At 49.7% G+C, this 249,812-nt stretch overlaps 13 protein-coding genes and 1 pseudogene across 41 annotated transcripts; 2 read left to right on the top strand and 12 right to left on the bottom strand.

Annotated features, from left to right (window-relative positions):
* Window positions 1-263: 263 nt before the first annotated feature.
* On the bottom strand, window positions 264-2,862 carry VPS37D (VPS37D subunit of ESCRT-I). 2 transcript variants are annotated; one of them, XM_055795869.1, is made up of 4 exons: window positions 2,681-2,862; window positions 1,680-1,851; window positions 1,233-1,336; window positions 264-1,046 (listed from the first exon to the last, which is right to left on the bottom strand). In XM_055795869.1, the coding sequence occupies exons 1-4, from the start codon at window positions 2,801-2,803 to the stop codon at window positions 558-560; spliced, it is 888 nt and encodes a 295-aa protein (XP_055651844.1). In that variant the 5' UTR covers window positions 2,804-2,862; the 3' UTR covers window positions 264-557. The 2 variants fall into 2 exon arrangements, with proteins under 2 accessions (XP_055651844.1, XP_055651845.1); XM_055795870.1 differs by having other exon boundaries at window positions 268-1,046; window positions 1,233-1,315.
* A 3,195-nt stretch (window positions 2,863-6,057) lies between these two features.
* Window positions 6,058-10,187, bottom strand: LOC114011782 (fibrinogen-like protein 1-like protein). Its single transcript, XM_027784766.2, has 3 exons — window positions 9,926-10,187; window positions 7,793-7,855; window positions 6,058-6,686 (listed from the first exon to the last, which is right to left on the bottom strand). The coding sequence occupies exons 1-3, from the start codon at window positions 10,107-10,109 to the stop codon at window positions 6,058-6,060; spliced, it is 876 nt and encodes a 291-aa protein (XP_027640567.1). The 5' UTR covers window positions 10,110-10,187.
* Window positions 10,188-13,968: 3,781 nt separating this feature from the next.
* Window positions 13,969-19,322, top strand: LOC101917810 (fibrinogen-like protein 1-like protein). Its single transcript, XM_027784726.2, has 2 exons — window positions 13,969-17,547; window positions 18,559-19,322. The coding sequence occupies exons 1-2, from the start codon at window positions 17,490-17,492 to the stop codon at window positions 19,191-19,193; spliced, it is 693 nt and encodes a 230-aa protein (XP_027640527.1). The 5' UTR covers window positions 13,969-17,489; the 3' UTR covers window positions 19,194-19,322.
* Window positions 19,323-21,923: 2,601 nt separating this feature from the next.
* On the bottom strand, window positions 21,924-23,674 carry LOC101917985 (fibrinogen-like protein 1-like protein; annotated as a pseudogene).
* A 6,717-nt stretch (window positions 23,675-30,391) lies between these two features.
* On the bottom strand, window positions 30,392-33,578 carry LOC129783786 (sperm acrosome membrane-associated protein 6-like). Its single transcript, XM_055795100.1, has 8 exons — window positions 33,320-33,578; window positions 32,737-32,811; window positions 32,334-32,402; window positions 32,058-32,081; window positions 31,894-31,971; window positions 31,526-31,629; window positions 30,870-31,023; window positions 30,392-30,540 (listed from the first exon to the last, which is right to left on the bottom strand). Exons 1-8 carry the CDS (start codon window positions 33,576-33,578, stop codon window positions 30,392-30,394), a joined length of 912 nt encoding a protein of 303 aa, XP_055651075.1.
* A 2,429-nt stretch (window positions 33,579-36,007) lies between these two features.
* LOC129783929 (coiled-coil domain-containing protein 183-like) lies at window positions 36,008-41,688 on the bottom strand. Of its 6 annotated transcripts, none has more exons than XM_055797507.1 (11): window positions 39,941-40,293; window positions 39,709-39,813; window positions 39,392-39,514; window positions 38,869-38,997; window positions 38,667-38,727; window positions 38,484-38,584; window positions 38,046-38,206; window positions 37,519-37,678; window positions 37,248-37,373; window positions 36,905-36,998; window positions 36,008-36,388 (listed from the first exon to the last, which is right to left on the bottom strand). In XM_055797507.1, exons 1-11 carry the CDS (start codon window positions 40,118-40,120, stop codon window positions 36,282-36,284), a joined length of 1,347 nt encoding a protein of 448 aa, XP_055653482.1. In that variant the 5' UTR covers window positions 40,121-40,293; the 3' UTR covers window positions 36,008-36,281. The 6 variants fall into 6 exon arrangements, with proteins under 6 accessions (XP_055653482.1, XP_055653480.1, XP_055653479.1 ...); XM_055797504.1 differs by adding exons at window positions 40,982-41,103; window positions 41,476-41,688 and having other exon boundaries at window positions 36,258-37,373; window positions 39,941-40,108; XM_055797505.1 differs by having other exon boundaries at window positions 36,905-37,373.
* A 9,084-nt stretch (window positions 41,689-50,772) lies between these two features.
* Window positions 50,773-53,537, bottom strand: LOC129783787 (sperm acrosome membrane-associated protein 6-like). The gene is made up of 7 exons (XM_055795101.1): window positions 53,279-53,537; window positions 52,696-52,770; window positions 52,293-52,361; window positions 52,017-52,040; window positions 51,853-51,930; window positions 51,485-51,588; window positions 50,773-50,982 (listed from the first exon to the last, which is right to left on the bottom strand). The coding sequence occupies exons 1-7, from the start codon at window positions 53,535-53,537 to the stop codon at window positions 50,773-50,775; spliced, it is 819 nt and encodes a 272-aa protein (XP_055651076.1).
* Window positions 53,538-56,146: 2,609 nt separating this feature from the next.
* On the bottom strand, window positions 56,147-63,594 carry LOC106112930 (coiled-coil domain-containing protein 183-like). 5 transcript variants are annotated; one of them, XM_055797519.1, is made up of 13 exons: window positions 61,389-63,594; window positions 60,895-61,016; window positions 59,853-60,021; window positions 59,621-59,725; window positions 59,304-59,426; window positions 58,781-58,909; window positions 58,578-58,638; window positions 58,395-58,495; window positions 57,958-58,118; window positions 57,432-57,591; window positions 57,161-57,286; window positions 56,818-56,911; window positions 56,147-56,301 (listed from the first exon to the last, which is right to left on the bottom strand). In XM_055797519.1, the coding sequence occupies exons 1-13, from the start codon at window positions 61,854-61,856 to the stop codon at window positions 56,195-56,197; spliced, it is 1,926 nt and encodes a 641-aa protein (XP_055653494.1). In that variant the 5' UTR covers window positions 61,857-63,594; the 3' UTR covers window positions 56,147-56,194. The 5 variants fall into 5 exon arrangements, with proteins under 5 accessions (XP_055653494.1, XP_055653492.1, XP_055653493.1 ...); XM_055797517.1 differs by having other exon boundaries at window positions 56,818-57,286; XM_055797518.1 differs by having other exon boundaries at window positions 56,171-56,911.
* Window positions 63,595-70,685: 7,091 nt separating this feature from the next.
* On the bottom strand, window positions 70,686-73,450 carry LOC129783788 (sperm acrosome membrane-associated protein 6-like). The gene is made up of 7 exons (XM_055795102.1): window positions 73,192-73,450; window positions 72,609-72,683; window positions 72,206-72,274; window positions 71,930-71,953; window positions 71,766-71,843; window positions 71,398-71,501; window positions 70,686-70,895 (listed from the first exon to the last, which is right to left on the bottom strand). Exons 1-7 carry the CDS (start codon window positions 73,448-73,450, stop codon window positions 70,686-70,688), a joined length of 819 nt encoding a protein of 272 aa, XP_055651077.1.
* Window positions 73,451-75,838: 2,388 nt separating this feature from the next.
* Window positions 75,839-83,506, bottom strand: LOC129783728 (coiled-coil domain-containing protein 183-like). 6 transcript variants are annotated; one of them, XM_055794441.1, is made up of 11 exons: window positions 81,301-83,506; window positions 80,807-80,928; window positions 79,766-79,933; window positions 79,534-79,638; window positions 79,217-79,339; window positions 78,694-78,822; window positions 78,491-78,551; window positions 78,308-78,408; window positions 77,871-78,031; window positions 77,345-77,504; window positions 76,084-77,199 (listed from the first exon to the last, which is right to left on the bottom strand). In XM_055794441.1, the coding sequence occupies exons 3-11, from the start codon at window positions 79,877-79,879 to the stop codon at window positions 76,486-76,488; spliced, it is 1,668 nt and encodes a 555-aa protein (XP_055650416.1). In that variant the 5' UTR covers window positions 79,880-79,933; window positions 80,807-80,928; window positions 81,301-83,506; the 3' UTR covers window positions 76,084-76,485. The 6 variants fall into 6 exon arrangements, with proteins under 6 accessions (XP_055650419.1, XP_055650417.1, XP_055650416.1 ...); XM_055794444.1 differs by lacking the exons at window positions 80,807-80,928; window positions 81,301-83,506 and having other exon boundaries at window positions 75,839-76,214; window positions 76,731-76,824; window positions 77,074-77,199; window positions 79,534-79,932; XM_055794442.1 differs by lacking the exons at window positions 80,807-80,928; window positions 81,301-83,506 and having other exon boundaries at window positions 75,839-76,214; window positions 76,731-77,199; window positions 79,534-79,932.
* A 7,080-nt stretch (window positions 83,507-90,586) lies between these two features.
* On the bottom strand, window positions 90,587-94,393 carry LOC129783789 (sperm acrosome membrane-associated protein 6-like). The gene is made up of 8 exons (XM_055795103.1): window positions 94,330-94,393; window positions 93,093-93,653; window positions 92,510-92,584; window positions 92,107-92,175; window positions 91,831-91,854; window positions 91,667-91,744; window positions 91,299-91,402; window positions 90,587-90,796 (listed from the first exon to the last, which is right to left on the bottom strand). Exons 1-8 carry the CDS (start codon window positions 94,391-94,393, stop codon window positions 90,587-90,589), a joined length of 1,185 nt encoding a protein of 394 aa, XP_055651078.1.
* Window positions 94,394-95,932: 1,539 nt separating this feature from the next.
* On the bottom strand, window positions 95,933-101,454 carry LOC114010165 (coiled-coil domain-containing protein 183-like). Of its 6 annotated transcripts, none has more exons than XM_055794437.1 (11): window positions 99,712-100,077; window positions 99,480-99,584; window positions 99,163-99,285; window positions 98,640-98,768; window positions 98,438-98,498; window positions 98,254-98,354; window positions 97,817-97,977; window positions 97,291-97,450; window positions 97,020-97,145; window positions 96,677-96,770; window positions 95,933-96,160 (listed from the first exon to the last, which is right to left on the bottom strand). In XM_055794437.1, exons 1-11 carry the CDS (start codon window positions 99,889-99,891, stop codon window positions 96,054-96,056), a joined length of 1,347 nt encoding a protein of 448 aa, XP_055650412.1. In that variant the 5' UTR covers window positions 99,892-100,077; the 3' UTR covers window positions 95,933-96,053. The 6 variants fall into 6 exon arrangements, with proteins under 6 accessions (XP_055650412.1, XP_055650410.1, XP_055650409.1 ...); XM_055794434.1 differs by adding exons at window positions 100,755-100,876; window positions 101,249-101,454 and having other exon boundaries at window positions 96,040-97,145; window positions 99,712-99,879; XM_055794435.1 differs by having other exon boundaries at window positions 96,677-97,145; window positions 99,712-100,075.
* Window positions 101,455-101,702: 248 nt separating this feature from the next.
* SBDS (SBDS ribosome maturation factor) lies at window positions 101,703-107,085 on the bottom strand. Its single transcript, XM_055794445.1, has 5 exons — window positions 106,953-107,085; window positions 106,359-106,488; window positions 105,428-105,628; window positions 104,687-104,851; window positions 101,703-104,068 (listed from the first exon to the last, which is right to left on the bottom strand). The coding sequence occupies exons 1-5, from the start codon at window positions 107,078-107,080 to the stop codon at window positions 103,940-103,942; spliced, it is 753 nt and encodes a 250-aa protein (XP_055650420.1). The 5' UTR covers window positions 107,081-107,085; the 3' UTR covers window positions 101,703-103,939.
* Window positions 107,073-211,901, top strand: TYW1B (tRNA-yW synthesizing protein 1 homolog B). Of its 9 annotated transcripts, none has more exons than XM_055794424.1 (16): window positions 107,073-107,304; window positions 109,021-109,166; window positions 109,867-110,007; window positions 110,505-110,606; window positions 111,422-111,616; window positions 112,449-112,730; window positions 113,955-114,077; window positions 127,427-127,550; window positions 138,622-138,674; window positions 141,269-141,387; window positions 151,818-151,927; window positions 157,465-157,642; window positions 161,445-161,580; window positions 183,875-183,985; window positions 197,059-197,226; window positions 209,879-211,901. In XM_055794424.1, exons 1-16 carry the CDS (start codon window positions 107,073-107,075, stop codon window positions 210,098-210,100), a joined length of 2,442 nt encoding a protein of 813 aa, XP_055650399.1. In that variant the 3' UTR covers window positions 210,101-211,901. The 9 variants fall into 9 exon arrangements, with proteins under 9 accessions (XP_055650399.1, XP_055650401.1, XP_027637043.2 ...); XM_027781242.2 differs by having other exon boundaries at window positions 107,230-107,317; XM_027781238.2 differs by lacking the exon at window positions 107,073-107,304 and adding an exon at window positions 107,930-108,084.
* Window positions 211,902-249,812: the final 37,911 nt, after the last annotated feature.

The following is a 249,812-nucleotide window of genomic DNA, read 5'->3' on the forward strand; positions in this document are numbered from 1 at the left end:
CTTGCAGGGCTCTTCCCTTTCCCAGGGCATTGATGGGCTGAGCCAAATGCAGGTGCAACATCTGGGGGCTCCCCAGGCTGGAGGACCCTCCTTGACTGCCAGTCACTTCCAAGCCTGGCAAGTGTCCCCCCACACCACTTCCTCCCTGCCTATTCCATCCCCCTGTTCATAGCCAAAGCCAAGCAGTAACACAAGGCGTGGAAAAGGGCCTTTATTTAGAAAGCACATGGCACAGTGCTCCTGGGCCCTCTTCCTTGCTATCTCCCACCCTCCCCCCACCTCCCATCACTGTTCCTCTTGCTGTGGATGCAGACACCTCCCCCCTGGCAGCTCCCCAAGGGCAAGACCCACTACCCAGCCACAGCGCCCAGCCCACCCCAGCCCCAGCCAAGAACTTCCATCCCTTGTAAGCACCCACCCCTGTGCCTGCTCAACAGACACCACAGCCCCTCAGAGCTGTGTCTACACCACACGCCCACCCCACATGCTCCCTGGCCAGGGTGTTCCTGCACAGCCCCTGTGGAGGCATGGGGGGGACATCCCCTGTCCCTGCCCTGCTAACGGTGTGGAGGCTCCTGCTTCTGGTCTTGCAGTTGCTGCTGCCTGCAGAAGGGCTGGGGGCTGAGCAAAGGGACGTGTCTGACGAGGTGCAGGGGTGAGACTGGGCTGGAGATTTCAGAGCAGGGAGATGCTGGCTGGTGTTCCAGGGCTGGGAGATGGCTTCTGGGAGGCACAGCTGGCATGGCAAAGGGCACAACGGCCTCCAAGGGGATGAGAAAGGTGGGCACAAAGCCGTAAGAGAGATCGAAGGCTTTGGGGGCTACTCCACTCCGCAGCGGGGCAAGACGGGCTGGTGCCAGGCTAGTCAGGGCACCTGGGCGCCCCACGAGGCCCACAGCGTCCCTGCCCGCCTGGTCCTTCCGCAGCAGCTCCTGCAGTTTCTCCAGCTGCGTCTGGCAGATGTGGGAGCGTGTGCGGCTCTGGTGGAAGGACTCCAGAAAGGAATCGAGGGGCAGATCCTGGGCCAGGAACCGCTCTACCTGTGTCTGTGGAACAGGCAGTGGGACAGCGTTAAGCCAAGAGAGCCACAGGACCACAGAGGGAGCCCAGATGGTTGAGCACCATCCGGACCCTGGACTTTTCTCCAGGGCCTAGCACATCGGAGGGCATGGAGACTAGTCTGGGGCCCAGGAGAGGAAGGGGCAGCAGCACAGGGGTCTTGCCTGACTCACCTCCGACTCTGCCTCAGAGGCATCGAGCTTGGCTTGGAGCTGGCCCAGGGCACTCTGTGGGCTCCACTTCTTCAGGTACGCTTCTGTGTTGGGAAGGGATGGGGCTGCCCACAAACATTCTCCTGCATGCCTCCCCACTGATGGAGCTGTGGTCTTTGCCATCCCCAACCATCAGCTCTGCCCACCCCACCCCCCTCAACTGAAAACACCCCCAAACACATCCCTGGAGCCACCTGCATGCTGAGGCCTGTACCGCACTGCAGCATCGGTCCTGGCCAAGGGCTGGCTATGTTGAAGGCAGCATCACCCCCCCAACTGCTCCTGATCATGGCTGGGCCATTTCCCTGGGATTTCAAGGATGCTGAGCCCACCCAGGCCCTTGTATTAACACAGGTTGCTCTGACCATGCTGGGCTCTGCTTCACCCCATCAGCTGCACCCCACTCACCCAGGCACTGCTGCTTCTCCCAACACGCCTCTCTTATCTCCTGCAGCTCCTGATACTTGATGGCTAGGGAAGCCTTCCCATCCTCCAGCCGCGGGCGCAGGGAGAGGTTCACCCTGGCCAGGGCGCAGTTTGAAGCCAAACACATCTCCCGCTCCAGCTGCAGACTCTGAAACTGTGGGGAAGGGAACAGGTTGTGGTGTGTCAGCACTGGGAGAAATGGGCAGAACCAGTCCGAGCTGGCAGCCTGCTGGGAGGGGGTCCATCTCCGTCCAGGGGTGAACCCTCTCCTCCTGCACTGTACCCATCCCTCTGCTCTGCCTGGAAAGGGGCTGTGTCCCTGGGGGGGATGCAATGGCTGGACCCTGGCTGCGCACACCACAGGGCAGCTCACCCTGACCGTGGCAAACCTCACAACCCCCTTTGCAGGGGAGAGGACTCATTAGCTAATGAGGGTGTCAGGAGAGAGACACACACCCTCCCTTGCTGCACACCCACCTTCGGTGTCCGCACTGTGCGGGGAGGGGAGCAGAGCGGTGCGAGGCGCAGGGGCAGGATGCTGGAGCCAGGCTAGGGCTGGTGGCGGCACAACCCGCCGCCGTCCCGCAGCGCAGCGCCGGGAGCCCCCGACGCCCCCGGCCCCCCCCAGCCTCGGGGCAGCGGGAGCAACGACGGCAGCGGCCGTGGCCCCGCGGCGGGTTTTGGTGGCCCGAGGCTGCTTGGCAGGCGGTGGCTGCCGAAGCTTGGAGCGGTACCCCGAGTCCCCAGCCCGCCGCCGGCCGGGACGCTCCAGCTGGGGTTTCCCCGCGGCCACCCCGGCCCGGCCGGAGTGTTTCGCTGCCCCTCCGGAGCCCCCGGGCTCGGCGCGGGGGTGTCGGGACTAAGGGAGGACCAAGGAGCAGCGGTGCCAGGGGCCGGCGGGTGCAGCTGCGCAGGGCTCCATCCCGCGTACCGGGGAAGCTGCACGGCTCTGCCCGGCTCCGGGACCACCCCCCCGGCCGTACCTTCCTGCTGAGGCGGGCGGCGCGCTGCAGCCGGAGCTCGTCCTGCAGCAGGGCGCGGAGCTGCGCGGTGCTGAGCGCCCCGAAGCGGCGCGGGGAGCCGGTCGGCGCCGGGGGCCGGGACATGGGCCGGGGCACGACGAGCACAGGCCGGGACGCCCCCGCCGCCGGGAGCCGAGCCCCGCCCCGCCCGCGCCGCGCCCCGCCCCGCCCCCGCCGCCCTTAAAGGCGCCGGAGCCGAGCACAAAGCGCTCCGGCTGTGCACCCGGCTGTGTGCATCCTGCACTGCGTGCATCCTGCACTGCACCCCGCTGTGTGCATCCTGCGCCTCGCTGTGTGCATCCTGCACTGCACTGTGTGCATCCTGCACCTCCCTGTGTCGTCCTGCACCCACCCTGCTGTGTGCATCCTGCACTGTGTAGTATCCTGCATCGCACCCTGCTGTGTCATCTTGTATTGCACCCTGCTGTGTGTCTCCTGCATCACACCCCGCTGTGTGCGTCCTGCACTGCACCGCGTGCAGCCTGCATTGCACCATGTGTGCCCTGTGCTGCACCACACTGTGTGCATCCCACTTCTCACTGCATTGGCCTCACCCTGGACTTCACGGCACTGCACTTGTGCATCCTGTGGACATCCTGGCACTGCTGTACCCATCGGCTCAGGAGAGAGAGAGCAAAGAGGCACCTGTCACTGCCAGCTCTGGGCGGGTCCCCTTCATCCCTTGGGGAAGGGAGAGGTGGGAACGCTGCCCCTCTACCTGTGAGAAACTGCTCCATGCAGGGTGTTGTGGTCACTAAATATTCACAGGGATTCAGGGGCCTGAAAGAAAAATTCGGAGAGCATAAACCTGCCCGAGGACTATCAGTGCCACTTCAGGACATCTCTGTGCTGGAAACGCTCTTTATATCTTTGCCCTGCTCTTACTCTATAACTAAAATGTGGTGGAGAAGCTGGGGAAAAGTAGCAAAGCAGGACCTCCTGGGAAGTGGGGATTGCTTTCCATGGGAGTTTTACCTTAGTGAAAACCCACAGCTGCAGGAAGAGCCGTGCACTGCTGCCAGAGTGGGGACGGCTCTGTCCAGGCCAGGACATTTCCATGGAGGAAATACCTGGTGGGAGATGGCATTTAACATCTGCTGCTTGACTTGACACCAACACTGCCTGCTGAAGCAGGATGAGGGGAAGCTGTCAGGGAGCTGCTGGGGGCTGGAGGTCACTGCTGTTGGGTGGCCAAGAGCCCAGCGGGATTGAAGAAGCATTTGGATGGGTAGCTTGGGCTCGGGGGCTGTGTGAAGCCTGGTGTTGTTGTAGGAGAGATGAGAACCTGTACACTGGGATGTGCTGTGGTGGAGGGACAAGACAGCAATGCAGAGACACCCACTCAGTGAGCCCATCCTCCTGAGCTGGTGGGTGCCAGTCCTGTTGTACTGTGAGGACGGGATGCTCTCCTGCATCTGCTGGCCTGTGTCTCTCCACTGCCTTTGGAGAGCCCTAGCAGAAGAAAACACTGCTGGGCTGAGGATCATTTACTCCTCAGTCTGGTGGTGCAAATGAAACTCCAATTTTGCCTGTCACTTGGAAAGCTCAGAGGCCCAGGAGCAGGACCAGTGTCATTTCACAGTCTGCCCAGTGCCACATGATGGCATTGAGCCTGCTGACTGTGGAAGCCAAATCCATTCTGGGGGCACCAGGGAGTGGGGTGGGGGCACCATCCTGACAGCCATCTTCCACATGCTGCTACCATCTCACACCCCTGCTGCAGGAGAGCCTGTCTTCCAGCCAACGTCAAGTCCATTCTGGAGCTGCCCTGGGCCTCCCTTCCCTGTGATGTGGTGCCCACTGCAAGGCAGGACCAGGCTGTGGTCTGAGGTCCCACTCTGCACTCTGGTTTGTTGGGGCTCAGCTCCTGGTGCTGGAGGCTCTCAGGAAAGTGAGTGCAGCCTGCTTCACCTGAGGGCTGTTTTCAGCAGAAATAGCCCTGAGCTCTTTCCTCAGACATCCTGAGGTGCAGTGCCCCCCCCCCAATACTCTGTAGTGCTGAGGGCAGTTCTCTGGAGCAGTGTAAGGTGATTCCTGGCTCAGAGATCCTCCACTGCTCATTTCTTTCAGTATTTTCTAATTTCTCAAATCTTTCTGGATGGTTTCAAGGGCACACTGTGCCCTGTAGTTTGCAGATGAGGGCTGGGTTTTCCCTTAGCAACTGGTCTTGGAAGCAGAACTGACTGGTGTTGCTCCAAGATAAAGCCAGAAATGGTTTGTGAAGTTGAAAGTGCTTCTCGAACGGTCTGTCCTGGCAGTGCCAGGGTGCTGTGGGATGGAGGAGCTGTAGGGGCCTTGTCCTGCAGCCTCACAGCATTAGCTCTGTCTGCACTTTTCCTGGCAAATGTTCATCTAAATTGGTCTCAGAAACTTGACTATGGTGATCTGGTTCCAGTAATGAGCTCTTCCCTCATAAGTGTCTCCTAATTCAAGTGCCTCCTAACGCCTGACCTGCTTTGCTTTTGCTTCGATTTAAGTTCACTGCTTCACAGTCACAGCAGACAGATCTGCTGATGGCTTTGAAATCACATTTCTGCAGGATCAAAGCAAGACTTGACAGACAGACATGTAGCCAGGAACAGCTCCTGGCAGCTGCAGCCTCCCAGCAGGAGCAGGAGTTGGGCACCAGGACATTGGCACAGCTTTTGGCCCTGGGCTGTGAATGTGATGATGACATAGGAAGAGTTCTCCCATGTGACAGATACCTTCTGAACCATCCTGTACAGATCACAGGTCCTTTATCTTAGTGAAACTAGATTTAATTTTCTTACATTCATTCCTGTGAGAGCCACTTGAGGCTTTTTCCCTCCATGTTCCCCAAGACACCAGTCCTAGCACCTGACATGGGATTTCTTGGGTCTCAGTGGGAACACATCAGAGATACAGAACAGACATTCATTAATGGAGAATGAGCTCAAGGGAGCAAATTTATTGGGATGCTTTACAACACACTGCAGAGATGCACAGCGTACATGGAAATTTGCGGCATGTAGCTTTTTTGCTTGCTGTCAGTTCTGGAGGCGCTAAGAAACTCTGATGGAAAGTCACTCCAGGGATGAGTGTCTTCCTCCCACAAGGAAGGTACATGTGGAATCCACAAATTTCACAAGTGATTTTTTTATTCTTGATTTTGAACATAATAAAAAGTAATCATTGGCAAGCACAGGGGGAAAGAGCTGAGCAGAGGGGGAGCCTGCACCAGAGAGGGGAAGTGGAAAATAGCATTTCACTAAAACCCCACTACCCTTGGGCTTCTCTCTCTGCTCCTGAAAGGCTCAAGCTGTTTGGCCATGTGGAGCCTTTGCGGTGTCCAGTGTGGACAAGAGGGGGAAGAAGCACTAACAATATGAAGCTGGTTTGATGAGGATAAGGGAGGACTTGCAGTTCCCTTTGCACAGGTTGCCCCATGTCATACCACCCTTGAAATTCACCCGTACAGAATAGCATGCAGAGTACCACCACCCACCCTCATAGCTGTAGGCACAGTTTTTACTGTAAGTGTCCTGATCCCGATCCTTTGTGGAGAACTTCATGTTGTCGTGCATGGTCTTGGGATTGTCTGAGGTCATGGCATCCCCCGCTGTCCCTGTATAGGAGCCCAGCCTCAGCCGGTAGCCGTGGGACTCATCTTCCAGGCTGAAGAGGTTGTAGTCTGCGAAACTGATGTTGTCTGTAGAGTCCTGGATGATAAACCTGACCTGGTAGACCTTCTGCTTGGCGATCTGATAGATGTACTCAGTGCCCAGCCAGTACTCACTGCGCACATTCCCAAAGCCGTACTTGTAGGTGCTCCAGGACTCGGCCCAGGTGACTGATGTGTCTTTCTGGTTCCTCTGGATGACCGTCCAGCCCCCATGTGTCACATTCATTTCACAGTACACCACAAGGTGGTGGAGCCCTTTTGGCTGGATGATGTAGACACCGCTGCGGCTGCCAGCAGGGATCTCGCTGCAGTCCTTGGGCCATCCTGGGGCAGGAAACAGAGATGGTTGTTAAATCCCATGCGATGAAACACTGAAAGCACCTGATGTTTCTTTTATGCCTATATTCTTTTGCACACGCATTCTTGGGCTATATTCCTGCCATGTGCTCACAGGAGTAAATCAGATCTTGAAATGATCAATGTAAGAGTTGGGTCTCATATCTTCCCAATCAGGATTCAAACCGATGGAGGCACACTGCTAAAATGTCTTGGACTGGTGAGACCAAACGAGACATTTCCTCCACCCAGCACACCAATGCACCTTAGCCCAGTTTGAGCTCAGTCTTGCAGTGCTGCGGTGATTTGCCTGTAGCACGCAGGTGATGTGTCACCACACAGGAAAATGCAAATCTGGGTTATAAAGCCATTGGCTTTTACAGCATGGAGCTTTAGATCTTTATAGTAATCTCAGATACCCTGGCGAGAGCGTGACCAAGACATCCATATTGCTAATAATTAAATCAGTCCTTGTGATCTCAATAGGGCAAATCCATCGGTTTTCTCTGGGCTTACCCAAGTAGCTTTTTAGAGACTTCCTGACTTGTTTGATTTGATTACGGCCTTTCCATGCTCCAGAGTGTCAGCTTCTTATACAACAAACAGCTGAATGCACCTACACGCTACTGTGAAGGGACTTGCTCCACTCCCAGTACCTGTGCTACTGGTTATTCCTACCCAGATAGGACCTATCTTGTGGTCCTATGGGCTAATGTTGACTCAATCACTTCAGTAACATGGTCAGTCCCTGTCTTACCCAGTCTTATCATCACCTGTATGGTGAAAATAGAAAAATAAAAAATCACAGCTTCCCAATGGCTAATAATGGATCATTGTTTCTGGTTTAGATCTTTAGGTGGACAATTCCCCATGCTTAAGCTCCTCATCAAGCACTGAGTCCAGGACGTGGCTGGTAATAGAATCCCCCTGAGAGCCTGAGCTGTGGCATCTCTGTAGCCTATCCGATAACCAACACTTTTCCTGGGAGGAGACAGTGCACGTGTAGTACATGGGATAAAATGGCTGAGAGCTCTTCGTGAGACCAGCAATGGGGAAAACTTATGAGCAGATGTACTCCTTGAGAAAACACTTACCGTGGCCTGCCGGTGGGTGGGGGGCAATGTCTCTGACCTGTCGAACATGATTGCCACCATGATCTGAATTAACAAGAACAGAGGAGACAGGAGTGAGTACTGAGAGTAGACATGTCAAATGCCTGCTGGGAGAGGCGATCCTCCTGTTTTTCTGTTGTTGCTTCTAGTTACAGAGGGACTTGGCCATTTCAGATATCAGCCGGTTGGTAGTTTGGGGTAATTCACATGGTGTTAGAAAGGGGCAGATCCTTGGTGAGAAGGATTTGGGCACACTGTGTAGGAAAAAGACCCCCAAATGGTGGTGGCAACACTGGAAAGATGGTTGTTAAAGTGCAGTAGAAGCAGTTAGGAAGTGACTCAGGAAGAAGAGGAATTAAAGGGGGAAGAAATGTGAGAGCAGACACAGGAAAACCAGTGCAGGCAGTTGTCAGGAGCTGGGAGAGGGGCTCTGCTCAGCTGGGTCAGAAAGGAATTATAAGGGTGTTGCTGGAAGAGAGGGTGGTTTAGAGTGAATTAATGCAATTCTGTTGCAGGGGTATCTTCTGTGTATCCACTGATGGCTATTAAAACAGGGGAATGAACAACAGGCTTATGGAATCACAAAAGCCATTCCTGTCCTCTCTTTGAAACAGTTGCCTCACCCTGCCGCTGCTGGTCTCTGACATCCTCAAATACCTGCTCCCCACTTCTACTCTCAGCTGGTGCTTTCCTATCCCCTCCTTTATGAAGTGTCTAACTTAAATCTCTTGCACCGTGTATAAGCCCATTCCTTCTTTTACTACACCCAGAGTATACTTTTTCCTGCAGACACAGTAATATTGATATCACTTCCTCCTTCATGGTCTTCTGATGGTGGGACATTCAATTCTTCAGCCTTCCTTGACACAGTCTCCTGCCAGATTTTTGAACCCTTTCCTTTTGACTCTCTCTAAATGTGTTTTGAAGTCCACCAGTGAACGTGGTGGTTGGCCAGACCCTGTCTGGAGTGGGAAACACTCATGTAGCATGGTCTAGAGGACTTTCCTACCACAGTATTTAATTTTACTACAGCCATACAAAGCTGTTCACTCACGTTCTTTCTGTGAGCCACAATCTGCTCCTGCTCCTTTCTGCCTTCACTTCCCATCCATTTGGCAGCACTCCTCCACAAGTCAAAACTCCTCAGTATTAGTTTGTCTTGTCGGGCATGCTGCTCTGCTTACCCATCTTGCATTCATGGTGCTCACGTTTTCAGAGCACCCTGCCAGTGATCTGGGTGAGAAATGAGTGTGAAGCCCAGAGAACACCCCATTTTTCTCTACTCAGACTTGCAGTTCTTGGTGAAGCCTGAGCTCTTGCCTCAGTCATGGGTGCTCCCTGTGTTGGTGGTTTTGGGGCAGCTGACCTTTGCAGTGAAGGCTGATGTGAAACCAGCACTTGGTCCTTGAGCTCTTATTCCAAGAACATTTCCTCCTCCCTTAGAAGGTGACCAGCTCTTTCTGTCACGTCATGTCCAACCCATAGCCCCTGGTTTTATTCCAGGAGCATTTTGTGGAGGCTTCCTCATTGCTCCAATATACTCTGGTATTTGTAGGCTGTTCTGTGACATCTTTGGGCTGATTGCTCTGTCAGTGCCACTGCTTAGACTCTTTGTATTAACTTCATTTAGTTCCTCTTTGTATTCATTTCTCTTTTGAAGTCAGCTCTCCACTGACCTTGTACTTTCCAGTGGTGGCTACTGTTCTCCATTTGCTCAAAACACACTGTGATCGCCTTAACATCTTTAGCACTGCTTCTCCAATAAAGAGCCCACAGCTTACAACACCTTTGGCTTGGTCTTGCTGCTAATGAGCCTGAACCTGTCACTTCCCCTGGGAACCTGTGAACTCTGGGATTTGGACTATTGGACTCACTTATGGACAGAAGAACTTCATGCCAGACAGGAGAAGAGACAGGCAGCAAGCAGAGGAGGACTCTGAGATGATTCTTGTTCCAGTAAGAAGGCCTACGTTGCATTGGCATTGCCCACACTGAGACCATTATTTAGTCCTTCCTCTGTGTTACAGGGGTGTAGTTAGGCTCGTGAGGTGGTCTGTGTAGAAACTGACGGAATGTCACCTTGTTTGCCTCTCCCTGTTGTAGTGGTATACTTACCAGGCTGGGAGGACTCTAGGGGAATGTTCATGATATCCTCCAGTGTGCCATTGAAGAGATAGAAGTTTTGTATGTCAAGGACAGGAAAAGATGCTGCCAGAGTCAGCAGGCAGGTGAAGGGCAGGAGACAAAGGCGCTGGCTAGCTGAAATGGGAAGAGATTGGAAAAAGAAGAAAGAGATCATAACTTTTCCATTAGAGGGCCATGAATCCCATCTGAATCCTTTACTTACAGAGTAAAATAGGAAAATAAAATTATTTATGTGTAGAGCTCCCTGATGGAGCTATAAGCCCCAATTCACTCATTTAGGTGAGCTATCATATTGGCCGGAGTCATTAGCAGTGGTACCTGCTGTCAGTGATTTTTGAGACAGAAGAATTGTGAAAACCTTGTCCACACCCAAGGTGACGGTAATCAGAAATCGCTGTAAAATCCAACTCTCAGGGCTGGAGTTGAGAAGCAGGGTGAGCATGGGGGGAGGAATCCCCTTTCCTCCCAGTTCTCACCATGCTCCCGTGACACACTCACAGGGTCTGAGCTGGGACTACACCTGCCTCCGGTGCAGGTTTGTGGTCAGTGAGAACCCAGCTGTCTGGGTGAGAACAAGCCCCAGGCAGGGCTGTGTGTATTTCTCTGCTCTGCATGAGAGCAGCATGGCTGAGAGTGGCAGCACAAACTTTCAGCAATTACAGCCTGCCTGGTGCAAATGATGTCTTTTACATGGTTATATGGTTACTCCAAAATTTCCATATGTAGCCAGCTGCTCTGGTTTGTCCTTGTTCAGAGCAGCTAGGGAAAACTGCACATTTTTGCAATATTAAATCTAAATAAAAGAATAGAAAGTTTATCATGACTCCTAGAGAGTGGGGCACTGTGGAGACACCTGCCCACGGGGAAATCTGTTCGTGATAGGATAGATGCAGCTCACCCTGGCAGATTACCAATGTGATCCCTCCATCATTTGAAAACGAGCAGAGCCAAACCTATTGCTCTGCCCTGGGATACCTGGGTTTGGTACCCACGTACCTGACTGAGAAGGAAAATGATCGATGATGCCAGCATGGGACTGCTGTGTGCAGTTGCAGCCGCTCTAGAGACAAGCACCCCTTTCTGGGAATGCTCAGAGCAATCTCAGTCATTTGTGCTGGTTACAGTTTTACACCAAAGGTCTTTTAAACACCCTTCAATCCAACTGACTTGCATCTCAATTCCTACATAACATTTAGTGTCTTGGTACACTTGTGTTTAGGGGCATGTTTAAAAACATGTCTTCTTTAGGCCACCAGAGAAGCAATGCTCCCTCCGCTGCTGGTCCATTCCCCCATGAAATTGTCATGAAAAGTCTGGGTTGGAAGGAGATGCTGGGGTGGGATCAGCCTCTCCTGGGTGTCCTTCTGGATACAGCAGTATGCTTTTGGGTGTCTAACCCTCAGATACTGATACCCGTTGAATATCACTCCTTAAGAAAGAATATCTAAGAAACTCCTTTTCTATTCTAGAGTATTTAATACTTTTCCTGAAGAACTGAAAATTACAAAGAATGTTTTGTAACTATGCGGCTTGTAAAATGGGATATCTGGCACCCCAGGGCTACACTGACACAGCCTGAAAATAGCAGAACATGCAGGTTCCTGCTCCAGGTCCCAGCCTAGGGCACAGTGAGCCCCAACAATGTAATGGACTTCGCACGGGCATGCCTGGGCTGTGCAGACAGGGAGCCCTGCAGAAGACGAAGTGCCAGGATGCCCCGTGACCCACAGCTACCTGAAGTGGTGCCATCTCCTCCCATCCCATCCCATCCCATCCCATCCCATCCCATCCCATCCCATCCCATCCCATCCCATCCCATCCCATCCCATCCCATCCCATCCCACACTCACCCATGTTGTCTCTGCAGGGACCTGTGGCACAGAAAGCCGAGTGGTTTTGGCCTGGCTGGAGGGGTGTCCAGCCTGAAAGTTATAGGGCTCAGCAGGTGAGGGGGTGGAGGCACAAGACCCCTAACCACAGCACTTGTCCTTTGGTTGGCAACAGGTCTAGTGGTTTACAGCTTATTTGCTTTTCGTCATTAAGTGGTATGTCCTCAGACAATGAAGTCTGTGTCTCACAAAGGTGAAGAACTTTCTTCAGGGGCAAAGCAAATAACTTGGTGCCATTAAGTGAATGGCTTGAAACAACCGTGATTTACAGTGCCTGGCTGCCACCCTGTCTTGGCAGGGTTTCCCCAGGGAACAGCATCCTCTGGGTACCTCTGCACATTTCAACTCGTAAGTAAATATCCAGATGGCATTCCCCCTCCTGGATGGAAATCAAACATCAGGCATAAATCACTCTCTCCAGAGCAGGCATCAAGCCCAGCTACTACTGGGGACCCCATTAGACCCTTCAGGGAAGAGATACTCTAGTGTTCCTGGCATATGTGCACTGAACTTCAGAAAGTGCCACTCCAGGTGCCTCCTGACGTGCCTGGCCTGCCACCAACACGCTGCCCTTTGCGCAACATGCACTGTGGTCTCCCCTGGCGCTGCAGCCCTTGCAGCAGTCACAAGGGAGGTTTAGGAATCGTGATGTGACACTGACGTAAAATGGTCTCACTTCAAGCCCCTCTCTGCTACTAGGAGTGCTTACACCATGGATTTCTTACAGAAAATGCCAGACCATCCTCTCCCTGGGTATTGATACCTGCACTATTCTGAGGCATGAGGACTCCTGTACCCCATGCCCACCTCATGCTGGATGGCACAAGGCAGCCAGAGCCTGTGGCGGAGCAGACTGGGCTGTTGTCACAGGCTGTTTGCTGGTGATACGGCCGTCCGAACATGGAGGCTCTAGTGCATGCCCTGCTGTGCTGCTGCTTCTGCTCAACAGCAGATGCAAGCAAAGGCAGGCAGCAGAGCTTCACCAACAGCTTCCAGTTCCTGGCCAGCTTTTCCAGGAGGCTGTGGCCAATATTTGGGTTAGGATGTACAAAGCAGGCAGGTGGAAGGCCATAGAGGGGATTTCTCTGAAACCCCAGTTACGTCCTGGGGCCCAGCTTCTGCTCAGTATGTGTTTGTTATTCAAAAAGCCACAGCTGTGGCATGGATTTTTTTATTGCTGCAGCCTGGGCTGCATCTGGAAAAATGTGGCCAGGAGGGTGAGGGAAGGGATTATTCACTTCCATGTGTGAGATGACAGCTGGAGCGTTGTGTCCTGTGTGGCACTCCTCCATGCACAACAGCAACTGAAGCTCTAGGAGTCCAACTAAGAGCACCAAGACAGCAAAGGCAGGAGCACACGACATATTGACAGCCTAAGAAAGATGGACCTGTCCAGCCTGGAGAAGGGAAGGCTGAAATGGGATCTGGTTGCCGCCTACAGCTACCTGGTGGGAGGGTAGAGAGCAGATGGAGTCGGGCTCTTCATAGCACTGTGTCTTGTTTCAGACCCCTCATTACAAGAGATATATTGACAGACTGGAGCAAGTCCAGTGAAGGCCACCAGACTGGTCTGGGGCCTGGTGCTCAGGATGTTTCAGGAGAATCTGAGAACTGGGCTTGCTCCACCTGGAGAAGAACAGGCACTGGGGAGGTCTTGTTGCTGACTACAACTGCCTGGGAAGATACAGAGGACATGGACGCAGACTGTTCAAGGAGGTGCATGGTGGTGGGATGAGAAGCAATGGATCTAATCTGGAACATGGTAATTCCAGTTAGAAACAGGGACTTTTTTTTTTAACATTAAGTTGGTCAAATACTGGAACAGGTGCCCACAGAGAGGCTGTGGGATTGCTCTCCTTAGAGGTATTCAAAATTTGACTGGACAAGGACCTGATCTTTTTTAAATCTGCTTTGAGCAGGGATTGGACTAGATGGCCTTCAGAGGTCCCTCCCAACCTAAATTATTCTATCACCCTGTGATTCCGTGACTCTTCTTGGAAGTGCACAGGGATAGGATGAGAGTCCTTGAACATAAGGGAAGGGAGGGAAATTAGAATTAGATTAAAAAACATTTCAGCCTGAGGGTGTTCAAAGACTAAAAAAAAAAAAAAAAAAGAGAGAAGTTGTGGGACATCCCTTCCTTGACATATTCACAGCTGACCCAGACGTGACCATAAGCAACGCAGTCTAAGCTGTCACTGCTTTGGCTTCGAGGTTAGAGCAGGGACACTTGGAGGTCCTCCTGGCCCTTATGCCTCTGTATTTCTGCTGGAGTACAGCAATGGTGCCAGGCCTTGTGCAGGATACAGAGCTGGCCACAGCAGAACATGCCTTGAGAAGCCACTTTGGAAGCCCACAGAGCTCTAGCAAAAGCCTCAGAGCCCATGGAGCATGAGAGCCCTGTACAGCCAGCCAGTCTGGTGTGATTTGTTCTTTCAGTGTTAACTGCTACTGTCACGGTGCTGAGGGCACCAGTAGGCGTCAATGGCTGGTGACCAGTCCCACCTGGGACCTTCATCTGGGCCTATGAGGTCTGGTTCAGCTTGGCCCTGGGCATTCAGCCCTGACCTGAGCCACACAGTGTGAGTTCCAGCCTCCAGTTCCCTCTCTGGCCTACACTGTGGGTAGCTTATCTCCTGGATGGACCACTGAAATCCGCATTGCAGCTTATCTCCAGCCCTGCCTTTTGCACTGCATCCTTTTGTCCAGTGTCTGGGACCCAGCTGACTGCTTGCCTTGCCTGGAGCTGTTGCCACCACTCAGCTCTGCTGGGATGTGGCAGGACGGAGTCCTGCCAGCAAGGGCATTGCCTCCACAGCGTACACCCTTGGCTTCTGACTGGCCTGCCCACGGAGAGCAGCCAGCCTTTGCTGCCACCAGAGAGCTTGCTCATGCCTTCATTCTCCTCCCTTGAGTCCTGCATGGTGCCCCTGCTCTGCTTCTCTGGAGTGCAGCCACTGGTTTTCCTCAGCTCCACTTCCAACCTGTACCTGCTCAGAGGTCCTCTTGCAGCTGTCAGAAGACAGAGGTCCCATGTCAGCATGATTTAAAAAACCTTTGTTTGATAGCTTTGAAGATACCATCCACTGGAACATTTGTGCTAAAGTCAAAACTGGGGTCTCTGCTGGGCTGTAGATAAGCTCTCCTCTTGACACACTGTTCTTTGAAGGAAATAGCATTTGCATCTATTTGGAGCAGCCCCATAGTGCCTGCTGTACACAGTGGCATGGGAGAACTTCTCCATGTCCTGTAAAGTCCATATTTCTGCTGCATCTGGCAGCTCTGTTGCCAGCAATAATCCCAAGGGTGGCTCACCAGCAGCAGCCTGCCCCCCAGGCCTGGCACGAGCACCCCATCACACCCCGAGGCGTTGTGTTGCTCAGTGCTGTCATTAGTCTCATGGGAACTCCTAAGTCACCCACGTCCTCTGCCCCCACAGAGGGAACATGGGCCCTCTGCCTGGGGTCCTTCTTCCCTGGGCAGCTTGGGCCCTTTTCCCTCCATAGACTTGGGAGTGCTGCTTTTGTGATTCTCCTAAACTAAATGAGACTGTGGACAAGGGCTCTCAACCTCTAACCAAGCAAGCAAGGGTGAGATCTAAGGGTTCAGATGGAAGCTGATCCAGAGATGCCTTAACTTGTAGAGGTCTGGATGCCACTGTCCATCCAGACCTGCAAGTTGCACTGCTTGATGTGGGCTCCTATAGTATGGAAGGTTTGGTGGGACCCTCAGCTTGACGCTGGCTTGCTGTGAACACCATGTTTAAAGCTGTGCCATGAAGTAGACTTCTGGTCAGGAGGCTACTGAAACCAACACCAGAGAAGAAAGTAGAAGGGCCACATCTTTATCCTCTTAAAATTGGCTTGACAAGGTGATCGAGCTGTTTGCACCTTCTGGCATGAAGAACAGCCCTCCCAAACAATCTGTCCTGAGAGCATTTTGCTCCTGTAGAGGGATCCTGGTTGACATTTCTGGGGCTGGGGGGAGAATCAACAGGGTCTCACCTGACCAAAGGCAGGGATTGGGAAAGAGTGGCAAAGGGACCCACAAGCACCTGTTTGTTACCTGGAACCATTGCTCTCTGTCTACTCAGAGCATGCAGACTGGGGTGACAGGGGACACTGTATACAGTGACTTCTGGCTGCTGGACACTGGTTCCAGTCCAATGACTTAACTCATTGATCCTGAAACCCACCAGTGGAGAGTTAGCAAGCAGGTACGTCTCTTGACCGATCCTCATCTTTCCAAGGTCACCTTTGGGATTGGGCACATAGGAAACCTAATCTCTCCTTTGCTAGTTTCTGTGTGTATGTCCCTAAAAAGCTGCATCTCTCCACTTCAGTTTGATCATGGCTCTCCAGAATTTGCTCCAAGTGGGCAATTCATGTGTAGTGTTTGTGTATCTGGGAGAGTCAATAATTGAAATCCCTCATCATGGAGGGGGCTTTTGTGGCTGGAAGGCCATGCCTCCCTCCCCTCAGGAGGTTTAGTTGTGCTGTCATGGGATCTGGAAACTGCTCGAGCCACAATCTGCAAGTGCCTCCTTGTGCCTCTACAAATAACGAGTGTGAACACAAGTGGGTGTGTGCAGTGCCTATAAAGTCACCATGGAAAGCTCAGCATGAGACGGTGCACCGCTACATTCCTGCTCTCTGCTCAGCCGTGCTGTTGTGATGGGTGAGTTATGCTCCCAGCAGCACATGTCATTCATGTGTGATGCTGGGCTCAAACAAGACCTGGCTGGGGTGAGTATACAAAGGCATAAGATGATTAGGAGGACAGCAGCCTTGATCTTGCTTGTGTGATGCGTGCTGCCAGGCACCTTGGTAGCAGAAGGGATGCTTGACCAAAGCAACAAACAACACACATGCTTGGTGCCAGCCTATGCCTTCCCAGGCTGCCTGTGCTCTGCATCCCCTTTCCTGGCAGGGCTGGTTAATGTGGAGACCCGGATTTCAACTTGGCCCTTTTCCCTTCCTGATCAACGCATATGGCACACAAGGTTGCACAAGGGTCCTTCCCCAGGCATGATGGCATCTCCTCCAGTAACAGAGCTAGCACGGGGTGTAGGGGTGCGCTGGTGACCAGCACGGAGGGTTTGGACTTGTGTCACTGTGTGGGCCCAGGAGACCTCCTCCGGTCAGCTTGGGAGTGGTATCTGTGCAGTAGGATCTAGCCTTTGACTTTGGTTTCCCAGTAGCTGCCATTGGGCTGAAGGGGCTTATATAAAAGGCTTAAGCATGATTATTCCAAAAAGAACTGTTTCTTGTGATCCCTCCCTGCTGGCAAACTCTCCCCAGATCTAACTGTGTCACTGTCCTCTCTTAGCTACTCTTGCACTGTATGTTCTGAGGACAGATCTGCAGGTTGCTGTCTGCTACAGGGAAAGGGCTGATCAGGAGGGTGACACAGCCCTTTCTCACCTTGCAGGGGCTGAGCCTCCACTGAAGCTGCAGCTTTTACCACCCTGGGAGCCCCCTGCTCCTGCCTGCACTCCGTGGCTCTGACCTCCCTGGTCCGAGCTCCCCAGGGGCTGGGGGGCTGCCCAGGGATCTCGTCAGTGATGGGCACTTTCATCCCCAGGGCTCCAGGCTGGGAAAAGTTTTCTCTGTGGGGACCTTGTCTTCCGACCCATCGTGGTGGCAATGCTTCTCCTCTGTGCAAGTGCTGGCCTAGCAGTACCCACTGCCAGCTCCCGGAGCGGTGAGTATTGAGCAGGTGGGGGGCACAAAGGTGCAGAGCAGGAAAGTGTCTCCTTAGCTCAGCGCTGACACTCAGGTCTGCTAAGTGCTAGGAAGGCCAGCTGCACCCAGGCTGATGCACAGCATAGGAACTCCTGACGCACGCAAACCATGCCAAGCCATGCTCACCTCCTTGGTGGCTCCATGCTGAAGCCAAAGGGTTTCTGCCCAAACACCATAACTTGGCAGGATTGCTCTGCAGTGCTTGTGTCTTTTTACACTTCAGTTCTAGGGTAGATCCTCCCAACATTTTTAGTTTGGTTTTTTTTTTTTTTCTTTCCTTTTCCTGTTGCAAGGAGGGTTACAGTCCCTGCAAGACCTGTGTTTCTTAAGAAAACAGAATTCCATGGGATGAATCAGAATTACCCACAGCAAATTGTCCCTCATCAGACACAAAACAAGAAAAGAAAACTAGACAGCAAATTAGTTTGGAAAGTGAGTCATGACAGATCAGTCCTGCTAACAGATAAACTGCAACAAGCTGGGGAGAGATCCCCGTGAGATCAAGGTAGAACTTAGCATTCTTTTGCAATGCCATGACCCCCAGGGAAAGCATATATTTTCATTTCATATACTCATCCAGTGGAGCATTTTGGACATTTCTGATCCTTGCAAGAGCTGCAGCTTAGTGCATCAAAGGCCTTGTGTGAGGATCAGATATACCTGGATGGCATCACTGGCATCTGGAAGATTTTTGTCCCCTCTTTTCTTGGCCAGATGCATTAGAAGGCTGCAAATGAACTAGCAAGTAATGAGAAATAGATCCTATGGCTCTTATCAGGGCCACTGTCTTAGAGACATTAGGTTGCCCTGTGCATGAGCCAGTAGAAAAGCTGCTGTGGAGCAGACCACAGATAAAACCAGCCCTTTTTGTCCTGAGTCCTCACTCCCCTACAGGATTTCCCTGTTGCCCTGACAGACTCATATGATCCTTCTCTCTCCCACAACAACCTGTTTGCCACTGCTGCTGCAGGGTTCCCCGCAGACTGCAGCCGTCTCCGCAAGACCAGCCCCAGCGGGGTGTATGTCATCCAGCCAGCAAGGTCTCCCCCAGTCGTGGTGTGGTGCGACATGGACACCGAAGGCAAGGGCTGGACTGTTGTCCAGAGAAACTCTCATGACACCGAGATCACATGGAAGCAATCCTGGACCACCTACAAGTACGGCTTTGGGAACGTGCAGGGCGATCACTGGCTGGGCACGGAGTACCTGCACCTGCTGACGCAGCAGGGCACCTACAAGGTCCGCTTCATCGTGCGGAATAAAGCCAACGTCACCCATTACGCCGAGTACGACATCTTCAGCGTGGAGAGTGAGGCTAGTGGGTACCCGCTGAGGCTGGGCCGGTTTTCTGGTGATGGGGATGACTATCTGACCCTCTATCACCCCAAGAAGGGGGGCTTACATGACAACATGAAGTTCAGCACGACCGACAGGGACCAGGACCAGTACAGTGGGAACTGCGCCAGCAGCTATGGGGGCTGGTGGTATGACAGGTGCCATAATGTCCTGCTCAATGCCAAAAAATACATCCTTTGGCCAGGATTCTGTGATAATGGCGACTGTGCATCCTCCCTCATCCTGGTCAAACCCACAGATGTGTGCTGACCGTGCCGCAGCTCCCAGCCTCCCAGGAGTTTGGGGGAGTGCCACTGTCCCCAGCTCAGTGCCCCGTTCCTGTGCCTGCCAACCGCCCCGTGCCAGCCCCGGTACATGTCCTGTGCTGCCCGCAGTGTCCTGTCCTGCCCTGTCACCCACTGAAGCACAGCAGCTCTGGGGCTCAGAGGCAACCATCCGGAGCCCTGGGCACACAGGCAGCTTCACCCAGTACCGTGGTGCTGGCTGGTGCTGGGACGCAGAAACGAGTTTGGGGTGGGTGCACCTGCTCCTGTCCTGGGGAGGGGGAGACTGTGCAAGTTCCCTTTCCTGTGCGATCGGTGTATCCCTGCTTTGCTCAGGCCCCGCTCCCTCCCCTGTACACCCCACAGCTCTGCTACCCACGCTGGGAGAAATCAGCTGCAATAAACCCTGGAGCCAGACTTCGCTGCCTTGTGTCTGCCTGCGGTGGTGATGCTGCACATAAGTGTGTGTGTATCACTCTGTCCAGTCTCTGGGGTGGTGGACCTGGGGGAAAGTAGTTCTATTATGCAGGTCCTCTCGTGGGCAAGGAGATGCACCTCCCCAAGGGATGCCAGATCTCCCTGGGACATGGAGAGCTCACCTCCCCAAGGGCTGGTGTGGTGGCTGCTGGACCAGGTCAGCCGTACTGCTGATTCTGCTCCCAGGCTGAGCTGGTGCAGAGCAGGTGTGCCATGCACCGGGTTTTTGCCCTTTTTTTTTTTTTCTGAAATATTTCAGTGTTCCATAGTGAAAGGCCTGACACTGGTTCTCACTGCTGCTGACTGCTCTCAGCATCAGCCTGTAACACAAGCTTTCCTCCCTTCGGTATGGTTGTTGTACACAGCTAAATACAGCTGCTGTGGCTAATTCTGTCTGTGGTTTGGTTCTCAGGTCTCTGGACACAATACTTCTTCCAATGGCTTTTTCCAGCCACTGTGCACTGAACTGTGGCTGTAAGGCAACAATTAGTAAACAGGGCCAGCAAAGCCCAGCATCTTGCAAACCCCTCACCCGTAGTTTGCTCCTGTCCATGGCTGGGTGCTTGCTCTATGCTGGGAAAGGGAAGAAACCACCACATACTGGAGTGTGGAGAGGATGGCGGGCTCCCTGAGGGTGTGAGAGATGTGTCAGTCCTGTTGGATACTGCTGCAGAGGGGAATGTAGCTATGGATCTCCTTTGCCATGAAGGCACGTTCGAACTTAGGGCTTGAAAGAAGCCATGGTTCCTCTCTTCTGTCTTTGGAAAAAAAAGCTGAACTTGAGGAAGTCTTGTGGCTGTGAATCCTGAACAACTTGGGACTCTCGGGCCAAGATATGTGACTTGAGGTCTCAGGGGCACCCTGCAGAGTTATGACAGTGCCATGCTCCTGAAGAGGCTGCACAGGCAGCCTCGGCTTCCCTGGAGGCATCTGTGGGCCTGCAGCCCTGTTGCATGGGATGATGACTGTGTGAGGGTACTGCTGGTTGGGAAAGGCTTCCCAGTTTGAGCTGATTTGAGAGTAACGTTTCTGGACTGAGATATGCCTGCTGGTTTAAAAAGTAATTTGCACTCCACGTGGCTGGAGGGGAGAGGCTTGACAGAAAAGGGCCTGGGGTTCCTGCTGAACAGCAGCTTGCTCAGGAGTCAGCAGAGCACCCTTGCAAGTACTGAAGGTGAACTGCACTGTGGGCTGCATTAGCAAGAGTGCAGCTCCCCTCTGCTCTGCACTGGGAGATCACATCACAGACACTACGTCCGCTATTGCGCTATCCAGTGCACAGAGATATCACCACAATGGAACAAGCCCATATGGACCCAAGCTGATCCAGGTCTCAAAATTCCGGGATCCCTGACATGTTAGGCTGCCTCAGCTCTTAACCTGCCCCAGATATACCAACCATGCAGTGTGCTGATGCCCTCACAGTGCTGTTGTCCCTTTCTTCCCTGTGCACTCTTCCAGTTACCTCCCAAGGCCTGGGCTAGCATTCACAAGTTTGACAAGGCAGGATGATGCTGGTCTGACCTGCTGTCTGGCTACCTCCAGGTCATGGCTGGCAGGGCTGAACTGAGCTGATGCTTCTCTCCGACTCTGAGTACTTGCTCTTGGCCATGTGGTACTGCATTCCCTTTTTTGAAAGATCCCCACCTTGAAACCCAACTCTCTTCTTTACGTGAAAGTTTCATCTTTAATTCCTCATTTTAGTCCTATGAAAAATTTTCCCTTCAAAAATCTTTTCTTACTGCACCAGGAGCCTCAGGTCTGGTCCTGGCAAGAAACTGGCAGCAGTTGCAAGAAGATCCCGAACAAATGAAGGACATTTGCACATGTCTGTGCAGGCTCTGAAAGCAATTTTATTCTGCAGGATGAACACAGACTACAGGAGGAATATGATGTGTACATGGCCTGCCTGGATTCTTAGCAGCTTAGGTCAGGTTAGCTAGTGATGGGTGGTATTTTGCTGCTGAAGTTATCTGCACCTGCAAAGCAAAAAGAGAATAAGACCTTGCTGGGTCAGGAGGTTTTTAGGTTTCTGAGCACAGTTTTCTCCCCAGAAAGGAACATGCTAGAAAACCACAGTGTTTATAAGGAAAAGAAAACAGCTCTCGATATACAGGAACAATCCCATTCACCCCCAGCTCCCCAGCCAGCAACATGGGCCCCAACAGGGCACTGGTCGGGCCCCAACAGGGCACTGGTCTGGCCCTGTGCCCTGTGCAGACAGGACAGGGAAAGAGTACTAATGGTATAAAGCTGGTTTGATGAGGATGGCAGAAGCTTTGCAGTTCCGTTTGCACAGGCTGCCCCACGTTATGCCCCCCTTGACATTCAGCTGTACAGAATAACATGCCGAGTACCACCACCCGCCTCCAGAGCGGGAGGCACAGTTCCCTCTGTAAGTGTCCTGATCCAGATCTTTTGTGGAGAACTTCATGTTGTTGTGCACATTCCTGGGATTGTCTGAGGTCATGGCATCCCCTGCTGTCCCCGAGTACGTTCCCAGCCTCAGCCGGTAGCCGTGGGACTCATCCTCCAGGCTGAAGAGGTTGTAGTCTGCAAACTTCATGTCATTTGCGGCATCCCAGATGACAAACCTGACCCGGTAGACCTTCTGCTTGGCGATCTGATAGATGTACTCAGTGCCCAGCCAGAACTCGCTGTGCACGTTCCCAAAGCCGTACTTGTAGGTGCTCCAGGACTCGGCCCAGGTGATCTCCGTGCTCTGCCGGTTCCTCTGGATGACCGTCCAGCCCCCGTCCATTGCATTCATTTCGCAGTACACCATGAGGTGGTGAAGCCCTTCAGTCTGGATGATGTAGACTCCACTGGGGCTGCCAGCAGGGATCTCGCTGCAGTCCTTGGGCCAACCTGGAGCAGGAGAGAGGGCAATTTAACAAAAGCCTGTGTGACAGGACAAGGCCATGTTTCACCCTGTGGCAGTATAGAGGGACATCTGGCCAGAGAATCTGGGGGATAATCAGTTGTCCCAGTCCAGAGAGGTCAATGTGCTTGGCTGGAGGTGAGAGTGGGTTGGCCTTATCCCTCTGTTCCTCTTCCATATGGGATAACTAATGAGGCAGCCCCAGTGAAAGGCCCCAGACCCACTGGACTATGCTGGTATCAGCCCAGGAGACTGAATATGGACACTAGTGGGCTCCTTTAGGTCTCCTGAAAAAGGGGTTGTGTCACTAAAACAGTCACACTGGGGAGGAAGGTGAAGAGGACATTGCCCCCCACCTGTGACTGAGAACAGGAGAAAAATTACTCCTTCACAGACACCCCGATCAGTCTGCACGGTGTATATACATGCACACACCCACAGCACGGCAGCCTGCATTGGTACACCTCCTTACACCCACCACCCTCCATTCCGGAGCAGGGCCATGGCTGGGGATGGTGCAGCACCCTTCCCCACCCAGATCGGGCTGCATGAGCACACAACACTGGATCCCCGCTGTGCTGGCAGGTATGGTCTCCCCATGCCTTCAGCTTGCTTGCTACAGGACCTCCCGCTGGAGCTCAGGTCAACCTGCCGATGGGCAGAGCTCCTCCCTCCAGCTGAGCAAAGCCTGGGCTTGGTGCTGTGTCTCCCCAGCCTGCCTGCTTGTATATATGCTATGGTGGTGTCCTTTGAATCTGAGGCATCATAGCACACCCTCTGCCAAGTGTCATTTTACCACGGCTCCACTGGCCCAGGGCATGGGCTGGGGCTGTTCACCAGCCAGGGCTGACCCAGACCAGGGAACTGAAAGGAGTTGGTGAGAGCACTGTGATGCCCATAGGATGCTACATACTGGTTTTCTTCAGAGCACTCGCCGAACTGTTGGAGGGAGATTTCTTGAAGACGTTTAGGGTTTGTATATGCATGGAATTGCCTGGGGCAGCCAAGACCAGCACGCAAACGAGTAGAAGGCTCTGGGCTGCTAGAAAGGGAAAAGATGGAGAAAACATGAAATGTCACCCTCCCTCCGGAGAGGTGAGAAATCCCATGGCTTCAGTACTACACAGTGTAACATGACCATGTGAGGTGCAGGAGGGCACCAAGCCTGCTGGGCGGCATCAGATTGGTCCATGGAAGCTGCAAAGCTTGCTAAAAGGCCTCAGTTCTTTTGCCCAAGGGGTAGAAAACCTTGCCTTTTCCCCTTGGCCAGCTCCTGAAAAGTCATGCACAAGATAGTTTTGGGTGGAGCAAAGCACCCAACAACCCACTGAGCCAAGTTTCATTCTGGACCTCTGAAGCAGGGGACTGGCAAGGGTGAGCAGAGCACAAGCTGCTGATGTTCAAAGGGGTGGCAGGTGATCATGCCCTCAGAGGGCACTGGTGCCACTGCTCCCCATCGGTGTGTGAGGACCAGTGCACAGAGCCTCTCCCTATTGCTGCCCTACATGTGTTCCTCCCATTGCTAGCAAGAAGTGCCCCGCTTCTCAGCCCCGTACTCACCCATGGCGTCCATGTGGGAATGCCCTCTGGAGCACAAAGCTGTGGAGTGGCAGGTCCAGAGGTATTTGTAGTGCTCCCTGCAGTGGGTGGGGTGAGTGGGCCCAACCCTCCCTCCCGGCTTCCTTTCTCCTGTAGAAGAAAATCAGGCTACGTCTCCTTTGTGTCCTTAGAAAACAGAAGCCGAGATGAAGGTGCCTGTGGTCATAGGCACATAGCTCCCTAAGCTGCAAAGAAAATACCCCCCCATGCCAGCAAGAGTCCTTGGAATGATCTCCTCTGTGAGTGCTTAGCTCCTTGGATGGAATTTCCCCTGGGAACAGCGTATTTGGGAGCTTTGAAGAGTGCAGCTCAGTAAATAAACACTTGAATGCCAGTCACCAGCCAGTGCGGAGAGCAAACACTGGGGATGTCCCCACCTGCCACCATTACAGCAGGGTGCTACCAGGTCAATTGGTTCTTGTTTAATGTGCTTTTGACAAGCCCAGCCCAGCTCTTGGTGGGGAAGTCAGAGCAGCCCCGAGACTCCCAGAGGGACTGGCTGATTGTTGTGGGACAGTATTTGGAGCGGCTGGTGTTTTCGGGATGGCATGACAGCAGAGGATAGTGGTGGAGGTGATCTTCATCTGGGGGAAGCAGGAGAGCTCTCTATTCCGCAGTGGTCCATAGTCCTGATCTGCAAGGATGCAGCTGAATGGGTCTGCTGAAAGACACTGGTTAAAGTTTCTGTGGGCCAGTTGAGACAGCTGCAGTCTCTGGGGCACTCGGTTTGGGAGACTGGTCAAGCAGGGTGGATGGATACAGATGAAAGCAAATGTCTGCCCAGGAATGGAGTGAAACTGAGTGGATGGAGAGCAGCAACAGGGATCTGAGCTTGTACAGAGGGGAACAGGGGGATCTGAGCGTGCACAGAGGTGGAAGCAGAAAGCTTGGCCCTGTGTGCATGGAGAGGATGGAGTGGATCTGAGTGTGCGTGGAGGGAAAATGGGGGGCAATTGAGGGTATGGAGAGGGACTGGAAGGGATCTGATGGTGTAACCTGTAGGAACTGGGCACCCACAGAAAGGATGGGTGGGATGTGAGTGTCAATGGAGGGCAACAGTGGGATGTACACAGATGGGAGAAGTCAGCACTAAGCAGACACTGAAAGGAACAGAGAATGTCTGAGTATTCAAGGAGGGGAACAGAGGAGATCTGGGTGCGTACAGAGGGAAATGGATGGACACTTGAGCATACAATGAGGGGAATGGAGATCTCCTTTGTGAAAGGAGGACAACAGAGGGTTCCAAGAGAGCACAATGAGGGGATATGAAAGGAGCTGGATAGGAATGGAGAGCATCTGAGAGTGCTTGAAAGTGAACAGAATGAGTCCAAGAGGATATAGGAGCACCCAGAAGGTAACAGAAAGAATTTGAAAGCAGGTAGTGGTGACATAGTTTGGATGTTAGGCACTCAGAAAGGATGGCAAGAGCTGGGGGGTGCACCAAGGGGAGTGGAGGAGATCTGAGCATGCATGGGTTGGAACTGCTGGGTTCTAAGGCACAGGCAGAGGAGCAGAGAGGATCTACAAGCACTCAAAAGGGAATGGAGGGTAATTGGGGGTCCACAGAGAGAAACAGAGGGAACCTGAGCATGCATAGAGAAGAACAGAAGGGACCAAAGAGGCATGTGGGGGAATAAAGAGTTCCTGGAGGGGATCTGAACGGACACAGAATTGAATGAATGGTTTTGATGTGCCCTTTGGTGGTCCCCAGGATCTGCCCTCTGGTTCAACGCAGAGGCTTCCATTTGGTCCTCTTGTCTCTTTAGAATCACTCCATTTACCTTTTGGTCCATCCAGAAGAAGGTGCACCTTTGGAGGCCTCCAATTTCCCTTCTGCACACTTCTGACTTCTCCATTTGTTTTCTGGTGCCACTTAAGAGCCCCCATTTTCTTTGAAGTGCTTCCCAGTGTCCTACCTTTGCTTTCCTTTTCATGCCAGAACCGTCCGAATGCCCTCAGGTGCTCTCCAAGCCCTCCACTGCCTTCTCTTGCCACCTCATTGGGATGCAATGGCAAGATGTGAAAGGACCTCCTGAGATCACCTGGTCCAGCCCCCTCCTCAAGAAAAGTCAGCTACAGCAGGCCACCCAGGAAAGTTTCTGATTGGGTTTCGAATATCACCAAGAATGGAGACTCCCTCCCTGGGCAACCTGTGCCAGTGTTTGGTCACCCTCACAGTGAAAAAGTGTTTTGTGTTCAGATGGAACTGCCTGTTTGTCAGTTTGTACCCACTGATTCTTGTCCTGGCACTAGGCACCACTGGAAAGACCCTAACTCCCACTTCTTCATTCTGTCCCTTCAGATATTTATAGACATTGATAAAATCCCCTTCTGAGCTTTCTCCTCTCCAGGCTGAACAGTCCCAGCTCTCTCAGCCCTTCCTCAAAGGAGAGATGCTTCAGTCCCTTAATCATCTTCAAGACCCTTTGATGGACCCTCTCTCACATATTCATGTACCTCTTGCACTGGGGAACCCGGAACTGGACTCCAGGTATGGCCTTAGCAGCAGAGGAAAGGATCACCTCCCTTGACCTGCTGGCAATGCTCCTTCTAATGCCGCCCAAGATGCTGTTGTCATTCCTTACCATGACCACTGCTGGCTGATGGTTGGTTTCTTGCTCACCGGGATCTCCGTGCCCTTTTTTGCAGACCTACCTTGCAGCTGGATGGCCTTGGGATTGACTCCTGGAGTACACCACTGGTGTCCAGCTGGACTTTATGTCACTAATCAGCACTCTGGGCCTGTCCATTCATCTTTTTTTTAGTCCACCTCCCTGTTCACTTATTTAACCCATATTTTGCCAGTTTGTCTGTTAGGATGTTTGGGGAGACAGTGTCAAAAGCTTACTAAAATCGAGGTAAACAATATCCACTGCTCTCCCCTCATTCATCATGCTAGTCCCTCATTGTAGAAGATGGTCAGGCTACTTAAATACGATTTCTCCTTTGTAAATCCACGATGACTACTTCAGATCACCGTCTTGTCTTTCATGTGCCTGGAAATGGTTTCCAGGACTAGCTGCTTCATCAGCTTCCCAGGGATCAAGGTGAAGCTCACCAGCCTGTGGTTCCCTGGGTCCTCCTTCTTGCTCTTGAAGATAAGAGTGACATTTACTTTCCTCCGGTCTTCAGACACTTCTCCCAGTTGCCAGGACTGATGAAAGATTTTTTAAAGCAGCTTTGCAATGACATTGGCCAGCTCCCTCAGCACTTGTGGGTGCATCCCATCAGGGCCCATGGACTTCTGTACACACAGTTGGCTTAAGTATTCCCTAACCTTATTCTCTTTCACCAAGAGTATGTCTTTCTTACTTCAGATTTCCCCCCTGATCTCTTGGGCCTGGAATTCCTTAAGGTTGGTGGTCTTCCCAGTAAAGATAGAAGTGAAGAAGTCATTGAGTACCTTGGCCTTTTCCATGTCCTGCGTCACCAGGACTTGTGAATGGGGATTCAGCAGCAGACCCACATTTTTCCTAGTATTCCTTTTGGTTTTATACCTGTCGATATCTTTCTTGCTGCCCTTCACACCCCTTACTAGATTCAACTCCAGGGCAGCCCTGGCTTTCCCAACGCCATCTCTGAATGACTGGACAGCATCTCTTTATTCTATTGGCCATCATCTCTTTATTCCATTGACCATCATACCATGCTTTCCTGACCACTTCCTTTATATGTCTGAGTTTACTAAGGAGCACCTTGCTCATCCACACAAGCTTTCTGCTACTTTCGCTTGATTTCTTGCTTGCTTGCAGGAAACATATAATAAAAATGTCCCCTGTCTCCATCTAATTTTGGTTTTGGGGTGAAGAGTGTGGGTTGGTGGCCCCTACTTCCATGGGATCCTCTGCTTGGGGTGGCAAGCTGTGTGCTGCAGAGCATGGCACACCTCTGAGGATGCTGGTACACTCTGGTGCACTGCCAGCCTCCTCTCTGAAGGGATAGCCAGGCCTGAGAGCTGCCCCAGTCTCTGGGGAGGGGCCATTCTGGCTGCCTCATCACTGAGACCCTCAGTCAGCCCCAACGTACAGTGGGCCATAAGGGCTCATTCTCCCAGGTCCGTCCATTTGGACGGTCTCAGGAACTGGATTTTGTGCCTGGCAGCTGATGGCTTCTGTGCTAGAGCTCCAGCAAGGCTGTCTGAGCTGCTGCTGTGCAGCTGAGCCCCCCACAAACCCCTCCAGAGCATGCAATAAGGAGTCAGAGTCCTGGAGGACACACTCACTGCACTTCACGTAGCAAATGACCTTGTAGCAAGCCCTCCACTGTGGGACTGCAGCAATCCAGCGCTCTTTCTGCCCTCAGCTGCTCCATGTTGTGCTGAGCCCCTCCAGCCATGGCCTGGGGCACAGACAAGGAAAGAGCCCAAGAGGTCTGAGAGGAAAGGAGAGCCCATGCCTGGTGGCTGCATCTTTCTGTCATCCTCCTTTGCCAGTTGTGTATGTTTTTGTCGTCAGCACCCAAGATAGGAAGAACTTCATCCTCTTCCCTTTGCTTCACACAGCCTGATGGAAAACTGTGACTGAAGGGAGTGTGATTTGCACCCCGCTACCCCCTCAGCCCACTCGTTAGCAGCAGAAGAAATAGGCAGGGATCACAAACCCAAAGTGTGTTCCTAATGGAAAATGTTAGTATTACTTGGATGAGAAGCATGAGCTGCAGCCTCCAGGAGGAGCACATGGTGGTTCTGTTGGGTATCAGGCAAGAGGAAAAGGTCCATTCTCGGGTGAGGGTTGGCCTCTGTGGGATGGGATGGGATGGGATGGGATGGGATGGGATGGGATGGGATGGGATGGGATGGGATGGGATGGGATGGGATGGGATGGGATGGGATGGGATGGGGGGCACAGACTGGGGCTTCAGCCCAGAGATTGCTGCTCAGCCATAACCTGCACTGACAGCCCAGCAGATGTAAACACAGCTGGAGTGTCCACCCAGGTGGCAGAAGCATTTTACCAGTAGCTTTGGACTGAATACGCCGATGGGATTGGGGCATACTCTGTGTGTACTGCAGTTGTAGCCTGTTTTGTCATGTTTTTCTGGTAGTTGTTTTTTCTAACATAAGTCTAGATATGTTTAAAGGCAACATAGAGCACTGAAGATACTGTGATCACAGTCTAAGGGTTTTAGAGTAGTTTTTTTTCTAAAATCTCTTCTTCAAGGAATCATATAGCATTCTTCTTCCACTGTTTGATCATTTTGTTACAGACATAATGACTGAAAAATCTGTAGCAGCAGTTTATTCAAATTACCAAATTGAGTCAACTGGGTTATACAGTGGTATAAAAGTAAATATGTGACAAAATGGTTTCAGGCAAAAAAAAAAATATCAGAGGAGAAAGTAACTTGGCATTTGTAATGGCCATGACATATAAAGGTGTAGTAATACATCAGTATCAAAAGAAAGCTTTCCTACAGGTAGCAGACTGACCTTCCCTTAGTGCTGGCTGTTGAAATGCAGGGTCAGGGGTTTTGGGACTGTATTTTGGACTGCTTGTGCACTGCCTGTTACACAGTTTTTCTGTACACCAGCCCACAGATTTCTGTGTGCAAGCCCAAAACACCCAGATCTCTATCTCCAGCGTAATACACTTTTTTAGAACTCTTTGGTTCTGCTTTTAGACTGTCCTTATTTGCACATGCCATCCCCAATACAAGAAAGCAATTGTGGAAATGTTGGTCCTTAGGGGTGGATCCACGTGTCAAGCTCCTCTAGGGTGATCCCGGGCATGCGGAATCCTCTGAGGGACCTTGTTGTCCAGGTCTGTCAGATGTCTGGGGGTCACTGCGGTTTGTGAGTCTCCAGCATTGACAGGTGGCCCTGGAAGGCAGAAGGGGGAATAGAGAAAGGGTGGGGATGGGACAGGGGGGAGGAGACCCTGTATCTCCATCTGAGGAGAGGGGGATCATGAGGAATCTGGGGGGCCCAAGGGGCAATTTGGTGGTCCTGGGGGCAACTGGTGGGTCTAAGGGTGAAAGTATGGGACCACGGGGTCAACTGACTGTAACTGGGGCGCCTAAGGGATAGTGGGTGTTCTGGAGACAAGGGGGAATGGCAGGGTCTCAGGGATAATTAGGGAGTCTGGGGGCAGCAGGGAAGCCTGAAGTGGTGCTGGGTGCAAGGGAGGTGTCCTGGAACGGGTCAGAGGACAGTGGGAGTCCCAGGGGGACATAGTCCATGGCTTGCAGTCTATCGGGATTTTGGTTAAGGTTTACCAGGTCAGGAGGACTCACACCAGCAGCAGCACGAGCGCCATGGAGCCAAGTGCCAGCCCCAGCAATACCATGTGGCGCAGGCGGGTCTTGCTGTGGGGCCAATGTAGCACAGCTCTGAACCGAGCCTGGAGTCTGTGCTCGTCCTCCACACTTCCCTCTGATACTGTAGAGACACAGACACCTCGGGTCATGGGGCACTGCTTCCCAGGGACCAGGTGTCCTTTTGTAGGACCTGCTCCCGCCACAGACCTCACTGCCCTCTGGGACCCAGGCATCTGGGGGTCCCTGCTCCACCCCATGTGCCCCACTGTCCCCAGAGAAGCCAGGCATCAGGGAACACCTGCTCCACTACACCTGTCCACCATGGACCCAGGTGTACTGGCACCCTACTCACACCCCATGCACCCCCCGCCCATGGGCCCAGGTGTCTGGGGTGCTACTTCACCCCACACTGCTCACTGCCCCCAGGGGTACTCAGGTGTCTGGGCGCACCGTTGAGGTAGAAGTACTTGCGGACCAATGGCTCATAAACCTCCCCCAGGGAACAGGCGATGGTTCCTGGAATGGGGTCATGGATGATCAGAATGCGAGATCCCTCTGTGCTTCCCTGCAGCTCCTCAAACAGTGTCAGGTCCTGTGTGTACAGCTGGGGAAGGGGGGGAACACATCAAGGCAGCCTGGTCCACCAGGTACATGAAACAATATACATGTGCATGCAAAGGCACACGTGTCCTGCACATGCTTGTCATGTCCCACGTGATGAAGCATGCTTCTTGTACCCTTTACTCATGCATGTGCATGCACCTTATGTCCCACGTGCTCCTTGTGCTCTTTGTATGCACAGAGGGATGCACAAGCAGAGCAAAAGCCACTTCCTTGCCACACGTGTGCACACAAGTACACATGAATCTGCAAACACAAGTGACCTGCCTCTTGCTTGTGTGCACCTTTCACATGGGCCAGCACTTGCTTGCATCCTGTGCATGCTTACACACGTGCTACTTATATCTACTGTATAAGCCATACCTGTATCTATGGATTGTCCTTATGGCAAGCGCACAACTGTGTGCATGCAGGCCTTGCTACCCAGGCCCAGTCCTCTCTTGAATGTCTGTGTACACCCTTGCACAAGCATATATGCAACTCACGTCCTTGGCAAACATCCAGGTAACGGGCAGGCCAGGGAGGGTGGCAAAGGGCACAGAGCAGTGCAGTGTGACGGTTTCATCTGTTTGGGCCCGCAGGACCTGCACTGGGAGCATTGAGAAGCATGTGAGTTCACATCTACTCATGCACTTACAGGAATGAATGTGCTCCTGTGTGACTACAAGTGCTCACGTGCTCGCAGTAGAGGTGCACAGGCATGCACCTCAGCACACTGCTGTGCGTTCATGGTGGGCCCAGCAGGCATGGCCACACATGAGGAATGGCAGTTGCCCCCAGAGACCTGGAGGCACCCAGCGCCGGGGTGGGACTTAGACCAGCCTGGATGCCTGGGTCTACCATGTCCCCATACCTGGGCAATCCAGGGGAAACTGGCAGTCCACGAGGCGGCAGGTAGCACACTGGAAGACACGAGCAGCTGGCTGGTATCCTAGGATGGAGAGACTTGCTGGTCCCATGGGGATGGGAGATGTATGAGGCGACAGAGGGTGGCAAGACAGAGAGACGGGCACTCACCACAAGGTGGGACACAGGCTGGAGCTGGTGGAGAGGAAGCAGCATTAGACTGGGGATCACTGGGGATCCGCATCCCTGTGATGAGCTGTTTGGGCTCGTCCCTTGTCCAGCCCAGATGGGATCCCCAGGGGTTTCTTCAGGATGGGGGTGCCCAAGGTGGGGGTCCCTGGGGTGTAGATGTCCATGGTGGGGGGGTCTGTGACAGTCCCTTTAGTGGGGGTCCTGGAGAATTTCCAGAGTGGGAGTCTTGGGTGGGCGTCCCCACTGGCCCCATACCTTTCTCCAGATGGCTCAGCTTCGCCCAGATTACGTTGACGGCTGCCTGTAGAGACACCTCAAAGGGCTCTGTCCAGAAGGCCAGGTAGACAATGTAACCTCCCTCTGATCCCCAGAATCCCTCCTCAGACCCCACAGATCCTCTGTACTTGCCTCAACCCCATATGTCCCTACTGGAGTTCCATATATCCCCAAATACCCCCCCAACACCCCGCCCCTCCCCCCAGAAGCTGTATACCTTGAAGCCCACATACCCTCAGGATTCCCCAGCTATCCCCTTACAGCCCCAGACCTCCATATCGTCTTGTATTTCACCACACCCCCCATTCAAGGCCTCCGTGTCCTATCCCCCATGACCCATGTCCTGACCCTACCCCTCACATGTCCCACATCCCCTGCTCACTCGTCTTGCTCTGCTTCTCCAGAAAATGCAGGGCATCCATGACGATCTCCCGAAGTACATCACGCTGCCCCGACCCTGCGACCAGTACAGGTGTGCTGAGACCAGTACAGGGTTGGGATTGGAGGTTCAGGGATGGGAGGGTCCAGTAAGGGCTGGGAGTTCCTGGGGGTTCCTGCAGTCCTGATCAGGGTTTAGGGATACTGGGGAAGGGTCAGATATTCTTGGGGATTCCTGAGGTCCTAGGTAGGGCCAGGGTGTCCTCAGTGTCCCTGTTCTGGTTTGGGTGATTCTCAGGGTCCTAGGCAGGGTTGGGGTTCCCAGAGGTCCCTGAGGTCCAGGTCAGGACTAGGGAGACATTGGCATTGTTGGGAGTCGTAGGGTGCCTGTCTGGGGTGGGTCCCTGGGGTTTCTGTTTAGGAAAGGGGTCTTCAACTGCCAGGGATCCCGTGTCAGTATGAGGGCATCGGTTGAAGTGGGAAACCCCAGACGGCTCTGGGATCCTGTTCAGAGTGGTGGTCCCCCTTGGGCTGGAGGTCCCTGGTGGGATGGAGGTGCCGGTCAGGATGGGGAACCCATGACGCACCCACAGTGACAGAGGAAAGTGGCTCAGCAGCCTGGGCAAGGGCCTCAAGGCAGCGTTGATGTCGAGGGTCCTTGAGGGGGGCCCCAGTAATGTCATGGCAGAGCTGTTCGCGCTGACTGGGAGGCCCAAAGCAGAGCAGGCAGGAGTGCACCGCAGGGAGCCAGGATGCCAGGGCCACCCATTGCCGCAAGGCAAGCCCCCCTGCCTTGATGCCTGGGTTTCCAGGGAGCCAGGGAGCCAGCACCCACCACCACCCCATGGCCACAAAGTACAGCACCCAAATGCTTGGGTCCCCAGGGAACTGCAGGGTTCCCAGGTGGAGCCCAGGCGCCTGGATACCCAGGAGACAGTGGGGTTCCCAGGTGGAGCCCAGGCGCCTGGATACCCAGGAGACAGCGGGGTTCCCAGGTGGAGCCCAGGCGCCTGGATACCCAGGAGACAGCGGGGTTCCCAGGTGGAGCCCAGGCGCCTGGATACCCAGGAGACAGTGGGGTTCCCAGGTGGAGCCCAGGCGCCTGGATACCCAGGAGACAGTGGGGTTCCCAGGTGGAGCCCAGGCGCCTGGATACCCAGGAGACAGTGGGGTTCCCAGGTGGAGCCCAGGCGCCTGGATACCCAGGAGACAGCGGGGTTCCCAGGTGGAGCCCAGGCGCCTGGATACCCAGGAGACAGCGGGGTTCCTATGTAGGTCCCAGATACCTGGGTCCCCCCTTGAGAGGAGTGGGGATACCTAGACATATGAGTCCCCTGGGGTGTGTCGGCTGGAGAATGGGCTCCCAGACCCTCATTTTGGTCTCCCCAGATTTTCTGCCTTCAGTCCCTGCCAGTCACTTTACTTGGTGACCCAAAATCCCCTCTATTTTGATGTCCAATTCCTTGCCTTTGTCCCTATGACCCTGTCCTGTCAGCACCCCCAGTCCAGTCTCTTGCAGAGAGGAACTATGCAAGGCTTCTCCTTTTCATTCCTCCATGTCCCACCTCATTAACACCTCCTTGCTCTTCCACCCAGGTGAGCCAGCCCGATCCACGGTAGAGCGGCAGATCTTGCTGCACAAGGGGGTTTCCTAAGGCAGGAAAATGCCAGGGCAGCGGAGACACCCACTGAGAGCTGACAGCTCTCATGAAAGATGCTTTCAAGGTCTAGGCATTGCCAGAGCAACCGCAGCCACCCCACCCCCATAAAAAGCAGCCTATGGAGCACTAGTGGCCAGGAGCACTGCCAGCAGAGCAGGCCAACTGTGTGGTGATCAGCCAGGGTGTGCGCAGCAGTTTGCATGGCAGTTTGCGCAGGAAGGGCGTCATCATCCTACCAGCAAAAGAAGCGAGTTCAGTTGGTGGTCATCACTCTCCCAGGAGGAGCTTGGCTATGGTATCCACCTGGAAGAAAGCTCTGTACTCTGCACTCACCAGGATGGATGTGGCAACCCAGAGAGAGCTCCGGTGAAAACATGCAGGCATCCAGGCCTCGGGCTGCAGGGCATGCAAGTGCCTTTCATGGATGGCAGTGGTGAGAAGAGCTCTGTGGGGTGTGGACAAGTGGATGGTCTGCTCAGCCTGGTGGCAGAGCTACAAGAGGAAGTAGAAAGTTCAAGGAGCATTGAGAAGTCTGAGGAAAGCATAGACTGGTGGAACCATGCTCTGCCCTCCATGAGACAGAAACAGGAACAGCCACCAGAAGAAAATCAAGATCAAGGGGATCCTGTATCCTCCCTCTGCTAGGCTGAAGGTGGTGGTTTAAAGGGTAGGAGTGAATGGAGGCAAGTCCATGCTCGGGGTGGCAGGCAAACTCTCCTTGGCCACCTCGTCTTCCCAGGTGACTCTGTACAACAGGTATGAGGCTCTGGATGTAGACGGCCAGTCGATGGATGATGTGGATGACAGTCCATCTACACCAGAGGTATTGCCAAGGTCAGAACGGAAAGAGCCCTTCCTTCCCCCTAGGGATGATGTTACAAGTGCTGTTGGCATGAAGTACAGGGACCAAGCAGAGAGGACAGTGAAAGCCTGGTCTGGTGTTGATGTCCCCCGGCTGAAGGGGACGAGGTGCCACTCTCCCGCGTGGGTCTCCCTGTCAGTGCTGGCTGTACTTGGGGAAACAGCACCATCCCTTTGCAGCCATGTTTTAGGAGTGCCTTTGCAGCGAAGGCACCGTGGAGCCCACGGCTGGGTGTCCGTGAGCAGTCAGCAGGGCTGGGGATCCTGTCCGGGAGCCACAGGCTCGCTGTGGCATCCTCTGCTGTCCTGGGTCATGCTGGGTTAGACCTTACCTGCAGGCACTGCCCCGCAGCCCAGAGGTAGCGCCCGACGTGTGCTCTGAGGTCAGGGTTATCAGTACGAGTTGCACAACGTGTGTGCGGGGGCCAGGGGAGGGCAGAAGCTGGAAGGGTCCCCAGCCGGGTCAGGTCAGGCAGCCCCAGACTGGGGGCTCCAGCTCAGACTTGGCTCTCCCTTCCCGAGGCAGGGTCTGCCCTTGTGCTCCCACGCATGCACATGAAGACCCCCACCCTGAGGTCCAATGCCTGGACAGGTCTCAGCCCCTGCCCCACGTTTCCCCAGAGCTGCCTTGGACAGGCAACAGCCCTTTGAGGTCCCACAGTGGTCTGGGGCTGCAGAGGTCCCGCGAAGGCGATTGCCCCACAGGAGCAAGGGGGAGAGAGCCACCCTGACCCCAGCTTTGCTTTGGCCACGAAAGCGGTTCCCCCCCCGGTCCATCCCCACCTCTGCAGAGAGCGCAACGGGGTGAGGGGCGGCGGGGATGGGGGTGCTTCCAAAGCCAGCTCAGCACCCAGGCGTCCCAGGTGCCAGAAGTGACCCCCCCATTCCAGGTGTACCACAGGCCTGTGAGGAGTGCAAAACATCTACTTTATTAAAGCTGCCGGCCAAAGAGCACAGCGGGTGGCTCTAGGGCATGCCCAGCACAGCGGGTGGCTGTGGGGCATGCAAAGGTCTGCTGGAGAAACTGCTACTTCTTGCCACGCTGCTTGCTTTTCATCAGGAGCAGCCCCTGCTTCTTGATGCCCTCCCGGGTGAGGACAAGGCCACAGGATTCGTCATCAGAATCCAAGGACTCTGAGGAGAGAGTGGAGAGGAGTGGGCTGTGGAGGCTCTGTGCGCTCGTGTCCCTGGGCAGAGCCGGCACCTTTTGCAGGGCTGGTGGCATCCCAGAGAGCCCTCGTGCGGAGCCCTGAGGCACAGGCACTGCCGACTGGCTCTGCCAGCCCCGCATCCCAGGGGGACCTGCAGAGCCTGGGGTTGCCACCGCTGTGGCCCCTCTTCAACACTGCTGGCGCTTCCCAGAAAGGCCTGGAGCCAGGGGGTGGTGGGTACAGCTCCCGCTTTGTTAAAAACACAGTAGAGAGCTGCCAAAAGCTCGTGGTCTCCCCCAAGAACATCCAACAGGAGGAGGCCACAACCAGGTGATTTTGAAGCCAAGGCTCTCCCTCCTTGTCCCACAGCACCTGGGACAAGCAGCTCGTGGGTTGGGCTCTGCTGGGACAGTGGAAGACAGGCAAGGATGCCCAGGAATCCCCACGGGCAGGGGCTGGGATGGTTGCTGTGGCACGTGTCCTCGCTGTGCTCTCCTACCTTGGCCGCTGCCTGCGTCCTCCAAGGAAACCCTCAGGTTCTGTGGGTGATCCGCAGTGGTGTTCTCTAGTAAATTACGGACCTCGGCAAAAATCTGTGGAAGACACTCTGGGTTACTTGCTGAAGGGGAGGTGGGTGTTCCAAGCCAAGGGCTGCCCCACCTCGAGGTCCCCGCGCGGAGCACACCCTGCAGTGCCCCGTGCCACCGGGGGCTGAGCTGCTCCATGGCTCTCCCCTGGCGCCACCTCCATCCTGCCAGCTGGGAGGACGCTTGGGATGGGCCGTATGGGAAAGCCCCGTGCGGGTGCCCAAAGGCCACAGCAGGGATGGAGCCCCCGCGCACCTTGTTGTCCTTGTTGGGGCTGCGCCAGTCGTGGGGCAGGCTGGCCACCCGCTGCACCAGGTAGCGCAGCTTCTGCTCACAGTGCTGCAGCTTCTCCTCCACCGCCATGGCCTTGACGGGATCCTCCTGGAGTCAGAGAGAGAACAACCACCTTGGTGGGGAAAACGAGCCACGGGGGGGGGACAGTGGCTGCGCCAAGCGTTTCCATGCCGTGCTGCTGCACCACCGGGCAGTGGCCGGGGCCAAGCTCACGCCAGCCCCATGTGGGTACCTGGCCGGGCACGGCGATGCCCTGCAGGCGGACGAAAAGGCTGTCGATGTCCTCTTCACATTTCAGCAGAACATCCTTGCTCCTCATCATCTGGGCCCGCATATCCTCCAGCCGAGCCTCTTGGCACTGCAGTTTCAGCCGCAGCTCCTCCTCCAGCACCCTGGAGCCAAGCACATTCACATCCATACAAGTGCACAGGGGGGGCAGGAACACCCTAGAGCTGTTGCAAAAGCTGCTCAGGTTGCCAATGCAGAGCAGAGGTGCTGCCTGCAACCCAGCTCCACGCTGCTGGTACCACTTCCCACGCCAGGCCAGAAGCGGGGGTCCTCCTGCCGCCGCAGCGGGAGCTTTGGGTGCTCTGCCAGGCCCAGAGCTGGGGGAGCCCCCTGCTCAGAAAACCTGGCGGCACAGGAGGGGTGGGCGGCTGCAGTGGGACGTGGGAAGGGGTGCCCTGCTGTGTCGGGACACCTGGCACACACGTGTCCCCCCCCGCCAAGGGCCGTGGCCCGGTGGACACGACTGCACACCTGCTTGTGTTGGAGGGCTGGTGAAACTTCAGCTTAGCTAGGTTCAGCTCCAGCTCGTGCAGCCTCTCCGCCAGTGCCCGCTTCTTCTCCTCGCCCTCCTTGATGCACTGCTCCAGGTCCACCGAGGACTTCTGCTGTTCCAGGAGCCTGCCGGGTATGTCCTGGCCGGGGGAGAGCACGAGGACTCAGCCCCCGGTGCTCCTGCAGGGTACAGGACCCGGGCCGTGGCCTCGGGGAGCCGTGTGCACCATGGACGGCTGCAAGCTCATGTCACGGAGAAGTGTGGTGCCATCCCTGCCCGCCCCAGAGGGCCTCTGGGGGTCTCCCGAGGCAGAGGAGGGCAGAGAAGCCCACAATGAAACAAGGCAAGCAGAGGGCTCTCAGCTCCCCGGGCCCTGAGCAGCCGTGGGTTTTACCAGAGGGGGGGGGTCACGTTACCCAGATCCTGGAGCACTGCAGCGCAGCCTTGGCCTGCTGCATCTTCTGCGTGACCCTGGCCTCGTGCTCCATCTGGGACCTGACGGCCTCCAGACTGGTGCCTGGGGTGGGAGGGAAGCGTCAGGGAAGGATGCCTGCGGCTGTGCCCGCGTCCCACCCCCCTGCACCCTGCCAGGCACTCACCCACGAGCTGGTCCTGTGAGGCCGGGGTCGGGGAGTCCACGGTGAGCTCGTGCCTCTCCTGCTGCAAGGATGTGCATTGTCACCCCCCATGCTGCTGACAGCCGGGGGGAGCTGGCCCTGCAGGCCCCCGACCCGTGGGGGGCCCGGCACCGATGCCTGCCGTCTGCCCACAGCCTGGCCTGTGCCAGGACCCCCAGCTCACCGCTCTCAGGTGTCTTTGGTACACGTCCTTCCGCCACCCTGTGTCTACAGAGACCTCCTGGGTGGCCCGGGAGCGGTACATGCGCGCTCTCTCCGCAAGGATCCGGCTGCGCGTCCTGTTTGCGTCCTCCTGGAGCGTGTCAGAGAAGGGAGAAGTGGCTGTCAGAGCTGGAACGGACCTTTGGCAGCCAGCTGAACTTGTGGGATGGCCAGGGTCAGCAATGACCAGCCCCGCCGCCAAGTAGACAGGCTGGGAAGGATAGTGGGCAAGGAGGGCTGGCGGGTGGAGCGTGCTGCCTTCGCCGTAGCTGGGGCTTCGGGCAGGCTGTCCCCAGCCCCAGGGCAGCGCGGCCCAAGAGCGACACCCGGGAGGAGCTATGGAGCCATCGGGGTGCTGTGGGCAAGCCCAGCTCCGGCTCTTTTGCTCTTGGTTGAAGGCACACTCAGCAGCTCCGGGGCACATGGTGCCGTCGGTGGGCTCTGGAGGGTGGAAAAGGGCCCCGAGGTGCCCCTGGCCATCTCACCTTGGCTCTGTCAGCGGCTTTGCAGGCCTCCAAGGCCATGAGATCCATGTCCTGGAGCTCCCTACCATACAGCTCGGCCATCTTGCACAGGAGGTCCAGGTGCGGAGGCAGGTGGGCCAGCTCCTGGGACACAGGGAGCCACAGCACGTCACCCCAGTGAGCCCCAGGGGTCCCCCGTGCTGTGACAGCAGATGGAGGGGAGCAGGAGGACCTCTTTGATCTGGGAGGGGGGCGTCCCACCAGCGTTGCCCCTGGGGCACCTCCTTGTCTCTGCTGGGGGAGCAGGTGGCACGATGGCACGGTGGGGAGGAGCTCACCTTCCTCAGGACATCCCGCACCGCCAGGTACAGGGCAGTCACCTTCTGTCCAGTGTGGACTTTGAGGAGCACCTTCTCAATGTTTTTCTCCAGCTGGCAAATGGCCTGGGGCAGAGGTGGGGGGGTACAGGGGGTGACCCCGCATGCCGAGCCCAGAGGCCAGCCGGGGGGTGCAGGGGCTGGATTAGAGCCCTCTGCAGGTGCTGCCAGCCCAGGAGGGGGTCCCAGGTACCTGCGCCTGTGCCTGCTGCTGCTTGTCAGGCATCGCAGCATCCTGCAGCTGCTGCAGCCGCCTCTGCAGCTCCTCCCGCACTTGTCTCCGCTGCCTCACCTGGTGCAGCAGCATGTTGCAGGTGTTCACCCGTTCATAGATGTCGGCCTGGAGCTTCTCCTGGGCCACCTGGATGGGCATGCGAGCATTCAGCAGGCTGGAGGCAGAGCTTGCTGGGCGCCCGCGGCACAAGGGGGTCCTGCCTGCAAAACTGCCCCCAGGGTGGAGCTGGGGACACCGGACTTAGGGGTGCTGCCTAACTGAGACCCAGGGCTGGGCGTCAATCGAATCCATCAGTGCCCCAGCTGCGGGGGTGCCGGAGAGCAGCAGCAGCAGCAGCACCACCCCCCCGCACCCGCCTGCCGCTGGCCCTGCAAGAGGCCCCCGGGCAAAGGCAGCTCTGCGGGGCCAGGGTCTCTGTCACCGCAGCGGGGCTTATAACCGCGTTGTAACCTCGGGACGGGCAGTGAAGGGCAGGGCAGGGACAGCATCTCTCTCTCAGGGATGTGGCTGGAGCTGCAGGAACCCGGGCAGCCCTGGGCACACACAGGCTGAGACAGCTGGGAGCACTGCCGGGACAACAGATCTGCTCAGGGAGCTCAAGGAGGATCTGCACGGGTGGGTCCCGCAGTGGAAAGGGACCCGTGGGACCACACACAAACACCCCCCGTTGGACCACACCAGCCCTGGGGGGCTGTCCTTGTGCCGGCACCAGGTCACTCTACCACCCACCCTGTCCTTCTGAGCCTTCCCACAGCCCCAGCCCCCTGCAAGCAGCCCGGGCGCGCTGGGCCCTGTCTGGTTGGCCAAAGTGGCCCCCAAGGACTTTGGCGCTCTGCAAGTCTCAGAGACGCTGCGTCTGTTGTGCTGTGGGCACGAGAGGGGCAGAGAGAACAATCACCACCAGCCTGGGGCCAGTCCCAGCCTAGTGCTGCCCTGTGCCGCCCGCTCCCGACAGGGCCAGCGCCAGGCAGGGGTAGAGCAGGAGGGACCCGACGGTACCTGCTGGCTATGGCCCCGGGCACGGACGTCCTCCTGCACAGCCTCACACAGGCGGGGGAGCCGCTCTCTGGTCCCACTGCGCTTTTCCTCACGCGGCTGCGCGCAAAACTTCCCGCCTTGCTCTGGGGGACACAAAGGCGCTGTTGGTACCGTGCAGGACAACGCGGGGACCGAGAGCCACCCGCCCGCCCCAGGCCGTCCCCACAAGAAGCCCAAGGGGCAGCACCCTGCAAGGCGACGGCGGCACACAGCTCCTGGGCGCGCTGGCTGAGGTTTGCCTTGCGGCCCGGCATGGTGCCGCTGCTCCTGCCTCGGCCCTCCAGCCTGGCTGCGCACGTGGCAGCCGTCGTGGCTCTACTGCCCGGTGGAGACGTTGCCGGGCTGTTAGGACGTTGGCAGGCTGTGACACGGGCTGTGACATCACAGAGCTGAGCTCACTCCCTGCACTGGGGGAACTGTCACGGCGGCACCTCCCAGTGCCGCATGGCACACACCTCCTGCTCGGCCAGCGCCTCCTGCTCAGCCATCGCCACCCACGGCCCCCTCCTCTCCGCTTCTGCGGGCGACAGGCGAATGAACAACCAGTTACTGAGGCAGCCCAAGGCAGGGCGGGCAGCGCGGTCCCAGCGCCGTGGCTGCAGCAGTTGCAGCCCGCCCAGCTGGGGGACCCCTCCAAGCCCCACCAGACACGGGGCCAGGACACTTGCAGGGAATACATGTGGGCACCGTGGACCCGAACAGCCCCCCGCGCTCTCTGGCAGCTGCCGGCTGGTTTCGCATGGCACCAGGAGCCCGTTCCTGCCTCGCCACGTGCCTTCGGCAACACGGAACAGCTACACAGGGAGTTCTGCTCCCGTTGCACCGGGCAAGAACAGACCAGCTGCTGAGACTGGGCTTTGGTCTTGTCCTTCCCGCGCGTTCTGGCTCAGCTACAGACACGGCAAGGAATGCAAGCATGTACATTTATTCGTTGAGAAATAAAACCAAGCTCCCTCTACCAGAGAGGAGAATAACCCTCAATCTTTGATTTGCAGAAAAAGACTCCTTACACAGGGAAACTGCCTTCCTAGCACCAAGCTTGTAGATCAGCTCTGATGAAGTTTCTGTAGCTCGAGATCTTTAATGTGCAGCCGTCCTATGGTGCTCTAGCTGCTGAACATAGGAAACAAAGAAATTAGAGGATTCTGAAATCAAGTGTTACCGACACAGGATCATCCCAGGCTCTTACTCAGCACCTCATGTGCAGACTGATGGATTGCATGTTAACGCCAATGGCCCGTGACAGGCTACACGCAGACATTATCATCTTCTGTGCTTCATAAAAATGCGCATGAAGAGATGGCCCTTTGAAAGACAAGCAGTGAAGGCTTTGTGCCCACAAGGAACCTGGCCAGTCTGTCCGTGCACGTAGAGATCTCCACGCTGAGGCGGGGCCCACGTGGCAAGTAGAGTCATTATGCCACTACACTGTCCTAGGCAGCATTTAAACATCACGGCAGGTTACCGGGGGGTGGCAAGAGAGAGCTTTTTAGAAGAACGGCTAAAATGCCTCAAGGATGTCCATTTCAGTGGCCCTCAGCAAAACTCAGACTCTCGAGTGGACGGCCCTTCCAAAATACTGCTCAAGAAACATGAGCCAGGCTTGTACAAGCTCGTGTCAACAGGCGCCTGCAGAAACCAGCTTCCAGGAGGAAGCCTTTGACTAAGGGTCTAGTCCCACAGGCCCCCTGCACCTCACACGTCAAACCTCTCCGCTTTCAGTTGTCTTCAGCCCTCCCTGCCTAAATTCTGGAGACTTCCCACGCTGTTCACGCTACAAAGGAAAAGGTCACGTCAGCAGCGCAAGCCAGAGCTCCCTTCAGTTCTCATGTAGCAGGCAGTCGGGCGTGCTAAAAGTGAACAGCCAATGATGAACACAGCACTCGTCTGGGAGAGACATCGAGGCGCTGGCTAGCCTGCAGCTCCTGACCTGCTGCCTGCTGTTAGCATGGGAAGGGGTACGTCACGCTGAAGGCTCCGTAAATCCCTGCTGGCTGAGCTTTCGGTCACCCAAGCACAGGGGCTTTGCCTGGTGGTTTGCATTTTCCGTCTCTCCTCCTCCACTTGCTGTGCTCTCTTCCCCTCTTCTTTGAAACACACCAGTTCCACTAAAAAGCATTTGTTGAACACAGCTGAGACAAGAGCTCATGGAATCTGGAGCTGCCTGGAAATGCTGGGCAGGTATTAGAAAGCAGCATAAGCAGCGAGAGGAGAAAGGACAGCTGCCAGGATTTCTCTGTCTCGCACTAAAACGGGGCACAACCAAACTGCTCCTGCTGGGGAATGGCGGCCCAACAAAAGCCTGTCCAGCTCGATGGGCAGAGGCCACCCATGCCTGTCGGAGATTCTCACTGACGCCGTGGAATGAACAGCTGACAAGCACAGGCCACCCCTTCGGCCTACAGAAAGCATCGCCGTGGCCGGAGGCACCTCCTATACCATTCACAAAAATGATTTTATGTCTTTCTGTATCTCTAATACAGAAGCAGGCGATAACTGATTTTTCTTAAGGTAGCTAAATACATGTCACGAAGAAGTTATATGGAAGAGAAGGTTTTTAATAAGTCAGCGAGTACTCTTCTATCCGGCAAAGGAAATCTTTAAGAATGGTGTTTTAATTATCAAGCAGCCAATTGTAGAAGCCCAAGTCAGTGATCGTGCTGCTCAACAGCACAACTGTTCTTCCTCTCCACTGAAAGCAGGAGCAGTGCCCCGGCATGACACTGCAGTGCACAGATGTGTGAGGAGCCACTTCTTCTGTCCATTCAGATGGACAGTAAGGTCCAGGCCTAGTGTCAGAAAAAGGGTTGGACTTTTTCTGGGGTGTCTGAAGTCCCCATGGTCAGAGTTGCGTGACAAAACTTGGAAGCCTGGGATACTTCAGGGATTATTCCAAGTGTGGGAACTTCCCTGCGGGAACTTTTGTCTTCTTAGGCCAAAGGGTGTTTGTCAGCTTTTCCTGAGCTATCTGTATGGGTGAAGGGGACTGAGAGGGAACAGTGCAGGCCCTGTTTGTCTACTCCCAAGGTTTCCAAAGAGCCCATCTTGCTTCTTTGAACCTCAGCCCTTGGCAGGGAACTAAGCACCATTGCCATTCTTTGCCAATTCATCCATCTGTCCCCCCAAGACATCTAATCTGACGTCTCATCTGTTTCAGGCGGTATGCGTTCCTGGACTTGGGACTTTTGCGGTTGTCAGAGAGCAAGTAGCCAGCAAGAAGGGTGTGGTGGTTGCAAAGAGACACGTGTTTCACCTTGCACACATGACTGTGCGGGATCATGACCTCCAATACGGTTGCACAGACATTCCTGGGAAGCAGACACACTGAGAGCGGTGCTTGCCCTTGAGCAGAATGGGCAGGCGAGCTCTGCTGTCCAGAGGTGACTGAGCAGAGTGCCAAAGTCATGCCGCAGTCCTGAGAAGAGCGTCAGTCAGCTCGACAAAACCAGCCTACTGCGAGGAGGACCCTGCCTAACCTATTCATTTCAAATATTCACCCGAGGACGATACAGCATAACAGCAAGCTCTTTTTGACCTGTGTTGTGAAATTGCTTGGAGGGGGGAATTACAGACCGAATATCATAACAGTGATCTAATATCATAACAAGGAATTCTTTTTGTGTTCCTCACGCTTCCCTGGTAGCCATGTGAAGGACACAACCAAAGTTCTGCTACCTGCTTTGGTGAGAAAAGTAGCTGTTTGCTTTCGCAGTCGTACAGAGCCAAAATGCTCCATGGATCCACCCAGGCAGAGCTCCCCTGGAGAAGTTGCCAGGAAGGACTTCTCTTGGTGGTTCTCATCCTATCCTCGTAGCCATGTGAAGGACACCACAGAAGTTCTGCTACCTGCTTTCTGGCGTGAGAAAAGTACACGCTCACTTTGGCACTCGTACAAAGCCAAAATGCTCCACGGAACCACCCAGGCACAGGTCCCCTGGAGAAGGTGCCGGTGTTGTAAAATTGCTTGGAGGGGGGAATGACAGATCTAAGACTATAACGACCCTATAGGGAAAAATGCAGTTGCCACTTTGGAATGGTTGGCATGCACAGAACCTACATCACCACTGTTCCCTAAAGCCATACCAACTGCTATCCTAGAGCAGCGGAGGGTGGAGCGTGTTACTTACCCCCTGTTTAACTCAGTGTTTAATTTGCTTAATAATTTGGGGGGTTGTTACTTATCCCCTGTTTAATTCAATGCTTTATTTGCTCTAATAATCTGGGGGGTTGTTACTTATCCCCTGTTTAACTCAGTGCTTTATTTGCTTAATAATTTGGGGGGTTGTTACTTATCCCGTTTAATTCAATGCTTTATTTGCTTCGTAATTTGGGGGGTTGTTACTTATCCCCTGTTTAATTCAATGCTTTATTTGATTGATACTATCAGCGATACAGATTATGCAACCAGAAATAAGGAACGACTACAACGCAAAAAGCTATTACTGAGTTGGAAGCTAAGAGATGAATCAATGAGATAAACAAAAAGAAAAGGGGGGATTGTGCTAAACACAGTCGTGATTCATGTCAAAATAGAATATAGTGTGGTAATTGTTGTACCGTGTGTAAATCTAAAATAGTTTGTGGCCATTATAACCTGTGTCACAATTGTAATGAACAGGCGCGTGTGCTTCTCCTTTGAGACCCTGTAAAAGCTCCCCCTTCCCCTGAGGTAACCGCTCCTGAGAAAAGGCCGCGGGGGACAAAGAGCGCACGCGCCAGGGAAAAGCCGCCAAGGGAGACAAAGACCCGGAAACTCTCCAAAGGGCGCCAAAGAGGAGCCAATAGGAGGAGAAGGCGTACCCTAACGACCCAATGGAGAAAGAGCAGGGCGAACTTCCGGCGGGAAGTGATTGGTCACGGTGCTGCTATAAAAGACGCCGCTTTGGGGGCTCAGCCGTGCTTCCGGCGGGAAGTAGTCTGGTTGTCGGCGGCCGTGGGTTTTTGGGGTTTTTTTTTTTGTGTTTTGGGTTTTTTTATTTTTTTTTTTATTATTGTTTCTCAGCCTGAATTTATGGGACCCGAAATGAAATTGTTTTAATTGTTATCGTTTATAATAGAGCGGAGCGGGTACACCGCGGGCAGGCTCCGCTGTGCTCCCTGCAGGATTGGGAGCTTGATGGTACCAGGCGGCCGATAAGCTGCACAGCGGCTGCAAAATATATGAGAAGGTGCCTGTTGCTGGGCCAAGGGCTGTGGTGGAGACCGTCTGCGACGTAGGGCCAGGGACTAGGCTTCTTTAGCACTTCAAAGAAAAGATAAGCTTTCTGACAAGGACATGCTAACTGCTGAAAGAAAACAAGCTGCTGAAGAGATAAAACTCAAGGATGCTCTGATAAAACAATTGTGGCAGTGGGAGATCGTGACCTCCTACTCGAGGGGCAGGAGAGTTCTCCCTGCTCCGTAGCTGGTACAAGTGCGTGCCTCTGCAACAGCACCTCTGCTTTAACCCTTTCGTACCCTGAATGCAAATCTGCTCCTTGCTGCTTTAAGTCTCTGTCCTTGCCTATGGTGCCTTTGCCGGCCAAGCCGCAGCTCCCAGCGGGTGTGGGGCTTTGTACAAACTCGCCCCAAGGCTTTGACCCTTCCCTGGGGTCCTTGACTCCCCCGCCTCGGGTCCTACATTAGTGCGAGTGTTCCGCGCTTCACCGCGGTTGCTCCACAGGCGGAGCCGCGACCTGAGGCTCGCTCTTGCAAAATACAGCAATCGTGTATTTAACACAAAAAATTCAACAAGAGCGTCTTTCTAGTTTAGGTCTCAGTTTTTCCCTATCCTTTTCTAGCACCAAAATCAAAGTATCAGGTGGTGCTATATTAGTCGCGCACTCCTCCTGCTACTCTGTATGGCTTCTCAAAGTGGAAAACATATCCGCACATGTTACTTCATCCCATTTTCCCTGTCATCTTAAAAACAACATGAATTATAGCAAGGGGTTGCAATTTCCTGATCTTCTAAGATATATAAAGGCCACCATTGATGATATTTTTATTGAGACTCCCACCTGGCGGTCCTCCTATATTCTTCCAATGAGCCAAAATACAAACCAAAGGGCTCTTTTTTTACTGTTTCCCCACTCTGTTCACTTTCCATTTCCACTTTATGCAAGTTACAGGCTTCAGGGCTCGCTTCGTAGCTGAGCTGCGTCTCAGTTGCACAGAACACTCACACGAAAGGGCCCGTTACACACTCGCTCACTCTGCTCGCTCAGGTAGACAGCAACAATACCATTTTATAATGGAAATGCCGAACTCAAACACTGTTACGCCATTCCAGAATGTCAAATATAAACAAGAGGGCTCAAATAATGCACAGGACCAAATTTTACAACAGATGGCAAAATGGTCAAAACGCATTCTTGAAGAAAACCCAAACCCCCACCACTCCGGAGAAAACCTGTTACCCCTCGAGAGACCCCTTCCCGCTACCGCAGCGAAGAGAGCACCCAAATTCCCACCCCCAGCCTTTCCAGGGGCGAGCACCAGCGCTCTTTACCTCGCGCATTAACTGATTAACTTGACCAAGTTTTAAACCAGCCTTGGGTTAGGGCTGTGCAAGGGACAAGGCCTGGTCCTGCCATTTAGCAGCTTCAGCACTGTAAATCGCTTAGTTCAAAAAACATTGTCTTTAACACTGCCCTCCTTTGGTTTCATCATTGCATACCTGCAATAGTTTAGTATCTAACGTGATTCCACGTCCTTTCTTGTAGTTGTGTTACTAAGCCAGTCACACAAGTGACACAACATTGCATTAGGACAATCACAGGCACAACTGTAAAAATCGCCCCGGTTATTATAATGATCGGTTTCTTTAACCCCACTGATAGGTTAGGGAACCAAGATGTTAATTCCTCGATACCGATATGCACAGTTTCTCCAATCCAAAAAAGACTTGTGCAAATCCAAATGGAACTGGGACCTTCTCAGCTGCTGACCAACAGATGCTGGATTTTGGACTGGGTGAATGTCACCATGGAGAGAGGGGTTTCTCAGCGACCCGAGCCTTTGGCAGATGTTGGTGGGCTCCTCTCTGCTCAAGGCAGCATTCTTGTGAGAGCTGTAAACCTTTCCTCCCCCTTGCAGCACCCGTGGGGTGTATACCCTTGTTTCTGCATTGCCAAGGGAGGAAGGGAAGCCCTTTCAGAAGGTGCGAGGTGTATGAAGCTAGCATGGTTTGATCAGCTGGATTCCAAGCATTCGTATTTATCCAGCGGTGTGGTGACTGTTGTCTAATAGACATGTCCTGGAGCTGCTGCTTCTAAGCTGATGGGCACAAAACCTGATGCTCTGTGGTTCTGCTGTACTAGACCTTGTAAAGGCAAACACCAGTGTTCGTGCTGGCTCCTATAGCCTCGTCGTAGTTCAGACTGTTTTGGCAGCAGCTGTAGAGCGCTGTGAAAGAGAGAAGGGATGGATGGTTTGCACAAAGGCGCGTGGATGGGCAGATTTTCCATGATTTCCGGCCAACAGTGCCATGCCTGCAGCTGCGCTGCCCCAGGGTGCCAGCGGTGCAGCGAGAGCCGAGAGCCGGGGGTGCATCAATCTCACCATCAGCTGGTGGCCTGCTGCAGCAAGAGCAGAGATGCCCAGTCAGCAGGACGGGTGGTACTGTGCAGCTGTTTTGCTTCCTAATGACATCTCTTTCAGCTGAGTTCCTTCAAAGCCTGGGTGCGTTGGACGTGGGCAGAGTGGCCCAGCGCTGGCCACCCATGCTCCCTGCTTGGCTCCCTGCTTGGCAGAGTATGTTCAGATCTTTGCTGCATGGCTGGGCAGCTGCTCGCAGCGCAGGACTCCCTGACCCAGAGCCCAGCACAGCCCCCCTGGTGTGCTGGGCATGTGGGAACAGCACAGGGACAGGAGATGGATGGGTGTCATTAGAGCGTGGTTTTCAATTGCAGAAGAGCCTGTCTACAGCCGTAGACGCGCTCTCAGTTCTGGGAAGCTCCATTAGATGCATTCTTTGGCACGTTCACCTATTTCTGGAGCTTCCTTTGAAAAACACAAGTTGAAAAACACAAGAAAAACACAGCTGGAGTGTCCACCCAGGTGGCAGAAGCATTTTACCAGTAGCTTTGGACTGAATACGCCGATGGGATAGGGGCATACTCTGTGTGTACTGCAGTTGTCGCCTGTTTTGTCATGTTTTTCTGGTAGTTGTTTTTTCTAACATAAGTCCAGATATGTTTAAAGGCAACATAGAGCACTGAAGATACTGTGATCACAGTCTAAGGGTTTTAGAGTAGTTTTTTTTCTAAAATCTCTTCTTCAAGGAATCATATAGCATTCTTCTTCCACTGTTTGATCATTTTGTTACAGACATAATGACTGAAAAATCTGTAGCAGCAGTTTATTCAAATTACCAAATTGAGTCAACTGGGTTATACAGTGGTATAAAAGTAAATATGTGACAAAATGGTTTCAGGCAAAAAAAAATACCAGAGGAGAAAGTAACTTGGCATTTGTAATGGCCATGACATATAAAGGTGTAGTAATACATCAGTATCAAAAGAAAGCTTTCCTACAGGTAGCAGACTGACCTTCCCTTAGTGCTGGCTGTTGAAATGCAGGGTCAGGGGTTTTGGGACTGTATTTTGGACTGCTTGTGCACTGCCTGTTACCCAGTTTTTCTGTACACCAGCCCACAGATTTCTGTGTGCAAGCCCAAAACACCCAGATCTCTATCTCCAGCGTAATACACATTTTTAGAACTCTTTGGTTCTGCTTTTAGACTGTCCTTATTTGCACATGCCATCCCCAATACAAGAAAGCAATTGTGGAAATGTTGGTCCTTAGGGATGGATCCACGTGTCAAGCTCCCCTAGGGTGATCCCGGGCATGCGGAATCCTCTGAGGGACCTTGTTGTCCAGGTCTGTCAGATGTCTGGGGGTCACTGCGGTTTGTGAGTCTCCAGCATTGACAGGTGGCCCTGGAAGGCAGAAGGGGGAATAGAGAAAGGGTGGGGATGGGACAGGGGGGAGGAGACCCTGTATCTCCATCTGAGGAGAGGGGGATCATGAGGAATCTGGGGGGCCCAAGGGGCAATTTGGTGGTCCTGGGGGCAACTGGTGGGTCTAAGGGTGAAAGTATGGGACCACGGGGTCAACTGACTGTAACTGGGGCGCCTAAGGGATAGTGGGTGTTCTGGGGACAAGGGGGAATGGCAGGGTCTCAGGGATAATTAGGGAGTCTGGGGGCAGCAGGGAAGCCTGAAGTGGTGCTGGGTGCAAGGGAGGTGTCCTGGAACGGGTCAGAGGACAGTGGGAGTCCCAGGGGGACATAGTCCATGGCTTGCAGTCTATCGGGATTTTGGTTAAGGTTTACCAGGTCAGGAGGACTCACACCAGCAGCAGCACGAGCGCCATGGAGCCAAGTGCCAGCCCCAGCAATACCATGTGGCGCAGGCGGGTCTTGCTGTGGGGCCAATGTAGCACAGCTCTGAACCGAGCCTGGAGTCTGTGCTCGTCCTCCACACTTCCCTCTGATACTGTAGAGACACAGACACCTCGGGTCATGGGGCACTGCTTCCCAGGGACCAGGTGTCCTTTTGTAGGACCTGCTCCCGCCACAGACCTCACTGCCCTCTGGGACCCAGGCATCTGGGGGTCCCTGCTCCACCCCATGTGCCCCACTGTCCCCAGAGAAGCCAGGCATCAGGGAACACCTGCTCCACTACACCTGTCCACCATGGACCCAGGTGTACTGGCACCCTACTCACACCCCATGCACCCCCCGCCCATGGGCCCAGGTGTCTGGGGTGCTACTTCACCCCACACTGCTCACTGCCCCCAGGGGTACTCAGGTGTCTGGGCGCACCGTTGAGGTAGAAGTACTTGCGGACCAATGGCTCATAAACCTCCCCCAGGGAACAGGCGATGGTTCCTGGAATGGGGTCATGGATGATCAGAATGCGAGATCCCTCTGTGCTTCCCTGCAGCTCCTCAAACAGTGTCAGGTCCTGTGTGTACAGCTGGGGAAGGGGGGGAACACATCAAGGCAGCCTGGTCCACCAGGTACATGAAACAATATACATGTGCATGCAAAGGCACACGTGTCCTGCACATGCTTGTCATGTCCCACGTGATGAAGCATGCTTCTTGTACCCTTTACTCATGCATGTGCATGCACCTTATGTCCCACGTGCTCCTTGTGCTCTTTGTATGCACAGAGGGATGCACAAGCAGAGCAAAAGCCACTTCCTTGCCACACGTGTGCACACAAGTACACATGAATCTGCAAACACAAGTGACCTGCCTCTTGCTTGTGTGCACCTTTCACATGGGTCAGCACTTGCTTGCATCCTGTGCATGCTTACACACGTGCTACTTATATCTGCTGTATAAGCCATACCTGTATCTATGGATTGTCCTTATGGCAAGCGCACAACTGTGTGCATGCAGGCCTTGCTACCCAGGCCCAGTCCTCTCTTGAATGTCTGTGTACACCCTTGCACAAGCATATATGCAACTCACGTCCTTGGCAAACATCCAGGTAACGGGCAGGCCAGGGAGGGTGGCAAAGGGCACAGAGCAGTGCAGTGTGACGGTTTCATCTGTTTGGGCCCGCAGGACCTGCACTGGGAGCATTGAGAAGCATGTGAGTTCACATCTACTCATGCACTTACAGGAATGAATGTGCTCCTGTGTGACTACAAGTGCTCACGTGCTCGCAGTAGAGGTGCACAGGCATGCACCTCAGCACACTGCTGTGCGTTCATGGTGGGCCCAGCAGGCATGGCCACACATGAGGAATGGCAGTTGCCCCCAGAGACCTGGAGGCACCCAGCGCCGGGGTGGGACTTAGACCAGCCTGGATGCCTGGGTCTACCATGTCCCCATACCTGGGCAATCCAGGGGAAACTGGCAGTCCACGAGGCGGCAGGTAGCACACTGGAAGACGCGAGCAGCTGGCTGGTATCCTAGGATGGAGAGACTTGCTGGTCCCATGGGGATGGGAGATGTATGAGGCGACAGAGGGTGGCAAGACAGAGAGACGGGCACTCACCACAAGGCGGGACACAGGCTGGAGCTGGTGGAGAGGAAGCAGCATTAGACTGGGGATCACTGGGGATCCGCATCCCTGTGATGAGCTGTTTGGGCTCGTCCCTTGTCCAGCCCAGATGGGATCCCCAGGGGTTTCTTCAGGATGGGGGTGCCCAAGGTGGGGGTCCCTGGGGTGTAGATGTCCATGGTGGGGGGGTCTGTGACAGTCCCTTTAGTGGGGGTCCTGGAGAATTTCCAGAGTGGGAGTCTTGGGTGGGCGTCCCCACTGGCCCCATACCTTTCTCCAGATGGCTCAGCTTCGCCCAGATTACGTTGACGGCTGCCTGTAGAGACACCTCAAAGGGCTCTGTCCAGCAGGCCAGGTAGACAATGTAACCTCCCTCTGATCCCCAGAATCCCTCCTCAGACCCCACAGATCCTCTGTACTTGCCTCAACCCCATATGTCCCTACTGGAGTTCCATATATCCCCAAATACCCCCCCAACACCCCGCCCCTCCCCCCAGAAGCTGTATACCTTGAAGCCCACATACCCTCAGGATTCCCCAGCTATCCCCTTACAGCCCCAGACCTCCATATCGTCTTGTATTTCACCACACCCCCCATTCAAGGCCTCCGTGTCCTGTCCCCCATGACCCATGTCCTGACCCTACCCCTCACATGTCCCACATCCCCTGCTCACTCGTCTTGCTCTGCTTCTCCAGAAAATGCAGGGCATCCATGACGATCTCCCGAAGTACATCACGCTGCCCCGACCCTGCGACCAGTACAGGTGTGCTGAGACCAGTACAGGGTTGGGATTGGAGGTTCAGGGATGGGAGGGTCCAGTAAGGGCTGGGAGTTCCTGGGGGTTCCTGCAGTCCTGATCAGGGTTTAGGGATACTGGGGAAGGGTCAGATATTCTTGGGGATTCCTGAGGTCCTAGGTAGGGCCAGGGTGTCCTCAGTGTCCCTGTTCTGGTTTGGGTGATTCTCAGGGTCCTAGGCAGGGTTGGGGTTCCCAGAGGTCCCTGAGGTCCAGGTCAGGACTAGGGAGACATTGGCATTGTTGGGAGTCGTAGGGTGCCTGTCTGGGGTGGGTCCCTGGGGTTTCTGTTTAGGAAAGGGGTCTTCAACTGCCAGGGATCCCGTGTCAGTATGAGGGCATCGGTTGAAGTGGGAAACCCCAGACGGCTCTGGGATCCTGTTCAGAGTGGTGGTCCCCCTTGGGCTGGAGGTCCCTGGTGGGATGGAGGTGCCGGTCAGGATGGGGAACCCATGACGCACCCACAGTGACAGAGGAAAGTGGCTCAGCAGCCTGGGCAAGGGCCTCAAGGCAGCGTTGATGTCGAGGGTCCTTGAGGGGGGCCCCAGTAATGTCATGGCAGAGCTGTTCGCGCTGACTGGGAGGCCCAAAGCAGAGCAGGCAGGAGTGCACCGCAGGGAGCCAGGATGCCAGGGCCACCCACTGCCGCAAGGCAAGCCCCCCTGCCTTGATGCCTGGGTTTCCAGGGAGCCAGGGAGCCAGCACCCACCACCACCCCATGGCCACAAAGTACAGCACCCAAATGCTTGGGTCCCCAGGGAACTGCAGGGTTCCCAGGTGGAGCCCAGGCGCCTGGATACCCAGGAGACAGTGGGGTTCCCAGGTGGAGCCCAGGCGCCTGGATACCCAGGAGACAGTGGGGTTCCCAGGTGGAGCCCAGGCGCCTGGATACCCAGGAGACAGTGGGGTTCCCAGGTGGAGCCCAGGCGCCTGGATACCCAGGAGACAGTGGGGTTCCCAGGTGGAGCCCAGGCGCCTGGATACCCAGGAGACAGTGGGGTTCCCAGGTGGAGCCCAGGCGCCTGGATACCCAGGAGACAGTGGGGTTCCCAGGTGGAGCCCAGGCGCCTGGATACCCAGGAGACAGCGGGGTTCCTATGTAGGTCCCAGATACCTGGGTCCCCCCCTTGAGAGGAGTGGGGATACCTAGACATATGAGTCCCCTGGGGTGTGTCGGCTGGAGAATGGGCTCCCAGACCCTCATTTTGGTCTCCCCAGATTTTCTGCCTTCAGTCCCTGCCAGTCACTTTACTTGGTGACCCAAAATCCCCTCTGTTTTGATGTCCAATTCCTTGCCTTTGTCCCTATGACCCTGTCCTGTCAGCACCCCCAGTCCAGTCTCTTGCAGAGAGGAACTATGCAAGGCTTCTCCTTTTCATTCCTCCATGTCCCACCTCATTAACACCTCCTTGCTCTTCCACCCAGGTGAGCCAGCCCGATCCACGGTAGAGCGGCAGATCTTGCTGCACAAGGGGGTTTCCTAAGGCAGGAAAATGCCAGGGCAGCGGAGACACCCACTGAGAGCTGACAGCTCTCATGAAAGATGCTTTCAAGGTCTAGGCATTGCCAGAGCAACCGCAGCCACCCCACCCCCATAAAAAGCAGCCTATGGAGCACTAGTGGCCAGGAGCACTGCCAGCAGAGCAGGCCAACTGTGTGGTGATCAGCCAGGGTGTGCGCAGCAGTTTGCATGGCAGTTTGCGCAGGAAGGGCGTCATCATCCTACCAGCAAAAGAAGCGAGTTCAGTGGTGGTCATCACTCTCCCAGGAGGAGCTTGGCTATGGTATCCACCTGGAAGAAAGCTCTGTACTCTGCACTCACCAGGATGGATGTGGCAACCCAGAGAGAGCTCCGGTGAAAACATGCAGGCATCCAGGCCTCGGGCTGCAGGGCATGCAAGTGCCTTTCATGGATGGCAGTGGTGAGAAGAGCTCTGTGGGGTGTGGACAAGTGGATGGTCTGCTCAGCCTGGTGGCAGAGCTACAAGAGGAAGTAGAAAGTTCAAGGAGCATTGAGAAGTCTGAGGAAAGCATAGACTGGTGGAACCATGCTCTGCCCTCCATGAGACAGAAACAGGAACAGCCACCAGAAGAAAATCAAGATCAAGGGGATCCTGTATCCTCCCTCTGCTAGGCTGAAGGTGGTGGTTTAAAGGGTAGGAGTGAATGGAGGCAAGTCCATGCTCGGGGTGGCAGGCAAACTCTCCTTGGCCACCTCGTCTTCCCAGGTGACTCTGTACAACAGGTATGAGGCTCTGGATGTAGACGGCCAGTCGATGGATGATGTGGATGACAGTCCATCTACACCAGAGGTATTGCCAAGGTCAGAACGGAAAGAGCCCTTCCTTCCCCCTAGGGATGATGTTACAAGTGCTGTTGGCATGAAGTACAGGGACCAAGCAGAGAGGACAGTGAAAGCCTGGTCTGGTGTTGATGTCCCCCGGCTGAAGGGGACGAGGTGCCACTCTCCCGCGTGGGTCTCCCTGTCAGTGCTGGCTGTACTTGGGGAAACAGCACCATCCCTTTGCAGCCATGTTTTAGGAGTGCCTTTGCAGCGAAGGCACCGTGGAGCCCACGGCTGGGTGTCCGTGAGCAGTCAGCAGGGCTGGGGATCCTGTCCGGGAGCCACAGGCTCGCTGTGGCATCCTCTGCTGTCCTGGCTCATGCTGGGTTAGACCTTACCTGCAGGCACTGCCCCGCAGCCCAGAGGTAGCGCCCGACGTGTGCTCTGAGGTCAGGGTTATCAGTACGAGTTGCACAACGTGTGTGCGGGGGCCAGGGGAGGGCAGAAGCTGGAAGGGTCCCCAGCCGGGTCAGGTCAGGCAGCCCCAGACTGGGGGCTCCAGCTCAGACTTGGCTCTCCCTTCCCGAGGCAGGGTCTGCCCTTGTGCTCCCACGCATGCACATGAAGACCCCCACCCTGAGGTCCAATGCCTGGACAGGTCTCAGCCCCTGCCCCACATTTCCCCAGAGCTGCCTTGGACAGGCAACAGCCCTTTGAGGTCCCACAGTGGTCTGGGGCTGCAGAGGTCCCGCGAAGGCGATTGCCCCACAGGAGCAAGCGGGAGAGAGCCACCCTGACCCCAGCTTTGCTTTGGCCACGAAAGCGGTTCCCCCCCCGGTCCATCCCCACCTCTGCAGAGAGCGCAACGGGGTGAGGGGCGGCGGGGATGGGGGTGCTTCCAAAGCCAGCTCAGCACCCAGGCGTCCCAGGTGCCAGAAGTGACCCCCCCATTCCAGGTGTACCACAGGCCTGTGAGGAGTGCAAAACATCTACTTTATTAAAGCTGCCGGCCAAAGAGCACAGCGGGTGGCTCTAGGGCATGCCCAGCACAGCGGGTGGCTGTGGGGCATGCAAAGGTCTGCTGGAGAAACTGCTACTTCTTGCCACGCTGCTTGCTTTTCATCAGGAGCAGCCCCTGCTTCTTGATGCCCTCCCGGGTGAGGACAAGGCCACAGGATTCGTCATCAGAATCCAAGGACTCTGAGGAGAGAGTGGAGAGGAGTGGGCTGTGGAGGCTCTGTGCGCTCGTGTCCCTGGGCAGAGCCGGCACCTTTTGCAGGGCTGGTGGCATCCCAGAGAGCCCTCGTGCGGAGCCCTGAGGCACAGGCACTGCCGACTGGCTCTGCCAGCCCCGCATCCCAGGGGGACCTGCAGAGCCTGGGGTTGCCACCGCTGTGGCCCCTCTTCAACACTGCTGGCGCTTCCCAGAAAGGCCTGGAGCCAGGGGGTGGTGGGTACAGCTCCCGCTTTGTTAAAAACACAGTAGAGAGCTGCCAAAAGCTCGTGGTCTCCCCCAAGAACATCCAACAGGAGGAGGCCACAACCAGGTGATTTTGAAGCCAAGGCTCTCCCTCCTTGTCCCACAGCACCTGGGACAAGCAGCTCGTGGGTTGGGCTCTGCTGGGACAGTGGAAGACAGGCAAGGATGCCCAGGAATCCCCACGGGCAGGGGCTGGGATGGTTGCTGTGGCACGTGTCCTCGCTGTGCTCTCCTACCTTGGCCGCTGCCTGCGTCCTCCAAGGAAACCCTCAGGTTCTGTGGGTGATCCGCAGTGGTGTTCTCTAGTAAATTACGGACCTCGGCAAAAATCTGTGGAAGACACTCTGGGTTACTTGCTGAAGGGGAGGTGGGTGTTCCAAGCCAAGGGCTGCCCCACCTCGAGGTCCCCGCGCGGGGCACACCCTGCAGTGCCCCGTGCCACCGGGGGCTGAGCTGCTCCATGGCTCTCCCCTGGCGCCACCTCCATCCTGCCAGCTGGGAGGACGCTTGGGATGGGCCGTATGGGAAAGCCCCGTGCGGGTGCCCAAAGGCCACAGCAGGGATGGAGCCCCCGCGCACCTTGTTGTCCTTGTTGGGGCTGCGCCAGTCGTGGGGCAGGCTGGCCACCCGCTGCACCAGGTAGCGCAGCTTCTGCTCACAGTGCTGCAGCTTCTCCTCCACCGCCATGGCCTTGACGGGATCCTCCTGGAGTCAGAGAGAGAACAACCACCTTGGTGGGGAAAACGAGCCACGGGGGGGGGACAGTGGCTGCGCCAAGCGTTTCCATGCCGTGCTGCTGCACCACCGGGCAGTGGCCGGGGCCAAGCTCACGCCAGCCCCATGTGGGTACCTGGCCGGGCACGGCGATGCCCTGCAGGCGGACGAAAAGGCTGTCGATGTCCTCTTCACATTTCAGCAGAACATCCTTGCTCCTCATCATCTGGGCCCGCATATCCTCCAGCCGAGCCTCTTGGCACTGCAGTTTCAGCCGCAGCTCCTCCTCCAGCACCCTGGAGCCAAGCACATTCACATCCATACAAGTGCACAGGGGGGGCAGGAACACCCTAGAGCTGTTGCAAAAGCTGCTCAGGTTGCCAATGCAGAGCAGAGGTGCTGCCTGCAACCCAGCTCCACGCTGCTGGTACCACTTCCCACGCCAGGCCAGAAGCGGGGGTCCTCCTGCCGCCGCAGCGGGAGCTTTGGGTGCTCTGCCAGGCCCAGAGCTGGGGGAGCCCCCTGCTCAGAAAACCTGGCGGCACAGGAGGGGTGGGCGGCTGCAGTGGGACGTGGGAAGGGGTGCCCTGCTGTGTCGGGACACCTGGCACACACGTGTCCCCCCCGCCAAGGGCCGTGGCCCGGTGGACACGACTGCACACCTGCTTGTGTTGGAGGGCTGGTGAAACTTCAGCTTAGCTAGGTTCAGCTCCAGCTCGTGCAGCCTCTCCGCCAGTGCCCGCTTCTTCTCCTCGCCCTCCTTGATGCACTGCTCCAGGTCCGCCGAGGACTTCTGCTGTTCCAGGAGCCTGCCGGGTATGTCCTGGCCGGGGGAGAGCACGAGGACTCAGCCCCCGGTGCTCCTGCAGGGTACAGGACCCGGGCCGTGGCCTCGGGGAGCCGTGTGCACCATGGACGGCTGCAAGCTCATGTCACGGAGAAGTGTGGTGCCATCCCTGCCCGCCCCAGAGGGCCTCTGGGGGTCTCCCGAGGCAGAGGAGGGCAGAGAAGCCCACAATGAAACAAGGCAAGCAGAGGGCTCTCAGCTCCCCGGGCCCTGAGCAGCCGTGGGTTTTGCCAGAGGGGGGGGTCACGTTACCCAGATCCTGGAGCACTGCAGCGCAGCCTTGGCCTGCTGCATCTTCTGCGTGACCCTGGCCTCGTGCTCCATCTGGGACCTGACGGCCTCCAGACTGGTGCCTGGGGTGGGAGGGAAGCGTCAGGGAAGGATGCCTGCGGCTGTGCCCGCGTCCCACCCCCCTGCACCCTGCCAGGCACTCACCCACGAGCTGGTCCTGTGAGGCCGGGGTCGGGGAGTCCACGGTGAGCTCGTGCCTCTCCTGCTGCAAGGATGTGCATTGTCACCCCCCACGCTGCTGACAGCCGGGGGGAGCTGGCCCTGCAGGCCCCCGACCCGTGGGGGGGCCCGGCACCGATGCCTGCCGTCTGCCCACAGCCTGGCCTGTGCCAGGACCCCCAGCTCACCGCTCTCAGGTGTCTTTGGTACACGTCCTTCCGCCACCCTGTGTCTACAGAGACCTCCTGGGTGGCCCGGGAGCGGTACATGCGCGCTCTCTCCGCAAGGATCCGGCTGCGCGTCCTGTTTGCGTCCTCCTGGAGCGTGTCAGAGAAGGGAGAAGTGGCTGTCAGAGCTGGAACGGACCTTTGGCAGCCAGCTGAACTTGTGGGATGGCCAGGGTCAGCAATGACCAGCCCCGCCGCCAAGTAGACAGGCTGGGAAGGATAGTGGGCAAGGAGGGCTGGCGGGTGGAGCGTGCTGCCTTCGCCGTAGCTGGGGCTTCGGGCAGGCTGTCCCCAGCCCCAGGGCAGCGCGGCCCAAGAGCGACACCCGGGAGGAGCTATGGAGCCATCGGGGTGCTGTGGGCAAGCCCAGCTCCGGCTCTTTTGCTCTTGGTTGAAGGCACACTCAGCAGCTCCGGGGCACATGGTGCCGTCGGTGGGCTCTGGAGGGTGGAAAAGGGCCCCGAGGTGCCCCTGGCCATCTCACCTTGGCTCTGTCAGCGGCTTTGCAGGCCTCCAAGGCCATGAGATCCATGTCCTGGAGCTCCCTACCATACAGCTCGGCCATCTTGCACAGGAGGTCCAGGTGCGGAGGCAGGTGGGCCAGCTCCTGGGACACAGGGAGCCACAGCACGTCACCCCAGTGAGCCCCAGGGGTCCCCCGTGCTGTGACAGCAGATGGAGGGGAGCAGGAGGACCTCTTTGATCTGGGAGGGGGGCGTCCCACCAGCGTTGCCCCTGGGGCACCTCCTTGTCTCTGCTGGGGGAGCAGGTGGCACGATGGCACGGTGGGGAGGAGCTCACCTTCCTCAGGACATCCCGCACCGCCAGGTACAGGGCAGTCACCTTCTGTCCAGTGTGGACTTTGAGGAGCACCTTCTCAATGTTTTTCTCCAGCTGGCAAATGGCCTGGGGCAGAGGTGGGGGGGTACAGGGGGTGACCCCGCATGCCGAGCCCAGAGGCCAGCCGGGGGGTGCAGGGGCTGGATTAGAGCCCTCTGCAGGTGCTGCCAGCCCAGGAGGGGGTCCCAGGTACCTGCGCCTGTGCCTGCTGCTGCTTGTCAGGCATCGCAGCATCCTGCAGCTGCTGCAGCCGCCTCTGCAGCTCCTCCCGCACTTGTCTCCGCTGCCTCACCTGGTGCAGCAGCATGTTGCAGGTGTTCACCCCGTTCATAGATGTCGGCCTGGAGCTTCTCCTGGGCCACCTGGATGGGCATGCGAGCATTCAGCAGGCTGGAGGCAGAACTTGCTGGGCGCCCGCGGCACAAGGGGGTCCTGCCTGCAAAACTGCCCCCAGGGTGGAGCTGGGGACACCGGACTTAGGGGTGCTGCCTAACTGAGACCCAGGGCTGGGCGTCAATCGAATCCATCAGTGCCCCAGCTGCGGGGGTGCCGGAGAGCAGCAGCAGCAGCAGCACCACCCCCCCGCACCCGCCTGCCGCTGGCCCTGCAAGAGGCCCCCGGGCAAAGGCAGCTCTGCGGGGCCAGGGTCTCTGTCACCGCAGCGGGGCTTATAACCGCGTTGTAACCTCGGGACGGGCAGTGAAGGGCAGGGCAGGGACAGCATCTCTCTCTCAGGGATGCGGCTGGAGCTGCAGGAACCCGGGCAGCCCTGGGCACACACAGGCTGGGACAGCCGGGAGCACTGCCGGGACAACAGATCTGCTCAGGGAGCTCAAGGAGGATCTGCACGGGTGGGTCCCGCAGTGGAAAGGGACCCGTGGGACCACACACAAACACCCCCCGTTGGACCACACCAGCCCTGGGGGGCTGTCCTTGTGCCGGCACCAGGTCACTCTACCACCCACCCTGTCCTTCTGAGCCTTCCCACAGCCCCAGCCCCCTGCAAGCAGCCCGGGCGCGCTGGGCCCTGTCTGGTTGGCCAAAGTGGCCCCCAAGGACTTTGGCGCTCTGCAGGTCTCAGAGACGCTGCGTCTGTTGTGCTGTGGGCACGAGAGGGGCAGAGAGAACAATCACCACCAGCCTGGGGCCAGTCCCAGCCTAGTGCTGCCCTGTGCCGCCCGCTCCCGACAGGGCCAGCGCCAGGCAGGGGTAGAGCAGGAGGGACCCGATGGTACCTGCTGGCTATGGCCCCGGGCACGGACGTCCTCCTGCACAGCCTCACACAGGCGGGGGAGCCGCTCTCTGGTCCCACTGCGCTTTTCCTCACGCGGCTGCGCGCAAAACTTCCCGCCTTGCTCTGGGGGACACAAAGGCGCTGTTGGTACCGTGCAGGACAACGCGGGGACCGAGAGCCACCCGCCCGCCCCAGGCCGTCCCCACAAGAAGCCCAAGGGGCAGCACCCTGCAAGGCGACGGCGGCACACAGCTCCTGGGCGCGCTGGCTGAGGTTTGCCTTGCGGCCCGGCATGGTGCCGCTGCTCCTGCCTCGGCCCTCCAGCCTGGCTGCGCACGTGGCAGCCGTCGTGGCTCTACTGCCCGGTGGAGACGTTGCCGGGCTGTTAGGACGTTGGCAGGCTGTGACACGGGCTGTGACATCACAGAGCTGAGCTCACTCCCTGCACTGGGGGAACTGTCACGGCGGCACCTCCCAGTGCCGCATGGCACACACCTCCTGCTCGGCCAGCGCCTCCTGCTCAGCCATCGCCACCCACGGCCCCCTCCTCTCCGCTTCTGCGGGCGACAGGCGAATGAACAACCAGTTACTGAGGCAGCCCAAGGCAGGGCGGGCAGCGCGGTCCCAGCGCCGTGGCTGCAGCAGTTGCAGCCCGCCCAGCTGGGGGACCCCTCCAAGCCCCACCAGACACGGGGCCAGGACACTTGCAGGGAAAACACGTGGGCACATGGACCCGAACAGCCCCCCGCGCTCTCTGGCAGCTGCCGGCTGGTTTCGCATGGCACCAGGAGCCCGTTCCTGCCTCGCCACGTGCCTTCGGCAACACGGAACAGCTACACAGGGAGTTCTGCTCCCGTTGCACCGGGCAAGAGCAGACCAGCTGCTGAGACTGGGCTTTGGTCTTGTCCTTCCCGCGCGTTCTGGCTCAGCTACAGACACGGCAAGGAATGCAAGCATGTACATTTATTCGTTGAGAAATAAAACCAAGCTCCCTCTACCAGAGAGGAGAATAACCCTCAATCTTTGATTTGCAGAAAAAGACTCCTTACAGAGGGAAACTGCCTTCCTAGCACCAAGCTTGTAGATCAGCTCTGATGAAGTTTCTGTAGCTCGAGATCTTTAATGTGCAGCCGTCCTATGGTGCTCTAGCTGCTGAACATAGGAAACAAAGAAATTAGAGGATTCTGAAATCAAGTGTTACCGACACAGGATCATCCCAGGCTCTTACTCAGCACCTCATGTGCAGACTGATGGATTGCATGTTAACGCCAATGGCCCGTGACAGGCTACACGCAGACATTATCATCTTCTGTGCTTCATAAAAATGCGCATGAAGAGATGGCCCTTTGAAAGACAAGCAGTGAAGGCTTTGTGCCCACAAGGAACCTGGCCAGTCTGTCTGTGCACGTAGAGATCTCCACGCTGAGGCGGGGCCCACGTGGCAAGTAGAGTCATTATGCCACTACACTGTCCTAGGCAGCATTTAAACATCACGGCAGGTTACCGGGGGGTGGCAAGAGAGAGCTTTTTAGAAGAACGGCTAAAATGCCTCAAGGATGTCCATTTCAGTGGCCCTCAGCAAAACTCAGACTCTCGAGTGGACGGCCCTTCCAAAATACTGCTCAAGAAACATGAGCCAGGCTTGTACAAGCTCGTGTCAACAGGCGCCTGCAGAAACCAGCTTCCAGGAGGAAGCCTTTGACTAAGGGTCTAGTCCCACAGGCCCCCTGCACCTCACACGTCAAACCTCTCCGCTTTCAGTTGTCTTCAGCCCTCCCTGCCTAAATTCTGGAGACTTCCCACGCTGTTCACGCTACAAAGGAAAAGGTCACGTCAGCAGCGCAAGCCAGAGCTCCCTTCAGTTCTCATGTAGCAGGCAGTCGGGCGCGCTAAAAGTGAACAGCCAATGATGAACACAGCACTCGTCTGGGAGAGACATCGAGGCGCTGGCTAGCCTGCAGCTCCTGACCTGCTGCCTGCTGTTAGCATGGGAAGGGGTACGTCACGCTGAAGGCTCCGTAAATCCCTGCTGGCTGAGCTTTCGGTCACCCAAGCACAGGGGCTTTGCCTGGTGGTTTGCATTTTCCGTCTCTCCTCCTCCACTTGCTGTGCTCTCTTCCCCTCTTCTTTGAAACACACCAGCTCCACTAAAAAGCATTTGTTGAACGCAGCTGAGACAAGAGCTCATGGAATCTGGAGCTGCCTGGAAATGCTGGGCAGGTATTAGAAAGCAGCATAAGCAGCGAGAGGAGAAAGGACAGCTGCCAGGATTTCTCTGTCTCGCACTAAAACGGGGCACAACCAAACTGCTCCTGCTGGGGAATGGCGGCCCAACAAAAGCCTGTCCAGCTCGATGGGCAGAGGCCACCCATGCCTGTCGGAGATTCTCACTGACGCCGTGGAATGAACAGCTGACAAGCACAGGCCACCCCTTCGGCCTACAGAAAGCATCGCCGTGGCCGGAGGCACCTCCTATACCATTCACAAAAATGATTTTATGTCTTTCTGTATCTCTAATACAGAAGCAGGCGATAACTGATTTTTCTTAAGGTAGCTAAATACATGTCACGAAGAAGTTATATGGAAGAGAAGGTTTTTAATAAGTCAGCGAGTACTCTTCTATCCGGCAAAGGAAATCTTTAAGAATGGTGTTTTAATTATCAAGCAGCCAATTGTAGAAGCCCAAGTCAGTGATCGTGCTGCTCAACAGCACAACTGTTCTTCCTCTCCACTGAAAGCAGGAGCAGTGCCCCGGCATGACACTGCAGTGCACAGATGTGTGAGGAGCCACTTCTTCTGTCCATTCAGATGGACAGTAAGGTCCAGGCCTAGTGTCAGAAAAAGGGTTGGACTTTTTCTGGGGTGTCTGAAGTCCCCATGGTCAGAGTTGCGTGACAAAACTTGGAAGCCTGGGATACTTCAGGGATTATTCCAAGTGTGGGAACTTCCCTGCGGGAACTTTTGTCTTCTTAGGCCAAAGGGTGTTTGTCAGCTTTTCCTGAGCTATCTGTATGGGTGAAGGGGACTGAGAGGGAACAGTGCAGGCCCTGTTTGTCTACTCCCAAGGTTTCCAAAGAGCCCATCTTGCTTCTTTGAACCTCAGCCCTTGGCAGGGAACTAAGCACCATTGCCATTCTTTGCCAATTCATCCATCTGTCCCCCCAAGACATCTAATCTGACGTCTCATCTGTTTCAGGCGGTATGCGTTCCTGGACTTGGGACTTTTGCGGTTGTCAGAGAGCAAGTAGCCAGCAAGAAGGGTGTGGTGGTTGCAAAGAGACACGTGTTTCACCTTGCACACATGACTGTGCGGGATCATGACCTCCAATACGGTTGCACAGACATTCCTGGGAAGCAGACACACTGAGAGCGGTGCTTGCCCTTGAGCAGAATGGGCAGGCGAGCTCTGCTGTCCAGAGGTGACTGAGCAGAGTGCCAAAGTCATGCCGCAGTCCTGAGAAGAGCGTCAGTCAGCTCGACAAAACCAGCCTACTGCGAGGAGGACCCTGCCTAACCTATTCATTTCAAATATTCACCCGAGGACGATACAGCATAACAGCAAGCTCTTTTTGACCTGTGTTGTGAAATTGCTTGGAGGGGGGAATTACAGACCGAATATCATAACAGTGATCTAATATCATAACAAGGAATTCTTTTTGTGTTCCTCACGCTTCCCTGGTAGCCATGTGAAGGACACAACCAAAGTTCTGCTACCTGCTTTGGTGAGAAAAGTAGCTGTTTGCTTTCGCAGTCGTACAGAGCCAAAATGCTCCATGGATCCACCCAGGCAGAGCTCCCCTGGAGAAGTTGCCAGGAAGGACTTCTCTTGGTGGTTCTCATCCTATCCTCGTAGCCATGTGAAGGACACCACAGAAGTTCTGCTACCTGCTTTCTGGCGTGAGAAAAGTACACGCTCACTTTGGCACTCGTACAAAGCCAAAATGCTCCACGGAACCACCCAGGCACAGGTCCCCTGGAGAAGGTGCCGGTGTTGTAAAATTGCTTGGAGGGGGGAATGACAGATCTAAGACTATAACGACCCTATAGGGAAAAATGCAGTTGCCACTTTGGAATGGTTGGCATGCACAGAACCTACATCACCACTGTTCCCTAAAGCCATACCAACTGCTATCCTAGAGCAGCGGAGGGTGGAGCGTGTTACTTACCCCCTGTTTAACTCAGTGTTTAATTTGCTTAATAATTTGGGGGGTTGTTACTTATCCCCTGTTTAATTCAATGCTTTATTTGCTCTAATAATCTGGGGGGTTGTTACTTATCCCCTGTTTAACTCAGTGCTTTATTTGCTTAATAATTTGGGGGGTTGTTACTTATCCCGTTTAATTCAATGCTTTATTTGCTTCGTAATTTGGGGGGTTGTTACTTATCCCCTGTTTAATTCAATGCTTTATTTGATTGATACTATCAGCGATACAGATTATGCAACCAGAAATAAGGAACGACTACAACGCAAAAAGCTATTACTGAGTTGGAAGCTAAGAGATGAATCAATGAGATAAACAAAAAGAAAAGGGGGGATTGTGCTAAACACAGTCGTGATTCATGTCAAAATAGAATATAGTGTGGTAATTGTTGTACCGTGTGTAAATCTAAAATAGTTTGTGGCCATTATAACCTGTGTCACAATTGTAATGAACAGGCGCGTGTGCTTCTCCTTTGAGACCCTGTAAAAGCTCCCCCTTCCCCTGAGGTAACCGCTCCTGAGAAAAGGCCGCGGGGGACAAAGAGCGCACGCGCCAGGGAAAAGCCGCCAAGGGAGACAAAGACCCGGAAACTCTCCAAAGGGCGCCAAAGAGGAGCCAATAGGAGGAGAAGGCGTACCCTAACGACCCAATGGAGAAAGAGCAGGGCGAACTTCCGGCGGGAAGTGATTGGTCACGGTGCTGCTATAAAAGACGCCGCTTTGGGGGCTCAGCCGTGCTTCCGGCGGGAAGTAGTCTGGTTGTCGGCGGCCGTGGGTTTTTGGGGTTTTTTTTTTTTGTGTTTTGGGTTTTTTTATTTTTTTTTTTATTATTGTTTCTCAGCCTGAATTTATGGGACCCGAAATGAAATTGTTTTAATTGTTATCGTTTATAATAGAGCGGAGCGGGTACACCGCGGGCAGGCTCCGCTGTGCTCCCTGCAGGATTGGGAGCTTGATGGTACCAGGCGGCCGATAAGCTGCACAGCGGCTGCAAAATATATGAGAAGGTGCCTGTTGCTGGGCCAAGGGCTGTGGTGGAGACCGTCTGCGACGTAGGGCCAGGGACTAGGCTTCTTTAGCACTTCAAAGAAAAGATAAGCTTTCTGACAAGGACATGCTAACTGCTGAAAGAAAACAAGCTGCTGAAGAGATAAAACTCAAGGATGCTCTGATAAAACAATTGTGGCAGTGGGAGATCGTGACCTCCTACTCGAGGGGCAGGAGAGTTCTCCCTGCTCCGTAGCTGGTACAAGTGCGTGCCTCTGCAACAGCACCTCTGCTTTAACCCTTTCGTACCCTGAATGCAAATCTGCTCCTTGCTGCTTTAAGTCTCTGTCCTTGCCTATGGTGCCTTTGCCGGCCAAGCCGCAGCTCCCAGCGGGTGTGGGGCTTTGTACAAACTCGCCCCAAGGCTTTGACCCTTCCCTGGGGTCCTTGACTCCCCCGCCTCGGGTCCTACATTAGTGCGAGTGTTCCGCGCTTCACCGCGGTTGCTCCACAGGCGGAGCCGCGACCTGAGGCTCGCTCTTGCAAAATACAGCAATCGTGTATTTAACACAAAAAATTCAACAAGAGCGTCTTTCTAGTTTAGGTCTCAGTTTTTCCCTATCCTTTTCTAGCACCAAAATCAAAGTATCAGGTGGTGCTATATTAGTCGCGCACTCCTCCTGCTACTCTGTATGGCTTCTCAAAGTGGAAAACATATCCGCACATGTTACTTCATCCCATTTTCCCTGTCATCTTAAAAACAACATGAATTATAGCAAGGGGTTGCAATTTCCTGATCTTCTAAGATATATAAAGGCCACCATTGATGATATTTTTATTGAGACTCCCACCTGGCGGTCCTCCTATATTCTTCCAATGAGCCAAAATACAAACCAAAGGGCTCTTTTTTTACTGTTTCCCCACTCTGTTCACTTTCCATTTCCACTTTATGCAAGTTACAGGCTTCAGGGCTCGCTTCGTAGCTGAGCTGCGTCTCAGTTGCACAGAACACTCACACGAAAGGGCCCGTTACACACTCGCTCACTCTGCTCGCTCAGGTAGACAGCAACAATACCATTTTATAATGGAAATGCCGAACTCAAACACTGTTACGCCATTCCAGAATGTCAAATATAAACAAGAGGGCTCAAATAATGCACAGGACCAAATTTTACAACAGATGGCAAAATGGTCAAAACGCATTCTTGAAGAAAACCCAAACCCCCACCACTCCGGAGAAAACCTGTTACCCCTCGAGAGACCCCTTCCCGCTACCGCAGCGAAGAGAGCACCCAAATTCCCACCCCCAGCCTTTCCAGGGGCGAGCACCAGCGCTCTTTACCTCGCGCATTAACTGATTAACTTGACCAAGTTTTAAACCAGCCTTGGGTTAGGGCTGTGCAAGGGACAAGGCCTGGTCCTGCCATTTAGCAGCTTCAGCACTGTAAATCGCTTAGTTCAAAAAACATTGTCTTTAACACTGCCCTCCTTTGGTTTCATCATTGCATACCTGCAATAGTTTAGTATCTAACGTGATTCCACGTCCTTTCTTGTAGTTGTGTTACTAAGCCAGTCACACAAGTGACACAACATTGCATTAGGACAATCACAGGCACAACTGTAAAAATCGCCCCGGTTATTATAATGATCGGTTTCTTTAACCCCACTGATAGGTTAGGGAACCAAGATGTTAATTCCTCGATACCGATATGCACAGTTTCTCCAATCCAAAAAAGACTTGTGCAAATCCAAATGGAACTGGGACCTTCTCAGCTGCTGACCAACAGATGCTGGATTTTGGACTGGGTGAATGTCACCATGGAGAGAGGGGTTTCTCAGCGACCCGAGCCTTTGGCAGATGTTGGTGGGCTCCTCTCTGCTCAAGGCAGCATTCTTGTGAGAGCTGTAAACCTTTCCTCCCCCTTGCAGCACCCGTGGGGTGTATACCCTTGTTTCTGCATTGCCAAGGGAGGAAGGGAAGCCCTTTCAGAAGGTGCGAGGTGTATGAAGCTAGCATGGTTTGATCAGCTGGATTCCAAGCATTCGTATTTATCCAGCGGTGTGGTGACTGTTGTCTAATAGACATGTCCTGGAGCTGCTGCTTCTAAGCTGATGGGCACAAAACCTGATGCTCTGTGGTTCTGCTGTACTAGACCTTGTAAAGGCAAACACCAGTGTTCGTGCTGGCTCCTATAGCCTCGTCGTAGTTCAGACTGTTTTGGCAGCAGCTGTAGAGCGCTGTGAAAGAGAGAAGGGATGGATGGTTTGCACAAAGGCGCGTGGATGGGCAGATTTTCCATGATTTCCGGCCAACAGTGCCATGCCTGCAGCTGCGCTGCCCCAGGGTGCCAGCGGTGCAGCGAGAGCCGAGAGCCGGGGGTGCATCAATCTCACCATCAGCTGGTGGCCTGCTGCAGCAAGAGCAGAGATGCCCAGTCAGCAGGACGGGTGGTACTGTGCAGCTGTTTTGCTTCCTAATGACATCTCTTTCAGCTGAGTTCCTTCAAAGCCTGGGTGCGTTGGACGTGGGCAGAGTGGCCCAGCGCTGGCCACCCATGCTCCCTGCTTGGCTCCCTGCTTGGCAGAGTATGTTCAGATCTTTGCTGCATGGCTGGGCAGCTGCTCGCAGCGCAGGACTCCCTGACCCAGAGCCCAGCACAGCCCCCCTGGTGTGCTGGGCATGTGGGAACAGCACAGGGACAGGAGATGGATGGGTGTCATTAGAGCGTGGTTTTCAATTGCAGAAGAGCCTGTCTACAGCCGTAGACGCGCTCTCAGTTCTGGGAAGCTCCATTAGATGCATTCTTTGGCACGTTCACCTATTTCTGGAGCTTCCTTTGAAAAACACAAGTTGAAAAACACAAGAAAAACACAGCTGGAGTGTCCACCCAGGTGGCAGAAGCATTTTACCAGTAGCTTTGGACTGAATACGCCGATGGGATAGGGGCATACTCTGTGTGTACTGCAGTTGTCGCCTGTTTTGTCATGTTTTTCTGGTAGTTGTTTTTTCTAACATAAGTCCAGATATGTTTAAAGGCAACATAGAGCACTGAAGATACTGTGATCACAGTCTAAGGGTTTTAGAGTAGTTTTTTTTCTAAAATCTCTTCTTCAAGGAATCATATAGCATTCTTCTTCCACTGTTTGATCATTTTGTTACAGACATAATGACTGAAAAATCTGTAGCAGCAGTTTATTCAAATTACCAAATTGAGTCAACTGGGTTATACAGTGGTATAAAAGTAAATATGTGACAAAATGGTTTCAGGCAAAAAAAAATACCAGAGGAGAAAGTAACTTGGCATTTGTAATGGCCATGACATATAAAGGTGTAGTAATACATCAGTATCAAAAGAAAGCTTTCCTACAGGTAGCAGACTGACCTTCCCTTAGTGCTGGCTGTTGAAATGCAGGGTCAGGGGTTTTGGGACTGTATTTTGGACTGCTTGTGCACTGCCTGTTACCCAGTTTTTCTGTACACCAGCCCACAGATTTCTGTGTGCAAGCCCAAAACACCCAGATCTCTATCTCCAGCGTAATACACATTTTTAGAACTCTTTGGTTCTGCTTTTAGACTGTCCTTATTTGCACATGCCATCCCCAATACAAGAAAGCAATTGTGGAAATGTTGGTCCTTAGGGATGGATCCACGTGTCAAGCTCCCCTAGGGTGATCCCGGGCATGCGGAATCCTCTGAGGGACCTTGTTGTCCAGGTCTGTCAGATGTCTGGGGGTCACTGCGGTTTGTGAGTCTCCAGCATTGACAGGTGGCCCTGGAAGGCAGAAGGGGGAATAGAGAAAGGGTGGGGATGGGACAGGGGGGAGGAGACCCTGTATCTCCATCTGAGGAGAGGGGGATCATGAGGAATCTGGGGGGCCCAAGGGGCAATTTGGTGGTCCTGGGGGCAACTGGTGGGTCTAAGGGTGAAAGTATGGGACCACGGGGTCAACTGACTGTAACTGGGGCGCCTAAGGGATAGTGGGTGTTCTGGGGACAAGGGGGAATGGCAGGGTCTCAGGGATAATTAGGGAGTCTGGGGGCAGCAGGGAAGCCTGAAGTGGTGCTGGGTGCAAGGGAGGTGTCCTGGAACGGGTCAGAGGACAGTGGGAGTCCCAGGGGGACATAGTCCATGGCTTGCAGTCTATCGGGATTTTGGTTAAGGTTTACCAGGTCAGGAGGACTCACACCAGCAGCAGCACGAGCGCCATGGAGCCAAGTGCCAGCCCCAGCAATACCATGTGGCGCAGGCGGGTCTTGCTGTGGGGCCAATGTAGCACAGCTCTGAACCGAGCCTGGAGTCTGTGCTCGTCCTCCACACTTCCCTCTGATACTGTAGAGACACAGACACCTCGGGTCATGGGGCACTGCTTCCCAGGGACCAGGTGTCCTTTTGTAGGACCTGCTCCCGCCACAGACCTCACTGCCCTCTGGGACCCAGGCATCTGGGGGTCCCTGCTCCACCCCATGTGCCCCACTGTCCCCAGAGAAGCCAGGCATCAGGGAACACCTGCTCCACTACACCTGTCCACCATGGACCCAGGTGTACTGGCACCCTACTCACACCCCATGCACCCCCCGCCCATGGGCCCAGGTGTCTGGGGTGCTACTTCACCCCACACTGCTCACTGCCCCCAGGGGTACTCAGGTGTCTGGGCGCACCGTTGAGGTAGAAGTACTTGCGGACCAATGGCTCATAAACCTCCCCCAGGGAACAGGCGATGGTTCCTGGAATGGGGTCATGGATGATCAGAATGCGAGATCCCTCTGTGCTTCCCTGCAGCTCCTCAAACAGTGTCAGGTCCTGTGTGTACAGCTGGGGAAGGGGGGGAACACATCAAGGCAGCCTGGTCCACCAGGTACATGAAACAATATACATGTGCATGCAAAGGCACACGTGTCCTGCACATGCTTGTCATGTCCCACGTGATGAAGCATGCTTCTTGTACCCTTTACTCATGCATGTGCATGCACCTTATGTCCCACGTGCTCCTTGTGCTCTTTGTATGCACAGAGGGATGCACAAGCAGAGCAAAAGCCACTTCCTTGCCACACGTGTGCACACAAGTACACATGAATCTGCAAACACAAGTGACCTGCCTCTTGCTTGTGTGCACCTTTCACATGGGTCAGCACTTGCTTGCATCCTGTGCATGCTTACACACGTGCTACTTATATCTGCTGTATAAGCCATACCTGTATCTATGGATTGTCCTTATGGCAAGCGCACAACTGTGTGCATGCAGGCCTTGCTACCCAGGCCCAGTCCTCTCTTGAATGTCTGTGTACACCCTTGCACAAGCATATATGCAACTCACGTCCTTGGCAAACATCCAGGTAACGGGCAGGCCAGGGAGGGTGGCAAAGGGCACAGAGCAGTGCAGTGTGACGGTTTCATCTGTTTGGGCCCGCAGGACCTGCACTGGGAGCATTGAGAAGCATGTGAGTTCACATCTACTCATGCACTTACAGGAATGAATGTGCTCCTGTGTGACTACAAGTGCTCACGTGCTCGCAGTAGAGGTGCACAGGCATGCACCTCAGCACACTGCTGTGCGTTCATGGTGGGCCCAGCAGGCATGGCCACACATGAGGAATGGCAGTTGCCCCCAGAGACCTGGAGGCACCCAGCGCCGGGGTGGGACTTAGACCAGCCTGGATGCCTGGGTCTACCATGTCCCCATACCTGGGCAATCCAGGGGAAACTGGCAGTCCACGAGGCGGCAGGTAGCACACTGGAAGACGCGAGCAGCTGGCTGGTATCCTAGGATGGAGAGACTTGCTGGTCCCATGGGGATGGGAGATGTATGAGGCGACAGAGGGTGGCAAGACAGAGAGACGGGCACTCACCACAAGGCGGGACACAGGCTGGAGCTGGTGGAGAGGAAGCAGCATTAGACTGGGGATCACTGGGGATCCGCATCCCTGTGATGAGCTGTTTGGGCTCGTCCCTTGTCCAGCCCAGATGGGATCCCCAGGGGTTTCTTCAGGATGGGGGTGCCCAAGGTGGGGGTCCCTGGGGTGTAGATGTCCATGGTGGGGGGGTCTGTGACAGTCCCTTTAGTGGGGGTCCTGGAGAATTTCCAGAGTGGGAGTCTTGGGTGGGCGTCCCCACTGGCCCCATACCTTTCTCCAGATGGCTCAGCTTCGCCCAGATTACGTTGACGGCTGCCTGTAGAGACACCTCAAAGGGCTCTGTCCAGCAGGCCAGGTAGACAATGTAACCTCCCTCTGATCCCCAGAATCCCTCCTCAGACCCCACAGATCCTCTGTACTTGCCTCAACCCCATATGTCCCTACTGGAGTTCCATATATCCCCAAATACCCCCCCAACACCCCGCCCCTCCCCCCAGAAGCTGTATACCTTGAAGCCCACATACCCTCAGGATTCCCCAGCTATCCCCTTACAGCCCCAGACCTCCATATCGTCTTGTATTTCACCACACCCCCCATTCAAGGCCTCCGTGTCCTGTCCCCCATGACCCATGTCCTGACCCTACCCCTCACATGTCCCACATCCCCTGCTCACTCGTCTTGCTCTGCTTCTCCAGAAAATGCAGGGCATCCATGACGATCTCCCGAAGTACATCACGCTGCCCCGACCCTGCGACCAGTACAGGTGTGCTGAGACCAGTACAGGGTTGGGATTGGAGGTTCAGGGATGGGAGGGTCCAGTAAGGGCTGGGAGTTCCTGGGGGTTCCTGCAGTCCTGATCAGGGTTTAGGGATACTGGGGAAGGGTCAGATATTCTTGGGGATTCCTGAGGTCCTAGGTAGGGCCAGGGTGTCCTCAGTGTCCCTGTTCTGGTTTGGGTGATTCTCAGGGTCCTAGGCAGGGTTGGGGTTCCCAGAGGTCCCTGAGGTCCAGGTCAGGACTAGGGAGACATTGGCATTGTTGGGAGTCGTAGGGTGCCTGTCTGGGGTGGGTCCCTGGGGTTTCTGTTTAGGAAAGGGGTCTTCAACTGCCAGGGATCCCGTGTCAGTATGAGGGCATCGGTTGAAGTGGGAAACCCCAGACGGCTCTGGGATCCTGTTCAGAGTGGTGGTCCCCCTTGGGCTGGAGGTCCCTGGTGGGATGGAGGTGCCGGTCAGGATGGGGAACCCATGACGCACCCACAGTGACAGAGGAAAGTGGCTCAGCAGCCTGGGCAAGGGCCTCAAGGCAGCGTTGATGTCGAGGGTCCTTGAGGGGGGCCCCAGTAATGTCATGGCAGAGCTGTTCGCGCTGACTGGGAGGCCCAAAGCAGAGCAGGCAGGAGTGCACCGCAGGGAGCCAGGATGCCAGGGCCACCCACTGCCGCAAGGCAAGCCCCCCTGCCTTGATGCCTGGGTTTCCAGGGAGCCAGGGAGCCAGCACCCACCACCACCCCATGGCCACAAAGTACAGCACCCAAATGCTTGGGTCCCCAGGGAACTGCAGGGTTCCCAGGTGGAGCCCAGGCGCCTGGATACCCAGGAGACAGTGGGGTTCCCAGGTGGAGCCCAGGCGCCTGGATACCCAGGAGACAGTGGGGTTCCCAGGTGGAGCCCAGGCGCCTGGATACCCAGGAGACAGTGGGGTTCCCAGGTGGAGCCCAGGCGCCTGGATACCCAGGAGACAGTGGGGTTCCCAGGTGGAGCCCAGGCGCCTGGATACCCAGGAGACAGTGGGGTTCCCAGGTGGAGCCCAGGCGCCTGGATACCCAGGAGACAGTGGGGTTCCCAGGTGGAGCCCAGGCGCCTGGATACCCAGGAGACAGCGGGGTTCCTATGTAGGTCCCAGATACCTGGGTCCCCCCTTGAGAGGAGTGGGGATACCTAGACATATGAGTCCCCTGGGGTGTGTCGGCTGGAGAATGGGCTCCCAGACCCTCATTTTGGTCTCCCCAGATTTTCTGCCTTCAGTCCCTGCCAGTCACTTTACTTGGTGACCCAAAATCCCCTCTGTTTTGATGTCCAATTCCTTGCCTTTGTCCCTATGACCCTGTCCTGTCAGCACCCCCAGTCCAGTCTCTTGCAGAGAGGAACTATGCAAGGCTTCTCCTTTTCATTCCTCCATGTCCCACCTCATTAACACCTCCTTGCTCTTCCACCCAGGTGAGCCAGCCCGATCCACGGTAGAGCGGCAGATCTTGCTGCACAAGGGGGTTTCCTAAGGCAGGAAAATGCCAGGGCAGCGGAGACACCCACTGAGAGCTGACAGCTCTCATGAAAGATGCTTTCAAGGTCTAGGCATTGCCAGAGCAACCGCAGCCACCCCACCCCCATAAAAAGCAGCCTATGGAGCACTAGTGGCCAGGAGCACTGCCAGCAGAGCAGGCCAACTGTGTGGTGATCAGCCAGGGTGTGCGCAGCAGTTTGCATGGCAGTTTGCGCAGGAAGGGCGTCATCATCCTACCAGCAAAAGAAGCGAGTTCAGTGGTGGTCATCACTCTCCCAGGAGGAGCTTGGCTATGGTATCCACCTGGAAGAAAGCTCTGTACTCTGCACTCACCAGGATGGATGTGGCAACCCAGAGAGAGCTCCGGTGAAAACATGCAGGCATCCAGGCCTCGGGCTGCAGGGCATGCAAGTGCCTTTCATGGATGGCAGTGGTGAGAAGAGCTCTGTGGGGTGTGGACAAGTGGATGGTCTGCTCAGCCTGGTGGCAGAGCTACAAGAGGAAGTAGAAAGTTCAAGGAGCATTGAGAAGTCTGAGGAAAGCATAGACTGGTGGAACCATGCTCTGCCCTCCATGAGACAGAAACAGGAACAGCCACCAGAAGAAAATCAAGATCAAGGGGATCCTGTATCCTCCCTCTGCTAGGCTGAAGGTGGTGGTTTAAAGGGTAGGAGTGAATGGAGGCAAGTCCATGCTCGGGGTGGCAGGCAAACTCTCCTTGGCCACCTCGTCTTCCCAGGTGACTCTGTACAACAGGTATGAGGCTCTGGATGTAGACGGCCAGTCGATGGATGATGTGGATGACAGTCCATCTACACCAGAGGTATTGCCAAGGTCAGAACGGAAAGAGCCCTTCCTTCCCCCTAGGGATGATGTTACAAGTGCTGTTGGCATGAAGTACAGGGACCAAGCAGAGAGGACAGTGAAAGCCTGGTCTGGTGTTGATGTCCCCCGGCTGAAGGGGACGAGGTGCCACTCTCCCGCGTGGGTCTCCCTGTCAGTGCTGGCTGTACTTGGGGAAACAGCACCATCCCTTTGCAGCCATGTTTTAGGAGTGCCTTTGCAGCGAAGGCACCGTGGAGCCCACGGCTGGGTGTCCGTGAGCAGTCAGCAGGGCTGGGGATCCTGTCCGGGAGCCACAGGCTCGCTGTGGCATCCTCTGCTGTCCTGGGTCATGCTGGGTTAGACCTTACCTGCAGGCACTGCCCCGCAGCCCAGAGGTAGCGCCCGACGTGTGCTCTGAGGTCAGGGTTATCAGTACGAGTTGCACAACGTGTGTGCGGGGGCCAGGGGAGGGCAGAAGCTGGAAGGGTCCCCAGCCGGGTCAGGTCAGGCAGCCCCAGACTGGGGGCTCCAGCTCAGACTTGGCTCTCCCTTCCCGAGGCAGGGTCTGCCCTTGTGCTCCCACGCATGCACATGAAGACCCCCACCCTGAGGTCCAATGCCTGGACAGGTCTCAGCCCCTGCCCCACATTTCCCCAGAGCTGCCTTGGACAGGCAACAGCCCTTTGAGGTCCCACAGTGGTCTGGGGCTGCAGAGGTCCCGCGAAGGCGATTGCCCCACAGGAGCAAGCGGGAGAGAGCCACCCTGACCCCAGCTTTGCTTTGGCCACGAAAGCGGTTCCCCCCCCGGTCCATCCCCACCTCTGCAGAGAGCGCAACGGGGTGAGGGGCGGCGGGGATGGGGGTGCTTCCAAAGCCAGCTCAGCACCCAGGCGTCCCAGGTGCCAGAAGTGACCCCCCCCATTCCAGGTGTACCACAGGCCTGTGAGGAGTGCAAAACATCTACTTTATTAAAGCTGCCGGCCAAAGAGCACAGCGGGTGGCTCTAGGGCATGCCCAGCACAGCGGGTGGCTGTGGGGCATGCAAAGGTCTGCTGGAGAAACTGCTACTTCTTGCCACGCTGCTTGCTTTTCATCAGGAGCAGCCCCTGCTTCTTGATGCCCTCCCGGGTGAGGACAAGGCCACAGGATTCGTCATCAGAATCCAAGGACTCTGAGGAGAGAGTGGAGAGGAGTGGGCTGTGGAGGCTCTGTGCGCTCGTGTCCCTGGGCAGAGCCGGCACCTTTTGCAGGGCTGGTGGCATCCCAGAGAGCCCTCGTGCGGAGCCCTGAGGCACAGGCACTGCCGACTGGCTCTGCCAGCCCCGCATCCCAGGGGGACCTGCAGAGCCTGGGGTTGCCACCGCTGTGGCCCCTCTTCAACACTGCTGGCGCTTCCCAGAAAGGCCTGGAGCCAGGGGGTGGTGGGTACAGCTCCCGCTTTGTTAAAAACACAGTAGAGAGCTGCCAAAAGCTCGTGGTCTCCCCCAAGAACATCCAACAGGAGGAGGCCACAACCAGGTGATTTTGAAGCCAAGGCTCTCCCTCCTTGTCCCACAGCACCTGGGACAAGCAGCTCGTGGGTTGGGCTCTGCTGGGACAGTGGAAGACAGGCAAGGATGCCCAGGAATCCCCACGGGCAGGGGCTGGGATGGTTGCTGTGGCACGTGTCCTCGCTGTGCTCTCCTACCTTGGCCGCTGCCTGCGTCCTCCAAGGAAACCCTCAGGTTCTGTGGGTGATCCGCAGTGGTGTTCTCTAGTAAATTACGGACCTCGGCAAAAATCTGTGGAAGACACTCTGGGTTACTTGCTGAAGGGGAGGTGGGTGTTCCAAGCCAAGGGCTGCCCCACCTCGAGGTCCCCGCGCGGGGCACACCCTGCAGTGCCCCGTGCCACCGGGGGCTGAGCTGCTCCATGGCTCTCCCCTGGCGCCACCTCCATCCTGCCAGCTGGGAGGACGCTTGGGATGGGCCGTATGGGAAAGCCCCGTGCGGGTGCCCAAAGGCCACAGCAGGGATGGAGCCCCCGCGCACCTTGTTGTCCTTGTTGGGGCTGCGCCAGTCGTGGGGCAGGCTGGCCACCCGCTGCACCAGGTAGCGCAGCTTCTGCTCACAGTGCTGCAGCTTCTCCTCCACCGCCATGGCCTTGACGGGATCCTCCTGGAGTCAGAGAGAGAACAACCACCTTGGTGGGGAAAACGAGCCACGGGGGGGGGACAGTGGCTGCGCCAAGCGTTTCCATGCCGTGCTGCTGCACCACCGGGCAGTGGCCGGGGCCAAGCTCACGCCAGCCCCATGTGGGTACCTGGCCGGGCACGGCGATGCCCTGCAGGCGGACGAAAAGGCTGTCGATGTCCTCTTCACATTTCAGCAGAACATCCTTGCTCCTCATCATCTGGGCCCGCATATCCTCCAGCCGAGCCTCTTGGCACTGCAGTTTCAGCCGCAGCTCCTCCTCCAGCACCCTGGAGCCAAGCACATTCACATCCATACAAGTGCACAGGGGGGGCAGGAACACCCTAGAGCTGTTGCAAAAGCTGCTCAGGTTGCCAATGCAGAGCAGAGGTGCTGCCTGCAACCCAGCTCCACGCTGCTGGTACCACTTCCCACGCCAGGCCAGAAGCGGGGGTCCTCCTGCCGCCGCAGCGGGAGCTTTGGGTGCTCTGCCAGGCCCAGAGCTGGGGGAGCCCCCTGCTCAGAAAACCTGGCGGCACAGGAGGGGTGGGCGGCTGCAGTGGGACGTGGGAAGGGGTGCCCTGCTGTGTCGGGACACCTGGCACACACGTGTCCCCCCCGCCAAGGGCCGTGGCCCGGTGGACACGACTGCACACCTGCTTGTGTTGGAGGGCTGGTGAAACTTCAGCTTAGCTAGGTTCAGCTCCAGCTCGTGCAGCCTCTCCGCCAGTGCCCGCTTCTTCTCCTCGCCCTCCTTGATGCACTGCTCCAGGTCCGCCGAGGACTTCTGCTGTTCCAGGAGCCTGCCGGGTATGTCCTGGCCGGGGGAGAGCACGAGGACTCAGCCCCCGGTGCTCCTGCAGGGTACAGGACCCGGGCCGTGGCCTCGGGGAGCCGTGTGCACCATGGACGGCTGCAAGCTCATGTCACGGAGAAGTGTGGTGCCATCCCTGCCCGCCCCAGAGGGCCTCTGGGGGTCTCCCGAGGCAGAGGAGGGCAGAGAAGCCCACAATGAAACAAGGCAAGCAGAGGGCTCTCAGCTCCCCGGGCCCTGAGCAGCCGTGGGTTTTGCCAGAGGGGGGGGTCACGTTACCCAGATCCTGGAGCACTGCAGCGCAGCCTTGGCCTGCTGCATCTTCTGCGTGACCCTGGCCTCGTGCTCCATCTGGGACCTGACGGCCTCCAGACTGGTGCCTGGGGTGGGAGGGAAGCGTCAGGGAAGGATGCCTGCGGCTGTGCCCGCGTCCCACCCCCCTGCACCCTGCCAGGCACTCACCCACGAGCTGGTCCTGTGAGGCCGGGGTCGGGGAGTCCACGGTGAGCTCGTGCCTCTCCTGCTGCAAGGATGTGCATTGTCACCCCCCCACGCTGCTGACAGCCGGGGGGAGCTGGCCCTGCAGGCCCCCGACCCGTGGGGGGCCCGGCACCGATGCCTGCCGTCTGCCCACAGCCTGGCCTGTGCCAGGACCCCCAGCTCACCGCTCTCAGGTGTCTTTGGTACACGTCCTTCCGCCACCCTGTGTCTACAGAGACCTCCTGGGTGGCCCGGGAGCGGTACATGCGCGCTCTCTCCGCAAGGATCCGGCTGCGCGTCCTGTTTGCGTCCTCCTGGAGCGTGTCAGAGAAGGGAGAAGTGGCTGTCAGAGCTGGAACGGACCTTTGGCAGCCAGCTGAACTTGTGGGATGGCCAGGGTCAGCAATGACCAGCCCCGCCGCCAAGTAGACAGGCTGGGAAGGATAGTGGGCAAGGAGGGCTGGCGGGTGGAGCGTGCTGCCTTCGCCGTAGCTGGGGCTTCGGGCAGGCTGTCCCCAGCCCCAGGGCAGCGCGGCCCAAGAGCGACACCCGGGAGGAGCTATGGAGCCATCGGGGTGCTGTGGGCAAGCCCAGCTCCGGCTCTTTTGCTCTTGGTTGAAGGCACACTCAGCAGCTCCGGGGCACATGGTGCCGTCGGTGGGCTCTGGAGGGTGGAAAAGGGCCCCGAGGTGCCCCTGGCCATCTCACCTTGGCTCTGTCAGCGGCTTTGCAGGCCTCCAAGGCCATGAGATCCATGTCCTGGAGCTCCCTACCATACAGCTCGGCCATCTTGCACAGGAGGTCCAGGTGCGGAGGCAGGTGGGCCAGCTCCTGGGACACAGGGAGCCACAGCACGTCACCCCAGTGAGCCCCAGGGGTCCCCCGTGCTGTGACAGCAGATGGAGGGGAGCAGGAGGACCTCTTTGATCTGGGAGGGGGGCGTCCCACCAGCGTTGCCCCTGGGGCACCTCCTTGTCTCTGCTGGGGGAGCAGGTGGCACGATGGCACGGTGGGGAGGAGCTCACCTTCCTCAGGACATCCCGCACCGCCAGGTACAGGGCAGTCACCTTCTGTCCAGTGTGGACTTTGAGGAGCACCTTCTCAATGTTTTTCTCCAGCTGGCAAATGGCCTGGGGCAGAGGTGGGGGGGTACAGGGGGTGACCCCGCATGCCGAGCCCAGAGGCCAGCCGGGGGGTGCAGGGGCTGGATTAGAGCCCTCTGCAGGTGCTGCCAGCCCAGGAGGGGGTCCCAGGTACCTGCGCCTGTGCCTGCTGCTGCTTGTCAGGCATCGCAGCATCCTGCAGCTGCTGCAGCCGCCTCTGCAGCTCCTCCCGCACTTGTCTCCGCTGCCTCACCTGGTGCAGCAGCATGTTGCAGGTGTTCACCCGTTCATAGATGTCGGCCTGGAGCTTCTCCTGGGCCACCTGGATGGGCATGCGAGCATTCAGCAGGCTGGAGGCAGAACTTGCTGGGCGCCCGCGGCACAAGGGGGTCCTGCCTGCAAAACTGCCCCCAGGGTGGAGCTGGGGACACCGGACTTAGGGGTGCTGCCTAACTGAGACCCAGGGCTGGGCGTCAATCGAATCCATCAGTGCCCCAGCTGCGGGGGTGCCGGAGAGCAGCAGCAGCAGCAGCACCACCCCCCCGCACCCGCCTGCCGCTGGCCCTGCAAGAGGCCCCCGGGCAAAGGCAGCTCTGCGGGGCCAGGGTCTCTGTCACCGCAGCGGGGCTTATAACCGCGTTGTAACCTCGGGACGGGCAGTGAAGGGCAGGGCAGGGACAGCATCTCTCTCTCAGGGATGCGGCTGGAGCTGCAGGAACCCGGGCAGCCCTGGGCACACACAGGCTGGGACAGCCGGGAGCACTGCCGGGACAACAGATCTGCTCAGGGAGCTCAAGGAGGATCTGCACGGGTGGGTCCCGCAGTGGAAAGGGACCCGTGGGACCACACACAAACACCCCCCGTTGGACCACACCAGCCCTGGGGGGCTGTCCTTGTGCCGGCACCAGGTCACTCTACCACCCACCCTGTCCTTCTGAGCCTTCCCACAGCCCCAGCCCCCTGCAAGCAGCCCGGGCGCGCTGGGCCCTGTCTGGTTGGCCAAAGTGGCCCCCAAGGACTTTGGCGCTCTGCAGGTCTCAGAGACGCTGCGTCTGTTGTGCTGTGGGCACGAGAGGGGCAGAGAGAACAATCACCACCAGCCTGGGGCCAGTCCCAGCCTAGTGCTGCCCTGTGCCGCCCGCTCCCGACAGGGCCAGCGCCAGGCAGGGGTAGAGCAGGAGGGACCCGATGGTACCTGCTGGCTATGGCCCCGGGCACGGACGTCCTCCTGCACAGCCTCACACAGGCGGGGGAGCCGCTCTCTGGTCCCACTGCGCTTTTCCTCACGCGGCTGCGCGCAAAACTTCCCGCCTTGCTCTGGGGGACACAAAGGCGCTGTTGGTACCGTGCAGGACAACGCGGGGACCGAGAGCCACCCGCCCGCCCCAGGCCGTCCCCACAAGAAGCCCAAGGGGCAGCACCCTGCAAGGCGACGGCGGCACACAGCTCCTGGGCGCGCTGGCTGAGGTTTGCCTTGCGGCCCGGCATGGTGCCGCTGCTCCTGCCTCGGCCCTCCAGCCTGGCTGCGCACGTGGCAGCCGTCGTGGCTCTACTGCCCGGTGGAGACGTTGCCGGGCTGTTAGGACGTTGGCAGGCTGTGACACGGGCTGTGACATCACAGAGCTGAGCTCACTCCCTGCACTGGGGGAACTGTCACGGCGGCACCTCCCAGTGCCGCATGGCACACACCTCCTGCTCGGCCAGCGCCTCCTGCTCAGCCATCGCCACCCACGGCCCCCTCCTCTCCGCTTCTGCGGGCGACAGGCGAATGAACAACCAGTTACTGAGGCAGCCCAAGGCAGGGCGGGCAGCGCGGTCCCAGCGCCGTGGCTGCAGCAGTTGCAGCCCGCCCAGCTGGGGGACCCCTCCAAGCCCCACCAGACACGGGGCCAGGACACTTGCAGGGAAAACACGTGGGCACATGGACCCGAACAGCCCCCCGCGCTCTCTGGCAGCTGCCGGCTGGTTTCGCATGGCACCAGGAGCCCGTTCCTGCCTCGCCACGTGCCTTCGGCAACACGGAACAGCTACACAGGGAGTTCTGCTCCCGTTGCACCGGGCAAGAGCAGACCAGCTGCTGAGACTGGGCTTTGGTCTTGTCCTTCCCGCGCGTTCTGGCTCAGCTACAGACACGGCAAGGAATGCAAGCATGTACATTTATTCGTTGAGAAATAAAACCAAGCTCCCTCTACCAGAGAGGAGAATAACCCTCAATCTTTGATTTGCAGAAAAAGACTCCTTACAGAGGGAAACTGCCTTCCTAGCACCAAGCTTGTAGATCAGCTCTGATGAAGTTTCTGTAGCTCGAGATCTTTAATGTGCAGCCGTCCTATGGTGCTCTAGCTGCTGAACATAGGAAACAAAGAAATTAGAGGATTCTGAAATCAAGTGTTACCGACACAGGATCATCCCAGGCTCTTACTCAGCACCTCATGTGCAGACTGATGGATTGCATGTTAACGCCAATGGCCCGTGACAGGCTACACGCAGACATTATCATCTTCTGTGCTTCATAAAAATGCGCATGAAGAGATGGCCCTTTGAAAGACAAGCAGTGAAGGCTTTGTGCCCACAAGGAACCTGGCCAGTCTGTCTGTGCACGTAGAGATCTCCACGCTGAGGCGGGGCCCACGTGGCAAGTAGAGTCATTATGCCACTACACTGTCCTAGGCAGCATTTAAACATCACGGCAGGTTACCGGGGGGTGGCAAGAGAGAGCTTTTTAGAAGAACGGCTAAAATGCCTCAAGGATGTCCATTTCAGTGGCCCTCAGCAAAACTCAGACTCTCGAGTGGACGGCCCTTCCAAAATACTGCTCAAGAAACATGAGCCAGGCTTGTACAAGCTCGTGTCAACAGGCGCCTGCAGAAACCAGCTTCCAGGAGGAAGCCTTTGACTAAGGGTCTAGTCCCACAGGCCCCCTGCACCTCACACGTCAAACCTCTCCGCTTTCAGTTGTCTTCAGCCCTCCCTGCCTAAATTCTGGAGACTTCCCACGCTGTTCACGCTACAAAGGAAAAGGTCACGTCAGCAGCGCAAGCCAGAGCTCCCTTCAGTTCTCATGTAGCAGGCAGTCGGGCGCGCTAAAAGTGAACAGCCAATGATGAACACAGCACTCGTCTGGGAGAGACATCGAGGCGCTGGCTAGCCTGCAGCTCCTGACCTGCTGCCTGCTGTTAGCATGGGAAGGGGTACGTCACGCTGAAGGCTCCGTAAATCCCTGCTGGCTGAGCTTTCGGTCACCCAAGCACAGGGGCTTTGCCTGGTGGTTTGCATTTTCCGTCTCTCCTCCTCCACTTGCTGTGCTCTCTTCCCCTCTTCTTTGAAACACACCAGCTCCACTAAAAAGCATTTGTTGAACGCAGCTGAGACAAGAGCTCATGGAATCTGGAGCTGCCTGGAAATGCTGGGCAGGTATTAGAAAGCAGCATAAGCAGCGAGAGGAGAAAGGACAGCTGCCAGGATTTCTCTGTCTCGCACTAAAACGGGGCACAACCAAACTGCTCCTGCTGGGGAATGGCGGCCCAACAAAAGCCTGTCCAGCTCGATGGGCAGAGGCCACCCATGCCTGTCGGAGATTCTCACTGACGCCGTGGAATGAACAGCTGACAAGCACAGGCCACCCCTTCGGCCTACAGAAAGCATCGCCGTGGCCGGAGGCACCTCCTATACCATTCACAAAAATGATTTTATGTCTTTCTGTATCTCTAATACAGAAGCAGGCGATAACTGATTTTTCTTAAGGTAGCTAAATACATGTCACGAAGAAGTTATATGGAAGAGAAGGTTTTTAATAAGTCAGCGAGTACTCTTCTATCCGGCAAAGGAAATCTTTAAGAATGGTGTTTTAATTATCAAGCAGCCAATTGTAGAAGCCCAAGTCAGTGATCGTGCTGCTCAACAGCACAACTGTTCTTCCTCTCCACTGAAAGCAGGAGCAGTGCCCCGGCATGACACTGCAGTGCACAGATGTGTGAGGAGCCACTTCTTCTGTCCATTCAGATGGACAGTAAGGTCCAGGCCTAGTGTCAGAAAAAGGGTTGGACTTTTTCTGGGGTGTCTGAAGTCCCCATGGTCAGAGTTGCATGACAAAACTTGGAAGCCTGGGATACTTCAGGGATTATTCCAAGTGTGGGAACTTCCCTGCGGGAACTTTTGTCTTCTTAGGCCAAAGGGTGTTTGTCAGCTTTTCCTGAGCTATCTGTATGGGTGAAGGGGACTGAGAGGGAACAGTGCAGGCCCTGTTTGTCTACTCCCAAGGTTTCCAAAGAGCCCATCTTGCTTCTTTGAACCTCAGCCCTTGGCAGGGAACTAAGCACCATTGCCATTCTTTGCCAATTCATCCATCTGTCCCCCCAAGACATCTAATCTGACGTCTCATCTGTTTCAGGCGGTATGCGTTCCTGGACTTGGGACTTTTGCGGTTGTCAGAGAGCAAGTAGCCAGCAAGAAGGGTGTGGTGGTTGCAAAGAGACACGTGTTTCACCTTGCACACATGACTGTGCGGGATCATGACCTCCAATACGGTTGCACAGACATTCCTGGGAAGCAGACACACTGAGAGCGGTGCTTGCCCTTGAGCAGAATGGGCAGGCGAGCTCTGCTGTCCAGAGGTGACTGAGCAGAGTGCCAAAGTCATGCCGCAGTCCTGAGAAGAGCGTCAGTCAGCTCGACAAAACCAGCCTACTGCGAGGAGGACCCTGCCTAACCTATTCATTTCAAATATTCACCCGAGGACGATACAGCATAACAGCAAGCTCTTTTTGACCTGTGTTGTGAAATTGCTTGGAGGGGGGAATTACAGACCGAATATCATAACAGTGATCTAATATCATAACAAGGAATTCTTTTTGTGTTCCTCACGCTTCCCTGGTAGCCATGTGAAGGACACAACCAAAGTTCTGCTACCTGCTTTGGTGAGAAAAGTAGCTGTTTGCTTTCGCAGTCGTACAGAGCCAAAATGCTCCATGGATCCACCCAGGCAGAGCTCCCCTGGAGAAGTTGCCAGGAAGGACTTCTCTTGGTGGTTCTCATCCTATCCTCGTAGCCATGTGAAGGACACCACAGAAGTTCTGCTACCTGCTTTCTGGCGTGAGAAAAGTACACGCTCACTTTGGCACTCGTACAAAGCCAAAATGCTCCACGGAACCACCCAGGCACAGGTCCCCTGGAGAAGGTGCCGGTGTTGTAAAATTGCTTGGAGGGGGGAATGACAGATCTAAGACTATAACGACCCTATAGGGAAAAATGCAGTTGCCACTTTGGAGTGGTTGGCATGCACAGAACCTACATCACCACCGTTCCCTAAAGCCATACCAACTGCTATCCTAGAGCAGCGGAGGGTGGAGCGTGTTACTTACCCCCTGTTTAACTCAGTGTTTAATTTGCTTAATAATTTGGGGGGTTGTTACTTATCCCCTGTTTAATTCAATGCTTTATTTGCTCTAATAATCTGGGGGGTTGTTACTTATCCCCTGTTTAACTCAGTGCTTTATTTGCTTAATAATTTGGGGGGTTGTTACTTATCCCGTTTAATTCAATGCTTTATTTGCTTCGTAATTTGGGGGGTTGTTACTTATCCCCTGTTTAATTCAATGCTTTATTTGATTGATACTATCAGCGATACAGATTATGCAACCAGAAATAAGGAACGACTACAACGCAAAAAGCTATTATTAAGTTGGAAGCTAAGAGATGAATCAATGAGATAAACAAAAAGAAAAGGGGGGATTGTGCTAAACACAGTCGTGATTCATGTCAAAATAGAATATAGTGTGGTAATTGTTGTACCGTGTGTAAATCTAAAATAGTTTGTGGCCATTATAACCTGTGTCACAATTGTAATGAACAGGCGCGTGTGCTTCTCCTTTAAGACCCTGTAAAAGCTCCCCCTTCCCCTGAGGTAACCGCTCCTGAGAAAAGGCCGCGGGGGACAAAGAGCGCACGCGCCAGGGAAAAGCCGCCAAGGGAGACAAAGACCCGGAAACTCTCCAAAGGGCGCCAAAGAGGAGCCAATAGGAGGAGAAGGCGTACCCTAACGACCCAATGGAGAAAGAGCAGGGCGAACTTCCGGCGGGAAGTGATTGGTCACGGTGCTGCTATAAAAGACGCCGCTTTGGGGGCTCAGCCGTGCTTCCGGCGGGAAGTAGTCTGGTTGTTGGCGGCCGTGGGTTTTTTGGGTTTTTTTTTTGTGTTTTGGGTTTTTTTATTTTTTTTTTTTATTATTGTTTCTCAACCTGAATTTATGGGACCCGAAATGAAATTGTTTTAATTGTTATCGTTTATAATAGAGCGGAGCGGGTACACCGCGGGCAGGCTCCGCTGTGCTCCCTGCAGGATTGGGAGCTTGATGGTACCAGGCGGCCGATAAGCTGCACAGCGGCTGCAAAATATATGAGAAGGTGCCTGTTGCTGGGCCAAGGGCTGTGGTGGAGACCGTCTGCGACGTAGGGCCAGGGACTAGGCTTCTTTAGCACTTCAAAGAAAAGATAAGCTTTCTGACAAGGACATGCTAACTGCTGAAAGAAAACAAGCTGCTGAAGAGATAAAACTCAAGGATGCTCTGATAAAACAATTGTGGCAGTGGGAGATCGTGACCTCCTACTCGAGGGGCAGGAGAGTTCTCCCTGCTCCGTAGCTGGTACAAGTGCGTGCCTCTGCAACAGCACCTCTGCTTTAACCCTTTCGTACCCTGAATGCAAATCTGCTCCTTGCTGCTTTAAGTCTCTGTCCTTGCCTATGGTGCCTTTGCCGGCCAAGCCGCAGCTCCCAGCGGGTGTGGGGCTTTGTACAAACTCGCCCCAAGGCTTTGACCCTTCCCTGGGGTCCTTGACTCCCCCGCCTCGGGTCCTACATTAGTGCGAGTGTTCCGCGCTTCACCCCGGTTGCTCCACAGGCGGAGCCGCGACCTGAGGCTCGCTCAGCAATCGTGTATTTAACACAAAAAATTCAACAAGAGCGTCTTTCTAGTTTAGGTCTCAGTTTTTCCCTATCCTTTTCTAGCACCAAAATCAAAGTATCAGGTGGTGCTATATTAGTCGCGCACTCCTCCTGCTACTCTGTATGGCTTCTCAAAGTGGAAAACATATCTGCACATGTTACTTCATCCCATTTTCCCTGTCATCTTAAAAACGACATGAATTATAGCAAGGGGTTGCAATTTCCTGATCTTCTAAGATATATAAAGGCCACCATTGATGATATTTTTATTGAGACTCCCACCTGGCGGTCCTCCTATATTCTTCCAATGAGCCAAAATACAAACCAAAGGGCTCTTTTTTTACTGTTTCCCCACTCTGTTCACTTTCCATTTCCACTTTATGCAAGTTACAGGCTTCAGGGCTCGCTTCGTAGCTGAGCTGCGTCTCAGTTGCACAGAACACTCACACGAAAGGGCCCGTTACACACTCGCTCACTCTGCTCGCTCAGGTAGACAGCAACAATACCATTTTATAATGGAAATGCCGAACTCAAACACTGTTACGCCATTCCAGAATGTCAAATATAAACAAGAGGGCTCAAATAATGCACAGGACCAAATTTTACAACAGATGGCAAAATGGTCAAAACACATTCTTGAAGAAAACCCAAACCCCCGCCACTCCGGAGAAAACCTGTTACCCCTCGAGAGACCCCTTCCCGCTACCGCAGCGAAGAGAGCACCCAAATTCCCACCCCCAGCCTTTCCAGGGGCGAGCACCAGCGCTCTTTACCTCGCGCATTAACTGATTAACTTGACCAAGTTTTAAACCAGCCTTGGGTTAGGGCTGTGCAAGGGACAAGGCCTGGTCCTGCCATTTAGCAGCTTCAGCACTGTAAATCGCTTAGTTCAAAAAACATTGTCTTTAACACTGCCCTCCTTTGGTTTCATCATTGCATACCTGCAATAGTTTAGTATCTAACGTGATTCCACGTCCTTTCTTGTAGTTGTGTTACTAAGCCAGTCACACAAGTGACACAACATTGCATTAGGACAATCACAGGCACAACTGTAAAAATCGCCCCGGTTATTATAATGATCGGTTTCTTTAACCCCACTGATAGGTTAGGGAACCAAGATGTTAATTCCTCGATACTGATATGCACAGTTTCTCCAATCCAAAAAAGACTTGTGCAAATCCAAATGGAACTGGGACCTTCTCAGCTGCTGACCAACAGATGCTGGATTTTGGACTGGGTGAATGTCACCATGGAGAGAGGGGTTTCTCAGCGACCCGAGCCTTTGGCAGATGTTGGTGGGCTCCTCTCTGCTCAAGGCAGCATTCTTGTGAGAGCTGTAAACCTTTCCTCCCCCTTGCAGCACCCGTGGGGTGTATACCCTTGTTTCTGCATGGCCAAGGGAGGAAGGGAAGCCCTTTCAGAAGGTGCGAGGTGTATGAAGCTAGCATGGTTTGATCAGCTGGATTCCAAGCATTCGTATTTATCCAGCGGTGTGGTGACTGTTGTCTAATAGACATGTCCTGGAGCTGCTGCTTCTAAGCTGATGGGCACAAAACCTGATGCTCTGTGGTTCTGCTGTACTAGACCTTGTAAAGGCAAACACCAGTGTTCGTGCTGGCTCCTATAGCCTCGTCGTAGTTCAGACTGTTTTGGCAGCAGCTGTAGAGCGCTGTGAAAGAGAGAAGGGATGGATGGTTTGCACAAAGGCGCGTGGATGGGCAGATTTTCCATGATTTCCAGCCAACAGTGCCATGCCTGCAGCTGCGCTGCCCCAGGGTGCCAGCGGTGCAGCGAGAGCCGAGAGCCGGGGGTGCATCAATCTCACCATCAGCTGGTGGCCTGCTGCAGCAAGAGCAGAGATGCCCAGTCAGCAGGACGGGTGGTACTGTGCAGCTGTTTTGCTTCCTAATGACATCTCTTTCAGCTGAGTTCCTTCAAAGCCTGGGTGCGTTGGACGTGGGCAGAGTGGCCCAGCGCTGGCCACCCATGCTCCCTGCTTGGCTCCCTGCTTGGCAGAGTATGTTCAGATCTTTGCTGCATGGCTGGGCAGCTGCTCGCAGCGCAGGACTCCCTGACCCAGAGCCCAGCACAGCCCCCCTGGTGTGCTGGGCATGTGGGAACAGCACAGGGACAGGAGATGGATGGGTGTCATTAGAGCGTGGTTTTCAATTGCAGAAGAGCCTGTCTACAGCCGTAGACGCGCTCTCAGTTCTGGGAAGCTCCATTAGATGCATTCTTTGGCACGTTCACCTATTTCTGGAGCTTCCTTTGAAAAACACAAGTTGAAAAACACAAGAAAAACACAGCTGGAGTGTCCACCCAGGTGGCAGAAGCATTTTACCAGTAGCTTTGGACTGAATACGCCGATGGGATAGGGGCATACTCTGTGTGTACTGCAGTTGTCGCCTGTTTTGTCATGTTTTTCTGGTAGTTGTTTTTTCTAACATAAGTCCAGATATGTTTAAAGGCAACATAGAGCACTGAAGATACTGTGATCACAGTCTAAGGGTTTTAGAGTAGTTTTTTTTCTAAAATCTCTTCTTCAAGGAATCATATAGCATTCTTCTTCCACTGTTTGATCATTTTGTTACAGACATAATGACTGAAAAATCTGTAGCAGCAGTTTATTCAAATTACCAAATTGAGTCAACTGGGTTATACAGTGGTATAAAAGAAAATATGTGACAAAATGGTTTCAGGCAAAAAAAAAATACCAGAGGAGAAAGTAACTTGGCATTTGTAATGGCCATGACATATAAAGGTGTAGTAATACATCAGTATCAAAAGAAAGCTTTCCTACAGGTAGCAGACTGACCTTCCCTTAGTGCTGGCTGTTGAAATGCAGGGTCAGGGGTTTTGGGACTGTATTTTGGACTGCTTGTGCACTGCCTGTTACCCAGTTTTTCTGTACACCAGCCCACAGATTTCTGTGTGCAAGCCCAAAACACCCAGATCTCTATCTCCAGCGTAATACACATGTTTAGAACTCTTTGGTTCTGCTTTTAGACTGTCCTTATTTGCACATGCCATCCCCAATACAAGAAAGCAATTGTGGAAATGTTGGTCCTTAGGGATGGATCCACGTGTCAAGCTCCCCTAGGGTGATCCCGGGCATGCGGAATCCTCTGAGGGACCTTGTTGTCCAGGTCTGTCAGATGTCTGGGGGTCACTGCGGTTTGTGAGTCTCCAGCATTGACAGGTGGCCCTGGAAGGCAGAAGGGGGAATAGAGAAAGGGTGGGGATGGGACAGGGGGGAGGAGACCCTGTATCTCCATCTGAGGAGAGGGGGATCATGAGGAATCTGGGGGGCCCAAGGGGCAATTTGGTGGTCCTGGGGGCAACTGGTGGGTCTAAGGGTGAAAGTATGGGACCACGGGGTCAACTGACTGTAACTGGGGCGCCTAAGGGATAGTGGGTGTTCTGGGGACAAGGGGGAATGGCAGGGTCTCAGGGATAATTAGGGAGTCTGGGGGCAGCAGGGAAGCCTGAAGTGGTGCTGGGTGCAAGGGAGGTGTCCTGGAACGGGTCAGAGGACAGTGGGAGTCCCAGGGGGACATAGTCCATGGCTTGCAGTCTATCGGGATTTTGGTTAAGGTTTACCAGGTCAGGAGGACTCACACCAGCAGCAGCACGAGCGCCATGGAGCCAAGTGCCAGCCCCAGCAATACCATGTGGCGCAGGCGGGTCTTGCTGTGGGGCCAATGTAGCACAGCTCTGAACCGAGCCTGGAGTCTGTGCTCGTCCTCCACACTTCCCTCTGATACTGTAGAGACACAGACACCTCGGGTCATGGGGCACTGCTTCCCAGGGACCAGGTGTCCTTTTGTAGGACCTGCTCCCGCCACAGACCTCACTGCCCTCTGGGACCCAGGCATCTGGGGGTCCCTGCTCCACCCCATGTGCCCCACTGTCCCCAGAGAAGCCAGGCATCAGGGAACACCTGCTCCACTACACCTGTCCACCATGGACCCAGGTGTACTGGCACCCTACTCACACCCCATGCACCCCCCGCCCATGGGCCCAGGTGTCTGGGGTGCTACTTCACCCCACACTGCTCACTGCCCCCAGGGGTACTCAGGTGTCTGGGCGCACCGTTGAGGTAGAAGTACTTGCGGACCAATGGCTCATAAACCTCCCCCAGGGAACAGGCGATGGTTCCTGGAATGGGGTCATGGATGATCAGAATGCGAGATCCCTCTGTGCTTCCCTGCAGCTCCTCAAACAGTGTCAGGTCCTGTGTGTACAGCTGGGGAAGGGGGGGAACACATCAAGGCAGCCTGGTCCACCAGGTACATGAAACAATATACATGTGCATGCAAAGGCACACGTGTCCTGCACATGCTTGTCATGTCCCACGTGATGAAGCATGCTTCTTGTACCCTTTACTCATGCATGTGCATGCACCTTATGTCCCACGTGCTCCTTGTGCTCTTTGTATGCACAGAGGGATGCACAAGCAGAGCAAAAGCCACTTCCTTGCCACACGTGTGCACACAAGTACACATGAATCTGCAAACACAAGTGACCTGCCTCTTGCTTGTGTGCACCTTTCACATGGGTCAGCACTTGCTTGCATCCTGTGCATGCTTACACACGTGCTACTTATATCTGCTGTATAAGCCATACCTGTATCTATGGATTGTCCTTATGGCAAGCGCACAACTGTGTGCATGCAGGCCTTGCTACCCAGGCCCAGTCCTCTCTTGAATGTCTGTGTACACCCTTGCACAAGCATATATGCAACTCACGTCCTTGGCAAACATCCAGGTAACGGGCAGGCCAGGGAGGGTGGCAAAGGGCACAGAGCAGTGCAGTGTGACGGTTTCATCTGTTTGGGCCCGCAGGACCTGCACTGGGAGCATTGAGAAGCATGTGAGTTCACATCTACTCATGCACTTACAGGAATGAATGTGCTCCTGTGTGACTACAAGTGCTCACGTGCTCGCAGTAGAGGTGCACAGGCATGCACCTCAGCACACTGCTGTGCGTTCATGGTGGGCCCAGCAGGCATGGCCACACATGAGGAATGGCAGTTGCCCCCAGAGACCTGGAGGCACCCAGCGCCGGGGTGGGACTTAGACCAGCCTGGATGCCTGGGTCTACCATGTCCCCATACCTGGGCAATCCAGGGGAAACTGGCAGTCCACGAGGCGGCAGGTAGCACACTGGAAGACGCGAGCAGCTGGCTGGTATCCTAGGATGGAGAGACTTGCTGGTCCCATGGGGATGGGAGATGTATGAGGCGACAGAGGGTGGCAAGACAGAGAGACGGGCACTCACCACAAGGCGGGACACAGGCTGGAGCTGGTGGAGAGGAAGCAGCATTAGACTGGGGATCACTGGGGATCCGCATCCCTGTGATGAGCTGTTTGGGCTCGTCCCTTGTCCAGCCCAGATGGGATCCCCAGGGGTTTCTTCAGGATGGGGGTGCCCAAGGTGGGGGTCCCTGGGGTGTAGATGTCCATGGTGGGGGGGTCTGTGACAGTCCCTTTAGTGGGGGTCCTGGAGAATTTCCAGAGTGGGAGTCTTGGGTGGGCATCCCCACTGGCCCCATACCTTTCTCCAGATGGCTCAGCTTCGCCCAGATTACGTTGACGGCTGCCTGTAGAGACACCTCAAAGGGCTCTGTCCAGAAGGCCAGGTAGACAATGTAACCTCCCTCTGATCCCCAGAATCCCTCCTCAGACCCCACAGATCCTCTGTACTTGCCTCAACCCCATATGTCCCTACTGGAGTTCCATATATCCCCAAATACCCCCCCAACACCCCGCCCCTCCCCCCAGAAGCTGTATACCTTGAAGCCCACATACCCTCAGGATTCCCCAGCTATCCCCTTACAGCCCCAGACCTCCATATCGTCTTGTATTTCACCACACCCCCCATTCAAGGCCTCCGTGTCCTGTCCCCCATGACCCATGTCCTGACCCTACCCCTCACATGTCCCACATCCCCTGCTCACTCGTCTTGCTCTGCTTCTCCAGAAAATGCAGGGCATCCATGACGATCTCCCGAAGTACATCACGCTGCCCCGACCCTGCGACCAGTACAGGTGTGCTGAGACCAGTACAGGGTTGGGATTGGAGGTTCAGGGATGGGAGGGTCCAGTAAGGGCTGGGAGTTCCTGGGGGTTCCTGCAGTCCTGATCAGGGTTTAGGGATACTGGGGAAGGGTCAGATATTCTTGGGGATTCCTGAGGTCCTAGGTAGGGCCAGGGTGTCCTCAGTGTCCCTGTTCTGGTTTGGGTGATTCTCAGGGTCCTAGGCAGGGTTGGGGTTCCCAGAGGTCCCTGAGGTCCAGGTCAGGACTAGGGAGACATTGGCATTGTTGGGAGTCGTAGGGTGCCTGTCTGGGGTGGGTCCCTGGGGTTTCTGTTTAGGAAAGGGGTCTTCAACTGCCAGGGATCCCGTGTCAGTATGAGGGCATCGGTTGAAGTGGGAAACCCCAGACGGCTCTGGGATCCTGTTCAGAGTGGTGGTCCCCCTTGGGCTGGAGGTCCCTGGTGGGATGGAGGTGCCGGTCAGGATGGGGAACCCATGACGCACCCACAGTGACAGAGGAAAGTGGCTCAGCAGCCTGGGCAAGGGCCTCAAGGCAGCGTTGATGTCGAGGGTCCTTGAGGGGGGCCCCAGTAATGTCATGGCAGAGCTGTTCGCGCTGACTGGGAGGCCCAAAGCAGAGCAGGCAGGAGTGCACCGCAGGGAGCCAGGATGCCAGGGCCACCCATTGCCGCAAGGCAAGCCCCCCTGCCTTGATGCCTGGGTTTCCAGGGAGCCAGGGAGCCAGCACCCACCACCACCCCATGGCCACAAAGTACAGCACCCAAATGCTTGGGTCCCCAGGGAACTGCAGGGTTCCCAGGTGGAGCCCAGGCGCCTGGATACCCAGGAGACAGTGGGGTTCCCAGGTGGAGCCCAGGCGCCTGGATACCCAGGAGACAGCGGGGTTCCCAGGTGGAGCCCAGGCGCCTGGATACCCAGGAGACAGTGGGGTTCCCAGGTGGAGCCCAGGCGCCTGGATACCCAGGAGACAGTGGGGTTCCCAGGTGGAGCCCAGGCGCCTGGATACCCAGGAGACAGTGGGGTTCCCAGGTGGAGCCCAGGCGCCTGGAAACCCAGGAGACAGTGGGGTTCCCAGGTGGAGCCCAGGCGCCTGGATACCCAGGAGACAGCGGGGTTCCCAGGTGGAGCCCAGGCGCCTGGATACCCAGGAGACAGCGGGGTTCCTATGTAGGTCCCAGATACCTGGGTCCCCCCTTGAGAGGAGTGGGGATACCTAGACATATGAGTCCCCTGGGGTGTGTCGGCTGGAGAATGGGCTCCCAGACCCTCATTTTGGTCTCCCCAGATTTTCTGCCTTCAGTCCCTGCCAGTCACTTTACTTGGTGACCCAAAATCCCCTCTATTTTGATGTCCAATTCCTTGCCTTTGTCCCTATGACCCTGTCCTGTCAGCACCCCCAGTCCAGTCTCTTGCAGAGAGGAACTATGCAAGGCTTCTCCTTTTCATTCCTCCATGTCCCACCTCATTAACACCTCCTTGCTCTTCCACCCAGGTGAGCCAGCCCGATCCACGGTAGAGCGGCAGATCTTGCTGCACAAGGGGGTTTCCTAAGGCAGGAAAATGTCAGGGCAGCGGAGACACCCACTGAGAGCTGACAGCTCTCATGAAAGATGCTTTCAAGGTCTAGGCATTGCCAGAGCAACCGCAGCCACCCCACCCCCATAAAAAGCAGCCTATGGAGCACTAGTGGCCAGGAGCACTGCCAGCAGAGCAGGCCAACTGTTGGTGATCAGCCAGGGTGTGCGCAGCAGTTTGCATGGCAGTTTGCGCAGGAAGGGCGTCATCATCCTACCAGCAAAAGAAGCGAGTTCAGTTGGTGGTCATCACTCTCCCAGGAGGAGCTTGGCTATGGTATCCACCTGGAAGAAAGCTCTGTACTCTGCACTCACCAGGATGGATGTGGCAACCCAGAGAGAGCTCCGGTGAAAACATGCAGGCATCCAGGCCTCGGGCTGCAGGGCATGCAAGTGCCTTTCATGGATGGCAGTGGTGAGAAGAGCTCTGTGGGGTGTGGACAAGTGGATGGTCTGCTCAGCCTGGTGGCAGAGCTACAAGAGGAAGTAGAAAGTTCAAGGAGCATTGAGAAGTCTGAGGAAAGCATAGACTGGTGGAACCATGCTCTGCCCTCCATGAGACAGAAACAGGAACAGCCACCAGAAGAAAATCAAGATCAAGGGGATCCTGTATCCTCCCTCTGCTAGGCTGAAGGTGGTGGTTTAAAGGGTAGGAGTGAATGGAGGCAAGTCCATGCTCGGGGTGGCAGGCAAACTCTCCTTGGCCACCTCGTCTTCCCAGGTGACTCTGTACAACAGGTATGAGGCTCTGGATGTAGACGGCCAGTCGATGGATGATGTGGATGACAGTCCATCTACACCAGAGGTATTGCCAAGGTCAGAAAGGAAAGAGCCCTTCCTTCCCCCTAGGGATGATGTTACAAGTGCTGTTGGCATAAAGTACAGGGACCAAGCAGAGAGGACAGTGAAAGCCTGGTCTGGTGTTGATGTCCCCCGGCTGAAGGGGACGAGGTGCCACTCTCCCGCGCGGGTCTCCCTGTCAGTGCTGGCTGTACTTGGGGAAACAGCACCATCCCTTTGCAGCCATGTTTTAGGAGTGCCTTTGCAGCGAAGGCACCGTGGAGCCCACGGCTGGGTGTCCGTGAGCAGTCAGCAGGGCTGGGGATCCTGTCCGGGAGCCACAGGCTCGCTGTGGCATCCTCTGCTGTCCTGGCTCATGCTGGGTTAGACCTTACCTGCAGGCACTGCCCCGCAGCCCAGAGGTAGCGCCCGACGTGTGCTCTGAGGTCAGGGTTATCAGTACGAGTTGCACAACGTGTGTGCGGGGGCCAGGGGAGGGCAGAAGCTGGAAGGGTCCCCAGCCGGGTCAGGTCAGGCAGCCCCAGACTGGGGGCTCCAGCTCAGACTTGGCTCTCCCTTCCCGAGGCAGGGTCTGCCCTTGTGCTCCCACGCATGCACATGAAGACCCCCACCCTGAGGTCCAATGCCTGGACAGGTCTCAGCCCCTGCCCCACGTTTCCCCAGAGCTGCCTTGGACAGGCAACAGCCCTTTGAGGTCCCACAGTGGTCTGGGGCCGCAGAGGTCCCGCGAAGGCGATTGCCCCACAGGAGCAAGGGGGAGAGAGCCACCCTGACCCCAGCTTTGCTTTGGCCACGAAAGCGGTTCCCCCCCCGGTCCATCCCCACCTCTGCAGAGAGCGCAACGGGGTGAGGGGCGGCGGGGATGGGGGTGCTTCCAAAGCCAGCTCAGCACCCAGGCGTCCCAGGTGCCAGAAGTGACCCCCCCATTCCAGGTGTACCACAGGCCTGTGAGGAGTGCAAAACATCTACTTTATTAAAGCTGCCGGCCAAAGAGCACAGCGGGTGGCTCTGGGGCATGCCCAGCACAGCGGGTGGCTGTGGGGCATGCAAAGGTCTGCTGGAGAAACTGCTACTTCTTGCCACGCTGCTTGCTTTTCATCAGGAGCAGCCCCTGCTTCTTGATGCCCTCCCGGGTGAGGACAAGGCCACAGGATTCGTCATCAGAATCCAAGGACTCTGAGGAGAGAGTGGAGAGGAGTGGGCTGTGGAGGCTCTGTGCGCTCGTGTCCCTGGGCAGAGCCGGCACCTTTTGCAGGGCTGGTGGCATCCCAGAGAGCCCTCGTGCGGAGCCCTGAGGCACAGGCACTGCCGACTGGCTCTGCCAGCCCCGCATCCCAGGGGGACCTGCAGAGCCTGGGGTTGCCACCGCTGTGGCCCCTCTTCAACACTGCTGGCGCTTCCCAGAAAGGCCTGGAGCCAGGGGGTGGTGGGTACAGCTCCCGCTTTGTTAAAAACACAGTAGAGAGCTGCCAAAAGCTCGTGGTCTCCCCCAAGAACATCCAACAGGAGGAGGCCACAACCAGGTGATTTTGAAGCCAAGGCTCTCCCTCCTTGTCCCACAGCACCTGGGACAAGCAGCTCGTGGGTTGGGCTCTGCTGGGACAGTGGAAGACAGGCAAGGATGCCCAGGAATCCCCACGGGCAGGGGCTGGGATGGTTGCTGTGGCACGTGTCCTCGCTGTGCTCTCCTACCTTGGCCGCTGCCTGCGTCCTCCAAGGAAACCCTCAGGTTCTGTGGGTGATCCGCAGTGGTGTTCTCTAGTAAATTACGGACCTCGGCAAAAATCTGTGGAAGACACTCTGGGTTACTTGCTGAAGGGGAGGTGGGTGTTCCAAGCCAAGGGCTGCCCCACCTCGAGGTCCCCGCGCGGGGCACACCCTGCAGTGCCCCGTGCCACCGGGGGCTGAGCTGCTCCATGGCTCTCCCCTGGCGCCACCTCCATCCTGCCAGCTGGGAGGACGCTTGGGATGGGCCGTATGGGAAAGCCCCGTGCGGGTGCCCAAAGGCCACAGCAGGGATGGAGCCCCCGCGCACCTTGTTGTCCTTGTTGGGGCTGCGCCAGTCGTGGGGCAGGCTGGCCACCCGCTGCACCAGGTAGCGCAGCTTCTGCTCACAGTGCTGCAGCTTCTCCTCCACCGCCATGGCCTTGACGGGATCCTCCTGGAGTCAGAGAGAGAACAACCACCTTGGTGGGGAAAACGAGCCACGGGGGGGGGACAGTGGCTGCGCCAAGCGTTTCCATGCCGTGCTGCTGCACCACCGGGCAGTGGCCGGGGCCAAGCTCACGCCAGCCCCATGTGGGTACCTGGCCGGGCACGGCGATGCCCTGCAGGCGGACGAAAAGGCTGTCGATGTCCTCTTCACATTTGAGCAGAACATCCTTGCTCCTCATCATCTGGGCCCGCATGTCCTCCAGCCGAGCCTCTTGGCACTGCAGTTTCAGCCGCAGCTCCTCCTCCAGCACCCTGGAGCCAAGCACATTCACATCCATACAAGTGCACAGGGGGGGCAGGAACACCCTAGAGCTGCTGCAAAAGCTGCTCAGGTTGCCAATGCAGAGCAGAGGTGCTGCCTGCAACCCAGCTCCACGCTGCTGGTACCACTTCCCACGCCAGGCCAGAAGCGGGGGTCCTCCTGCCGCCGCAGCGGGAGCTTTGGGTGCTCTGCCAGGCCCAGAGCTGGGGGAGCCCCCTGCTCAGAAAACCTGGCGGCACAGGAGGGGTGGGCGGCTGCAGTGGGACGTGGGAAGGGGTGCCCTGCTGTGTCGGGACACCTGGCACACACGTGTCCCCCCCGCCAAGGGCCGTGGCCCGGTGGACACGACTGCACACCTGCTTGTGTTGGAGGGCTGGTGAAACTTCAGCTTAGCTAGGTTCAGCTCCAGCTCGTGCAGCCTCTCCGCCAGTGCCCGCTTCTTCTCCTCGCCCTCCTTGATGCACTGCTCCAGGTCCGCCGAGGACTTCTGCTGTTCCAGGAGCCTGCCGGGTATGTCCTGGCCGGGGGAGAGCACGAGGACTCAGCCCCCGGTGCTCCTGCAGGGTACAGGACCCGGGCCGTGGCCTCGGGGAGCCGTGTGCACCATGGACGGCTGCAAGCTCATGTCACGGAGAAGTGTGGTGCCATCCCTGCCCGCCCCAGAGGGCCTCTGGGGGTCTCCCGAGGCAGAGGAGGGCAGAGAAGCCCACAATGAAACAAGGCAAGCAGAGGGCTCTCAGCTCCCCGGGCCCTGAGCAGCCGTGGGTTTTGCCAGAGGGGGGGGTCACGTTACCCAGATCCTGGAGCACTGCAGCGCAGCCTTGGCCTGCTGCATCTTCTGCGTGACCCTGGCCTCGTGCTCCATCTGGGACCTGACGGCCTCCAGACTGGTGCCTGGGGTGGGAGGGAAGCGTCAGGGAAGGATGCCTGCGGCTGTGCCCGCGTCCCACCCCCCCTGCACCCTGCCAGGCACTCACCCACGAGCTGGTCCTGTGAGGCCGGGGTCGGGGAGTCCACGGTGAGCTCGTGCCTCTCCTGCTGCAAGGATGTGCATTGTCACCCCCCACGCTGCTGACAGCCGGGGGGAGCTGGCCCTGCAGGCCCCCGACCCGTGGGGGGCCCGGCACCGATGCCTGCCGTCTGCCCACAGCCTGGCCTGTGCCAGGACCCCCAGCTCACCGCTCTCAGGTGTCTTTGGTACACGTCCTTCCGCCACCCTGTGTCTACAGAGACCTCCTGGGTGGCCCGGGAGCGGTACATGCGCGCTCTCTCCGCAAGGATCCGGCTGCGCGTCCTGTTTGCGTCCTCCTGGAGCGTGTCAGAGAAGGGAGAAGTGGCTGTCAGAGCTGGAACGGACCTTTGGCAGCCAGCTGAACTTGTGGGATGGCCAGGGTCAGCAATGACCAGCCCCGCCGCCAAGTAGACAGGCTGGGAAGGATAGTGGGCAAGGAGGGCTGGCGGGTGGAGCGTGCTGCCTTCGCCGTAGCTGGGGCTTCGGGCAGGCTGTCCCCAGCCCCAGGGCAGCGCGGCCCAAGAGCGACACCCGGGAGGAGCTATGGAGCCATCGGGGTGCTGTGGGCAAGCCCAGCTCCGGCTCTTTTGCTCTTGGTTGAAGGCACACTCAGCAGCTCCGGGGCACATGGTGCCGTCGGTGGGCTCTGGAGGGTGGAAAAGGGCCCCGAGGTGCCCCTGGCCATCTCACCTTGGCTCTGTCAGCGGCTTTGCAGGCCTCCAAGGCCATGAGATCCATGTCCTGGAGCTCCCTACCATACAGCTCGGCCATCTTGCACAGGAGGTCCAGGTGCGGAGGCAGGTGGGCCAGCTCCTGGGACACAGGGAGCCACAGCACGTCACCCCAGTGAGCCCCAGGGGTCCCCCGTGCTGTGACAGCAGATGGAGGGGAGCAGGAGGACCTCTTTGATCTGGGAGGGGGGCGTCCCACCAGCGTTGCCCCTGGGGCACCTCCTTGTCTCTGCTGGGGGAGCAGGTGGCACGATGGCACGGTGGGGAGGAGCTCACCTTCCTCAGGACATCCCGCACCGCCAGGTACAGGGCAGTCACCTTCTGTCCAGTGTGGACTTTGAGGAGCACCTTCTCAATGTTTTTCTCCAGCTGGCAAATGGCCTGGGGCAGAGGTGGGGGGGTACAGGAGGTGACCCCGCATGCCGAGCCCAGAGGCCAGCCGGGGGGTGCAGGGGCTGGCTTAGAGCCCTCTGCAGGTGCTGCCAGCCCAGGAGGGGGTCCCAGGTACCTGCGCCTGTGCCTGCTGCCGCTTGTCAGGCATCGCAGCATCCTGCAGCTGCTGCAGCCGCCTCTGCAGCTCCTCCCGCACTTGTCTCCGCTGCCTCACCTGGTGCAGCAGCATGTTGCAGGTGTTCACCCGTTCATAGATGTCGGCCTGGAGCTTCTCCTGGGCCACCTGGATGGGCATGCGAGCATTCAGCAGGCTGGAGGCAGAACTTGCTGGGCGCCCGCGGCACAAGGGGGTCCTGCCTGCAAAACTGCCCCCAGGGTGGAGCTGGGGACACCGGACTTAGGGGTGCTGCCTAACTGAGACCCAGGGCTGGGCGTCAATCGAATCCATCAGTGCCCCAGCTGCGGGGGTGCCGGAGAGCAGCAGCAGCAGCAGCACCACCCCCCCCCCCACCCGCCTGCCGCTGGCCCTGCAAGAGGCCCCCGGGCAAAGGCAGCTCTGCGGGGCCAGGGTCTCTGTCACCGCAGCGGGGCTTATAACCGCGTTGTAACCTCGGGACGGGCAGTGAAGGGCAGGGCAGGGACAGCATCTCTCTCTCAGGGATGCGGCTGGAGCTGCAGGAACCCGGGCAGCCCTGGGCACACACAGGCTGGGACAGCCGGGAGCACTGCCGGGACAACAGATCTGCTCAGGGAGCTCAAGGAGGATCTGCACGGGTGGGTCCCGCAGTGGAAAGGGACCCGTGGGACCACACACAAACACCCCCCGTTGGACCACACCAGCCCTGGGGGGCTGTCCTTGTGCCGGCACCAGGTCACTCTACCACCCACCCTGTCCTTCTGAGCCTTCCCACAGCCCCAGCCCCCTGCAAGCAGCCCGGGCGCGCTGGGCCCTGTCTGGTTGGCCAAAGTGGCCCCCAAGGACTTTGGCGCTCTGCAGGTCTCAGAGACGCTGCGTCTGTTGTGCTGTGGGCACGAGAGGGGCAGAGAGAACAATCACCACCAGCCTGGGGCCAGTCCCAGCCTAGTGCTGCCCTGTGCCGCCCGCTCCCGACAGGGCCAGCGCCAGGCAGGGGTAGAGCAGGAGGGACCCGACGGTACCTGCTGGCTATGGCCCCGGGCACGGACGTCCTCCTGCACAGCCTCACACAGGCGGGGGAGCCGCTCTCTGGTCCCACTGCGCTTTTCCTCACGCGGCTGCGCGCAAAACTTCCCGCCTTGCTCTGGGGGACACAAAGGCGCTGTTGGTACCGTGCAGGACAACGCGGGGACCGAGAGCCACCCGCCCGCCCCAGGCCGTCCCCACAAGAAGCCCAAGGGGCAGCACCCTGCAAGGCGACGGCGGCACACAGCTCCTGGGCGCGCTGGCTGAGGTTTGCCTTGCGGCCCGGCATGGTGCCGCTGCTCCTGCCTCGGCCCTCCAGCCTGGCTGCGCACGTGGCAGCCGTCGTGGCTCTACTGCCCGGTGGAGACGTTGCCGGGCTGTTAGGACGTTGGCAGGCTGTGACACGGGCTGTGACATCACAGAGCTGAGCTCACTCCCTGCACTGGGGGAACTGTCACGGCGGCACCTCCCAGTGCCGCATGGCACACACCTCCTGCTCGGCCAGCGCCTCCTGCTCAGCCATCGCCACCCACGGCCCCCTCCTCTCCGCTTCTGCGGGCGACAGGCGAATGAACAACCAGTTACTGAGGCAGCCCAAGGCAGGGCGGGCAGCGCGGTCCCAGCGCCGTGGCTGCAGCAGTTGCAGCCCGCCCAGCTGGGGGACCCCTCCAAGCCCCACCAGACACGGGGCCAGGACACTTGCAGGGAATACATGTGGGCACCGTGGACCCGAACAGCCCCCCGCGCTCTCTGGCAGCTGCCGGCTGGTTTCGCATGGCACCAGGAGCCCGTTCCTGCCTCGCCACGTGCCTTCGGCAACACGGAACAGCTACACAGGGAGTTCTGCTCCCGTTGCACCGGGCAAGAACAGACCAGCTGCTGAGACTGGGCTTTGGTCTTGTCCTTCCCGCGCGTTCTGGCTCAGCTACAGACACGGCAAGGAATGCAAGCATGTACATTTATTCGTTGAGAAATAAAACCAAGCTCCCTCTACCAGAGAGGAGAATAACCCTCAATCTTTGATTTGCAGAAAAAGACTCCTTACAGAGGGAAACTGCCTTCCTAGCACCAAGCTTGTAGATCAGCTCTGATGAAGTTTCTGTAGCTCGAGATCTTTAATGTGCAGCCGTCCTATGGTGCTCTAGCTGCTGAACATAGGAAACAAAGAAATTAGAGGATTCTGAAATCAAGTGTTACCGACACAGGATCATCCCAGGCTCTTACTCAGCACCTCATGTGCAGACTGATGGATTGCATGTTAACGCCAATGGCCCGTGACAGGCTACACGCAGACATTATCATCTTCTGTGCTTCATAAAAATGCGCATGAAGAGATGGCCCTTTGAAAGACAAGCAGTGAAGGCTTTGTGCCCACAAGGAACCTGGCCAGTCTGTCTGTGCACGTAGAGATCTCCACGCTGAGGCGGGGCCCACGTGGCAAGTAGAGTCATTATGCCACTACACTGTCCTAGGCAGCATTTAAACATCACGGCAGGTTACCGGGGGGTGGCAAGAGAGAGCTTTTTAGAAGAACGGCTAAAATGCCTCAAGGATGTCCATTTCAGTGGCCCTCAGCAAAACTCAGACTCTCGAGTGGACGGCCCTTCCAAAATACTGCTCAAGAAACATGAGCCAGGCTTGTACAAGCTCGTGTCAACAGGCGCCTGCAGAAACCAGCTTCCAGGAGGAAGCCTTTGACTAAGGGTCTAGTCCCACAGGCCCCCTGCACCTCACACGTCAAACCTCTCCGCTTTCAGTTGTCTTCAGCCCTCCCTGCCTAAATTCTGGAGACTTCCCACGCTGTTCACGCTACAAAGGAAAAGGTCACGTCAGCAGCGCAAGCCAGAGCTCCCTTCAGTTCTCATGTAGCAGGCAGTCGGGCGCGCTAAAAGTGAACAGCCAATGATGAACACAGCACTCGTCTGGGAGAGACATCGAGGCGCTGGCTAGCCTGCAGCTCCTGACCTGCTGCCTGCTGTTAGCATGGGAAGGGGTACGTCACGCTGAAGGCTCCGTAAATCCCTGCTGGCTGAGCTTTCGGTCACCCAAGCACAGGGGCTTTGCCTGGTGGTTTGCATTTTCCGTCTCTCCTCCTCCGCTTGCTGTGCTCTCTTCCCCTCTTCTTTGAAACACACCAGCTCCACTAAAAAGCATTTGTTGAACACAGCTGAGACAAGAGCTCATGGAATCTGGAGCTGCCTGGAAATGCTGGGCAGGTATTAGAAAGCAGCATAAGCAGCGAGAGGAGAAAGGACAGCTGCCAGGATTTCTCTGTCTCGCACTAAAACGGGGCACAACCAAACTGCTCCTGCTGGGGAATGGCGGCCCAACAAAAGCCTGTCCAGCTCGATGGGCAGAGGCCACCCATGCCTGTCGGAGATTCTCACTGACGCCGTGGAATGAACAGCTGACAAGCACAGGCCACCCCTTCGGCCTACAGAAAGCATCGCCGTGGCCGGAGGCACCTCCTATACCATTCACAAAAATGATTTTATGTCTTTCTGTATCTCTAATACAGAAGCAGGCGATAACTGATTTTTCTTAAGGTAGCTAAATACATGTCACGAAGAAGTTATATGGAAGAGAAGGTTTTTAATAAGTCAGCGAGTACTCTTCTATCCGGCAAAGGAAATCTTTAAGAATGGTGTTTTAATTATCAAGCAGCCAATTGTAGAAGCCCAAGTCAGTGATCGTGCTGCTCACAGATAGATTTTTAGGCACGATCCATGCTTTGCACGTGCTGAGAAGTGAAAAAGCAGCTCTCTTCTGAAGGTTCCTCTCCTCACAGACAAACTCACCCCTCAGCAATCTATGCAACCGGCCGCTCAGCACTGACAGCTCCAGGTAGCAACAACGGGCACTGTATCAGCCCAACACTCTTCAACAGCAACCCTTAAAGGAAACCAAAGCAAAAGTCACTTCTCTACCACATCTTAACTCAGGCCTCATTAGTGCAACTCTGACATAAAACGTTCCAGCAGTCAAACACATTTGTAAACCAAGCAGGTGTGGAAGGATAAAAAACCCCACACTGCATGGAAAAATCTGAAAGGACTAGTGTCAGGAAATATCTGGCAGCAAGAGAACGGAAAAACCACGAAGGCCGAACAGAAGAGCATGTCTATCGCCAGTCATTTCGTAGAATGCTGTTGCAAGTAGAACTGCTGTGGGAAGGCTTTCATTATTCAAGCTTTTCGTCTCCTTCCTCCACGTCTTTCAGACTCAGCACCTCCAGGGTTCCTTTCCCTTTTGTCTCACTCCGTATCAGGTCATCAATCTCTCTGAAGCAGCCTGGGTCAATAAGGCACACCTGAAATGTCAAGCCATAGTATTTGATTGTCATTAGACCCTTTTCAAAGTCTTACATTAATTTTCATTAAAAATAAAAATGCTTTTGTGACTAAGAAGGACTTTGCAGAATTGATAAGCAATTTCTATCAAATAATCTTTCCACAGAGGCTCTGCAGTTCCATTTACCCATGCTGGGCATGTCTTTTGACAGCTGGGATTGCTAGATTCTAATCTGGTCTCGGAAAGATTCTGGCTAATACCAAGTTCTGCTTTGCCACAGACTATTTCTTCAAAACCTAATTAACCGCTGTCAAATACAGGCCTGACCCACCAAATGAAGAGTAACATTCCATACATGCAGAGAAATTTATCCGTGCTGTAGGATAATCACTGCTAAGAGGAATGACACTGCTCCTCCGCAGCTTGAAGCAGCAACCTCTGTACAATAAAGGCTACTTGCACGCTGACCTCACTAGGATTAGGTGACATTAAAACCACAAAGCACACCTCTGATTTAGAACCCCTGGTAAACCTGCAGTTTATCTCAACATCTTCCACATATTCATTCATCGTCTAGTCAAAGGTACAGGTGTAGTCAAATCAAGTATGACACCCAAGGGACCGCTTTATTACTCACAATTTCCAGCTGTTCGTGGAAATCTTCACTCTCAATAACTTTAATCAGGGGCTTGAGCTTCTCTCTCAGTTTCTTCCCCTCCTTTGCTGGAAGGATAAATCGCAGCCTCATGTGAGCACGTTCGATCTGCATGGTTTCCTTTAACTGTCTGATCACTTCCAGTGCCTGTCACGACATGAAGAGGAAAGAGCATTGACACACCTGCTTACAAACCCTTGCACAGACCAAAATCCAAATCCTTTGCATTAGCTCCAGACACAGTTCCCAGCACTGATCATTGTCACCCTGCTGCAGGGAGTATGGTTTACACTCCCTTGGTAGAGCAGCAAGAAAAGGCAGAGGTCTGGCTGTTTGTGACCACTTCAAATACTTAACAAGCCTGCCCAAAATCACGTTCAATAGCAGCCATACTGCAAAACAACAGAAACCCACGTGGCTCAGATGCAAAGCCTGATTCACTGCCTCAATTAAAATAAACGATAAAACTTCCTTCTGTTCCAGATATACCACTGTTGCTGCTTTAATTGGTTTCTTTCTTTCTCCCTTCCCCGCATTGTTAGAAAACAAACTGCGTGAGTTTCAGAAGCTGCTTGTACCCAGCATGCAGCTGCCAGCCAGCTGAGTAACCACTCTGCAGTCTTCAGACCGCAGTGCTCTGCTCACCCCTCCGTGGCTGCGCAGGGAGAAATCAGGCTTGAAGAGCCACCTCTAAGCAGCAGCTCATGTCGCGAGAAAACCAACCTGCTGCTTTGTGCTCCTGTGCGGCTTGACGGAGTAGTGAATATCCTTCATGGCTCTTTCGATCAGGATCACTGTGTATGGCCTCTTTGTTTCAGGATTCACACACTTGTCAGCCACAATAGTTGCAATGTCTCTAAACATCTGCTCCAGCTGTGTCTGTCGTTCTTTGTCCGATACTTGCAGCTCCCCTTTGGATAAAATCTGTACAGTAAAAAGGAAGACATTAGTTAATAAATATACAGATTTGAGCACAGAATGAAAACTTTAGTAACTCTGTTAAATTTAACAATTGATTCAATGGTTTGGTTAGACGGTACAGCGGAGCAAAAGAACAACCGTATTAGTAATGTACACCATTATGGCAGGCACCACTGTAAAGTCTGCAGACAAAAAACCCACCACAGACACACTCAAAAGCGCAGATTTACTTACATTCTCACCACCTATAAGTCCATGGTTTATATCCTGCCGAGGACTAAGAAAGTGGATCTGTTCCTTTTTTTAAATATCTATCTATCTATCTATCTATATCTCATACATAGCATTTCATTGAAGTGTCCAAAGTAAGAAGGAACTGTCCCATTTCTTTCCATGCATCCTTAATAATGTATTTTAGATGAGGAACTGCTTAGTGCTGGCTAACCTTTTTCCTGTGTCCGCAGACCTCAGCACGTAGAAGCTGCACGTTACACAGAGAGCTCACAACTCTTTCCAGCCAGCTGCACAGATAATGTTTAAGACTATAGCACAGTGCTACCAGTCCTTCCGTCGCACTGCTTCACCAATTGAACACCACTTTTGCCTACAGCAGCACTGCATTCAGTGGGAACTTTCTAGGGCTAAACCAACCTACCATGCCCATGTGACCTGTTTGTAAAAGATTTGGCAGGTCTTCTCCACGCTTTGAGAAAGCAAAGTGTGTGAAACCTACCATCTTACAGATTTCTGTTTGGTCATCTGTCCCAAATGCTTGAACGAGATCTTCCCTCTTCGCCACCTGGCCTTTGGAAACGTTGACAAACACTGTATGTGTCTGCAGGACCTCGTCGAGATCTTTCTCCCTGAAGATGAGGAGAGAGTTCGAAAACTTGTGAAGTCAGTCATGTAAGAAAGAGCACACGAGTATTCAGCGAGGAGGAAGAAGTCCTGCTGCCAAGGGCTGGATTAGGGGAGCCTGGAACCAGGATTGCCCAAGCGTCACTGCCGGGGATGGGCAGGGTCACCGCCCCTGCGCGGCTCCCCCCGCTCCCCACAGCTGGGTCCCCCCCTCTACACGGGTGTCCCCTGCTCCACAGCCGGGTCCCGCACGGCTCCTGCCCCAAGCCACAGCCGGGTCCCATCCGGGTTCCCGCCCCCGGCACAGGCCGGTCGCCACGGGGCTCTTCAGCCCCGCCGCCTCCCCCACGCCCCGCCACACCCGGGTCCCCACAGGAAGTCGCCTCACGCCACCGGGCGCCCACACGGGCCTCCCCCACAGGCCGCCCCCGGCGGCCAGACCCCGTCGTCGTCGGCCGGTCTCACTCACGCTCCGCTGCGCCATCCCATGACCTTGTTGCGGTAGCAGGCGATCTCGAAGCGCTTGCCGCCGCGCCGCGCCCGCACCACGGCCACGTTAGTGAGGCGGATCTGGTTGGTGGGGGTGAAGATGGACATGGCGGCGGCTGTGCCTGCGCCACCGGCGGGCGCGCGCGGGGCCGGGGGGCGGGGGCCGGGCCAATCTGCCTCCCCATTGGCCGCCACCGCGCCTGGCCCGCCCCCCCGCGCTCAGCAAAGGCCCTGCGGGAGGAAACGCGGGGGGGAGGGGCCGGAAGAGGCGGGTGTGACGCTTGGGCTGAGGCGCGGGGCTCGGCGGTGTGTAGCGGGCCGCGGCCATACGTGTGAGGGAAAGATGTGTGTCTGTGTGGGCAGTAAGCCGTGAGGGAACGGGTGGTGGGGTGTAGGGGGAGCAGTAACCGTGAGGGGTGTGTGGGGTGGGTCGTAGGGGTAGTAACCGGGGGCTGTAACCGTGAGGGATGTGTGGTGGTGCTGGTGGTGGGGTAGCAACCGTGAGGGGAGGGGTGTGTGTGTGTAGGGTAGTAACTGTGTGTGGGGGTTGTGAGCGGTGTGTTTGTGTGTAGTAACTGTGAGGGTTGTGGAGACGGGGATAGTAACCATGAGGGGTTGTGTGTGTGGTGGGGGTGGGCAGTGACTGTGTGTGGTGGGGGTGGGCAGTGACTGTGTGTGGTGGGGGTGGGCAGTGACTGTGTGTGGTGGGGGTGGGCAGTGACTGTGGGGGGGTGTGGAGGGGGGGGGGCAGTGACTGTGTGTGGGTTCTGTGGGGGACAGTAACCGTGAGAACAGTGTGGGTGGCAGTAACTATGAGAGTACTGGGGGTGGGGGGGAGGCCTTCATGAGGGGTCCTACAGGAGGGCAGTTACGCGGGTGGGGGTGAGTACCCTGGAGGAATGAAATGGGGTGGGTGTTGGGGTGCAAGGGTGAGGAACAAGGGGCATCTGCCATGGGGGGGTCAGGCGTGGGGGGTGCTGTGGGTTAGTTGTGTTGTGTCAAGTACAGAGGGTGAGGTGGAGCAGGGTACCTGGGCTGCTGCAGGTTTCTAGAGTCCCCCTTGAGGGATGTGCTGCTTGTGTTGCCTGGCAGCAAGGGGGCTGCTAACAAAGGCAAGTGCTCTCAGCTCTTTGGGAGTGTCTGTGTTGGTGGTGGAGGGATGAGGGGCATCCCCTCAAGCTTTTGTTCTGATACTGTAACTGCCTAGGGGACAAGTAAGATACCAAAAGTTTCCCGCCTCTTGGAAATGCTGTTTCTGTGCTCTTGTATGATGTCTGTAAAAACAAGAGCCAAGAGGACTGTAAATAACAGGAGGAGGATATAATCTGTGTTTCTCAGTCAATAAATGTCACCAACAAGCCTTATTTAACCCCCGAATATTTTGTATGAATTATGTAGTCACAGGCACTGTGTAAGCGTGGCCTCCTGGCTACAACATTTTGTGTCCTGAATGTTCTGAACAGAGTTGAAAAATCTCAGTTGTTCTGAATCAAACCTCACTCACATGATAGACTTCTGAAAAAGTACTTTGAATCCACCAGGTTTCAGTCTGGCCTTGAAACTGGATCAAAGCTATTGTAATCAGTGTGGTGTCTAATATGTACGAGCAAGGGTTGTATTCAGCAGCAAAGTGTGGAGATGATTTTCCCCTTAGGTGGAGCTTTCTAGCTCCAGAGATCTGCATGTGTTCGGGTCTGTGCAAGACTAAGGCCAGTGCAATACAGTGGATGTTTCACAAGGACTTTCTATGTTCAGACTCTTGCACAGCACAAGCTTTTTCTGTCTTTTCTTATAACAGACCCTGCCCTATCTAAGCTAAAACATGAGCTTGGATAGTCAGATGAAACTAGGCTCACACATCTGAGGAGGTGAAGGTTCCCTGAGTCAATTGTAGTGTCTTGTGTTTAGCCAAAAACTGTTTTCTCTGAATCCTGGGGAATAATAGCTAATGGCATGATGCTGTGGTTACTGTGTGGTTATTTTTTGTGTGTTCATTCTGAATTCATACTGTAGGAATCTGCTCTTGTTAAACCTGTGATTTAATCTAGATTTGGATGTCTCAATGGATACGTGGAACTTTTATACTTGCCTGGTGTCCTTATGGCTGCACAGATTTTACATCTATTCTGTTGTTGGTTTTGGGATCAGCATTTGGATCATCATTCAGTTCACCACCACCAAAACCAAAAAGAAGGTAACTGAACATGTAATCACTTTTGTCTGAGAAGACCCCAAAAGTCTGTGTGTGGGAGTAGTAGCTGGGTAAGGGTACCCACTGGTGCAGTGAAATGTGCTGCTTCACTGTGGGCCCACCTGGGATCCTGCAAATCTCAATGGCATTTTAGTTCATCTGATGGTTATAATCCTCAGTCTGGATTGTTTTATGTTTGTGAGTAACTAAATGCCCTTGTTGCTGTGATGTTGGAGCAGATACCAGCTGAACACCTCTCACTTTGTTACTTAGAGAATGTGTCAGCCTGGGTTGCTCTGTCACTTCAAGTACATAGCTCTGCTCATGTCCAGTGTTTTCACGTTCACGTTTCTAGTGATGTTAATGACAAGGTTGAACTGATTTTAGGATAGGAGTGGGATTAGGCCATTCAGGTTTTTAAAACGTCCTCATGCAGGTGAGTGAAGTTCTGCTGCAGGAGATGGGAGGTTCTTTGATTCAGCTGTATCCTGTTCTCTCCCTGGTGTGTGAGATAGGTATATTGTGGCATAGCCTAGTTCAGAGAAATAGTTACTTGTGTGTTTCTCTAGGTGTGAGAGAAACTGTTGCCTATTAGTGGTGCTGAGAATCTGATCACAGGATTTGAATTGTAAATGCTTTTGGGAAAATGGGGTTAACATAATTTTGAAAAGAGATTGAATGTGGCATGGCACTTGTTTCACAGGGTGAAAAATCCAAGGGGAATTCTGCTGCTTCTGAAGGAACAGAAGGCAAACTAGTAAATGGATGTGCCGCTCTGCAGGCAAAGGAGGTCTATGTTGCTGGGGTAAAGATTTTCTATGGGTCTCAGACTGGCACAGCAAAGGTATGTTACTTTTTTTCACATACATGATTGTTTTGAAATATTGTTGAGGTTTAAGTATGTTGCTTGCTTTAAAAACACTGCACTGTGTAAAAAATCTGGAAGTTCATCAGCTCATTAAAAGTCATAGCCCAATGTGAAAGATAAAGGGAGTAGGAAAATCGTTATTTTATGTTATTTTCACTTAAGTGGGGCATGCAGTAGAGACAGTGATTATGAAGCTTAAAGTTTACTCTTACAATATACTCTTAATTTGCTAGCAGATCTTCTTAGAGGAAAGCGCTATTTTGGGTGCTTTCTTAAAAAGAAGTTGCTGTGTGTGAGTGTAAAATCATGAGTTGTTAATGTAAAATGCTTTTAGCCAGTATACTTTTAATGTGGGGAATTTTAGGTCCAGTTGTCATGTGTCACTGTTCTTTCTGTGCTGGGATAAGTCTTGTTTGACCTTTGTGATAGTTGGGTTGAAGTAATTAATAATTTTCTATGTTTCTTTTTTTCAGAGATTTGCCAAAGGTCTGGCTGAAGCAGTTATTTCCCTTAATTTGCCTGTGGAAGTCATTAGCATGGGAGATTATGATCCAGATGATTGTTTATCAGAAGAGGTGGGTATGACATAAATATGACTAAAAAATACAAGTTTTTCCTGGGATTGTGAAGGCTGTCTTCCTTTTGTATTTCTCTCCTGTTATCCTGGAAACCTCCACAGCTGTGTGTTGAAAACTGCTTCCCTTCCACATAACAAGTATAGCCTGTCAACCCTCAGCAGAAAATACTTAAATTTTGAAAATTACTGGGAAAGGATCACATAGAATATTTTGATGCAGACAGTAACTTTATATGAGCTAGTTCTGTAACTCAATTGTGAGTTATGCGAGAGTGGCTGCACCAGGTTCCCTTGTTCCGTCTCTGACCGTGTACACGTGGGGAGTGGTTCAAAACCAGAGTAAGTAGATGGTGATACTTCTGCAGCCTTTGTGGACTTACAAGTTAGGAACTTCTTGGGAGATGTATTTATATTGTGTAATTCTTGAATCTGTGGGTGTAATACTGAGTAATCCTTGAATCTGTGGGAGACTTCATTGCCGCAAGAGTCTGTTCAAGAAGCTGTTGACTGGGGTGGGAAAGGTAGATGTCCAGTTCTGTTTTACCACTGTGACCCTGTTAAGTAGGGAAAAGACAACTTGATCTCTCTTGGCTAATTTAGGATGGCTTTGCAGGGAGGATGGCCGTTCAGCACCACTGAGATCACCACTGTTGCACCACCTGCAGCATCCCACATCAAAGACTACCAACCCACTTAGCAGAACTTTCATCCTTTGACTACTTTCATCTGCTGATGTGTTATGGCTCTCTTCTGATGTAAAGTGTTCAGAAAAATGCAATGATCTTTTCCATTCTGTTCTGTGTATATTATTAGACAACCAGCAGGAACATTTGTGTGTTCTTGGTAGCTACGTACACAGATGGACAGCCAACTGAGAGTGCAGTGTGGTTCTGCAAGTGGTTGGAAGAGGCTGTGAATGACTTCCGCTTTGGGAAAACATATCTGAAAGGCCTGAGATATGCTGTGTTTGGCTTGGGAAACTCAGTGTATGTTGATCATTACAACACAGTAAGTATCTCGCGTGCACCTTTCTTTGGTTTCAGCTTAGCTTTTCAGAGAAGCATTCTTAAATGCTACTAACTGCTACAGATAGTACAAATGATACTGGTAGTTGGTGTGAGAATTGCAGCTGTTCAGTGGACTTGATTAAGGACTGGGTTTAGGGCATGGACAGTGCAGATTTGAAGCAACTGTGCTGCTCTTTTCTATGGGAAAGGAGTCTCATAAGCACTGCATTGATCTGGAAGGTATGATAGTACATATGGTAAATCCTTACTGAGTTAATTTCCTGGCTTTGAAAGCTTTCTATCAGTGCATGAGGGCACCATACTGTAGCCCCTCTCACTTGCTGCCTTTTAGTTTAGGGTGCTTTTCTTGAACATAAGTACTTTGCTGTATTGTGTGGATTTTAGCTTTATTTTCTGATGTGAAATATGACAGTGTCTTAGCCTGGTAATTAGTTTCATCTCACTCAGATAAATGGCATGACTTGTCACCAGGTTGTTATCTTTGTATAGTTGGGGCCACATGGAATGTGTTATGCATGTGGCCATTTTGACCAGCAAGCATCACACAAAGAAGTTTGTTCCTGGAGGTCATCTCTTATCACATCAGTGTGATAGCAGAGGTATTTTCAAATGGGAGCTGGAGGATGTGTGATGGTGTTCAGAATGCCTTGTGTCTGTGCTCTGAGTCAGCAGGTACGAGGGAGTCTGGAAGTCCCTGCCCTGCAGTCCTGTGCAGTTTGCTAGCTCTGTTTCCAGGCTTGGTCCTTGCTTGTGTAGTTGCCTTCTTTGTTTAACTTGGGCTTTGTTTAATTTTCCTCTAATTTTCATCCTAGGTTGGAAGAAATATTGACAGGTGGCTGTGGATGCTCAGTGCCAGCCGTATCATGACACGTGCTGAGGGGGACTGCAATGTGGCCCAGAGCAAGCATGGCAGCATTGAGGCAGACTTTGAAGCCTGGAAAGCCAAGTTCCTCAGTCGGCTCCAGGCCCTCTGCAGAGGGGAAAAGAAGCCCTGCAGTGGGAAGTGCAAGAAAGGAAAGTGCAAATCTCCGGGAAAGCAGAGCAAGGAGAACTCGGATCATGAACATGGGTCATCAGAAAATGAGAATACTGAGGTAAAGGCAAACTCCATGGGATTTTGTTTCTGGTTTGGTGCCCCTTGGAGCACTACTTGAGTTCTCTCCTTCCTCCTGTAGTCCAGAGGGTGCTGGGGGAGCTTGATACTACTTTGCTCTGTAGCAGAGGGGGAAGTGGGATGAGATCCCGTGGCAGTTAACAAGTAGAACAAGCCATCCAAAAAGGACCAAAGGATCAGTGATGGACCTAGCCTAGACTGAGTTTCTATGATGTAGGAGCCTTCCGTTTGAATAGGGGGAGGTATACATTGTGACAGATGCTCCAGGGAGCCAGTTTGGGCTCTAATCAGAGTATTGGCCTTGTCTCATGGCCAAGTGAAGCATTTAGTTCCCTCTGAGGTTAACCTGCTTCCACTTCAGCTTGGTGAAGCTTAGGTGCTTTGCCTGCCATCCCAAAGTCTTTCCAAAGGCAGCTGGGGAAGTGTTATCTGAGCAACTCCTGTGGTTCCTCTGAACGTGGCTGCCTGTAATTGTTTGTGTGTCTTCTGGAGTGTTTTTTGATTGCAGGCTTTGCATGAGAAATGCTCTTTATGCTGTACAGTGCAAGACTCGGAGCTGCTATGGCACCTTAATCCTCCCTGCAAGCCGTTTATTTTTGGGTTGGAAATGATTGATATGGATGGCCATGTTAAATTTTGTAGGGAAACAGGGGCTCTTCTAGCTGAGTGGGCTTAAAAGTGCTGGGTACTGCAGGAGCAAGAGGAAAAATCTTGCTGTTGCACTGATGCTGCTGTGCTGTACTTCAGCTGTGAACAGGAAGGGAGACAACTTCTGCTCTGTGAAGAGTTTTACTTGGAAAGCAGATCCCTCACTCCCTGTTCATTCACATGGGGGCACTTGCGAGTTAAAGGAGTGCTGTTAGACTTCCAGATCGTCATAGTATGCAGTGGGGGTTGGACTCTTCTGTATTGCTTCTGGAGTGATCGGATAGGCATGTGAAGAAAACAGCAATCTGGAGGCAGGATCTCTGGACTGACTTTTGGGCAGTCTGTGTGCTACTGAACTCTTAAAAATACACACCAATAAAAGCCCTGAGTTTAAATGCATTTCATACGTTATACAGCTTATTGGTAGACTGTTATTTGGTTTTCAGTAGACTTGACTGATGGTGGAGGCTGATTTCACTGGTTAGCCTAGCTGAAGGTCTTATGTTTAACATTCAGATTAATTCCTAATTTTTTTTTTCTCTGGTCTCTTACATAGGCAGAGGAGTTGTTTGAAACCAGTAGTGAGGAGGAGGCTGATGCTGAAGTAGCTGGAGGCACAAATTTTGTTGTTGATGTTGAAGATCTCGGCAATATCGTGAGCCACATGAAGAAAGCAAAGGTACTGGTGTTACAGCATGTATAGAACTGTCAGCTCTTTGCAAACGATCAGTTGAATTGATTAAAATACTGCTTGCTGGATTAGAATCTGTGGAGTCCAGTTAGAGGGAGAGCAAAATATGAGCTACTGGAGAACCTGCCACAAGAAAGAACGTACTTGGAGGTGTGTTTGGTATAGTTCCTGGCTAACTGTGACTTGTTCACTGAGCAAATGCTGCAATGGTGACCTGCGGTTTTCAGTCTGCAGAAAAATTACTTCCACGGCTAATGTTCAGATCTGAATTCACGTCTCTGCCCATGTGAATCATGGTCCAGTGTCTAAACACAAATCCTGTTGCTGTATCTGCCTGTGGGCATGTCAGCTGAAATGTGGGTGTGTGCTGTGACATGGTGCTGCAAGACTTTGTGTCTTGCTTGCTGCTGCCCTGAGATGAGGTGCTGTCCTTGCAGAGCAAGCCAGTGAGCTTGATCTGATCTGTGCTGAGTCTGTTAAAAGACAAGCATAGCTCCTGCTTCATTTCAGGGTGTTATGCTGTTCCTGTGCAGTTCTGTTCATGTTTCTTTTCCTGTGTTCAGCCCACAAACAGGATATATCAAACCCGTTGGGTTAGCACACAAAAAGGAGTGAGGATATAAATAGCTACTGGGCTAATCTGCAGTGTGCTCCCCGTGCTGCTGGCTGAGCAGTTGGCAGCTGGGGTGGGAAGGGCTGGCCCTGGGACAGTGCTGTAGTGTGTTGCTGATTGTTTCCCCCTTGGTGACCTTTCCATGGTGGTGTCTTTCCTTGTGAACATGTGAGCTGTTGTCCATCCCTCTTGCAACAAACCGGCCTCTCTGCCTGTACTTAACACCTTCCTCCTCTTGCATGCCTGTAGACTCACAGCTCTTCCCAAAATGTGGCAATTTCCTCAGCAGTCTGAGCTGAGCTGCCCCCGCTGGGCCAGAGCAAGGCAGGCCTGGGGCCACGGGAGGCTGTGTGCTTAGGAGGGAAGGAGGTTGCAAAGGGAGCCGGGGTGCAGGGGATCTCTGTTCCTCACTTTAGGGAGGGGAAGAAGGGAAAATACTTGCTGTTGCTTGTGACAGACTTTGTCAGGAGAGTAGCCCACTACCTTGGGGGCAAGGCAGGCCGCTCTGTGCGAGCTCCTGTCCCTGGGCTTGTGCGGACTCGTGCACTGTAGCTCGCAGAAGGGTGGGTGAGCCATCTGGCTTTCGTTTGAAGGGAGGAAAGGTCATCAGCCTTTCTCTCTGTGGAACTGCAGTGAAGCGGTCCTCTTTCTCCTCTCCCGCGTGCGCTCGCCACTAGAGGTCACTGACAAAAAGGGAACGGTGCCCTGGGAGATGAGTTAGATGATGGGGGGGAGGTGGCGTTGTCCAGCAGTTTTATGAAAAATTAGGCATTTAGTGTCAGATGACTGACAGAATGTGGCAACACCATGATCAAAAGGTAGTGTAAACCAGGAAAGCCACATATCATCGTAGTTCAGTTTATGAATAAAAAGTGAGCACAGCTATAAAATGCTGCTCGTAGCTTCTTGTGCTCATTGCATTCAGCTGTGCTTGCTACCAAAACAATGTGTTGTGGTTTTATACATAGGCAGTGAGCATTCATTGCTGTCGGACTCTGGCTGGTGCACAATTCGACAATTAATTACTTTCTCCTTAGCTTCCTTGTTGCTGTGCTTGAGAGGTGAGAGGCCTGTTAGTTGTATGTACAAGTTACTACAGAAGTGCAGGTACTTCTGTGTAGGTCAGGTTCCTGTGGCTCTGACCGAAGTAGCCCCTCTGATGTGAGGGACAGCCTCTGTCTGAGCACAGACCTTCCTCTGGAGTTGTAAGTTGCAGTTTTTGAGCTGCTGCCTTTTCCTTGGAGGAGGTGGCAAACAGTTGTTCTGCTGTAACAGCTGAGCACTGCCCTCTTGCCTCTGCAAATGGTTAGATCCTGCGAGTGCACATGTGGGTGTAGGACTGGCAGTATGGTCTTGCTGTGCATGGAAGTGTCATGGCCCTGTTGTACATGAGCTGTTGTCAGCTGATGAGACAAGAGGCCCTAAAACTGTGTGCCAACCTTTCTTCATTGCTGATACCACTGAACTGTGCTGCCATAGTCATGTCCCAGGTTTTTGGATTAATTTGAAACCTTAAATGATGTAGTTCTTATTGCTTGTCCCTTTATTCCTGTTCTGCATGGCTACGGTGCCTCACTGCGGTCTGTGCTTCTGGTTTCATGCTTCTGTAAGCAGTGCAGGTAATGGAAAGAGGGCCCTCAGCGGTGACTTCTCTGTAAATTCTCAGCTCTCTTGTATGGGGTATTGTTTCCAGAGTGATGGCACATTATACCTGTGTAAATATTTTATGAGGGAGCGTGAACTGATGGCTATCCCTGTCATTAACTGGGAGAAGAAATGATGGTCCTCATTGTGAGTCTCCTGGGGAACTTGTGCATGGACTTGCAACAGGTTTATGCAAACACTTGAATTGTAAAAGGATTCTGTAGGTGCCTTACTGAAAATAAATGCTGAATACTTGATATAAAGAGCAGGATGATCAGCGTTTATGAAAGTAATCTATCGTGATCAGACTCTCTGGCTCCCAGGCAGGAAGATTTAGTTTTTTAAATCCAGTGCATCTTGGTTTAAGTCACATCCTCACTTTGGTGGCTGTGAGTTTGTGCAGTGAGAAGTTTTCTTTTTCAGATGAGTTGAGTCGTGCCTTTAGCCATTTTTTCTCTCCCATAATGCTGAACTGTGTAAAATTAGTCTGATGCTTCTATTTTACACTGATGTAATTTATTGTCTTGCAGTAATGACTACCAACAGGCAAGTGCTTTGGGTTTTTGTCACGGAACTATCCCTGTACAAGCTAACAAGTTTGAAGAAAACTTGTCTGTGATATAATCCTTAAATACACACTTCTTCATACACAGAGTACCTTGGATTTCAAATGTGCTGTGTTTTCAGCATGGGTTTGGTGGATGTCAGTGTTGTGTGTAAACGGCTGTGCATGTGGAAGGTAGAACAGCAGGTTCTGGCTTAGTTTGAAATATGCTGGAGTCCAGCTTTGCTCTCTTCTACAGGCGTATGTTACCTCTTGTGAGAATCACTGGCAGATTAAGATGGATGCGCAGTTATAAATAGTCATTGTTCCTTGTTGTCCTGCCTTTTGTGGGATGGTAGAGTGAGGCTGTGGAGGCAAGTGTATCTAATAAATGTTTGCTTACATACCTGCAGGTGATCTTAACTTAATTTTGCATCCATCTCCTGTTGCTTGACTTGATGGAAATCAAGGCTGAGTTTTGTTTTACAGCTTGTTTCTCACATGCAGCAGCTTCACTGTGCTTTACAAAGCCCTGTCAAAGGGCTTGAGATAAGTACTGGATTCTTACAGTCATTTGGATCAGGCAGATGGTTTCAGGAGCTCAAGGTGAATGCCAGAACCTTGTGGAGTTGTAACTATTCCATACTATCCCTTGGCAAAGAGGTGGGGTTTTGAAGAGCTTCTGAGGGTAAAGACACAGTTCATTGTGATGGTGCCTTCTGTGCACTGGATCTGAGCACAAAAATTGGCACCAGGTTGGGCGGCAAAGGGAAATCATTTAAATATATAAAATGGTGGCTGATACAAAGGTAAATTCCACACTTTGTTGACCAAAACTCATACTATGTGGCAATGATAACTTCATAGCTGCTAAAATCCAGCCCTTTGTTTTCTGAGTAATTACATTTTTGGACCTTGCTGCAGGTGATACTTATTAGGGCCCTGAACTTGAACCAAACCTTTGTCAGTACAGAAAATGCCTGTGCTTTCATGGATGGGATTACTGGCCACGAAAGTCCAACAGAGTGTGATATGACCACAGCCTGAAGGAGGGCTGGGCAGGGCTGAAGCTGCTTCTCTCAGGTGCCTGATGATCCAAGGCTGCGGTGCCAGGTGGGGCTGGATGATGCACACTAGGTGGATTAAGGTTTGGATGTTCTCTGCAAGTTACTGCCATTCCAGCTGCTTGTTCTTAGGCTAACCTGGGCCTGTTCTCCAAATTGCTTCTGTGCAACAGCAGAAGGCAGTCGTGGTTCTTTAATAACTAAGTGGACTTAAGTTTTGCAATTGTGCCACACTTTCCCCATCCTCCGAAGTTGCTCTCCTGAAATGTATTTATGAGATAAAATGTGAAATCTAATGGGTATGTTTGTGGTCTGCAAGACTGCTATTAATCGTAGGGACACCATTTCTTAATGTAGATTGTCTCCTACAGCTGCAAGATTGTGATAAACTAGAAAGACAGATCAATCTAGTCTTGTTCCCAGGGAATGAAATGGCTTTATTAACCTTCATATTTATAAACTGCAGGCATGAGTAATAGTAATAATAATATCCTAATTTTATTTGGATGGGTTGGGAAGTAATCAAATGGGCATATTTTGTTGACAGAATTTCAAGATTAATGTTTTTGTTTTCTAAAACAAAAAGTTTGATGATGCTGATACTTGCATTTGCAATGTAAGTATGGAGGAGCGGGGTGTGTGAGAGAGTAAGACCATGACTGAGTTTACAGGAAGCAGAGCATGTCTCAGAGAGCATGTTCAAGAAGTTTGTTTGCTTCTATGCATGTTTGCCACAGGAGAGGTTTCCTGATCCCCTTTGTCACTCTTCCTTAAAAAGTCACCCTATATTAGCCTTTTGACACCATTGGGATTGTAAATCACACCACTTGCAGTATTTCCCGAGAGCCCTTTGTGAGTGTATGACTGCTATGGAAGACCAAACCTTGCTGACACTGGGTGAAGAAACTTCAGGAAGTTGGCTGAAGTTTTATTTGAAATGAGGCAGTAAGTGTTAAGGTATAAGGTATTTAAATACAAACTTTGTGTTACAGGCAGAAACTTTTTGGAGTATGCCAGAACTGTTAGCTATCTTTTAACTGGATTGAATAAGGCTGGGGTACTTAGTTGTTTCTAAATCTTGACAGTTAAAAAAGATGTGCATGCTTAGAGCTCTCCAAAAATTTCTAACTTTTAACGGGTGAAAGATTCCTATAGGAAGAATGTGCCGTTATCTGCAACAGCTCAGGCTCTGGGCTGAATTTTGACCTCTGCTACTCTGGCTCCAGAACTCAGTGTGATCCTGTATGTTAAAATAAGCTTTAAGAAATATTAGCTGCTTGGGGACTACTTCTAGTGCTAAAATCTGGATTTGTCACAGGGACACTTCCCCCTTCCCCTTTCCTGTGGTCAAATCTTTCTTCTCCAAACCTTGGCTATTGAAAAGAGTAACAACTCATAAACAACATTACAAGAGATCTTGAGGCTTGCCTTTTCTGTGTAAGATTTGGGAGTGCCCAATGAAAAAGATGAAAAAAAATTAAAAATACTTCAAATGTCCAGTCAGAGGTTTCCTTTAGTCTTTGACATTTGGTATGATATTGGTTTCCGTGACAAGCTTTTGTAAAGGGCTTTGAGATTTATGAATGAAAACTTTTATTTTTGCCCTAATGGTAGATACCATATTTCTTGCTGTTCTGTAGTCTATTGTAAACTAGCCAGTAAATGGGTAGCGAAGCAGAGCTGGTAGATACAAACAATTCTGGAAATCTGAAGTCCCCCTGAATATTTGGCTTCCTTTTTATTTGCAACCTTTTCTAGACCACATCTGTTGTTGGAGATGATCAGGGCTTAGCCTGCAGCAGTCTAGCCCATCTGCTTACCATTTCTCCCAAACTTTGTGCTACATTTCTTAAGTGTCTTTTTTTCCTGTGTGTTTTTTAAGGTTCTTGCCAGCCAAATAACACCATTTAACAGAACTCTACAAATCAATGCAAAGAGTAATTATCTGCTGGTGGTAATTATGGGGAGAAGCATGGAGGAAGTGGCCTGTTGATGTCATTGCTGTATCCAAGGAGAGAGTGGCACAAGGATGTCCTGTGGGAGCACAGCATCTGTTGCCAAGTAAATATGTTGTTTGAATAAGGTGTTAGGAGGCACAGTAAATGCATACATGGTCCCCTAGACAAACACTGCAGGCTGGTCATTCAGCAGTAAGCCTGTCCACATGTAGTCTGTAATCAAACTCTTATTAGCTGTGACTGCCCAGTGGTCAGTATAGTTTAAGTGGCACTCAGCTGCAGAAGCATACATCCTTGTCTTGCTCGGTGTCCTACCCCTCTGCGTGAAGCACAGCACTGGTCAGGGACAGTGAGACCTGCTTTCTCTTTCCTGTTATGAGGTGAGCCACAATCTTGCTTCCTTTGCTGATACTTAGGCTGCCAAAGCAGGTAAAGTATCTGCCTTTTCTTGTTTGTGCCAGAGCTGATACTCTGACATCCCTCTCTTGCTGTTGGTTGCAGAGGCTTGACGTGAGATGGAATTAGTTTGCTAGGTGGTGTGGATATGCAGACAAGATGCAGCCTCTCCTAAAAATATTCTCAACAGAAGAGCATGGCATAAGAGAACAGAAGTAGCATTATCTCAGCTCAACAGGAAGAGCTGGACACTGTAACATGGCATTAAACTGTCTTTGTATTGCAGAGTACTTTACGTGTGTGCCAGACCATTCTTGTTTAAGCTTCTGCATGAGGAAATGACATTCCTCCTTGCTGCTGGCATGGCCAGAGCCTCTGTGCCAGTGGCTCATGGCAGGGCAGTCTGTGTGCTGACAAGTGATTCCCACATAGGGGGCCATTCTGACCCAGCTCGTTTGGGCTGGAATGAGCTGGGTCCTGGTGACAGTCAGTGCTACTGAAACAATAATGGATTGTTAGTTTTAAAAAGAGGAGTGCTGCTATATATCATCTACTGTAAACAAGTTGCAGAAGAGACCCAGGTGTGAAGCATAAGGCTTTGCTGGAAAAGCAGCTTGTCTAGTTGTGTGCGTGGAACTGTGCTGTGTCCCCTTGGAGAGGATGAAGCACTGAGTCATTTCTGACTCTTCTTTGGCCTGTAACTTTGGAATGTGGGGCTTTGGGTCTTGATGGATGCTCTGCAGGGCTCTTGGATATCAGTCTTGGTCTGTTTTCCTAACTGACTAGTTTATGTTATCTTGCACTCAGTGAAGATTGATTATGGTAGAAACCAGGCAATTTCCTTTTGACTTTAATAATGTATTCTTATGATAATCTTGTGGCCTCTCATCTAATAGTTCTGAAAAGCTGGTTGATGCATATCATTGAAAGGGCTGCAGACCAAAATGGTTAATTTGGGCTCTTGGAAGACTTGTATACAGCTCCCCATCAAGGAGGAGACAGGTGGAGAAAATGCAAATAGGGACTTTCCCATGCTGCTTTTCAGTTAGCACTGACTTCTGCTGATTAGGAGCTTGCATGTAGTCTTGGGAAAATGGTCTTCCTGGGAAGGCTAACCCAGGTGGGGAGTTGGGCTTGTAACTCTCATGGTCGTAGGAAGATTGTGTTTCTGACACTTTTCCTCATGTTTCGTAGCCTGTGTTAACGTTTTATGGTTGGGAGCTTTACTGCGTTATAGGAATTCTGAAGACCAGTGAAAGCTAAGGCAGATATGAGAACTGACTGCTGCTTGCTGACATCTGACATGTCCGTGTGCTAGCATGTGCTGGGTGCCTGCCTTTCTGTGGAAGGCATTTAGGATTTCCTAATACAAAATAGCAGTCTGCAGTCTAGCTGGCTGCTTTGCTTACAAGGGTTGGCCTTTCCACAGCAAATATTGCTACTAAGAAATATACCTCTAGCTGGTATTAGCTCAGATTTGCTATGTTTGAAGAAGCCTCCAGCCAATGATTGCAGAATTAAAATTCATCACACTTTTTTAAATGTGTGTATGGTGTTTTGACCACTTGAAAGATTGGTGTTGAAATGAAATGTCTTTTTAGTCCTAAACTGTAAGGAAAAGAAAGAAATGGGGAAGTCTTTTACAGACCCATTAAAAAAAAAAAAAAAGACCACCATAACCTGCAAAATATGTTAAGATGTTGTGAAAGGATGTGTGCTGCATGCTCTGTGTGTGAGAAAGCAGACTAGACTGAAGTGAAAATCTTACTGGTTTTAGGCTGGACGCTTCAGCACGCTTGTTGAATCACGTTACCTGGATTTTAGTTGAGATTACTGTAGCACAGAAGAAAGGAATAAAAATGTGACTAAATGGCCCAATTTTCAAAAATAAGATAGTCACTTTTGGGTGGAGACAGACACATCTTTAGTTTTGATTCTTTTGTTGCCTTTGAAAATCAGTTTTCTTTATTGTTTGGTGAAGGAAGTTTCCCAAATCAAACAAATGTTGACAGAATCAGGCAGCAGTATGTGAAGTGAAGTTGTGGTTTAACGACACCTTGTAAAAACCTTTCCTAGAGCACAGCAGTGATGTTATAGCTCAGAGAAACAATCTTAAACCCCACTGTAGCCCTACAGATACATTTTTAGAGTTGTGATCTGGGAATTTTTTTGTCCTTAAGGATTGAACCTACAAGAAAATGGACATCAGTGGGATCATCTACTCTTCTGCATTTCATGGAAGATGCACAGTGCCCTTTCAGACTGATTCAGTTGGATAGCAGCATACATCTTCTGTCATTACTTGTCTGCCTGAATTTGGGTCTTCAAATGCTGTTGTACATGTCCAAAAATCTCAGCATTGACTTTTCAAACAAAAGAAAATGTGAGATTCCTTCTGTGGGGGCTGAGCTCCAGGTCTGTTTGAACAGCATCCTTTCTCTGGATGGCAGCTAGTACCTGCTGCCTCAGAATAACATGAGGAACCTTCTGCTATTCTATAGCTTAGTAAAGGTAGATGTGGATGGAGACTTCCTTCCAGCTTGTTGAAAGTTCACAAAGGTTTCTATTCTAGGAGGGGAAAAAAAAAAATCTTGCTTCTGAGTTTTTGAGGTGCTTTGGGTTTTGTTCTTTTTCTTGTTTGTTGGTGGCTTTTGTTTTGTGGTGGTGGTGGTAGTTTTGTTGGTGTCAGTCAGAACTTCTCAGGGGCTTTCCCCGTTTTGAGGGACACTTGGAAACATGCCATGATTTTTGCTTTTGATCAAGCCACCACCTATTTCATTAGGGTAAGGGAATGGATTGCCAAGTTCCCAATCTCTCAGCTGTCATGCTTTCAACCCTTGTCTGCTTTTTGCTTCAGTTCAGGCCTTTGTGCTTAACTGGCCAGTGATGTATGGAGTGAGTATATAGCCTGTGATTATGTAGACTCTAGCTGGTTTTAATAAGACTTTCTTGCTTTTGGGGTGTTTGCTGGTTCACAGACTACTCAATCCAAGTTTCCATATTCATCTTTGTGCTCACTTGCAAACAGTCTAAGCTGTTTTTATTGGTGACTGACAGCAGTTAGGGCATCCCGTGTTGCTGTAAGAATGGCAGGCTGTTTCTTCCATGGACTGAGCAAATTGCACTTCTGTCTCTGTTACAGTTGGATTGTGACAGCCAGAGCTCTGTACCTGGATGAGGAAGGTCCTCACAGCACACTAGCAGTCTTCTGCTCTTCATTTGTGTTCAAGAGTGTCTTTGTGGAAGTCTGCTCCCTGTCCCACTCTTTTTCCAAGTGTGTTAGTGTTGCAGGAAGGTTGCTTTGTAAGGAAACGAATGCTGTTCCTGTGGGCAGCCTGATGTCTAATCAGCTTTCAGAAAACCCTGCATGGTTCTTGCCTGTGGTGCCACTGACAGATGAGCCTGAACTAGGGGAAAAGTTGTCAGCTTTTCTAGCTGTCCTCTTGTCACTAGAGTAGTGCTTCCAGAGCTCTGCTTGGTGTGAACTTCAACTCCTCATTTGTGTAATTCATGAACTCTAATGCTGCATTTAATGGCTCCCCTGGGAAAGTTTTACGAATATTTCTTGCTGCCAGGCACAATTTTCCCGATAGCCTTGCCAACATTTTTCCGTAGTACTGGTTCTGTTAGTCCTGGCTCCAGCCCCTGATGTATTACTGTTTTCTTAATGTTTGTGCCTTTCATTTGTTAAAAGATCTTGGAGCTTTTTGATGGATGAGGCTGTAAATCATGACAAGGCCAGGGGTCTCCTCTTCTTTGACCACTGGGAGGTTAAGTAAGAAAGAAGTTTAGTCAAAATTAGGATATTTTGGATGTAATTTTCCTTCTGGGACTGAAAACTTCTTGGGGAATACGTTTTTTTTTTTTCACCATGGCATGTGAATAAGTAGAGCCATGAGGCTACAAATGCTAAATTAAGTTAATTTAGGGAATTTGCTTGGAGTTCTTGATTTTTTTTCTTTCTCACCTCTGCAATATTACTTAGAAGAATATTTGATGTAATAAAAGGGAAAACCAGGGAGGTATTGGGCACCTTGGCATCTTGGAGAGACCATTTCAAAGAGGAGGAAAATTGACAGTAGCATGTCCTGTTGGTCACACTCAAATGTGGCTGTGGATGAGTTTGGTGGGCATATTTTTAGGAAATCCTTTGAAATACTTGAACTGTAATTTGTCAAAGAGGCAGCAACACCTCTGCCTTGGCAGGGAATGCTGAGGTCCTTTTTTGTCTCTGCCCAGTGTCAGAGACCCTTTGCTCTTAGTGCATCAAAAATGAGCTTCCGCCTGCCCATAAAGGATGTAGTGCCTCTGCCTGTTGTGCTGCCTGTATGGCAGTAAAAGGGAAGAGATAATTTTTTTTTTTGCCCTGTCCTATAGAGGAGGATGATCATAAGTCCTTACACTTGAGGTTCAGTTGTTTTTATTCAGGTCTGCTTCAATGGCAGTAGCAAAAAAACTCTCCAGTGTGCTGCAGCAGGAGTTGTGCTGAGTCTTGAGGTATGAATGGATTGGAGCGTACCCCTATGTTTTTTCATGTGTAGGTTCTCTCATTTCTGAACACAGGCCAGAAGATGACTCTTCTGTTTTTTTTGGCACTGAAGTATTTCAAGGACCTGAAAAGCTGCCTCTTGTCACTACTCACTTGATTTCTTATAGAAAGACAGTAATTTACCTTGGATTTACTACAGGGCTTTCTGCTAAATTACCAGAACTTGAGAAGTTTGCTTTGTGCAAAGTTAACTTTGTTCTCTCCACTCAACCCTAAATAATAAATATGAAAGGTTTATTAAAGCAAGTAAGTAAAACTCCTGGGGCTACAAATTCCACTTCTCACAAGAAATACCTGAAGCCATTCACTTGCTGAACCAAATGAGCAGGTATTGCAGTTCAGAGAGAAACAAATAATTATTTTGTTTAGAGGCTTTCATATCATGATGAGAAAGGAAAAGTATTATCTCTGAGGGGGAAAATAATTATTGTAATGTGTTTCTGCCCTGCCAGTAAGGCAGTTTTACTTGTTCTTATGTTTAGGTGCTTTTCTCTGATACTGCGTAACAGACACAAGAGTTAGGTAGAAATGCAAATGCTTTGATTACAGAAAGGCTTTTTCTGTATCTGAAGGCTGTCTTGAATGGAGTGTCTCTCATTTGTACTTAAATCAATTGCTGCATTTTTAATATTATGATGTGCTCCATAATGCATATTTAGTTCTAGAAGAATTAACCTGGCATGAGACTGTTGGCAAACAGGCCAGGATGGTGTCCGCTTTTAGATTCTGTGTAGCATTTTGCTTTAAGTGGCTAACAAATCTGTGCTAAGATAGCGCCTTTCCTTTTAAATGGGTGGCTGGGCCTAGTTCTGGGTTAACTGATAGCTTGTGGGATGAGAAGCTTGCTATTTAAGACAATAGTTAAAAGGTGAAGATTTCATCTCCCTCCTTCCTTATGCATGAGGCTTTTCCAGTAATACTAATATTTTATCATTGAAGCATTTTGCTGATAAATGAATATCAAATCTCAAGAAATGAGACTTTTAAATCCAACAAATGACAAGTACTTAGAGCTAGCCTTTCAGGAAAGTTTTGATGCGTTACAGAAACCAATGAAAGCCTGCCTGAAAACTTGGCAAACTGAGTGAAAGGAGTAGAAGATGGAAACTTCTTTCTCCTTCAGTAATGACCATGCTTTTAACAGTCATTAGAAAATACCTTTCTGCACAACCTCCCTGAAACTGTGAGCAAAGTTTTATTCAAAACTAGTAGGAAAGCTAATAACCTCTGTCCCTAAATGTTTTACTTCCCTATTCCCCTCTCAAGTGCATACTGGGAGCTCTTGTTTTGTCCTTGAACCTCTGAATCTGTGTGTGTGGTAGGTTTTTTCCTTGGTGTTTTTTTTTTTTCTTCTGCGGCATCTTTATTTTCTAAAATTTTGCTCACGTACAAAAGTAATCTGTTTGTATGTCTAGGAACAGCTAGATTACTTTAGATTACTTTCCCTGTTTGTGAAGAACACAGTTTGGCAAGTCAAGAGCAGTGGTGTGTGATGCTAACAGTTGGTGGGCAGACTCAAACTGGAAGTGTTTGTATTGACTTCTTGATGTCTTTGGCACAAAAGTGGCTTGGATGTGAAATAGCCTCAGTTTTGTGAAAACAAAATGTCCTCTGTTGGTTTTTGTCTGTTGTTTATCCTAACTCCTTTAATATTTCAAAAAAAGCCATAAAGGACTGACAGATTACAAGTTGCATGAAATATCAAAGTAATTATTTACACTTTTGTGCTGCTTTGTGCAGACATGAAACAATAAATACCCATAAAGTCTCAGAAGTGACACCCATACAGCTGGGGATTCGCAATTCCTCATGTGCTGGGGTTTGCTTCTCCTGCTTGTAGCTTTATGCTATATGTGATATTCCTGCATTTGGTTTTAAGTAAGCTCCAAGGGCTTAACTGGGTCTATAAAGCAGCGTCTGCTGGAAGCCAAATTGAGGTGAGATGCTGCAGCTCATGTGTCTGGAGTTGGCTGTGGGGTGGGGAGGAACAACCTTTTCTTGCAGGGCCTTTGGTGATCACTGAATCTTGGTGATGCATATGGCTGCTGCCTCAGGTGACTTGTGGGGAGCACAACTTCTAGTCTGTAATCTCTTACGCTGTGTCGTGATGTGGCTTTCTTCCTTGACCTGTCCAAATAATTGAGACAGTAGCTGCTTGTCACTCCAGGCAATTGTCAGGCACAAAATGATTTGTTCCCTCTGGCTTGCATTCGGTAGACAGGTGAGGTTATTGTGCAGTCATCAAACACTTGAGCTTAAATCCTGGAATCCCTCTCACTCTCAGATGAGATTCAAACACCTTGCTGCTTAAAATATCCTAGAGGATTTTATTGCCGTGTTAGTAGAACAAATCTAGTGGTGTCGTTGCTGGGTGGGTTTGTTTGTTTTTAATTTACTGTCCTAAATTACTGAAGAGTCAGAGTCTGATGGGAAGAGTGATAAAATGCCAGATTACACAAATGCAAGAATTCATGTGTGGGCACTTGAATCAAGTCTGTGGCTGAACTGTGCCGCTGTTTAAAATGTGATGCGTGACTCTAAATGATTGTAATTCACTGTCTTTAAACAGGGAGAACGTGAGCTCGAGGAAGGAGGTGTTGGAACGCGCTTGACTCAAGAGAACTCTGGGAAGAAGGAGGGTGGAAAGAGAGAGATGATAACCCCAGCTCTGAGAGAAGTGCTCACAAAACAAGGTGGGGCTCTGCAAAGACCAGGTGGTGGACCAGGCTTTGAAGTCTTAATGCTAGGCTTTCAACAGAGCAAGTGAAAGGTGGTGTTATTTATGTTAAAAATATTGCTCTGGACCGTCAGTCATAGCAGGCTCTAACCAGAGGCAGGACAGAGCTTGGGTAGGGGCTGTTTATACCTGATTGTTACAGGGGAAGAATCTAAAGCGTGATGCACACTAAAACATATGGAGAGTATATCAGAGTTGAGAGAGTTTTAATGTTTCTGCTAAGGCAACTTCTGAGAGAAAGTGGTAGTCCAGCATGCCCCTAGCTCCCAGAGTGTGGGTTTCTCAAAGAATATTTAAAGATCAGCTTTGCACCTCTATTTTGCATCTTAGGCCCCTGCTTTTATTTCAGTTTCAAACTGATTTTGTTACTGAAACTTTATTTCCAGAAGTGGAAGTAGTTCAAACCAACAGTCCACTAGATGATTAGATCAGTAGCTGTCTAATGAGCTGTAGAGGACAGTTTTAATGAACTTAATGCCTTTTTTTTAAAACAAAGGACAAGCATAATAAGAGCCAGACTGACAGCCCTGCAGTTCAGAAGCCTCAATTCTGAGTGGCAGAGCCAGGGGAAGGGTGATGTGAGCTTCCCTGTGCTACTCACTTGGAGACTAATGGGAGTTTAGTCTTAATTTCTTTTATTTCTTAGGATGAGTGTGCTCAGTTTTCTTGCTTGCTAAATCAGTAGTATCTCTCCTGATGCTTCTGGGAACAGGTTTCTGGTTATTGCAGTGGAGGCATCTTGCTACAGAGCTGGGCTCTGAAGTTCTAATCATGACCTGTGTGAGTCCAGCAGGTGTGGGATCCCAACACCTTTGCTCACCAGGATCATGACCATTCTTTGGCCTAAGCTTTTGTAGGTGACTGGTGGTGTTTTCTGCCATGAAGTATCTGACATGTTTGGTTACTGGGTTTTTTTTCATTAACCTTAGCACAGTTATAAAACAGAGCCTTTATTTTAATTCATAGTCTGAAGGAATAAAGCAAAGACTTAGAAAGGAGCGGTAGTTACCCTGCCTCCTCTCCATGCCCATAGTGGTGGTGCTGCTGGCTGTGACCAGTGGAGGGATTGTAGGATGCTGGTTCAATAAATCTTTTCAGCTTCAATTCTGAAGGCTGTAACATGGTGGCAGTTACACTGCAGCATGCTGCAGAGCATCTGGGACACTATTACAGCCTTTTATTTAGTTACTACTGTCTGTGTTTTGATTCAGAAATCTAATTGTTTTATCTGCCTGCAAGGAAGTTTAGGGGATCAGTGGATTTAACTAGCAGGCCTGGGGGAGTGGGCTGCTGGAAACATGGCTGTCTAGAAATGGGCAGTGGGGAGGTAAGTGTGTTTGTGTGCTGCAGGTGCCCTGGTTTGAGAGGTTGGAGGGGCTACTGACTCTGTGGAAGGGTGCACAGAGTGCCCCAGACACCTCAGTTTGCTTTGAGGCACGGGAACCCTAGGTGGACTGTGGAGACTGCCTGTAGTACTGAGTTCTGAGAGGGTGGCTTTCAGCACACTGCCCTGGCTTTTTTGTGGTGCAGGGCTCTCTGCTGGCTCTGCCTTGTGCTGTGGTAGTTAGGATGTTTCACACTGGCTTGCTTTCTTATCCAGTCTGTATTGGTTTGGTTTTGAGGAGTGAATGAAACTGTGGTTTTCTAATGGTATATAAAAAGTGGTCATTTGGAAAATTACAACAGTGCAAGAGGGAAAGTCACCTTCCTACCATAATTTTTTTGACACAAAGGCAAGCTCCCCAGAGAACTCAGATTTCCTTGTGATGTTCCAGGGAACAGGAATTTATTAGCCATATAAGCAGATATGTATTTCTCCCTTCCTTCAATATTCAGGGTGATGCCAATATTGTATCAACTAGTAGGTTCTACTTACGTAAATCTGCAGTTACAAAGATTTAAAACTGTTGTATTTGTGTTACCACTGCCTCTTGCAGGCACAGCCCTCCCTTCCTTTCCTGTGCTGCTCACCTAACTCTTTAATGGTCATTCAGCAGTGAAGAAAAGCTGCCTTTTTTTCACATCATATAATGTTTTCTTTCTGCAAATAACACACCAAGACAGGCTTATGTGGTTATAAAAATAAAACAACTCCCTTCTTCCCTCAGCAGCGTTCCCCTCAAAATAACAAGTGCAATGTAGTCAAAAGATAATCTGATTTATTTAGCAACAACTGGTTGCTTTGGGTGTAAGTTCAGTGTCTCTTCAACATTATCCCTGAGGGCACAATTAGCCCAAGAGGAAGGAAACCAGTGCTAGTGATTCAGGAGAAAGCTGCTCTTTTAAATTGTAGTTGCATAACAGAAGTTTGCCTTTGAACAGCATCTCTCCAGGATATTGTAATGCTCACTCTTCTTATTTTTGATTCACCTTCAGACAAATTTACCTTCCAGTAGGTAAACTGCATATTGCTTAAACAATAGTTTTATTTTAGCAGTGGTATTGAATTTCAGCTAAATATAGCCTCACCTACTGGGTTGTATAGATGTTGGTCCTCATAGTTGCTTGGTTGCAAATACCTTTATAAAAGATGCTCTGTAACAATTGCTTTTTAAAGTCATAGCCAATATTGTGTTGTGAGAAAATACTGATTCCCTTTCAAACAGTGTTCAGTCTTGCATGAAATACAAATACAGCACAAACTATTTAATGCCTCCAAGTAACAAGTATAGTGGGAGAGAGGAGTTGCTAGTTTGAAGCATTTGGCTGTGTGTTATATTTGCAGTGGTACCATTTTGCTGTGTTAATACCTTAGCAATTTCATCTGTTTAGATGTCATGAAATAAACTGAAAATAGAAACAAACTTTTCACATTAATGTTTTTTGTATTATGATCTAACATGATTAGTTAGATACAGCCTAACATGTTTATATTTGCTTTCTGCCGTTGTGTAGATTCTTGAAACAATCCCTGCTGGGCTGAAAGTTGTGGGTATTTTTTTGGGGGTGGTGGTGTGGTGTGTGGGGTGTTTTTTGGTTTTTTTTTTCTTGGCCTGGTTAGCAGGAGGATTCTGTACATGGTGAAGTTTGCCTTTCCAGAGCTGCTGATTTTTCAGGAAATGCATTTAAATCCTTTTTAGCTTCAGGGGCCATCTCAAGCTGCTGTTTTAATAGGAAAGATGACTGAAAAAAACCCCCCACCCTAGTATGAATCCATTGGGGTTCCTTCAGTGTCCCCTCTATCAGCTGTGCTTATTTTAAGAGTACAAAATCTTGACTGTCTTTTTATGTTTTCCTGCTGCTATAACGTCAGTACAGCAATAGTGCAGAGACCTGTGCTCTATTTGGGTTGTTAACTATCTTTAGTCTTAACTGCTCTTTGATTTTCCAAATGTTTTATTGATAGCGATGGTCAGACTGAAAGCCAACTCAAACTGTCATGCCAAATGTGAAAGCAAAGACTGGTAGTTGGGGTAATCATGGTTTTACTGCAGCTGACTTCATGAAATATTTGAAGGTCAAACATGATATTGCCCAGTGACAGCCAGTTTCATCATCCTCATCAAGCTACAGTTGTGTTTAGCAGGGTTTCAGGTCATCTTTGATGGGCTTCTCCTAAATGTGCAGGAATAAACTGAGAAAAAAACAAACCCAGATCCCTGAAGAGCTGATTGTTTGCTTAGATTCCAAGGACCTGGATTTCTTAAGCAATTCATGACATGTATTTCCAACATGCTCTTTGCTTTGTTCTTTTCTACTGTAGCACTATTAAAGCTGTGTGTTTTGTGGTAGGCAGTGCATTGGGAATGTATTAATGATACCCAAAGACTGACTCCACTGACATTGTGTAAATTATTCTGTGGTGTTGCTGCTACTACAGGTGCAGTTTTGCTGCAGTCCAGTTGGATTGTTCTGTCTTTACTGGTTAAGCAAGCCTACAATTTAGCACCAGGGTGTCCAGGATACTTCTATTTTACTTGTATCCAAAGGCAAGTGGTATTGGGGAGACAGCTTGTATCTGAAGTAGTACAGGCTGCTTCAGTAACCACTCATTTTCATGCTTTGACTTCATGGTTGATAAAGACACACTTTGATCAGTGTTTTTCAGTATGTATGGGCAATCGGGAGGCTGACATCAGAAAAATATTGAAGACTGGGCTTTTCAAGTGCTTACCAGCCTTGTTTGAAATCAAATTTTTGAAAGTACTTGGTGGTTTTTGCTGTCCGTTCTTTGACTGGGGTTTCCAGTGCCTGCAGCTCTGAGCTCTTGACAGTCTCAGCTTGGCTCACTGTGTTGAGCTTTCTGAGTGTCCAGACTTTAGAAATGAGATCCACTGTACAAAGATGTTGCACAGATATTGGTGCTGCTGGATGTATAATTTTGCAGGCCATGTGCTAAAATGTTTGCGTGCATCTTTGGGATTTGGTGTGCTTTATATACAGCTAGGAAACTCCAGGTGGCACTAGCAGCTCGCAGCTGGGCCAGGGATTGGTAACGCTGGTGCAGTCCCTGAATGTGCCACAGTATTCAGATACTGCCCATGAGAAGACTGAAAATTAGTTTGAAAAGGAGAAAACTGTTCTTAAGCAAGCAGAATAAATACAATGACTGAAACCAGATGAAGTTAAGCATCCTAAACTTTCTTGCAGTTCTTAGAAAATGTCTGTGTAAATAAACAGCAAATACATGGTTAAAGGGGAAGAATCCAGGAAGCAGAAGATGCTGAAGTCCCACAGTGTGGACGCTGCCAAGAGCTGGTGGTGAGCTGACTGCAATACTAATTTGCTGGCACAGATGTAGGAGCTTATCAGGAACAGAGTAGATGGCACAAGCTTGGTTTTGCGGGCCTGATTCTTCCCTTGTGTAGTTGCTGGAGTTGGTAGAATTACTACATGTATAATAGGGGAAAATAAGCATAAATGCATTTATATTTGAAGTGCATTGATTTTATTTTTTTTTTTAAGATTTTGGAAGGGCTTTGGAGTTTATTGGTCTTTGAAATTAAGTCTATTAAGCTGGAACAAAATTTAAGATACAGTCAGGCAAGGATAAAATTTGTTGTCCTTTTTTCATAACATGAGTTTCACCAAACAAGGGGATAGCTTATGCAAATGGAAATGTGGAGAAAGAGATGTGCCTGGAATGACTGAGAAAGAGCAGCTCAATAAAACACAAAGAAGACTTTGTCTGTAGCAACTTGTAGTTCTATTACTCTGGGTACTTGAGGTGAGAGGAGGTCTCAAGAACTTGCAGTTGATTTGGGGGATGGATTAAGATGGGATGGCCTACTGTGGTGTTGATGACCATGGCCTTCCTTCTATAAGACATGCTTTGCTGTGGTTGCTACTAGTGGAGGTCACTAACATGACCCGTTCATGGCAAACATTTTGCAACAGCTCAGCAAATGGTCTGGCTTACCACATTGCCTTTTGACAAAGGTGCCAGATACAAAAGGCTTTTCTTGGTTTTCTTCAGTATCTGTTGATAGAGGTAAAAATATCAGGGTGTCTCTGGCTGTATTTGTCAAAGGCATAATCTGACAACAAGTTATGTATTTGAATATTGGAGGTTTTATATTCCTACTGCCAAGGCAGTTCTGTACTGCAAAGGAAAAGGTGCTCTTGGGTTAAAATGGACATCTGGGTGTAAGTGAAAAGCCAGACTTTAAGAATTTTTAGATCTTTTATGATCAGCTGTTGAGGCTGGATTTTATTATAGCTACTGGCATTCCCACCCTTGAACTCTGCCAGTCTCATTTTCTTGATACTAGATTAGGTTTGGTTTGCCTGCTGAAGCAGCTATATTTCTTTCACTAACCTTAGTAGGCTTTTACTATGTGTTAAAAATGTTCAAGATGGTTTTTGTTTTGTGTACAATGAAAAGGATCTGGTGCAGCATTTCAGCAGCCCCACTGAAAGACCACACTTCTCATCCGTTCTGGAACAATAGCATTTTTGCATACAAGGTACAGTCCCGCAATCCTTTCTTGCTTCCATGAGCCCAAAGCAGGAGTGAGGACACAAGTCCTTCCACAAATCACAAGTATTTTGTGCTTTAAGAGCACTTTTTTTTGAAAAAGAAGAAAAACCCTAAAGTAGGTCTTGATGTGCTTTGCAAGGTTTTATTGAAGATTGAGCAGTGCTAGGAATGAAACTGGAGGTTTCTTCTATCGCGCTTGGGCAATCTGAGTAATTCTACTTCTTTCTACATTTGCATAAAATATTGATATAATTTGAACAGGTTCCTTTTACAATGGCATTTCTAGTTTGTTTTCCTTACTAATTTTTAAGCTTTAGTCAGAACATTGTCTTCGCAGTGGCTCAAGTGCATCAGTAGTATTACAACTTTCAAAATGATCCTTGAAGTGGTGGTGGTGGATTACTGCTCTGTCACTGACCTTCAGCTCTGACCCTTTTAAACTGTACTCTTGCAAAACAGCAGAAAATTGGAAACTTCTTCCCTGTAAACATTCTCCTAGTGTGAAGTTCCCTTTCTGCACTGAGTTTCAGCTTTAACACATAATCATTGCTTAAGCCCAGAGGGCTTTTTAAGGAGATTGCTTGGTAGAACCACACTTATTTGTCAGCTGTATGTCACTCTTGGAAGAAAAGCATTCTGAAAGTCGTTGGAGGTTGTGAAGCACAAGGTGACGTCAGATTGGCTTTTACCAAGCTTATGGTGACTGCACTCTTAGAGAAGGATGGCTAAGTCTTGTACGTTTTCGGGGATTTTTTTTTCTTTTTCAACCACTATCTACTTCATCTTTTCATAATTAAATCTGCTTTGTGCTTTCAAAGTCTTCTGTCGCAACAAGGTTTGGGTGGTATAGGCATCTGAACTGGAAGGTGCCTTTGGGTTTTCTTCCAGATGTTTTGCCTTGTTGGGATAGTTAGCAATCTTTGAAAGTTGTTCAGTGTGGCTTTCTTACAGGTGCATTTTTTTTTTTTTTTTTAGACTGTGCGGGTATCATGGCACTGCTTCTGCTATGGACAGTTGAAGTTGTAGTAATTTGGTTTATCTTACATGTTCTGTTTTCAAAATTAAAATGGCATAATTGCTCACATGGATGTAATTCATTAATATTTGGGAGCTTAGAAAGACTTGCTAAGTGTATGGCGTTGGTGAACTAGCAAAACATGATTGGAATACCTTGATATCGTGGAATGTGACATGGATAAATAGCAGTGTTCTGTCTCTGGCTGAGAGCTCAGTAGGGTCCCTTGATGAATTCTTTGAATTTCAGGTAAAGGACTTCTAAAACTATTATGTACATGATAGTCGAAATGCTGCAATGTAGTTTGAAACGGTTACAGAACAGTTTTGTCCCAGACAATGAAGCAGTCACAATCTGTGACACTGGCCATCTCTTTGGTTAAAAGTGCCTGTGGTCTATTAAATTCCAGTTGGATTGTCAGGGTGAGCAATTGCCGAATGTTTATCAGCTTAGTGTTATTGCCTGATAATACTAATTTCACACAAAAGCTTGTTTAAAAGCTTAATTCATGTCTTGTTATAGTAAAAATGACACTTAATTTCAGTGAAGTTTGGCAGGCTTCTAGGTCGTTCAAAATTCATCATCTAGCTCAGGATCAACTAATTCACAGACTTCAGATTCGACATTCTTGTGCCTCTAATAAGGAGTTGAGCTGATTATTATGAGCCTACTTAAAATTTAAGGAATTCTTTGAATATTAGGCTGTAGAAATAATAAATGGATTGGGTTTTTTCAGCCTTAATATCTGAAGGTACATAGGGACTGTGAGCAATGTCCCATCAGGGCAACACACTGCATTGTTTGGAAAGTGGCGTATCCAGATATTTACTTAGTTATTGCTCACAAGTAATATGCCCTAAGAGCAAAAAGGTGAATGTGTTCACAGTGAGCCCTGGCATGCATAGGTACAGACTTCTGGTCCACGAGTAAGATATGATTCAACCACCGTTTGCCTTGGCAGAGCCACAGTGAAGTTGTGGCAAAGCTGATGGAAGAGATGAGCTATCCTGAGCTTTCCAAAGGGTTGTTCAGCAGAAGCTACAATGTGGACCCTCAGACTGCTCTTGAACATGTTTTCTGACGTTTGGTTGAAAACTTAGCACTGCTTGGTTCTTTAACCCTTTGTACTTTCTTCTAGCCCAGACTGGTTTGCTGCCTGTGTTACTAGCAGTAAACCAATACTTGAAGAAACAGGCTTTGCAGAGGTGGGAGGACTCCGCTTAGCTGCGGTAGATGTGTAAAAAGTGTTCAGCCTTGGTCACTGTCCCTGACCAATTTTATTTAATTTCCAAATCTGAAAAAGCATGGCATTGCTAGTGTTCACTGCGTTGGCTTAGCAGGGTAACCATGCTTTTTACAAGAGTTACCAATGAGGTGAAGACCCAAGTTCAACAGCTTCATACAGTGGTTTTAAGAAGTTCTGCAAGTATATGCTGTTTCTTCCTGTAACCATAGCTGTGACTCCTGGCAGCAGTGAACAAGATGAGTAAACCCCTGCTCATCACTAAAGCTGGCTGAAGTTTGTAAGACTGTTTTGATGTTGAATGTGTACAATTTTTTTTGGCCTTTAAAGGAAGCTGTGGGTGCTCCACATGGTGGAAGTTGATTTAAGTAACTTAAGAGAAAATGCTGCAGCTTTGGGCTCCGGAGCTTGGCACCTTGCTCAGTTTAGCTGCTTCCTTTCTTTCCCTTAAACAACTCTGCAGCTGATCTGGGCAAGCGTGTCCTATTTCCAATTTAATTTTAATCTAAAACTCATTTTAAAGCAGCCATATTACTTCCACTGACAAGTGATCTGTGAGAGAATAATCTTACGTGAATGCTGTTGCTGGCTTCTGAAAAATGGAAAAAAAGGCTGGGGCTGTGCTGGTTGACACCAGCTGAGCCTGGCTTGGACAGCTGTATTAAAGGGAGGAGGAACACAGCACCCTTTTCAATGCTTGTCAAGAAGTCCTGTAAGGACATGAATTTTAGCAGCATGGGGAGGTCTCAGCTGAGATTACACATTGCTGGACAAGCCTGTTGGCAAAGAAATGCTTGAGAAATAGGCAGGACAGACCCAGCGTGGGAGAGATGATGTGATGCAGACAAATGCAGTTGTGTGCACTTGGCTGTGCTTCTGACAAGTGTCAGTCAGAAGTTGCCACAAAGTCTTCTGGGTCTTACCCAGTCCTAAATAAAGATGTCCCCAATATTGCATGTGGCTTTGGAGACTATTGGTTCCATGTTAGGAGGGCTGATCAGGGTTACACTGATGCCTTTCTCCAGGAAAGAATTGGATGATTGCTATGTGAAATACCAAGGCTTTTTCGTTTACAGAGTTCTTTCTTCCTTGCTGTATCAGGGGTTATGCATTTAGTGGGGAAAATGTTGAAATATTGTCCATTCCCACAGAGCTGAAAATGGGAGAGGGAGCTCAGGACATGGGAGCAGCCTGACGAAGTCCTCAAAGCCTTACTTAATCTTGCAGTTGGCTCCTGCCATCTAACAGGGGGTCCCCACTGCCTGGCCCTGCCAGCCATCTCCCCTGTGCTGGCCCATGTGTTTATGCAGGCTCCTGGAGGGTCACCTCAGGGAGCTGTTCAGGCCAAGATTGCACATGTGCTAACCTCCCAGCAAGGTTAGAACCAGCAGGAGATGGGAGCAAATACCAGGTTAAGAAGAAAGAGGAGCGTGGGCTGATGTCTGCTGGGTTTAAGTTGCAGAGTAGCTAGAGCAGCATGCTCTAAATGCTTTATGATACCTTGTTAGCCACGTGTGTGTCAACACAGTTTAGTTTTTAGCTAGTGCAGCTGTTGTGGAATCTGCTGTCACTGTAGTTCCTGACTGGCTCAATGTCCCAGGATGTGTGGAAGACTTTGGGGCACAATCACGCTCCCAAGGGATCTTGCTGTGCAGGAAACACATGGTGACAAATGAGCAGGGCAGGGTAATTGTGCTGCTTTAAATTGCAGGAAGTGAAGGCCAGTTCTTCTGCTGAGCAGAAGGCTTCTTTTGCTTGTTAAGTTCATGCTGGCTGGCAGGAAGGAGACTTGATACCTAAAACTGGATGTATTTTTTTCCCCCCTTGAAAGTGTTAACAAACATCAGCCTAAAGCAGCTAGTTGAGATGTGCTGGGTTTGGGGACAACCAGGACACTGATGTATAAACACTACTGTGTGAATGACACAGTGAGGCTTCTCAAATCCCTCTTATTTTTATGCTGATTTTGAAGTGACTTTTAATCCTTCAGACATATTGGTCTCTAAGCACTTTTTTCAAAGAGGAAAATAACCCAACTCAAGCAGTTTGGGTAATAATAGTACTTGATGCTTAACGAACGTTGTGGAATTAATCCTCCTGGACCAATAAATTTAAATTAAATTGTGTTCATCTCGGCTGGGGAATGGGGAAGTGCTGTGAAATCGGCTTTTCTCAGGGTATGGAGGAGTGGCTGCCTTACAGTGGCTCCACCATGGCCAGTGGAGGTAGAATTGGTGAACCTGTGAAGTTTGGGTTCAGGCTGAGCCCTGCAATTTGGTTCTCTTCCTCTGCCCTGGCAGCTGCACTGTGAATCAGATGTTGTCCTCCAGGCTTGGTCAGACCTGCCAAGGAGTGATGGAAATAGTCCCCTTCATTCTGGAGAAGAGTCTGTTCTAGGGTGATGGCTTGGGGCCAGGGAGATGCTTCTAGTTTCCTGTCCTGCTCCCTCCCATGTGCTGTTCCTTGGGGTCAGTAAGGTGGTCCCACATTGCTGAGCTAGTCCTGTTAGTCTGCTATCCTGTTATATGGAGAAATCTTCTGGCCACCCCCAGCTGATTCCAACAAGAATGAGTAATGTAAGTAAATCTTACTCTCATCAAGAGAAACTTCCAAGTTGGCCAAAGTGCATTGGGTGGCCATGGCCTTTGCTGTGATATGCAGGCTCCTAGAATCAAATGGTGTGCTGCGGGTGGGTGCTGACATCTTGTTGGTAGTGTCACCTTTAGGCTAATGTGGAAGAGCAGCACTGAAACTGTGATGCTTAATGTTGTGTATCAATTGGTATGTTTTGTGTATCAATTATTGCAGGTCAAAATCAATTGTTCAATTATTATCTTGTTTGTTTTTAGGTTACAAACTAGTTGGAAGCCATTCTGGGGTGAAGCTCTGCCGATGGACAAAGGTATGCTCTCTTTTCTTTTTTCACTTTATAAATTAAAAAAAAGTAGTAGAGATTTGGGTATTACTATTTCCAGATGAAATAACATTTACCTACACAAGAACAAATTTTGTCTTCCAAGCTGTAGTTCTGCTTTTCAAGCTATTAAAATCCTTCTGCAGAGAGTGAGAATGTGGCTGTGGCAAAGAGCTGGGAACACAATTTTCTGTTATTTTTCCTGTTGTTCTGCTGTCTGCTGAAATATTTCCTGCCTACCGAAATACATGGCAGGAGCAGAGCACTGCAGTGAAAAGTGGGAAGGTTACGTCACCAGTGTGAGGTCTTCTGAAACAAAGACAACACAGTCCATTATTACACTCGAATGGGCACACAAGGGCATTTGAACTTCTTGTTCTGTGACTGATATATCTGGCTTGCGACAGTCAGTGCTCTTCCACTGGTTTTCAGCATTTGTCAAATAAGCTTCAGATTGAGAGGTAGCTGTTGCTTCTTAATCCTGGGACTTTTTAGAAATTACTATGTGGGGGTGTGTATGTATGTAGTTGTACATAATATGTCTGTGTGTATGTTTACATATGTATGAGAGAACTCGTCCTCTAAGCTCTGCGTTTGTATTTTTTCAAGTATGCAGACTTAAAAAGGTTCCTGGCAGAGGCACCACAGCCCTGTAGAACAAACTTCAGCCACTTTGGTATGTTTTAGCTGTCCTTTTCAGGTCCCTGAGAAGCTCAGAAGTTGAAAGCTGGTCAATAATGTTACATATTTAGGGAGTAACATTGATACAGCATACTAAAGCCTTCAGCATTCGTGGGATGATAAATTATGGGAAGCATCATCTCATTAAAATGCCAGCACATTTCTAATTCTTGTGCTGTGTCAGTGATCAGTTCCTTGGTCTCTTAGCTCTCTTTTGCTGCATGATTAACTTTGTTTATTTTTGAAAAGAGCTCTTTGAATGGCAATCCACCGAAGTGGGTGGTTGCAGTGAGGTTTTCATATTGAAATGCCTGGTATCAATGAACTGTTTCATCAAAGGACTTGTTCTTGTGAATGGTTTAAAGTGCCCTGTATTGTCATGAATATTTGTAAGACATACTGATCCCACTGATGCTTCTGCTGTTTACTCTTAAAATATTTCTCTCCTATCACTTTTAATGTCAGAGAAGGCCATGAAATGTTTAAAGAAAAAGTTGTCAAACTTCATCAGTGCTGTGACTGAGAGAAAACCAGAGAACCTGTTTTTATTAAAGAACTGGAATTTAATGCAGCACTGTAAAGCCATTTCACAAAATAAATAGCAGCTCTGTGTGCTTAGATAGGACCATACTATTTTTAGCTTAAGCAGGAATTGAATGTAAAGTATTCTAATAAATTGAGCTGAAATTGGTTACAGGCAGTGGCTTTGACTCAGATTCACACCAGTATGTGAATATCTTTAGGAGGCTTGTTTGAGATTTGTATCAGCAGAAAGCAGGAGCAGGGCTGGAAGGATTAGTGTTAAGTAGAGTTTCATAACGATATCTCAGATTAAAATGATTGTGTTCTGTCATATTCTGGAAAAGAGTGTAAAACCTGCAAATTAAGAGTTGTCGATTTGTCTGTTTTATGAAATTCAAAATATAACTTGCGGTCCTAGAATTTGTGGATGTGGGTAGAATAAACAGCTTTTCCATTTTGTTTAATCTTTCAACTGTATGAAAAGGCTGTGCCTATGTTAGGGGTTACCTGTGTATTCTTTCTCTGCTGCTCAGTGGAGAATTTCTTTTGGGTCACTAGGACTCTTCAGGTAGGGGATGGTATATTAAAAGTTACTGTGTCATATTTTAGATTTTCTCTTGAGAGTAGTAGAGATCCTGTCTCATTTATTATTATTTAACTGAGATAATGAAAGACAGTCTTAGCTCCAAGCAACTTGCATGCTAAATAGGAGTTAAAACCCAGCGGGAAGGCTACTGTGGTTCTACTGTGAGGAGAAGTGCAGCGTCCTGCTGGAGCCGCTGACTGGTATGAATGAGAGTTTATAAGGTCAGGGTATTTATTTAATTTAGTACTAGAAGAAATACTCTACTAGACAAATGAAAAGAATTGAGTGTTCAGTAGGGCAGCCTTGAAATTGATCCTTGTTACTCTTTAGTGAGCTTTTACAATAATATTTCTTGCAGCTTAAGTGGCTTCACCTGCTTGCTTTTGTTGGCTGATTCAGTTAAAACTTCAGTAAAGCACATTGTCATGCTGTGGTGTTGCAAGTGAGAAGTTATTGATTATGTTAAAGTTTCTTTCCTCTAAAACAGTTATAAATTCGACATCATAAATGCCTTTTTTCTGTAAGGGTGTATATAAACAGTCATGCTACATACTGATCTGTGTGCTATGAAACTTCTTAAAACAGTCTGCCTCTGTCATTATTCAGACCTGCTTCACAGCTGTGACCTCGCTTGCAATGTTTGTCACAGGCGACTTTGAACACTGAAGCTGCTAGTGACTGAAAACTGCAAATATGCCTAGGGAGCAGATTTCAAACCTTTGCACTCAGTTTGGCTACAGATAGTGTGTTTTTAACTTTCTTGGTATTTGTATGTGTCTTTCTCTGCTGTTAGTCGATGCTTCGAGGCCGAGGAGGCTGCTACAAACACACATTTTATGGAATTGAGAGCCACCGCTGCATGGAGGCCACGCCGAGCCTGGCTTGTGCAAACAAATGTGTCTTTTGCTGGAGGTAAAATACTAATGCAGTTTTACTTTGAGATGGGGGATCTGTGCCTCTCTGTCCCCTTCCTGTTCCTCAAACCTAGGGCAGGGTTAGTTGTGTGCCCTTTTCACTTGGAAACTGGGGGAGGAAGGATTTGGAAGGGAGCAGTGTTACTCTCTCTGTACTCTTTTCCTTCTGAGAGCTGCAGAGCATGTGGGTCAGGGATTGCTGGAGGTGAGCTGGGTCGGTGAGCTCCACATCTTGGAGGCTGAAAAGGATCTGAGGGCTCCCAAGTACCACTTCCCCTAGAGCAGTGTCCTGTGCAGCCAGGTCTCAGGCCCCAGCAGGTGCAGGCTAGCTGGGGACCAGCAGGGAGGCAGGAGACAACTCCTCTGTTTACTGCCCTGCAATTTCCACTGCTACCTGCACTGAGCACCTGGTAGAAGTTTGATTGATTGCCTCTGGAGATCACTGTCTGGAACTCCCTGTGGCTCCTGGTGCTCTGGGGAACACAAGCTGGCTCATGTTGTGCAAAGGCACCAAGGTGCTAAGCAATGTCATTATCTAGTATCTTTTGTTTTGAAATTGGACCATTTTTCTTTTTCCAGATACCTTCACCCCACCAATTCAACTGCATTTTCAGGGAGTGAAAAGTGTTGACTTAGTAGCTGTTGCTTTCCTAAAACACTAGCTAATAAATGACTCTTATATTTTAGTCAGTAAAGTGACCCCTTTTCTGAGCAGAATTGCTTTGCTGTTAATTCTCTAAAGGAAATGAACTTTGCCGGGATCTGAACTGTGAGCTGCTCTAGCCCTGCTTCCTCACCAAAATGCCTGGAGTTTTGAGGGAGGGTTTTGCTCGGCTGGAGGAGTGCAGGATGGGATCGGTGAAACAGAGAGGCTCAGCAGAAATAAAAGCAGTGACATGAAAGCATACTGAGTGGGAGGATGTGGAGGCTATTCTTTGAGTTCTTTTGTCTTCTACCTTGCTAGCTAATTCATACCGTGGGGGCTGTGCTGCTTTTGGTATTTATGCCTACCCTGGGGGGCTGGCTGCCAATAACACCCATTCCATCCCTTAGCCTGGGTGTCCAACACTGCAATATTTCCATGGAAAACCAGCCAAATTCTTCTGAGTACACTTCCTGTCTTTCATAGCTTCAAGTTTTAATAATGCAATTATTTCATGAGAATATTTAAATGACAGCATCAGTGCAGAATAACTGCTATAATTTTGAAGGTGCTTTGAAGATCTCTCCCATGTTAGTGTTAAGTATAAGCATTAGATGCTGGTCATCCTGTTAAGTTTGCATTTGGGAGTCTATTCCAAAATGTTAATTGGTGCTCTTGATGGTCTTTCATCATATCCTGGCTTGAAAGGACACAGCAAGTGGCATGTTTAATGTGCAAGTTTTGCTGCTTTTCTTCAGAGCAATCTAATGACTGGGAAGAAAAATGTACTGCTCATATTTTTTTCCGTGTATCACCTAGCAGTGGTGCATTTAATTCTGCAGTGGTGACTGTACCGGTAGGAAGACGATTACTGTGCATGTTATCTCTCTGTCCCTACACAAAAGTTGTATCATAAACAACAAATAGAAAGCAATAACATCATCAGAATGAGGCATTTTGTTCCTAATATTGTACTGCAGACCACTGATGCTGTTCCCCTTCAAAGTGACCCAACTCAGTATTTTGTAGCAGCAGCAGCCTGTGCCTGGAGTATGGGACTGATTCAGGGAAGTCAAACAAGTGCAAATTGAAAAGTTCAGTAATTGGGATAAATCACCATGTGTGATACATTCCAGGTGCCTCTAACTCATCATCATGTAACTGTCACTTTTAAAAGGGATCCTGAAAACAGTAGCCTTAATGATAACAGTGCTTATTTCACTAATGGTAGCAACCTGAATTCAAGGAAACAGCTTTCCAGGGGGACTGTGCTGAACAATGTTCTCACTTATTTACCTTCTGGTGAAGTGCATTGCAGTTGTTTAACTCTTACGTGTGGACTGCTGCGTGTTGTCTTTTCTCAGACCTCTACCAAGCTGGAAGACTTAAGGCTCAGTTTGAGACTCATCCCAAGGTTTGCTTTATTTACACCTTAAGCCTGACATAAACCAGAACTGCTGCTGGAAGAAGCTTTCTTCACTTTGGATGCTTTTCAGATCCTGTGCTTGGGCTGCTGCAGCCTTCATGTGGCTGTGAGCTGTACTGATCAGGTTAATTTGGTGTAGGTAGAAGGGACTTCCATACCCACTCTCCTTGCTACTGATTGCATGTCAGCACAGTTCACACACCCTGCAGCCAGGGCTATCTATACACTTTTTATTTTAAACCCACCACACCTTGCAGATTATTAATCATGTGAGACTAAATGTAGACTTGCAGTCACCAGTAGCTGGGTAGGATAAATATGTTACCTTCTTATTAGCAGTTACCATCTGTGCTGTTGCAGACATATGAAGCAATAGTTTTGATCTACTGTTGGCAAAATGTTTTTAATACAAGTTGTATGCCTTGCTGGTCTCATCGTGTAGTGTGCACACTAAAGTTGCAGATAAGACTGTTGTGATTGGTTTGGGTTTTTTTTCCTTGATCTCTTCAAGACTGTCTGCCAATGTTCCCACCTGTATAATCCCTGCAGCTCTCCCAGAATTGCTGAGGAAAAGGCCAAGGAGCCTGTTTTTCTCTTCCTCACTTTGGGAAGAAATGCTGTGGTTCAGCTGCTTTCCCTGGGAATTGGATGTTATGGTAGCTGGCTGGTTGTGACTGGCAGATTATGGCCCTGAACCAGGAATCATGGGTGGAGGAAGCATCCAAACACACTCAGAAAGTTATGGGTTTTTTTGTAAAAGATGCAGCTTGACTCTGCACTGGAAATCTTCCATCTTGTGCCTGGAAGCAGTGCATCCCTGGTAGAGATCAAGCCTGTAGTGCCCCCTTCCTGGCTTGTGTTTCGCTGCCTCTCCCCCTCAGAGTGCTGACTGAGAGTTTTATGCAGAATTATAATATGGCAGCTGCTTTGGAAGGCTGGAAAAGCAGATTGTTCGTTTGTATAATGTTCCCCCTGCAAGACAGCACTTATGCTGTGTTGAACTCCTGAGGCTGTTGCATCAAGAGCGTGGTGGAGGAGGGAGAAACCCCATACCTTAATTACTGCAACATACCAAAGTCATAATTCTCCCTACAAAAATAGTCTGTCACTATCCATTATTGCTCTCAGCTGGTCTTGCTGTGTTTCTTGTGTCTCTTTAGCTTAATTGTCTAAATGGAAATGTGCAAGTGACCAAATCTTTTAATCAATTAGAGCAAATGTGAGGACTGAGGCTTTCTGACACTGTACTGTGGCGCAGTCACCAGGCAAACCTGATTTGATTATGTTTTCTGGCTGAGTGTCTAAAGCACAATCAATTATTGTGGAGAGATGGAACAGCTAAGTAAGATTTAAATTAATAGGGTTTATTATTTTTGCATCTGTGGAGGAGGCAAACCAGACAGAGTGAAATATCCTGTAAAGAAATTGGTTCATATTTCTTCTGTAACTTTATGATGTTTATACCTGTACTTGAAGGTTTTTCAGTTTTAGATTGTACAGTAGGCAACTGAAGTTCTGTTCAGACAATCTAAATAAGTGTATAGACAAAAGCCAGTGATCACAGTAAGCCCTGCAAAATGAAGAGACTCAAAACTAATAATTTCTCATAGAGTTACTTAAGATCATTGAAAAATTAAACAAAAGCTTCTCATTAAGTAATTTGACTCCAGAGGCTAAATTCTTCAGGGAAATGTGAAGTGTTATGATACCAAAGGAACTGACACTACAGGTTTGTGAGATTTGGAACCTGAGCCTGAAAGCTCAGTCACCTTGCATCTGAAGCCCTTGTCCTGCCAAGTTAAAACTCTCTACTCCCAGTGTTTCAATTTGGTTATTTTTTTGTTTACGGAATTGATATATTGTGACCCAAGTTTCATTGTTTCATTCAGATTTGATTCTTCACTGCTTTGTTGACCTCTGTGCCTGTCTGTCCTCCAGAAGCTTGTGAAATAACCATATAAATGGGGTGGGGGACAGGACATCATAGGATATACCTAGCTCATGCCCTGGCAATGGTAAAAAAGAAAAAGTCATGGTGCCTTTATGTGCTGCTCTCCCAGCACTATAATAATTTGAGGCATTTCTAGGAGAAAATGTTAGTGTGGCCCATCAGGTGGGATGGGAGCAGACCCTGGTTGACTTGTCTTGGCTGGGTGCGTATGTGCCAGCTTGCAGGAGCGTTGGCACCTTACTAAGATGCTGGCAGTGCCTTGTACTTGATGCTTGTGCAGGATGGAGTTGCACCAGTTTCTTGGTACTGTGCAACAGGGTGGCTCTCCGTATCAGACACTGTTCTGCCAAATAGGGCACATAAGTGTGGGGGTAAGGTCACTGTAAATGCACTTAATCCCAAAAGTAGTATCTGCCATGTGAGGATTCCACCTCACACTATGCAGTGAGCAGTATTTTCACTCCTGTTATGCAAAAGGTTTATGAAAGAAAAAATACCCTACCAGCAACTTGCTGGGATTTAAATCTATGCTATTTTACAGCAGTGCATGTTTTCCTGGTCTTGGACTTGTTGAAGGCTTTTGCAGTTGTCATTATTTACATATTTATGGCATCAGTAGTGAATATAAGCAGATTATTTACTATGAAATAATCATATGTCTTGATAGTTACTGTGTGTGGTTGGTGACTTAGTACTCTGTTACACTACTGTGATGGAGTGATTGTGGGCTTTGAAGGTGAACTTGTACATTCAGGTTTGTTTTGAAATAATCTTTGAGACTGTGCTGAACATGATTCTTCTGGGAAGGAATCAAATATCTTTAAAAGAGCCCAGGGCAAACTTCTGGGAGGTGCTCAGCATTGCCTGCCTTTCTAGAAACTGTGGTCTTAAAAGCGAAGCGAACATTCTGTAGAGTTGAGATGTAGTATTTCAGCCTGGGATGTCTTCCATCCCTAAGATTTCAGAAGTATGAGTTAGGAAAGAATCATAAATTGTTTAGCTTGGCAGTGTTGGGTTAATGACTGGACTTGATCTTAAAAGGTCTTTTCCAAGTCCACCACTAAACTGTGTCCCTAAGCACCACATACATCTACACATCTTTTGTATATACCTCCAGGGATTGTGATTTCCCTGGGCAGCTTGTTCCGATGCTCAACCACCCTTGCAGTGAAGAAATTTATCCTAATACCCAACCTAAACCTCCCCGGCACAATTTGAGGCTGTTTCCTCTTGTCCTGTTGTTTCTTATCTGGGAGAAGAGACTGACCCCCACCTCTCTACACCCTCAAGTGGCTGTAGAGAGTGAGAAGGTCGCCCCGAGCCTTCTTTTCTCCAGGCTAAACACCCCCCCGCATTGCCATAGCTGCTCCTTATGACACTTGTGCTCCAGCCCCACTGCCTGGCTCTGGACACACTCCAGCTCCTCAATGTCTGTCTGGGGATGAGCAGCCCAAAACTGAACGCAGTATCTGACGTGTGGCCTCACCAGTGCCAGTACCAGAAGTGGGTTCTTTCAAAAATCTTCTAAAGTTCGGTCCTCTCTCAGTTCAGAGGAACTGGCAAAACCAGCCTAGTATAAAGACCTCACTAATGGTACTATATCGTGAGGTGAGTTGCTGCCAGGTGTAATACAAGCAAGGTATCTTGCAAGGAGAAAACTACGTTACTTTTGATGGAGCAGATGATTTGAAAAAACTTTAGGTAAGTTAGTGAGGGTACAGCTGCAATATACTCCTACTGAAAACGTAGAAGTTATGGGTTGATTTATTTTGTTTAAAATTCATCAATTCATTTTGGGCTTTTTCACCTGTTTCTGAAAAATCTTTTAAAGTTTATTTTAATCTATTTAGTTTAAATAAATCTTTTAAAGTTTACTTTAAAACATGAGAAGTCCAAATTTTCTTCTGGAAATACTGAGTATTTTCTCATTTTTAAAGTGAGAGTTTTCTTGGGATATTCAGATATCCAAACACTTCAGTCTTAGTTCTCCAATTTTTTCTTCTCTAAAATTGTTTAAATTTATCAGCATTTAACAACAAATCTATGCCTTTTGAAAAGCTTTTATTTTCCTGAATTTATTAATAATAAACCTGTTATTTTTCTCATTCGTACAGCTCAAAAGATTGCTTAGAGCAACATGACAATTACCTACTATCTTACAAAAACTTCTGTAGAAATGCTGTGTTCCTTTTCCTCAGATGGTGGTCTAGATAGAGATTTTGTTGTTCCTATCAAAACTTCTCTTTTTAAAGTGAGTGTTACCTGATTTGTAGAAAATAAATCTGAGAGACTTGAAGTCTTTACTTTATCTCTGCTAAAAGGCATTTTGCAGTCAAATGCAAGTTATGACTATGTGATACCATCAACGTGGTGATCTTCTTCATTGCATGTTGTCCTCCCCAAGTTCGCATCTCCAGCCAGGTTGGTTTCCCCTCAGATGTGAGGCTGGCTCCTGAGCCATCCATCATTCAGCTTCTGGGAGCTGTTGAATAAGACCACTCCAGGACCTGACCTTGCAGATGCCTTTTGGATAGATCTAGCGTCCTACTGAACCGGTGGTAACTCATCTTCAAGTTTTCCACCCAGACTTGTTCTCTCTTACAAGTCCGTAAGTGTTACTTACGGACTGTTTCTTTGGCAGATTATGGGAATAGTGGATAAGATGGCATCAAAAGCTCAACATCTTCTTCTTTCCCTTTGTCTGCAGGTACCAGTGGTGGCCTTGGTGTGAAATGTTCTCAGCAGGTTCATGTTGGCTGTTACCTATCCCAGCGCTGTGTTCTGGGGCTCACAAACACTTACTTAATCCAATATGTATTGAGGAGCTGGCAGTTAGGAGGGGCTAGTATAGAAATCTTTGGCTTCTGCTGAAGTGGGCATTGCATTTGCACTTTTCCAGTGTGTTTTAAGTCACTTTCACATGCTTCTCACAGACTTCCAGCCTACTGCTAGCAACCTCAATACTGTAGCCAGTTCATCCAGCATGCCTTAGGGGTGAGTTTAGCAGTCCTAGTGAAAATGTTTCCTTTAGATTAAATCTAATTTGTCCTCTTCCTAGTCCAGTCTGGGCTCTTCCCATTGCTGTCAGGAGGAAGCAGAAGAAAAGGTGTAAATAGGTTTCTTGTAATCGTGGAGAAACATTGAGTATTACTTGCTTGTGCACTGGATGAGCTTTTTCCTTAGTCTTCCTCTTATTCCTCACATCGTTATAGGGAAAGTGGTTCTTCTTGGCCCTTTTGTATGTTCTTTGCTTGTTGTGTCTGTTGGGGGTTTTTTTGCCTTGCCTATCTTCTGATGATGATCCTGTGTTCTTGTGCTACTGCTCTTATTTTTCAGCTGGAGGATCACAAGGTTGCAGAAGAGCAGGCTGATTTCTTGTTACTCTTCCTAGCTTTGTTTTTTATTGCTGCAGTTTGCCTTTCTGCCTTCATAGGCTTCAAAGAACTTCCAGTTCTCCTGAACCCCTTTGCCCTTCAACTCCTGTCCTCTGGGATCTTGCCCACTGGTTCTCAGGGTTCACTGAAGTCTGCTTCATGAGCTCTCTTGTTTTTTTTTCTTTCCCTCCTCTTCCTGAGAACCATGTGCTCTGTCCTTTGTGATCACTGCCACCAGCCTTTCCTCACCATCATGTTCCCCGCCAGGTATCAACATTGATCAGTTGATCACTGCAGTAAATGGGACTTTATACTCATGTGGCATTTTCCCTCAAAATTTCTTGAAAGACTTGATAATGCTAAGCATTGCTACAGAAGACGGCAACCATTTTAAGAGGGTATAGAAGCAAAAGCTGATTTAGTAATATAATATACAAGCGATCAGGGAGGGGGATGTGCTGCCCCACTGAAGCATACACCTTCACAAAAGTCTGATTGTTCTTCAGTGATGCTTTGGTATTGCTGGCCAGTAATACTGGTCGATCAAAGGTCTGATGAGAATGCAAATAAGCCTGGATGGAGGCAGGCTTGTTAGCCAAGGGTGAGCTGAGAGCTACCCATCATGTTTTGTGCAGTCTTGCATCACTCCATGGTGGTGGGGTGCTGTGGCAGTGATGACTTGTCTCTGCAGTAGCAAACCAAACCTGTTTCGCACCTGGAATATTTGATAAAAGAAGGGTTTTCTGGTGTGGGTGGCTTGGGGTGAGATTATGTTTTTGGCTTGTGTTCTTTCAGGAAGGGAAGGAATCCTATGCACAATTACCTGCTTGAGTAGGTGAGGGGGGTAATGTGGAGGGTCAGAGAGCCTGCAGGGTAATGGGAAGGTGACTGAAATTCTGTCTGTGCCAAGGGCTGTGAAACAATCTCATCAGCCACAAGACATGACTTTTTCTCCCCCTATTACAAGAGAAACTGCTTTTTGCCAAATAAGCTGCTTTGTTGGCATGACCTGGTATGTTTATTAAACAGTTAGAATGTGTTAAAAATTCAAGGACTGTTAGAAACTAATAGCTGTCCAGTGTGCATCAAGAGGCTATTGATTTTCTGCCAACTTGCCTTATTAAATATACAAGGTACAAGTCATGTAGTTAAACATATAAGGGTTTTATAAATGCCTTTTATAGTTGGCATTCAGAAAACTTTCCATGTTGGCAGACAGGGGAAAAAAAACCCCAATCCACGGAAATTTGAAAAGCAAAGCTGTTTTAGCTAAAAGGATCTTTGAGATGTATAGTAGTTTGAGAGCAGCATTCCAGTCTTCGCTCTTGAGGCGAATGAAGAAATGCTTGGGCCAGAGGGGTGTTATTACTGGTGCTGTGTCTAGAGTTTGTGTGTTTTAGCTCTATCAAAGCGTGGAGCTGCAGGTCTTTCTCACTTGAAGTCAGGGGGAGTCTCTTGAGTGTCTTCAGTAAGCGCAGGCCCAGTGCCTTCATTCTGAGGAAGTGCTTCCCTGTCTCTTCTCCTTTAGTTAACCTTTAGTTAAATGCTGGGCATCAAGTCCTGATACCTGTGTAGCTGGAAGGCTGAATACGGCAGCTAACTTCACAGTCATCTCTGGGGCTGACTTCCAGGGGTGATGGAGAGTGGTACAGGGAGCAGAGATCAGCTGGCCAGAAAAAAGTGTTTCAGGAGTCTTTATTGCTTGGTCTTGTTTTCTTGACTAGATATGTTTTGAATCCAGCAGTGCTATTCTGAAAGATGCTGCAAAATTTGCTACTCTTCTGTTAATAAATTCCTCTGAGCTACAGTGGAATTGGTAGGGGAAAAGCAGAGGAACAAAATATGTAGCATATTTTGGAAAAAAAGCAGGAGAACATGGGAAAAGAGCAAGGAGGTGAAGTGCAGGAATTCATTGTTTTTCTTAGGATGATACTTAAAGGCTGAAATGTCCCTGCTCAATACCAGTCTAAGTGTGGCAAGGCTGGTGGAAAATTCCTCTCACCAGGGAGAGCTCTGTGCTCTTGTACAGGCTCTCTCTGGGTTGTGTTTGTCTGGGTGTGAGCATGATGGGTTGTACCCCGTTGCTTAGAATATTTAATTTGGTGGTCAGAATGTGCTTTTTTCGCAGGTGACTTAAAATGGATCTATAACATCCTCTCATGTTAATGAAAGAGGGAGTGGGGAGAAACTCCACATATCTTCCAGGTGCTTGGGTGGATTTGCCTGGGTAGGCTTTTTCCATTTTTGAGGAAAACAAAATATGGGTACAGTCGTCCTTTCTGGGTAGGCAAGGTTGGCTTCCTAACCCAGTATGACGCAAGTTGTCCCTTAGTTGGAAGATCAGTGGTTTTTCTCCTGCAGTCTGCTTGGCTCAGAGAAGTTAACATTTTGTTTCTATTTTTTTGCATTTGGGTTTCAGTAATGTGGTAGCTAGCAGGTCTCAGAAGTGATGAGAAGCCCCTACTGAGTAAGTCTGGGAGATTAACCAGATCCACCAGCAGTGCACCTCCAGCATACAGCAGACTTCCTAGTTTCTTCATACAGTCTGAAGTAGTCTGCCCTCATCTGTCTTGTTACTACAGCATCACAGAAAGACTGGATTAGAAACTAATCCCGTCCTTCTCTGGGTGGTAGTTGGTACCTTTGCAATGGAACTAAAAATGGCTTGGGGCCTTCCTTTTCTAGTGCTTTGCACAGCTGTGGCTAGAAGAAGAGTTTGAACCAGTTTTTCTTTACAGAGGTCTTTCTGGCTGCAGAGCATCCTTTTAGCTTAGAAGCTTTTTAGCTGTCCTTCAAAATAGGTATGTTGAGTTTAATATAGACGGCAAGGTCCATTCTTCCTTCTAGGGAGACAGAACCTGGGCAGAGGGGGATGTGAGAATGGTGTTCACAGATGACATCTGACATCTGTGTTGGAAGCAGGATATCACTGAGAGTTTCTTGTTGCTTTTAGCATTGCTAACCAAGGTCAGAGTCCTCAGGGTGACAGCAGGCATGTTATAAATGGCAGTAAATAACTGTCTTTTTCCTTCAGACATCATACAAATCCAGTGGGTACAGAGTGGCGATGGAAAATGGACCAGCCTGAAATGATCTTGCAGGAAGCTATTGAGAACCATCAGAACATGATCAAGCAGTTCAAAGGTAACTTCTCCCATTTCTTCCCTGTTAATGATGCTTTTAGAAGATAACCAGCAGCAGCATCTTTAAAGCAGAGATGAAAACATTCTGGTCATCTGTCAGGTGCTGGGAAGGAGTTGTGAGTTTTATGATATCATAAAGATGGGTAAGTAAGAAGAAACTTCTGTGGCGCATGTAGTGTTTTTGGAGATGTTCTGCCTTTTTTTTTTGACATAAGAACACGAGTCAGTCCTTGGGTATCTGCTGGTGCCTTGAGGGGCTACAGTGGAGTTGCCTCTTGTGCTTCTTGACAGTTGTCGTCTCCTTTTGCTCAGTGTGTGTGGAGGCTTCTGCAGTCGTTAAAGCTGGCCTGGACAATGAGGAGTCTTGAATCTTATGTAAAAGTGAGGGTTGGTAGAGGGCAAAAAAAGTCAATGCTGAACCTGATAGGAAATATGCTGCCCTTTGCTTGCGGCATGTGTGGTCTGGGTCACAGCTCTAGAGCTTGGCCAGGGGAAAGCAGTGAAGGTGCTGCAGTGGGCTAGGGAAAGGTGATGTCAGTTTGGTAGGGGAGGCTTTCCATGGGGAAGAGGTAACAAGGTGAGAGGTGGTCATTGCATCTTCTTTCAGATTAAGCAAAGCACAGCTGTCGGTGCTCAAGGCAGGGCAGTCTGTAAGGAAGTGCAGGTCTCATTCCCCAGCCTCGGTATGCAGCCATGTGGGCAGTGTGGGAGAGCCCTGAGCTAAGGCGGGATGCCAGCAGCAGTGCTGCCTGACTGGCTGGGGCAGAGCTGCTGCAGGGTTTCCTGGCTGCCTGTTAACTCAGCTGGTGGGATGCAGTGCCAGCACAGCAGGAGTTTGGTACGGGTGGCTTGCATGCTTGAAGAGCATGTAGGATGTCAAATCTTGTCAGGAAGGCTAGAGCAGCCGTAGAAGACTGTTACAGCTCTAGGCAAGTGTTCATGGTTAGCACTTAAGGCACTGAGCACTTTTCAGACTCTGCTGTTTTATTCAGTCTGTTCTGGATAGTCAGGCTCTTAGATGAGTTGAAATGTAGCTGGGCATGCTGAGAGGATTGTGACTTAGAACTTGAGGTCAAGCTCATGGCTGATAACAAGCAGGGTGCTTCAGGGGTTGTACGATATCAGTTGCCAGGTCATCATCTCCATCAACAAGTGGGGATGATGATGGAGAACACCCTCAGCGACTTTGCAGGTGATACTAATTTAGCGAGCGTGGCAGGCACACTTGGTGGCACAGCTTTACTTCAGTGGGACCTTGAGAAACATGAGTCTTGGGCCAACAGATACATGTGGAGCTCAGCAAGAAGTGGAAGGTTGTGTACGAGAGTGTTACAACCTCATGTCAGTCCCTGCTGGGAGACCCACCTGCCACAGTAGAACATGGGGCAGTAGGCTTAGGTTTCTGATTGAGAGGTTCAAATTAGAGATCAACATAAGCTTGTTCAGCCAACATTGTGTCCAGAGAGGTAAAGGACCCTCCAACCTTGGAGGCTCTCAAGTCAAGCCATTATCACCCCCGTCCAGTGTTGGCGGTTGTCCTCTCTGAGCAAGAGGCTGAACTAGAGACCTGCGGGAGCCCCCCCAGCTTAAAGTTCTGTGGCTTTAGTTAAGAGAGTTAAAATTGAAAGGCTTAAACAATAGCACGCCCCCTCATTTTTATGAGGCAGGACTTGACTCAAAATAATCTTTTACGTTTGCTTAGGAAAAAGCCAGATGTTCAAAGCGATGACTAGATTTGCATGCAGCTGCTGATGGTGTATTAGGGTATGCTTGTGAAGGCTGCAGTTGCCCTCAAGCTGTGCAGTACTTGTGCAGTGTGATGGAAGTGTTGCCCTTGTGTGACGGATGTGTGGCAGAAATGTATGTTGTTTGCACTGAAGAAAGATGAAAAGCAAAGTCACTTTGCAGATACTTGAAAGCCCTACCTTCTGAAAGCTGAGTGTAGAAATATGTTTAAACCCAACTTCAGACTAAGGAATAATCTTCTCCTCCTTCTCTTCCTATGCCCTGGTATCTTATGAAAAAGGGTTGAGAAGAGCGAAGGATTCTAGATGGACTTGGCAGCATCTGAAAATATTCCCAGTCTCCAGAGGCCTTTAAGAACAATCCTGTTTTCTCTTTTTGGAGCTTGTTTTCACTAAAAAAATTTGCAAATATTCCCTGAAACTTGCATGTCCATCCTCAGCACAGTTATGCTCGACCTGGAACTGTGAAAGGAGAAAGAAGAGAAAAAAAAAAAAAAGCTCTGAGCTAGAACTGTGCTGCAAAGTGGAAAAAGAAAAGATGTGTTACTTTTGCAGAGTGATACATGGCAATGCACTTCTTGTCTTGGGAGCCTAAAAGTAAGTTTTATTAATGAGAAGAGAAATCAGTAAGAAAAGCCCAGTAGCTTGCTGTTACATTTTGTGAATTTTACATTGTCACTTCCCTAAGGTGCATGTGAAAATATTGTTAGAGTAGAATCAGTGAAAGAAAAATTGAGTTGAAACACTGTGCTGAAGTCAGGGAGGGTTAAAAGCTGCACAGTGTCTTGCAGGACAGAAGTCCCTGCGTGCTGTGCCAGAGCTGTCCTCTTGTCCAGGCTGGAAGTGCCTCAGGCAGAACACATGACTATTTCCGGCAAACTTAAAAGCACTCCACAAATAGTAGGTTGGATTTTATTATGATTGTTTTTTAAAAGAAAAAAACCACACCAAACCCCTACAAATGACCCCAAAGCTTGAGCAGTGAGGTGGACTAGGTTGCTGCTTTGAAGAAGGGCAGGTTGCAGCTGGGCTCTGTGGTACTGGCTGGGCAGCCACAGGCACACAGAGGAGTTTCCAGCAGTGTGCTACGTGTGGCTGCTGAGATGTTTGAACACAGATCTCCATCTTCAAGCAGACCAGACTGTTTGGGCTGCTGGAGAAGAAAGCATGGGAAAAATACCCTAGCTAGAGAGCCCTCAAGGCTCCTCAAGTGTCTGATAATGCTGCTGAGATAACACACAAAGATTTTTTGAATAAATTTGTTCTCTTTCTAGTACCAGTACCAAAGTTTTGCATTCAGGTACACATACAGACACCTCTATGTGCCAAAGGAAATGGTGAGCTAATCTGATGCTTTATTAATTCTACACATTGTAGTGAAAATGAAATATCCTTTGAAGGAGCAGAAGAATTCTTGGGGACCCCCTGTCCTGTAGGGTATCCTAGAGGATGGCACACTATCCTGTAAGAGTCCCTGTGATGGTTTTAGAGATGATGATGATGTGTCATCTTTTAGTGTTGCCATAGTTTTGTACTGGTTTTGAAGACCATAGACATTAATGTCACATAATTCTTTTTTAGACTAACTGATGGAGACACATCTTACTGATAGGAGCTAAGGTGGGAAGGTGTGAAGTAGTTTATTTGATGGATACATTTTCTCAGTAGCGGCTAGTAAATCTCTGTGCCCTTGTGAAGGGCACACACAGAATAGAAACATAATTCAAAAATAGGAGAGTGGGACTCTCTAATAATACAGCTCTAATTCAACTTGGGGGAAAAAAAAAACAACAAAACCCAACCAAAAAACCCCACCAAAACTGTAACCTGAGCTAGGAAAGCCTAAGACTACCTGTGTGTCTTGCTGTAAGAGTGGATAAAACAGGTTCTTTGTCTTCCCAGTCACCCAGGCACTTGTGATGACTAGTGTACAGGTACTTGCAGAGGTGTGCCTGAAGTCAACAACCAGCTGTGCCAGATAATGTTTTTCTTTCCCAAATTGAAGTGCATCAGTAGGAGAGCAGCTGGAATCGCTTTTTAAAGGAGATGTGCTGATTAAAGAATGCTTGGCTGTATGCTTTGCTGGAATCTGAGCTTGGTAGGAGCCAAAAGCTGTACACCCCTGCCTCTTGCAGGGGCTTCTCAACTTCGTACGGCTCCAAGCTCCTGCACCTGTTGGAGCTGCTGCATGCCCTGCCAAATCTGCCCAGGATCTGACTTTGCTGAAATTCATTGACTGAAGACAGAAGGAGGCTCATCTGGAGGAGCAGAGGTTGAGTGCTGTAGTGGTATGGGAGCCAGAAGTGCAGGAGAGTTTGTGTGTTCCCTGGAATACCCACTAATCCTGGTTAGTTTATTCCTGTCTAGTTTGTGATTTATGTGGTCAAATGATTACATACACTCCACAGAAGGGTAGAGGTTTTGTATTTACTATATGCCAGATTTGCTGTAAGCTGTTTGGAGAAAGTTACTCTGAGACTTTGTGGTGATGGAATTTTTTTCTGTCTGCTTATAAAGCTGGCACAGTAATTGTCATAGTCCAATTGCAAGATGCTGACAGAGAGAAATTAATTAATTCCAAAAATGACTTACAGTAGCTTTAGGAATACCAAAGTTAGTCCTTTAATCTCAGTGTGTGGTTGAGATGCTTCTTTCTTTTCAAATAAAGTTCTCATTTAGTACTGTCAAGTTTCAGTGGAATAACCATTAGTCCTGTCACTTATTCAGGACTGAGCCTGGCTGGTTTAAAATGCACTAAGCTTTGCTCTGATCACACACCAGCTTTTCTGTGTGAGGCTGAAGCAATATCCATGAATACCTCTTTTTATCTTGGCTTTACAGCATAGCATGTAATTTTCTGTATTGCTTGTGCTCCAGCGTCTAGGCAACGAAAGGTGAGCTGAGGACCCGGTTTCAAACTCAAGTCTTTGGGTTTTTTTTTTTTTTTTTTGAAACAGTCCAACACCCAGTCTAAAACTTCAGATATTATTTGAGTACATAAAGGCATGTCAGGGAAATGTGAAGTGACATATTTGGAACAAAAGCTTGTTTGTAGTCAGACGATTTCACACGGGGTCCTGAGTACTTGGTTGGATACAGATGGGCTGGAGAAATATTTGCCTTTCCCCTGCCCTCTCGTTGGTACAATGTGACTCTGATTGGTTAAACCTGCAGCCAGCATTTTAACGTGGACGCTACAGTAGAGCTCTGTTGTGTTTTCCAGTTTGTTCTGAAATGTCTCTTGCTATTTGGAATGGTGTCATGAGTTGGGTTTTGTTTTTGAACGTGTACTCAGAGCTGCATTTCATGTACTTGTTAATGTGGATTCAGACGCGGTGGTTGGTGTTCTGCCTGGCTCCTCTGGGGAGCTGGTCTTGGTGGGGCTGGGGACCCCAGGGGGTCAGCAACAGACACAGATATAATCTGGTTTTGTTTTTTAAGAAGCCTACTTGAAGTGGCATTAAACTGGCATTTGTGTTTGTCTCAGCATTCAGGCAGCACCACGTTGTGGTCTTAGCAGTATAAAGCTTGACTCAAATGTTACTAGACAATTGCTTGCATAGTTAGCAGGGCACACAGAGCCCCAAGCTTTGCCTGTCTGGCCATGCACTGTTTTGTGGACTCCTGCAGAGCTGGCTCAGTGGGCACTGGCTGTGGCTTGCTGTCTCCTGGTTCAGGAGGACTCCGGCAGGTTTTGCTCAGTCTGTCTTGTGCCAAGAGTGTATTTTAGATACAGATGTGTGGTTTGGGAGGGGGTTTAGTTGATTTAAGCCTGTTTTCCCTCTTTCTGCAGGTGTGTCAGGAGTAAAAGCAGATCGCTTTGAAGAAGCAATGACAGCAAAGCACTGCGCGCTGTCACTGGTGGGAGAGCCCATCATGTACCCTGAGATCAACCGGTTTGTGAAGCTCCTGCACCAGTACAGCATCTCCACTTTCCTGGTTACAAATGCACAGTTCCCAGATGAGATTAGGTAAGAGTTGGGCAAAATATCTTCCTACTAAAACGTTTGAGTGCTGACCTGTGTTTTAATTCTGTTTTATCTCTCATCAGTCAACTCTACATGAGCACTGGCAATGAAAAAGCTCACTCGGCATCTATTTGATTTTAACCTTAATCTCCCTGTGCTCTTTCTCATCTCTTTCTCTCCCTGTTTGATTTTCTTTTCTATATCTCCTAAAGTGTGATTACCTCTGGAAGTGAAGAGAATGAAATATAGTACCTCCCGGAGGTGCGACAGGAAGAGAACAGCAAGTGAGCTGTGTTTTGTGCTTGGGGACATGGATAACTGGTGTGAGTGTTTCCAACAGCTAGACCAGGAGACTGAACTCATAAACTGCCTTTTTGGTTTTTGTGCTTCTCTGCAGTCTGATCTTTGGTCTAACTCTGTAAGACCAGCTGTAATGGTGCAAACCAAAGATCTATACAGCCCAGCAACTCCAGCAGGACTCAGAGTGCAGGATAAGGAAAGTGGAGAAGCACATACTCGTCAGCAAAAGTGAGATCAGTAGTTCTTAACCTCCTCTTGGAGGGATTTGAGCTAAGTGTTCAAAACATTTTAATGAACTCTGAAAGAGTCTTCACAAATGCAAAGAATCCCTGTTTCTGATGTTCTTGAGCATCCAGGCTGCTTTTAATAAAATCTGAAGCAACGTAGCAAGGAAATGCAGCATGTGGTGTGAGCTGCAGGGTGGTTGGGAGCTCATCAGAATACCGTCAGCTAGTAACGCTGATGAAGTTCAACCCTGGTGTTACATGAGCGTGTTTGCAGAGCTGTATGCAGGGTGGGTTTGGTATGTTGCTCAGCTTGTCATTTCAGCTCAATGACTGTGTTAGCACTTTCTGATAGAGCTTCCTTTTCGCTTCCTTCTCGTGGTCTGAATATGGCAGTGAGGGGGGAGGGCATGCAATTTTTGAGTGAGTAATTATACACTACAAAGGCATTCCAAATGATTTGAATAACTGTGTAATCAAGTTACTTTAAGTCATGTATTATGTGCCTGATAGACAGAAATTGCTCTTTCCTAAAAATAGTATTTTAAAAAGAGAGCACGCACTATATTTTGAAGCTGCATTTCCTTAGGATCTGCTGAATGTTTTTAAAAAGAAACAAAAAAGAAAGTGATAAAATGCTAGTCTTGCTGTCCTAAAAATTGCAGCTGATTTTGGACTCATCAAAGCAAATGATTTGCTTAATTTGGGAACTGAAGTATGCACCAATCTCACTTTTCCACTGTCAGCAGAGGGGAGTTATAGTCTAAAAGTTAGCCCTAAAGTAGACAGCATGACCTCTGGTATCCAGTGTGCACGTGGGGAGCGTGTCCTGGGGTGTTTGCTGGGTTTAGGAGAGGGGCCTGCTGGCTCTGCAGACCCTCTGGCTGGGTCTCCAGCATGATGCTGCCTGTGCCTTCCTCTCTTCTTTCCTCCTTCTTTTGTATTTAAACTGCAGCTTCATCTGCCTCCAGGCACACATTTTCAGAAACTGAAGGGTGTTTTATAGCATGTGAGCTGGCATTGAACAGTTACTTGGTTCTTGTGCTTTTCCTTGTCTTGTTTCTGATCAGTGGCTGTGAACTAGAACCCTTGTGTATGCGTCTGCATTTATGAGCATCAATAATAATAATGAGTAGATGCTTATTATTGTTCATAACCAAATGATAATTTTTATTATATTGATGTTTCTGTTCTTTGTGTCAGACTAGGCTGTGTCCTGTGTGGTTTGTAAAACCACCTCATGGCCTGAAGTAAATTTATTGCTCTTGAGTTGTGCTATGCTACTTGCTCATGATTTCTGCCCAAGTTCATATGTGGTAAATGCTCTCAATTTGATCTGGATGGGATCTTGGATGTCTAAGCTAGCTAGGAAATTAGAACCAAAAATTAAGGGAGAATGTCGAAAAAATCCATCCTAGTACCATGCAACTAAATTTCCTGTTAATTGTGAAATGTAGCTGTATTCCAGGAACATCAGTTTGTGTTCGGCTTCTCCCTGGTGCTGGCTGGACCTATGACTGCCCTTTCTCCTTGCTCCCCTTTGTCAGGGCATGTGCAAAGTTGTCCTGGCTTCAGTCCCAGCCAGGGCAGAGCACTGTGGACCACTCCCTTTTGGAACAAAGTGAGGCAGAAATCTCTCCTTGAGATCTCTTCTAATTCCTTAATTTTCTCCAGTCTTGCTCTTGCCTGTCCTTAGGATTGAGACCTTCAGAGAAGAGATGATTTTCCTCTGCTCATGTTTTGTAACACACTCTGTCTTCAGTGGGGCCCCTTGCAATTACGCAAATGCAGCATTAAGTAAAGAAAAGAGTATATTGGCTGTGTTCTTTGAAACTGAATACTTTGATCCACTTATGCCTAGAACATTTGGTCATTTTTGGAGATTGTGGCTTTGGGCTGCCAGTCCAGACAAGCTTGTTTACAAAACAGTTTTTTTAAAACCTAAAATGTTGAGTTAGTTCTGGGCCACTTTATTCTTCTGTCTGAATACATACAGAGAGAATACATTTAGGTAAGTTGTTTGAATGTTGGTGTTAAGTGTTTTTTTTCTGGACACTAAAGGCTCTGCTCGAGCTCATTCTGGACAGCTCTTGTCACCTTTGGTAAGGACGGGGGGTTGGTGTATTTTTAGTTGGCACTGTTTGGCAGCTGAACAATAGTTTCTAATTTCTTCTTATCTTCTATAAAGAACAAATAAAGCTGGGACTATAGCCTGCTCATTAACAGACTTCACAAATAACGCTTGCAGTGTTGTCCTAAAACTGTTCAGAGTTAGTTACGCGGTACAATTAGGATGCTGTCGTTTCATCTTAGAGACACCAGGGTGGAAGATGCCATGAGGGGGTGGATGTGTTACACTCACTGGCTTTTTCAGTTTTGTCTGTGATAAGGGAGCTTGTTTTAGGATGTTCCTCTTTTAATGCCTTCCGTTATCCCTTTGCTAATGGACTGCAGGGTTGCTGCTTCTCCTTTACACCCTTGGGGTTTATGGAAGGGATTAGACTCAACCCAGGCTCTTTGCACAGTAGAAGAGGTTTAATCTTTTTAGAAGTTACTGGTGTTGGGCTCACAGATGCTGTGCTTGCTGGCATTATGTGACCAGAAAGACTATGTTGCAATATCTGTATGAAATAAGAACCTTGGAATCGGAAGGAGAACACATTGGAGGATTGTGCTTGATTTTATTTTCTAAATGCCTTTGATTTCCCTTCAAAAAAATATTTGACTGATGATGCCAGCTGTAGGTCAGGTAAGTTCAACATGTCCAGCAGTAGAAACTGGTTGAGTTATGGTTCTGTTTCTGTTAAATGGGATTATTTTTCCGTGGGCCAGGGCAAATAGAACTTGGGAAAAGGGGCTGAGCTTCATGGTTTTTAACCATGGCGGCTGTGGTGAGAAGCAGAGCCTTCCAGTGCCTCGTGTGAAGCCCTGGCAGTCTGCTTTGAGAAGCCTTTCTGAAAGTGTTGCAGCTACACTGGAGTGAATTATGTTCCAGTTCAGTGAGGAAAAGATAATTAAAATGTCAGCCAAGGCCTCTATATGTGACGTTCTTAGCTTTGGGGTGTATTGTTTGTTGAAAGTAGGTTGTAACATCTTGCTGTTAAGATGATGGTCACTTGGCAGAGATGAACCATCAGAGTTTGGTAGTTTCCCTGTAAATACTGTATAGTTCCTGTCACTACTGGATCAGCAGAGCAGCTTATCTGGTGATACTGTATTTTGTGTGCTTTGGTAGGAAAATACAAATCTGAGAAAACAACAATTCTCTTTTTATTTCCAAGGAACCTTGAGCCAGTAACACAGCTTTATGTCAGTGTGGATGCCAGCACCAAAGAGAGTCTGAAGAGAATTGATCGACCCCTCTTCAAGGATTTCTGGCAGAGGTTTCTAGACAGTTTAAAGGCCTTGTCTGAAAAGGTACCCAGTTAAAGACGTATTTTTACATACTCTTTTCTTCCTTGTGCATCTTACCTACTTGGGACAAAAGTAGAAGACTTAAGAGACTTCAGACGGACCATGAAGTGGGTTCTGGATGTGTTGAGAGCATATTTACATGTTTTGTATGTTAAGGTGTATAAAGTCCAGCAAGTTTGATCAGTTTTCAATGTGGGGAAAAATTTAATGGTGAGCAGAAGTGTATCAAGTGGAACAGTATGCTGCGAATACGAGATGCTATGAGAGGTGAAGAGATTATAAAATAGAATATTTCCTGATGAAGTGTTTATACTGAAAGCAGGCTGCTAAAGGAAAACTTGAAAATTCAGGAAAGCCTAGGAAGAGTCATAAATCCCCATGTGGCACTTAGCACTGGTTCTCAAAGGTTCTCTTGAATTACAGTACATAAAGGACATTAACATGTGTTTTTAATGGAATTTAGTAGCTCTGGTTGCCCTCCTGCTACATACAGAAATCTGCTTATTTCTGGGAGATTTCCCCAGAACAGTAGACCTGAGCATAATAGCAAGGGTGACCCTTTACACTCAGTAGTTTATGTCTGTCTGAGACAGCTGAACAGTGCATTCACCTGAAAGCCCATGGGATCATGTTTGCTGCTGTCGGCTCAGAACTTAGTCTACTGTGTAACAGTTCTTGTATGAATTAAGCACTCATGGTCCTAGTATCACATGAATTAATAAGAATAATGCTTTGTGAGCGTGTCTTCCCTCTCTTATTTACTGATACTGCGCTCTGATGGAAGCAAGTACTTCTGTTTACCAGTTTGGCAGAAGTTGACGTGTTACCTGCTGAGATGAACAGACAAGAGAGACTGTTTCATTTGAATAATGAGTTTTTCTGCCTTCTGAGATGACAACATTGGACCATTTTCTGCCAAAGGTACTTAAATTAGTAGATCTGGGAGACTCTGTGCAGAATACAGTGTCACTCAATTACACAAAGACATGGAGTAGCTTGATCAAGCTGTTTGTGTGCAAGTCTGCTGGCTGATACTGTTAAGCAAAATCCCAGGTCATACTCTGGGCTTTCTGTACTCAGGTACAAACTTACAAAGCTCTCTGTGTGAGTAGAGGCAGCTGTGGAAAGAAGAGGAGTGAAAATACTGAAGGCAAAAATACTGAAAAAATCTTTTGGAAACTTGCTTTTGCCCATCACTTCTTTCCTTCTGCCTCTCTTGACCCTGGATAGATATGGTTCATTTGTTGCTGTATGCTGTCAGAAATTTCCTTGCGAAGAATTGAAGGTGAAAGTATTGGCAAGTCTGTCCATACAGCTAAAAATACTCTGGTCAAGGTGAAGAGGAGAGGAAAAAGAAGCTCAACTAGCAGGTGCATTTTCTCCTCGAAGCAACTGCACTTTGAAGGGTCCTTGAAACACTGATAATGCAAGGGCCAATTAATAGTTGCACCAGTCGGATACGCGCTGTTCTGCCAGCGCCTGCTCAGCTGCATATTGCATCATCACACATGAGGGACAGTGAGAAGTCTTGGGGAGGCTGCTGTTTTGTTATAACATTCTCTTAATGATATATATGGTTCTGGTACCCCAAAACTATCTTGAACTGCTTCTGGGCAGAAGCACCTTTCTGTTTTCCTGCTGGGCTTGTTGCTTGGTGTTCGTGTGCTATTAAGCACTGTTCTGTAGGACTGTGATGAATGAAAGGTGGTGAAAGCTAATGCATTTGCTGATTCTTGAGAAATACAGCTCCTCTTTCAGAATAGGGGGGGAAGTGCTGATGCATTGTGTTCGGAAAGTGATGCTAATATATCTGGAAACAAAATACAATTCCCACATTTTCATGCTGCCTGACAAACTGTCCAGGCTTATTCAGGTCTCCTGAGGCTGAGACAAGCTGGCATTGCAGCTGATAGGAGTCACTGCTAATAAGAATCACGGGTAGGTTTGATCTATGGACATTAAAAAATAAAAATGGGTGAAAGGCCTTTGTAAAACCACAAGTTGTACCTTGCTGTGCTTCCCACTGTGGTGTTTGGCAAGTGCTGTTCCTGCAGTTAGCCTGCTCGCTTGCGTGACTGCTGACTGTCCCCAGGGCCTTGTGCTCAGTGCTGCAGGGATGGGTATTTAGAGACAGGTCCTGTTGCAAGATGTTGATAATCCAAACAGACAAGTAGGAGAAAGGAAGAGGAGAGGACATGGTCCTAGGTGAGAAAGGAGTGAGGATGTCCTTCTTAGCTGTTCTCTTTTCTGCCACCAAAAAGCAGGCTGATTCTTGTTAAAAATAGAAATGGAAGTGCCTGGGCAAAGAGGTGGTTTTCAAATCCTGTTGTCTTTAGTGAGGTAGTTACACTGATAAATGGGTTTCATTACTTCAACTGAAGTTCTGCACAAAGTTCTTGAACCCTTAATAAAGGAGTGAATTTAATAATGGATTGTTCCCAGTATGATTTAACAGCATCATAAAGCATGTTGGTGATCAGTTGCTACAGCATTTTCAAAGGAAGTTCAGGACTAAAAGATGTATTCTTTCTGCAACAAATGGCAAGAAACCCCCTTTTCTTCCACTACTATTTGGAGCAAGGTTTATCCTTTCTAGAGTGATTCTCATTGAGATGATCTTTGTGTTAAATTTTCTATGTTGAGAAATGTTTTTTGAGAGGAGTTTGTTAAACAGCAGGTAGACTCCCAGAAGGCTCTGTTTTTCTTGTCATGTGTCTTCTGCCTTCCAACTTAAATTGAGAGGAAAAAGTCAGACATTAACATATGCCATTTGGATTGTGCCTTTTCAGAACATCACATTTGAGAAGTCTTGTAGTCTTGTCCTCTGACAGCCTTGGGTTCATAAGATTGAGGGGTGACTTGGCTTGATGGACAAGTGCTTGGAGGTAACTCTAAGGATGTGAATCCTTTTTCTCATCATAAGGTTGAAAAATCTGTTCCAGTGGTTGAAAGACATTTCTTCCAGCCATTGCTGCCTCATAATGCTATATCTAAATGAGAAGCAAGGTACAAATTAATAATGATGGTCCAGAAGCCCAGGAGGGAAGAGGTATCTCTTGAAATTTTATGATCAAATTGATGCTTATTTTCAAAAATAGCATGAACCAAACGTTTTCTGTCTTAGCAAGAAAATAAGGAACCGATGTTCTGTGAGCTGTCATCTACCAGCAGTCAGAGTCATGATCCATTTGTGTTTTGACTTTGTGCTGTTTCCTTCGGTGTAACTAGACCAGAATCTGTAGGTTGAGAAATTTGAAAACTGTTGTTGTTATCCATAAATCACCAAGTGTTTTCCCAAGCTTTGGGTGTGTTGACTGAGACAAATGGGAATCCCCCACTGAGCTGCTGATGTGGGGATGCAGTGACCCACTGTTGCAAAACTACTCACAGATTTCTACCCAGGCACTTTGAAAATAACTGGAAAAAAGATGGTGATGGACATGCCAGCAGAACATACCCTGTTTGTGGATTTACATTATACTGCAACATCTCTGAGCACACTTTTTTCCACCTGTTGAGAGAGTAAGACAACTCTTGAAGCGAGTGGGCTGCTGGTCCATGGACATTTATGGACACGATGAGCACGATGAAAAAAGTCCCTGGTGTTGCTTATGTGCTCTGAGGGAGCAAACTTGACGTGGTGTCACCTCTTCTGTCTGTATCTTCTTGACATAATCATGATAAATCCTGTCCAGTCTGCTCGATATGCTGTACCTTGTAGTACTTGCTGTGCTGCCAGACACCAAGTAGGCATTGCTCAACTGCTTTAACTTTCAGGGGGACAAGTGCCAATGTTCTCTAAACAGATTGGAGCCACGCACAAAGCAAACAGGGGAAAAAACCCTTTAGGTTAATAGATGTTATGGCACTGCAGGAACTGATGATGAAGCAGAACCTTATCCTTCCTGTCCTTCCAGGAGGGTCACAAAAAGCAAAAGAAACAGCTTATTGGCACTTTGTGGAGTTCAGTTAGACTTGTCTTTAGACATCATACATGAGTCTTGCTTTAGACATTGGGTAAAATCTTACCCTCAATCTTTTTCTACTTCAAGGAAATTAAGATTTCACAGAAAAGCTCTGTGGGGGAGGTGTAGCAAATTTCTGCACACACACACCGCCCCCCCCCCCCCCCTTCCATTAAAAGACCAAAAAGGGAAATTCTTAGCTCTACTTGTCCGGGGATATCACATACTTAACCGTGCATGGATTTGGTGCCTGTGGTGATGTACTCCTTGCTGGAAGGTGCTAGATATGGATATGGCTTGTCCAAAGGCAGGCATGAAATGTAAAAATGTCTCCTGTTACCATCTTCCAGGTCTGCATTTGCATGCTGCTCACAGGTAGTTACTTTTACACTTCTGGATGATGAAGATGCCAGCTTGCATATTTAAAGTTTTCAGGCTTGCATCTGGTGCTGTTTGCTTTAGTCTTTTTTTTTTTTTTTTTCTTCCCCAATGAGATCCTTTCTACAAAGTTACTCTTGGCTTCTGTGTGATTACAAATGTAGTGTAAATACATCAAGTTATGTCTTAAGCATGTCTTACTGCTTATTATATATTATATGACAGTAACAATTATTTTTATGAAAAGAGCACATTTGATTTGCATGGAGATCATTTATGTGGTTACTGGGGGAGGGGAGCTGGTTTGTAAAGCCTAGTCTGATGTTTCTGAGCTAAGTCACTTTTCTTAAAAATTGCAACAGATGTTGGAATCGGTAATCAATTTTGCCACTATAGATTTAGAAGAATTTGACTCTTCTGCACAGTAAATGCTCTTCACCAGCTGTGTGCTTGTTTTAATGGTTTTGCTAACGAGACTTCTGGTGTAAGCCTTTTGAAACACAGTATGATGAGTGCTACAAAGGTATGATGTTTAATATTCAGTTATTGTCTCTGGAATAAATCATCTGCTTTCAGTTTAGCTTACAGCAAGAAGTGATCCAAATGAGGCTTTGGTGAGATTCTTGGCTGCAGAGGGAGTGAAGCCTTATTTCTTCTGTCTGTTCCAGTACTTCTTGGTTTGCTTGCAGGCAAGAAAAGGGGAAAAATGTTCATAAACACACTTCACAATCAAAATATGTTGTTCCAAGCTGCCGGTTGTTACTGCATGTCTTAAGAAGACAGTATAGTGATGCTGGGGAGGGAAGGCAAGGTGGCTCTGAGCCTGAGGCAGAAGTGGGAGTAAAATCCATGTTGTCTTAGTCCTTGTCCAATGCTTTGTCAGTTAGCCCATGTCAATCTTCTCTTCCTCATTACTATACTTGGTGCTTTGGAAAAGCCAGGCCAGTGGACTGTTTGTTTGCTGCTTGTTCTTGCCAGGGGAGCAAAGCTGCAAAGAGGCTGCTCAGCTGCCACCAGTGTTGTTGGTAGAAGGCACTTCTCCACCTTCCCATGCCTCTTGGAGCTGGGCTCTGCCTACGAAGTGTAAATGGGAGAAACAGACGGCCATCCTCTTCCAAGTTCACTCTTCTTTTTCACTCCTTAACTAGCACACATTATTTAGCTTGCCTAGCTTTTATGCTACTTAACATTTAAGAAGCATTTGCTATTCTTGTTCTTTATTAAATATGATCTTTCTTTTGCATTGAGCTCTTCCTAGAGGCTGCATGAAAGATGCCAGGTTTGGCTTTTAGAGAACTTGGTTCAAACCAGTCTCGCTTCCCCTTTCCAGCACTTCTGTTATTTATTAACCCAATCACTAGCAAAGGGCTGCTCTGTTCCCTGGGGATTGGCTCTGGCAGCCAGAACTCTCAGCTGTCCCAAAAGACTCTCTGTGGTCTTGGGGATGTCTTCTCACATTTTCATTCTCTAGTTGTGAAATAGAGCAGTAATCTTCATGTAAAAGCACCCTGAGAAGACAGAGCATGTGTGTGTTTTTGTGAACTCTTTAAAAGGAAAGAACGAGCCTAAAATTCTGCTTGTGGCAACTAGGCAAAGGAAACTTGTATCTGCACTTTATTTTAAAGCATGTTTTTATTTAAGCCTATAAAGTAGAAATAACTGGGCCAAATGCCATAGATTGGGATTGTGCAGAGCATTGCATAATATTCCATTCTGCTAGATGCATTAGCTGTTGGATTTCTCTACTTACTGACTGATTATCAATGGCTCTAGCATGATGATTCACATAAGAAGCATTTATTGCATTTATTGAATCTATTCATTTGACGTTTCAGGAAAGATGAGTTGACAAAGCATCTGCAAGAGCGATCTATTTTCTCATCTTGGACTGAATGTATAATTGAGGCAAAAACACTGAGACACAAAAAAAAAATGGATTTTATGGGAATGTGGTAATGGGTGTGCTGGTACTCCTCTAAAACAGAGGGAACATTCTCATGGACTTGTGCAAGGCAAATAAAATTGGGAAGACATAGGTTTGGAGGGGGTGAGAAATCCTCTTCTAAGGAGTTAGCTACAGTGCAGTGAGTACTGTAGGTGTGTTTTCTGCAAGCCTCTGTCATCCAGTAGCTGGAAGACACATGGACAGGGCCATTCAGTGTTGCAGGCTCTGGGATGGCTCTCCTCTGCCGTGAGGTGGGATTGGTGTGTTTGGCTCAAACTGCTGCTGAAAGTGATTTGACCTGATTTAGGTGGTTTGGGGCTGAAGCAGCTGGGGAGTGCTCAGTCTCTTCCTCAGTGTTCTTTAGGGCAGGATCCTGAGCAGGTAGATAGCAACAGAGCTCAGGGGACAGTCATATCTTCAGTGCTCTGCTTGTCAGTAGTTGTCTTCCTCAGCTCCTGTTGCAGCTTCTTTGGGTTACCCAAGTGCCAGCAACAGCAGAATCTGACCATAAACCTCCTTTGTCAGATAGACTTTAGCAATAAACCAGCTCATGCAAAGAAGCGCTGCTTTTCCTTGTTGCATGTAGATGTTTGTGCCTTGGCTCTGTTCTTCTGTATGGCTCTCCACCCTTAAAAATCCAAAGGGAGCTGGTGGTGTGAGTTGGGTGTTTGTAACTTTGGACACTTGCTGGTAGGTGTAAATGATGGCTGTGATCAGTGGGGTGGTCTGTGGCCTCCCAAACCACATACTCTATTCATCATTTCCATAGCTGCTGAAGTAACTCACCTGGAGCCTTGTTGACTTGCAAGTTGTGCGCTTGAGAGCCATGTCCTGCATTTTCTGCTTGGATGAAACTGCTATTAAATTTGCCAGCGTAGGAAACGCAGGCACTACAACACACGGATTCAAAGTCTACTTTGAAGCTGCTAAATTGCTGGAGCATTTTTCACACAAATTTGTGGAGTTTGTCTTGTACATACTTTTACTAATTGCCAGCTTTCAGTGTTACAGTGACGTGGTGCCTCGTGCCTGGGGTTTGCATTCAGGCAGGTCTGTGAAGCTGGCTGCTCCCCAGCTGCTCTCCAGAATGAAATTTGGCATTTAGACCATGACACTAGCCCTGGTTTTTGCCATGACTTTGGATTACTTTTACAGTTTGTGTTAAGAGGCTAATTCTCTTTCCTCCTTCACCCAGCCTCTATGGCATTGAGCAAATCCTTCTGATTCTGCTCTAAATATTCCATGTCTTGCTTCTGTTTCAATTGTCTTTGGGGAACTGACTTAGGAATCTGATGGAGCAATACCATGCTTTGAGTGAGGTGGGGACAGCAGCATGCTGCGCAGTGGCAAGTGAGAGCTGTATTAGTGGTGGTGTTCAACATGTTGAGACAGGAGCGATGGTTGCCTGCAGTGGACTGCTGGATGCATTTTTGCATGGTCACAAGGGGACCGGAGTGCTGCACAGAAAGGTAATGGCTGTTCTTTTGCAAGTAGAAGTGATTCTTCCTGCATGAGCTGCCAGTCTGCAGTCTCTCCAGGTGTTGTTCCATGGTGCTGACCTGGCTGTGAGGCTGCGGTAGCCAGGAGGTGAAACTTTCTCAGCAGGTGGAAATGATGGGGCAAGGGCTGAAGAGTTCACATATTGTTGCCTGCTCTGATGTGGTGATCCTCTACAATTTTTCCTAGAGTATGTCTGAAGGGAGTAATCCTGTAAACCAGTGGGAACTGAAAGGACTCTGATTCCTCAAGGCTAAAACTCAGAGGGTAACGGCTCAAAATGAAGAGCCAGATACAAAGCCTATGGGAGCTGCTAAAAGGCTCCCAGTGCTGCACCTGAACACACAGGTAGTGCTGGTGAGAAATATTTGGAGGGGTTTAACAGTGGCTGCTGGCAAACAGCTGTTTCACAGCAGGATTGATCTCCAGACCTGAAGTGTGTTGCAGAGCATCATCCCGGTGCTGTTCAGGGCCTGCTTTCACAAGCCTGCCAGTGCAGAGCATCATTCCTCCTCTGTGCTCAGGAGGGGAATGTCCCCTCTCTATGCCACCTCCTGGCATGTCTTGCTTTGCCCCACCACTGTGCAGGAGTGCTCTCAGTCCCCAGCTCAAGCTGGAGCTTGACTGTTTAATAGCATGGGCAGTTAAAATAAAGTGTATTTACCTTTCCATACTGTTTGTTACTTTAGACTCTTGAGTTAAGGCTTTACCAGAGCAGTAGGCTTGCAAGGATTGCTTAATCAATAAAGAAATTTATCTCATACTCCTTGTTTATATTGCTCTGTTAAATAAAACGGGCAGGATTTTCAGCAAATCGCGGTGGGGTTTTAGATCTATTTTTAGGCTATTTGGACAAAACCCAGGAGAAAAATGTTATAAATACTTTACTTCACAGACTGAGTGATTTTTAATGAGGTAATTATGTTTTTATGGTGGATTAATCTCTGCTTTCATCATTTGACTCTTGCAGTTGCATTGCTGGCTTGTTGTTTCCTAAGATAACAAGTGTCAGTTTACTCTCTTCATTACAACAGCCCCTTCCCAGTATTCGGCCAAGCCTGTGTGCCATGCCATTAGTCACACGCCTGTCATGTACGTGTTGTTGGCTGCTGCTGCCTGAGTTAGTGGTGAAAGTGTTGACGTTTTGTCAAATCATGGATTCTCTTTTTACCTTAAAGACATGATGCTGCCTCATTTTTCATTATCCTGTAATTGCCCACTTAAACCATTATTATTACAGAATTATTTAAAATGCAGTTTATCCTTCTGTTCTGTAGCCCCTATTGCTGAGCAAAAATCACTGATTTTGAGGAATATTCTTTTAGAGCCCTGCAAAATTTCAGTGGGCTGTTGTTTTCCTGGCTGAGCTTTCCAACTAGAGGTTTGTAAGGTAGCATCCAAGTCATTGGCTGGATGTATAAATAACTGTTGGTATGGCTTAAAAATACCGAACACCTGGCAGCTGATGTAGAGGAGACTGGGTTCCTCTGTTGGATCCAAAGTGACTTCGGTGAATGTTCAGTTCATTCTTTAGCCAGAAGCTTTTGGCTAAAATTGAGCTCTTTTTAAACTGCTTTTATCCTTCGCTTTCTTTTTTTCACACATACAAATGCTGCTCAAGTTTATTCTTTTATGTTCCCCAACCTGTGTGTTATGATATTTTGCACATTGTTTGAAGCAAACTTTTTTCCTTGTCATCCTCCTTGGGGTTCCCCTCCTTGTCTGTAGCTTGTTCTTAATATTGTCCTTCTCTGGATTTCCTTGCACTGCTGGAGTTAAAACTGTGCACTGCTATGTGACGTGTTGGAAAATGGTGCCTCTCTAGGACCACCACACCAGCTACCGCAGGTTACCCTCATCTTTGGCCAGACAGCCAAGCCTGAGACACTGCATCATGGAGCTAGAATGACATGACAGCGTGGAGCTATAGCTGGGACATTTTTGGGAATGTGAAATGAAAAGAGGTTGTGAGAGGTTCCCAGAGGGTGGTTTCAGCTCTTCCCATCACAAGACTGGCTCTTCTTTCCCACATGGGACCAGACACAAGTATGTTTACCCACAAAGTGCCAGCCCAGACAAAAGTAGAGATACCTGCTTGCCTTAAAGAGAAATCATTTTTATGGTCAGATCAAAGCAAGTCTGTGATTCTCCTGGATTTTGCATCTCTTTGGCAAAGGAGCTGTTTTGCAAATGGGATGGAGCCAAGGTGGCCGAGCAGGTCAGCTGCTGGCTGTGCTCCTGTGCTCATCCTCCCTTTGTGTTGAAGAGTAGCAGCTGGAGCTGGACAGAGTGCTTGTCACTTGGTGCCTGCATGGCAGGTCCCTGCTGCTGTTGCAGCTGCTGCTCTGCCCCATGGGACTGCTGCCGTTCTTAATTGGAAGACACCCGTGCGGGAAAGGTCTTGATCTCACCTGTATTTGGGAGCCTTCACAAAACTATCCCCTGTCAGACTTCTGGTTTAAGTCTTTTCAAAGTCAGTGGGACCTGGGCACAAACTTGGAGTGTTGCTGAAGGCTTTTATCCTGGTGAAAGTGCTTTTTAGTGTCATGGGTTCACTTTGTGCTCAGATTTGAGCCTGTCTTTGGTTGTGATGACGCTTTGGCACAGGGCTCGGTGGGAGTGCTACCCAGGCTCGCACTAATGCTTTTGTTGGCTCTTTGGTGTTAAACATACTGTGCTTCCCCAGGAAATGAAATATCGGCAGGCTGTGTGGTCTGTTTAACAGCAAGCTTGAAGTGGTTTTTTGCTGCTGATTTGATGTGATCTGTTTTAATGCTATTCTTCTATTTTAAGTTACATTGCATTGGACTTCTTTCCCTTGGTATAAATTTTACATGATAATTCCTTGAAACTGCTCTAGAAATATTGAAAATAAATAATAACTGGAATATTGTTGGTGCTGATTTGCAAGAGTAAGTGTATTAAAAACGAGCCTATGGAAAATGAATGAGGAGCAGTCACAGTGCTGGATTTACGTAAGAACATTTTTAGGTCTCAGAACAAAGCTGTTGCTGTACTTTGTTTTATTTCTAGAGATTCTTAACTAAATAAACTGATTAATTTCTACTGAAGTGTGAAGCAATAAAGGAGATTACAAGTAATAGGTGGCAAGTACGGGAAGAATGATTGTGGAGGGGAATGTGACTTAGGATGCCGGTTTAGGAAGGTGAGATAATGAAATTTGATATATTTTCTCCTTGGTTTCTAGTCTGGTTCATTTATTCTTGTGCTTCGTACATCAGCAGGACTGCTCACAGGCTGAGGGGCTTTTCTGGCTTAAAATTCTGGCTTGGGTATTGGTGCTGATGTGCTTATCTCACTCCAGGATTTTCTTTTTATTTCGAGTGAGAATTTCAAAGCTGGTCAATACAACCTGATTTTATATGATGTGAGAATAGTTATGTTGACTGATCTGTCTTTTTAAAAAAACTGGTGCAAATCCAAAGCCCAACTTTCATGTTTTTTGTAACTTTTTCATGACAGTTCTAGCAGAACTAAAAAAATGTATATGGCTTTCAGACTTAGCACTTCAGAATAATACTTCCTAGAAAAAATATTGTTACACAAGTATACTAAAACTGAATGAATTGCAATCTGCTTTGCTCTTTGGCCTTCATCCAAGTGGGCTGACTTGGGAACCAGGTGTCAAGACAAGATGTAGAACCAGTCCCTCATCATTTGGATGCATGCACCTTGTAATTGGCTTTACCTGATTCTTTTGCAAAAAGCAGGAAAGAGTTTTGCATGCAAAGGTAGTAGTACCAGGCTTGTGTTTTGGGTGGGTGGAGTTCTTGTGTGCTTTTTTTTTTGTTTGGATTTGTTATTTTTCCATCTTAGTTTCTTCGGAATTAGAACTTGAATGTTGTGCTGGAGCTGGTACAGGGGTCTAAAAAGATTGGAGGTGATGAGGTTTGTTTTCTCCCCTGTCCTGGAGATGACATGGGGACAGCTCTTGTGCTGTAAGATCCTGGGTGAAGGCCAAGGGCTTTGGTGCCAGTCTGCAGGTAAACCTGAGGTTGAGTGCTCTCACTTGCCTACCAGCAAAATCAAAGTTCGGAGCTTCGCTCTAGTTTTACAGCAGAGTAGCTAATGTGTTAATTATCCTATGGTAATACGTACCTTTTTTAGCAGTGAAGACAAAGACTCAGCTTGCTTTAAACCGGTGTATTAATAGCAAATGCTTGAACAATGTATGTTTCTAGTAGATACCTACGCAGCATAACCTATTCAGGTTTTTTGCTTTAATGACTATTAGCCTGAAAAAAGGAAGCTGAAAACTTTTGTGCTTTGTGCTGACTAGGTCTTTGAGGGGAAAAAAACAACCCTCCTCTGCTGTGCACATCTGCTCAGCAGAAGGCTCTCCGGTGTTTGCAATGTGACTTTTTGGAGGATATAATCTCTCCAGTGCCCGTGTTCAGGGCTGGTCGTGTAGTGGTAGGTGAGCCCAAATGAAGGAATGAGGCTTTTGTTTAAGGGGAGGGTCCTGGGTGCCAAAATAATAGATTAATCTGCCATCCTTTCAAGGGTGCCGAGTCTTCCTGATGATGTTCTCCTGGTACGTGATGGGTGCCACAGCTCATCTGCAGAGCTTCTGGGAGCCTGGAGGCTCAGCAGTGCTCATTCGGGAGAGACAGAAGTGATCTCTAGTCCTCTTACACTGGCTGTCTCCAGGCTGAACTGGAAGGGTTTGGATAGCTGTGAAATTCGGGGTCTGTTGGCATTTGAGATAAGATTTTCTTTTGCTGCATTTTGGCTCTTTTTATCCTTCGTGGGGTTTTACGCATAAAGATGCGTGTTATTGAATATGGTGAATAGATAACTTGGCTGCAGGGTGGTTTTTTTTCTGATCACATCCCTGTGACAAGTAATCTCCAAGTGTGAAAATTGCTTTGATATCTTTATTCAGGACTCGCTCACTTGTTCGGGTTATGCAACACCTTACTAAGGGACCCGAATTGAGCCTTTGGAGAGGACGGCTCCTCCCTTCGAAGGGGCTGTTGCTCGGACAGGGCAGCTTGCCTGCCTCCTGCCACCATGTGAGGAGCCTGCCAAAAGAGCACCAGTGCGGCGCTGGGCTGCGGGATTGCATACGTGTTTCAGTTTTTTTGCCTGATTTGTATCATGATCAGAGTGGGTCCTTGCCAACTAGGAAGCTCTGAAAATGTGTCATAAAGTCAGTTTGCAAGTCGAGCCTTTCCTTGAAGGAAATAAGAAATATTAATGAAACTAAGAAGCTGGCTTTTGAAGTGGCTTCCTGTTCATCATCTAATACCTGCAAAGGATCTGTGAAGTTGTGTGAAAGCAAGAGCTGGTTTCGTTTAGAGTTTGCACCATAATTTTCTCTCCCCCAAGAGTGCTTTTTGCATTTAAGCAATGTGGTGTTTCTGTTGACAATACTGGTTTTGTTACTTGATTCATTAGCTGCAAAAATATAAATTTATGTTGAGGAGTCTATGAATGAAATGTAATTTCCAACAACAAAATTACTCTATTGATATCAGAGTAAGGTATATGAGTGGTCAGAATATCTGACTTTTAAGCAGGTTGAAATAAAAATCTGGGGTTTATTACAGTAGGACACTGTTACTCTGCTTTATGAAAAGAGCAAGTTCAAGTGAGGTGATCCAAGGTAAGGGTCTTGCAGGACCTTAGCGTGTGGTTTGGAGGAGGAGTTTTGTTTGCTTTGTCCTTTGTCCCAGCCTCCTCTGATCCTACTCCCACTGCCTCCCTGCCCCAGCTGGAGAAGGGAGATGTTGCCCTACCCCAGCAAAACTTGTATCAATCCAGCAACCTGCTCTTTGCAGCACAGTTGTGTTCACCATTCCCTTTTCCTCCTGAGATTAAACCTGGGTGGTTTTATGAAGAATAATTTCATCTATGAAAAGATGAATGTTGAGGAGGAGGGAATTAAAAAGAAATGATAAAAAACCCCACAAAAAACCCAGCCCCAATCCCTCTTGGTTATTGAAGCAAGAAGGGAGCACTTTGTCAAACTGACGTGCGAATCCTTTATTAACATCTGGGCCAGCGGATGCCAGGAGAGCAGTGTTGCCTTGTGGGCTTGGGCTCAGTCTGAGGTGTGTTCGGTGGTTTGGCGTAGGGACTTGGCTATTGGCTTAACATACGCGTGCAGCAAATGTTCATTTGCAAATGTTATAGGACTAGGAACGTTTTAGAATGGTTTCAAAGGAAAATGTAACCGCTGTGGAAATGCACAGAAATGTCAGTGCTGGCTGTGCTGCCCCAAGGGCTGGGCGTCCTGCTGGGCTCAGCGTAGCCGGGCGGCTGGGGAGGTCACCCCACTGTTCTCGGAGCTGTCACTGGGCCCGGGGTTGTTTCGGCTGGAGGTGCTGGAGGGGTGCAGGTGTGCAGCCGCCTGGCGACTCGTCTGCGGATTCACCCGAGGGTGGAGGGAAGGAGTCCCATCCCCATCTGCTGGCCCGGATTATGACTTTGAGCTCTGTCCATGGGGCATCGCTGTGGCTGGGACCTGGGCATGAGACGTTCTTTTGAGACAAGAATTTTTGTCTTTTTATCTGCTGAGTGAGAGACCAGGATCTCAGATACAGTTAATAAAATACTCTTTTGGTTTTTGGTTTTATAGAATGGCTTGGGTTGGAAGGGACCTTAAAGATCAGCTAGCAGTATCCTTCCCTAATCCTGTTTGCTTTGGGGAGGGTTCTGTTTTGTTTTTCCCTTGCACCCTGTTCTGGCATTCAAGGGATGCAATTTTTTTTTGGGGGGGGGGTAGCTTGGAAAGATTTTAGCAGGAGTTGCCTGAAGGGAAGATACTGCTTTTCCCCAGGTTAGTTCTTCATTCCTTTGTCCTCAGATGTTTGGGGAACAGAAAGCTGAGCTGGCCCCTGTTGACTTGCATTTTTGTGACCCCAGTATAAAAAGGTGACTGTTGCTACACAGTTTTCAGAATGCAACGAGAAAGTGCAGGATCTCTTGTTTAAGTGTGCTGCCAACACTGATGTGGTTCCTGTCCTCCAAAGAGTAAGATATGAAATGGGGGAACAAGTCATACTGTGGTATGTACCAACTATATGCCATACCATATGTGGTATGTCTTAGTGTTTTTCTTTCTTTTAAGATCTTTCTTGGACAAGATTCCATATTAAGGTGCCTTTAATGAACCAACTACCATGTACAATCCCAAAGAGACCATGTGCTGTATTTTAGAGGAGTCTGCCATGATAACCCAAGCAAATGTATGGGAAGGCAAAGGGTATTTGTGTAAAACTGTTCAGTTTTTACCTGTGGGCTCAGTGTCCTGTGTGGGCAAAAGCACCTCATTAGCTGCTTTATATACCTGAGATTATGGGCTGGGAGTTAGAGTTCATCAGAATAGGACAGGATCACAGGAGCAGGTTGTTCCTTTGCTCCTAAGCAGTGTGCACTGGCCTGGAGAAACGTCTCCTGGCGTGAAGGACTTGCAGTGCCTGATGCTAATTTTACACAGCAGCACAGGCCCTTCCTGCTGCTGTTTTGGTAGCTCTTAAGGATGGGCTTTGTGCTTCTGGCATGTGTTGTGACCATGTAATTGTTGCTGTTACAGTGATGTGCTCTGTCAGTAGCATCTCGAGTCAACTGATTTACCAAGAGCAAGAATAAAAGCATTGCTGACCCTTGAGCTTTGGAACAGAGGGGATTTCCTGGCAGAGAAGGGTTGGCCTGTAGGGATGCTGCTTTCTGGGGCATGGAGCATGGGTGGGTGCCTCTCTTGTGAGGCTGCTGAGATTTTTGGCAGGGCCAGACTCCTCCATCCTTAGCCCTCCCGGCTGCACAGTGAATGTGCTGTGACCTGCAGCCATGCACCGTTGTGCCCTGCAGAGGCAGAAAGCAAGATGATTTCTCCTCCACTGTGCAGCTGCAGATCAGAGCAAAAGCATCAAGTCGTCCAGCACAACGTTCTGCTGCAGCCCTGTGAGGAGATGGATTGCATCTGGAGTGCAGCCAAAGAGGCTTCTTTTGGCTTTTAGATGTTCACAACTGAAAAAATAACACTTTAATAGTCAGTTATTCTGTTTCTGCAATCAGCCCTTTGGAGAGCATGCTCTTCAGCTGTGACCTGAGTCAGGAAAAGGCTGAAGATTGCTGCTGAATGCTGTCCTGTTGCCCAGACTGGATGAATGTACTTGATGCTCAGAGGGTCACTTTGGAGCAAGGATGCATCCTGCTTTTTGCGCAGACATGCAGGCATTGTGCCATATAACTGCTCTGAAGAACTCCATGTTTTTTGTAGTATTACTTCAAAAGTTATTCTGACTTCTCCAGCCTTGAATAGATTTCTTTCAGCATACTCAACTGCTTTTTCTCTGTGCTCCCAGTTCTTCATTGAGGTCTGAATTGTTGGTTATTTAGTGTTCCTTGATTATGACCTGATGGACAGTAGTGCTCCTGCTCTGGCTGTAATGAGGCTGCTTGGCTGCATCGTGCACTGTTGCCCTCCTGAATTTTTTGTTTTGTGCAATGCTCGCCTGATCTAAGGGAACCTTCTCTAACCACTGCTGCTTGTAGTTCTTCCTCATGGAGTGGTCTGCATGCTGCCCTTGGTTCCCCTCCTGAAAGGTACTTGAGGAAAATCTACAACTCCTAGATGGGCAGGATGGGAGCTGTCGAGATGGGAAGACAAATCTGCTTAAAGCAGGATCAGCTTGGCTGAGCTGAGCGCTGAGTGTCTTCAAGCATGGAGACTCCTCAGCCTCTCCCAGCAACCTTCTGCGGTTCAGTCAAGCCCCTGTGGAAATCTCACTTAAAAAGGCAATTTGCTGTGCTTCAGCCTGTGCTCATTGTGTCTTGTCCTTTCCCTGGGTGTTGCTGAGAAGAGTCTGCCTCCATCTGCTTTACTCCCCCCACCAGGTATTTTTTCAAGGCCATATTCTAGTTTTCTTTCCCATCTCTTGTTTTCCTTTTCCACACAGTGGGCCAGGCCCTAGAGCTGCCCTTCCTGATAGGCTGATCATTTGCATAAAGAGCTTTTTGGTGTAAAACAGATGCAGTTCCACACCCTCAACTTTCACCCATTCAGAAGGTTCTTTATCATGGTAACTTTTTCTTTTCTGCTAATGTTACTCTGATGGCTCTCTGAAGTGAAATAATGGTTGCTTTTCCTGGAAACACCGGACTTAGAGCATTGCAGTCTGGTTTTCTGTCCTGATGGTTTAGATCATTAAATTCTCAGGGCTTAAGCTCTTATTTCTTGTTTTTCAGTGTTTCTAAGAGGATCTCCTGGGGCCCTATTATTGTACAACTAAATACAAATAATAGATTAATAAAACAGGATTGTTATTTGTACTGCTGGCAGTCTGTAAGGATTACTTGTATATAAGATTTTGTGGTATTAGGCCCTTAGTCATTTTGATTTGTCCCTTCTACCAGCTTTTTCTCTGCTCAGACAATGCTTGAGAGATGTTGCCCCCTGGAAAGAGTTTTATTCAGTTGCAATATTAATTTATGATTTTTTTTCTACTTTTTTCTGTATCCCTTTGGCAATATTTTTGTTTCTTCTTTCACCACCAGTTGTGATTAGTTAATACAGATTTTGTGATAGTTCAGTTTCTGAAGTGATGGAAAATACAGGTTGCAGTTGTTACTTGTGCTGCCCTATGGGAGGAAAAGCCTTTTTAATGTGCTTGTAACAGTTTTAATTTTATGAAGTATTTGAACTTTGAAGTTAGACTTCTAAAATTATCTAGGCTGTATATTGGAGAGTATTAAAAATGAGATTTAAATGGGAAGAAAAAAACCCCACCTCCCTTCATGCAAGCCTTCATTGCTGTAAGAAGAAACACTCACTGAAGCATTGTACTTAATGTAAGTGTGAAAATGCTGTGCTAAGAGTACACTGGTAACGTTTCGTCCTCCCCGCAAAACTGTTCTTGCAATATTGCATTTACTTGGGTCTGACAGCATTCGTCCTGTGTTCAGCTTGTTGATCTGAGCTTCAAACCACTTTTTGGTGGCATTTGTTTAGTCCCTCTGCAGAACAAGTGTAAAATTAATAAATGATTATTTATGTTTTTGCAGAAGTGTTTGCATGCCTCAGCCCAGTTCCAAAGTGGGGGAGGGAACAAACTGTTAAGAGTTACAAGAGCAAAGCACGGAGAGCGAATAGGGATTAGCCCTGAAAACCATTCATTAGATTACAGAGGGAAGAAGTGAGATGATCCTAGCAGCTGCAGGCACAGCAGTGCTGGGCAGAGGGGTGTCCCCACTCATTCTGGCTTGCAAGATGACAGGTGAGTGGACTTCCCTCCCTTTGGTGTCTGAAGGCTGGCAGAATGCTTGGTCATCATTGCACATGGATGTCCTCTGCCAACATAAGATTATTTTTTCCAAGATGTTTATATTTTTGCTGATCCAGTTGGGTTTTGGTCACGTCTGTCCGAGTGCGTGTCCCCATGCTCTAAGCCAGAGGCAGCTGTTGGTGGCTATGTGCCTTCACGCAGCTTTCACATCACACCCTCTTTGTATTGGTGGTGGCAGCCACTGGGAAGCAGGGCAGCTCTTCCAGTTGCTGTCAGTATTTTGTGGCCTTCCCTGAACCTGCCCCATCTGCTCTGGCAGTTCCAGGAACATGTGGGAAACAACCAGGCATGTCTAAAAGAAGTTGACAAGTGCTGGAGGCTGTGCCTGTGATTCCAGGAGGAAGCAGGGCACCGTAGGGTCAGCCCCATGATTATGAACCCCAGGGGACCCCTGTCTTCTGTGTCAGCAGAGCATGGAGCCACATGTTTCTTGCTTGCTCTTACACCTTCCTCCATGCTGCCTCCTGGAGAGCTGTCCCAGGGAGAGAAGTCCCGGTGATGGTTGTAAGTGCAGTGCTGAGGACTGGCAAATAAGAAACAAGTGTGTATTTGTTTCCTCTTTGATAACGGTTTATGTTAATCTTTGCAATCTGATTTAATCAATTTTTAATAGACTAGAGTTGATTTTTTCAAATATATTCCTTCCACTGTATTTTGGCAAGAAACATGAGCTGTGGGCAGTCCCCTGCAGCATGGTCTCCTATGGGGTGTGGGTGCACTTGGCACATTCATCTGCCAGCAGAGACAGAGGGGGAAACCAGTGTGGGCCCCCCTCAAAATCACAGTGTGGTCCTCTGAAATCACAGCATGGCACTCCCAGAGTCATCTTCCTCCAGTCAGTTGCTGTCAGTTTTTGCTGCCAACAAAGATGCTACTAGTTGGGGTTTTTTTATTGCTGCAAGTGATCCTTTTGGCCCCTGGAAAAGATTTTCTGTCTTCTTGGAGACTTCATAAAGGAATTGAACCTTGGGAGAACACTTAGTGCTGTTTTCTAAGCTTGCTCCAAGCAGCATGGCAGTACTGTAAATGCCACTTGTCACACATGGCCTTCAGGGTAGCAAATGCCCTCCTGAACTGCCAGCACTTCAGTTATCTAAAGGCCTTGCCCTGTCACTTCACACTTGAGCTAAGTATAAATATTTTTCGTTAGTCAATAGGAGCGTTCCATACATCTGTTGATGATATTTGTTATCCTTAATTCCAGCACTTGAGACCAGTGTCTGCCTGGTCTGGTCTCCTGTTATCTGTATGTCCTGTTCAGATTCCCCAAATAAAAAGTATCTGCTGTCTGAAGATCAAGTGGATTTTCTGAGACTTTCATCCTGCAAGTGGATTTCCTGTGGTTTATGTCTCTTGTGTTAAGGTTGAGATTATAATTTTCTTTTTTTCCTTTTTTATATCCTCCACTGCTGCAGCCTGTTCAGCCAGTGGTGGTGATGCTGCTCATGCTGGATTTAGTAGGATGCACTGTCCCACTCAGTGTGCTCATTGCCAAGCTACCTTTTCTATACACAGTAAAGATGTCCAGAAACTTGCTCTTAATTTCAGCACAAAACTATCCTGCCAGAACAAAGATATGCCCCAAAAAGCTTCACTTCATGGTGGGCTCCCCACTCTGATTGCACTGGGAACCCAACTTCCTAGTCTGAGGACTGGGTCCGGATCAGCAGCCTGTCTTAGGAGCTGGTATTAAAATGTGATTTTTATGTACTGCTGTCTTGAAGCTGCCCGCATTTGTTTACTGCTGTGAGCTGACCTTTGAGGAGACATTTCTGAGTTAATTGGGTATCTAATCACTTCAGATTGATAGGCGTATGTGTATTGGAGTTTTTCCTCTTGTTTGGTATTTTCCCCTCTGGTTTCTTCTTTCTCTGTTCTATGGCAAATGATGCATTTATTTTTTGTACTAGATCCTTCATTGTTTTTCTCTTTAGTAATTAACTGTTGATTTCATACTGGCCTGTTGCTTCTTGGCGTGAACCTTTCTTTTGCCAATCCATTCAAACTGAGAGTCTCCTTAAATATGTGCTTATATGCTGTGGCTAAAGTAGAGGCCAGCTATTTTAATTCTTTTGATATTTGGCTTTCAATAATCGTTCTCTCAATAATTCTTCGAAGTTACTCTCACAGACTTTTTTTTTTTAAAAAGAAAGCTCTACCTTAATGATTTTCTTAAGACACTGACTCCTTGTATGTATCGAATTCTTGCTTGTGTTTGTCTCCTGGAGAATTTTGCGGGTTTACCTGGTGCTTAGGTTCCCAAGACAACAGAGGCAGTGAGTGTGCTGGGACACTTCTGGTTCGTAGAAGAACATATAGTTCTCTGTACATATATGCCCTAAAGACCTTCCCCTGGCTGTGTTCAGATGTTAATGGGAGGAAGAAGATGCTCCTGTTTCTTACTGGTTTGTCCTAGTTATTTGTTAGTAAATAATCTGCAATGTTTCCATAGTAAACTGGTGTAGAAAATACTACTTTTGTTTTCCCTGAAATGTGTTTTAGGTAAGTGAAGTTTTGATTTTTATACAGAGGGCACAGTTCACTTATATGGCCTGTAGGTTAGAGGCTCTGAAGTAAAGTGTGGCTAGATTGAGGATTGATACTGGGAAGTGTCCCGTGTTACCTGGGGAGTGGTCATAGCACAAACACTTTAATAGCCTTGGACCAGGACTCAGGGTCCTGGGATCTGTCCCTGCTTTGCCTGAGGTCAGTGGATACTGTCAGAGGTACTGCAGTGGGGAACAGTCTGAGGTTTAGTGATGGAAAGTTCCTTATTAGCTTACCCTTCTCCAGTTGAAAAATGTAGTAAACTGAATAGTGTGCATGCTTCCCCCACATGGCGTTGACGTTCAGGTAACCTTGTGCCATGGGCATGTTGTGGGTAATAGGTAAGGGAGGATCTCCTAACTCGAGCTGAGTCTAAGCCTGGACTTTCTGGGGCAGGAGACTTTGATTCCAGCCCTTGCTGGGACTGTGAAGTCCCAGCCCTGGGATACAGCGTGGCCCCAGCCATGGAGTCTTGGGTTGCTGCGGATTTGTTGAATTGCTGTTTGGTGCTGGCTAAACTGATGCTTTTGTCACATTTTACAGTCTACGGTGTGCCAGGGGAAGAAAATGAGTTAATTCAAAAAACAATTGTGCTGGAAGATTGCTTTATAAATAAGTTTGAGATAAGCAAAATAAAACATTAGTGGAAGAGGAAGGGAAAGAGAGGGGAAGGATGGAAACAAGCAGATGCGAGCAATGAGACTGGATTTGTTCCGTGGCTAAGTGCTTATATTGCTAAGAGAAGTCCTTTTGTCATGAATAGCTGTTGTGGTGAGCAGCTCTTAGAGGGAAAATCAGAATAACTCCAAGGAAAGAAGTTCTCAGAGTGCTGTCTGCCACTGTGCACAGAAATAAGTCAGGTCTGAGTGTTTTGGAGAGGCACTGGTGTGATGATGGGGAGCTGCAGTGCTCAGCAGTGGGATGGAGAGGACAGGTCCATGCAGTGATAGTGCCCGGCAAAAATCCAGCTGCCCTGCTGCTGCAGAGGGTAGTGAGGGGTAGGTGCTGCTCTTGTAGTTAGCGCTGTAGCAACTGTGTTTCTAATGGTTTGCACCACGCTTCTATAAGGCTAGGTCATAAGCAGGGTGCTTGCAATGTTTTCCGGTTGTGATTTTTAATGGCCACTTTGTGCTTCCAATAAAATGTTCTGCATAACTGATCACGGGAGAGCCTTTTCTCTGTGATACTGTACCTGACGGGGAGTTTGCAGATGGGAGCAGACAAGGGTCTGTCTGTTCTTGTTTGTCCTGTCCAAAAGTCACCAATGCCAAGTGATCCAGCTGGAGGAAGTAAAGTATATCTGTGTAGCAACTAATGGTGAGGTTTTATGTCTGGGGAAGCAAATCGGAGAGTGATAAACTGCCTGGTTGTTATCCCATTAAGTTGAAGTACTGGGGATGTATGGAGGGAAGATAAGTGTATAGCAAAAGGTGGCTCAGCTCACAGATGCTATGGAGTAGCTTTCTTGAAAGAACAAGTGAGGGGGCTCTTGGTTTGGGTCTGGTTTGTTTTAGCCCCTGGCTTCTTGGAATAAATTACTGAGATTTTTGTGCCCACCACCACCCCACCCCGCTGTTTGAAGCTTTGTGCAAGGCTGGAACATGCTTCCTTTGTCAGAATGTGTTGCTAATGTAATTCTTCCTTTATTTCAGCAACAGCGAACTGTTTATAGGCTGACACTGGTGAAAGCTTGGAACGTGGATGAACTCAAAGCCTATGCTGACCTGATATCCCTTGGTAAACCAGACTTCATTGAGGTCAAGGTGAGTTGCATGAAGATACTTTATCTTTTTAATTAGTATTTTACTTTTTTCTCCCCATTCCCCACCCTCTGGTCTTAAACTTATACGAATAAATTCAATTCTTTCAAAGATTTCAGTGATGCATGAGGAACTTACCTCTTCCTTTTAATGTAATAAAGACTTACCTCTTCCTTTCTAATACCTTACGTGTACATTTAAAGTAGTCTTCAGTATTATGCAAGACAAGATTTGTACCAGCCAGCATCAGTTTCTGCCCAGCAGAATCATAACTCTCTGGTCTCTTTTGTATTTCTCATGAAAGCAGAAACTGATAAATGTAGATACTCCTTCTTTGTGTTAACCAACATTTTAAACAAAATATTCTGGGTCAGGCTTGTAGTTTGTGGTATTATTTTTTCCCATCCTAGTCTCAAATTTGCTGGAGGAGAAGGTGATAAGGTGTGGTTTACTGATACGCTATTTGTCTGGCTGTGTGAAACAGGGAAATATTACCCTCTGGAACTGGAAGAGGTACTAACAGGAGCCCATGTGAGATACAGCAGGGGAAGGAGGTGCTTTATCTTGGACTTAATCAATTTAGTATATAGAGAATGTAGAAAAGGCACATTACGAAGTGCTCTGTGAAGAATCACTATCAGCATTTTCATCCAGCAAACTCCTCTGTGACCAGCACATTTACCTCAGGTCTGTATTTCTGCAGCTCTATTACTCCTGGACTTTTTTGGTTCTTTCTTCTTTTCCTTCTCTTTTTTTTTTAACCTTTATTTACTGCTGCTTTGAAGAAAATGCCTGGAGTTTGCTGCAATTTCCTTATGAAACAAAACCCAGAGGTTTTGATATTGTCAGTGTTGAGAGGTCTCTTTATCTCTGAATGTGCTGCTGAAGTTGATAGCTTAATACAAAATAAGATTTTGAGTATGGTTTGGGGGGAAAAAAACCTCAGCTTTACAACATGTATCAGACTGCTTTATATTCCTTGGGTAAAACTTAGCAGGAGGAGTGCTCCTATGGGGCCCTTCCTACCTTGCATCTCCTGACTCTCTTACTGTAGCCTGGCTGTACAAGATCCTTCCAGTGTGCACGAAGGGCAGAGACGAGTGTGCAGAGCAGCACGGAGTGTGGGGCTGTCAGTGTACGTGCTGTTTAGACTGCTCTGTCGTGTGTACCAATTTTAGTAAAATGAATCGGGTGTAAGTTAATGTTTCTGAGCACAGATTCCCCTGAGCACTCTCCAGGGCGAACATCTGTCTCCTCCAAGGCAGAAGGCTACTGTTCCCTTTGCCTGGGGAAGGATTCAGCCTCTTATTTGTGGTTTCCCAGCAGCGCAGAGCTAAGTTCTCCCAGCGGCTCTTCCCTGGCAAAATCATGCCTTGGGCTGCCAGGGAAATAGGTGAGGAAAGAGGTGGTCGTAGATGTACTCCTGGCACTCTTCCAGCTGGGACAGGCTACTGCCCACTCTGCTTCAAAAAAGTCATCTTTGCAGTCCAGGTGCTTCAAAGTGCTTGTCAGATCTCAACTAGTGATGACTTTTCTCTACAGAAGGGATATGCATTGAACACTTTGCCCTGTTTGCAAAAGTGTGAACTGAGGCAGAGAGGGGCTGTGTGACATTCCCCAAAACCCCATAGCACGGTAGTGTAGCTGGGGGTTCGGCCTTGCTGTGTACCTGCCAACACCAGCCGCAAAGGGGGTTCAGAGGGGTTGCAGGGCACAGAAGGCAGAGAGGTACAGAAGGAATGATGCACTGTCTGGCCACATGCTGTTGGGTGGGTTTGGGACTTTTGTGGACTGATACTGGTTTTCAGTTGCTGGTTTTTTTTTTGTGTGGCTTGCTTTTTTTGAAGTTTATGCTGTTTAATATTACTTAAACTTGCAAGCAGGATGCCTTGCTCTAAATGCCGTATTTTCAGAAATTACGTATTTCAGAATTTCCAGCAGGTAAATGAACTTCTGCTGTAGGACGGAACTGTCTTTCGGGCAGGTGGTGATCCTGGCCAGAGCATGGTGTCTTCAAGCTAAGCAACAAAACAAATTGTGTCTCAGTTTCTTCCTCTATGAATCGTTCAGTGTTATGCCTAAACTGTGATCCTACAAACAGTCTGTAATTGGCATATGGAAAATCTCTTGTCTTTCCAATCGCAAGAGCAGTACTCGGAGAAACTAGAGTTTAAGCCTTTCAGAGGTTGCAGCATCTCTCTGCCTTGTCTCTGCTAGTTGTTGTATTTAGGCTGGAAGTGATGGGGGAAGTCTTCCCTTCCCTGGTTACAGCTCTCATTAAGAACTGCAGTACAGCAAATGTGAAATCACAACTTCATCATGATCTGTATACTCAAAGTCCAAAAAGTCTTCTACAGTTTGCTCTTTTTTCCAGTCTAGCAGAGGGAGGATGATTTCTCAGAGCTCTCAAAACCATACAGCGAGTCTGACAGCAGCTAAGCCCCGCAAGACAGGAGTGAGAAGCTGAGTACAAGAAAACACACTAATTCCTTTTCAGCTTCAGCAGCAGAAGTGAATTGTCAGGGTGCTGCTCCAGCTCTTTCACTAGCAGGCTCTGAAATAGTCTCCATTTTTTTCCATTTAATTGAGCTTTTAAATAGAGCTGTGCTGTCTTGTTATCTTAATTTCAAAGACAGGGAAGCAAGGTTCATATATTTCATGTACGAAGCACAATGTTGCAAGCAGGATTGCTGGAGTGCCCATTTGTAGCAGGAACTGAACTGGTCTTACTGCTGTCCGAAACGAATGGTGCAACTCTGTTCCGGCACAACACAGGGGGTCTAAATGGCATTTCCATCCTTTGAAAAATTCATAAAACTTTGTGATGGCTTCCATGAAGCAGTGGATTTGCTTGACACCAGATTGTGTTTAAATAGACCCAAAACTGGATGAAAGGTCTTGCTCACAGATTTTTGTATGAAAAGTTTTTATGTGAGAGCAAGGGGTTTTTAACAAGTTGCATTGCTTCCTTGCCTCTTTGGAGCAAGTGTAATGATCTAAAAGATGGGTGCTTGGTGCTCTGCAGAGGGGAAGTAGCTCACACTAAATATAGTATTAGCCCAGTCAGTGGCCTTATTTGTTTCACAGTTTCATCTGCCAGTTCCTGCTAAACAGCAGCGTTTCTAAAGCGTGGAAGATTTGGCTCTGTAGGGAGGCACAATGGCTTTCTTCTCTTGTTGCAGTGTCTGACTTTTGAAATGTGAGGGGCTTACATGGTTTCTCACTTCAAGCATGGAACCAATTTTTCACTTTTGGCCAGGAGTAAGTGACATGTTCTGGAGTGGCTGATGAACAGCTAGTTGTGTTGATGCGGGGTAGTGAGAGTGTCCACCCAAGTACCAACAAGAGAGGCTGAGAGAGGGGATGTTATCTGAAGGACAGCTTCCTTACTTGGCCATCCTTCTCTGAAGTGTTGATGGATTGCTGGTGGGGTGGTGTGCCCCCGTGCTGCTGGAGGTGTTCGTGTTGCTGCTGCACCTGTGCTTAGACCCTTACCCTGTGGTCTGACAGTAGTTATCCTCCTTTGCTGTGCACTTTGCAGACAGGTTGTTTTAATCTGATCATCTTTAATCCTGGCTTGCAAAGCTCTTGTCTAACACCCTACCCATGAGATTAACCTTCGCTTACAGCAGGATCACTGGTGCCATATGGCCAGTGCAGTGGTTTCAGAGGCGTCTCAGCTGTGCTGTTGAGCACGCTGGGGTTGAGAATACTTCAGGGTGCTTTGTTGCTTCTGCCTGTGGGGGATTCTTCATTTGTGGGGTGAAGCAGAGAGACAGGGTCTCTGTCCCTGCGATGTTTGACTGCTCTGGAATAAAAGGAAGCAAATCTCTTTTTCAGCAAAGGCGAGCAGCAGAAGCAGGACTGCATCACACAGCCCCCTGCCTAGAGCCTAGGAGTTTGCGGTTGTGCAGGCAAAGCATATGTAAGCAGAGTGATCGTGTAGATATAATCCCACAGCATTCAAAGTGATACTTCATACAGTAGTACATAGGAGTTAAATTCTGACCCAAAGGAGGGTGGGTTGAGGTGTGTTCAAATCTAGCACTCAGTATCGCTATCAGTATCCCCTCTCATGCACTGTGTATTGATCTGCACTTGGAAAAAACTGCCAGTGTGTAGCTGCCCTTTCATCCAGCCCCAGCAGTTGTGGTGTCCACATGGTTTGTGACCTGGGGTTTTTCCCAAAAGACCTCATATTTTTGATTTAAAGTAATTTCTTGTGTTCCTTTGAGAATGAAGCATATTGAAGAATCTATTTGGCGTGTGAATAGGGCTTAGCATTTTGTTTATTTTTTTTCAGAACTCCAGTGTGACAGGTCAAAAAGGCAAAGACTGAGTCCTGCTCAAAGCAAATAAACTAAAAAGATATTGCAAGATACTGCAAAGCATCTGCCAGAAAATGAGGCTCATCTCAGCAGGGATTTCCTGGTTAAATACTTGGGATAAATGACGTTCATTTAAAATGAATGTAGCTAATCCACTGTTGCTTCAGAAAGGCTCACAGGGTGGAGTGGATAGAGATTTAGATTCTTGCAGGCCTTAATACTTGTTCTCATTTACATGAGTTATCTTACAGTGGTATAACTCTGTGGGACCCTATTCTTTCTCTTATTTAAGCCAATAGAAATTAGCCTTGATTACCCTTGTGTAAAACTCAAGTAAAGGAAGAAGCAGTGATGTAGTTATTAAAATTGATTCATGTTTATTTATTGCATTAGTCTGTTTTAATGTCAGAATGTCACTGTCATAGTTGTACGAAGTATTTTTGGGAGCTGCACATTCTGGTTTTAAGGTATCTTTTTTGCAATGTTACCCTCTTTAGTGTTAAAAGCCAGAGATTTGTGTTGACATGCAGTATTTTGCTATTTATATTCCTTCTTAAACCAAAGGGGCAAAAGGATTTTCCTATGAAATGTGAACCATAAAATCATTGAGGTTGGAAAAGACCTTTAAGATCAAGTCCAACCATTAACCCAGCACTGCCAAGCCCACAACTAAACCATGTCGCTAAGCACCACATTTATGTATTTTTAAACACTTGCAGGGATGCCAGTTCCACCATCACCCTGGGCAGCCTGTTCTCATACTTGAACCACCCTTGCAGTGAAGAATTTTTTCCTAATACCCAACCTAAACCTCCCCTGGCACAACTTGAGGCTGTTTCCTCTTGTCCTATTGTTTCTTATCTGGGAGAAGAGACCAACCCCACCTCACTGCACCCTCCTCTCAGGTAGTTGTAGAGGGCGAGAAGGTCCCCCCTGAGCCCCCTCCTCTCCAGGCTGAACACCCCCAGCTCCCTCATGACACTTGTGCCCCAGCCCCTTCCCCAGCCCCTGCCCGGCTCTGGACACGCTGCAGCATCTCTGTGTCTGTCTGGGGGTGAGGGGCCCAAATCGGGATTCACGGTGCGGCCTTCCCAGTGCCGAGTACAGGGGGACGATCGCTGCCCTGGTCCTGCTGGCCACACAGTTTCAGATCCAAGCCAGGGTGCTCTTGGCCACCTGGGCACTCTGCCAGCTCAAGCTCAGCTGACCATCAACCAGCCCCCCCCAGGCCCTTTCCCGCTGGGCAGTTCCCAGCCCCCTGCCCCCAGCCCGCAGCTGCCTGTGGCTGCTGTGACCCATGGGCAGGACCCTGCATGGAGCCCTGTTGAACCTGATACAACTGACCTCAGCCCACCAGCCCAGCCTGCCCAGACCCCCTGCAGAGCCCCCTGCCCCCCAAGCAGGTCAGCACTTCCCCCAGCCTGGTGTCACCTGCAAAGTGACTGAGGGTGCACTCAATCCCCTTGTCCAGGTCATTGATATTCATCAGGCCCTGAGGAACTAATTCCAGTTGTGAATGGAGTGTGCTGCAGGGTCACGCTGGTGCACCACGGCCAGATGAGCACATGAAAACAGAGCCTGGACCTCCAGTCACTGCAGACACATTGTGGCGCAGCTGGGTACACTTCTGCTTTAATTGTTGCTGTGTCCACACATCCCCTCCATGCTGCCACTAGCTTTAAGGCTGTGCATGTGGGTCAAGTGTTCAGCCGCAAATACCTGGCTTTGCAGTTCAGACCGGGTTCTGCAGTGGTGAGGGAGATCTGGTTGCTCTGGTCAGAGCCACAAGTGGAGTGACATCCCTGGGGAAGTGGTCTGTATTTGCTAGAGTGAAGCTTCATCTTGCAGTTCTCAACAGTAGCGTGGCTTCTTGCCTGAGCAGAGCCTTGCTGCTTCTTTCCATCACTTCAGTTTAAGGTGGTGGGGGAGTGGGCCTACCTGGCTTGTCCTTTGTTCCAGGGCTGTTCATCCCGTGGTGCTGTCTGAGGGCAGGACTTAGGCAGAGCACAGATGAGAGCCATGGCACTGCACAGAATTTCAAGTCTTCATAAAATCAGTTTTCAACCACTTGAAAGCATTTGTACATGATGATTGCTCTGCAGATCCAGTGCAGCATCCTTGTGCTGAGCTCGTGGTGGAGGATAGGCTGGGTGTCGTTCAAAGCTCAGGATGATGTTCTGGGACTTCAGCTCCTGCTCGTAGTGTCTGAGACTGACTTATGGTATTAAAAAGACCCAGTAAATGACTGCAAGGAAGGACCAGAGGGAAGTATCTATCCCAATCTGCTTAGTCTTGTCATATTAAACAGTAAAGATTATTTAAGTGCTTAAAATAATGAAGAAAATGAGCTCTGCTTTAATGAGTTTTTAATTGCATGCAGCAAGCAGCGATTGCCCCCACCTGTCAAAAAGCTATTCAGAATCTTGCTGCTATTCCCATCTGCATTTAGATGAAGAGAAGGTGAAGTCTCCTGTCCTAGTGCCCGCTATAAAATAAATCTAAGCGATGTGTAATTTCTATGCCTGAAAAAAACTCAAACTATTGACCAGTTAATATTCTCTCAACTGTGAGCCATAGGTCCAAGGACAAGACACAGAGCATGGATGGTCCAAGGTGGCAGAGTAGGCAGTGGCAGGGCTGCATCACCTCCCTGTCATGCTGGAGAGCCACAGGGCTGTTGAGCACTCGACAAGAGGTTGAGCACTCTGCTGGATAAATCCCAGTTGGCCTGGACTGCTGTGGAAAGCTGCTTTCAGGTGGATCCTGAGCAGCCTCTGCTGCAAGTTGCTCCTTTCATTATTAGCATGTGTGTGTGACAGAGGTAGGGACCCAGCTTGCTATTTCTGTTGATCCAGCTAAAGGTTACAAGTTACTAATATGTGCCTGAGGAGTTCAGCTTGACATCAATGGGGTTTTTTAGTGTTGTGCGTACACAGTAAGGCTTGATAACAGGTTTCATTGCAAACATAGGTGAATGATTAAATTTTGAGTTTTCAAGTGACCCTGCCACACTCTTTTGTCGAAAAGTCAGTCTTTAGTCCAAGCCTTTGGTTTGGTACAAATATATGTGTGAAATTGAGGAGGTATTTTCGCATTCCAGCATTGGGCTTGGGTACAAGCGTAAGCCTGATGAAAACCCAAGGTAAAATGGATTGTTCTCATCTGGGTTTTTTTTGTTTCAGTAAAGGTTAGTATCCACAATAAGTGGGAACCACAGGGCATGGAAATTGTATTAGGCTTGTGAGGCTTTTAGATATGACCAGGGGAAGCTGCAGAAAAAAAAAGGAGCATATGGAAACTGGCTGTGTGTGATGGCCCAGTGTTGCTGTGCTCAGCCAACAGTCTGTAATAATAAATTTCTGTCCATGGCCCTGAGTGCTTGCTTGCAGGAGAAGAAGGGCTAGCCCTATGTAGTGCGTTTTGCAGCTGGGGCAACTGAGGCAGGGTAGCAGTGGATTGTAGCAAAGCAGGTCACTGGCTGAAAATTCACCTCCTGCCTTCCAGCCTAAGTCTTTCTAAACCTCCCACCTCTCCATGTGCTATTGCTCTTTATCACGGTATAAGGAGCAGAGTGATAAAATAAGTGATTTTAACAGTGGCCTTTTCTGTCTCAGTATCTATATGGCTTGTCTGTGTCCTGCGTTTCAGAGTTTAGCTTATACAGGAGGAGTTCCTTTGATTTCAAGTGAGTTGCCGAAGATTCATGGGCTGCAGTAGCACGGATCTGCATATTCCGTATGTGTGGTGCATCTGGAGAGCTGGTGGTAAATATTGGGGTTATGCTGCATAACTAACCATTTCCATTCCTGCTTTTCAGATTTAACTGACACAAATAAACCAATGTCCTTTGTTAAATCAACTTGAAAGCAATTATTAAAAACAACCAATGAGTCCAAATGCACTCCAATGAGGAGCAGACGTGCATGAAAGCTTGTGAATATGATTTGGACAATGCAGATGCTCAGATCATAAGCATTTTTATTGCAGAGAGTGCAATCTATCAACATGTCATTTGAGGCTTTTTATATTTGTTTTGGGTCAAGGCTGCCCCAGTTTTTAAACAGTGGCTCTGTCACTCAGCAGCTTGGCTGACACTTTTGTTCTTCTGTTAATTCACATGAGCATCAATTAAACAAATTTATAATTTGTGGGCTAGGAGTTAAGAAAATTCTCTTGTTCAGTAATTAAGTTGGGAAGCCTGGAGTTTCAGAGTTGAGAAACAAAGCACTGTCATAGTTAGTTCCCCAGTAATTTTTCCTTCGTAGTCCTGTGGATTAAAATGATTGCTGGTTGTCAAGATCTCCGGCAAGGAGCCAGATCACAGTGGAAAAAACGTGCTTCTTGCTGCAGTGATAATCATCTTGGCACAAGGCATTGCTTAAGTACAGTGTTGCGTGCTCGGCTCCATTACAGCAGCACAGAAATCCAGAGCATGCCCAGCGCTGTGGCTCTGTATTCGTACCAGCGTAACCAAGAATAGCTGAGATGATTTTCAGAAGGCTTCTGCATTTCAAGGTCTTTGGCCAAAGCTATGTGGCATGATTAGGATGCTAAAAGCACCCTTATTAAAGACTAATTAAGAGGCACCATCATTGATGCTGCTACTGCAGGGAAGTTGGTGTAAGAGCTTAGGGTATACAATAGAATGGTTTCCTTTTTTTAATGCTTGATGTCTTAATAACTGTCTTCGTGTATTACTGAAAAATATAACATGAGTGCCCTAATCAACTGTTCACATTTTTAAAGTGGTATCAGCACTGTTAATTAACTCAAATTTTAAGAAGTTGGGGAAGTTGAAAGCTGATGTGCTTTCGTTTAGTGTGCTGCTAAGCTGATTTTCATTGATTTGTGCTTGTGAATTAATCATCCATCCGAGCACTTAGTTATTCCATTTGCTTCTCCGCTTTCTTTGCTTGTAAATGATATCTTTGAAGTTTATTAAAAGAATGAGTCATGTTGTAGCTTCCTAAGAATTTTCCCCCTCTGTAGTCATACATTTTTCATGCTGCTCAAATCATAATCTGTATAATGAATGCAGGGAAAATATTGCTATATGGAGCCATGTCTATACAGCTGAACTCTGGAAATACATATCCTATTATTTATGTGGCTGGCTGCTCTAATATAAGAACATTTAAAATCTTTTTGAGACTTTCAGAGCTGGGCTAAAAAAATTAACCTACATAGCTGTTTAGCGCTCCCCTGGCTTGGCTGCAGTTGTGCACAGTCAACCTGTTTCCATGGTGGCTCTGAGTTATGGTATGTGGCTCTAATATCGTTTGCATGGGCAGATTAATAGAGGAAGTCCCTCATAAATTTAACAGTGAGAAAGTAATTGCTTCCAAAACTTGTACAGTTTCTAATTAGCATGAGTCTGTTTCTTTTGTAGCCCTATTTAAGCACTGCATGATTCACCTTGCTCTAGTTTTAAGTATTTGCAAAGGATCTGTCTGCATGTGTCACGGTCAGCAATAAACAACTTAAATGTAGGTGAATTAGGTCTTGGGAGTGCAGCATCAGCTGGGAGCAGGTGCCATAAACATAGTGTGGATGCAAATGCCATTTAAAAGAAGTAGAAGTGCTCTTCACAGAGGAAAACATGAGAACGCAAAACATAATCATCCATAAAATTGTGTGCACTCTGTTTTAAAGACTGGTGCTTGATGGGATTCTGTGACTAGAATAAGAAATAGCTGGGCCAAAGACCAAAGGTGATGAAACAACCCAGCGAGGTAGAGAGGGGTTGGGCTTTTGTCTAGAAGAAAAGCTGTTTCTTGTGTGAATTTGCCCTTTTGGCTACCAGTGGATTTGTGACCTGGGTTGCAATACCACAGGTTAAACCACCTGGATGAGCCTTTAATGGATTTTATTTGGAAAGAAAGAAATAAGAAAAACACGTCTCAGCAAGCCACGTACTGCTGAGCTAGTTTATGAGAATATTAATAAATTAAAGATGGAGCAAGGCAGTAATGAATTTGAGTTCATGGCTAAGACTAAATCAGTAATTCAGGAGGTTCAAGTGATCCAATCTCCAATTTAAGAGCAGCTGATCTCAAAATGATGAGGCTGAAGTTGGGTGGAGTGCTGTGTAGGAGAACTTGAGAGGCTGCATTCACTGACAAGTGATCGTTGCAGCGCATGGAGCTGGCGGCAGCAGGGGGTGGGTATTGCAGTGACCTGGAGGGGCTCAGCTTCTGCTGCAAATAAATCACCTAAACAAGCAGTGCTCATGTCTTGGCTTTGTGTAGGCACAGCAGGAACGTGTGTCCTGCTTTGACGTGCTCTCCTTCAGTCTGTGTGCTGTATTGGGTGTTTGAGAAGGGAGCTGGAGAAAGAACCCAGTATCCCTGCTAGCTTAGTGCAATTAAATCTGAGATGAAGGTGTCTTTTTGAACAATGTCACTTCTAAAGTAGCAACTAGTTTTGAGTCTTTTTCCAGAAAACAATCAGAAAAGCTGCTTCGCCAAAGGTTCCTACTCCTGCATGTTCACACTGGCAAGCTACAGAGCTTTACAGGCTGATGTGCGGTGGGAAGCTTCTCTCCGTGCTCTGCCCAGGGGGTGCTTGTAGTGCTCATCACATCAGTTTGCATGTGCTGGGTACTTCCCATGCCATGGACTAGTTGTGGTTTTTTATCGGTACAGATATAACGTACCAGTGTTGCATGACCTTTACTTCTGCCAAGTCGGGAGATCAGGAGCGATGGGGGCTTTGGGGGTGTGTGAGTGATGGTGCTGGCCTTTCAGCTGGCAGGTGGCATTGGGTGTGGGATCCGCAATCAGTGCAAATCAATCATTAAAAAAATTCCCTCTGTTTTGGGTGGACATTTGCCCTGGGGCCATTACTTCAGCTCTCAGCATTTCATAAAGCAGCACAGACTTTTTGTGGAGTGGTAGGATTATAGAAACTCCCCAGTTGTTCTGATGGCCCTTGACCAAAACACAAGCTGCTTTTTAATGTTATCAAGTCACTTCTACTCATCAGTAAACAATTAGTTTCTCCAGTGCACCAAACTGGATTTTTACCCTCCTTCAGTGTGTATGCAGGAGGTGCAGGCAGAGATGGACTTTTTTTCTGAACAGTTCTCAGTATTTACTGAATTAGTTTAAGCAAAAGACTGTAAGAGTGAAGTGAGCTGGAGGGAGTTTTTATAAATGCCTTTATATTTTGGGGTGTTTCCTTGTGTACTCAGCCCTGAAAAATAAATCTGTGTGTTTACTGACTGTACTGGCTTTACTGTGCCGATGTTATTTTTTTATCTGGCTCATGGCCCTCGACATCCAAGGGGGATATTGAGCAGTTTGGACAAGTGTCCCCAGTTTCTATTCACTGGTCTGGAGCGCTGAATGCCTAGCAGTGGATGTAGCTGTCTTCTCCTGTAGGTGAGGTCTGGGGGGAAAAGCAGGGAGGAGCATGCTCAATATTTTCCTTAAAATGCTACTACCTACCCCGGCAGGTGGGCAGCCTGCAGCCCTCCATGCAAACAGAACTGCTGGTACTGAGCCAGAGAATTAAAGAACTATCTTGGAAATGGCAACTTGTGTTACTTTAGATGGAGGAGGTTGGGCAGAGTTCTCCACCTGGTTTCTAGAAGCATGTGGCCACATGAGGCTTTGTGTTCATCCTTTCACGCCAGTGTTGAGGATCTTGGTGGAACCTGGAATCGCTGGATGCAGCAGCAGAGCCAGCAGCAAACCAGCTTTTGTGGTCTACGCTGCGGTCACCTCTGAACAGCAAGCTCATTGCTGAGCAACTGGGTTATTTCTGCCTCCCAAGGAATGAACGAACAACAAAGAGCAGCACCTACAAAGCCTTGAAATTTTCTTACAGTCTTGTAAGTCTTGTTAACTGGAAGTCAGAGGAGCAGTGCTGCCATGGAGAGGAGCAGACCAGAGGCGAGGCAGGCTGGGTTAGAAAGATGAAGCTCCAGCAGTGCCACAATGCTGTCCAGGGCGGCTGTCTTTCCTCCCCTACAGCTTGCCCCATGGCCTGTGCAAATCTTGTCTCCCTTTTTTCCAGGCTGTAAAAGGAGGGTAGGAACATGTCCCTCTCGAAGATGTTGACTTCCTGGCTTTGTTAAGGATTGTTAGGTGCTTGGCTACTGCACAAAAACAGCTTAGATGAGCAGAGGGGCAGAAGCAAAGCCCTGTTTTTTCTGGGGAAACTCTGTTTTTGAGCCCAGGGAAGATGCTTTTATCCCCATGGAGTTTTACGAGGGGTCAGAATGAGATTTATATGAATACTAGAGGACAGTGGCAGAAATCACAGCCTTGGCTTGGAAGGGGAAAGGTCCTTATCTCTGTGGCACATAGGACAGGTATCTCTAGAAGTGTCATGCTGACTTGTTGCATTGGATGTTCACGAGACTTTCTTTCAGGCATGTCGTGTTTTAAGACCAAGTGACTTATTCAAAGGGCCTTTGGTGGCTCAGGAGCAGCACGAACATCCTCTGTTTGCATGGTTTTAAAGCTGCTTTCCACAATAAGGACTAACCTGTGTTTTTTCTGCTGGAGAAGCCTAGGCACACAGTGGTTTGGTGATGGTCACTGAGGGAGAGGCAGATTTATTTCTCTCTCTTTTTTTTTTGTTTGTTTTTAATGCCATCTTCAAATTTGTTACCTTTCCATAAGATACAGCGTGAAGGGGAGGACAGAGCAGACTGTTGCCAGGGTTTGCTCTGACTGATGCCAGTGCTGCCCTGAGCTTGTGAAGGGTTAAGCTGACTCTGATTTCCGTATTTCTTTTCAGGGCATGACATACTGCGGTGAAAGCTCAGCCAGCAGCCTCACCATGGCCAACGTCCCCTGGCACGAGGAGGTGGTGCGCTTTGTCCAGGAGCTGGCAGACCTCATCCCCGACTATGAAATTGCATGCGAGCACGAACACTCAAACTGTCTTCTGATAGCTCATAAAAAGGTGAGACTGTCAGGGTGCGATAGCGGCACCATATCTTCTTGGAAGTGTTGTACAATTGCCTTGTTCCAATACATACTCTCTCTAGAGTTAGCTGGATATTTTCTTGGGGGAAAAAAATGCATTAGCGTATATTGCAGAGCATGCTGTGGAATAGTTACTGAAGCCACTACAGGTTGCAGCTCTTCGTGGTAACTCGCAGCATTCCCATGGATCCAGACAAGAAGCAAGTATCTCCTGTGCTTTGTCACACTCGCTTTGCATTTTGAGAAAGGCAAGAACAAATCTTGCTTAGGTGGGTCAGCTGGCTTTGTCTTGTTTCTGTATTTTCATGATGATTTTCAGTGGCATAGACAGCTTGCTGAGAAAGTTACACCAGAATAGGCTAGTGTTGTGCTTTTCCTCTTCTGCATCTTCGTGATGCCTGCTAGAACTTTATAGAAATTTATAGAACATCCTTCCCTTTAGTCAGAGTTAAGATAATGTGTATTTCTTCCTTTGGAGAAATAATTTTGGCAGAGTTAACAGAGGATGTTTTCCTTTTGAACTGGAGCTGCCTTTCTGCAAAACTCTTTTGCAGGACAAACGAAGCAGCTAGAACAATTACATGCGTTCTCCATCTTAATGATGGAGAAGAAGTAGTGGTGCTGCCTTGTGACACCAGTCCAGCGTCCCTTTATGCAATTGGAGTGCCTCACAGGCCAAGCGTGTTTCAGCAGCCTGTGTGGAAAACATTTTGTTTGAAACTTGGGTTCCTTCTTAAATACCATCAACACAATTTGAAATAAAGTGCAACGCCAAAAAAATACTAGATTTAAAGGATGCTGGATATGAAAAATATCAAGTACAATTTTGCTTTCTGAGCTTCAGAAAAGCTTAATAGAAAGAATAAAAGTGTTTAATAATGTGCTAGCTAGGCAACTGGTGGAGCAGCTACTTATTATGCTAATTGTGATGATCTTTCTCTTTGCATATTCTTTGCTTGTGGTTGAAGTCACGAGCGCTCTCATGTCCCTTGCTTAAATGGGAGCTGCTTTTAGTGAGTGGTGGTGTAGGGATTTCCATGGGAGGTGATTCACAGTACGTGCAGGGAATAACTAGTTAAAATCACCATTTGCAAAAGCTCCAAAACATTTTAAAGCCACATTTGAGCATTATTAGAATTTCATTGTTGAAAACTTCTGCACAGTTACAAAACTGTTACTTGCAATTTGCAGTTTTATGGGAACAGCTGTAAAAGAGCAGAGGAAAATGGGATACCTGGCACTATTTTTCTTTTAATTCACCTTAAAGTTGCTTTATTTAAAGTTGCTTTATTTACAGTCTTGTCTTGGTTGTTGCCACTGGCAACTGTGCCTGAGCAAATCCTTGATTGCAAAATACTCTTTTCCGTTCTGAAGTGAAGGGCCCAGGGAAAGAAAGGAAACAGATTGCCACCGAACTTCTTGATGCATAATTTAAGTAACACTGTTAGTAACAAGAATAGATTGATACCGGCCCAGGAGGAATTCAACAGCTGCTTTGCTTTCCAAAGCCATTAGGAGAGGGTGTCTTTTGGAAACAGTTTATACTCAGTACTAAAATAACTAATAAAAAATAAATTTATTTCTATTACATTTAATTTTGAATTTCAGGCTCCAGTGGAGAATAAAATTTGTCAGTGTATATTATTTGCAGCAAACCTGTACTCTGGGAACAGTCAAACTAGTGATTAATTGCAAAATCAAAGGTATCTTAAAAAAGTTAAGGAGTTGCAAGAAGATGGTAATAAAAATCATTAGGAAATGTGATTTATTTCACTGTGTTCTTCTAGGTCTGAGTTTTGAGGTGGTCAGTGCTCATATTAATTTTAAATGCCAATATTGAAATGCCAGCCTGTATAAAAAAGTTGAAAATGTCAGAGAAATAATGCTGCTTGCTTGCAGCCACTGCTTCCTGATTTATGGAGAGTCGTTGATGGGCATATGCTTACCTGATGAGTGATAGTTTAGAATGTCGGCTCTGATGTCTCTTAAGCCCAGGGATTTAGGTAGAAACAGGGGATTTTAGGTAGAGGAAACTGAAGTTTGTACGTTTGGTGTTATTTTCTTTTCTCGGGAAATCAAGAGGTGATACAGAGACTAGAGCTGTTGCATTTTCAGGATACCTCAGTGTCTCAAGGAGTGTATTATTGGGCTTCCAAGTCTCTTCCCACATACGCGTGCAGGCACATGCACCCTGCTGACCAGGAGTGGTTCCTGGTGTCTGAGTCTTTCTGCAGTTACAGGTGAGGTGCTTGTGAGAGCCTTCAGGACTTGGTGAGTCTCAGGACGTGAGATATGTCCCACTTCACCTCAAAGAGCTTTGGATCTGGCACTCCTGTGCTATCCCAGGAGACCTTAAAAAAAATCTCATAACTTGAAACCTTACAGTAAAATGTTTGTTTTCCAGTTACCCTTCATAGAGCCTAAAAAAATAACACAGAGAATGCCTGTGCCTCACTCACCATAACCTGAGAAACTATTAGTTACTGGTATTTCCACTTTTTTGTTGTTGTTTTTTGGTGTTTGTTTCCAACTGGGTTTCAGCTGCTTGAGCCTGAAGGACAAGCAAGGAGAGCTAGGCTTGAGTGCAGCCCTTCCTTGGCTTGGTCTGGGCTCCCATGGGTGGGAGAGCTCCTCTTCCCTGCCTTTCCTGCATCTTCCTCCCAGCTTTCTGCTCCCCTCCACATACAGGTTTCCATCTATTCTTGAGAGGTGTCCAGTGTGTTTTGGTTCCATCCTTTCTGATTCTGTGGCAATAGGGCTAAGTACTTGAGTAACTGTTTCTTTGTAGCAAATCCTATAAACACCACGGTACAAAAACTTAATTTATTACAGCACTGTTGAACTAATGGCTGAGATACTGAGACAGCAGCAGCTTTATCATTTAACAATTAATTCGAGTAACCTTTTCCAGAGAGATGTTAGGCGCTGTTTTTCCTGGATTGTAACCATAAGTGTATCCTCAGGACAACCATAACAAGTGCTTAAGAAGGGGGAATGTGCTGCAGCTGCCTTGCAAGCAAAGATTTTTTTGAGTGAAAGTTAGCATCTTGGTAATTTATAGACTAAACCCCTCTGCCTTGGTCTGTTGAATTTGCTTTGTGTTTACCACTTTCTCCATTGTGTTAAAACGCTTGCCTGCCAATTCTCTTCTATTACATTCATTTAAATATCTACCTTGCTTTTGCAAGTGGGTTGTTTTCCAGCTACATTCTCCCTGTTGCTTTACAGCCACAAGTTTCTCGTTAGTTCAGTTTGTATTGTGTCCTAGCTGCTCGCTCTGGTCCTTAGCAAGTTTTCTAGTAGGTGTGAGGATCCCTGCCTCTCACCCGTGATGCTGGGATTGATTTCTGTGTCAATTAGCTATGCGTGGCACAGGGAATAGTTCTGAAATCCCATTGCTTTTTGCTGTCTTTGGATGTCTCACTTGGCAGGATGAAATGAAAGGCTGGTGGGTTCAGAAGGGTGGCTACCATTGTTCTTTTTTTACCTTAATAAATGGGTACACCTGACTTCCAGAAGCAGATCCAAGTCCATAGCCTGGATCCAGATGTTCCCTTGTGGTGTGGAGGCAGTCTTGTGTCCCAACCCTCCCTTGCCTCACCATTTGGATTATTTCCCTGGTTGACGTGGTCTGGGTTAGCACTGCATTCTCCAGCATGGCAGTGTGAGCCTGGCATCCACAAAATGACCCAAGGTAGATGATTTTAGGAATGTCCTTGTAATCATTTCATTTCCATAATCAAAATGCAGTGCTGAGGTTACACAGGGTACCTCCGAGGCAGGTGTCGTGGTTAGTTTGAACTGAAATGAGTTGGGAGAAGATAGTAGCCTGACCGAAGGTGCTCATCACTCTCCGTCAACCAAGAAATCTTCCCAGCAAAGAGGGAATCAGCCTTTTCTTTCCCACCGGCTTTTCCAGCACGGCCTGTGTCTGCACCATGGAGGCTTGGATGGGACATGAAGACTTCACGTGCATCCTGGCTGCACTTGCAGAAGGCTTGAGAGGTTGGGTGAAAGGCGTTGAAGTTGTTCCATGCTGAGCATTTCATCTATATTTAGGGAGGAAAAGGAAGCACTTAACTACCAGCTGCAGATTGACTAACAAGGGTTATATTACAGAAAAATAGTCCATCACACTTTATTTCCTTCCTGCCTTGCAAATCATTCGGAGAGCATAAACTGTTCTTGTGATCAAGCATCCCAGATCCAGAATCTGGGTCATGTTCTCTGCCTGCTCACCCATCAGTTACCCTGTACCTGTGACAGCGTTACTGTGAAAGGGGGAAAGCAAACTGGAGTTGCTGCTTCAGGTCACTGAGTAGATGCCACATCCCTGTGTCTGCAGCAGATGCAGGGGATGACGCTGCTCCCCAGCTGAGGACAAGGTGTCTCAGTAGCCAAAGAATAGCCTTAGTGCAGGCATGAGTACGAGTGTTACGTTTCCTGAAGGTTTTTTTCTTTCCGTTGTCTCCTTCCAAATAGGAAGGTGGCTCTGCTGTGCTTGATCTGTTAGTTATTAAAAGATGATCACAGTTGTGCTGAAGTAATCCATTTTTCATCCACTGGAATTAAAACTGTCTGGTTGTAGCCCTGGCTTAATTGGCAGATGAGATGATCTGCTCTGCAGTGGGTAGGGATTAAAAAAAAAAATCTGCAATAATGAATCTTTTCTTTAGACTAACTCATGCGAGATTAGATATAATAAATAGAAGCTAACGAGTTGCAGAGGACTGGTCCCACGGGCATGGGGCCATGCAGCACTGGTGGGGGACGGTGCCTGCTCAGCTGCGCAGGTCGGGTCAGCGTTGGTTTCGTGTTGCCTTTTGGTTTCACTCTCTTGAAAAACACAACAGCGGATCCCATTTCCAGGCGTTCTAGTTGCCAGCTTTAGAAGGTTTCATCTACTGTAAGATGTCTGATTGCTAATGAGCACTTATTTAATTCACTGAACATATAACTGCAAGGCTACTTTTTGTTCCCATCTAAAATTGATGGAAACTTTCAGTACTGTTAACTGTTCATAGATACTGTCTGCAACGTTGCTGAGGAGTTTAAAACTCTGTGGTTCCCAGGGCTTGGTGTCCCTGCAGATTTTCATTTAGCCCCATGGACACAGCATGTAGTGAGACTTGCCTCTGCATGCCCCTGTGCTGTTCTGTTGCATGCATTTGTAACTTAATAACCACCTTAATCTTTATTTCTTCCCCCTAAAGCCTGAGGTTACAACTGGTAATTAAAAACAAAAGATTTTAGCTTTTTAACAAGCAATATGACCCTGTTAAGATTAATTATTCTACAATATTTCTTCTTTTCCTGAGTGACTCCATTTCAGTCACTTCCACTGTCAAACAAAGGGAGCCTTAAATAATTGTGAGCCTTAATTAGGTGAGAAACTGTGTGTAATAATTCAATGAATTATTTGTTTGACTTGGAGAGCTTCATACTGGCAGGTGGTGAAAATAGTCATAGCGGTTGCATAATGTAAGTGCTTTGCACTCCCGTTATATATGATCTGTTTAATAATACCCTGTGTGACAGTGTAAAAGCTGTTTTGTTTATTGCAATGATGGGCAGCCTTCAAATTTAAATTAAGGAGCTAGGATTTGAGCCATCAAGATCATCTTTACAGAAGCCTTTTTTGATGTCATGCCCGGAGAAGTGGCTGATGGTGGAGACCAGCAATTGAAGACCAGCAGCTGAAAGCTGCTGCATTGCAAATCTGGAGTGGTAACTAATTCCCAAGTAACACATTTGACACGGCATTACCCTCTACTTGGGCATCTCCTGTTTTGTGTACCAGTGGTCTGAACTGCTTATAAGCCAAATGACTCGGAAGTGGAGTGGGAAGATGTGATTTTATTTTTCAGAAGGGGAATCACAAAGGTAAAGACTGGCAGGTCAGTCACAGTGAGAGCGGGATGAACCTACCCCCCCAGCTTCACGTATGGCCTCAGCTGCTGCAGTATTTAAATTCCTGCTGACTGCGAGAGCCCAGCTGCACCATCTAGATGGTTCATGAGACTTCTGTCTGTCCATTATAGAAAAGCCAGATGTGTACGTTAGCCCACTGAATGTGTGGATGTGGCTCATAGAGGGATTCTCCGCAAGCTTTGTGCTGTTCCTTTGAGACCGATGTGCTGTAGCAGACCTGGGGTCTGTAAGTGTCTCCTGGTCTCTTTGCTGACAATGAAAATGTAAGAGGAAATAAAAGGGATGTTGGGTGTTAACTACTGCCCTGCCACATGGCCAGTTGCAGCCAGTATGAAAAGTAGCCGGGACGGATTTATTTTTGCATATGTGGTAATATGTATTTTAATATATACTATTAATATATATATTTTTTAATTTATATATGAAGACTTCATGTGCATCCTGGCTGCATATATATCAATATATGTTAAAATATATATTGTTAATATATAGTTATATAGATAAAATAAAAAATATATAATAAATAACATGTATCCCTGCAGACTGATAAAACTTGTGGTGTTTTGATGCTCCTGAGTAGTACCAGCTGCTACCACGGCTTCTAAGGAGAGAAGCATTTCTACCACAGATTTTTTTTTTTCTTTTAATCTCAAAATACCATTAATATAAGCCCTGTAGTGTGGGGACAAGTGGTCTTCAGTGACCCTGTGGGCTGTGAGCTCACCTGGCTTGAGATGGACAGCCTGCACAGCTGGCAGGAGGCTGTGTGGATACTTGAAAACAAGTTTTTGAATTTCAGGACCACATAGTTATGTAAGCATGGAATTATAAATACATCTGCTTAAGACCTGTGTGCAAAGCCACTCTCCATCTCCTGAGGACAATGCTTTTCCTTAATAGCAAAAGAATGTATTTAAGCTCAACAAAGAAAATATTTCAAGGAAAGCCACTGAAAAACAGACTGAGGATATCCTGACTGCTTCTCCAAAGATAATTCAAAGATAAGTTTTCTTCTCAAGAAGGAATATAAATGGGATGTAGTATTGGGCCTGTTTAAATCCCTCTGTGTTTAAATGCTCAGGCTCCACAGGGACTGTAATGTTTGATGGACTGTGAATGCATTACCTCCCGTAAAGTCTTTGTGCACAAAACAATTTTTTTGTTGTTGGTTTTCTTTGTTGTGTTGGGGTTTCTTGGGGTGGGGTTGTGTTGGGGTTTTTTGGGGTGGGTTTTTTTTGTGAAAGCAACCCCCTGCCTGCAACACAGAGCATGCAACACTGACTGCATCTTGCAGCCCTGGCTCACCAAAGCCATGGGCAGCAGCGCTGCTGTTGGCACTTGAGGGTTGGTTTGCATGTGGCAGCCAGGAAGGGGCTGTGAAGACAGTGCTGGATCCAGCCACTCTGTGGGGAGAGACAGGGAGCAAGGCATGCCAGCAGCACAGAGCCCCCGTGTGAGCTGTCAGCTTGTGTTGCTTGGCTGGGATTTCAGTGCTTAGGCAGGGGGAAGGACTTAATCATTTCTGAATGTCTAAGAGCAGAGCTGGCAGTTGGGTTTAATTTGTTTTTCAGGATGGGATGTAACTGCGGACTAGGAAGCGTCAGACCTGCTGGCCTTACAAAAGCCGAGTTGCTGAGACTTGCTTTTGCAAAATGCTCCTTTAATGTCTCATGCAATGTGCAAACCAAAATAAGTGTTGACTGAAACATTTGGCAAAGACGGGTTTTAAAATGCTGGAAACCATAACTAAAAAGGCATCAGAGGAGCAGTGGGCTTTCCCTGCCCTCCTGTATGACGCTACGCCAGTTCTGTGCCTCCCTGCAACTGAAGTACATGCTGTTTTCCCTGCTTCCCACATTACTTTTTTGTGTGGTCTTTAAAGCAATGTGTAAAACTGCCGTGTTTAACTATTAGACCCTGTGCATCTGCCTGGGGAAGAATCTATTTGTTGAAATACTAAATCTTCGTGTCCTCAAGTAATTAAAGAGTAGTTGTTGCAAGACCCAAAGCTCTGCTTTCTCTTCCCAGTTCTTCCCTCTGCTCCTTGGGGATGCTGCGTTGCAACACAGCTCATCACACAGAGAAACACAGAGAAAGGTTTCCCGTGAGTCGTCTCTGCCTCGGGGACAGCCTCTGTCCTTCCAGCCCAGGGTTTGCTCTGCAAGGATGAGGTCTGCAAGGAGCCACAGCAGGCTTTGCCCCACTTCTAGGTTTTATTCTCTTAGGTAGCCCATACTGTTTAGTCCTTTCCTGAAAATACATTCATATTTTTGTGTGGAGAAAGATCAGAGTGAACGGATGAAGAGGAGCCACCCCATTTCAGTGTGTTTTTCTCTGAAGAAAATATAACATTATCCTTGTTTAGGACAAACTAATTGATTTTTGGCTGACTTCCATTTTTCAGTGTTAGCATTTCATGTGTCACTGTCTCTGCCTCTCCTCTATTTTATCCCTTTGCATAAACCTTGTGTTTATTTCTCAGCAGTTATGCATGTCTGGAGAAATGTAGTAAATTGTACTACTATATTGTCCTCAATATATGCATACATTCCTCCCTCCCCCCCAAAATTGCTTATGCAAATATGTTGATAAGAAAAGAAATATGTAGTGTGGCTTTTCTCCTCCATGAATGTTGATGGGTTTCTGTAGCAAGAAGCTTCTCTCTCTGCTTACAGCATCATTTGGAGCTGCTGTAAACCTACTACAAAAGATAATTTAAAGAAATTTCCTGTTCGTATCCACTCTTGGGAGTTGTAAGAGAAAAGGGAGGTGTTAGCCATGCTCTGTTGGTGCTCCCAGTTAACTTGCCTCTCTATTTTAGTCCTTGCTCCCAGTTGTCTTTGCTGTATATATACTAGTTTTGCTATAGACTGTTAGAGGGGCTGGCGATGTCTGTGGACAGCACAACCCCAGGTAGGTAGCTCCATCCTTTTGCACCATTGCCCTGTGGCTCCCCTGGGTCCAGCTGTCCCAGTCCAGGCAGAGGTGTGTAACCCCTGGACACACGTCCCCAGTCATGGTCCAGCATCACACCTAGATCTGCTTTTCTGGGCTTGAAGGCTGTTATGAGTTTCCTCATTTTCCCAGCATTAACTCCTGCTAGGGGCAGAGCTCCTTGCCCTGGCTGTGTGATCTGCAGAAATCAGGCAGGTTTTGCAGTGCTGTAGGGAGCAATTGGTGATGGGACCATGGGGACTGGAGCTTGGGGACCAGTGAGGGACTCTGGGAGCATGAGCTCTGAGGGAAAGGCATGCGCTGGCTCCTGGCTCCTGTATCATCTCGCTGCTCAAGTAAAGTGCCCTCAGGGTGGGCAAGTTTGCCTTTCCAGGCAACGCAGCTTGGCTTCAGAGCCAACTGAAGTAGCTTTATTACTTTTTTTTTTATGATGTTAGCTTAAAAAAAAAAAGTTTCAGCCATTTATCTTTTGCCAGTGTGTTTATCATCTTAAAAGACTTAACCAGGTAGTGAAAATTTCAATAAAAAACCTGACCACATTAGTCTGAAATAACACTGTTTAGTATTGGCTCGCTGGTTATATGAATGTTGTGAAAGTATTTTGAGTCTTAAATCTTTTGTTACTTATGAATAATCACAAAATGGTTAAAATCCAATCTATAAATCTTGTGGGTAATTGAGGCTGTTTTCCTGCACCCCATCTTTGTCTATTTTTTTTATTCCTCAGCAGAAGTAATTGCTTTCCATGACACACTTAAAGGATTGCTCTCATTTCTTCGTGTTTTATAGCTCTGCTATTGCAGCACTGAAAATATTTAATATTATTTAATCTTCTTTTGTAATGAATCCCAGGCAGCCTTCATTTGGTTGTTCTGGTGGGAACGGTATCGTCACCTTGGTCTGCAGCAGACTGCTCTTAGCCCTGATGGCTTTCTTCAGTCCCAGGAGCTGCACGTTCAGATGGAGTCAAAATTAAATAGCTTAAAATTTTACTTTGGTGACCTAGCCAAAGTTCAGGACACAGAGCAATGCACATGCATATGCAAACCTGGTGGGTTTTATCCCCAGGAAAGCATACGTAGTGCTTTATGCTAAAGGGGGTGAGTGATGAGGGGAGGGCAGGGCAGAGGTCCCTTCCTGCTGCTCACTAAGCCACCTCTGTGTCCCACCTTGCTCAAGAACCCAGCCCCAAAAGCTGGTGGGCCTGGGCCCACTGCCTTCAGGCCAGCTGCATCCTTGCTCGCTCTGCTGTGCTTCCTCCGGTGGCCTCTGAAAGCTTAGCTGCCTGACTGCAGGGGATGGGGACTTTCAGGGGCTGGTGTTGGAAGATCTTTGGTTTTCTTTCCTTCTGCTGCTAGTCTTGTCAGAGGTCACTAACTCCATGGAAGAGCAGCTGATGTTGGTGAGATACAGCCACAGCATGATACAGTGGGGAGTGGAGGATGGCGGGGGGGTGGGGAATAGTTTGCTTCTAAAAAGAGAGAAACCATCTGATTGTGTCCCAGAAACTCATGTCAGACTCACCCGTGTGCAAGACCGCTTCTGCCCTTGGCTGGGCAGTGATAGTGTCATACTGATGTTGAAGCTGCTGTGGATGATGAATGCCAGCACTGATGCCGGCCCATTCATGGGATGGTGGTTTTTTACCCACCCATTGCCAATTAAATCAGTTGTGAGTGCAGCTGCATCACCATTGACTGGTTTGACCAGCAATGGTCTGAGCAGGGCTGCTTCTAGGAATACTTCTCAATGTCTCCTGCAGGTAATAGAATGCTGTTTTCTTGCAGTTTCTGACTTTAAGATTCTGGAGAGGCAGATGTCAATGCCACTATTCGGGTTGGGGATGGTGGCTGCAGTCCATACCCTTGTTTCAGCGGGTCTGGGTGGCACCAGTATCTCTTGCTGAGCTACTCTTGACCACAGGGTTAACAGCTCATTGCAAGCTCCCCCTTCCATCCGGAGACTGGAGCATGCCATTAGCTTTCAAGGAAAGGGGCTTTGCTGAATTACCTATTCAGCTGAGTTCAGATGGCAGCTTTTTTGTTCTTTATGTGCTAGGTTTCTCTTGGTTGGCCTCAAGGCTATCTAGGGACCCATCCGACCTGTTAGGAGTGCTCCATACCCATTGTGGGAATAAGCTCAACAGCCTGTGTGCTGAACAGCTCTCCTGTGTGCCATGTGTGTTAAAAGCTTTGCTGGATCCTGTGGGTTGGTTGGTGGGTCGTGGCCGCCCCCCCCCCCCCCAAGTTTGCATAAGAATTTGCTGAGTTAGTGAATCAGATCTGGGGGGAACAGGTAGTCCTATGCACGGTGTGTGAACGTGTCACCAGCACCTCCACACACACTGGGAAGGAAGTTCAAGTCTCCTGAGCCTGGATCCTGTTTGGGACCTGCTGCTTTACAGGTGACGTGTTGTCTCCTCTATTGCTTTACTGGTGGCTGCACACACTGGGGAGGCTGTGTTGCCTCAGTGAAGCATGGCCTCCACCTTGGCGTATAAAGAGCGAGCGTTGGGCAAGTGTATTTACCGTGAGACTTGTTCCCCACTGTTATGACTCTGCAGTCTGATATCTCTGCTCCGTGTGGAGAGGATGACTCCTGCAAGAATTCATTGTAATTATGCAGGCAGCAATAGATTAGCATTAGCAATGTTTGACTGCAAAATTTTGTGAGTGTCAGCATTTTTTCCAACCAAAAAAGCTTTTAGCTCTTGGGCAGAAAGTCAAGTGCCATTTTAAATCCATAGCCATTATGTTTTTGAAAAAAACAGGGAGTCAGTCTTCCTCTTTTTTTTGGGGGGGTGGTGGGTGGGTGGGGATGAAATGCATAATAAGCTCTTAGTTCAGATAAATCCTGCTTGAGGATTCAGTCAAGGATGTTGCTAAATTAGCAGAGCAGGTCTGCTAGACAAATGCAGCTTCAGCTTGTCAAAATAAACAATATTTTAAAATTCTCGTATGGAAAGAGGATTCGTGTCCTTAAACTTTTTTTATCTTTCCCTGTTCCCAAACACAGCCCTCTTGCCCCTTTCAAAGAACCAAATCCATGCCAATCACCACAATACATGGCTCTGGCACTGCTCCTGTTACCATTTTGCTAGGCTGTGGGTGTCTGGAGTCAGTGTCACATGCTCTGAACAGGGGTTTTGGTTGGCCTTGGAAGGATCTGTTTATCGAGGGGTGCCTGGCTATCACTGTTATTTATATGTTTCTTCCAGGGCTCTTCCAGTTCTCCAAACCAAGGTCTTTCAGGTATAAGTGACACCTGGCAAGGGCAGACATGCCTGGGAAGGCTTTGGGATGCACCATGGAATTGTTCTTCTGGCAAAGTGGGGCCAAAGTGGTGGTAGGATCTGGTACTTTGAAGGGTCCAGCAAAGCACCCAACAGTCAAACCCTTGTAGACAGCGCTAAATGGCTGAAACTGTAAGAAAAACAGCCATCCTGTATTTGTGCATGGTGTCAAACCGTGTGGTTATAATGTGGCTCAGAAACAATGAGTTCTGGGTATTTGTCCACCTAGATTATTTTTTTTTTCTCTGGGTATTTGTCCACCTAGATTATTTTTTTTTTCCTATTAAAGCAGTTATCCCGTGTTAGCTTCTGGATAGCTTTACCCCTGGACCTTAATGTGGCTTGAAGATTAAAAAAAGACTACAGCTGGGTAACCAGTGTCTTGTAGAAATGTGGTATTTGGTGGTACTCATTGCTCCCTGGCTCAGTACCATGTTTCTTTTCCTTCCAGTTCAAGATCAATGGTGAGTGGTGCACCTGGATCAATTACGAGCGCTTCCAGGAGCTGGTGCGAGAGCACGAGAGGAGCGGTGGATCCAAGACTTTCACAGCAGCTGATTACGCAGCCAGAACTCCTCGCTGGGCACTGTTTGGGTCCAAAGAAAGGGGATTTGATCCCTTGGATGTAAGATACCAGCGGAAGAACAAAGCAAGAGACATCTCTGGGTGCTGAGGTTAAGTTGGGGCTCACTGAACTCTGGGATGGCTGGCTGCTGAGTTTTGATCTCTGTTTCTAGGCTAACACCAATTTTGACCTATTCGCCTAGATTTTTCTGACGTTTGATATTGAGAAGGAGGGTGAAGCCTGTATTTAACCCCTCCCTCCTGTTTTTAGAGTTTTTTGGATGAAAATATTTATAATACTATCTCAAGATAAAGCACAAATGGTGCATGCCAGCAATTTATCGTAACTGGCAGTGTGATGAGGGGGGCAGTGGCTGTGGTCTCCATAGTGAAGAGTGTTTGGAGTTGGGAATGGAGGGGGAATATTCGTGTGATTCTGTGCCCTGCTGCAAGGAGTCCCCAGCCTGTGGTGGCACCCAGCTCTCTGCAGCAATACGTACCACATCCATACGGATTTGTGCCAAGAGGATTTCAGTGCTGTGAGGTGATTGGACCTGTGAAGGTGGGACTGCAGACGGATCTGGATCTTAAAGCCTGAGCCCTGCTGGAAGTATCACTGTACAGACAGTAACAAAGATTTATGTGTTTTAAACACTGGTGCCAGTTCCTATAAAAACCCCATTCCATCCCCAAGAAGGTAAAGCTTGGGAAATGGTATAAGTAACAGCCCCTGTAAATATCATCTGCAACTTATGATCTCCCTCCAAATATCTTCCAGTTTCATGGGTTTGGCAAAGAATATTTTCTGAGTAGTTTTATCCCACTCCCCCAGCAGCCCTAAACACCACATATAATTCTTCAAAGGCCTGTTAGGCTCCCGCTGTGTGTGTCCAGTGTTCTGCTCACGGCGAGGACATGCTGTGGGGAGCTAGCAGCCCTGGGCATCAGCAGATGGCTTCCTTCACCCAGGCAGGTCAGCAGCGTTGCTCCTGGTTTGGGTAGAGGCGGTAGTCTGATGTAAACAAAACCTGAATCCAGTTGAGATCTCTTGTGTCAAGAAACCAACTCTTTTAGTTTGGAGAGGTGGCATCTAGGCACAAGGTCCAGTGACGTGTCCCTGGGTGTTGCTTTTGGAGACCCTGGGCTGTGCCTGGCACTGTTCGGAGGCACTGCAGGCTGGCTGGAAAATTGCATTTAAATGAGAGCAGAGCAGGTGGTTTTCTGTTGGGAAAATCCCCGCTTTCATGTGTTGATAACCTTTCCCTTTCTGTTTATGCAACATCTGTGTCTGCTGCAGTCCCCAGCCAGCAGCGTGCAGACGCCTGGAGCAGACCCCCGATGGCCGGCAGTGCCTTCAGTTGCCAAATGGCTGAACTTGGCTACAACACTACTGCTTCCCAGCTGGTTCCTGTGCCTCTGCCGCTGGCTTCCCTGAGGCCCGGGGTGCGGTGGCTGCTCTCCTCCCTCGCTGTGCCCAGCCAGCCTTTTGGGGTGAATGGGCCGCCGTGTGGGAGGGCAGTGGGCAATGAGGCTCCTCCGTTTCCTCAGGCTGCTGCGTGGTGGCTTGACCTGCTTCAGCTAAAGCCCTTCGGCAGAGGTGGCTGGCTGAACCAGCTGCAGAAATAGCTTTAATTTAGACCCCGAAGTGTCAGCTGGTGGGGAGAAGAAAGTGCAACCACACTGGAGCATTTTTGTTTTCCTGTTGAGCTCCAGAGCATAGATCGGAGGTGTTCGCAACACTCCCACCTTAATGGTGAGGTCCCTAAGCCTGCAACTCCCAGCACCCATGGTGCTGTAGATGGTGAGCGTTCCTGAGGTTGTGATTTCATTTATTTTTAAAAGAACTTCATTTCTTAAAACTGTTAAAAGTGTTTCTAAAGAAGAAAGTAAATAAAGCAATTTTCCCTAGAGCCCTTTTGGTATGTCACTGCTGTGCAAGACTTTGTAAGAGGGGATGCTAAAGGGATTTTAAGGAGATCAAAAGCACAAATGTTGCAGAATATCTTTCTTTTTTCTTAATAGCCTATGGAGTGGAAGGGAGAGCATGTGTGTGCCCATAGATGATGGAGAGGGCTTGGCAGATGGCAGGCTGCTCTAACAGGTGGGTCACCCAGCTCCCCTCCCCAAAGCACTGAATGGAGGTTGGAGGTGGTCAGAAGTTACCATGCTTCCTCAAGCCAATGCCAAGCAGCACACAGGTGGCACCAGCAAGGCCTGAGGCGGGACAGGACATTTTCAAGTCGTGTTCCTACGACAGAAACCTGGCACGGTAATACTGCCGCTTTGTGTGCGTTGCATCACCGAAGTCCAGCTGTGGGACTCTCAGCCCCAAGATGTCCGCGCTGCGTGATTGCATCTGGCTGGAGTCTGAGCTTGGTGTCTCAGGTGTCCCAGCAAGGCTGGTGAGACCCTGTGCACAGACCTCCGTCTATCGTGACCCACCTCAGAACCTGTGCCTGGCATGAGCCAGTTCATGGTGAGATCAGATCTGAGCCGCTAGTGCTGCTTCCTAGCTAAGACGTCTCTGTGTGCTTCATCCTTTAAAGCCCCAATCACAGGAGCTGGCAAGTGCCCAGTTCATCTGGGAGGGCACCTGTTTATTGCCTTATTCCACCTGAAAATGTTTTTTTTTATGTTCTTAGTGGTACTTTCTGCTGTTCAGTGAATGGTGGAAGAAAGACATGGACTCATTAAGGGCAATGAAAAGTCCAGGTGAGGATCTTTGTGTGTTTGGTTCAGCGGTGGACATCTGTCTTCAACCAGGCTTTCCAAAATTACTTTTTCTTCTTGCTTTCCCGACCATATTTTCAAAAGAAATGGGAAGTGAGTCTTAGGGACTTGGTTTCCTTAAAGACCTGGCTAGAGAAAGGATGCTCTCCTTTTGCCTTGTGGAGAAGGATTTGTTGTGTTCCTACCATGGCTTCACTGGGGCAATCCCATCCTCTGCTCAGTTGCTCCCCTGTTCTCTTGGTCATGTTTGATACCATTTAACTCCCATCTGGGCTTTGGGCTGAAGGTTAGCAGCGCAGGAGGGCCCAGGTGCTCCATGCTGAAAGATTTGAAGCCGTTAATGGGAAAAACATTTCTAGCAAGACCTGTTCTCCGACTCCTGTTTCTGCTGGGAGGGATGGTGTGTGGAAGAAGTGACTTCTCAGCAGCTCCCAATGTTGGACCACATTTGAGTTAAAAACTTTTCTGGGCTTATTTTTGCAGAACTAATGCAGTTCGAGTGAAAATACCAGGGGTGAGATGCAGCTGCCTGAATACAGATGTTTAGTAGGTGCAGAGACTTTTCCAGCCACCAGCTGTGCTCTGCAAGACTCCTGGCAGGCCTGGCTCCATGTCTGCCAGCTGTTCAGGGCATCTCCCAAGCCACCAGGTGTGCACATTTAGGCTGTGGTCTTCCTTTTCTTCTGATCAGCTGTGGGATGATGGTTATCCTTGTTCCTCTGTGTGAGCTTCTGTAAAGGTAGAGCATGGGGGACCTTCCTGTAGCCATGCCCAAGGGAAGGGAAGTTCTTCATGCCATAAATAATAAAGGTCCACAGATATTTCAGTGCCTCTTCATCAGCAGCCTCCTGTGGGGTGTGTTAAATGAGGTCAGTGGCAGCTTAGGCAAGACGTGAGCTTTTTGTGGGACTCTTGTTCACCCTGGAGCATCAGTTGTGTGTGGGTGCAGATGGAGTTTTGGGCTGGTGTGTTTGGTGTCCACCATAACCCGCAATACTCCTCCTGATGGGTGCCAGCTCTTCTGCACCTATTCCTCCTTCCTGGGCCAGACACCTCCATGCTGCACACACCTCCCTGACAGGTGAAGAAGCCATAAATCACTAGTGCGCACCCCAGTCCCTTGTTCCTACACACCGAGCCCTGGTAGCAGCCGGTGCTGCCCAGGCAGAGGTGGTCCCTGTGCCAGCGGAGCCCTGGGGCTGCCGGCCTCAGCGGCTGCCGTGGTGGTTAGCACTTCATGTAAAATGCTCTGTAAAACCCCGACAGTGCCTTCCCTTAGAAATCCTAGGGGAGCCCTAAAGAAAACTGTGTGTTTTCTCTGTGCTGTGGTATTGGCACTATTTCTTCTCCAGCCCCCTTGGGACACACAAATTGCTGCTGTCCCCATTACACAGTGCTTCTCCACGGGCCATTTGGCTCAGTTGAAATAACTTGTTGGCGCTGTAAGAGGCCTCTCCCTGGTCCTCCCTGTGTCCTCACGTTCCCTCCATCCTTCTCCCTGGTCCTCCCCCTACCCTCACATTCCCTCAGTCCTTCCTTCCCGCCCACTGTGCTCCTGGGCTCTGGGGCAACTGTCTGAGCAGGTGCTGAAGGCTGGTTTGCAGCCCTGGAGATGGGGCCACCGCCACCGGGGCTTAGCCAAGAAGACAGTGGAGAGAGACAAGGTGGGTGACCTGCACTGAGCCCAGTGCCGTGGCATCCCCATGGGGATGGGCAGCTGAGGTATCTTAGAAAAATCACAATTCCCCTGGCTCAGTGGCTAGAGGGAAAACACTGCCCCCAAATACCAGGCAGGATGGTAACCACGGCCCCATCCTACCTGCTTGAACCTCCTGGGGTCCATCTTGACATCTGGAAGCTGCTCTGAGAGCAATTTGCGCAGGATTTGCTTTTGCAATTACACTTGAATTGCCTTGTGCTTAAAGCAAATCTTTCAACGCACATATCCAAAAGCAATCCTCTTACACAAGTAGCTTTCAGTTGTACAACTTAATATAAATCGCCATCTATAGCTATTTCAGGGACACGCTAAACTGAAGACCCAGCCAAGCGGTGTGGGTTGCTGCTCTCGCTCCAGCTGTCTGCAGGCAGTTGTGGGGGTCGTGCTCCGTGTGTGCTGGGGCCGGGGAGCTTTGCTTCTGCTGGGAGGGGTTTTTTTACCTACTCTCCTAACAGCAGCATTTCATACCTCACCTGAAATTACTTCTTTTAGATTTAAAATAGATTGCCACTCACCAGGATGCTCTTGCAGGCTGGGGGTTGTGTTTTTTTCACAGGGAAACTTTAATGGTATGGGATGCACTCTGAAAAGAAGTGATCCTTAGTTAAATGAGATCTTTTCTATTCTGCTAGAGATCGATACAGGATCCCAGTCTGGGAAAACCTCTCCAAAGTCATGTTTTCAGGATCAACCTATGCTCTTGTGATGTTGATGCTCTATCATTCTAAATGTATATGACAATATCTGGGTAATGCCAACCCATTTTCCATAGGTTTTGATCTGGACCAGAGCCACCCTCCAGGAGCACGTGCCTGTGGTGCTTCTGGGGTGCAGGGGGGTCTCCACCCTCTTTGCTGCCCCCAGGGCTGCCCAGCACCCCCTGAAGACCTGCCACTCCTCCGGTTTGGGGGGGTTTGCCCGAAGCCAGGGCACAATGTGCTTCCTGGGTGCAGTTTCCAGGGAAGAGGAACCTGTTGGTTCAACAGCCAACCTGGAAGCTCACGAGGTTCCACCCTGAAGGCAAGATGGGCAAAAATTATTTTAACCACTCGAACTGGGGCACAGGGCTCCTCAATTGCTCCCTGGCTTTATCTGCCTGGCCCAGCGCCTCCTTCCACGGTGCCGGCTGGCATCCCTCCTCGCCGTGCTGCGGGCGCTGTCCGGCCCCGCTGCCCTTGTGCCCTGATTCACAGGGTGAGTCCTTTGAGACAGGGGTTGTGTTTCATTTTTGAATGAGGATAAATATATTTGGTTCCAAAAATCTCCAGCAGGAAAACATCGCCTAAACAGGGAGTTGTCATCCATCAGCTTTGTCTTTTTTTTGGCTCCACTCCTAAATCATTTATGGTGTTAGAGCCACTATTGTGCCTCGAGGGGAAAGGAAGAAGATATCTGAATTAATTGAAGGAAGGGCATCTTTCTCCTTCCATCAGCTGCAGACTGAGTTGGCAAAGGCTGTGGGCCCCGCGGGAGGGGACCTGACCCAGCCGCGAGAACATGTGCTGCTCTAGCAGCTCGCTGCGATGAAGGGGAGGCAATTAATCCTGGGGAAATATTTCAAAGGAAGCCCTTGCTTTTCTGGAGCTGAGCTTTCCCAGAGGTGAGAGCTCACCAGTTCCTTCCCCCCCTCCTCCTCCTCCTCTCTCTGTCTCCTCCCTGGCCAAGCAAAACCAACCAGCAATGGCTCAATGGCTCGCTGCAGCAGGGATGGAGGTGGCAGGAGCTCCTGGATCTCATTTCCAGCAGTGATAGGCCATTTAGGAAGAGGCAGAGAACCTGCAGTAGGCATCATTCCCTCCTTCAGCCAGTCTGAATGTTGACTCCCAAAATGTGATAAGCAGTGGCAAGGCTGAAGCCAGTGAGAGCATGAAGCGGGGCTGATTTTATGACTGTCACCATCCGCCGTGCCATCCCTGGCGCCCAGGTCTCCCTTCCCATGTGGGGCATGAGCCCATGTGGCTGCGTCCTCCAGCTGCCCGTAGCAGGGCCACCATACTTGGGTTGTCTCCTTGGTGCTTAGACAAATCCCAGCCTCTGGCTTCATCCCAATGCCTTCCTCTGTTATTACTTGGAAAGGCTGAGGAAGGAAAGGTCTCGCTGCTGCTTGTACAGTCCTGGTGACTCCATTTCATGAGCAGTCCTCAAAGAGATGATGCTGAGATGATCTCCCACCCCAGGAGTGCTGGGAAGTGTTCACAGAAGGATGTCACAGGTGGTGATAAACCACCTCCCAGAGCAAAGCGCTGGTTTAAATTAACTGTTGGTATCTTCTGCAGGTGGGGAAGCTCCAGGTGAGGCCACGGGAGAGGGCAGGGGGTGTCCGGGGTGGGGGAGCCTGTGCTGGCCCGGGTGGGGGGCAGGGAAGGGCTCCCAAAGTCCTGCAGCCGCTGATGCTGAGGGTGGCCGGAGACACAGCAGGGCCCTGGAGATGCAAAGAGGCGGATGCCAGGAACAGTTATCTTTAGTCTGGCGATTTAAAGCATTTCCCCCAGAAGCTGCTGTTCATGTTGGACTGGAAATAATTTACTGTCGCAGCAGGCTTTCTGTTAGTTTTACCATTTCTTCTTTTTTTTTTAACAAAAGCCTGGCCTGTGTTCTCACTGCTGTCCCTGAGGTCTCACACCCCAGCTGTGACTTTCCCTGGTTCCCAGCTGACCCTCTGCCCTCTCCCCAGGGAGTGATGTAGCCAGAGCTCCCTGTACTGCCTTTCACAGCCTGACCTGGCCTTTTCCTTTTAAACCCCTAAAATCCCGATGTGGTGACTTGAAAATGCCACTTGATACACCTCCCTAGTTGCAGCACCCAACCCTGGGGACACCCATCATCCCAGGAACACCCCATCCCAGGGCTGGAGCATCCTCTCCCTTTTTGTTTCCCAGCCTCTCTGTCTTCAGGCTGCCAAGGCCACGGTTCCATATGTGTATTAAAAACATCCAAAATGGTTATTCCCCATGACAGAGCCCCCAGGGTGGCTGCGGGCTCCTCTGAAGGATGCTGCAGACATAGGGAAGGTGCTGCACAAGGCTTCCCACTTCCACTGGGAAATTTTGGAGGGTGCAACAGAGAAGATGCCAAAATTTGCTGCATCTCCACAACAGGAGGGTTTCTTGAGGAACAAACTAGAGCAGCTAATCCCTCATCCCAGCCGTGCCGATGTGGTCCAGGTTCCAGAGCAGCCAGGAGCAACTGCACTGGCCTGGGGGTCCCATGCTTTCCACAAAATAGTAAAAAGCTCAGTTCTGGTTTTCCTTGAAATTTAGATTAAATCTCTTGGGAGACTTAGTTGTATTGTTTTATTTTATTTTCTTCTACACTTTACCTTGATGTATTTTAAACTGGGTTTTTTTTAAGGAACAAAGTAACTAAAGATTTTTTTTTTAAAATAAACTGTTCTATTGAATGAAGAAGGAAACTTTTCAAGGGTTTCACAACCTAAAAAGGAACGTTTGACCTGGAAGAAGAGCTGGGAATAGTCTTTCCTTGTGGACAATTTCTGTTTCAGTGATGTGCTATATTCACATTCTTCCCCGTCTCATTTCAGGGTGGGCTCAAGCCCATCGGGCAGCTGCCGGGACGGGTGGGTGCTCTCTGCCAGGATGCCCCAGCCAGGGGAAGCCAGACCTTCAGGTCCCCTGTTGCATAGTGACTGGTGGCATCTTTCAAATTAAATTTTCTAAACCAAAAACACCTTATCAGGATAGATGAAAATTGATGACAAGAAGAAATTAATCCAGAAAAAAAACCCCCACCAACCACCAAAACCTTGACAAAATTCAGAATACAGCAATTGCTTAGAAAAAAATGTGGTTAAATACTGATGGGAGAAATCCTCCAAAACTTGATGCCATTTTTTTTGATCCAATGGAGCCTGGCTTGCCTAAGCGTGAGCCAGTTCAGGTCCCTAAACCAGCCAAGGACTAGTTCCTTGTTTGCAAGGTGGGTTGGAAGCTCTCAGTCACTCTGGCCAGGTGACCACAGGGAACAAGGGACATTTCTATTCACCTCCTGCAAGCACCTGCACCCACGCCGGGGCGAGCTCTATCACCTCTGTCCTGCCACCTTGTTGCCGTTATTTGCCGTGTGCCTTTCCTATCGCCGGCTTGTTTTAGGGATGCTGATAATAACAATCCTCACCTGCAGGGCAGCCATCTGGGAGCTTAAACCACCGCTGCCTGCTGAATTTCATCCTCTTTGCCAGGGGCTCAGATCAGATCAGCTGTTTAAATCATCTTAGTGCTAAATACATGTTATATGGAAAACAGAGAGAAAGCATCAAAGACATGAATAATTAGCTGTTAAATGCCGCAGCCGTGCCAGTGGCTTGCCCCAGGAAATGTGAAGCTGCTTGTCAAATTATCCACAGCCACCCGAGCTGCTGAGCTGTCTTCGGTAACTGGTAATTTCTCCTCCGGCTGGGACTGGGGGAGGATGGCAGGTGAAGCCCGCTGGCAGGTTCGTTTCCGTTGTAATCACAAAGACCTGACTGTGATGTTCTGCAGTGAGACGGGCTCCTTGCAGCCTTTGCTGTCGCTATGTCCCAGCTGTGAAGCTCCATCAGGGTCTATAAGGGGGGAACGTGGCCTTTACGCAGCTGCTCTATTATCTAGAGCATCCCACACCCTTGCAGCCAGCAGAGAGGGAGCACTGCCTCACTCCCCTGGCCTTAGCATACATATTTCCACTTCTCACTCCACAACCCAAAAAGCTACTGGTGTGGGTGGATGGAGAGCCCCTGGGGGTTTGCACGGGGCTGCCCCTTCGCAGGTAGCCACGCTGCCTGCACAGCTGCCTGCACCCTGTGCTTGGTAGCCAGTTCCTGCCTTCCCTGGTTAAACGTCATTAAAACACATACATTTGCTTCTAAATGTTTGCTTAATCAGAGTTTTACTTATTCCCACCCCACAGCCGTTATATTCCTCGCTGGCTGTATGTGGCTGTGATGTTTTGGCAGCCCAGGAGGGATGAGGCTTCCCAGACATCCAGGAGGTTGCAGAACTTGGAAGTGCTGACATTTCAGCCTTTTTTCTTTTGGGTCAGGTCCTGTGGTCCCATTTGAAACCCTCCTGGTGCAGCTGCCCAGCAAGATGGTGATGGTCAAATATTGCTCTTTTCCCCATTTCTCCTCCCTGCCACCGCTGCTGTGTCCCATGTACCCACTGTTTCCTGGGGGGAGCAGCTTTAGGGTTTTCAGAAATACATTTATTTTGGGTTTATTTTCAATAAAAGGCAGGATCTGTAGGAATGCAGCCCAGAAACAGCAACAGATCCACCAGCACTTTTATTTCATTGAGACACATGGGCTTAGCATGGGCAAAGAAGCCCCCGGTAATTCCATGTTTACTCCATCCCTCAAATCAGGCTTATGAACAGCGTGATTCAACTCAAAAAACAGCCCGATTTAAGGGTGGTATTTGCTAATTGACTGCTTGCTTTGAGGCAAACGGCATCGGAGGAGGCTTTTCATGCCGGGCTGGGGGTTCTGGCTCTGTCAGCAGGTGATGCCCCCCCCTTGCACCGTGAGCCTCGCTGGGGCGGCAGCAGCACCCGCTGCCCGGGCAGTCACGTCAGCCTGCAATGGGTACGGCTGGAACTTACAGGTGCCATTAAGGCTGCCACAAATGAAAATGAAATAGTTCTCCTTGACTTTTTTTTTTTTTAAATAAAAGCGACAAGTTTTGTATCATTTCATGAGATCCTGCAAGTCCTTTTAAAATGTGAAAATAAGCTAATTAACCACAACAATAAACCAATAAATAATGGAACAGTAGTAATACAGCAAATTAGTTGTAACTTGCAGTTTCTATTTGCCACTTTGGACAAGTCTTTGGCTTCAGGTTCTGCTTTCCCTTCCTCGGGGGATGGGCACTGATGGTGCATCGAAGTGCCCTTTGGGTTTCGGGGAGCCAGGGGTGCCCATCCTTGCTCCAGTCCCTCTGGACTGGGGATGGCTCTTCCCAAGCATCCATCACTGGATCTGATTTCTCTGTGGTTGCAAACTGGAGATGTGAAAATGCTTATTTTTTTTTTTTTGAGCCTGGAGGTTTAACTTGGACTTTTCTGCTTTTTTTTTCCCTTTTTTTTTTTTTTTTTTCTTTTCTTTTTGTCCAGGTGCAGGCTGGGCATGCAAAACCTTAACCCATCTTTTCTGATTAACATGCAGCCCTTCTGCTTGTCAACCACAGCATGCCAAGGTCTGTGTTTCCCCCTGGCCACGGTCAAAACTTATCAGGGGCTGGTGGGGCATCCACCAGCATGGGCTGGGCTTGCAGCATTGGAGTGATACAGGTTATAAGAGAGTTGTCCTCTCCAGCAGGGAGTGATGGTGAGTTTTGTTGCACTGAGGCTGCATGGTCCTTGTGAGAGAGCTGATAAATAAAAAACCACCTCAGTACCTTTGCACAGGATTGATGCTATGTGGCGTGTTTCCTGGAGGGGTTTCTAGTGTGCTTTGGTCTCCTCCAGCAGACTACCCTGTGAATGATATGATACATTGTCCACATATTATGGAAATCTACTCTCCAGATTAATGCAGAAGGAAAACCAGCGGTGAACTCTACAGGCAGAAGCTGAGGCTGCGAAACACCGGATCGTGGCATTAACATGGTAATAATAAAATATTGTTCTTTGGCAGCAGGCTTACAGCATTACAAGAAAAGCTGCTCTGAGCTCAGCTCAGCTTACGTGGGTAGCACCAAAATACCTGTCACTGCTCTCCCAACATTTGCTCAGTACAAAGCTTTTTGCTTTCTTTAAATAAATAAGCTACAGAAGTTGCTAAACACCACAGAGGAACAGCAGTGAGAAGGCAAGACTAAGAAGTGGAAGCTGTTATCCAGCTTTTTCGACTCAAGCCTCACTCAGAGGGATGGGGCATGGAGCCAGCAATCTCCATTCCTGGTGAGGTCTCTGAGCCCGGGCACACTCACGACATCTCAGAGTTGTGGCATGAAGCTACATGCATGGCCCCGTGCAGCAGCCAAGCAGAGCCCTGGGGGACATGGGGACACAAAACCCCCTGTCCTGCAGGAGCTGTCTCCAATGCCAAGCTGCCTGCTGTCCTTGTCCCCTGGGGAGTACACAGTTTCTAGAAGGTCTGCAAATGCCCACTTGGAAAAGAAGCAAAAGCATGTGGATGTGTGTTGTGGGTTGACCTTGGTTGGCTGCCAGGTGCCCACCCAGCTGCTCACTCACCCTCCCTCTTCAGTAAGACAGGGAGAAAATAAGATGAAAAAACTCATGAGTTGGGAGAGTGGCATCAACGCTTCTCAAAATAAAGCACCAAATCATGCCTCCTGGTTTGAGGAAGCGATGATGAATGTCTCCTGGCCGCAATGAGTACTGCTGGAGGAGAGAGCACCCAAGGAGCAGTGCAGCTTCGGTGAGCAGTTGTGTAACGCAGTGAGGAGACACAGAGCTAAAATCAATGGTGTCGGTTCCTTTGCTGCAGGCACTGTGCATCACTTGGAGTGTGCGAAGGTAATCACCACCTTTCCTTGAACACTTTTGTGGTTAATTTTAAAATGTCAGGGTTGGTTGCTCAAATTCCCCATAATTTATTCATCTCATAGAGGTGGCCTCTCCATGATTAAGTCTGCAGCAGTTTGGGGCTCACCTTGCAAAAAAGGACCATGCTTGGGGCAAAGCCCTCCTCAGGCATGGGAGATTACCTTGTTCCTGGGTTTCCTCTGGCCCTGGAGATCTCTGAAGAGGTGATATGGCTGGAGGGTGGATGGGGACACCACGTTTTTCCCATCACTCCCTTCGGGTCTGCCCTTCACTTGGGAAGAAGATGATACAGGTCCCACCAACCCCAGTGGAGTGGTTAATGCAAGCTTAAAGACAAGGAGTGGAAATGATGTGTTTTTTTCAACAGCTCCATAAGAAAGCAGCAAATTGCACTTAACAAAAGGAGGGTAACATCTGGCTGGGGTGTCGGCAGGGACGGAACATCCCTCTCTGCCCTGGCTTTGCTGCGGGCTGTCTGTGCCTGCAGCCGGGCTGCCAGCCTGTGGTGCTGTGCTCGTCCTGGCCATAGCAAAAGGGACCTGCTGCCTGTTATTTTGAAAGTGAAAATGTGAAAACAGCAAATGGGAGTTGGGTCCTTCCTGCTGGGTTTACTGGCTTTGATTGCACTGCTGCAGGCAGGACCTCCTCAGGCGAGCAGGGCTCGCCAGCACTCTGCTGTATGCTGTGCTGGGGCTTATGTTATCTCCCCACATTTTCCATTCCTTACACATCTTTTCCTTCATTGTATTTTCCTAAATATTTTGGGAACACTCACAGCACGGGTGGCGTGCATGGCTGGAAGCATCCTCCTGGGTGCTCCCACAGTGCTTGCTGTACGGGAGCTTGTGCTTAGCTCACACTCCAGGGATACACACTCCCATAGCAGTCAGCAGTATCAAATCTATGGGAAGGAGACATGTTTATCTGTGGTTCCAAGGTGTTTTCTACTTCCCCAGCAGCCCACCAGGGCAGAGCTCTTCTGGAGAGCAACAGTGAGCATCCGTCTCCACCTGCATCCCCTTGCACCGCCAGTGTGGACATGGCCAACAGCAAAACCTGTTTGGTCCTTGTAGTTATTTTCATAAAACCTCCACTTTCTGCAGTTTGTGCTTTCTCAGGCCAGTGTTGCAGGGTATTTCCCACAGCTGTGAGGGCCGTGCTGCTGTGTGGAAGGAGAAACGTGGCTGGAAAAGGGCTCTGGAGGAGGAAAACCAGCAGCAGGTGATTTCTCGCTAGGTGGATGGGTTTGCTGTAAGGACAGCAGGAGGGAGGGACTTGGGCAGGGCACTTGGGAAGGTTGCAGAAGCCACTGGGGCTGCCCAAATGGAAGGAGGTTGGGTTTGAGCTTCAAAGGTAGATCCTTAAGCACTGGGGAGTTGATGCTGAAGGATGTCTCTGCTCATGGATGGTGCTGGAGGTGAGTTTTGCAGCCCGCTGGGACCAGGGACAGGGATGTGGTGCCGCATCCAACAAACTGCTGGTGGGGTTAGTGGTGACTGTGGCTTTGAGGACCCTTGGCCATGTTTCTTGGGTACTCATGAAGGGAGCACTGCTGGCAGCTCTGCCCTGCCAGACCAAGCTCAGCTGCAGGCAGATTGCACCCCACACCTGGTAGTGGGGTTAGGGGTAGGAAATGAATCCTGGCAAGATGTGGGGTGGGAAACCTACTGGGAAGGGGCCATGAAATAGAGCAGCAACTGCTCCGGTGCTTTACAGCAGTAGCAAAATTAATCATATAATTTCAAGAACAAAGACAAAAAGGGACAGCTGGGATCTTTTTGAGATCTCCTCTGGCCTCTCAGAGGCTGAAAAGCTATCTCCACCTGGAGCCTCAGCATGGACCAGCTCCCTTGGGGCTGTGGTGCTGCCAAGGACCCCATGGGCTGAGAGGAACAGTGTGCTGCTTGCCCTGCATCTCCTTTTGCCCGAATCCTTCATTTTCCTCCATTAAAGCTTGGCACGATGGGAGATGTGTTGCAAGGAACCAGATGACCTCAGCACTCTGGGATAGGTTGGGCAAGAGCTGCCAGAAGCGCACTATGACTTCCCACAAAAGGCAAAATATGTATCTATGTTACTGTATTGCAAAATATGTGTATATATTACTATATTTAAGCTCTTGTTTATCCCTCCCAGCTCAGTCATATCTTCATCTTGCCCTCCTGGTCCTCCCTCTGCCCCATCTGGGTGCTTGCACTCTGCAGCTCGTAGAAGAGCGATTGCAAGGTCAGGTTCTGGGTGCTTCTTTCCTGCCTGTGGGTGATTGCCCCAAAGGATGCTGAGACCCCCCCCAGCGATGCTTTGGCCTCCCCTGTGGCAGCGGGGGCTTCTCAATGCCTTCGTCCCCCTTACTGTGGGCAGCAGCCAGGTTCTCAGGCTGGGGTTCCCTGCCTGCACTTGCACATCCAACACAACGTGACACCAGCAAATACAGGTTTAAGGACTCCTCTGACCTCAGCCCAGGCACAGGACAGCCCAGGCATGCCAAACTGCCTGTTTTCCCAAAACCTGGCCCAAATTCTGGGTCTGGCAATGCAACAACATTGGCAATACTTTCAGTGGAAAAAAAAAATCGGCAAAACTGCCAATGTTTATATGGAAAGCTTTAGTTTCAGACAATAATTTGTGAGTGTTTCTTTCCCGACTTCATTCTGGCCATCCTGTCTTAGGTATGTATTTCCTCCTAATATTCTACTAACTAAGAGCATCAAACTCACGATTGTTCATACTTGTAATCCTGTGAAGCTTCCGTAAAAAAAAAACCAAAACAAATTAGCTTTGTACAGCCAGCTGTGTCTTTCTGAAGTGGTCTCGGGTATTTTTTTTAAACCAGGTTTTCACGTTATTTTTATAGTCAGTCTCTTTGGCGTGAGGAAGGGTAGGCAGATTTTCTGACCGTGTTGTTAGCCTTTCCTGGCACCGGATCTGGCCCTGTGATGTGCTGAGCTGCCTTTGGAAGAGGCTTTGCAAGGGCACACCAAGGTGCCCGTAAGTAGAGAGCAAGGAGTGATGGGGCAGGGGTTTCCACGATTGCAGCTGATGCGGGGAGGTAATTTGGGTATCACTTTAGTTGCAAGGGGATGGGAAGCTTTGCTCACCGGACCCCAGATGGACCAAGGCTGCTGCCTTTCCCCAGCTGCCCATGCTCGCTCATGCAGCAGGTGGTTCTTGATTTTGGGGTTTGTGTTTCTTCTCTCAAGATTAAACTGAGAACATGGGGAACATTCAGACCCTATTGAACAATCTTGTAAAGCTCTGATCTCTTCAACAGCCCTGTTTGATGTCTGCTGCAAGCGATGCTGTGCAGGTTTTCCTTACAGGGCTCATCAAGGCCGTGGGTGGGATGTTGCTGGTGCTGTGCTGCAGCTGCAGCCATCTCTGCCGCTGGAAGGGAAGCAGAGGGTCCTGGGTTACCCAGGAGCTGAGCCATTGCTTTGTGGCAAGGCTGTTAACCCAAAACTGGCACCAAATCTCCCGAAATTGCTTGAGTCTTGGGATTCTTGTCTCTGCAAGAGATCTGGATGTCTCCAGAGTGGACTGGGAGCCCTGGGAATGCTGGGAGGTGATGCTCTGGGTACCACCACCCTGGGGGGCTACCAGGGAAGGGTGCTGGGCCATGGTCACTGCTCGTACCCCATCCTGCTCCCCTGCTGCCAAGCACAGCTGTCCCTGATGCCTCTTTGCTGGCCCTTGATGCCACTTGGTTTGTAGGAGGAGGGAAGGGGCTCTAGAGGGATCACCTGTGTGTGGGCTGCTGGCACTGTGGCAGCAGAAGAGGCAGCTCAGGGCAGTGGGTTTGGGGAAATCTTCTGGGATGCCCTTGGAGCTGATTCCTCCACAGAGCACTTACAGAGTGGTCCTGATGCTCACCTGTCCCTGCCACAGGTGCTGCACACACATGCTGCAGTGTGGGCTGGCAGTTGGAACACATCTGCATGCTCCTTTCTTGGGTGCGATGTGTAATGGCCCAACGTACACATGATCATTAAATATCTGACAGTAATGCATGCAAATATTGCTGTTTGTGGTCACAGAGTAGTATAAAAAGCAGCTATCAGTGGTGTAAGTGTTTTTCTTGCTGTCTTAACTTTGTAGACTGAGATCCTACATTTTAACCAATGGATGGAGGACCAGTTCTGTAGGAACGCTGGCAGCAGTCAGCTGCTCCACATATGAAACAGATGTCAGCCTCACATAAGCTGCTTCCTTTGTATATATGTGCTGAAATCACATTAAATAAAAGTAATGCTGAGTGAACTCAGATTCATAGAAAAAATCAGGAGAGTCTGAGACAGAAAATGAGACTTAATATTGTTTAGGTATTCAATAATATTTTATAGTAATATTATTTAATATTTTCTAGACTGTTTTCAGATTTGCTTCACTGTTGCTTTGATAGTGTAATGCATGGGCTGTTTGATGTTTCAGATCTTCCATCTGAAGCCTTCAAAGTGCTTTGTTGCCATCAATGAAATATGCTTCTGCACATGGCCATGTTGGTGGGTGGGCTTCGCGGTCCTTGTTCTCTGTGCTTCTCTGTGACTGGAGGCCCTGGTGTTCAAAGCCTCCTTGTGCATCAGGCTTTGCACGCACACACAGAATAGTTGCAGCTACTCCATCCCACAGCAGCCCTAGGGTTAGCAAATGTGGGAGGTGGGAGTCTTGCAGCCTCCTGTGTTTGGGTGGAGGTGAAGCTCTGGCTCCATGCACCCCTGCTGCCTCCATCAGTGGAGGGTTTTATGACCCACTTGAATAAAGCCCTGAGCAACCTGGTGTGACCCCACAGCTGACCATGTTTGAAGAGAAGGTTGGGCTGGTGACCTCCAGGGCACCTGCCAGCTCAAAATGCCTGGTGGTCTTTTTCATCTAAGAACTGAGCTTTGCCATGGGTCATCCAAAATGACAGCCTCCCTGGTACTGAGCCGCCTGGTTCTCATCACAGCCAGCCAGGCTTTGGGGGTGGTTTAGCTCCTTGCCAATTGGACTGTAACGGGAGTCATCATGAGTCCTTCCTGCACCCTCCTGCCACAAAGGCGAAACATGATCTGCTGTTTGCACCACAAAGCCACCAGAACAAGACCCCTATGCCTCTTCACTGGTTCTTCCTGTGGTTTTTTTTGGAGGGTATCTTTTTTTCCTTAAAGATCACAGAATCACAGACCTGTCAGGGCTGGAAGCAACCTCTGGAGACCATCTAGTCCAACCCCCTACTAAAGCAGGGTCACCCAGAGCAGGGTGCACAGTCGCGTCTAGTTGGGTTGTGACTGTCTCCAGGGAAGGAGACCCCACAGCCTCTCTGGGCAGCCCATGCCAGGGCTCTGTCACCCTCAGCGTAACACAACTTCTTCCTCATGTTCAGAAGGAACTTCTCGTGTTGCAGTTTGTGCCCGTTGCCCCTTGTCCTGTCACTGGACACCACTGAAAAGAGCCTGGCCCCGTCCTCTTGACCCTCACCCCTAAGCTTTCTGTAGCCTTGGATGAGCTCCCCTCTCAGCCTTCTCCTCTCCAGGCGGAACTGGCCCAGCTCTCGCAGCCTTTCCCCATCAGGGAGATGCCCCAGTCCCCTCATCATCTTTGTAACCCTCCACTGGACCCTCTCCAGTAGGTCTCTCTTGCACTGGGGAACCCAGCACTGGACACAGCACTCCAGGTGTGGAGTAATTCATTGGCTCTTCCTGTGGTTTGTTTTGAGGTATCTTTTTTTTTTATTAAAGATGTTTAAACTGTTATCAAAACTTGAACTTTCCCCAAGGCCTTCTGTAGTTAATCAGCAAATATCATCCGATTATATGGGGATAGAGTAATTATGTCTCCCTCAGAAAACCTACTCCTCTTTCTTTCCCCAAGGGGAGGAGAGGTCTTCTCTCAGGATTATGTGATTAAATAGAGATTTAAAAGAGAAATCTTGCTTTGTTACTTAAAAAGCTTAATTTGAAATCCTCTCAGAAGTGAACTGCACTTTGCAAATGCTGAGTAAGGGAACCATAAGCTGATCAGCCACCCAGGGTCCCAGTCAGTTGTGCACCCATCCCTGGATGAAGACGTGAGCTCCAGGTGGGATCAGCCCTTGGCCAGGGTCTTGGAGCAATCTCGGTGTCCTTCATTACGGCTGGTCACCCCTGCTCTTCTCCTGAAATGTGCTTTGAAATGGCTGGACGGGTCTCCCTTCCTTCGGTGGAATATCAAGCCCTGGGTAGAGCTTGAGAGCGTTGCCTTGGATGAGTCCAAGCATTTCTGATCCACTAAGACCATGGGAATTGCAACTGGATGTGGCCAAGCCACCTCCAGGGGCATCTGGCCTGTGTCTCTCTTCACCCTGATGAAGGTCCATCACTCCTAGAAGATGTCTGGAAGGTTCGGCATTAGGCTGCCCCATGTCCAGATCCAACTTCACTGATGGTTTTCCCTGGCTCAGCCCTACTTCTGTCCACAGCACCCGTGGCCCCGCTGCTGGGAGGGGGAAGTCCTCCCACTCTGCTTTGGCAGGTCAACAGTCAAACATCTTACCCTAAAGAAAGTTTGAAAGCCATGTCACACTTACGTATACCTGCCTAGATATGTATTTAACAGCTCTACAAGGCACAAAAGCCATGGATTTTCTTGGAAAAGGTCTCTGAGCTACCAGAAAGCGGCGGCACTGCCGCAGGGAAGGACTTGCTTCATTAATTCATTCAATATAGGCAAAGAGCATCAGAAAAGCTGTTATGTCTCCTCAGAAACAGTCTGCCGTGCTCTGCCTCTAAAATTTTATGTGTATCGATGGCCCAATAGAGGAGTGCTGGCTGTGCACTAGTCCCACGCACTTGGCAGGTGTGGGCACTTTGAAGAAAGGCACCCAGCACATCACCGGTGCTGGTACCTGATGAAAGGAGATGGAGATGGCTCTGTTTTGTTCTTTCTCACCAGCAAGAGGCCAAATCCCCAGCTGTGAGCTCTCCTAACAGCCCTGGGTACAGATGGTAATTTCTCAGAAGCTTTTACCTTTTTAACTACTGTCAGAATCAAGAGATGGGACGTTAAGAGGCTTCTGTAGTTGACAGAAATCTGAGAGGCTTCACAAAAGGACTGGAAAGCCCTTCCCAAGCTTTTCCTTCTGCACTTCCTTTTGTCTTTCAGTTCATGTTACCCAGGGCTGTCATTTTTGTTCAGATCAAGCACATTTGGGGGATTTCAGGAAGTATTCTGGTGTGTTGAGCTGTCAGCTGTAAGGCGGCAAGCGTGGCAGATGCCACCAAAGGAGGACTCGGGTTTTCTGGCAAATCTGCAGTGTGGTTTCAAGTGGGAGCACTGGGAAAGGGTGAGAGGAGAGGAGGAACTGAGCTATCCCAGAGCTGCTCCCATAATGTTGGCTGGTCTGAGAACTGGCAAGCAACAGAGAAATGCAATAGAAATATCCAGGGTGAAAACATTGGCACCTGCTGCGACGGACACTGCTGTGGTGGGCACGCCAGGGGCTCCGCGGTGGTCTGTGCGTGCTTGAACCACAGTTAAATATCCAGATGGCAGGTTCAGGGATGGCATCTGTAGTGGCTGTTCCTAAAGATGCTGCTTAGAGAAAGACCAGCTATGAGGCTTAGATGTGAGCATCACCCTGCAGCATACTGCCGGGGGGGACGCAGTGTCCTCACCAGTGCTGCTGGGAAGCCACCAGAGCATCCTCCCTTAGCATTGGAGCATACCTGAAGCCTGGTGAAACGTGTCCAGCAGCTCTCCTGTTAATTCAGCCTGGTGTTTTATCACATTTAACACCTTCATGTTGCCCTGTCCCCTTCCATTGCACCTGTGTTAATGCTGGTGGACACTGCTAAGCAGTGGCTTATCCCTCTGGGTAACCTGGAGCGAGGCTCTGGTCATTGCAACTGCATGGATATTTTCCAAGCTTTGGTGAAAGATGTGTTGAGGCTGCTCTTCTTCCCTCTGCTCTTCATGGATTTAGTGTTCTCAGCAAGACTGCAGGCAGCTGTGGAGATGGGAAAGTTTGTGTGTGAGTGCAAATCAGGGCAAGGCAGAAGGAGAAAAAGGAATTCAAGGAGATATGCATCTCCCAGAAGCCTGTGTTAAAAGAAGACAGTAAGCTGGGATGAATGATGCATAAGATAAAAAGCCTGGGGAGGGCAAGGAGGGGAAGAAAGAGTTGCGTAAATGGGGAAAATATATGAGAGAGACAAGGGGAAGAACCATAAAAGCAGGGATATCATTTATCAGGACATGTTTCATGTTTTCAAGAAAAAACCCAACCAATAAATCCACAAAATTAAACTAAAAACCTTGTGGCAAAAATTCAAGTGAGCCTCAGGGAACATCTTGGAAGGTGGGTGGTATGAGGGTTCAGTGAGCCGGGTTGAGCGATGTCATTTGCCGTTGTTTTGCATATACCAGAGTGAGGAACAGCTCCGATGGGGGCTCCCCACCACCCCACACGTGCCAGGTTCCCCCAGCCAGGCCAGCAACGCACACGCCTCCTTTAAACGGGCCCCTTTGGGCTGTGAGGGTGAGAAGGGAGAGGGAAAGCAAAGGGAACCGAGCGCCCTCAGGCCCTTGAAAATTGCTAAATTGAAAACACTCAATCTCATCAATACTAATGATCTCAATAAATATGTGCGTGTGTGTATAAATATATATATGTGTGTGTGTGTGTGTGTGTATAGTGCAGAAGGAGGGGTTCAGGGAAGGGATCCAAAAGTCACCTCTCCTTCAAGACCATGCGTGAGGAGGATGCAGACAGATGCCTGCAGGCACAGACACCAGCACAAGAGGTTTGCAAGGCAGAGCAGTGAGCCGGTGCCTCAGGCAGCCAGAGGTACATGTCTGAAAATAAGAGAGCAGGGTCTGGGGATGACCATGTGCTGGTCCCTGTGAGAGCAAACAGTGCAGCTGGTGTGGCTCATGGCTGGTTTTGCTCTGGAGCGATGGGCTGTGGGGTCTCTGGTCTAATAACAATCTGAGCTGGAAGGAAGGTGGGATAAGAGCTTGGGCTGTGGCTGTGTTATTGGGGTCCTGGTGCTAGGGAAGGAGCTGATGGCTGAGAAGAAGCAGAGGTAGTGGCTGTCCTTCCATAGGACACAGAGCTGGTCTCCTTGGAGAGGTGTCTGGAGCTGAGGCTGTAAATCTGGTGTGCATTGCAGGTAGAAGTAGCTACAGGATATTCATCACATCCCTTACCACAGTGCAGGAGCTACTTTGTCATCATAAACCTCTGCTAATGTGGCTCCAGGTTATCAGACATGTCACACACTCCATACTGGTATCCCTGGTCTCCAGAGGGTTACAGCTGCTCCTGCAGCACTGTCTGCAGTCTCCTCGGGTGTTTTCCCTGACTCCTGCCACCTTCAAGACACCAGGGAGCATGTGGCTGGATCACACCACCCTGCTTTGCATGGGGAGTCATGTCCCTGGTGTGCTACAGCCAAGGGAATGGATCCAAAAAAAACTTGCTATGAAATTTTAAAACCCTTGGACTGGATTAATTCAGCTGACCTTAGCACTCTCCAGTAGTCTAATGGCCATTGATTTATTCTGCTGGTATTAAACCTTTCACACTAAAACCAGGCTTTGGGAGAAAGGTCTTTGCTTGCAATGACAATGTGTGAGCTGAGTAATGAGAAAACAGCTGCAAGAACTGTGCCTGCTTTTGTCCCCGTTCCTGACACCCTGCTAAGCTTTTCCAAACCCTTCTGATACTGAAGCCCCTTCGGCAATGGATCACAGCAGCCCCCAGATCTGGGAGACGTGCTTTGGGGCATGGCCTCTTGAATCAAGGGGTCTTGCTCCCTCCAGGGCCTTTACACTCCTGTCTGTGTTTTGGTGGTGGGCTGACCACAGGGTGTGTTTGCTGACCACTCCTATCCTGCTTTGTGCACCCTGGTTTGTGCATCCCAGTGTGGAGCCAGGAAAGCATCCCTGGCCCAGGCTGCCCAGTCTCTGCATGGCTCCGCTCCATGACCTGTCTTTTCTTGGCTGTAAATATTAACAATATGAGTTAAGTGGAGTTAAGAGGCTGCATTAATTATTAAGCCGTTCCTCAGCAGCCTTTTTCTCTAGGAAAGAATGGTGGCATAGCACATCCTTCCCTTTATTTTGCAAATGCTGGCTGAGTGCATTGAGCAGACCAGGAGCACCAGGTGGACATGTTTGCTCTTGTAGTCTTTGCAAAATGAGTGAGTTCTGGTGCTTTTGCTGGGTGTGAGTTTGAGATACCAGCTCTGCTATTCCAGAGCAGCAGGTACAGCATGTTCTGCAGAAATTAATGACATTAAAATTAAGCTCACCTCCAAAACCCAGGTCCCAAAGGCAGGCAGGCTACACTCGTGGCTTGGCCGGAGCTTCCTCTTCAGTATAAGCTCTGCTCTTGATTAAAAAAATATAAAGCCCCTAGTGATAACACTCATCACTCCTCTGACACGGAATTTACAGCAGTTTCAAAGCCCAACGTCGCAGAGTTTTAGAAGCTGTGTGTTAGCTGGCAAAGTAGCACTCTAGTTAAAGTCACAGGAAAATATCAACAACAAAAAAACCAAACCCCTACAGCTATAGAAAGAGAATGGTGAGGAAACAGGGATGATTTGTTTACAATTGTAATGCTGGAGGAAAGAGTCAGTCCCCGCATTTCATTCTTCCCCCTGCAATTTGGCAAATGCCAGCAGCTTTGGAAAGTTCACATTTTTCTATATCTTTGCTTGAAACAAAACCATTTTCTGACTGTTCTCTCTTTGTCCTCTACTGAATTTCTTTGTGAAAAAAAATGATTAAACCCAGAGAAGTCAGAATTTCAAAAGCCCATGGTGCACATACTGCACATTGAACATCTGGCTGTGAGCTTCCCCTCAGAGGTGGGTAGATGTTGTTTGAAGTACTGAGGCTTATTTTGGTGCCTAGCTGGGAGATGACTTCTCCTGGAATCCTGCCCATACACGCCTGCTGCCATCTTCGCTGTACCAAGAGGCAAAATGCCTGTAGCCCTTCACAGCACAGCCCTGTGTCCCTGTGTGCAGAGACCGCCTGCAGCTCCTGAGGAATCCAGCTGTTTCAGAAATGATCTGCTCCTCTGTGAAACGAATGCGGCTGTGCCCATAATCCACCCAAGCCCGTGTTTTGATGTGCAGACAGCAGCAATAACTAAGCTAACGAGCAAAGATCTATCCAGAGGTCCCAAGGTCTGGGAACTAACTTGTGGAGTCCTCTGCCATCCTGTTAGACCAGTCAAGACGGAAGGGCTGAAAGGATAACCTCATGTTGACTTGTCCCGCAGCATCATGTTAATAAGCCTAGAAAAGCTTTGCTAATAACCTCACACTGGCAAGTTCCCTGAAATCCAGCCAACAAAACCAAGCAAGAAACTAAATACTCTAATGTAGTCTAAGATTAAAAATAAAAAAAAATAAATAATCTTGCTGGTACATGGTAGTGAAGGGAGGAACTATCTTCCCAGCAAAGAAGTTGCTGTAAAAATCTTACACTGGACAGCTGGGCATCCACAGAATCACATGAGGATGCATATCTGAACTCAGAAGAGAATTTAGGGACTGCTTGATGTTAACTTCGTCTCCTACCAAACACAGTCTTCCTATATGCATCAGAAAGTGCATTTATGCAGCAGCAAATGTCTTTCCTGCTTTGAAAGAGGTACTTGATGCCATGCTTGAGCTCAACCAGGAAGACAACTTTGGCTGTGAACTCAGCCTTAACTCAGCATTACAAAAGCTGTGATTAAAATGCCGCTTGCCTTTCTCAGTATAACGAAGGGGGACTGCTATGCCTGCTCCTCCTGAGGTCCAGGAGAGCCACCTGAACCCTGGGAAGAAGCAAGACTGCCTCCTTCCCCTGCCCCACAGCAACCTGCTGATCCTTACAGGTAGGTGCAAGCTGGGGGGCTGCTGTGAGAAATACAGTTTAAAGCAGGATCAAACAATTTCAGTGCAATGTAGAGGGGTGTAAAGAAGCTGAGAACAAAACTCAACTGTCCATAGCCTTCCCTCTCCTCGCAGGTGCTCTTTGCATGGTAGCTTATCCTCCACCAATAACACTGACAGTGGTGGAGGTAGAGGGAATGACAGCAAAGTCATTAGTGCCCTCAGGAAAACGTGTCCAACACCTGCACGTGTTTTTGATTTCTTGTGGCAGTTGTAAAACCTGCGAGCATAACCCTGACGCACAGACCGCTGTGATTGCTGCTGCTTGGAAACAGCAGGAGAAGAACAAATCCCCCAGGAAACAAGAAATTGCTCTGCATGATCCTTAAAATACCACGAGGTGCTCTTGTCCCATCATTTGAAGTGCCACACCATTACTAGTAAAGAGATTAGCGGGAATGGCAGTAATTCTTCAGAGAGACCTTCACTGTGAAGAGAAAATTGTACCTTTCTCCACTGGGAATCCTACAGCTCTTGGCCAATAGTTCATTTGTTCTCCTTTTAGCTCCTGGCTTGATAGACTCTTTGTACCCATAATGACTGCAAACTTTGGGCTGCCAGCATGACAATTCCCCACCCTTTAGTCTTCTATCGCTTCTGTGAGCATTTCACCTTTTCTGAGCAGCTGGGACCTTGTGCTGAGCATGCTGCAGCCTGGGGTCTGCTGAGGTCACGTGCTTCAGTTGCAATTTGAAGCTGGAGCAAGGTAATGTGCCGTGACGACCTTTCCTCTGTGTGGGTGTAGGTGTCACCATTGCTTGGGTTGGCCTTGCAAAGCCTGCAACTGTTTTGCAGCCTCTGCCTGGGCAACAGGGACATGCTTTAATGACCCAGGTTGAGCTGCTGCTTCAGGAGGCTCAATGGGAGAGTTTCCCCCCAGTCCCACCCATGCCGGTTAATCAGCAAAACCTGGGCATAAGATGGGGAAAATAACCATGGTCCCTGGACTCAGCAGGAGCCCAGCAAGCTTGGAGAGCATTAAAGTACAGAAAATTGAGGTAAGACACGTAAATGTCTTTTGAACATCTTTTGATGTTTGATGTTTGACCATCATAATCAACATCATCAATATCAAACATTAAAAAAAAATGTTTGAGAACATCTGTTGAACATCACAGCTTTTGAAACAAGGACTCCCCAGGCAGCTCCCCTTGCTGTAACTGGGACCCCAGTGGAAGCCCTGAATTTGGGGAGGTTGGAGGGAAGGTTTGCATTGCTCCTGGCTCAGCCCTCAGGCTGAGCGAGTCAGCCCACAGCTGGCTCCATCTAGCCCACGCTCCTGTCTCCAGCAGAGACCCAGAGATGATGTCTCCTTGACTGTGATCCCCCAGTCTTGGCATTTCCCCCCAAGTTCTCCCCCAAAATCAACTGTGCAGGCAGAATTGCTTTCTGCTGCCTGCTTGAAAGCTCATGGAAACACTTCAGCCTTACGGAGGCTCTCCTAAACGGGTGCTCCTTGGGTTTCTACTTATGGAATCCTTCCAGTTTTACAGCACTGAAACTCATTGTTGGATTACAGTATTTTCTTGTGCATTATGTGTTTTCACTTATTACTTCAATTATTTGCCTTCCTCTGCAATTTACTTCCATATTTTATTCTATAATGGTTTTGCTGTGCCTGAGGATCTTTTGAGCTCTAATAATAATTGTAGGAGTAATAATATAAATAATCCCAGTGCTACCTGCATGCATCTAGTTACTTGCTTTGCATTTCTAATAACAGAGCTAGATTGGATCAAATAGAGTGTTTTGACATTTTTCTTTTACCTCTCAAAGGAGAATTGCCGGGTGTATTTGTCATTCCCAAACACAGGGCAAGTGGAGTAATTCAGCATGTCACTGGTGGCTACCAGGTTTTATCAGCCAGTTTACAAGTTGTTGAGGGTCTTCACTGAAGGTAGGATTTTTAGCCATATGTTAAATCCAAAAGTTTTGGTATAAGGCATGACAGTTCAAAGATCCCAAAGTGACATTCGTTCACTTAAGGCAGCATTATTGATGTTGTGTCAGCATTATTGAGCTTTTGATTACCGTAGCCATAATGGAAGTATTTATTTGCATCAAGGAAAAGCCTAGAGGTGGTATGATTGTCTGAACTGTCCCTGCCCATGGCAGTTTACAGTTCTAATACAGAAGAACAGCAAAGACTTGGAGAAAATCAGTCCTTAACTGTCCTGCTTTTGCAGGTGGCAAACTGAGACTGAAGGGTTTTTAGACTTGTCCAGCTTCCCACCAGAAGTTGTGGCTGAGTCACGAACACCGTTCCCAGAGTAATGGTTTGGGGCTGCAGCCACATCATCCCTGCTGCTGCTGAAAGTTCTGTACTCAAGATGTTGTGCTCTCACCTGAAGGCAAGAAAATATTAAGTTTTGTAGAGGAGAGCAAAGGGAGGCTGGTGGGTTGTCTGATGAGCTCAGTGCCTGCGGGACCGAGTTTGACCCATCACATCCCTGGAAGTCGTGGCTCTGTAAGCATCAGCTGGGAGTTGTTCAGATGAAGGTGGTTATTTCTCATGTGTGTGTGGAGAGCCTAGCGCATCGAGACCTCACCTCAGCACCCCCAGGTGCACCACAAATTTCCCAACAGAACACCTGCAAAAGTGAGATGGTAAAACCTGCAAGTGTCGAGATGGTTTGCTTGGTGTTTGGTTGAGGAAATGTTAGGAGAAGGCATATTTCTCATTTTGCCCTAGATCTGGCTCCTCGGCATCCCAAAGAGAGGAACGTGGAGGCAATAAGGCCTTATGGCTGCAGAGAAAGTTGTTCTGAGACCAGCTGAGTAAGGAGGGAATAAACCATCCTTCAGTTCCTTCCTTCAGCTTCAAACATCTCAGCCATGCAAGGATTCCTGAAGCAGCACACTCATGGTGGTGTGCAAGTGCCCCGGTCCTCTAGAGCTTCTCTGTTCATTTTATATTTTTAGTATAAGAAAAAAATCTTTGGCAAGGATCAGGACAAGGTGGAGACATGCACTGAGCTAGCTCCAAGTAAGAGCCAGCCAAAATCCTGAAGACCCTGAGCTAAGCCGTATCGGACTCCCCTGTGTATTTTTGCCCTCTGTGCCCCTCCTTGTGTGGTGCTGCTGCTGTCTCTGAGTGATGGAGGCTCCTGAGGAAACCCATGACCAAGGGCTTTGACGAGCCTCAAAACATGGTGCCTGAGGGCGGTTTAACCTCCCAGCTACATGCACCAAGGGCGATGCTGGAGTGTCTCCAGTAGATTTTTGGAAGGGGACTTAATAACCCACTATGGTGTCCCATTCAAAAGGGAATGTTTGGAAACATGGCTGATACAGCTGGGAGCATCCCATTAGGACCTTGGTGTGGAGGTCCTGGGAACGCTGACACTGGGCTGAGCTGGCTGCAGGTGTCTGTGGAAGAGATGAGTGATGGGGGACTGTCACTGATGGATGTGTTTGGGCAAAACACCCCATGGGTGCCCTGCTCATTTGCTAGCTGATGGCCAGTGGATCATTTGGAGGAGAAAATGTCTGGACAAATGGAAATGCAAATCTGAGCGAAATGTAGAGCCTGCGCTTCCAGAGCTGCCTGTGTCCTGGGCTGGATGACTAAGAGGAGATCAAATGGATCAGAATAAGCTTCTCTGACAGCAGGAATACTGATTAAAAAAAAAAAAAAAAAGGCACTGGAGGGTTTATCTTTATCTGTACCTCCTTGCTAGTAATTAGGCAGCATTATCAGACAGCCTCTCCTACAAGGCTGATTTACCGATGGAGAAATAACAGATGGGTCTCCAAAGCAAGGAGCTGTGCTTGGATCACACCTTGGGCGCCCATTTTGTGAATCACGGTAACGAAGTGGCTGTCTCCAGCCATCCCTCCCTTTTGTGCTCACTAAACCTCTTCTCTGCTGTTATTAATGTGCTGGTCGGCTCCGATCCTGCATCACCCCATAGCACACACCCACGTCCCTGATAAACATGGTACCTGCACCTCCTCAGGGCAGGACCTGGGTCCCCCCTGCCATCACTTTATTCTCCTTTATCATGTTACACAAGCCCATGTCTTCAGCATCCTACCTTTAAGTCCTTTTTGGATCTCTGTTTGTTGTTCCTGGACTCTATTTACAAACTGTAAGTTGCAGCCACTGCCCAGACTGTGCTGGGCTCTTGGAGTGATTTTCAAAACGACACTTGAGCCAAACTCTCAGAGATGTTTGCTTGTAGAAATGGGATTTTAGGCAAAGTTTTCAGGCTGTCCCAAATCCATTTCTGAAATGGTTGAGCATCCTGGGACAGAGGTGGGCTTGGGCTGCACAAGTCTGGCCAGAGGCTTTTGAAGATGCTGGTCGTGCCGAGGTACTTCTTCATAAGTGAATAACCTTCAGCCCCCAAGCTCAGGGTCATATTTTAGGTGTTTAAATATCCTTCAACTCAGTTTCCCTGAAGCTCAGACCTCACTGGCAGCCCATGGAAATTAAAGTCCTGCATAAAATGGAATTTTGGCTTCCTAAACCACTTTTGAAAATGTCACTTAATATCTCTACTTGCATCTTTATTTCTGTTTACCTGGACCCTCCATGGCAAGTTTTCTTTTCTGACACTTCTGGCATCTTCAGATTCTGGTCCCTTTTCATTTTAGGCGCTAATTATTTTCCTCACAACATTAAGTGCTTCAGCAGGCTGAGCAGCCTGGTCGCTTACTCTCCTTTTATACCTCCATCCCATCAAATAGTCATGCTCGCTTTGGCTCATTACGCTTTATATCCTGGACTCTAACTGACAGCGTGCTGCCAAGCTCGAGCATCCCTGGAGTTTCTTAGTGCTAACTCCAGAAATCAGAGATGATTTCTAGAGTCAGGCAAGAAATGCTGTGGGTTTCTTTTCCCCACTCCCCCGAGGCTTTTCCAGTTTTTCAGCCAGATGTGGGTGTTGAAGAGCGTTGGCGGTGCTGGGGCAAAGCCCAGGGAGCAACGGGGCACAGCTCCTGGCCGACCTCTGTTCCCGGAGGGATGCTATCAGCTGAATGACAGCCCCAGCTGATAAGCCCTTGCTGTCTCTGTTAGCGCTCGATCATTTCGATCTGGATTTTGACACTGCATCTCTCTCCAGTCATAACATAATGGGAAAGGAAATTATATGTATTTGAAAAAAAAATCTCATCAATTTGACAGAAGTCAAGAGCAATTTTACTGAAGTCAGATTTGTTACCCTGTCTCATATCGCTGAACTAGCAGGCAGGACTGTTAATTTTAACTTGAATTTGTCCCTTTAAATAATAGAGAAGTGTGATGTCATGTCTAGTGCTCTACCAGTGCCAGTAATGCCATCAGTCATTTAAGAAATATTATGACATAGATATTTTAAAAATGGTGAATAACTTCTATCATTTTGGAAAAGATCCCATCTTAAATGGATTGAACCCCTGCAAAAAACCCAAACCCTTTGGATTGTTTTTGGTTGGGGGTTTTTGTTTTTTTGTGTGGGTTGTTTGGGTTTTGGTTTTTTTTTTTTCTTTAATTTAAGTGAAGTGAGGGTTGAATTGGCTTTGAGATGGTGTTTGAAGTGGGAGATTCTGTTGCAAACCTGAAACCTCCCTCGCCTGAGCATGCACCAGAGGGCACTGCACGATGTGCTGGGAAGCATGGACTAACTCAACCAGCTCAGCCAGGATTTGGGGTTTTTTTGAATGTGTGCAGCATTTGTGCTCAAGCTGGAGATGTGTCTCTCCTTTTGGGGAGGGGTCGTACAGGGCTTTGTTGTCCCCTCCCCGGGGCTGATGCTACCATCACAGCAGGTTTAGCTCAGCCACCATCCCCGGTGTGACCGCAGCCTCTGTCCCACACCAAGGGCACAATCTGCAGCCCCCAGCCCGTGACAGCTCCTGCTCTGACCCCGCTAGTGATGGGAATGATGGCTTGGTGTCAGCAGCTTCTTGCTAGCAGGGGGCATCTCGCCACCCTGGATCACACCCAGCTCCCTTGCAGCGTGCTGAGGTTGGGCAGGGGTGTACACTGTCCTGAACTGGGTCAGCCACATCCTTCAGGGCTTGTGAGGTCCTTTCCCACCCCATGCTTTTATGTCCCATCACCCCTCCAACTGAGCCAGCCGCCTGCAGTTGCTGCCTGCTCCAGTACAAACTTTTCCAGAGGGGCACGTCTGCTCCGAAACCAAACTGTGGCACCACATCTGCAATGTGCTGATGGGAAGGGTGGCGTGGAGGGACAGTCCATGGGAGACATCCCCCCTGAGGGCTATCTGGGTGCTCAGCTTTATCTGCACAAAAAGCATGAAAGGGAACACAGGGCCGAGGTAAAGGAAACATTCCCAGGTTAGCTGGAAAAGCAGGCAGTACTGATGGGCAGGAGTCAGCAGCCTTCCCCAGGCACCACCCCACCAGCTCGGCCTCACCGCTGGCTTCTGGGCCACCTTTGCACTCGCTGCCTTCAGTCCAGTTCCATTAGATGCCCTCACATCGCTTGGGGTGTCCATCAGTGCAACAACCCTGGGTTTGGGATTTGCTTCCCCTTCGTTTCTACAAAAGTTTTCTCTTTTTTTGACTGCTGAGCTCGTGTGTGATGTGCCACCACTTCAGTCCTTTCCCCTTAAACTGGAGAACCTGGTTTCGTCTACCTTTACCAGTTGTGCAGCAGCGTGAATCCCAGGGGGCGGTGGGGCAGAGCAGAAGTGTTTCTGTGGTCAGTAATTCTAAGGACGTAGCTGGGAGGACATCCCTGGCTGGTGCCAGCAAAAGGACAAACTGGAGAGTCAGAGCAGCCTTTCTTGACCCTGAACTATGCCATGGAAGCTGTGCAGGTAATGCAGCATCCCGCAGTGCTGCACGCCACAAGTAGCACTCACCGTGTTACGGTGATATCAGTAATGGGTTGCCACAGAGCGTGGTATAAAGATAATAATGTGATTGCAGCTATGGGTGAGTACATATGGGAAACTGGAACAGGACTACTGCCCAGAAATTTCCATTGTCAGTTAAATCTGGGAAAAGTCTTTCCCATAGATCGAGGGGTTACTGAGCAAGTTGGCGTTTTTGTGGTGTGGGTGATGGCCCAGTGGCAGGTAACCTGGCAGAGGTGTGTGCTGCCTCTTTTCCTTTGAACTTGAGGATTCCTGCAATCTTAGTAAACCCTGTAGGACTGGGTTTGCGTTTTTAGCACGCCACAGTCCTGCACCGTGCAAAGCCAGGCTGCTTCTGGAACTGCCAGGAGCTATAAAGGAGTAATGGAGCTGGCAACCCGCTCCTGCTTCTGCACCTGTTTTATATTATCTGTGGGCAAAATCCTGAGGCCTTTAGTCACTCGATGAACAACCATATGAAGAAAAATTCTTCTGGGGGAGGAGGTGTTGGGGGAGGAGGTGTTGGCATCTTGCAGACATCTCCTCAGATAATCCTTCTGGGAGGGAAGTGTAGCAAGACCCCCCTTCCTCTGCTGGTGGAAAAGGCCAGGGGTTTATTCCTAAGCACCCTCCTAGCTGGGGGATTTCATGCGTGGAAAGATGTGCTCATGCACTGGGGATGCTTGTACATGTGCCTGTAAATCCATCTGGAAAAAAGTCCCCAGGCCCTCCCCCAGCTCCTGCGTGATGGCCCTGCGGATGTAGTTCAGGCGAGCCCGGCTTGAGTGTTTTGGCTCAACCTGTGCCGTGGGAAAGGAACAGCTACAGCTGACCACATGCCCAGGAACAAGCCCATCATGTGGACTTCCCGCCTCCTGCCTTATTGCCACCATGCAGTCCCTGTGCCCTCTCACCCCCATTGGCTCCAGCATCACTTTTGTCCATAGCATCCTTCCAGATCTTTCTTCAGAGTCCCACTCCCAGGTAAGAATGGTCCCTTCAGCAGTCTGGGACCAGATTAGGGGGGCTTCATGGTGAAGGTCCCTTCTCTAAGCTCCTCTGCCCAGCCAACCCACCTGGACACACAGCGAGGGCTGTCCCTGCTTGGATGGTCTCTTCTGAGCAGCTCCTCTGACAAAACTGTAAGTCAACAGGTGTTCAAAGGCATTTCTCTTGCAGAACAGGCCCTCTTACAGCTGCCATCTCTGAGGACATCCTGGGCAGCATGGCCAGATGGTCAGCAGCTGAGCAAAAGGTGGCACTGAGGCACTGTGCCACCTGCTTGTTCTCCCCAGGTCATTTAAGTTGATTCCCATCTTGTCACCCCATCTGCTCACATTCAGAACCCACCAGCATCGTTTCATCCCTTCTTCACCCCTAAAAGGAGGCCCATGGGCTGCTCTCCTCGTGCCTCACCTCCAGCATGGGGGGTGGCTGGCGAGGGGCAACCAGCAAGGAGTTTCCCAGTAGCCTGATGAGGAGGTAAGGACCACATGAAAGCTTAATTGTTGCTCTCCAGGACCAAATTGAATTGATGTAATCCTACATATGCTAATTTGAAGCTCTGTATGATGATATTAGTTGTTGTCGTGACCTAGTCCTTCAATTACTTGATTCATTCACATTTAGTATAAATACAGGATTAACCCAAAATGAGGGTTTAAGAGGGACAATCTCTTACTCTTTCATTTTAATCTTAAATACGTTCAAAAAAATCACTCTAGTGATTGAAGGGAGGTGATTTAGGAGAGGATATAGGCACGGGGTGGCAGCAGCCGGGGGGTGGATGGGGCCTGGGGCAGCCATGGCCATCACTGATGTCTGCTTTGAAAAATCCCAAGACATTGCTCTTCTTTTCCCTCACCCCTCCAAGACCCTTTAATAAGCTCTTCCCCCCAGCCTTACGGTTTTAGCATTTTTTTTTTCTTTTTTTTTCTGAGAAGACACTCAGGACATCTCTCCTGGGGACTGCATTAACGTATGGGTCAAGGCAGGTGAACATGGGCACCACATCTTCCTGCACACCAGGTACAAAATAAGAGCGTTGTCTTATCCCTGTCACTGCCCTGAGCTTTCTCAGGCCTGCTGTGCTGGGAAGCCCCTCTGCACCTCCCAGCCGGTGCTAGAGCAGGGGGGAGCCAGCCCTACCTGGAGCAGCCCCAGGCAGAGCTATGGGGAGGGGGCAGCATGATGGGCAGCACAGCCCATCGAACAGCCTCTGGGCTTTCCTTGGTGGGCAAGTCAGGCAGGCCCCTGGTGTCTCATCTTTGCGTTTGAGGGTTTCTTTGCATGTGGTAAACACCAGTTGCAACTGGTACTTCTGATGAGCTGTCCCCTCCCCAGGATTCAGATCTATCTGGCTCAAAGAACTGAAAAGCAGCATAAAACACCATCCCAGACCCCTCTGGCAGGGAGCACCAGCACTGCTCTTGCAGGGGACGAGGCAGAAGGGTGACGAAAGCCTTTCTCAGCTTGGCTCACCCACCTTGCCCCAGGGTGAAGGCAGGTGATGCTGGAGGTGACTTTGCAGCCCCTCCACTGGGCACTGCAGACCACCTTAAGCAGCAGGGTTTGTCCATCCTTCCCGTGCATGAGTGCTGGATGGGGCAGGCAGCTCAGCACCATGCACCTGACATGACAGGTATCCCAGTGGGACAGCACCTTCCACCCAGCATGCAACAGTGGGGATAACTCACTGCACTTGTTTCCACCCTGGGATCCCAAAATGAGGCCAGATTTTGCATAGGTTGTGGTTGCTGTGCTAAGAGGATGACGCAGAACCATTGCCATGGAGACAGCAAGCCAAGGTAAGGAGCCACGCTGCTCCTGGCAGCATCCCGGGAGCCGGGACCTCACCCTGAGTCCTGCAGCATCTGCTAGGAGAGCATAGGGAAAGATGCATTTCCCCAGCTGCAAACACAGAGTTTGGCGTCACTGTCAGGATCGTTTCCTGGTGCTTTTATTTTAAGCAAATGCCTCGGCTCAGTATGGGATGTAAATATTCAAGCACAGATTCATATCTTCTTTCCTCCTTCTGTGCGTACTGATGTGCCAGCTGTACGTAAACGAGCAAACACAGGCTGCATAGCATGCAGACGGGTGCAGGTTACACAGTTTGGTAGCATTAAATCATGCTTAGCATTTTAGGTAATAATAGCTACACTTCAAAGAATTGCTTAATGACTCCTTTGCTGAGCCTTCCGAGTCGCTCACACGAGAGCAGTGCAGGAGCTCATAAAAACCCAATTAGCGGCTGCGAGCCCGCTATGGTTCCTGAAGCACCAAGCAGGGTTCTGCAGGGTGGGCAGCAGCCTGCAGGCATAACATCCTGTGCCGTGGCACCTGGCTTACCAATATCCACCTGAAATCCCAGCAGAGAGCAAGCATGGAGGGGCTGGAAATTGCTTGAAAGACCCTCTGGTGTCAGGACATGTTTGTCTTCTCTTAGGAAGAGAGGAACCAAACTTTCTCATCCTCTCGGGGAACACTTTCACATAGCCAGGGTAGGATGCTGAGGCCGGGTCCCTATGCTGGCGGGGGACCCCTATCCCTGAGCGGGTGCTGCTACTATGTGCAAACATCTGAGCATCCGTTTGCTGTTCACCTCCTCTCCCAGTGTGTTACCAGCCCCTTTTCTTGGCTCTCGGTGGGCTGGAAAGCAGGGAGCTGCCATGAAAATATGGAAACTGCTATTTCCCACATCCTTTTCATATGTGATTTAGCTCAGATGGAGATAGCAGCCAGGTTCCCAAGGGCTAAGCTTGATGTCCATAATGCTGAAGGTTCACATTGTCCATAGGTCCATCTGTCACCCGCAGGGCCACCCAGCAGGACTGGTGGCCCCAGGACAGGATTCCTGAAGCTGGGCTGAACTGCTCAAAAGCTGGGTTTGGTCACGTTGGATGGAGAGCTGGCAAAACAGCACATGGTAAAACCACACCAACGGGGAGGTGGCTGTTTGGGTGTTGTAACAAAACCAGTGTCTTGGCTTGCTCCATCATACATGTGGATGCAGGGTGCTCTGTGTCCTCCTGAAAGAGCAAAAGAGAACAAAATGACCACAACAGTACGAAACATGCACTGGGGATAAGGCACTGTGAGCTCTTTGCAGAGGTTCTCTTTGGCTTTCCTCTCCTGTTGGCAAAGCTTTGAGTGATAAGGGGATGGTGATCATGGCACAAGTGGGCAGGTGGGAATGCCATGATAGACGAGCCCTGCAAATCCATCCAGTCCTGCAGGTGTTGTGCAGAGAGGTCAAGCTCAGGAGCAGAACAGATTGCATGGACCAAGCCTTGGTGGCTTTTATTTTATTTGATACATATATGATGAAAATATATATTCAAATTTTTTTTATTTGAATGTTTTCCTGATTGAAGGCAACTTGAAATTTTCCAACTGTGTCTCTAACTCAGTCGAAGGTGAAATAAGCAGTCAAATGACCCTGTGAACAGCAGTACCAACAGGACCTGCTTCCCTATAGACTTACGATGTTAAACTCTTTACCCAGTGCTCCCAGTTCCTTCCCTTATCTCCCACCAGTTTGGCAGGGCAGGTGGCACAATGTACTGCCACTGGTTTGGAGCTACGCGTTTGCTGATGGACTGGACAGTAGGCGTGCTGTCTTCTAAGTATGTGACAGAGCTGAATTTGCCTCTTCCTCTTACAAACATTATTTGGGGCTTTCTCTCTTATCCAGCCAGTTGTCATGAACCTGCTGGAAGATCAGATCATTGAGATCTCTGCTTCAGTATGACATTGAGTTTGACTACACCAATATATGCAAAATTATTTTTAGTGAAGACAGACAAATGAGTGGATGCACTGGCTCTGTGACTTCGGCTTTTCCTTAGACTAAAGCTAGGAACAGCCATAAAAAGAGAAGCAGTTATTTAAACTGTCAGCAAACAGTTTCCTAATTTTTCTTTTATGTTTTGAAAACTTAAACCAGCCCAACAATAAGATTTCTTCTGTTTCCACTGTTAGTTAAAGGCTGATTTATGTCCTGAAGCAGGATGATTTATGTCTCATTCACATTTTCCTTCCAAACTGTTTGCCAGTGGAGGTAGGGATTCCCATCATTTGCCCACATGCGGTTCTGCTAAGCCCTTGCTGCCAGTGTGTCTCACACAAAATATCACCCACTAACTGTGGAAACAAAAAAAAAATCCCATTTTTCATTCCTACTTTTGAACAGCCATTTGCTGGAGCCAAGATACTGGGGGGTTCTCCTTTCATCCTATCCCCTTGCACTGGACCTACTGAGGCTTAGTGTGCTGCTGGTTTCTGTCTTGCAAGCCCAGGTGATGTTTTTTGCCAGATTTGCCCCTTTTGAAGGGCTCTCTCCTTGGAGGACAGCCTGGCATCTGTCAGGGCCAGGGTCAGGCTGAAGCCTTTCCTTGGCTGGGCATGATCCACTGAATACAGTGGCATTAATCTAGTTTCTTTTGGAAATCTGGGTAAAAAGAATAATTTGTGATTAAATTAGTTAAGTAACCCTTTATTCTAAGAGATGGATGACAACTTTCTCCATGGGCTGAGCTTGGACTTCAACGTCCACGAGGGATTCAAAAAGTCAGCAAAAGGAGAGACTGGGGCAAATACGCACAAGTGGATTAAGCATCAGCTCCTCCATGTTTAACTAGCTTTTTTGTTTGTTTCCAAAGTCCTTTTGAAGTTCTAAATAATCCCTCGTGACACTTGGTGAAAGCAAACAAGGTTTTCAAAGCTTTGCATTTGAATTCAGGAAACTAAAACTCTGCCTATAGGTTTCCAACATGTTTTATTCTCTTTGCTTCTTATCTTTATTAAAAGGCTGTAATTTGAGTGATTAATTGCAAATGAATATGGCTATTTTCTTGGCCTAACACAATATTGCACTTTGAGAGTCAGTTGTCTGCCCAGAGCAGATACACTGAATCCTCCTTCCATGTCAGCAGAAAAAGGGTTATCATATAGACTCCTCCTTGGATTATGAATTAATTAAATCAGATTTAGAGTCTCTAGCCAGCACGGCTGTCCTGCAGCAATACGTTATATCAACTCTCTAGCCTGTGTTGTGGGAAACACTGAATGAGAGAAGCAGCAATGGGGTCTTCCAGCTTTGTAAGCTATTGCAGGCGAGAAGATGGTTTGCCCTCCTGAAAATGTAATATAGAGAGACAAGACGCATCCCGATGCGTCAAAACCATGCAGTAATGATCGAAGTTAACACTGTTCAGCTTGAGAGTGGAAGAGTCAGCTCGCCTGCATGCTCAGCCATCCCTGGCTTTCCGGGCAGCCTCACCTTTTGGGTCAGAGAAGGAATTTAGCAGCAACATGACGTGGTTTTTGGACAAGATCCTGCACAGCTCTGTATCTGGCTGGTGGGGTTTCTGCCACCCCACTGCTTGGATTGCACATAATGTCCCTGCCTCTGCGCCCTTCCACCCTGCCTAACTGCAGTCAGACCCAAGGATCTAGGGAAGGATGGCTGAGATGGTGTGTGTAAGGGATGCCTCATGCAAGGGCAAGCAGCGTCTCTGCTTGCTGCAGGGTCTGGGTGCTCTGGGCAAGGTAAAGGACCGAGGGTCTGAGCCCATCTAGCAGCTCCTCTCGCCTGAAGCACCCTTGCCTTGGTGCTTTTTACATGTTGATACAATACCCAGCTCTACCTTTCCATCTCATCCTCAGAAACTCACTGTATTCCCCAGCATCACGAGAAGCTATCCTCTAACATCCTCGTTGGCAATAAAATCAAAGTGACACCGCTTCCATTAAGAAAGCAGCAACCCACCAGAAATAAAGTGAGCTGTCAGCTGCCACGATGCGACCGAGGAATGCTGCAACCTTGCAAGCTCAGCTGGGTCTAGCGCTGCCGGCACCTTGGTAATGCAAATACCTGCAAATACTGATTTCTACCTAAGATTAAATATCTCCCTAATTGCAAGCATGCCAGGAGACTTGTTGCCCTGCAGAGAGCAAGTGAGGTCAAGTGCAAGATTTAGGTTGCTGAAGAAAAATCATAAGAAAACCTTCAATGAACCTAACTTCATGCTTAATGACATCCAATGAACCCAACACTGAAATGACGGTGAATGAGGGGGTTTGAGCTCATTGCGGAAGGCAGACTTTCAGTGTCATGGCCATGGCTCAGCCCATCATAAAGAAAAGGGGTGAGATGAATATTTCACAGCTAAAAGCCAAAAAATCCAAGAATCTGAGGTGACATTATGCTGAGGTTTATTTGCCCCTCACCACAGACTTCCAGGCTGACCAAAATGGATCGAGTAAATCCAAGGATTGTTTCAGAAACACGGGTCTGTGGTTGAAAATACAAACAAGGCTGAGGATCTTCCAAAAGCTGAACGGCTCACCGCTACCGCTCCAGCCTGGCCAAGCCAGCCAGCATGCAAGTCCATGTCCGACTGCCAAGGCGTTTGATCTGGAAATCAGATGGAGTACACACCATCCTGATGAAAAATATTGCACATGGTCTAGACTTCAGGCTACTTTCCAGTATCTAGTATCTCAAGGAAGGGATCTTTTAATTGAAAGCCTTAATGTTTCTCGTTATAGTTAAAATTAGAGCAGAACGGCAATAAAATTGGTCATGGGATTGAGACACGTTTTAAGGGAGAGAAGGAAATTTATTCTTCATTTTTTACATCGGAGCATCCTTTAGAAGCCCATGCACATTTGAATACGTCAATGCAAGTATTAATAATTAAAGGAAAAACAACCACATGTCTCCGAGATACACACAAGAAAGCAACAGCTCAGGCCAGAGGCTGGAGTCTCTGGGGACACGCTGTTTTTGCTGGCATTTCACCTCTGCCCGGTATACCTCATTATTTAGGAAAGCACTTTCCCACCAGCCTCTGCCCAGGAATGTCTTACCTAGCAATTTGCAGCTGATGGCTAACCTCAGCATTAGCCTGGGAAATTGAATCTTTGCTTGTTATCGGTTTGATTTTGAAGGAAGACGCAGAGGTGTTCACACAGATTATAAGCAATTTGAATAGATGTACCTTGGGGTGGAACACTCCAGCCGCCAGCAGAAACCCTTGCAGAGCAGTGGTGATGCTCCAACAAACCTGATAGCCCTAGGTCCATATGACTCGCAGCCACGGTTGCCTAAGATTTGCCAAAAAGCAGGCTCCAAAACTGCTTCCTCTCTGCTCCCCGGAGCCAGATGGATGTCAACAGGCTATGGCGATGAGATGGAGACGTTTCGCTCCCTGGCGTGGCCCCCAGCCAAGCAGACGCCTCAGCACACCGCTCTGCAGAGCCGTCCGGCAGCCCCATGGCCAGAAGCATCTCACTGGGCGCTGAAGGCAGTTCACAGCGCTGGCTTGAAGAAGGGAGTCTCCGACTTAAATGCGGTTTCCCTAACCAGGCCGAAATTGCACTTCCCCTCCCTCCTCATCCTTCCTTCCTCCATGTTGGTAGTCTTCTCATTCATTAAAAACCTGCTAATTATCTCAGCAGCTTGGAACTGGGCTGCAGCATGGAATTAAAACCAGCTTTTCATTTTGGCATCCACCGCCTCATGTAATTAATAAGACAAGAGAAAGCCAGAACATGCGGGTCAGCCCTAAGTGCAAGGAAGGGATTGATTGGACACGGCCAGCGCTGGAGCTCACGGCTGGGATGCTCTGAAGCTGGCCTTGGCCAGGGTGGGTTGCATTGTGGGGCCAAATCAGGGAAAAGGGGGAGGAGATAAGACCTTCTATCCTGGTTGTTCCCCTTGTTTTTCCTCATTTTAATTCAAAATATGGACCAAGTAGTGCTCAGTGAAAACCCTGCACTCAATCTTCAGCACCTCTTTGCTGGGGAAGAAAGGGGAAAGCTGCCTGCCAAGGCTTGACAGCACGTTTTGGCCATCCCCGCCATGCTGAGCAGACCAGGATGCTCTGAGAGGCTGTGCTGTTGCAGATGGACTTTTTGATGGAGATCTGGAAAATGGCTGGAGGAACCTGAAACCAAAGGAGGCATCAGTGCTGCCTGCACATCCACCAGTGCCAGGTCATCTCCCTGCTGCCTTGGCACAAGCGAGCGGCCACCAAATCCAAATGGAAGTGCTTCCCTGCTTCTGGCCACAGGAAGGAGAAGGCCGAAGACTCTGTCTTGCAGAGCTGAGCTGGGGTGACGCAACCCTTCCCCACA

This window comes from Falco peregrinus, chromosome 2 (genome assembly GCF_023634155.1).
Source record: "Falco peregrinus isolate bFalPer1 chromosome 2, bFalPer1.pri, whole genome shotgun sequence".
NCBI lineage: Eukaryota > Metazoa > Chordata > Aves > Falconiformes > Falconidae > Falco > Falco peregrinus.

Excerpts from the sequence above, each read along its gene's own strand:
- VPS37D (XM_055795869.1), bottom strand. The coding sequence starts at position 2,803 with ATGTCCCGGCCCCCGGCGCCGACCGGCTCCCCGCGCCGCTTCGGGGCG. Across the intron at positions 1,852-2,680 it reads CCGCCCGCCTCAGCAGGAAG|TTTCAGAGTCTGCAGCTGGA; the intron begins GTACGGCCGGGG and ends CCTTCCCCACAG. Across the intron at positions 1,337-1,679 it reads GGAGAAGCAGCAGTGCCTGG|CCCCATCCCTTCCCAACACA; the intron begins GTGAGTGGGGTG and ends GTTTGTGGGCAG.
- LOC114011782 (XM_027784766.2), bottom strand. The coding sequence starts at position 10,109 with ATGATCTCTTTCTTCTTTTTCCAATCTCTTCCCATTTCAGCTAGCCAG. Across the intron at positions 7,856-9,925 it reads CCTAGAGTCCTCCCAGCCTG|ATCATGGTGGCAATCATGTT; the intron begins GTAAGTATACCA and ends TTGTTAATTCAG. Across the intron at positions 6,687-7,792 it reads CCACCCACCGGCAGGCCACG|GATGGCCCAAGGACTGCAGC; the intron begins GTAAGTGTTTTC and ends TTCCTGCCCCAG.
- LOC101917810 (XM_027784726.2), top strand. The coding sequence starts at position 17,490 with ATGCTTCTCCTCTGTGCAAGTGCTGGCCTAGCAGTACCCACTGCCAGC. Across the intron at positions 17,548-18,558 it reads CACTGCCAGCTCCCGGAGCG|GGTTCCCCGCAGACTGCAGC; the intron begins GTGAGTATTGAG and ends CTGCTGCTGCAG.
- LOC129783786 (XM_055795100.1), bottom strand. The coding sequence starts at position 33,578 with ATGGGGTGGTGGTGGGTGCTGGCTCCCTGGCTCCCTGGAAACCCAGGC. Across the intron at positions 32,812-33,319 it reads ACTTTCCTCTGTCACTGTGG|GGTCGGGGCAGCGTGATGTA; the intron begins GTGCGTCATGGG and ends TACTGGTCGCAG. Across the intron at positions 30,541-30,869 it reads CAAGTACTTCTACCTCAACG|TATCAGAGGGAAGTGTGGAG; the intron begins GTGCGCCCAGAC and ends GTGTCTCTACAG.
- LOC129783929 (XM_055797502.1), bottom strand. The coding sequence starts at position 40,120 with ATGCCCATCCAGGTGGCCCAGGAGAAGCTCCAGGCCGACATCTATGAA. Across the intron at positions 39,515-39,708 it reads TGCGGGATGTCCTGAGGAAG|GAGCTGGCCCACCTGCCTCC; the intron begins GTGAGCTCCTCC and ends CCTGTGTCCCAG. Across the intron at positions 37,679-38,045 it reads CAGCCCTCCAACACAAGCAG|GGTGCTGGAGGAGGAGCTGC; the intron begins GTGTGCAGTCGT and ends GCTTGGCTCCAG.
- LOC129783787 (XM_055795101.1), bottom strand. The coding sequence starts at position 53,537 with ATGGGGTGGTGGTGGGTGCTGGCTCCCTGGCTCCCTGGAAACCCAGGC. Across the intron at positions 52,362-52,695 it reads GGAGAAGCAGAGCAAGACGA|AGCCCTTTGAGGTGTCTCTA; the intron begins GTGAGCAGGGGA and ends CCTGCTGGACAG. Across the intron at positions 51,589-51,852 it reads GTTTCCCCTGGATTGCCCAG|TGCAGGTCCTGCGGGCCCAA; the intron begins GTATGGGGACAT and ends CAATGCTCCCAG.
- LOC106112930 (XM_055797515.1), bottom strand. The coding sequence starts at position 61,856 with ATGTACATGCTTGCATTCCTTGCCGTGTCTGTAGCTGAGCCAGAACGC. Across the intron at positions 58,496-58,577 it reads CTCACAGGACCAGCTCGTGG|GCACCAGTCTGGAGGCCGTC; the intron begins GTGAGTGCCTGG and ends CTCCCACCCCAG. Across the intron at positions 58,119-58,394 it reads TGCAGTGCTCCAGGATCTGG|GACATACCCGGCAGGCTCCT; the intron begins GTAACGTGACCC and ends TCCCCCGGCCAG.
- LOC129783788 (XM_055795102.1), bottom strand. The coding sequence starts at position 73,450 with ATGGGGTGGTGGTGGGTGCTGGCTCCCTGGCTCCCTGGAAACCCAGGC. Across the intron at positions 72,684-73,191 it reads ACTTTCCTCTGTCACTGTGG|GGTCGGGGCAGCGTGATGTA; the intron begins GTGCGTCATGGG and ends TACTGGTCGCAG. Across the intron at positions 71,502-71,765 it reads GTTTCCCCTGGATTGCCCAG|TGCAGGTCCTGCGGGCCCAA; the intron begins GTATGGGGACAT and ends CAATGCTCCCAG.
- LOC129783728 (XM_055794439.1), bottom strand. The coding sequence starts at position 79,806 with ATGCTGCGATGCCTGACAAGCAGCAGCAGGCACAGGCGCAGGTACCTG. Across the intron at positions 78,823-79,216 it reads AAGCCGCTGACAGAGCCAAG|GAGGACGCAAACAGGACGCG; the intron begins GTGAGATGGCCA and ends GACACGCTCCAG. Across the intron at positions 77,200-77,344 it reads GCATCGCCGTGCCCGGCCAG|GAGGATCCCGTCAAGGCCAT; the intron begins GTACCCACATGG and ends CTCTGACTCCAG.
- LOC129783789 (XM_055795103.1), bottom strand. The coding sequence starts at position 94,393 with ATGACGCCCTTCCTGCGCAAACTGCCATGCAAACTGCTGCGCACACCC. Across the intron at positions 92,585-93,092 it reads ACTTTCCTCTGTCACTGTGG|GGTCGGGGCAGCGTGATGTA; the intron begins GTGCGTCATGGG and ends TACTGGTCGCAG. Across the intron at positions 91,745-91,830 it reads AGCCTGTGTCCCGCCTTGTG|GATACCAGCCAGCTGCTCGC; the intron begins GTGAGTGCCCGT and ends TCTCCATCCTAG.
- LOC114010165 (XM_055794432.1), bottom strand. The coding sequence starts at position 99,891 with ATGCCCATCCAGGTGGCCCAGGAGAAGCTCCAGGCCGACATCTATGAA. Across the intron at positions 98,499-98,639 it reads ACCAAAGACACCTGAGAGCG|CAGGAGAGGCACGAGCTCAC; the intron begins GTGAGCTGGGGG and ends ACATCCTTGCAG. Across the intron at positions 97,451-97,816 it reads CAGCCCTCCAACACAAGCAG|GGTGCTGGAGGAGGAGCTGC; the intron begins GTGTGCAGTCGT and ends GCTTGGCTCCAG.
- TYW1B (XM_055794424.1), top strand. The coding sequence starts at position 107,073 with ATGGACATGGCGGCGGCTGTGCCTGCGCCACCGGCGGGCGCGCGCGGG. Across the intron at positions 114,078-127,426 it reads GCCACATGAAGAAAGCAAAG|GGAGAACGTGAGCTCGAGGA; the intron begins GTACTGGTGTTA and ends GTCTTTAAACAG. Across the intron at positions 161,581-183,874 it reads TAAAGGCCTTGTCTGAAAAG|CAACAGCGAACTGTTTATAG; the intron begins GTACCCAGTTAA and ends CCTTTATTTCAG.
- SBDS (XM_055794445.1), bottom strand. The coding sequence starts at position 107,080 with ATGTCCATCTTCACCCCCACCAACCAGATCCGCCTCACTAACGTGGCC. Across the intron at positions 106,489-106,952 it reads ATGGGATGGCGCAGCGGAGC|GGAGAAAGATCTCGACGAGG; the intron begins GTGAGTGAGACC and ends CCTCATCTTCAG. Across the intron at positions 104,852-105,427 it reads ACAGGAGCACAAAGCAGCAG|GCACTGGAAGTGATCAGACA; the intron begins GTTGGTTTTCTC and ends ATGTCGTGACAG.